This window comes from Miniopterus natalensis, chromosome 7 (assembly GCF_054644295.1).
Source record: "Miniopterus natalensis isolate mMinNat1 chromosome 7, mMinNat1.hap1, whole genome shotgun sequence".
NCBI classification, from domain to species: domain Eukaryota; kingdom Metazoa; phylum Chordata; class Mammalia; order Chiroptera; family Miniopteridae; genus Miniopterus; species Miniopterus natalensis.
This window is the reverse complement of record NC_142087.1, coordinates 13,378,931-13,621,355: the sequence shown is the minus strand read 5'-3', so window position 1 is coordinate 13,621,355 and position 242,425 is coordinate 13,378,931. Positions and strand designations below refer to the sequence as shown.

The 242,425-nt window shown below is 48.1% G+C and overlaps 7 protein-coding genes, 1 non-coding gene and 1 pseudogene across 9 annotated transcripts; 6 read left to right on the top strand and 3 right to left on the bottom strand.

The window, feature by feature from the left end:
* Positions 1 to 16,577: 16,577 nt before the first annotated feature.
* On the bottom strand, positions 16,578 to 187,096 carry CDK5RAP1 (CDK5RAP1 mitochondrial tRNA methylthiotransferase). Of its 2 annotated transcripts, XM_087818794.1 has the most exons (14): positions 187,037 to 187,096; positions 184,041 to 184,371; positions 181,619 to 181,722; positions 180,580 to 180,614; positions 179,225 to 179,325; positions 177,140 to 177,350; positions 175,391 to 175,511; positions 173,605 to 173,835; positions 173,281 to 173,378; positions 172,401 to 172,456; positions 170,965 to 171,095; positions 168,081 to 168,230; positions 166,219 to 166,359; positions 16,578 to 17,302 (listed from the first exon to the last, which is right to left on the bottom strand). In XM_087818794.1, the coding sequence occupies exons 2-14, from the start codon at positions 184,348 to 184,350 to the stop codon at positions 17,282 to 17,284; spliced, it is 1,710 nt and encodes a 569-aa protein (XP_087674920.1). In that variant the 5' UTR covers positions 184,351 to 184,371; positions 187,037 to 187,096; the 3' UTR covers positions 16,578 to 17,281. The 2 variants fall into 2 exon arrangements, with proteins under 2 accessions (XP_087674920.1, XP_016056129.2); XM_016200643.2 differs by lacking the exons at positions 16,578 to 17,302; positions 187,037 to 187,096 and adding an exon at positions 157,738 to 160,342 and having other exon boundaries at positions 184,041 to 184,419.
* On the top strand, positions 33,711 to 40,879 carry BPIFA3 (BPI fold containing family A member 3). The gene is made up of 6 exons (XM_016200648.2): positions 33,711 to 33,834; positions 36,228 to 36,381; positions 38,201 to 38,308; positions 38,893 to 39,045; positions 40,246 to 40,330; positions 40,766 to 40,879. Exons 1-6 carry the CDS (start codon positions 33,711 to 33,713, stop codon positions 40,877 to 40,879), a joined length of 738 nt encoding a protein of 245 aa, XP_016056134.2.
* On the top strand, positions 47,931 to 54,989 carry BPIFA1 (BPI fold containing family A member 1). Its single transcript, XM_016200571.2, has 7 exons — positions 47,931 to 48,090; positions 48,249 to 48,405; positions 49,846 to 49,953; positions 50,226 to 50,378; positions 50,877 to 50,961; positions 51,566 to 51,629; positions 54,907 to 54,989. Exons 1-7 carry the CDS (start codon positions 47,931 to 47,933, stop codon positions 54,987 to 54,989), a joined length of 810 nt encoding a protein of 269 aa, XP_016056057.2.
* BPIFB1 (BPI fold containing family B member 1) lies at positions 65,957 to 85,985 on the top strand. The gene is made up of 15 exons (XM_016200646.2): positions 65,957 to 66,071; positions 68,570 to 68,711; positions 69,385 to 69,492; positions 70,438 to 70,587; positions 71,348 to 71,429; positions 74,767 to 74,830; positions 76,597 to 76,682; positions 77,676 to 77,855; positions 78,780 to 78,833; positions 79,325 to 79,483; positions 80,796 to 80,863; positions 81,700 to 81,745; positions 82,613 to 82,676; positions 83,864 to 83,940; positions 85,926 to 85,985. Exons 1-15 carry the CDS (start codon positions 65,957 to 65,959, stop codon positions 85,983 to 85,985), a joined length of 1,455 nt encoding a protein of 484 aa, XP_016056132.2.
* Positions 121,298 to 133,112, top strand: LOC107527800 (vomeromodulin-like). Its single transcript, XM_087819267.1, has 11 exons — positions 121,298 to 121,544; positions 124,063 to 124,576; positions 124,879 to 124,983; positions 126,430 to 126,585; positions 127,494 to 127,578; positions 127,943 to 128,000; positions 128,746 to 128,819; positions 130,612 to 130,749; positions 131,555 to 131,677; positions 132,877 to 132,937; positions 133,087 to 133,112. Exons 1-11 carry the CDS (start codon positions 121,301 to 121,303, stop codon positions 133,110 to 133,112), a joined length of 1,584 nt encoding a protein of 527 aa, XP_087675393.1. The 5' UTR covers positions 121,298 to 121,300.
* On the top strand, positions 149,234 to 156,443 carry LOC148092694 (vomeromodulin-like). The gene is made up of 6 exons (XM_087819266.1): positions 149,234 to 149,465; positions 152,396 to 152,909; positions 153,212 to 153,316; positions 154,773 to 154,928; positions 155,830 to 155,914; positions 156,279 to 156,443. Exons 1-6 carry the CDS (start codon positions 149,237 to 149,239, stop codon positions 156,441 to 156,443), a joined length of 1,254 nt encoding a protein of 417 aa, XP_087675392.1. The 5' UTR covers positions 149,234 to 149,236.
* A 5,448-nt stretch (positions 187,097 to 192,544) lies between the features above and the next one.
* Positions 192,545 to 216,498, bottom strand: SNTA1 (syntrophin alpha 1). The gene is made up of 8 exons (XM_016200650.2): positions 216,189 to 216,498; positions 212,944 to 213,129; positions 199,268 to 199,472; positions 196,291 to 196,498; positions 196,023 to 196,153; positions 193,859 to 194,055; positions 192,953 to 193,140; positions 192,545 to 192,868 (listed from the first exon to the last, which is right to left on the bottom strand). Exons 1-8 carry the CDS (start codon positions 216,496 to 216,498, stop codon positions 192,776 to 192,778), a joined length of 1,518 nt encoding a protein of 505 aa, XP_016056136.2. The 3' UTR covers positions 192,545 to 192,775.
* Positions 213,553 to 213,679, bottom strand: LOC148092693 (small nucleolar RNA SNORD22). Its single transcript, XR_015714885.1, has one exon. It is a non-coding gene; the product is annotated as a small nucleolar RNA SNORD22 (small nucleolar RNA).
* A 3,715-nt stretch (positions 216,499 to 220,213) lies between the features above and the next one.
* Positions 220,214 to 220,489, top strand: LOC148092692 (small ribosomal subunit protein eS27 pseudogene; annotated as a pseudogene).
* The last annotated feature ends 21,936 nt before the right edge of the window (positions 220,490 to 242,425 follow it).

Below are 242,425 nucleotides of genomic sequence, written 5' to 3'. Positions count from 1 at the left end.
TGTTCCTATGTCCTTTCTCCCAACGACCCTTTCAAAAGTGGCCTCTCCTCTCTCACATTCCCTTCCATAAGCGTGCCTTCTCCCTCTGTATGAAGATGTTTCCCTCTTTGTCCCCACCCCCCACTCAAGTGGCCTGCTCAGAGCATCGCCCCCAGGGCTCTGAACAAAGGGGCTGTGAGTGAGCCTGGAAAGCTCAGGAAGCAAGCCAGGCACTTTTCAATGTGTTTGCAACAAAAGAGGAGTGTTACTGCTGCCACTGGTATTATTCTACTTGGGGTTATTGAGAAACAGTTTTTGATAACCCATCTCTGCATGGTTTGGGGCATATATGTTTGATGCAGTTCACAGAATTGAGCAACACTGTTTTAATAAAACTCTTCCCATTGATATCTCCTTATTTGCTGAACAAATAAGCAGGAATTTTTCATAGCACTTAGGTCTCTAAAAATGAAAACTAGGTCTCTGATGGGTGCTGAACCCGGATTCCTTCTAGCAATGAGTAAATTAATTTTCAGATAAAAGAACTAATGGGGGAAAAAACCCATCCATTTCATTAAAATGTCTACTTCCAAATCAATATTACTTTGTTTTTAATTATCCATTGCAATTTTAATAGACTGTACGTGACTGTTAATTGTAATGATAACAATCTAAAAGATTATTGTTAATACTCAGTGCCTTATTGTCAAAGGAGATTTGAAAAATATTTTAATCAAAAGATGTAGTATTGATGCTTGCTTGGCCAACCTCATCCCTACTCTTTCCGCATTAGCTTTTCAACATCTTTGCTGGCCTTCTAACTATTCCTCTAACACACTGGCACCTCTCACCCCAGGGCCTTTGCACATGCTGTCCCTTCTGCCTGCATTGCTCATCCTTAGATATAATGGTGGCTGCCTCTCTCAGCTCCTACAGTCTTTACTCTAAGTCACCATCTCAGGGAGGCCTTCTCTGACCTCTGCATCAAAAATGTCTCCCCCTTCCTCGAACCCTTCCCTCTCCCTGCCTTTCCTTTCCCTGCTTAGCACCAGTCTTCTCTTCTTACAAGAACACCAGTCATATTGGATTGAGGCTGACCCTCCTGACCTCATTCTGACTCCTTAAAAGGCCCTATCCCAAATACAGTCACATTCCGAGGTACTGGGCTTAGGACCCCAACACATAACTATAGGGGTGGACACAATTCAGCCAGAACACATGGGCAGTTTCACTTTATACAAGTTCCTCCTGCTCTGTGCTTATGACTTGTGCACTTTATGTATCTACCATCTGCTTCAGAGGAAGATGCGAGCGGCACCTGGTTTATAAAAACTCTATCACTCAGTACGGACAAAAAGGTTTGGGGTTCACTCAGGTGGAGATTGTTCTGACCGAAAGTCACAGTGTGTCTTCCAAGGCCGTAGGGCGATGCCCCGTGTAAGTCTCCGAGGCCTTGAACAGTCAGAGAGGGAGGGCCCACCAGGGTCCACGTCCAGACTGTGGGGAAGAGCTGGCTGCACGGGGAGGGGGGCGGGGGGGAGAGTTGCCCAAGTTCCAGCAGATAAACCTCCTGCCAACCCTCCCAGATGATGTCTCTAGCCTGATATACCTGTTTCATAGATGGTACAAACTAAGGCTTCAAGACTAGAAGGGACTTACGCAGGAGCCACCTTGGCTCTTCAGCTCTAAGCACTCTCAGCTCTGACTCAGCCTGGTCACGCTGAGTCCCTGGGCCCTGGCATCAGGCCTGGCATCACCTGTTGGAGCTGTTTGTCTTCCTCCTGCTGAGTGAGGTGTGAAATGGGCAAAGAGCCTGCAGGCAGGTCAGGAGACCAGCCAGCCCTCCCAGCCAGCCCGTCCAGCCCATGCGCCCCTCGGCCCGGCCACCTCATGACTGGCTCCAGGTTCCCATTCCAGTGGACCCTGAGGACACTGGGAACAGCCTGGGTGCCTGGGAGGGATGAGGGGGTGGGATCAGGAGAGGCCCCCAGTGCTCACAGGACCCAGGTCCCTTCTCATTCAGCACTGACTTGCTGTGTGACCTCTCTGAGCCCCTTTGCCTCTCTGGGCCAAGTCCTCCTCTCACTCTGACATTCCTCTACCCCAAGAGGGGCCCCAGGAAACTCATGCTGAGGTCGAGTGAATGGCAATAGAAAGACTGACCAACCCATTGTCATGGCCACAACAGCCTTTCACTGGGCACTACCTTTTACAGTTTGCGAGTTACCCTCCCTGTCCATCAGGTAGCACTGCTAAGGCCAATGCCTGGGAGGAGTCTGAGACCCAGAGATGTGAAGGAACACATTCAACATCCCACAGCTGGCCAGTGGTGGCTGGACCTTCAGCTAAAGCCAGATGCGGACTTCAGGTCCAGCCAGGCTGGAGGCTGCCTTGGGAGAGTTCCAGCACGATTAGTGGCATTTCCAGAGAAATCATGGCACTTGTCTCAGCCAGATCAGAATTCAGGCAGGAATATCGAGATTGCTGAGGAGCGATGACAATTCCCTGGAATTCCCTCAGGATTAGTGCGGCTCCCTCAAAGACCGGTGTTTCTGAGCAAACACTGAGCTGTTGATAGAATTCTTTTGGAAACAAATAAAAGCTTCTCAGAAATAGAGATTTCCTAAGGGAAGGTTAGCATTCCTCAGGAATTGCGAGTCCTCTTGGAGTGTGTGAGTCCCCATAGGGATTCTGAGGCTTCTCTGCTCCTGACTTGCTGAGTTTACACAGGAGGGCCGACAGTCTTCCCTAAGCCAGCGTTTCTCTCCAGGAACCCCCCCCTCCCAGCCACCGGGGGGCTCCCAAGGGAGCTGCCTTAGAATGAATGGGACTTCAGGAGAGAGAGTGCCCCAAGCAAAAGCTGGGGCCTCCTCCCAGGACTTCATGGGTGCACACAGAGAGTGACACGCAAACACACAGAGACCTCCCCGACACACACACATGCCTGCAGACACACGCAGAAACAAACCCACATGCAGTCACACATACAGAGGCAACACACGCACACATGCACAAAGCACACACACAGGCCACAGACACACATTATGGATTTGTGGTGGCTTCGGGAAGTCATGACTCCCTGTCCAAGTTGCTGGCTCAGATGGCCTCTTGGCCTCACCCCCCTCAGGCCTCCAGGCCAGGGCCTTCGCCCTGCCACAGCCCCTCCCCAACTCTGTTCTGGAATCGGCCAGAAGTGGCCAGTCCTCCGAAGACATTGCTCAGGTCCCTCAGGCATCTGCGGTCCACCCCTTGGCCTGGCCCACCTGCTACTTAAGCTCCTCTCTGTTCCTGGCTCTCACTCTCGGGGAGGTGGAGGAGATCAGCAGGTCCTATGTGACAGGAGCCACATGCCAGGTAAGGCCCCGCACTCCCCGCTTTCAGAGGCCAGAGAGCAGCTAGGTGGTGGTGAGAAAGGATTGGAGCCATGGGTTCTAGTCCCACCAGGTGACCCTGGAGCTTCAGTTTCCAGATCTGCAAAAAGGGACCTCAACCTTTGGCATGTTATGTCTGTCAAGCAGCACCATGCCTGAGGGAAGCCCAAAGCTCCCTAGTCCAGGGACCAAAACATTTCAGCTCCTGGACATTTCAGCTTCGTGTTTACTTTTAAGGATATAGAGCGCCCTCACTCTTGGTGCCTACTGCATACAGGTTGGTGCTGTGCTGACCCAGGGACATGGGTCAGGGCCTTCCTTCAAGAGGTGACACCCAAGGTTGCTGTGATGCCTGTGGTAGAGATGCCGTTGGGTTTACCTCTTATTACAATGTCCTCTGCATCTGATTTATTAATAGAGCTGCAGCCTCTATTTTAGAATGTGGCTTCTAAGAAGAAATGCAGTCTATGTGCCTTAAGTCAAATGACAAAGGATATAAAGAATGCCACCTGTTTCTGAGGTGGCAGGTGTCCTGTTGATGATGGGTTGAATGTCCTCTAGCCCGTCTCTTTCTCTCATTCATTGAATCCTCACAGCTGCTTATTTTACATATTACACATGACAGGCACAGAGAGGTTATGTAAATTAGACAAGGTCACCCAGCCAGGGAATAGTGGCACTGGGATTCAAGCAATCTGTATTTTTAACTATTATGATAATTTGAGTCAAAGTATGTCAGGGGCTTAGACTCGTCCCTGGAGCAGAGGAAACATTTTGTAACCATTAGCTATAATTGCTGTTGTTATTTCAAATGTCCCTGTTCTCCTTCCCCAGCCTTCTTTCTTCAGTGACAAAAGTCATGCTGAAGCAGATCCTGCAGATTTCCTTCCCCAACATGGTAAGTTGACAATGTGTGCTGGGTAGACCCTGGAGATCAGCTGGAGAAGGCTTTGCAGCTGGAGGTACAGGAGAGCAGCCACGGTAAGGAGACGCAGCCCAGGCAGGTATTTTATCTTTGGGCTCTTCAGCCTCCCAGAGCTTTGTCCTGGCCTTTGCCCTGATGCTGAAGAACAGGAGAGAAAAGGACATTTACTGAGGGACAAATGTGTGCCAAGCAGTTTACAACTGTGCAAGAGGGGTATTTGTATACTATTTATAACAAACTCTCAGAATCACCCAATTTTACACAGGCAGTCAGAGGCTGGGCTGGGCAGGAAAGGTGGCCCGAGTCTCCAGCCACAGAGGCCTCTGCTCATCTGTATTTCAGCTGTGCCCAGTGACCCGATTCTGGTTCTACATCATCAATCAACACTTGAGCATTCTGGAAATTAAGTTGTGTTATTGGCCTGAGCACTGCTCTTTTTCTAGGACTATTACAGTAGCCACCCCACCCATTCCTGTTTCCTCCCCTTCGTGGCTTCCAGAGAGATTTTTCTGAATCCTACCTCTGACCAGAATCTTCTGTAGCTGTCCATTACCAGGGGGGTCAAGTTCAAACCCCCAAGGCTGGCAGTTGAGGTCTTTCCTACAACTGCTCCAGCCTTATTCTCCTCTGTCCCCCTCCTGCTGCTCTGGACGGTTGATCTCAGCCATCCCACACACTCCAGGCCCTTGTGAGACACCATAGCTTTGCTCCAAATGACTTTCCACCCTCCTTCTGCACTTGGAAAATTGCTGCACCCCTTCAAGGTGTGACTGCAGTGGTTTATCTTCCCCAAAGCCTTCCCAGATCTCTGCGGGTAGAGTGGCTCCCTCCTGGGGGTGTCCACAACACTGTGCTCACCTGTCCATGGCTCTTACCACATTGTGTAGTGATTTTCTGCTTCTTCCACGCCTTCCACTCGAACAGAAGCTCCTTGAGGGCAGGACTCTATTGTGTTCTTTCTTGTGTTTGTCTCAGTCCCTGGCTGGGCAGGAAGCTCCGTGCTTGCTTTGCTGGAGCATGAACTGGAGATGAGGAGGAGCCTGGGTAAGCAGAACGGAGGCCAGAGCCAGGCCGAGAGTGCTCCACCCTCCGTGCTGGGAGACGCTGGGGCTTTGGGGCTACAGTGCGTTTCCCAGCAGCTGGGGAATAACCTCCCTCTTCTGGAAGAGTGTGTATGACAGGGACAAATGAATGAGTTTTGTGGGGCTGATGGAGGCAGAAAAGCCTCTCAGAACCGAATCACAGGCATGCTGTTCTAGTGAGGAGAAGACAGGCAGCGACCATCCCGCCACCTTCAGGCACTGGCCTGCTGCACAGCCCAGGGGTTGAGTGTTCTTGAGAGCCATTGAAGCTGGGGAGCGGGCCCGTCCAACAGGGCGGTGGCATTTCAGTGAGATGCATAAAACCGGCTGCAGGACTGGCTCTCTGCGTTCGGGACTCAGAGGCGATGGGTCCCAACTCCCGCTCCCCTGCACTCTGCTTCCTCTCGTGTAGAAGAAATCTGCCTCAAAGCCACTTTTTCGGTGTGTAAGGTACCCTTCAGGATCTGCCTGGAAAAGGTAGCATTGAGGAGGAAGATAATGCACATTTAGAATTACAGAAGGTCAGAATCCTGGCCTCGGAGGCCCTGGGAAACTCAGGACCTTCCCAGTTGGTAGGAATGAGCAGGAATGCTGGGCTGCTGCTCCCACATAATTGAAGCTCTGAGTTTCTTTACATGAAACGCTCCTGATGCAGTTGTGTGTTTCAGGGAGGGGGTGCCCCCTGTTGCACCTCTTTGGTGTGCCAGCTGTGGACTCAGGGAGGCCTGAGTTCAAATCCTGCCTTTCCACTGACTCTCTGAACCTCAGTTTCCTCTTCTGCAAAATGAATGTGAGAAGAGCACCTTGCTTGTAGGGTAATCCTGAGGGTATGCACGAGGAGAGCCCAATGCAGAGCCTGGACAGTGCAGCAAACTGCCTCCCCAGGTTAACAGTAAAAACTACATGGCGGAGGGAACAACCTGTGCAAAGATGTGGGGAGGAAACGTCAAGGGGCTGTGAGAACCCACAATCAAACACCCAGCTTCACCCCTGCTCCCCGTAGATGAATCCCCACAATGACGGGCTGGAAACTGTGAGCTTCAGCTGCTCCTCCCCCTCTCCTCGCCCCCACCCCCCAAGGAGAAGTGACAGGAATGCAAAGGTTGGGTGATGGAGGCACAGTTCCCAGAATTCACCACAAGGTGGAGCCATGACCCCGCGAATCCGTGTCTTTTACCCAGCCTTTTTTCGGTGGGTCATTGTGCCGGCACGTGGCTTTCAGGATATCATTTAATTTTTCAAGCCATCCTTCATTAGCTTCATTTTAAATATGGGGAAACTGAGCCTCAGGGGAGCGATGTAACTAAATGTGTGCTGGGCAATCAGAACTCTTGGGCTCCAATCCCTGTTCTTCAGGCTACTAGGACACTTACCTCTCTGTCCCTCAGTCTCCCCATGTGAAAAATGGGACTATAATACATGTGGTCGTCACAATCACCCTAGGAGGTGGCTGTTATTATTCCTGTTTTCCAGATGAGGAAACGGAGGCTCAGAGTGGTTAGCTGCCTGGCTCATTTCCACACAGCTAGCAGGAGGCGGTGTGAAATTCAAACCCAGGTCTCTGACTCAGAGCAAGAGGCAGGTGGTGTCCAGGGCCTCAGGGAAGAGAGATGCCTGGGTTCTCGTCCTGCCCTACAGCTGCCCTGCCGTTTCCTTGAGGAATCCCTGCGCTGCTCTGGATTGTTTCCCTGCTGGTACCATAAGGAACTGGGGTGCATGAAGCTGGCCCCTTCACCACCCCTTGGTTCTATGGCTCCACCCTGGGGGAAACTCACAGTGAGACAGACAAGAGACCCCATCCTGGAGGTGCCAGGGCCGGGGCCTGGGGAACCAGCTGTGAGAGGAGGGCCCCAGGCCCACAGAGATCTCCCCACACCCTACACAAAGTGAACCCAGAGCTCAGGCCACTCCAGGCCTCCCTCGTGCTACGTGGGCCCGTGGCCTGAGGACACACTGACTGTGGTGGCTCACGGTGCCATTCTGGCCCATAACACATATGACAGCATTCATTTTCTCAACTTCCTTTTGCCAAAACTGTCTTTGTGAAAAACCTGAGGGTCCCTGTGGGCCTGGAGGGGAGTCACGTGGAGCCAGATGGGGGGACAAACAAGGGAGAGAAGAAGGAATTGGAACAACTGTTGCCATTCTCCCTGAAGCTTCTGCGGGCCCACAGCACCTGGTGTCCTTGGTCCAGCAACAAATGACCCTGGGGATGCCTCCACCAGCCAAAGGCTCCGCAGTGGGAGGCGCTCAGGAAACATCCACCTCAATGCTCAACCTCAATGCTCATTGCTTCAGGCAACAAATACATTCAGGTCACATTTGATGTGAGTCTGGTTTATGCAAATCTGAAATAGTGTCCTGCAAAATAGTTATGAAGTTTCACATTGTGAGCAGAAAGTGATTTTTTTAAATTGCTAAGAACACACAACTAAACATGCTCCAGGCTCTCCCTCCTTAGGAAGGATTAAGGTCCCTTCCTTGATGGAGATCCTGCGCAGTTTCCCACCCTTCATCCTTCCCTTGAATGGCTCTGCTGAGCTAGTTATCTTTACCAAGCACTTACTAGGTGCCAGGCACTGGGCTCACTGCTTTCCAGGCTTAAATCTCACCTAATCCTAACACCAGTTTGAGCAAAGGGACTATCATGATCTCTATTTTGCAAATGAGGGGTAGAAGTTCAGAGAGGTTATGTGACTTGCACAGGTCACACAGCTACAAAGCAACAGGGGTAAGATTCAAGTTGAGGTTTGAAATTATCAAAAGCCCCTGCAAGATAAACACACTCAGAGCTATCCTAAGTTTGGGAATCTTGCCAGCGTTTGTCTTTTGTACTACCTGTCTTCACCTGCACCATTTGCTCTTTCACGTTCCAAAGTGCTCAGTTCAACCCAATTCGGTGTTTATGAAGGGTTTTCAACAGGACTAGGCTCTCAGCCCTGGACAGCAGCTAAAGCAGCAAGAGGTTTCGGAAATTCTGATCATTTGCACAGGATTTTCAACATACAGAACATTTCCAGGAACGCTACCTGCTTTGTGAAAAGTCATTGTCAGTGTGTATGTGGGGGTCGAGGGTGGACACACACATGAGTGCTTTCAGGGGCCCAGAGCCTGGAATGGGCCAGGGCCAGACAGTAGCTCCATAAATAGGAGATGAATGGAGGGATGGAAGGATGAGGGGAGGGAAGGAGAGAGGGGGGGGGAGGGAACTCTGGGTTCTTCTTGCGAGATTTATGGTCTCCCCTATATTCATCTATTCAGCCAGTCAGCCAGCCTGTGAATTAATTTGCTCCTTTCACTTTAACTCAATGTAGTGTATATTGAGACCCACCACAAGCCAGCCCATAGGCTTGCTGCTGGGGTCACAAAGATGGTAGAGCCATGGTCACTAACCTCAAGGAGCCCCAATCTAGCAGAGGAGAAAGGGCCAACCCACATTCCTTTGATCAGCACACTTATGGATGCTTCCTCTGATACAGACCTAGGCTGGGTGATGCTAGGGAAACGCAGACAAATCAGAGTGCTTCCTACCCTTGAAGGACTCACACTGTTTGGGGGTGGGGTGGGGGGAGTGTCAATTATTAGGATATAAGTGACAGTGTAATGTGAGGGGCTCAGAGCATAGACCCTGGGACCGAGCTTCCTAGGCTGAAATTCAAGCTCAGCCACCTATTAGGTGTGTAACCCTAAGTGATTCACTTTACCTCTTTGTGCCTCAGTTTCCTTATCTATAAAATGGGAATAAAATAGTACCCAACAACCTCTGCTTATTTGGAGGAGTAAACAGTGATACCATGCTTTCCTAACAGACATGAGCTGATTACAGTGGCTTACCTACTGCCCTGGAAAGTCTTGTCTGGGACAAGGACTGGGATCCATTTTTCTTTGACTCTAACACAGGGCATGGCAACCAGGAGGTGCCCAATAAATGGTTACCAAATTGACAAGTGATTCCAGCACAAAACAATTTACATTTGTTATATGAATGGATGGGTGGGTGGGTGGGTGGATGGAGGTCTGGATCACTGTAGCAGGAGGGATCTGGAAGATGACACACGGTGAAGACAGACAATAGGTCCAGTTCTGGGAGGTCAGCTAGGCCAGGAGGGGGTCGGAGCTCACTTGAGTCCATGGGCTGCTGACCTTTCTTTTGCCCAGTCAGACAGACAGACGGTCAGCCAACTCCAGGAGCCACTCCGGGGACCGCACTGGGCACTGGGACATGAGATGCGTGGTCCCCGCCCTCAGAGACCTGGTCTGGGGGGCATTGCCGACCCCCCCTCATTCTTTCCTCCTTGCTCCTGTGCTTCTTCCATCTGCTCTCCCCCTGTCTCCCCACAAACATCCTTTGATTCCCACTCTAGGCCAGACCCTGTGCCAGCTCTGGGCAACTCGAGGTGCAAAAAATCAGGTCCCCAGACTTTAGGAGCCTCAGGGAAGGAGCAGAGCCTTCCAACCGTGTGTTGCATTTTCTCTGGGAAACGTGGGCAAAGTGCTCAGAGAACGGTTCCTGGAGCAGAAGGAAGAAGCCCCCAGCCTAGGGGTGGTGGGAGGGCCAAACGCCCTGTCCCTCATCGGCCAGCGGGAAGTAGCGCCCCGTTTTCCAGGGGCCTGGGGGAGCTACTTACCCCCGCAGATGTTCCAGACAGAGCCCAGGGTTTAGGGAAATGTCTGAGAGCTGAAAAAGCAAAATGTGTTACCTCTAAAATCAGTAAAGCAAACGGCAATGTCAAAATTGCTGGAAGCCTGATTAAGTGTCTTCCCATTGTAATGCTATGACAGCTTATTGATTAGTATGTTCACCAGCCACAAAAATGACAGGACATTTGAAACTGTGGTGACTTCCATCTTCCATTTCTGAGAATTCCCAAGCAGGCTGCTCAGTGGTGAGAGCGGGCCTGTTACAGCTGGCTGAATTGTTCCTACTGCCTGGTTTCAAAAACAAAGTGGCAATCCTTCCGGCCTTTTCATAATAAAGAAATGTTATTTGGTGGGTGGGAGGTGGGTGCACACAGAGACGTCTGTCACCGAATGGGGAAGGGGGAGGGGAGGGGAAGGGAGGGGGGGGCTTGCACAGAGCCTCAGCCCAGCCCTGCTTCTACCCTGTGCAAGCTCCACCCCACCTCTCACCTTCTCTGGTCTCAGGAGGGTGAATGACCTTCTAGGACCTTTCTCACCAGGGAGCTGAGCCATGTTTGGGAAAAGTTGCCAGCTCAGAGCTTAAGGGCTGCGCCAGTGGGATCAGGAAGCCTGCAAGGTTGGGGATTAGCAGTCACACTGGGGCGTCACACCGAGATTAGTATGTTCCAGGCCTGCGACAGCTAATCCTTAATGCCTCACTGGAGATTTTCAATGAGAAATTCATCCCAGGACCCTCATGGCTGGGGCCTTTGTCCCTGAAAGGCAAATACCTTCCATTCAGGGAGATTGCCTGTATCCTGGAGAGGGAAGAGGGCTGAAACGGACAGGAGCTGCCCCCACTTCTCCTTCCAGGGGACTCAGATAAGCCCGCCTGGGCATCAAATGGCCTCCAAGAGTACCGACCTCCACCCACCACCAAGGACCCTTCGTGCATGTCCCCACACCCTTGTACTGGAGAGTTTGGGGAATGTTTGGACAGGAGGGGGACCTGACACAGCCCAGCTTTGTGCCAGACCTAGACTGGCATCCTCTAGTCACACCGTCACAGCAAACTGGAGGAACATTGGGCCTGCATTAGTGCCCAGGGCAGAGAGCGACAGGCTCAGCGAGGCCATGGGTACCCAAGGCCACTCAGTGGAAGGGAGAGGCCCTCCTAGCAGCCAAGCCTATGCTCTCAGCCACTACACAGACCTGACATGCTCTCCTTTAGTCCCCAGTGCAGCAATTCTGAGGCAGAAAACATTCTATCCTCATTTTATGGTAAAACAAACAAAAAACATAAAACAAGACAATAACATCAGAGGTTCAGAGAGGTTAGGGCACTTGCCTGCTGTCACATAGCTGACAAAGGGAAAGATTGGGACGCACGCCCAGGGCTGACTCCAAGACCAGCCTTACAAAATGCACGGATTAACAAGTGTGTCCACTTACAACTAATTAGCAATAAGGAAACAATGCTTCTGCAGGCTGTAATAAATATGCCTTGAGTGTGGACTGTGTTCTAGGCCCTGGGACTGATGCCCTGTGGCCTCTGCCCTCATGGTCCCAGAGAGGGGTCATGCCCCAGGAGATGGTGGGATTTCTGCCCAGGCAAGAGCACGGGGTCGCTCAGGCTGGTGGAAGTGTAGCAAGTGGCCCCCCCAACGCTCTTTACTGCCTCTCAGAGTCCCAAGGGGTCAGCTGTCTAGGAGGGAACACAGGGGTGGGGAAAAGTGACCAGAAACCAACAATTATCATCATCATCATCACTGTTGCTGTGTGTCAAGGGTAACATGCTAACCCTGTCGCCCTCATTATCCCACCTCACCCTCACAATACGCCTGGGTGGTAAGTCCTGTTGCTCATCCCATTTCACAGATAAGGAACCTGAGGCTCAGTGCGATGACACCCTTCACAGAGATTATACAGCCAACAACAGACAGAAAGAGAGAGGATCCAAACCCAACTCCAGAGCCAGGCTCTGACCAACACCCGCAGAGCCCCTCCCCTGTTTTGATTTCCATTTTGGCACTGGGATCCAGACACAGAGGTGTTTACCCATTTTACAGATGGAGCAAGTGAGGCCTGGGGCCAACACCAGGTCTAAGGTCACCATATCACACTCTGCTCCCTGGGCTCTGTTCCTGGGGCAGGAAAAGCTCTCTTCATAAGATCTCAGCACAGCCCTGTTCTGTTCCTCACACCTGGAGAAAGAGGGGCCTCAGATGTTTGAGGAACTGGGTGCCAGGCAGCCAGGGAAGGGGGACTGGTGGCTGGTCCAAGGCCGCCCAGAAAGACTTTACTGGCCTGGTTTCTCTAGGTCCCAACCCAGGCTGCCACCTTCTCCCTGCTCTGTGCTCTAATGGTGGAGCCACGGGCAATGTGAGGAAGGCTAGCTCCCGAGCCTGTCCCACCCTTTGCCCTGGCCACAGTCACGTGAAGAACAAGCCCACCTGGTTCTTGCTGAGCTGCAGGTGGGTGAGCAGAAGAGACAGACACAGGATGCCCCTGAGCTTTCTGCCAGTGCATCTGTTGCCAAGTGGGCACCCACTGGAGTTTCCTGTGGCCTGTTCCAGGTTGGCACAGGCCCAATGCACCAGGCATTACAACCAATTCAAACAACAGAGCCTGAAGGATAAACAGGATATTCAAGCCCAAGGACTATTCTTCTCTGACAGCTGGCCTCCATGTGACCTTGGCCAGAGTGGCTTCTCGGGGAATCCAAACACCTGTTTCCTGTCCTTGTGAGGCCTGGGCAAGCCACCTACCCTCTCTGAACCTGTTTCCTCAACTGGAAAATGGGGCTCAACACCTCCTCACAGGGTAGTCATGAGGACTAATGGCAAAAGTGAACCTAAAGCAGTAAGCCCAGGGCCAGGGACACAGCAGCTGCCAGACCCTCCGACTGGGTACCAAGAACAGAAGAATGCGACTCACTGCTTCCCCAGGAGGCCGCGAGCTGGAACAGCCGTTCTCACTCCGAAGAGACAGACTTGGGCTTCCTTCCCAGCTCTGTCCCTTCCTGTCTGTGTGACCTTGGGCAAGCAGTCCTTCTCTCCTAAGCCTTAGGCTCCTCATTCAAAAAACAGGGGCAGTAACATCCCTTGAGAGGTTGTGAGGGGATGAAACTAGATGTAGTAGGAAAAGTACCTGGGTCAGAGCAGGCGCCAAATAAATGGCAGTTATCATTAGTCTGCTCTTCTGGGTCTGAGCTTCTGCAGGACAGTCAGGCTGCACTGTGAAGTGCTGTACATGTGGGTTGCAGGGTTATAAGGGTCATGCCTGGGCTGAATGGGGCTCCGGAGGTTGGCATGAGAGCCACAGCTCAGAGAAATCAGTGTAGAAGGCACTTTTGAGTCATCTAGTCCAGTCACTCCCATTTTTGGTCAGCAATCCCGGGCAGCTGGACATAGGCCGCTCTTGGGCTCCCAGAGCACCTGACCCAAATTATCTAGGGATGGGGCTTGAGCATCTGTATTTTAAACAAGCTTCCTAGGTAATAATGTGTAATTTTTTTATGGGCTATTGCCCAGAGTAGAAAATGCCAACAAAACTAAAAGATATGCAATAAAGAGGAAAATAAGTGGGGTTCAAGGTCAGTGTGTGGCCTTGGATGATTCCTTCGCCTTCTCTGGGCCACAGGCTCCCCAGACCCCACAGCAAGGAGGTTAAATTGATGAGTTCTAAGGGCCCCTCTGGCTTTGGTGCCTGTGATCTTTGAGTGTAGTGTGTGACCCTCCAGCAGCCATCAGAAGGGAGGAGGCCGAGGTGAATGTTTAAATGCATGAGTCAGGACTGCTGTGGGTTTCAGTGGCAGGAATTCCATTCATAAAGGTTTAAGCAAAAATAAAAAAAGAGGGAGGGGGAGAACTGTATTTGAACTAAAAAGTCCAGGGGTATATACAACTTCAGGAAAGGCTAGACCCGTATTTTCCCATTTCCTTAGTATTGGCTTTGTTGTCTAGTGGGCTTTGCCAAGTAGTTGTTTCTAACGTCTTTAAGGGAAGAAAACAAACCCTGGCAACCTGGGGAGACCCAAATCCACCTTTGCAGGGAGTGAGCCCTTTCATCAGAACAGTGGCAACGTGGTCTCCATGACTGTAAAAAGTTCCGTTCATTGCCCTGGGCGGTGTTCTCAGTGGTTAGAGCAGCCGCCTGCCCACAGAAGGATCACAGGTTCTATTTCCCATCAAGGGCACGTACCTGGGTTGCAGGTGTGACCCCCAACCCTGGTCCGGCGCATGTGGGAGGCAATCAATCGATTGTTGATGTTTCTCTCCCCCGGCCCCACCCGCCTCCCTTCCACTCTCTAAAAATCAATGAAAAAAATATCCCCTGGGGAGGATTAGCAACAACAAAGTTCTCCTCATTTAGGCAGCGAGATGTGTCTTCACTGAGTCAGGCTGGCATACGCACGGGTGTGCTCTGTGTGTGTGTGTGCACATGTAATACGTGAGTACAGCGTGCTTGTTCGTGAGCTATACACTCACTATCGGGAGTAGGATCTGGACGACCACAGGAAGGGGGCATGATTTCTCCCCACTTTGGGAGATGTAGGCTAGTGTAGGTGAGACGTGGGAGCCCCCAAATGCTTTAGCAGACAGGAGCCCTTGAGGGTGTGGCCAAGTCCTGTCCTCAAGTGAGCTGGGCCCTGAAGCTGCAGAGGAGTGGGTGACCCTGAGAATACAGCTCCTTAGAAAGCAGGACCTTCGAGCTGCATGTGAGAGGACAGGGTCCTCTGTTTGCCCTACTGCCTTTGTGCCATCCCCCTAGACCCACACCCATAGGCAAGTTAGTGTCACCCCAGAACCTGGCTGTGTGAGGCCGATGCCACGGGGAGAGCTGGCTTCAGCCCTGGTGTGGTTCGCGCTGAGAAGCAGCACCCAGCACGAGTCTCTGTGGTTCCGGGAGGTCACTGCCAGGCGAAGCTGGGGTCTTGGGAGGAGGGGAGGGTGAGAAAAGGAAAGAGACAGGAAGCCTGAGGGAAAGATATCCACGTGGGGCAGCCAGGCTCAGGTAGAAAGAAAACCCAAGGGAAAGAAACATACAAATGTGCAAAAATGGTCTTTGAACAATAGGCCAAGGAAATTTAGAATCACTGCTCACAGTCAGGCCAAGTCCCACAGCATCTAGTCCAATTTCTGAGCATCTCTGGTCATGGGGACCTTGTCACCTTCCCAGGTAGTGCCTATTTTTATAGGACACCCCGGAGAGAGGTTTGGAGCATTCTAGAGACAGGTCAGAGCCTTTGAAACCCACATATGAGGAAAGCCTCAGAGCACAGGGTGGTAATAATTTGCTGATGGCAATGAACAAGCAAAAAAAAATCAAATTGTGGCAATTGGCTGTGAAAGAAGCCATCAGGGAACTGAGACTGGAGAGAATGGTGAGGGGCTGTCTCAGGTGGGCAGTCAGGGAGGTTCTGAAGAGGTGACATCAAGAACTGGAAGCAGCTGGAGAGGAGAGCCCTGGCAGATAGAAGGGCTTATGCAAAGGCCCAAATCAGGAAACAGGTCAGAATCTTCTGGAATAGAAGGAAGACAGGTGAGGGCCAGCAGAGAAGATAGGAGGTGAGTTTGGAGAGACAGTGACCAGATGACTCAGGCTCCCACGGGGCACAGTAGGACTTTGGGTTTAAACTGAGTGACACACCTGGCTGCTGCATTGCGAGCAGGGTGGATGAGGCGGGTATGCCGGGGATGGGGCTGTGGTGTGTGTCTCCTGACGCTGGCTGTGCAAGCCCAGGCAAGGCGCTTAACCTTTCTGGGTTTCACTGTTGCCCACGCATGGGGGTAATGAGGCAGATTTTGTTCGCTCTCAGGAGGAACTCTAACCAGATGGAACAGGCAGTCTTAAAGGGTAGCGAGCTCCCATGGTTGCGAACATTTGAACTGAGGCTGGCTCTACTGTGAGAGCACTGGGACACCAGAGGAGGACTGGGTAGAATGACTTTTCTGGCTGCTGACCCTGACCTTCTGTGGACCACGATTCTGGTCCCTTCTCTGTTCCTGTCTTGCTGGGTGACCTCAGGCTGGTTACTTTCCTTTATGAGCCTCATTTCCAGCTGATGACAGAAATAAGCTGATGATCACTATAGGTTCTCCCACTAGCACATTCTCTAATTTGCCCATCCTTGGCCTTCACCCACGACGCCACTCACGGTGCCCGCCACCTTTGCAGCTGGAGGCACCATGAGAGCTTGGTCTTAGTCTTGGCAGAAAGTCCTCCTCATATTCACCCATTCCAACTCAAGCATCCTGGGTGACCTTTGGGTTAGAAGTCTCTGCTCATCCTGGACAGGGGCTATTTACTTTGGAGTCTCCTCCACCACCTCGGAAACAGGGCTTGCGTCAGTGCCCATCCTCCCATCCTATAGCAGCCAATATAAGGGCCGCCACCACCCAGGAGAATCCCAGGAGACCGAGCAGGAGAGAAGGATTCGTGAGCATCCTCTGAACCTGTGAGTGGTGGCCTTTCCCCCGACGGCACCCCACAAAGTTGGGTTGGCTAATATTTTTAATATAGCAAATTAAGAGACAGATATATATTATATTCAGAGAAGGGTCAAACTGATGAGCGATGCAGGGTCATGACATGATGCCCATTTACTTGCTCATACTTTTATTCAGCAAATAGTTATTTGTTGAACTGTCCTGCCTGCGGGCTTTTTACTGGGGGCTGAGGATTCGACAGTGAAATGTCACAGTTCCTCCTCTAAAGAGTTCACAGCCTGGTGATAGAGGCAGACAGGTCATCAGATAATTGATACCCAAGATTCTGATCAGAGAAAGAAAGGCAGAAAAAGTGGTGAGCCGAAGCCCCTCACCTAGACTCTGGAGAGGAGCCTTGAGCAGACTCTGTGGAGGATATGATGTCTCCTGAAGCCAGAGAGTCTATAGGAAGTGACTCAGGTAAAAAAAAAAATGCAAAGAAGAGGACAGATATTCCAGGAAAAGAAGCCAGCATGTGGGGGGAAATTTTTATAAAGCTCAGGGACTTATAGTCAAGTGTGGCTTTTCAAATCTCAGCTTGTCCACTCGCTGGCTGTGTGTCTCTGGGCAAGTCGCTCTAGCTTTCTGAGCTGGGCTGCCCACCTGTAACACAGGAGCCGACCACATCTCTCTGAAAGGAACGTGCAGCGGAAGGGCGGTAGGTGCTCACTGCAGATCCCTTTCCCTCTGGGTAGTCCTCACTCCTGTTTCTGCTATGAATGTCCAGGTGTCAGGACAAGATGCTTCAGCTTTGGAAACTTGTTCTCTTGTGTGGCCTGCTCACTGGGACCTCCGCGTCTGTTATTAAGTCTGTCAGAGATGGTTTGAGTAATGCTGTAAAGAAGATGGAGCCCGTTTTTGGTGACATCGAAAATAGCATTCAAGGTGAGTCAATAACAGTGACGATAGGTGGCACCCAGGAACTTGCCTCCCAGACAATACGCTGCACTGCCAGGGGCTGCCACCAGGGGCTGCCCTGTAAGGGTGGCTGGCTGGCAAAGGCGGGCAGTCACTGCCCAGCTCCCTCGCTTGCTATTTTCCTATAAACAAGCAACGCTTAAATGAATATCCTTCTCATACATATCAAGGTAAACTTTTCCTAACATATGCATAGGCTAAGTTCCTAAAAGTGAGATTTCAAAAGTTCAAAAGATATGCACGTTGGAAATTCTAGTAAATGTTGACAAATCATCCCCTACGTTCACATTTCCTCCAACGGTGTGCGCGTGCCTTTTGCTCTGCTCCCTTGGCAGCACTGGCGTGGACAACTCAAATGACTTGCCAGTCACCTAGGTGAAAGGCTGTAACTCATTTCACTTTAGAGTTCTCCGGGTGTGAAAGAACCCACTCATTTTTTCCCCTAGTTTTAGCTTTTTACATAGTTTAACTTAAACATTTTGTTCAGCACGTTATTCTCAGCACATTATTCCATGGGGTTGTTTCCTTTTCTTACTAATTTGCGTTCACTCGCCGGAAATGAACACTACCTAGCCTACGTAGCTGTATGCCTGTTTTTATAGTTAATTGAATCTCCCTTTTATTCTGATTTCTTAAAGGAACTTGGCTTTCTTTTCATTTTCTGGAAAATTAACAGCACATTGACCAATATTTTTTATAGGAGTTTGTCACTTCTGTCAATGGCTGCCTTCCAAATATTGTCAGGCAGTCTTCGAAGATAGAGGAGGGACCCAATCTTCAATTTCACTGCTGAGAAAACTAAGCTCAGAAACAGAAGTGTCTGAGTTAAGGTCACCTAGTGAGTTATAAGACCAGACATAGTTTTTTTAAATTTTTCTCCTTTTTATTGAATTTATTGGTGTTAACAAAATTATACAGGTTTCAGGTATACAATCCACAACACACCATCTGTACACTGTATTGTGCGTTCACCACCCCATTAAGTCTCCTTAACACCATAGTTTTATTTAAATTGGCATTCTGTCTGCATCATTATAACTAGGTAGAAACTCCCCATTGCAGAGCCAAGTTGTAGTACTATGATTACATATCTTCTCCAGTACAGTCTTTTGTTTTTCCTTGAGTTAGTAACTGCCTTGTTGGTTTTCACTTGAAATATTGTACGCACATATCCTAACTCTTTTCATATGCACCATTCTAGACCTACCATGTGATAGGTTCTATCTAATCCCTCTTTTTACTGGCGATCTACTAGGACACTCTGCCTTCCCACTCCTGTGTGAGTTATTGCTCTCTGGGCCTACTGCAAAGCTTCCATCTTGGGACTCCAATTTGTCACTTTTATGGCTTGGAGTCATATTTTTTCCTTGATTCTAGGTTTTCCATATTTTAGTTTATTCTCTCATTTTCTTTGACCGAGTTTTTCCAAGTCGTGTGGACATCTCATTTAAAGCAGTAGACACCACCACTCCCAAGTCACTATTAGAAGCTGGTGTATTATCATTATTAATTGCCTGGTCAATTGATTGATTGGTCTGTTGATGAATAATGAGATATATTAGTATGAAGGCAGCTGAAAGAAGAGGGACTCTGTAGCTGTATGTCTTCAGGCGTATTTCGTAAACTTTTTACCCTTACTTCCTCATCTGTAAAGCGCAGTTAATATCAATATCTACCTCACTGAGTTATTATGAAGGTTAAAGGAAATAACATAGGCAAACAGTCTGACCTAGTACCTGGCGCATAGAAGCTGCTTCCTATGTGGTACGGAACACTAAACATTGATAGTTTTTGTCAGGTTTTATTGGGAAATTGAAGGAAGACAAGGATATGTTTCTAAATTCCGATGACTGGAAAGCGACCCAGGAGATGTTCCAGAAAGCTGAAAATTTGGTGACTGATGGCCTTTCTGGTATATTTTCATCTGTAGAACAAGCTTTCCAGTAAGTTGCTGCTTCATGGTGGAGATCTTTGCTCCAAAAGGGGGGTGGGGGAGTGGAATACCTACCTTTGGGGGAGGGGTGTCAGTTTAACATTAAAGACAGAAAGACAATAAAATGCGTTCTTCCCACAGAGCTGAGGGGTCTGGGGCCAGGTCCACCAGAGCTTGAGTAAATTAGAGGCAGGGCCACAGGACCAATCTGGGCATCACATGGGTTTGAGCTTCCACATTCTGTAATTTCAGGGCCAGGATGAAGGTTCTCTTCACTCTCACCCCCACCTGCTTGCTGGTGCCTGGATTCCCTTTTCCAGGGAATTACTTTCCTCTCCAAATATAGCCGAGAATAAAATTTTGAATCCCCTCAGGAGAGAGAGGAAACTGAAATTCACACCCGCTGGCTCCACACATAGAGTTTTAGAGTCAAACAGTTTGGTTTCAGATTCTGGCTCTGGCAATTACTGTTCCTTGGAATGTCGGAGGAAATCACAGCTGTGCTCCTCAGTATGCCATGTCATAAAATGGAGACAATCAAACCTCTGAAGAGGACAGTAAAGACCAAAGTAGGCAAGGTTGACGAGGCCCAAGTGCTCAGCACCATCCTGGCATAGAGAAGTGCTCAGCAAATGGCTGTCGTGAGGAATGACAAGGGTGAATTCTGGTTTGCACAGGTTGAATATCTATAATGTCCACATCCTGAGTATCAAACCCGAACTATCTCCTGATGGCGCAGGTCTTGCTGTGGGGCTCCCCGTCAGCGCTAACGTCGACTTGTCCCTGTGAGTATGCATTAGGGTCTGGGATTGGGGGGAGGCAGCACAGTTTAGCCAATGGATCTCCAAGCTGGAACCAGGCACTTTTCCCCACTGTTGTGTGGCCTTGGGTCTGTCTCCCAATCTATAAATAAGGGGGTCTTTTCCAGCTCTAAAATCCTAACCTTTAAAAAGGTTCTAATAAACTTTGGCCATAACCAAGTCTCTTTCAAAAGAATCTTCCATTAAATATATTTCTGGAATCATAACATTTATCTAATAGTAACATTTGCAAAAATGGAGAGGACAAACATTTATAACTCTTTGGCAAAGTTTCCTCTAGTATTATTTTGTCTCTCAAGATTCTCTTTAAATAGCAGTGACCATTTCAGATGAGTGCATATAGTACTGTATAGTATATAATAAAGGGCATGTGTGAAAAATAGGATTTTATTTATTTTATTTATTTTTTATTAAACTTATGGGGGTTACATTGGTCAATAAAATTACGTAGGTTTCAAGTGTACAGTCCTACAACACATCATCTGCATGTTGTATTGTGTGCTCACCATCCAAAGTCTAGTCTCCTCCTAACACCGTTTGTCCCCCCTTGGCCCTCTTCTACCTCCCCCCACCCCCCTATCCTCTGGTAATCACCATCCTGTTATCTGTGTCCACGAGTTTGGGAGGTTATTTTGCTTAATCTCTTCACCTATCTCACCCAGCCCCCCTCCCCTCTGGCAGCTGCCAGTCTGTTCTCTGTATCTGAGTCTGTTTCTATTTTGTCTCTTTTGTTCATTACAGCCTATATATATGTGAAATCATATGGTAGAAAAATATAATTTTAAAGTATATTAATTACTTTAAAAGAAGTAGGAAAATGAGCACCTGTGGAAAAATCTTCGTAAATTAGGTACACTGTCATTTCATCCTGTCATTCGTTAGCTGTGAGCCCTTGGGGTAGTCCCTTGACCTCCTGTACCAGTGCTCCCTAATTCCAAGAGCACTTTCCCCATGGTACTGCTGTAATGATTAGATGGATCAGCCCAGGCCGAATACCTTCCAAAGGTGCCTAACATAATTTGTGCTCGATAAATGTTAACTATTATTATTATTTTAATTATTAGTGTGATTCTATATAACATTTTCATATCAACCAGACCTATGTAGCCAGGAGAAGAAGCACCTAATGCAAGTGTGTTAATCCCATAAAGAACATGGACAATGTTGACTCCATCCATAGCTATCCTGGGTAATGTCTACACAGGTGGAGGAGCCCACACGGGCAAGGGGGAAGGTCTATCTAGACCTCTCCTCACTGTGGATCTGACTTTCTGCAGGCCTCTCATTGGCAAGACGGTCAACCTGGCGGCTTCCTTGGGCTTCATTGCTGACATCGGACTTGAACCTAATGCCAATACTGGCATCCCCGAAGTGGTCGTGAGAAACTGTTCCAGCAACGAAGACAGCATCTCATTAAACTTGTTGGGCAGGTAAGTCCTGTCTGTCCCAGCAGAGCTGGGCTCTCAGAGGAGTCAAGGGCCCCTGATTTCAGACCTATTCTTATGCCTGAGAGGTGGCACAATGTGGCAAAAGAGGAGCTAAGCTGTGTAGTCAAACAGACCTTGCTTCATATACCAGCTCTGTCACTAACTTGTAACTTTGTCATCAGCTTAACCTCTCTGAGCCTCAGTTTTCACATCTGTAAACGAAGATGACAATACTATCTACTCATAGGCTGCCGAACTGACCAAATGATAAAATACGAGTGTTGAGCACAGAGCCTGGCACATACTAAGATCTCAGTAATGATACCCATGCTGACTGTGTCTCCTTGTTCTATCCATTGTGACTGAGACAGGAGTGATGACCTCTCTAACCGTAATCTTGAATCAGCTTATTTCACCTTTCAGCTCTATCAGAATTTTGCTGCTTGCTTTTTGAAGCTCTGTTGTTAGGGGCATGCATATTTAGGATTGCTCTGTCTTCTTGAAGAATTACCCCTTCATTGTTATGTAACGCTTTCAATCATCACCATCACCATCATCATCATCATTTGTATTTCCCTTCTTGTCTCTGGTTGGGGGGGAGGGGGGAGTAGAGTCCACCGTGGGCTCTAATTTCAGATTGTCCCCAAGTGTCCTGCACCCACTGGAAAATTCCTGAAATGGGATCTTGAAAACTTAATCCTCTCCATTTAAACCATTGATCCCTGTTAATCCACAAAATCTACATCTTAAACTATGTGATCCAAAGAGCAGGTTTGGCTCCGAGAAGAGGGCTGAGGGAGAAAGTGTGACCCTGGCCAAGGACAGATGCTCTGGAAGCTGAGGACTGGGGTGGGTGGGCTTTGGCAGGGAATAAAGCTGAGCCATGAGCAGAGGTCAACCCACCTCACCTCCACCAGGGGGTCTGATCATAGGTTATCTAAAGACCACCCTAAAGCCAAACAAAGGCTCCCAGGCCTGATGTTACTTGGAAAGGCTGGGATGCAAATTCAGAGGCCTGAGCCCTGCCAGACACTGCTTTGCCTGTAGCCCCAGGGAATTTATCCTGCAGCTCTGGGTGTCAGTATCCAGAGGTGTCACATAATGCCCCACTCTGCTGCTGTAAATACTCTCAGGGTTTCTCTTCCACTTTGGATGGAATCCCAAGCCCTCCCTATGGCCATCTAGGCTCTGCATGGTCTGCCCCATCCTCACCTCACTTCACTCTCCCCTTGTTCTCCAGGGCAGACACACTGGCCTTTGCTCTGGGCCTCAGGCTACCTCTCTCCCACCTCCAGACCTGTCCAGGGCTGTCCTAGCTCCCTAGGGCCTTTCCCCTCAATGTACATCTCATCCTTCAGGGTTTAAAACTAGGTTCTTCCGATTCACTCTCACCCTTCAGAGTACTTGTCACAAGTTGTCATCATACATTTAATTGTATGTTTACTCCATGCATTCTTTCAGCTTCAAATGTATTGAGTATCTGCTATGATATTGAGGCAGGCAGTGTTCTGGGCTCCGGAGAATGTATTGGTGAGAACAGACAAGGACCCTATTCTTATGGTGCTTATTGTCGTGAGGGAAAGGCAGACAGGCGAGCATTCAGCCCCTCAATAAAGAGCCCTCAAGGAAGATGCAAGATGGCATGAGCCCTGGGCACAGCAGCACACTTATCAGGGAACTGATACAAAGCCTTTCCTTAGGCAAGCAGTCAGAGAGGGCTGCCCTGAGGAGGTGACAGTTACCCTGAGAGCTGAAGGTGGGAAGGAGCGGGCCTTAGCAAGACTTGTTTAATGTTTAGGTACCAGGTGAGGAGCTGTGTGTCCTCTGCTTATCCCCATGTCCCCAGTCTAGCTTGGTCCCTGGCGCAGAGTTTCTGCTGTATAATATTGGTTAAATGAATGGGGTTGTGATGAGAGATTCTCATGAGGTATTAGGGTGAGCTGCTGGTCAGACATGGGATTACAAGTGTGGATTCCCCTGGATGAAGGGAAAGGCCTCTCAGTGTCCCTGGGGTTTGTTTATCTGCTTTCAAGGTGCTTTGTCATCCCCCCCCCCCCCCCCCCCGCAGCTTGGCAGTTCTGCCCATTGACCATGCTTTATTAGTTCTCTCTATTTTCCAGACACAGTGCAGTGGTCAACTCCCTCACTGACACTCTGACCGGCTTGTTGAGCAAGACAGTGTCCTTGCTGGTGCAGAATCAGGTGAGTCCTCCGCTCCTGGGGGCCCAAAGCCAGGCCTGGGGTGGGGGGGAGCAGTGTGGCACTTACAGGCTTGGCTGTGCTCTCTGGGCCCCTTTCCTTTTGAGGTGCAAACTTCTCTGTGGGCTGTCAGCTGGAACCTGCCCCCCTTTGCTCAGCCTGGGGGGATTGGGGGAAGGGGAAGCAAGGCCTGACATTAGCTGAGATTACTGGGTCCCAAACTTGAGCTATTTGTCATATCCATGTACTACCGATGTATTTTTTAGCTAATGTTTTCCTTTAATCAACACAATTTTACTTACTTAAATTTATTTAAATATTCTTATTTTTAAAAGAAAACTTCATATCCCTGCCATTAATAGAAATTAATATCACTTTAATAGAATTAATTTCAAAAATAAACACAGACCTATAAAAAAAATTTTTTTTATTTCCACATCATCCAAAGCCATATGTACCATGTGTAGGACTCCTATGCATCATACAAAAATGTATGTACTGTGTGCCCAAAGTCCCAGAGACTTTCAATTAGTCATTCTAGAAGGCAGCTAGGAATCTGGGTTCATGAAAGGAAAATCCCAGGACTAGAGCCTCGCTGCTCGATGTGTGGTCACAGCCTCGCCTGGGAGAAGGCTGGAAAGGCAGACCCTCAGGCCCCACCCCAGGCCTGCGGAATTGGAATTTTCATTCTAACCAGATCCCCAGGGAACTGCACACAAAATCATAAGAAACACTGTTGTAGGGTTTCCAGGGCCCCGTTTGACCCTAAAATTCCAGGGTTACAAAGTTGAAGGTTTTGAAGAGTGTAAGGGTCTGGGAGGTTAACACTCTAGATTCTTAAGGCTCTAGGAATTAGCGTTGTAGGTGGGTGTTAGGATGCTAGCATCCTATGGTTCTCAGGCTTTGGACTTCTAGGTTTCCAGTGTTCTAGAATCCTAAGGTTCTAAGGCCCCGTGTGAAAAGCCTCTCCGGGGGTGGCCAGCGGCTTGTCCTTTTCTCTCCTCCCCCACCTCTTCTCCCTCTCTCTTTCCCCCTCAGGTGTGCCCACTGATCCGCCTCACTGCCAGCACCTTGGATGGGAATTTTGTTCAGACTATCATCGGTAAGTCACACCCTGGGGAAGCAGAGGTGTTCCTGTGCAGCCTTCCCAGGGCAGGAGTGCAACTCAGTGCCCACCCCACAGGCAGGTCTGGTCAGGGGACCTTGGAGAAACAGAAGCACCCAACGTCCTGAGCAAGTTGGGAGATTGTGGCTGGAGGGGTCCTTGCAGAATGGAAGGGGTTCTGTGGACTCCTGAGAGCTCTCTGCCACCATCCCTTGGTAAACCCATAGAAGCTGCCTGGCAGAATGATGTGAGAAAGAATGTGGGCCAGATCGAAGTTCAAATCCTGGCTCTGCTACTTAGCAACTGTGGGGCCTTGGTCAAGCGTCTGTGCCTCTCTCAGCTTCCATTTCTTGTGGGAAAAACAAGATTGTAAACAGCATGGGGCTGGCAAGTGGGTTAAAAGGAAAGGCATCAAGAGCCTGAGGTCTAGCAGGCACTGCTAACCAGCTGCCCTTCCCTTTCCCTCCTTACGAGGAGCTGGGGCTTCTCCTCCAGCCACTGGGGGCTTTCTTTAGCCTTTGGGTATCCAGGTATGTCTGGGGGTGCTGGGGATACTGGAGCAATAGAAATGGGTTAAGTGAATGGGCAATCCCTCTGTGCTCTGCATGCACCATCCCATTGAATCTTCACAACCGCCCTGTGGGGTAGGTACTGGCATTGCACCCATTTTACAGATGAACAAACTGAGGCTCATAAAGGTGGAGTGACATGCCTGAGGTACCACGGCTGTCAGGCTGACCCATTGGAGAATGGCAGCCATTGGTGTCTGGTTTCTTTTTCTTTTTTTAAATATATCTTTATTGACTTTCAGAGAGAGGAAGGGAGAGGGAGAGAGAAACATCAATGATGATGAGTCATTGATCGGCTGCGTCCTGCAAACCCCTGACTGGGGATCGAGCCCGCAACCCGGGCATGTGCCCTGACCAGGAATCAAACCGCCATCTCCTGGATGCTCAACCACTGAGCCATGCCAGCCGGGCAGTGTAGGTGTCCCAGACCCCTACACTATTCTAGTTGATGGAGACTGAGACCTATTATTGATTTTGTTCCTCCAGATCAACTGAAGCTGGGAGGCGAAGCGCAAAAAAGTGTCTGAAGAGGACAGATGAGAAGGACTGCTGTGATGCCCCCAACAGGTGCAGGCCCAGGCTCTGTCCCACGCTGTGGCAGGATGAGGCTCCTCCTCAGGGAGTTGTGGGGAAGCCAACGCAAGGCTTGGGTTCTCCCGTCTTTCTTGAAGCAGCCTGAGTCCTGATCTTGCCGATCTTGGTCTTCGGCTGAGCCTTGACCCTAGTCCCAAGCTGAGCCCTGATCCTGGCCACAGTCTAAATCCCAAGCCTTAATCACACACCTAGACTGAGCCTGGATCCTAGTCGCAGACTGAGCTTTGGCCCCAGTTATTGACTGAGCCCTGAAATTAGTGACAGACTGAGCCCTGGCCCTGACCTCGGACTGATCCATGATCCTGATTATATAGAGAGCCCTGACCCCTGACTCCAGTGCTGGACTCTGGTCAGTCTCTTTGCATCTGCCATTGTTCCTAAGGTGAGGGGTGGGAAGAGTGAGGGCATAAGGATGATTCAGTGCCAAGTGCCAGAGAAAGACCCCAAACCACAGGTGCCAGTCCCCTCTCCAAGGCCTTAGGCCCTGCAGGGTATTGTGGGAAAGAGCGTGGGCAGTTGTGCGTGGTGAATAGCAGGTGCCTGTAAGGGTCCTTTTGATGTCAGTGACCTAACTCCCTGTGGTCTCATTCCAGATTAATTCCCAGCTGCTTGCCTGGGTTTCCTTGCAGCATCTCCCCCTAGGAAGGTGCTGCCACCATCCAGCTGGACTGAAGGCCTGGCCCAGCCAGAAGGACCCCTCCCCGCTGCCCCTTGCCTTGACAATTGAGCAGCAGTCCCTGTGCTCATCACCCTCCACCCCAGCAATAAAGGCCACTGCTGTGTGATCCTGTGTGACCTGTTGCATTCCTTCCATTTGGGATTTGGGGGAAGAGGTGCAACTAGGGCAGGAGAGACCTGGGGCAAGAACTGGAAGGAACATCTGTGACTATCCAGCCCAACTTCTTGTTTTACAAATGGGGATCCTGAGGCAGAGAGGGCAAGAAAGTGGCCTAAGGTCACACAGCCAGCCTGTGGCAGTGTAGAACCCTTGATTCATCTATTCACACATTCAGCGGGTATAGAGTGAGCACTCACTCTGGACCAGACAGGCAGTGAGGGTAGGACAGTCACATCCTGGGGATAATCCTGGTGCTTTCCTCCATTCCCTGCCACGGACTCCGAGAGGACTTGTGGGAGATCAGGGGAATACTTGGTCTGATTGGGCTCAGAAGTTCAGGGCAAGGTGACTCAAGCTCAGAGGTCTGGGCAACATCCCAGCCTGCTCCCCCATGCCTTTTGAAGGGCTAGGGTTCCACGGGAGCTGACATCTCTTCAAGCAGTGACTGAGAGCACCCATAGTCTCCAGCCCCCAGGGCTCACCCATCTCTCCCATCACCAACCCTGAAAGCTTTTGCACCCACCTGACAGGCTACACAGAAACCCTACCTGCCTGGTGAGGCCAAGGGCTCCGGTGGTGTTCAACTGTCCAATGGAGACAGGTTCCTCTCTCTGCCCAAAGTCCCTCCATTGATGCCCCAGAACCCAGCTGTCCCCAGGCTGCACCTGGCCGTGGTTGAGACAGTATCAGTTTATGCTAAGACCACCACCATCAGGGAGGGCTGCTTTTGCTGGCACACGAGATCTCGTTAATTCTTCACGACACCCTTATACCAAACACTATTCTTGTCCCCATTTGACAGGTGAGGAAACTGAGGCTCATGGAGGCAAAGAGACTCATCAAGGCCACACAGTGAAGAAGTGGGAGCCAGAATTTGAACCCACACTATGAGATCCTTTGCTTAGAGAGGTGACATTCCAGCTCCAGAGCGCTTTGGCCAGCTCTCCCCAGATCTCAGCAGGCTCTGTTTCCCCAAGATTCCCCCTCCTGTCTCCTTGTCCTGCTTCGTCTACTAAGACCCACCATCCAAGAATCCAGCCCAACCTGGACAGGCCCTGCCCACCTCTCTCACACCCACTCACTCCTCTCCTACCACAGTAGCCTCCTCAACACATTAAGCACACCCCAGAACCATTGCACATACTGTTCCCTCTGCCTAAAACACTCTTCCCCTATCAACAGGGCTCCCTTGCTTTCTTCAGGTCTCTGCTAAGATGTCACATTTGCAAAAGGACATTCTTTGACCTCCCTGCATAAATTAGCACCCTCACCCAGTACTCTCAATTCCTCTCTGCCTTTTGTTTTCCCCTCCTAGACAGAAACAGCGTTCATCAGAAGGTATCAATATGGCTGCAGTGGTCAAAATACTGGCATTTCTTTCAGTGCTCCTTGGAAAATAGCCTCTGCTCAGAGACTGCCCAGGTGGCTCCCCCCACATCACCCCAACCATCCCAGCTTCACCCCCAGAACTCCAACTTCCTCGCCAACCAAAATCTAAAGAGTTAACACCTGGCATAGCCCGGGAGCCCCAGGACTAGGCTGCAGAGCTAAGGCGTGTGTCCTTTTTGGTTGGTGCTCATGCTGAACTGGTTGCTAGAGATTTTGAAATCAGCCCCTTCGCAGCACTTACTTGCACCTGCTCCTGCATCTCCCTTTATTTCCCACCTTATCATCTCTCTTCCCTCAGTCCTACTAGGCCGCCAGTCCACGAGGCAGAGAGCTCTGCCTGTTTTCACCAGTGCAGCCCCATCCCTTGGCGTGGCTCTGGCACATAGTAGGCCCCTATAAATATTTGCTAAATGATTGTGTCTAGAACTTGGCCCAGTGACAAGCAGGCCAGAAAGACTAGATGAATGAAAAGCAAATGCCATACGTGGGACATGCTCAGAGGTCAAGGTTGTGTCTGGGAATTTGGGGCATCTAAATGTCTAATTGGGTTTTGGGGCCTGTGTTTCTCAACTCTGACCAAAGGACTCCCAGGTGCGGACCTTCTTTCCAACCTGGAGATGCCTGACTTACAAGAATCAATAAAGAGCTTCTTCAGCAAAGCAGTAACTCCCTGAAGTCTGATGCCCAGTTCACCAGTGGGGACAGCTAAGTTAAGTGAGTGCCCTCGAATCCCCACACCCCAGGCCCAGCACATCCTGCTGTGTTGGTTTGTAAGAGCTCTCCCCACATTTCCTGACTCTTCAGAGGCCTTTCCCTCAGCCAGCAGTCCTTCCAGCTCTGGTGGCCTGAGATCCACTGGTTGGGGGAAATTCCCATTGGGGTTGGAGGCACTAAAGACAGGGATTCAGACCCTTTGCCTGGGAAGATGGCTGCTCATCAGCTGTGCAACCTCCACCAGTCTCTTCCCCTCTCTGAACCTCAACTTCTGCACTGCTAAGTGGGGAATTATAGCATCTCCCCATAGGATTGTTGTGAATAATAAAGAAAATAATATATGTAAAGTACTTACGCAGCTCCCTGTCCTCAGTATGCCCCCAATCAGCAGTAACAAGAACCACCTCGGTAATAATAATGTGGTAATTCTAATAATCCATGCTAGCTGACCACCAGAATATAGAAAACTCATCCAAAGCTCAATTGCTGATTCCCACCCTCAACCCACCCCCACCCAGTTCATCTTCGCTAATGACAACTGCACCCATCCATTTGTTCTGGCCAACACTCTTGATGTCCTTGGCTCCTCTCTTCCCCTCACACCCACATCCAGCTTTTGGCAAACTCTGTCTGTCTACACCCAGGCATCTGACCATTTTCTCCACTTCCTCTGTCCTGAGCCACCATCATCTCCCCCTTTACTTACTGTCCCAGATCCCCCTGCTTCCACCTAAAACCCACTCCTCCTCCATTCTGTTCCACCAGGATCCAGAAGAATCTTTCTAAGAAGCAGTACAGACTCTAACTCTTTGGCCCAAACCCTGTATTTGCTCTCAGAACCAAACCCCAAGTCCTTACCATTTGCCCACAAGGCTCCCTGTGATCAGGCCTTAACTACCTCTCTTGTCTCTTCTGCTGCTCTCCCTCACCCACTGACCATCAGCCACACCGAGCTTGTTCTGTTCCTCACATGAGCCAGCCTAGCACCAGCCTCAGGGCCTTTGCACTTACTCTGCCTGGCCCTCTCTTCCCCTGGCTAACCGCATGACTCATTCCCTCACTTTATTTGTGACTCTGTCCAAATGTCCTCTCCTATGAGAAGCCTTCCTTGACTACCCTGTCTATAATTCCACTCTTCCCAATGTCACTCTCTGTCACCTGATCTTTCAGGACCTTTTCTTCACAGAACTTATCACCTGACACATTCTATATGTATTAATTTACTGGCTTATCATTTTACACATACACACTCTTCCCAAGCATGTGCTGTCTATGGCTGTAAGTTTTCTGCTTATTTTTTCACTCATTTATTCCAGTGTGCTTGATGCTGGCCAAAGGGCTAGACATGATCATTCTTGATGCACTAAGGCAAGAGCTTCTTTCTGCTCAGAGCTTATTCCCAGCGCCCATCACAAGGCAGTCATGCATAGTTACATGACTAATGAGTGAGTAGCCATCTTTGCATACCCTGGGCTTCTGCCCTGAAGGAAACCCACCTTCGCACAGAGCAGGCGTCCTCTGTAGCTAGGGCCACCACTGTCCCCTATTTGGCTGTCTCTTCACCCAGGACACATGTGAAACACGCTCAAATCTTTAACATCACCCTCGAGAATGTCCCTGATAAAAAAGATGCTGGGTTAGATGTGCCGCTGGAATTTCCCATGTTTGTAAAGTAACAGTGGCAGGTTTCATGCACAGCTCTCTCCACTTCTGCATGGGCCACGGGCGCGGGGGGAAGCAGCCGCAACTTCAAGGCGCCTGCGCAATCCCAGCAACACTCGCTGGGGCCTGGGGCCTGGGGCCCCCCACGTCTGGAACCCAGAACCTACAGAATACTTGAATGCCTCCATTCTGAGGCCCGTCGAGGGAAAGAAGGGGGGGTTCAGCAGGTTATCTTTCCCTGCTTCATCCAGGGCCCCACTTCCATTCTGGGGGGACTTGATGAGTCCACTCAGCTCTGACTGAATGCAGCGTGAGACTAGAGCACAGAATCTGCCCCAGACCCAACGCTCCACAGCACCGCTGCCTGGAGATGCCTGGAGATTGCCCACAGATAGGTCTCGTTTGGGCTGCGCAAGGCATCTTCAGAGAGGACAGGCGTTCTTCAGTTCATCACAGCCTTCCACTCTCCCCATGAAAGTAGCCCCTGGTCTACTCCATTCATTTCCAAACCAAGGCTTCTGGAAACATTTTGCATCCTTGTGTCATGAAGTAAGCCAAAGTAAGAAGGAAGGTCCTTATTAGTTGATGAGAGGGAGGCCAGGGGACAGCTAGAAATTGTCACGCAGGGATAGGCGGGGGCTGGGTGTCCAGGAGGTTCAGCACCATGGATAGCGGACAGCAGCACCAACGAGATGCAGAACCAGGCGAGGAAAGGCGCTGTGCTCTGGCTTACAGCCTCCATGGAAAGGGTGTAATGTTGACTAAGATCTTTATTATTTCATGAAAAATCAGGTCCTGCTTGCTGGTCTCCTCTCTGGAATGTTCTCCACAGTCCAAACCACCACCTATGTAGATGTTCATGTTAAGTGCTGCTGCCTGGAATTTCGTTACCCACCCTGGTCCCAAAGATCCCCTACTTCTCTGGGTATGGAAGCTGTTTTCCTATAAATTACCAGAATCCATGTGCTGGTTCCCCATAATTTTCCTACAATAAATTTTTTGAATCTCTTAACTGTGGACTGTCCTGCTTCCATAGCACCCTGTGGGCAGAGGCAACAATAGCCACAGCTGGTAAGAATGACAAAAGTGGGAGAAGATGCCTGGGTTAATATAGCCTGTATCTCAAAAATACCTGGACACTCTGGCCTAGAGTTTCCCAAAAGCTGAGATGTTTTCTGAAGTGTTTCTGTGACCTTGGGTCGCTCCCCCTTCTTTGCCAAAGTCTCCTCACTGTGAAGTGAGAGTGTTGTTCTCATCATCTAAGTACCTTCAGGCAAGAACAGTCTACAAAGTTATGGTTTATGGGAGAAAACTTATCTTGACTCCCGTAACCCCATTTTTCTTCCCTTTAAGAGCAAACTTCTCAAAAGACATGGTTACTCGCTGCCTCTACTTCACCTTCATCTACTGCTCAGTTTTAGATAATCTGACTTCTTCCACCAACTCCTCAAAATAACTCGTCCTCAGTCATTAATGATCTCCTCACGGCCAACACCAGTGAACCTTTATTCAGTGCTTACATTCCTAACACCTTGGATGACGACTTCAGCTCCACCTGCTCTTCCTACCTTTCTCTTCATCATTACCTTGACCTCTGTATTGCACTTTCTGTGCATTTTCCATACCTATGTCACTTACTCTTTTAAATAAACTATGTTGGTTATTAAGCTTTTGCCTCTTGGTTCCAAGTCTGTCCTTCTGTACTCTGCTTTGTGATGCTGGGTTGTTATGATCTCTTACAAAACCAGAAGCCAAGTGCCCAAGGTGGCTCCCCAGGCAGCTGTGAAATTTTCAAATGACCGCGTACATCTTCTGCAGCCTAGGGAGGTGAAAAGTACCTTTGTCTTAGAGCTCATAGCAGCTGAATTGTGGGGTCAGGACCCCCAGCCCTGTGTGGCTGCAGGGGAGCGGACGAGGGACAGAGTGGTGGCAGGTGAGATCAGAGAGAACAACTTGGGACCCTACAGAGCCCAGAGGCATTGCATGAATTTTGGCTTCTGCTCTATTTGCGAAGAGTCCATGGTCTGACTTATGCCTTTAAATGATTGCTTAGGCTGCTGTGCGGAAGAGATTGTAGGTGGGCGAGGAAAGAAGCTGTGAGACCACATAGGACACCCCTGCAATCGTTCAGCCAAGGTGGTGGCTTAGTTGTTAGATGTGGTCAGATTCTGAAAGTGCTGGAAGGATTTCCTAGCAGATGGGTCATGGGAGATGAGGAAAGAGGAGTCAAGGGGACTCCAAGGATTGGGGCTGGAGCAACTGGATGGATTGTGATGCCATTTCTTGAGATGGCGAGGACAGGGGACTTGAACTAAATTCTTTCTGACTCCCAACCCCAGAGCAATAAGGTAAGCCTAATGCCTTGGCTTCAAGATTTTCTGTCCCCATCCTGTAAATTTTATTTGAAAACCATCAGCCATTCATTCACTCATTCATTCGTTCATTTGTTTCATTTAACGAGATCTCATTTGTAACTACCATGTGGTAATCAAGGGAGGTACTGGACACATGAGGATTAATTAGATTCACACCTGCCCTCAAGAGAACAATAATCTGGTGGGGGATTCAGAGATCAGCCATCCTCACACATTCATGTATTGTCATTTAGTCACTCAACAAACATTTCACTAGCACTCAGTTTCTGGCAAACAAGATTCGTGGTAGGCCTTGAGTATGACCTTGCCCTTAAGAAAGTGCTAGTCCAATTGGAAAGCCTGGGGTTAGCCATCCTCGCCCATTCATTCACTCATTTACTTGTTCACTGAAGAGTCACCAACATCCAGCCTGTGCAGAGTCTGGGAGAAAACTCCTGCTGGATGACCCAACAGAGGGCTCTACTGGGCGTCTCCAAGCAACAGGGCCTCCTGCTAGAGCCCCGGCCTCCCCGCAGGGTTCTACCTGCTGCCCTCACCATGTGAGCAGCTGCCAGAGCTCACCACGACACCTCCCCACAGCATCCTGGGGGCTAACTCTGATGTAACGTCCTTGCAGAAAACCTTGAGTCCATCTATCCCAACGGCCACCCTCGCGGCCATCTGACCCTTCTTGACACCTGCAGGTCCCAGAACCCAAGATGCAACCGCTTTGGAAACTCCTGGTCCTCCTCAGTTTTCTGTCCTTGCCCTCGGCACTGCACAGGCAGCCCTGGCCTGGCCTGGCCAAGGCTCACACAAACTGCAAGTCCACCCTGGTGAGAAGTAAGCTAAGCCTATGCTCTGCCCGCTGTCACGGGGGTGGCGGAGGGGTGGGGGAGGGGGAGCATCACCTGGGTCCCGCCACTGATTGTATGACCTCAAGTCCGACACTTACCCTCTTTTCTTCCTTATTTCTTAGACCTCAAGTACAGACAGATGGGGTGGACTTGCGCATACACCAAGTCATAGCACATTATCATTATCATGAGTCACGGCAAAGCCTCTCTTTTACTTGGCTTTATGTTATTTTCCTTTTTACCTGTAATTCTCACTCCCATTCCCTCTTCCTCGGCAGCCACTGCAGTGTGTGTGTTTAAACATGCCCAGATACTCCGGTTTCTCTTCAGGTCCCATAAATCTTTCACCTTTTTTCATATGCTCAGGTCCTTGGAAAGCACGCAGTGTTTTGATTTACATACTGGTATTGCCACATAGATCTCATTGCTTTTGACTGGTTTCACTGAACACTATTGACATCTGTGGCTTCATACTGGCGCAGAGATCCATCCGCTTCACCACCACTTGGCCATTTCCCTAGGGATGGACACTTAAGTTGTATCTAACTCCCTGCCTTTGTAAACTACTCTGAGATGAACATCCTTGCATGTGTCCCTGTTAGGACCTGTGGGAGAATGTCTCTGGGATATACCCAGAAGACGGATGGCTGGGCTCTAGGACAGATGCAAACTCAATGTAACTAAAGACTGCCAGATTGCATTCTAGAATGTCTGTGCCAGTCTACACTCACTCCAGTAATAAATGAGCATACCTGTCTCTCCATGTTTCCCAGCACTGGAGAGTATCCATCTGTGCCAGTCTATTTGAGCTGCCATAGCAAGATACCACAGGCCAAGTGCTTAAACAACAGACATTTTCTCACAGTTCTGGAGGCTGAAAATCCAAGATCAAGGTGCCCACAGGGTTGGTTTCTGGTGAAACGTCTTCTCCTGGCTTGCAGGTGTCCTCACATGTGCACAGAGAGAGATTGTACTCTGGTGTCTCCTTCTCTTCTTATAAGACACCAGTCCTATTGAATTAGGGCTCCACCCTTATGACCAAATTTAGCCTTAATTGTCTCTTTCAAGGTCTTATCTCCAAATACAATCACATTGGAGGTTAAGGCTTCAATATATTAATTTCAGAGGTAGAGAGGAAAGAGGAGAACATAATTCAGTACATAACACTGTCTTTCTCATATTTTCCAATCTGATATGAGAGAGTCACCATGCAGTGATGGCTCAGATGATCAACATCCTCATTCGGACCAGGAATTATAGATAGTGCCTGAACGAAAACAGAGTTCAGGTGGAAATGATAGGATGGCTGAATGGAAGGGAGGGTGGGAAGATGGGTGAATGGGAGGGTGGATGGGAGGGTGGATGGATGGATGGATGAATGGATGGATACTAGACTGTTGACTAATAGTGTCTACTGCTCACAAATTCCCAAGGGCTACTGCCATCACTAACCAAGAATTACTAAGAGTTTTAGGCACTTACTGTTTCACTCTATCTTTGAAACTATTAGGTTAATGTATATCTCTCCCACTAGACAAAAAACTGGCTTGTGTCTTTAGCACCCAGGACAGGGCCTGACACCCAGCAGATACTCAATAAATAATCTTTGGTTGGATGTTCTCAGTATTTCCTCATCAGAATTCCGAGGTGTGTTATCACTGCCGCTATCGTGCAGATGAGGAAATCTGGAATGAGGGAGCTAATGGAGCTAAGATCTGAACCCAGATCTGTGACTCCAGACCTTTTGTTTATAGGCAGCAGAAACATGGGGTGCTGAGAAGGGGTCTGGGAGCTGGCCCTGCAGGAAGGAGGGTGAGGTATAACTGGTTTCTGCTGCTCTGCAATGACCCATAGTGCGGGTCTTGATCACAGAAAGGGTCAGGTCAGTGAAATAAATGTGCCCTGTGGTGAGCTCTGGGGTTTGTCAGAGCTGGGCCCCCATCCTGGGCAGCGGAGTAGAGCCAAGAGAGGAAGAACTTAAACATGTTCATAGCTTTAAAACTTCCCCTCCCTATTGGAATTCATTCTTTCCTGCTGGGAGCTCTACTCCGTTTATTCCTGGCATGGTGTGAGAGGCTTTACATTCATTCTCTCCTTACCTGCCCACTTACTTTAATCTTCAACATTTGTTGTGATTGTGACCTACATCTATGTTAGGCTCTGCGCTCCAGACCCTCTGCAGAAATGTCATATCACCCTTGCAGAGCATAATCTCCCAGGTGAAGGATGTGGATCTCAGGGCTGGGGGCAGGGTGGTGACAGCACCAAGCCCTCAGCAAGAAGTGAGAGCACCAGCCTGCAGCCCAGGCCTCCAGACTGGGAATCCCCTGCCTTTTCCATGACACCGTGTGATGTCACTGACCCTTTACCCATTTCTAGTTATTACCCAGGGCCTCATGAAGCACAATGCAGAGGGCCGAATTCAGAACATCTGCCTCCTGGACAGTCTGAACGCCTCAGAGCAGGTAGCCTCAGGGATGGTGGGCTGGCTGATCGGTGGTGGCATGAGCCTCCAGCAGCAGCAAGAAGGCAGGTGAGACCTTGAACCCCGTCCATGGCCCTGAGACTCTTCATAGAGCTATGGTCAGAGGGCAGAGCTGGGGAATGAAAGTGCAAGCCCTGGGAAGAAGGGAGGAAGGAAGATTGGACGGAGGAGCTGTAAGGCCCAATACAAGGATGGGTGGGGCGGGGGGGGCAGAGTACAAGGGGTATTTGGGGAGGCAGCTTAGCAGGGTAATTAAAAGTGAAAGCTTGGGAGTAAAAACTTCTGTGTTTAAATCCTGGCTCTGCCACTAACCTTGGGGAAATTGCTGGACCACTCTGGCTTCACCTATAACATGGGTACCCAGAGCACAGCCTGGATAAACATCTGGGGTGCCAAAGGAACCTAGGACTAGAGTCAGACATTTGAACCCACTATGTTGCTTGATAGCTATGTGACTCTGGGCAAGGCGCTTGAGCTCTATAAGCTTTGACCTTGAGACCTCATCCGTGAAATGGGCAGAATAATAGTCCCTACCACTGCGAGTTTTGGGAGTTTTCTCTGCTGCACATGGTAGGTGCGTAGCCATCAGTAACTGCAATCAACCTCGCAGAACTGGGCCTGTCCTGCTCACCTTCATTGTCACTCCTTCCTCTTGACGGATGCAGGCCTCCCAGCTCCCTGATCTCAAAGCTGCTCAAACACACATTACAGCCCGCTGTGCCCTGGAGCTCCCTTCTCTCTGACTTGAACCCCTCATTCTCTCCCTTTAATGAGCACCAATACTCTCCAGCGGCCACAATTGCCTCTTTTCATTCATTCCTTAAACAGTTGTTACAGACATTCATTGAGCACCCACTGTGTACCAGGACCTGGGCTGGGTGCTGAGAATACACCTATAAACCAGACATACGGTCACTGCCTTTTGGGATCTGAATCCTAGTTAGTGAGACAGGCCACAAAAGTAAATGACTAATTTCAGGCGGAAGGAGATGTCATGAAGACAAATTTATCAAGGTGAAGGGTGTGAGTGGGGGGCTGATCAGGAGGACCTGTCTAAGGGGTACTCCTTAGACAGAAACCGGAGTAAAGAAGCAAATGCCCTGAGGGACATAGGGAGCAGGGACTGGGAAGGCCCCGAGGTAGGAAAGACACTGGTGCATTTGAGAAAAAGAAAAAGTCCTGCGTGGCTGGATGAGCAAGACGGCAGGTGAGGCCAGGCCCTGCAGGTCTAAGGGGCTGTGGGGTGAGTTCAGATTTTCTTCCAAGGGCAGTGAGAATCCAGCGGGGAATGTTGAGTGAAAGGGGAGTTAGGCTCCTTTGGCTGCTACATGGAGAACAGCCTATAGAGAAGCCAAGATCACGGCCGGAGCCCAGGGAAACTAGAGCATCTCCAGCCAGGAAGTGATGGTAACCTGGGCCAGGTGAAAGCGACAGAGGTGGTGGGAAGTGGCCAAACTCAGGATATATTTTGCAAGCGGAGACAACGACATGACTTGCTGATGATTTAAATGTGGAAATGAGGCATGGAGAGAACCAAAGACAGATCATGGGGTTTGGGCAACCTGGGTGGGTGGTGGGGACATCTGCTGAGTGGGGAGGTGTGGGTGAAAGCAGGCTTAGGGCCTGGGTCTGCAGTGGACTGTGGGTTACACAAATCATATAACAGTGTGGACCTGTTGGGCACTCTGGGACAGCTTACAGCCCAGGGCTCCTGCAGCTGGCTCTTGCCCTCAGAACATCTATAAAAGGCTGACTCCAAATGACTGCCAGGCTCTTTTTGTAGACAGCCAGCCCTATTTGTCAGTCCGAGGCCTTGATGTCGGAGGTCCCTCAACCCTTGTGGGACCTCTGCTCTTTCCTTGTACAGCGCCAACATCACCAACATTCAGCTGGACTATGGCGGGATCCAGATGTCCGTCCCTAAGGAGTGGTTCTTGGCAAACATCTCACTTGAGTTTGACATTGACTTGAGACTGTAAGTCATACAGAAGCAGGATCCTAAGGGGCAGTCCTCCTCCTCACTGGGAACCTGGGAGCTGGGGGCTTAGGGGCAACCTGTGGAACCCAGACCTTTCTGACCCCAACCTGGTTTCAAATCTTGGTTTCCAAATTCACTCCCTGTGTGATCTTGGGCAAGTCACTCCACGTCTCTGAGCTTTGGTTCCTTCGGCTGAAATGTGGATAGCAACCAATGGTCGGTAGAGGCAGGTCATTTGCTCACTTAAACCTATGTGAGTTCAAACCATCCTTTAATATCCACTGCCCCTGAGGCTGCAGGGAAACAGTAAAAATATTGAAAATAAGATAAACTCTCAACCTTTGAATTTCCAAAGGCCCCTAATCTGGTCTATTGAAAGGATTTTCAGAGGCCACTCTGGCTAACAGCCGTTTTCTCCTTAATCGCTGCCTGCGGGACTTAACGGGCAGGCCCCGCGGAGCCCCACGGGCTGCTCTGTGGAGCAGACTCCGAGCGTGGACGAGGCTAGCCTTCACGCTGGCTGCCTCCGCCTCCTCTTCCTCTGTCTCCTGCCCTCCCCCTCCCACCTCTCTCCTCCCCAGGAAGCCCTTCAATAACAAAACCACAAAGGCACACGAACGCATGACCCTCGCTGTGGAGTTCTGGCTGGAGAAAGACGAGTTTGGCCGGAGGGACCTGGCGATAGGCAATTGCCACGTGGAGCCCAGCAGCGTCCACACAACAGTCCTAACTGAGTAAGGTCCCAGCTGCCCTGCCCCAGGGCTGGGCCCCTTCCTGACTGGCCCTTGCTGTGACCACATGTCTCCACCACCTCCTAAGTGAACCCCAAACGGGTCTCACCCTTTCCCCAAGATCTGTTCCTTCCCAGGGATGGCCCTGCCACCTTCCCAGAAAGAAACCAGACTCTTCCCCCCCCTCACTCCCTTCAGCCCACCTTCACCAGCTCCCATCAGTGACCTCTTGGCAGCCCCCACTTGCCCCTCTCTCAGTTCTCTCTGTCTTCACTGTGCCAGCTCGGGGTCCACCTCCTGGGCCATTGCAGGAGCCTCCTCCGATTGCACCTCACCTCCTTCCCTCCGTTCTCCTCCTGCAGTGGAAGTAACTTTCTAGCACAGGAATCTGGCCATGGCCCCCAGCCCCTGCCCCAAACCTTCCAATGGTTCTCCAATGCCCTCTGTATGAAGAGCAAACTCCTGTATGTCACACAGTCCCTACTTGTCCTCTCCTGCCCCACCCAGCCCCACCCTGCAGCCCTTTGCCCCATAGTCTCTCTGAAGGACCTGCCCCTCCATCAACACCCCATCTATTTTCACAATCTCATGTCCTTGCACACGCAGATACTTTTGCTGGATGCCCTTCCCTTCTTCTCTAAAGCTCCTCATCACTCATTCATTCAACAAATAGTCACTGAGGACCTATTATTCACCAGGCACAGCATGCTTGATGTTAGGGATATAGCAGTGAACGAGACAGAAAAAGCAGGGTTCAATAAAGATCTTTACACTGGCTGAGCAAGTCTGTCAACCTCAACAGACTGTGAGTCCCTCCAAGGCAAGATTTATGTCTGATTTCTCTCTGTGATTCCAGAACGCTGAAAGCAACAAAATTCTCAGTGGCTGTCCATTCATTTATTCATCAGACATTCACTGAGTGCCTAGATCATGCCAGACATTCATGGAGAGGACAGTGCAGGGAAAGACTGTGGACTCTGGAGCTCTACTGACCTGGATCTAATCTAATCGACACTTACTAGCTGTGTGGCCTTGGATAAGTTACATCACCTCTCTGAATTGCCCCTCTGCCTTGCTGGCAATAATGCTGCTTGTATAGGGCTGGCTGCAGATTAAATGACTCTGTAAGGTATACTCGATACATTACACTTAGCATTATTTTGCCTGTATTTACCTGTTCTGTACATCTACCTCTCTTTCTAGAGATACCTCACCAAAGATAAAACATTTTCTTCGCAATTTTAGACAAAACCTGGAAAAAGTTATCCCACGCCTAATAGAAAATCAGGTAAGTTTGAGAAAAATATTTTTGCCTTGAGTATCCTTCAGTCTAAGGGTCCAGGCATATATATTGGCAGTTTATGAAAGAGTTTCAAACCTTGGGCTTTAGAATCTGAAAGAACTCAATTAAAATGTTCAGTTTTGCCATCTACTGACTGTGTGTCCTTGGGCAAGTGACTTAGACTCCCTGAGCCTCAGTTACCCCATCTGTAGCATGGAAACCATCACAGTCCTTATTTCATAAAGATGTCATGAGGATTCAGGGAGATAAAACATGGAAGTGCTGTGCATGGCACCCAGCATGCAGTTGGCTCTCAATACAAGGGAGCTAAGACACTCTTGCCATGATTCCAGGTGGAAATCCAGCGGAATCTAAGCTTCCAAGCACAGGGCCTGTAGTTTTCTTTTCCTGTGGCCTGATCTGACCCTTCTCTCTGTCCAGGTATGTCCTCTGATCAGTGAAATCCTCAGGCAGCTGGATGTGAAACTGTTGAAAAGCCTCATGGGTGACTGTCTGCATCCGTCCAGAGAGGACTCAGGATGGGCAAAAGGCTAGAAGAGGTGGCCCACTGGAGCTCCTAGTGAGGCCTGCTGAGGGAGGAGTGTCTGCACGTGCTCTGAGAACACTTAGAGGTGACCACATTACTGTCCCCAAGAGAGCTGGGACAGCAGAGGGCACTCCTACAAGCAGGCTGGACCCCGCCAAGTCACCTAAGGCTCCAAATTACCAGAGATTGTAGCTCCTCCACTCAATCCTTTAGGGAGCACTGGCCCCACCCCAAACCTGAGACCACACACTCCAGTTGCAGATAGACAGATACAGTTCCCGCCCTCCTGGAGCTCACAGTCTAGTGAATGGAAGACAACAAGCAAATAATTTTATGTCATTTGGAAAGAGTTGCAAGGGGAGTGCTCTGGACATGGCCCTTGGCCGGCATGCGTGGATGAGCGTTTTCTCCCCTGTGGGCCTGGGGGTTGGAAGGGTGGACAAGCTGGTGACTGACACTGACTCTCCTCCTTACAGAACAGCCTGCTGCTCATGAACTCAAAATAGCTGGGAATCTGGCCAACCTCCCCATGCCAGGCTTGAGCATTCAGCTGCCTACTGGTGACCGGAAGGAGATTCCACATCTTGTGACCTTAAGTCTCCCTTAGAGTGGGGCTTCCATTGCCCTGAAAAAAAACCTTACCACAGACCCTGTAGACATCCTGTCCTCCCCCATAATAAACTGTAGGTCTGAAGGGTGCAGAGGTCCCCTGCCTGGGCCCTGAGTTTGGGTTCCAGAAGTAAAGCCCCGATGAAGGCTTGTCCTGAGGCTAAATATACCTGGGTTTGTCATCAGCCCAGAAAGACCAGAGAAAACACTCTTTTCCTGTATTTTGCAGCCAGAAGACCATCCACAGATGTGCTCATCAATGTAGCACATCAATGTAGGGTCCTCCTGAGATGTCCCATTCCCTCATTCATTTAACCCATATTTATTGAGCACCTACTATGTGCCAAGCAGTTTGCTGAGCTCCAAGGGAGTGTAGAGAAAAGGTGACAGCATAAATATTGTCATTGAACAGCTCTGAGTTCAAATTCAATTCAGCCCAACGAGAAGTTCCATGAGGGTATGACCATGCGCATCAGGGTAACCAATGACCCCCCCCCCCCCAGCCCCGAGCAGAGGGCCGGCACAGAGTGCAAGCTGGGGTTAAATGAGTGATCACATCCTGGTTGTAGGACTCACTAGCTGTGTTTGGGACAAGGCACTTTACCTCTTGGTCTTCCTCACCTGCAGAATGGGAATAAAATCTTACAGGGTGTGGAGCAACAGGAGCCTTCACACTGCTGGTGGGAGGGAGATTGTACCACCACTTTCTAAAACTGGGTGGCAGCATCTCCCAAAGTGCAACATATGACGCAGCAATTCCGCTCCTAGGTCTGTGCACAACAGAAACATGTGCACATGCTTCTGTACAGGATTTGCTCATAGCAGCAGTGGTCATGATGGCCGCAAAGTAAAAACTCCCTAAATGCCCCTCAAAAGAATCCATAAACAGAAGATCTTGTGGGGTAGCCTCCCAGCAGGATGCTCTACAGCAATGAAGATGACCCGCAACTGCACACAGCCACAGAGGTGTACCTCACACACCTGAGAGAGCCAGGTACAAAAGAGTTCATGTTGCATCTCTCATATGAAGCTCAAAACAGCAAAACTACTAATCTGTGCTGTTAAAGGTCAAGATACTAGTGACCCCTGGAGAGGGGTTAGCGACTGGGAGGGACTCGAGCAAGGCGACAGTGGGCTTCGGGATCTGGTGCTGATAACGGGGAGGGTGTTCAGTTTGTAACAATTCACTTATGCGCATTTTCCTTATGTAGGTTATAATTTAACAAAACATTGTCAATAAACATATTTACCATGCAGGGCGTTTGTCGGAGTGCCTGAAAAGCCCCTTACGATATGTTTAACACATACTAAGTCCATAGGGCATGCTTATTAATGTCATTGAATTCATTGTTAATTATTTGATTAATGACTATTCATTTCTTAAATATGAATTCCCACCCTCCTCCACCTGAGGGTAGGGAAGACCTACTGAGAAATCAAGGGGAAGTCACACACACGTCTTAATAATAGTCCCACAATCATGTTAAGCCCTGGGCGCCAGAAGCTCACATTAAGCATCTCACCAAATCCTCAAAACAGCCCCATGAAGTACTATCCTATTTTACCCATAAGGACACAAAGGCTCGGAGAGAGAAAGACACTTGCCCAAGGTCACACAGCAATGAAATGACCACGTCGACTGCACTCAGGTAGCCCAGACTCTGGAGCCCACACTCTTGACTGCTGTGAATTCCCCCCTCCAATCTTCCCTCCCAACACCACCACCCCAAACACACACACACACACACACACACACACACACACACACACACACACAGAGGAATGTGATGAAATATGCGTTCAGCTGGATTGAGAAGCTCAAACAAGGAAGTGTCAACATCTCAGAGACCAGAATAGGGCAAGAGAGACTCATGTCCCCAACTTTCAATTCAGACTCCCTAATCCGAAATGCTTCAGCGGGGATTTGCAACCCTAAACGCCCATGTTCCCACGCTGATTCCCCTTGAAGGCCTGGGCCTCGAGGCTGTGGGATTCTTCCTGCTCCTGATTCAAAGAGCAAACATGGGGGGGGGGGGGCTGGGCCCCATCCTCCACCGAGGCTGCCTGGTCCCTTGACGAAGGCGGCTTTTGTCTGCCGCCCTCCTGACCCCTCCAGGGCTGGCTCCAGGACCACCTTCTTCAAGCGGCCTCCATGGGTTTCTTGCGCAGTTTTCATTTTAAGGTTCACGGAGCTGTGGGCACATTGTGTTTTCTTCAGAAGAGCTCGGTGCACAGTGGACCTCTGTTATGAGACTGCGGTCTGGGGTTGGGGTGATTTAAGCAGAAATTCAGCCCAAATGCTGAGGAACTTCCTATGTCCTATGACTTAAGCCCTTGCATTACAGAGTCCGGCTCTGCCAGGCACTGGGCTGTGCGCTATTTGTCTCCCCAGTCAACCCTCTCCGCAGCCCCGGCAGGTAGGTGCCGCCCGCTCCCTGTTGCAGGTGAGGAAACTGAAGCTGGAAGAGAAGAAGCATCTTGCCCAGAGTCGCTGGCTGAGCCGAGTCTGCAACTCAGCCCTGTCTGATTCTCAGCACTTTCTAAACTGAAGACTGTGACACAAACTTGCTCTTAAAGCTCTGAGCGCTAAAGCCAGACAGGCCCGATGACAGTGTGAGTTCACTTCTTTCTAGCGGAGGTGGCCCTGGGCAGTTGACTGTCCTCCCGGAGCCTCAGCATCCCCACAGGGTTGTTAGAAATGGTCTAAAGCTTTAGTGTCCCCTGAAAAGCTTTTATTATTATTAGCTGTAAATGGAGGAAAGATTAATCTCCAAGATAAGTGGAACCTGCCTTAAGCAAAAATGCATTTTCTCATCAAGTTGGGGCGCCTATCTCTCTGTGACCCTTTTGCCCTCTGCCCCTCAACAAAGCCACTGGGGCCTCCAAGGCCATCTGAAGATCTCCCTCAACCTCAGCCCCACCTGACCTTGCTCCAGGAACAGAACCAACGTCCCACTCCCTGGTTCTGGAGAATAGGCCTTGGGTAGGTCAGAGCTCCTTGCAAAGATTAACTCTTCCCTCTAAAAAGGGACCTCTTGGTTCACAAAAACATCACCAATAAAGGCCCCCAACCACAATCACAATCAGATACGTAGGAAGAAAGGGAACCACCTATAGTTTCCGATAAACAGCTTGGGAAGGCATTGACGTCACCAACGTGGAAAATACTCGAAATGTCAGCAGCGTGTCCTTCCACGCTTCCCGCCGCCCCCAACCCTTGCCCTGCTTGGGGCAGTGGAACAGGCAGCACCTGTGGCTTCAAGGGGGAGCAACTCCAGGAGCAGGGAGAAGGCTTCGGTTTCCAGTCCCCGGGTCTTTGACAAAACAGTAGTGACAGAAGACAGATCAGTACTCACCAGAGGGTGGGGATGGGGGTGACTCTAAAAGGGAAGCATGGGGGTGTTTGGGGGGTGATGAACTGTTCTGTTTCCTGGTTATAACTGTAGTGACAAAACTACATGTGCATTAAAGTTGATAGAACTATGCACCAAAGGATAAAAAGGCAATTTTACTGTGGGTTAATTTTTTTCTATTTTCTTAAGCCTGGGTTTTTCTATTTCAAAACTCAGGGCCTAGGAGACTTCAAGAATAGCACATATATAATGAATTAAAGCAAGATTTCCTTCCCTAATACTAGAAGAGTCCCTATGTTGTATTGGTGGACTGTGAGAGCCCAAGAGAAATTGAGGAGAACGTAGTTCTGGTGGGTTCTGGAAAGCGTCTTGTGCCCTTGCTACTCCCCAGGAAAGACTTGTCATAGGCAAGAAATGCCCCAAGTTGATGTGCAGGATTCAAGAACAGAGGACATCTGTGCTCATGACCCTTCCAGAGCCAGGGGAGATGACAAGACCCCAGGGAAAGAAAGGTAAGCAGAGAGTTTAGGTGGGTCCAAGCAGATGGGCCAGGGTAGCCCCCCATGGTCCTGCCTGAGGCCCAAGGAATCAAGAAACAGCAGAACCATTTGGGGTGTCTAACAAGGGAGTCAGAAGTAAATGTTACATCCAAAGGGGCCTCTTGGCCAGGAGGGACACACAGTGTCTCAGCAATCAAGGGGCCAAGATGGCACAAGGATATCTCTGTATTTCCTGTCAAAACAGGGACAGGGTAGCCTCCTCTAGATGCCGAGGCACAAATGAAGACTCTGAAACAGAAATAAAACCCAAGGGAAACAGGGAAGTTTTTGTTACCCAGCAAATGGCTTTTGAAATGGTGACTAAACTACAGATACATTAGAAAGGAAACTACAGACACATGAGCTTGTGAACTAAGGGCCTACCAGCTCTCCAGACATGATCCCCCACAGCCCTGCTATGTAGATATTATGCCCTCATTTTAAAGAGGAGAAAACTGAAGTTCAAGTCACAATCAGCCTCAGTTTCCCCTGTGAAAAATGGGAGTGTTCATTCCCACCTCACACAAGCTGTGAGGACTCATGAGACGCTTCCTCTGAAACACCATGTGGTCCTGGCATCAGCAAGGGCTCCGCAAGTGTTATCTGGTGACACCGTTTTTATTATTTCCAATGAGCCTGTGTCTTTGGGACTTATCCCCAGTGGGCCTCAGTTTCCTCCTCTGCAAAGGAGAAGCAGCAGCCCCTCCCTCCCAGGGTTATGGGGGGAATGGAGAGCCCACAGATTAAAGGAAACCGGAGGCAATTCAGCTGCTCTTAACACTTTGGAGCAAGGGACCCCTAACTGGAGGAGAAGAACTGAACCAGGAATGGAAAGGGGCCGAGATAGGAGCATGAGGCCTCTTCCTGGGCTCCGCGGGCTGCCTTCTCCCTGTGGTCCCAATTTGACCTTCCAGGCCACCTCAGAACATGGGTCCCAGCCTCAGCCCCGCTCATGAAACCATGAAGTCTTGAGTAACAGCCCCATCTCAGGTTTTCCTCTGTTTAACTTGTCGATCAAATGGCTTAACTGTCTCACTTACTAATGTGATTGGCAATTATTTACTTTGGAGAGCCCTGAAAGATACCACCGGATTGCAGAATTTTGAATTCTCTAGAAATTCATCATCCGATTGCACGTTTCCTTATTGCCACGCTATAAAAGAGGCTGCCTCCTGGGCAGAAGCAAGCAGGAGAGAGGCGAGGAGACCAGGACAGTCACCAGAACCTCTGAGAAGCCCAGGTGAGACCTGCCCGTTCTGCTCCAGTTCTACAGCCCTGGGTGGCAGGGGTGCCGGGCTCCTGGCTGTGGGGTGGGCCCTGGCTGACTGCACTTAGGATCACCCACTGGGGGTCTTCTAAAAGAAATAAGGCTGACCATTTTCAGGGGGATGTGGGTGGCCAGTCACTCTGCTTCCCTAGGAAACCAGTAATGTCAATATAGAAAAAATTGGATGTAGAAAGGTAGGAAAGGGAATCCGATGGTGACGGGAGGCATGGGGCTGCAGGTGTACTGCGCTAAAACTCTCTCACACCCTAGGTCAAAATCTTGAGTTTCAACTTGAGGTTGCCATTGTGAATTCAGACCATCATCCACAAACCTCCTAAAATCCACCCAATTTGATGCATTTTTTTTCTGGGAGTAGGGTCCTTGGCTTCCAGTGGATTCATAAAAGATCTGTTTCCCAAAAGAGATTCAGAGGGCCTGGCCTGATCCCCAGTGAGGCCACAACGGGCTCTTTGGACCGAAAAGTTTTTACAATTTCAGTCAGCCACAGCGATGATGGTGCTTTGGCCAAACGGGCCAGTTGATGGAATTTTGCCCCAACTAGCCAAGTGTCTCCAAAGTATCGATACCAGCTCCAGCTTTAGACACCTTTGCCAGCTGTGAAATAAGCCTGTGAGGGTTGGTGATCTCTAGGAGGAGACTGGTGCAAAAGGCAGCCAGATGTCAGGGGTTCCCAAAAGTTTATCCAGGTCAGCTTGAGCGAAAAGAAAAAGGCATAGAAAAGAGTGTGTGTATATTTGCATGGGAGTGTGGGGGCAGGTTCAGAGACCTACTTCCAATTGCAGGCTGAACCCAGACCAAGAGGCTTAATGGGGATGGTGACAAAGCAGTTCGGTTCCTCAGCCACTAGCATGTTTAAGTTTTTCATTTGCTTTGTCTAAAGAGTAGGAACTAGGGGCAATGATTCAAGCCATTGCAAGCAAGCCCAATTATGGAATCAATCTGATGGGCACTTAATTTAAACAGACAGACCTGGCTCCAAATCCTGTCCTCATGTATACTCATGACCTTGGGGGAAGTTACCTAAACTCACCCGGTTTCCTGACCTGGGCCATGCAGATGTTCGTGCCACATCTGAGGATGTGGCTAAGATGAAAACAGAGGCTGAGTGTGGAGAGCTCAGCCTGATGCCTGGCACAGGAAGTTCTGAGTGGTGTTAGCTATTGCTAGTCTCTCCCTGGTGTTCTGAGGGCCGGGGCTGTGGGTAAATTCCTCTCCGGTATATGTGCCAGAGTGGGCCTGTCATTCTGTCCACAGACACCAAGGAGAGAAGATGGTTCCTATTGGGAGCCTCATTGTCTTCTGTGGGTTGCTGGCCCAGGCCACAGCCCTGCTGCAAACCCCACCCCTGACCCTGGACCAGACCCTGCCCTTGGCTCTGACTCCGGACCTGGCCTCAAGTCCCACAGATCTTGCTGGAACATTGATGAGTAGTAAGTGAGAGTCTGTGGCAACCTCGGTCAGGTGGGGAGGGTATGTGTGTTCGCGCAGCTATGGGGGGGGGAGCGAGAGGGCAGGGATGAACGGGAAGAGGGCTGAGGATCTGAAATTGTCAAATCTGACTCCTAAGAACCCTTATGCCCATTTCCAGCTCTCAGCAATGGCCTGCTCTCTGGGAATCTGTTGGGTACTCTCAAAAACCTTCCCCTATCGGACATCCTGAAGACTAAAGGAGGCACTTCTGGTGGCCTGATTGGCGGCCTTCTTGGGAGAGTGACTTCAGGGATTTCTTCCCTGGGCATCATTGAGTGAGTAGCCCTAAAGTAGGGCTTTGGTCCCCACAAGAGAACCCCCATTGGATATCTGTTCACCCCAGGCAGTGGCCCTGAAGGATGGAAGGGGTGGTCTGAACATGAGGCCTGGACTCTGTCTGAGACCCTTCTCACTGTCTGGCAGGGAACATCAGTCCTCTTGAACCAGCAATTGCCCTCAGTCCTGAAGCATATTCTGAGTCCCCAGCATCATCTGTAATCCTCATCACAACGCTCTGAAGTTGATTTAATAATCCCCACTTTGCAGATGGAAAAACTGAAGCACAGAAAGTTGTTTGCTCACATCACTAGAGTGATACACAGGGATGGATCTAAATGTAATTTAGTTCATTCCAAAGTCAAGGTTTTCCGACTGCACAGCAGTAATCTTGGAATCCCTTAGAACACAGGTGGCCTTTTATGTAAGCAAGAAAGTGTAAACAGCTCTCCTCAATTACATCATCAATGTGATGTCCATGGAATGATCTCATATGGTGTTTCCCATGAGACGTCTGAGAGCTCCCTAAACAAGAAGGAATAATGGAAAGTTAATGCAATGAGCTGGCAGAGCCTGGGTTCTTGATAGGGCTGGATTAAAGCCATTTCCAAGATCCCTACCGACTCAGGCTCTGGCCTCTGGCTTAAAGACAGACAGACAGCCTTGAGTTTGATTTCCAAATGCACTGTGTACTTGCTGGGTGACCTGGGACCAGGCACTCAGTCCCTCTAGGTTTCTCAGTCCCTCTCAGTTTCTATCTATAAAATAAGTATTACGGTAACCACAGAGAAAAACTGTTGTGGGGACTGGAAAAGATGCAATCACCTGGCGCAATGGCTGGCTCAGAGAAGAGGCTTCCTTCCATCTTCTCTTCATCCTCCCTGACCTCCTGCGCCTCGGCCTCCATGATAAACACTGTTAATTAACCTGCCACCGAAAGTCATGGCAGGATGAGTGACTCCTACCCATAAATGTTGTTAAAAACTTAGTCTACTTGCCCATCCGCCCACCCATGTGCCCCTCCTTCCTCCCATCAAAGGACTCACTCTTCCACGCGTCCATTCACATGTTCATCTGCTCACCTGCTCAGCAACCCACACAGTCAACCAATATGGAGCAGCCCCTTTCTTTGTAGGGCTCTGGACTGGCTTACAGAACGCAAATACAATCCAACAAAATGCAAATATACCTCAGTCTCTATCCTAGAGTGCCTCACAGACCCCAGGAGAAGGCCATGGGTGAGTCAGGATCTGCCCAGTGCGGCGCCGGAAAGGCTGATGCAACTCGGAACTCGTGGTTTTGCTGCAAGACTCCCCTCGTCTCTCCCCCATCCCACTTCATGGGTAGCTCCACCTCCAAAATAAGAACAATTGAGTGAAAGGTGGTTTCTAGCTTTGGGGCTAGAAGAGCTAATGTTTCTCCCTTAACCTCCTGGGCAGTCTAGCGATCACTAATCCCCAGCTGCTGGAACTTGGCTTTGTGCCGAGCCCTGATGGCCATCGTCTCTACGTCAACATCCCTCTGGCCTTTGACCTCAATGTGAAAACGTGAGTGGGCCTCAAAAGGGGGGGGGTTCACCAAAGGAGACCCTGATGACCACAGGTAGCCAAAAAGGGGGCATTGGAGTCTAACAGACATACGCCTCCAAGTTCAGTTTTTTGCTGCTATGCGCTGTGGCCTGGAGTCACTTGGGAAACTCACTTGACCTCTTTGAGCTTTGGTTGCCCCTACCGGGAAATGAGATGAGCACAGCTATGGGCAAGACGGGGTGAGGTGAGGCTGACATTGGAATGTAGTAGGGCTACTATCTCCTCTGCAGGCTCCTGCTCGGAGGAAGTCTATTAAAGTTGGATTTGCAGCTAAACATCACTGCAGAAATCTTAGCTGTGAGAAATAAACAGGGGGAGATCCACTTGGTTCTTGGCGACTGCACTCACTCCCCTGGCAGCCTGGAAATCTCCCTGCTTAATGGGTAAGACCAGGGGGATGGCTTTACCTGCCCAGAGACAATAGGATGGGGTGATGGATAGATGGTTGGAAAGACAGAACAAGGGGAGAATGGGTGACTGGGAGGATGGAAGGGTGAGAGAATGAAAGGATGAGAAGACTGATAGGGAGGGAAGAGGGAGGGATGGACGGGTGGATGGATAAGTAAATGGATGGGTAAATAGTGATTTATGCCTTCTTAAGCTGGGCTGACCAGTTTTATGCTGGATCAGGCAACAAGAAATCTGAGTTCAAGCCCCCTCTACTAGAGGGCATGGGAAGAGATGGAGGGCTCCCTGGGTGAACTTGGACTGTACTTCCCCTCGAACAGGCCCCTTGGTGTTTGTCTGCATGGGGGTGTAGGTAGACAAGACCCAGTTTCAGTGATGTAATGTTGGGACTGTGCTGGGCCCACTGGCCAGTCTGACAGCTTCTCCATACCAACCCCAGGCCTCTGCACTGCCCCGTGACTTTTCTCTTTCAGAGTCGGCTCCCTCCCCATTCATAACCTTATTGGTAACCTCAGAGGGATCTTGACTAAAGTCCTTCCTATGCTGGTGCAGAAAAATGTAAGTGGGTAAAAGTGCGGGCTCCTGCCCCCTGGGTCTGAGAACTTCTCAAGCTGAAAGAGGCCCCTGCGGTGAGCTATTCTGAGTCCCTCAGTTTGATAAGTAAATTCCATCCATGTCTATTTGTCCATTGCTCCATCTTTCCACATTTCTTCTTTCCATCCTTCAAATGCACTGATTGGTTCTTGCTATGGGCCAGACCCTGGGCATGTCCACACTACAGCTGAAATGGATTGGCCCCACTCAGAGAAGCTCCCACCCCACCCCAGCTACAGCTGCAAACAAGCACTCTTCCAGCCCATGCTTGGGTGCCTCTAACCAGAAATGCAGCCTCTCAGAGCAGTCCACCTTGTTAGAGTGAACACGTCACAGAGTGAACACTGACTCGCTTGTGGTGGGCACTTCACACACAGGCCTTCAGTTTCTCCTTCTGCCCAATGGAAGTGTGAGCATTTGTCTGTGACAATGCTTGGAAGCAAGCACTCTCAGGCACAGAGAAATGATAGAGACTCTCCCCCAGAGAATCCATCCTAAAATGATGCTGTTCCCAGGGTCTCCCTCCAGGTACCACTTTGTCTAACTCCCCTCTCTGCCCCTGGACCAGGTGTGCCCTTTGGTCAATGACATTCTCAAGAACTTGGACATGACTCTGGTGCATGACTTAGTCGGTGAGTACCTGCTTCGAGCCCTCTCTCCCCCTCTGTAGGAGCAGTGCTTGCCCCAAGGAGCTCTGTCCCTGCACACCATGGGACAGATAGATCCCTCCAGCCTCAACTCTCTCCATTTGGCGGGGGGGGGTGCCTTGAATTATCCAGATAATGTTGAGGTATAGACCCTGTCTCCCTGACACAGAGAACAACTGGGCTAGTTGGTGGAAGGAGGCACTGCCCCTGCCAAGTCAGAGAGACCCTCCAGAGTTCCCTTTCCCTGGTCCCAGGCCTTGGGAGGAATGTGGGAAATCCCAGGCTCCTTCACACTGAGACCATCACTCAGGTCTGCAGGGGTTGTTTTTCCATTTTCCAGAAGCACCGATCTATGGGACGGAATTTGTCTTCAAGGTCTAAACCTTCCAGAAAGGAATCCAGCCTCTACTGAGCTGTGAGTGCTGCTCCCAACTTCCCAGGATTGGGGGGCGACTGTTCTTCCCCTGGTAGGGGTAGCATGAGGCTGTGACAGTGACATCCAAAGAGACAAAAGGCCACATTGAGAAGCACAGATGTGCACAGAAAAGTCCACAGAAACGCTGACAGAGGTCGAGAGACACAGGAGGCAGAGCAACACAGTCACAAACCAACACACATGGTCATGACTGCACACACACCCGAACAGACAGACAGACAGAGACATGCACTCTCACACCAGCACACTCACATATGCACACACATATGCAAACTCCCCTCACATAAGTGCTCATGGTACACAGAAACACACTCACGCGAACATGTGCACAAGGAGCCCCCTGGCCATAGGTCTGGGTTCCCCTTGTGGCTGAGACAAGACCCTGAGCCCCAGGGTCTCAGCCTCCTACCCGCTCTCTGGAGGGTTTGATGATGGACCCATACCAACAAGAGTCAGTGACCTCAAGTCCTCATTCTGATTAGGGTCTTCTCCCAACAGAACCATTTCCTGCTGCTCCATCCGCTCCCTGCCCAGCTTCCGAGGACTCACAGAAGGTTCTCTAATATCCTGGACACCGTTTGGGGATCAGAGCAGCCTTCTCTCCAAGGAAGCTGCCCCCCCTCCTTTTCCACTACATTCCATGTTTCTCACCAAATAAAATTACTCTTTGTCTGCACAGGGGGCCTTGTCATTCTTCACCATCACTTGAGGGCTTATAGGTTGGAAAGAGCCCTGGCCTGGGAGGCCGGAGCCATAGAACAGAGTTTGGACCTTACATCAGAGATCTTACTGGTCTTCAGCAGAACCAGGAGATGTTCAGATGAATGTGGGTTTCAGACTGACCACTCTGGGGTTCTTAGAATGGGTGGACGGGATGTTGGGGGTAGACGCAACGCTCCAGGCAGAGGTGATGATGATACACAAAGTTACAAGAAGTAAAAATGGCAGGCTTGAGAGATGTTCAGGAATGGGACCTGGACGGGTATAGATGAGGAAGCAGGTGAGGCTCCCGTCTAAGTCTCAGGTTGGGGAGCCCAAAGGTAACTGGAAATGTGGGAGGATGAGTTGATTCCAGCAAGAAGAGTGTGCCCTTCACTGTGGCACTCGCACAGAAGTGCCTGGGAGATCCCAAGAGAAAGTCCAGGAAGCTGATGGATACACAAGTCAACTACCACTCACTCCTCTTTGCTTATTTGCATCCAGTCATACTGGCCTCTTTTCTGTTCTCACAGCAACAGAAAGAGAAAGATGACAAAAAGGAAGTGTAAGGCCCTGGCCGAGTGGCCTGGTTGATAGGAGCATTGTCCCGCACACCAAAAGGTTATGGGTTCGATACCCAGCCAGGGCACATACATAGATTGCAGGCTGATTCAAAGTGTTCATTGCTGAAAGGCTTGAGAAAGGTAGGACTAGAGAAGGGTCACTGGAGTTGCATATGAAAAGATTGTTGATGCCTTGGGTGAGAGTCATAGTTTTGGAAGAAGAAGACTGGTTTAGAGGCACTAAGAAGAGGAAGGGACTGAGGATGTTGAGATTGTTTACACAGGTAAGATTTATGAAAAACTGAATGCAAGAAGAATCAAGAACAGGATATCCAGGATGGGGAAGGTTGTCCCTTCAAATAAAAAATAAATATGCTATCATTGTTTGAGATCCTTATAGGATTAAACCAACCCTTTCACTCCACACATGAGGGTATTGAGCTTTGGGAGATATGTGAATGACTTGCACAGGGTCACAGAGTGACAAAAAGGCAAATCAAGGGCTGAAACATCCCTGACTTCACAGAAAATCTTGTCCCTTGCTCTTTGGGAGACCCATTGACCTTGTGAAAATGAGCAGATTCAAGTTGGTGTTTCTCAACCCCTGCCAAATATTTGTCATCATGTCCAGATTCACCACTGTCTGCACCTACTATTGCCACCAGCCAACATGACATTGTGGGAGGACAGTCCCAGAGTTCAGAGTTCAGAACTGCAAGAAAGTTAATTGTAAGAAACCAGAGTGTTTCTCCTGTTGAGGACTTAAGGGAGGAAGCATCTTCCACACTCACAGAAATACGAGATCTTTGAGCTCAGGATGGGCAGTTAAATTCCATAAACAGCTGCATGATCATTGTGAATGTCTATCTAGTTGGTGACTTGAAGTACAGATGACCTTTCTGAATGGGAACCAGCCATTAGGACCTGATTGTGCTAGGAGGGAAGCCAGGCATTAGCTTCTTTCATGACCTTTTGGGGGAGGCATTAGGTCAAGCCTGAGAGTCCTCCTTGGCTGAGGCTCCAAAGATCAAGGTGGATAAAGACAGGCACACACATCTGGGACCATCAGAATTGGTCCTGCTGTCCCCTGGCCATGGCACCAAACTGCATTCCTGCCTGGACACAGGTCCACTGCCCATCTGTAAACCACTTTCCCACTGTTCCCTGGCCTTCTTCCTGAAGCTCACAGATGGGCATTTCCCCTACCCTGACAACTTCAATTCCTAACTAGCTTAAGACTCCCTGGATACAAAACAGTCTGACAGGTGGCAGATGATGCAAACACATTTATGACTTTTAAATAGTCACAACATTTTAACATTTTAAAAAACTCTCTAAAAGGATGTCAGTGAAAATGGCAGATTAAAGACCTCTGAAAATTCTCTCCTACATGAAAGCAATGAGAAAAATGGCAACACCAAAAAATTGTCAGAACCAACTTGTCCAGAACTCTTGAAATTAACCAAAGACTTGCAACAATCTGGGGGTTATTAGTCAATAAATACATCATCCCGGACCCTGCGAGCCTGGCTCGTCCAGTAGCATTTCCTCTCGTATTCTACAGAGGCCACTAAGGACTCCAATGAACACTCGGGCCAAATATCAGAAATGTTCAGTGAGCAGGAGCTGATCCACCAGGGGGAGTGAAGACTGCTGTTCTCACTGTAACTATGAACCCTCTGGACCACGAGGGGGCAGGCACTGGCCCCATAAGCCCAGGGTCCTCTGCAGAGGAAGGGAGGAAGGCAGGCGGGTCACCTACAATGACCAGCCATTCAGAGCGCATCTGCCTCATGTGTCAGCCAGGGGGAGGGGGGATCCACTTAAGTTCGGGAAGAAAATGTAAGACGACCCCTCCAAGGAGGGGACATCTGAGCAGACATCTGAACAGTAGGAAGACACTGAGACACATCCCAGCTTTAACAAGTCCTGGCTGTTTCCTGGAACAAGCCGCTTCACCTCTCCAAGCCTCAGTTTCCTCATCTGTCACAAGGATGGCAATAGCTCTGCCTCGTAGGGTTGTGGTGAACACCATTTAGTGAGGGAGTTGCTGTGTTTCGCAAGGGCCCAGCACACATGAGCACATAACAAATTTCAGTGGTCATTCCAGTTGCCACTGCTGCAACTGTTTATTGTTAAATGAAGTCCAAGCTCCTACTATGTACAGACCACATGATAGGTGCTGGGTGAGTAAGATGAGTGTCTTCCCTCACAGAGTTCACAGTCTAGAGGGTGAGACAGCTACACAACAGGGTGATCAGAGCTGCAGGAGAAATAGCTGGAAAGCACCCACATGGCACTAAAGAGGGAATCATTTCCTCTCAGTGAAATGTACAGGAAGGCTTCCTGGAGGAAGTAACATCTTAGATGAGCCTAAAAAAAAATTGAGATCTCGTCAGATAAGTGAGGGCAGGAACACATTCCAGGTTGAAAAGCCGGCCCATGTAAAAGCAGAGAAAAATGAACTGACCTGTTGCATGCAGAGGACAACTTTTTAAAAACTAAGGTCAATAGAGTAGGAAAATTAAATGGGAGATGGAGAAGGCAAGGTTGGACAGAGAAGGGCTGGACCTTGGGGGGCTCAGAGCTAAGGCTGAGAGCTAAACTTCCTCCTGAGCCATCGGGAGCCAGGGACATACCCTACAAAAAGATAGCCTGACACTCCCAGTAGAGGGGCTGAAGTTATTAAGACTGACCACACCACATGTCAGTGCAGCAGTGGAGTAGCCAGAACTCCCCTGCACTGCAGGCAGAAGTGTTAAATGGTACAACCACTTTGGGAAAAGTTCTGGCAGTTTCTTATAAAATAATCATACTCCTCCCCTGTGCTCCAGCAAGTCTATCCAAGAAAAGTGACAATATTTATTCACAAAAAAATTTGTCTTAAAACGTTCAATAGAAACTGGATTCATAATAACCCCAAACTGGAAATAGCTCGGGCGCCCAGCGGCAGGAAGCAGAATGCGAAACACCCCGTAACGTGCTCATACAGCGGGGCGGCTGCGCCTCCGCCGTTCAGCGCCTGCCGACAGCTGCCGCCACGCGGGCGGGTGCGGGAAGCAGCCGGACACGAGAGTCTACGCTGCACCATCCACTTACGTGAAGGCCAAGAACAGACAAAGCTAATGTTTGGGGGGGGGGGATCAGAACCCACTCCCACGGTGGGGGATTGAGAATTGACTGGAAAGGGGCAGGAGGGAACTCCTCTGGGTGATGATGAATCTCTGTTCTTAGTAGGGCTTTGGCTCACACAGAGGTGTGCATTTGTGAGTCCCACGCAATCCCACTGAAGATCTGTGCTTCTCGTTGCATGTGGATCAAAATGTTTCCATTGCAGCCCATAGGCTGGGCAGTCGTCAGGATCCTTTCAATGGTTCCAGAGAGTTCTCTGGCTAAAGATCGATGCAGCATCTGTCAGGCAATGTTGACGGTCTTATCAAAAGTGATATTCCCACTGTGCTCCCTGTTTTTCTGCTTCTTTCTGTCTCTGCTTGGCTCCCTGAGGGCTGTGTTAATCGAGGCAGAGGCAGAAGGTACCCATGAGTCTGGGCCTGTCTGTTCTGAAGGGCCGGTTGCACTGGAATCCCCAGGGCCCTTCAGTTTCCAGTTGCCGCAGCAATGTCACTACCAACTCCTTTTGGAGATAGACCTTCAGGACCACGACAGACATGCACCCACTTCCCCACCGGCACATGACTTTGGTCTCCTTGGGTTATACTTGGACATCACAGAGGAGGAGGCTGGTACAGGATGCCCTCAGATGCTAGGCGACCAGGAAAGGCGCACCTTGGCCTCCTCTGAGTCGAGAGCCTAACTGCAGACAAATGTTGAACTCTAGGTAGTGACACTCGAGCTGAAGTACTTAGGTTGCAACTTGGGTTGAAATGCATCAAACCAGTAAGTTGGGTGGGCAGAATTTATGTGGTGGGTAGACAGTGCGATCTGTAAAACTAACTTTGTTCTGTGTTTGAAAACTGTCATAAGAAAGTGTTACGGGGAGGGAAGTTGGCTCTGGCCGCAGTGTGGACAGGAAATTTGAGGGGCCAGGCCAGACTCAGGGAGGCCAGAGAAGAGGCTGCTGCAACCGCCCTGGTCAGTAACTGGTGAGGTCTGGGGTGAGGCCAGGCCGCGGGGGTGAGATGAGGCAGGCCAGAGACTCCACTGTGGGGACACTGAGGAGGTGAGAGAGGGAGTAGAGGAATGAGTGGAAACAGCCCAGGAGTCAAGCCCTCTGCACAGAGGCCCTAGAATGACCTCCTCTCTCAGGGGTAGCAGACTCTGAGAGTACAGAGAAGCAGAGTGGGATTGGGCGGGGGGTGCAGAGGGCACAGGAGCATCCTGACTGTCCCTATCCAGCATGAAGGAAGACACTGAAGAGTTCCTGCCGTGCTTCCACCTTCAGGTGGGTCTCCTGGTTTGCCCATGAATTACCTTTCTCCCCTTCCAGAGAACTGGGTGACTAAGTGAGTAAATGTTAGCACAGGAACCTAATTCCATGTGGGTGACTTCGAGGGAGGTGCCCGCTGGGTCCCCTGTCCTCCCCTCCTGGCCCTGGGAATGCATATAAGCAAAGAGCAAGACATTTGTAGTCCAGGGAGCTTTCGAGTCCAGAAAAGGTGCAAAGAGGTTCAAGAACACACTTCATCTTGTTTCGGAACCCCCACTGCCAGTGGACACAGCTGCCCACAAGGTAAGAGATGTGTGATCTGGCTCGCACACTCAGAAAGAGCTCCGAAGCATTTCTTGATGCATGACAGGTAAGCTTGGTGCAGAGTTTTCTAGAAGCAGGGATTGGCCTCCTGCTCTTCCTCAGTCCTTCCATATGAAAGGCTCCCCGGGAAGCCAGTGGGTCTTTAGCACCTCTCCAAGCACTGGCTACTGTCCCCAGGCAACCCTAACCCCGGAGTGGGCAGCACGCCAGAGCTCAGCAGCCCCTTGCTGTTTGTTTTCACTGTGACTCTATGTCGTCTCGCTGAAGGGAGCGCGCATTCAAACCTCAACCACAAAATGAGAATAAAACAGTGCCCTCCAGGCATCAATGTGGGTTAGACGGGTTAGTGCAAACAAAGGGCATGGAAATGCTAATTAAGCTGAACCATAGGCATTATTATCGTCGCCAGAAGCATCTTGTCACCTCTTATTTTATGGGAAGCAATGTTCTTTCTCCACTTTGGTAGGGTCATACAATTTTCTGTTAGAAATAGAAAATCAAGTGTGCCCATCAGTAGATGAGTAGGTAAAAAGGCTGTGGGACATTTACACCATAGAGTACTATGCAGCTGAAAGAAAGAAGGCTCTCTTACCCTTTGGCACAGCATGGAGGGACCTGGAGGACCTATACTAAGTGAAATAAGCCAGTCAGACAAAGACAAGTATCACATGATCTCACTCATATGTGGAATCTAATGGACACAATAAACTGATGAACAAAGTAGATCCAGAGACATAGAAGCATGGAACAGACTGAGGGATCTCAGAGGGAAGGTGGGGGCGGGTGGGTGGGGAGAGATTAACCTAAGAACTTCTATGCGTATATGCATAACCCATGGAATAGTGTGAGGAAGGGGGGGGGGCGGCTAGATGGAGGGGGTCATTGGGGGGGAAGGGGACATCTGTAATACTTTCAACAATAAAGATAAATTTTTTAAAAAGAAAAGAAAAAAGAAATAGAAAACCAAGTGTATTTAAGTTTTCAAACATGACCCCGTTCCCCAGAGCGCGCGCTGAATAAGCAGGAACCGAGGGTGGGCAGGTGCCGCAGAGCGTGAGGCAGGTGTGGCTGCCGGGAGGCGGCACGCAGGCGGCAGGTGTTTGGGAGACAGTGGCTGAAACATCAGAACCCACGTTTGGAGTCAGATGGACCAGAGTTCGAATCCTGGCCTCTTGTCCCAGTGGCTGTGCGACCTTAAGCAGATCACCTGGCCTTTCTGCCCCTCCACTGCCCTGCCTGTAGGATGGAGGCAACAGCAGCGACCGGGTGGGCTGGAGGCTGGGCCTGGCAGGCGGCGACCGCTCAGACGGTAGGGCCCCCCCTGTTCCATGCTTTAGGCGCCCCTCCCTTCATACATAAGTAACTCCCCAAATGATTGTGTTCCTAAAGTGAAACATGTGAACTCTGAAAGTCAAACAAGGAGAAATTTGCACAGGGCGTGTGTGTGCGTGCGTGTGTGCGTGTGTGTGTTGGATGCTGGGGGAGGGCATCCTGTTGAAGCTAAAGCGCTTCCGCCCTCGGGATGCTCCGATGGTAGAGCTCCAGCCTTCCCTATGCGTTCTCTACTTTTGTTATCTAGCCCCACACCTGAGACAACTGACCTCTGTGTTTTCCTATTTCTTCGTGGATTTGTGGCTCCCTCTCTGTGTCCCCGGAGAATGTGAGCTCCGGGAGGGCGTGGGGTGGTTCGTGCGCTCACTGCTATGTCCAAGGCATCCAGAGCTGGGTCCACACACTGGGGAATACGATTAGCTGACCGACCAGCTGGCCTGCTGGCCCATGTGTCAGGCTGTCCCCACGGTCCTGAGCTCCTAAGAGGGTGGGGGAGCGGCACCACTCTGTCTGGGTCTCCCTTCGCTGCCACCCCCACCCCGCTCGTCCCCTGCTGCTCCGCTGATGGGAATCATGCCTCTGTGGCTGATCCTGCCCTTGTTGCCCCTGATCATGACCCAGCCTAGAAGCCTGGCTTAGCCAGCGCTTGTTTGCATGAAAGCTTACGTCCTCCCATCCCACAAAAGAGGGATTATGCCCTGTGTTTCCAGTTCTGATTTCTGTCTTTCTTTCCCGGAGGGCGGTTCCGGCACTGGCGTGACTGGGCTTTTGTTGCAGCTGTGAGCCGCGTCATTGCCGTGTTCCCCTGGAATCCTGAGCCTGTGGGTGGGCTCTGGGAAAGGAACCAGGCTCCCTCAGCTCCTTTGTCCTCTGTCCAACGTTTATTTACTCATTTTCAAGTTATTTCAAGGGTTTGTTTGCTGATCAAGAAATGCATTCAGTGTAAAATTCCTTTTACTTTTAATAATACAAAGAAGATGGTAAGAGTCACCTGTGATGACACCACCAAGAAATAAGCATTGTTACATTTTGGTAACAGTACTTCCTTCCTGTCTTTTTTCTAGATTTAAAAAAATTAATAAAAAATAGTAGAAACCATTTATTTTTTTCACTTGCTAAGAGCCTTCAATACTTTTCTCTATATTGTTTTGGGACGGCAGCCTGGTGGCCCACAAATTATTTACCGAGTCCAGTTGCTGGACATTTAAGCTGGTCCCACTTTAGGGAAATTATACATAATGTCGCAATGAACAGCCTAGTTCCCTCGCACAGGACCTACACAGACCCTGGGTCAATGGGCCTGAGCCTTCCTTAGAGCAAATCTGTGCCCAGAAACAGGCTATTCCTCACTGCATGTTTACCAGGCTCCCTCAGCTAACCTGACCCACAGCATCAAGAAGCCAACATCCTTATCTAACATTTGGGGAGACTGAGGCCCAGAGATAAGACTTATCCGAAGGCATTAGCAAACTCCATGGTGTCTAAAGACTTCCTCCCCATTCTGTTTGCTCTTTCATATTTTGCAAGGGAATGCAAAATCTTCAAGAAGGAGGCAGTTGGTTGCAGCAAACATGTAGCATCTACACTGCTCAGCGCACACATTGCTAATCAATCATCACACTCTCCTCCGCTGAGTCCAGACCCTGAAGACTTTTCCAACAGCCAGTAACAGGCAACAAGAGGTGAAGTGTTTCTGCCATTCTGGTGGCATCTTTGGTTCCAACAGAGAGCCTTTTTAAATTGTGGGCTTGAGGCCTCTCAAGTGAGTTCCTCAAGGTGGCTTCCTTCTTGCCTTCCAAGTCAGTGACAGTCCACAAGACCTACTGATTTCCACCTGTCCAACCCACCGTGTCCTTAGAAACAATTTCTGATTTTCTACAGGACTATAGGCTTCCCAAAAGCGGGCGCCTCTTGTACCAGCTGAAGAGGATGGGTGGGCTGGGGCAGAGGGCCAGAGCACAGGCTCTAGAGTTAGCCAGAAATGGGTCTAAATCCTGCTTCCACATTTTATGGCTGTGGAACATTGGGCAGATCATTCCCCTTTTGCACAAACCTTCCTATCTGGAAAATGGGGGTGATAACACCTCTGTTTTCTCTTATCTGGACCTTAGTATGGTGATCTGTAGAATAGAGATGGTCTTTTCCACTCTGCCACTTTGCTGTGTCAGAGTGTCCAGCTTCAGTTGAGCATCAGACTCTCTCCCTCCACCCCTAACTGAGGCTTCTATGGACCAGCTTGGTAGAGAGACAGAAGACACTCTTTCTTTCCCCCTCTCTCTCTTTCTCTCTCTCTTTCTCTCTCTCACACACACACCCCTTTTCCCTCTATCTCTGGCAAGAAGGAGCGGAAAGAGGGCAGGAGAGGTTTCCCCTGACTGATAGATGGCTCCCTACTCTCTGGGGAGCCAAAAAATGTTTCAAGCTGAGTCTCATGGGCACTTTCATTGGGGGTATTTTCAAACCTCCTTACAAAGTCTCTCAGGCCATAACCTCAGATAAGGACAGAGTTTCTCCAACTGATCACCCTGCATGCCACTCCCAGCCCCTTCCCTCACTTGCCCAGGGGCTGATATTGGGAAGGACTTAAACCAGCTCCAGACCAGATCTCTCCTGCAGGGTCCAAACCAGGCCCTGGGTAAAACACACACAAGTTTTGACCCCATCCAGAGGGAGCAAAGACTATAATTTTCCACTCACAGAAGCCACTCTCCCACCATAACTTCAGATCATCAGCCTGTTTGTTTCAGGCAAGAAAGATAATCCATTACATTCCATGTCCCAACTCCAGGGGCCCTCAAGCCCCTAAATGGTCCCTGGAAAGCCCCCTCCCTCTAGGCCTGCATTAGGGGCAAACACCCCTGTTCATCTTCCTGGGAGAGTGGGAAGAGGGACCACAGCTGTCTCCTTTGCCCTCTTGACATTTTTATCACCTTGGTCTGGGAAAGGAGCACCCACATGAGGGACCCAAGCGCTATGCAGTCAGTTCTTGGCCACCTGCTTCCACTGTGGTCGGGCCCCTGTCCTTGGTATATAGCATCGTGGAATTGTGCCTCAGATGACACTTGAGTTTTCAGACTGAGTAAGAGCTACTGAGGACACCCATGAGTGGGCAGTGAGAGAGAAGAGCTCTACTTCAGACAGAGTGGCCAGTAAAGGCCTTCCCAAGGAAGGGACACTGTCAGGAACCAGCCTGAGAAACGAACAAACCTGAGTCCGAGTGGTGGGAATGAAAGAGGCAAAGTTATGGGATCAGGGAGACTGTCCTCTGGAGAGGAGCAGCCCCAAATGGCTTCAATGCCTTTATTATATAGTGACAAACAGTTGGTATTGGGGTGAGTGTGATACAAAGTAGTTCCCTCAAGGCTGCATAAACACTCTTTCAGAGTAAGTACCCTGCCTCCTGTGTGAGCCCAGACCTTGGTATTTCCTTATCTGGGGTAGCAAACCTCCTCAAGGGTAATTGTGGGAAGGGTCAAGTCCTTGATTCCAGACCCTCAGGCGACATGGACCATGTCCAGACACATCACCAGCTCCCAACAGGATAATGAAGCTGAAACTTGGTGAATGAGAGAGAACCAGCCAGGAAAGACTGGGAGAACACTCCTGGGAAAAGGTTCCGCACATGCAAAGACCCTGAGGTAGGAACAAGACGAGGGCTGAGAGGTGCACAGCAGCCAACCATGCGGGGTCTTGCAGATTTTCAGGCAAGAGCTGCAGAGGCCTTTGGAGGTTTTAATAAGCAGGGGAATGACAAGATCTGAATAATATATTTCAAAATTAACTCAGGTTGTTGGGTGGAAATTGGGTTTTGGTGGGAGGGGCAGGGGTGGAAAGAGGGAGACTGGAAAGGAGACTGGGATGAGTAAGTGAATGAAGGATGGATGGATAGGTGGATAGATGGGTGGATGGGTGGATAGATGGATAAAATGGACACCTCTCAAGGCAGAGGGGATCCAAGCCTCAAGAGAGTAAGCAGTTAGTACTTTGGGGGCTCCCAGGAGAGCAAAAGGATTTCAGGTGTAGGTAGAGTGGAGGCCAAGCAGCTTTATGCAGATCCTGCCTTCTGAGTTGGGCTTTGAAGGTCAGTAATATTATTTCAACAGTAACAACAGCATTTACCATTTACTGAGTTCTCTGATGATTCAAGCATTCCACACATCAAAACAGCTCCACTTTCCAACCGAGGAAACATAGGCTCAGAGAGAAGCAGTTTTCCCACATCTGCACAGCTGACCAGCCCAGGAGCAGAAATTGAACCACATCTGTCAGCCACATCTGCTTCCCCCGCTCTGCTGCCCACACGGGGCAAGGTGGGGCTGTCAGGGGCAGGCAGAGTGTCCCAGGAAGGGCACAGCGCAACCAAAGGCCTGGGTGCTGGAAAGGGTGAGGCTGGGACAAAGAGGCCTCGCAGCCTGAGGGGAACTGAGTGCTATCGAGGCTGGGGCCATGGCAACCCCTGGGTTCCAGAGTGTGCCAGGCCTACAGCAGTCATGCTTGCTGCCCCCAGTGAATGTGTGGGGCCGAGAGGCAGGAAGTAGGAGCTGATGTGGGCCGGGGCCCTGGCACTGGGCTCAGGCCAACTACAGAGAGGCATTGTCCATGGGCAGCAGGCATGGCCAGCTGGGAAACCCAGGAGGGGGCATTTGCCTCTCTGGAGATGTGCCCAAGGGACATGCAGGGTCCCTCCCAGGGACCGCACCTTTAGGAGTTCGAGGTCTGCGGTGCATTTACGAACAGCCACAATGTGCCTGGTCCAGGGGCCTGCCACGTGGCCCAGCACCTCACCCACACTTCATGACAGCCCAAGACCTTTCTCCAAACCTCAGGAAGCTGGAGTCCTGGGGCTGCCTCCAGGCAAGGATGTGGTTCAACAGGAGCCACAAATATTTTCCTTGGAGATCTTGGCCTGGCCTGAGGCCTCAGCCCAAATGCAAAGGGTAAACTGCCTAACCCAGGTATGCAGGATATAAGGCTGGGCTTCCAGACCCACGGCCCAGGTGCGGAGGAGGCTGAGGACTCCGGCGTGTCCAGGTAAAAGTGTAGGGAAGGGGCTGAAAGCCTAGGGCACCAGGAAGGTTCAGAGCAGGAAACACCTGTTGGGGTCAGGTCAGAAACAGCAGTGAGACTTGGTTGGACTAGGAAGGACCCTCTGAGGGGGTAAAGAGGTGCCCAGCTCCCTTACCCAGAAGACCAAAGAATGGTGCTGAAGAATAAGAATGGCTGAGTCTTTCCCTGGCTCCATCCCAATGACATAAACCCATTCTGCACACAACAACTACTCTGTGCCCAGCCCTGTGCTGGGGTGATTCTGGGGACAAGAACTATCAGATAGTCCTGGCCCTCAGGAACTCCTAATATGGGCCAGTGTGGTATGTGCTGTACTCAAGGAAAGCCCAGGGGCATGGTGGTGGAGGGCAGTCAGGGAAGGCTTCCTGGAAGAGGTACATGTCAGTTGAGAAGCTGAGTAAAGTTGGTTGGACAAAGGAGGTGAGAAAGGCATCCCATGTGAAGGGAACAGCATAAGCGAAAGCCAGGAGGCGAGATATGATGTGGTGAGTGTGTATGGTGCTGGGATTTGGGGAGGAAATACTTTCCCACAGAAATAGGTGCTATCATCCTTGTGATCCCCTCCAAGCAGGACAGTCCACAGGAGGCAGAAGCTTGGAGGCTGAGCCCGAGTGAAAGCTGGGGAGCTCAAGACCAAGAATCAGGTGCTGGATCCACCCCATGGAGGGGACAGAGCAGCCAAGGAGCCAGAATACCCCCAGCTCTTCTCATGGGAGACACCCACAGGCCTCTCCCTCTCTGCCTTTCTCTCCCTGGCTCCAAGCAGCCACCTATTCCCTCCTCAGGCCCTTTAGAATTGCAGATTAGGCAAACAGCTTTCCTACCACTTTGAGTCCTACCCAAATTCTCTTGTTCCTCTTGCCTCCAAACTTCCTGTCCTGGGCACATACCAGCCCCAAAGCAAGATTTCTCCAAGTGTGGTCCAGGGTCTCTGGCTACAGGAGAGAGAAAGTTTTACAGAGCAAAGGGACATGTAGGCAAAGGTTTAAAGGATGAATCATTCAGGAAGGTAGAGAAGGCAGGGGAAAAGCATCACAAGAAGAGCAAGGGCAACATTTCAAACCCAGAGAGGACAGGCTATATTCTGGGATCTTTAAACACCTTGGAATGACTGGGTCTTTAGAGGTCACGAGGGGAACAAATAGGAGGTGAGGATGGCTGAGTGTGGGCCATAGAGTGTTTTAAGTGCCAAAGGCTATGAAGTCGGGCACGATTTCATTATACCCATTTGCCAGATAAGGAAACTGAGGCACAGAGAGGTTAAATTGATTGTCTAGGCCACACAACGAGCACCTGGCAGCAGAAGCAGGACACAGACCCAAACAGTTGGGCTCCAAAGCCCACGCTCTTAATCACTTCACTAAACAGCCTCTCCTGGATTCCATGCCCTAAGTCGCCAGGCGTGGTGGACCTGCCCTTGGGCTCTCTGCCTGGCTAATAGGGCCCTTTATGTCCATTCCAGGTTCTCACATCTGCCACCTGCTGCTCCTTGACCTCCAGGAATATGGCCTGTTCAAGGACCTTCACCCTCCTCTGTGGTTTGCTGGCAACCACCTTGGTTGGAGCCTTCCTCAGTCCTCCTGTAGCTCTGATCCTCGGCCCAGAAATCACCAGAGAAAGTAAGTCTGGTCTCCCAGGCTTCGGCACCATAAGGCAACGGGGCAGGCGGAGCAGCTCTCCAAAGGAAGGAGGGAGCTCCCCACGACTGGGGTGTGCAAGACAAGGCTGGGACCCCAGGCCTAGGTGAGATTTGAGTGGGCAAATTGTAAAGATTGAGAGTATCTATGATCCCAAGAGTCCATGACTCCAAGAAACCCCTCTTAAACTCCATGATTCCAAAACCCACTACTCTGAGGTTCCACAGCCTGCAGAAGGGGTGTGTGGCCCCGAGTGTGATGACGCATCTGCCTCTCCCACTGCCCTTGCCTGAAACCCCACTGGCAGAGCACCTCCTTCGAGTCTGAGTCAGTGTGCAACCAGTCCCCAGAGCTAAGGCCCTGGGCTGGACATCTGGCGGCTCAGGTCCCAGGCACAGCTTTATCACCCTCCAGCTCTGTGGCCCTGGGAACCTCCCTGAGCTTCGGCCTCCTCCTCTGGAAACAAACAAGGGGACCTTCCTCACCAGGCTGCTGGGACTACCCAATAGGCCAGGCAGTGACAAGGACTTCATGAACTCTACGCTCCAATTTCTTAATTCAGGCACTTCCGACCTTGACTCTTTACTGTTGGAGTCTGTTCTGTGCATTCTAGATGTTTAGCCTCAGCCCAGTTGTAACAACCAAAAATGTCCCTAGACATTCTGTCTCTTAAGGAATAGAATCGCCCTAGTTGAAAACCACCACTCCAAAGTGTTGTCCCCTGAGAAGATGATAACATGAGGCTCTGGAAGTCCATTAAGCACTAGAGGCCAGCCCTCTGCATGCTCTGAACCTGGGCCTGGGCTGGATGGACAGGCGTGGGACCAGGTCCTGCACAGCCACACAGGCGCTGTAGCCAGAGGAGGAATCCCAGAGCAGGGGCAGGGAGCAGAGAGAGTTCTGGGTGCTGTGGGGCAGGCAGAGGTGAGTCACAAGCACATGGAGCGGCAGCCAGGAGGAGCCTGGAGATGAGCAGCCATGGCAACCATGGCATAGGTCCCCCCTACACACACACTGCAGAATCTGAGTTAAGGGGTTGTTTGCAAGTGGTTGGTTTTAGAGGTGATCTCAGAAAACACCAGCAGGAGAGTGGGAAATGAGCCGGGTTAGGGCAGGCCAGGTACCACTGGGAGCTGGAGCTCAGTCCCACGGGGCAACTCTGTTAGCTGGGGCCAGTTAGGAGGCAGAAACCACATGGTAGACCCAACCATGAGTTTGTGTACAGAGTTATGAGCAGGGGATCAGAGTCGTGGGGAATTGGCTAATAAAGAAAATAAAAAGAACTCCAAAGAGGATTGGGTAGGGGAAAGAGGCTAATCCAAGGACAGAATAAACTTGGAGGGGGTGAATCCTCCCAGCTCATGGGAGGAGTGTGGCTGAAGCCCACAGGTTGTGGGGAAATTTGCCCAGTTGTCACGGGTCAGAGCTGGTCCACAGTTGGCAGGCTGAGCCAGCAGGCAGAGACCTGCCGGTGAGGAGCTGGTGGAATTCTCTGGGAGGCTGCCCTCAAGGAAGGGGGTGGTTGTGGACTCACTGGGAAGCCTTCTCCAGGAAACTTCCTGGGCAGGAGCTGGGGTGCCCACAGTACTTGTTGGCTGCCCTGGGGGCTGCTGCTGAACTCGCAGCCTTGGGCAATGACACCGCAGGGGCCTGGCTAGAGGAGCACACTGGGGCCAGGAGGGGAAGCCCCCTCCTCCTCCATGGCCCTTCAGAGCCTCTTCTGACAGAGCTAATGTCACACCAGCCGGCGAAGGAGGAATATTTACAGGGCCCATCTCCATTATCACAGAGCAGGCAAAAAGGGTGGTTTTGTTGCCTAGAGGCAATAACACACAGGTACTCTGGGGCACAGCGGGGCACACATACCTGAGCCCTCCTGCCAGGGGTTGAGGGAGCTGGGGTGTCTCTTCACCAGTTCCCATCAGTCACTGGACGAGGGCTGCTTCCTGAGCACCACCGCTCCAGCACTTCTGACGTGCTCTGCTCGTCAGGGCTCCGGCTGCCAGGGAGAGTACAGCCGGGACTAGAACCCAGGGCTCCTGGCTCCCAGGCCCCTGACCTTGCCTCCTCCTTTCTCTGCTCAGCACTTGAACTCTTTGGACAATAAGCCCATAGGATGTGGATGCCAGAGAATTATTAGCAAGTGCGCTTTTGGCAACAAAACAGCCCCAAACAGAGACTTGAGTTCCCTGCTTCTTGGCTCCAGAAGCGTTAGCCGCTGGCTGGTGGGAGGGCTGCAGAGGCTGTCAGTGCTCAGGGGTGTGAATGGTCCACCCCTGCCCGAGCCTCAGCCTTCATGTGAAGAGGACCTATCTTGGCCACCACCTGCAAGGCACACCTACGGTGGAGATGGTCAGGGGGGAGCCATCATACCCACACCTTGTGTCCAGGTCCGAGAAGCCCTGAGCGATGCCCCCTCCCAGCCTGGAGCCCCTTCTTGCCCCTCCTGCTGGACTCTAATCTCTAGAATCTGTCTCCAGGGCTGGCACAGGAGCTGAAGGACCATAATGCTATCAGCGTCCTCCAGGAGCTGCCTCTGCTCAGCGCCATAGGGGAGGAGCCGGCTGGGGGCATCCCCATACTAGGCAGCCTGGTGAACTCTGTCCTGAACCGCATTATATGGTAAGTGGAGCAGGGCCAACTTGGGAGCTCCCTGTCCACAGTTCTGCCCAGGACACACTTTCCACATTTAATTGATCAGTCAATAAGCTCTGGGTCTGACCACAAGGAATGGAGCAAACAAGGCCCCTTCCTCAGAAGCTCCCAGAGGAGTTAAAAACTGTAAGAGAGTCACACAAGAGCCCTAATAGGGTGACTCCAGAGGAAGGTCACCTGGGGTGAGAAAGTGAAGGGATAAGATAAGATGACACTTCTAAGTCTCAGTGACAGGTGAGCCATTGACTCCACGCTCACCAGGAGACAAGAAGAAAGTGGTATTCCAGGCAGAGGGGCCAGCTTGGGGAGAGGATAGTGGGTGAGAGTCATCAGAATGGCTGTTGCTCAAACCCCAAGGTGAGGACTGGGAGGTCAGTAGGGCCAGGTCACAGAGGGTCTTCCAAGTTGGCCCAAGGAGCTGGGGTTCATCTCCTAACTAACGGGAGAGCCATAGAAGTGTTGTGAGCAGGAGCTGGGTGGGGGGAAGGAGGGGTTGTGGCAAGACTATGCTGGGGAAGAGTCAGAGGACAGGTCTTGGGTCCAACTGCTGGCTGGGTACCAGGGCAGACAGGAAAGACGGAGGGGAACAAGTCTGTGGCCAACGCTCAGATGAATCTCATCTCTCCTGCATCCCATCCAGGCTGAAAGTCACCTCAGCCAACATCCTGCAGCTGCAGGTGGAACCCTCTGCTAAAGACCAGGAGCTGATGGTCAAGATCCCACTGGACATGGTGGCTGGATTCAACACGTGAGTATCCCCTCCGCCAGGCACAGCAGGCCTGACGGGTTCATCCACTCATTCCCTCTTTTCCTCTATGCAGGAATCTGGAAAAGAGTTCTAAGCAGAGGGAAGAGCAAAGGCTCTGAGGCAAGAGTACGCTTGCCTTGTTCGAAGAATGGCAAAGAGAGTGGGGAGAAGGAAGGAGAATTGAGGGAGGTGAGGCCAGCAGGCAGCCAAGGCCAGATCGTACAGGGCCTTGTGGACCAACGTGCAGACTTGGCTTTGAGGGAGTAAGATAGGAGCTGTGGAGGGTTCTGAGCAGAGGAGAAACATGACATATTTAACATTTCTAAAGAATTCCTCTGGTTGCTGTATATGAGGCAAGAGCAGAGGCAGGGAGGCCTTCCAGAAACGACGGAAATAATTCAGAGGGAGACGATGATAGCTTGGACCAGAGTTTGGGAGCAGGAAGGTGGTAAGAAGTGGTCAGATTCTGGATATGTTTTGGAGGTAGGAAGAGACAACACGACTTCCTGATGATTAAATGTAGGAGGAGAGGGAGAGAGAGATGAAGGAGTCAAGACTGAATCCAAGGTTTTTGCCTACGCAACTGGCAGGATGGAGTGGCCAGCAACCAAGACAGGGAAGATCATGAGAGGAGCAGGTTTGGGCAGGATCCACAGTTCAATTTTGTACATGCTAAATTTGAGATCCCTGGAAGACACCTAAGTAAGGAGCTGGGTATAAATTTGGAAGCTGTTTGCATATGCAGAGGATTTAAACCAGGAGAGGAGTAATAAAACAAAGCCTGGGACATGCTGGAGTAAAAAGAAGGGGGGGTGGGGGTGAGGAGAACCCAGCAAAGGAGCCTGAGAAGGGAAGTGAGAGAGCCAGAAGACGGAAAGGGACAGCAGGTTTGTTCCAGCCTGGATCTGGGATGAAGCTCACAGCATTGGTCACCGTCCCTCCCAGGCCCCTATACAAGAGCATTGTGGAGATGCACATGGAAGCAGAGGTTGAAGCCACCATCGAAGTGGAGACCAGCAAGGGAGGCAACTCCCAACTCGCCCTCAGCAGTTGCTCCACCAGCCAGAAGGGCCTGCGCATCAGCCTGCTGAAAAAGTGAGTGTGGCCAGCTCCCGCTGGACTCCCGCCGCGCCTGGGAGGGAAGCAGGTGGTGGTCTTGCCCCATTTTACACAGGGAGAGCACTATGCCCAGAGAAAGAAAGGGACTGTCACTCTTGATCTGGAGCTCCTTTCAGAGAATCTGTGATACCAAAGAAAATTCAAGGCATCAGGGTGGAGTCCATAACAGTGGGATTTCAGGCATCATGCCAGGCAGTGGAGCAAACTTTTAAAGGCAGAGAGGAGCCACCTTCCTAGGGCCCCTTAAACCACCCCAGGCAGTTGAGGATGGAACCAGGGTGAAACATGCTCTGGAGTCAGGCAAATGCATCTCCTTTACTATCTGGATGATGCTGGGCTAGTCCCCTCCCTGAGCCTCGCCTTCCAAGCTGCAGTGAGAGGTCAGCTCAGGCCACAGCTCTAAGTAGTCAGCAGAGCGTGTGGCACACAGCAGGGGCTCATAAATATTGTGCTTCCCTCCACTCCCCTTAGCAGGAGAATGGGGAGAAATGCCTGCCATCGTCCCAGTGTCCAGCACAAATTAATTTCTATGACAATCCCTGCCCCTGCCCCCTGAGAACTCTCTGCTACCGTCTACACCTGGCTCAGGGTCTACTCCCAGCCCTGTCTCTAACAGGCCGTGTAACCTTGGGCAAGTTCCTTTCTCCCCTGGACTCTGTTTCCCCTTCTGTAAAACAAGGGAGGGATATTCATCTCTGACCTTTCCTAATCTCTCTCCCTTTCTCCTCTCTGGAAGACTCTCCTTCATGGTCAACCCCTTGGCCAACAATGTCATGAAACTCCTGGTGCCAGCCCTGCCCAAACTGGTGAAAAAACAGGTGAGTGGAATCAGGACCTCCCTGGCCTGTAAAGATTTCTCCCCCTGTGGGGCTGGGTGGAACTGCTAAGGAGCCTGTGTCTCCTTGAGCTGGAAACTCTGGGTCTGGATCATCCTTTCACTGAGATCAAGGTAATGGAACTGCCAAAAGTCAGCCAGGAGACCTTGAACAGTGATGTGCTGATAAACTGTGAATTATTGACTCTGGGGAGGTTGAGATGTGTAGCATTTGCTGATTTCTCTGGTGTAAACATTCCCTCCAAGGCCAATTTCAAGCTCTAATGTGGTGTCACTGAGCAGAGTTGGGAAGAAGCACACCATGGTATGGTATTTCCACCACTAGGATATAATAGATGTAAATAACCTCAAGAGCAAGAAATAATCATAAGACATAGCAAAATAATTAGGAAGTAATGAGTTTTGAGTTTTCATTAACTTTACTTTTAGTATAATTTATTTACACCAAATAATTATTAATTTGTAATAATGTCTGGGCTTGGCACTCACTGGCTCAGAAATTCCTGAAAATTTAACAATTAGCCCTCACAAACCAGTACAAGCTGACTCTGGTATACTAGTGTCTCAAACCAACCTGTCACCCACCAGGTCCTGTTGGCTTTATTTTTCTGAGTCAGTAAACATGAGTCAGTCTCACTCTATATGTCCCTTATATGCTACGGGTAAATTAAAACTCTATAAGTTTATTCATTCACTTTGACCATTGATTTCCACTATAAATTCTAAGACAGTGTGCACAGCAATGGGCCTCCTGGGGTTCAAACCATCTTGTCAAATAATTAATATGGTTTTTACAATAAAACTTTTTTTAAATGAAAGGATCATGTAATAACTGAACAACTTTAGTGGAAATATATCCATAATCCTTCTACTTTAACTTGGCAGCTTCTTTCTTTTTGTGTATTGCACTCATATGTTTATATGGCTGCACTCTATGTCAGTGCTATTTTAAATTACTTAAGTGATATATATTTTCTACACCATTGTACAAAATTCATAATTATTGTAATAGCTTCATCATACTTAAAACTTTACTAAACAATTCCAGAGAGCCTCCTTAAAGGAATCTGAAAGTGAATAACTTTATAAAATTTGGCTTTTCTTACATGAGATAATTTTCCTTTTAAGAAAGCTGTTGTTTTTTTCTACCTTAAGGTCAGCATTTCTTTCAAAAAAAAAAAAGTGGGAGTTTCTTAAAGTAGGACCCAGCTGGAAATTTCTTCCCAGTCTCCATCAAAATCATACATAAACTGGCATCATACTTGAAACACTTAAGACATATTTTTACACTTACGACATTTCACATTTACTAGAAAAGATGTCAAGAACTTGGAATTACATAATGCTCTGTGCATAACAACTGTCTTTAAGGGCGAAGAGCTACATGTAGTAAACAATATAAGATGCCTGGCTTTCTGTTGTTCACCATGATTCACTGGATTTGATTTGATGGTCATATAAATATTTAACTTGATGTGAAGAGAAAGGCACAGCATATTGAAATCTGGTAGGAGCCCATCTAGAAGATGTAAATATGTGGGTCCCAACCCCAGCTGCACATCAGAACCACCTGGGAAGACTTTTTAAAATACAGTAGTGTCCCCTCATCCACGGTTTTGATTTCTGTAGTTTCAGTTACCCATGGTCGACAGGTCTGAAAATATTAAATGGAAAATTCCAGAAATAATAACTCATAAGTTTTAAATCATGCACTATTCTGGGTATCATGATAGAATCTCAGGCTGCCCTGCTCTGTCTCCCCCTGGATGAGAATCATCCCTTTGTCCCCATCCCCACGCTGCCTACACTCCCCATGGTCAGTCATTCGTCACCCTCTTGCTTATCAGATAGATTGTCATGGCATCATAGTACTCGTGTTCAAATAACCCTTATTTTACTTAATATCGGCCCCAGAGTGCAAGAGTAGTGATGCTGACAATTCAGAAATGCCAAAGAGAAGCTGCAAAGCGCTTCCTTTAAGTGAAAGGTATGTACATATAGGATAAAACATAGTCTATCTAGGGATGGGTACCTTCTTTGGTTTCCGGCATCCACTGGGGGGTTGGAATGTAGCCCCTGAGAATAGGGGGGACTATCATACTGGTAGCTGGGCTCTACCTCAGAGATTCAGATTTCATTGGCCTGGGTGGAGCCCCAGCATCCCAGAGGATTCCGGCTTGGATCCTAGAGTATTCTGATGTGTAGCCAGGGTTGAGACCCACTGGTGAGACTGAAGGAAGAGGAATTCTGGGACAAGATGCGAAGGTTGCCAGGGACACCTTGCCTATGAGGAACAGGCAGTCCCTTGGCAGTGAAGTCGGGGGTCTCTGAGCCCGAGTCCTCCATCCCCCTGGGTTCTGGGTTGGCAAAGCAGCTAGGAGAAAGAAATGGGTTTTTCAAAGAAAAAGAACATTTCTCAAATGCAATGTCCTTTCTTGAGAGGTAGCAATGGGTGGTCGACCAGAAGTTTCTTCCACTGAGGAAATTGTACCTGGCAAAATCCCAGAGCACTGCCCTGGAAAATGGGCTGCCTCAAGCAAAGAGCAGTTGCTCTGGGTCCCACAGGCAAGTAAATGTTCAGCCTCCTCCTTGATGGAGCGGGCAAGGCCAGGGCTAGGTTAGGCCAGGGCTTCCACCCGTGGCACTACTGACATTTGAACCAGATAATTCTTTATTGCGGGGAGCTGTCCTGTGCACTGTGGATGTTAAGCAGCATCCCTGGCCTCTACCCATAGATGCCAATAGCATCACCTCCCAAGTCGTGACAACTAAAAATATCTCCAGAAATTTCCAAATGTCTCCTGGGGGACAAAATTGCTCCCTGATGAGAACTGCTGGCCACCTGGGAGGAGCTAGAAACCCACAAAGGACACAGAGAGATTGCTCCCAAGTCTGGTTCGGTCTGTCTTGCTGGCCTCTGGCCTAGAGTCTGGCGTGCAGAGGGAGCTCCGTAATGATGTGCCGAATAAGTGAATGAAGGAATGGCTCCTCCATCCGCCTCTCACCTCTCGTGGAAAACACGGGCTCTCGGGAACAAGAGGAGGGGTCTGATGGGGAGGGCACCTGGTGGGCCAGGCACACGCTGGGCATAGGACAAGGGACAAAGATCCCATGTTCACTGGGAGCCAGAGGGTGGGGTCGGGGGGTCTCTCTGAGCAGCAGAGTTGGCCGGGGAGTGGATGCACCACTGAGTCCTCAACCCCACGGACAAAAATCTGGCTGGCCATGAGCACAGCAGTGGGGCTCAGGCCACGTGGGCCGGGCATGGGTCACTGTGGGACCCCCTTGCCCATGAAACGCCTGCATCTGTGCTGTTACAGCTGTGTCCCGTGATCGAAGAGGCCTTTGAAGACATGTACAAGGACCTCCTGCACCTGGCGAAGAGTGAGTGCACGGCTCCCTCCTGCCTTTCCCTTTCCTGCCCAGCGGGCCTCCAGGCCTGGCTCTGCCCCCAGGCACCTCCCAAGCAAGGCCTGAGCAGCCGTGGGAAGCGTACCCACTGCCCCCTGCCTGGGATGAGCACACGGGGAGTCCCTTCCCATCGCACCAGTGCCTGCCACGGGCAAGTTTCCACAGGAGCCAGCAGGTGCCCGGACAAACCTGAGTTCAAGTCCCAGCTCTCCCGCTGACTTGTCCCGAGACTGTGGGAAGCCAACTCTGCCTCTTTAGCCTCAGCTTCTTCATCTTTAAAATGGGGCTTATACATCCCTACCTCACAGGCTTGTTAGTGAGGATCGAAGGTTCCAGGAAAGGTCCAGGCACTCTGGCTGCACAGAGAAGTGTTTTCAAACATGTGCTGGCTGGCTGGCTGGCTGGCTGGCTGGCTGGCTGGCTGGCTGGCTGGCTGGCTGGCTGGATGGATGGATGGATGGATGGATGGTACAGCAACCACTCTGGGCTTAGAGAAGAGGGAACAAGGGAAGCGACCAGTTGTGTGCTCAGGAGAGAGGTCACTTCTTGAGAGTAGCAGAAACAGAAGGTCATGGGCTTCTCCCCCACTTCAGATTTCTGCTGTGCTCAGACATCTCTGCCTCCCCGTGGGGGTGGCGGGAGGAAGAAAATTCTCTTGTCTACTGTTTGGGGATCCAAAACGCTCATCTGGAGGGGCCACCAGAGGAGTGAGGGGAGAATGGAGTCGGTAGCACTGGGCACGCAAAGAGCAAATGCTGGGCTGGGCGTTTTATATACACCGTCCGGCTGGAACCTGAAGTAGTGATCATTACCCCACTTCACCGATCAGCAAACTGAGGCTCAGAGAAATTAAATCATTTATCCAAGTTCACAGAGGAAGTTAGTGATCGGGGAAGACTTAAAACCCAATTCTTCAGATTTCAAGTGTGGTGTAATTCAGATTCAAGCCAACTTTACCAGGTACTCGTCCTATGCCTGTGAAGCTGGTCTTACTGTATTACACCCCCATTTTAAAATGAGCAAACTGAGATTGAGGAGGGAAGAGACTACCTAATGCTACTGTGGCTAGAACAGAAGTCTGTCTGGCTCCTCTGCCTCCCAGGGTCAGGGCAGGAATTGGGGTGCGGGGAGGGGAGGGAGTGGAGGAAGTTCAAGGACCTACTCCCCACACACCCCTGCATCCCCTCCTCTGCCCATCCCATTCTCTGCCCCACAGTGAGCGCAGCTGAGACGCCACCACCCCCTCGCGGCCAAGTGGGGAATCCCAAGGCAAATATGTGCCATCCAGTGAACAGATCCAGATCTGCCTGGGTACAGCTCAGTCTGGTGGGGAGGTGGAGAGTTACAAGCAAGGGCAGCTTTGTTCCAAACCAGGACATTGGCATAGGATCACTGGGTTCAAATCTTTTCACAGTATGAGCAAATCGTTTCATTTTTCTGAGCCTCAGTTTTTGCATCTGTAAAATGGAGGTAATAATAGGACCTAGCTCCTAAGGTTATTGTGAGGATTAAATGAGCTAACACATGGAAAGGTTTAGCACAGTTTAGCGCTCAATATATGTTTAATAAATGTCAGCCATTATCATTTTCATCACTGTCATTATCAACATCATCATTACTCCTCTCCTCTCTACTTACCCCACCCCATGCAATAATGCAGCTATAGCCAAAAGCAGCCCCCAGACAAGCCCATCCAATACTGCCCTTCACCCTCACACAACTTTCTTGTCCCTAAGCAGTGCCTGTTTCCATCGGTGATGACCACCTGGAGTTTGACCTTCAGTCTTCTGCCATCAAGGGCGATGCCATCCAGCTCAACCTGGGGGTGAGTGTCATGGGACCTTGAGAGTACATCATTGGGGGTATCATTGCTTTTCTCTGACCACCCAAGGACAGGCACCACGGGTCTATTTCAGGGGAGAAAACCCTGGTCATGGTTAAGACACACAGGCTGATTTTTAAAAATCTCAATAGGCTGAGCATGTCCCATGTAAACCATTCTGATGGAGAAAAAACAGCAGATAGAATCTAAACGGCAAACACAGAACGTCAACCCTGGTGATCTGTCCTCCAACCCTGATTTCCCCAGTCACGAGCCAGAGTGTTTGCACTGGGGCTCAGCCTTTCTCTCAGGCAAACCCCTGCCAACTCCCAAACATCTGGTTTACCTTGCAGCAAGAGCCCAGGATCAAAACACATCATTGAGATCACACAGACCTAAGTTTCTCTCCCAGCTCAACCATTGCCTGGTCCTGTGACTCTGCGCAAGTTTCTTCACCTCCCTTAGCCTCAGTTTTCTCATTTGTAAAATGTAGATAATGGTAGTCACCAAGGAGAAAATGAAATGGGGCTGAAGACTGGCAGGCAGGAGGACCCCAGTCAATGGAGCTGCATACACACTGGGGCTGGACTCCCTAAGGGACCAGGCCAACCTGGGCAGCTTGTATCCCAGACCAGTTTTCATAGATCTTTTGGCAAACTGCAACATCAAACATTTCCATCAACTGTCTTGCATTTTCATTTTCCCTTCATCCAAAGGGTTTGTGAGGTTATCTGAAAAGTTGAAACCTAAATGCCAAATAAGATATTTAAGGCTTAAAAAAATCAGAGATTATCTGAGGGGTGCAGGTGGAGTAGATGTTGCTAGGCACCTGAGATAACTCGTCACCTACAGCAAGGCACTGAATTCCAGGCTAAGCTTCCTGGCAGCAAGTTCAAAAAGAGAAGCAGGCTGAGTAGCACTATTTCCTTTCAGGTTGTTATTGGGAAGCTGTGGAGTTAAAGCTCTGAACCAACTCTCTGCTCTGTGTCTCCTTAGGCCAAGTTGTTGGACTCACAGGGAAATGTGACCAAGAAGTTCAGTGAGTCTGTGCCTTCCCTGACAGTTCCTGACCTGGACAGTGCCCCTTTCAGCCTCACTGTGAGGCAGGATGTGCTGAATGCTGCAATAGCTGCCTTGCTCCCTCCAGAAGAATTCATGGTCATGTTGGACTATGTGGTAAGCCTTGAAATGAGACAGAAGATGAAGCCAACTCTACTGCATCATGGGAATTTTCTGACTCAAAGGGGGTGCAAGGACCCCTAAGCCCCTGGGCCTGAATCCTCTATCAGGCTCAGTTTAAACCCCTCTAGTAATTGAGAGCTCCCCTCCCTCTTCTAACAGCCTCTGCCTCTGCATATAGTCCTAAAGCTGAAACTTTTCCTGTAACATCCAGCCCCTGTCCTACTTCTTCCCTGTGGGATATGACACACCTGCTTCTTCTACCAAATAACAGTCCTGTTGAAACAAAGGGCATCTTAGATACTCTTCCACTGCTGTCCACTATGGGGCCGATAGCACACATTACTGATCAATCAGGGTCCTCCCTGTTGAGCCTAGATGCCCACACAGCCTTGGAATCCTTATCAACACAGCATAGCAGGCAGCCACAACTGGTCAACCAGGGTGTGCCACCTCCTTTAAGGTGGCTGATAGGGAAACTGAGGCCCACAGGGGGAAAGGGTTGGCCCAAAGTTATAGGAGGGTGTCAGAACTTAAAGTAAGCTGACAGACAACAGATAACCAAGCTCTTGAGGACTAGAACTCAGATAAGGGGCTGAAATGGTAAGAAAAGAGGAGTGGTCGCCAGCATCCACGTTCATGGCTATGGTAAGAATTGGATCACTTTTCTGTGCTCTCCACAAGCAGTGAGCTGCCCACAAACCCACCAACAACAACAACCCACAGTACAAGTCCAAGCCAGCAGGGACCCCATGCCTCACAGCAAACATAGAGCTGTTTTCCACCAGTGACAAACATGTAGCCTGTACACCAGGCCCACCCAGCTTTTCCGGGGTTCTGGGGATCCCAGCAGTGAGGCTGCTGTGGGTGTGTCTCCCCCTCCCCTCCAGCTGACCTGCTCTGACTTTCTCTCATCTTCAGCTCCCTGAGCTGGCCCGCCGGCTGAAGTCTAAAGTCAAGGTGATCAGTGAAAAGGTTGGTCCATTGGCTATCTGCAGCTTGATGGGTGTTTGCTGTGGTCTGACCACTGGCCTCTGGGGAATAAAAATGTGTGTGGGACCACTCTCCTTCCTTCTAGCACCGGTGACTTTTACAAACCAGTCCCTGTCCTCACGAAAATTTCAGTCTAACTGGACAAGTTGACCAGAATCAAATAATCACACATAGTATTTCAGTTACAAAGGACAGATTCTAAGGGTCATGAGAGCATTACTGGGGCACCTGATAGAGTCCGGGGAACCAGGGAGGTCTTCCCTGAGGGAAGGGTATTCCAGACAGAGGGAGACGAGAAACCAAAGGCTGTGAGATGGGGAAAGCAACAATCTATTCCAGGGTCTGAGAGGACAGTGGCCAGAGCAGAGAGGAAGCAGGGAGGCCAGGAAGTTGGGCACGGGCCAGGCCACATGGGACCTGTGGGCCATGGTGAGGCACTGGGGAGGCCACATGCAGGTCTGATGTCCTTCCAGGCTGCGGAAGCGCTGGGGCGCACACAGATTGTGAAGATCCTAACCCAGGAGGCCCCAAAGCTCGTTTTGAACAGCGGCGCTGCCCAGGTGGCCCAAATGATCGTGCTGGAAGTATTCTCCAACAATAAAGTCCTCCGCCCCCTCTTCACCCTGGGCATTGTGAGTACAATTGCCTGTGACCTTGGCACCAATCTGGGGGACCTACACTGTTTCTGTTCACCCCTCTTGCTTTCCTAAATGTCTCCATCACTCTTGTCACCCAACAGAATTGGCGTAGGAAGCTCTAAACCCAAGAATAAGGAGCTTTGGGGGCCCAACTCTGACCCTGTAACTTTAGTAGTCAGGCCTTTGTACCCCCTTTTCAGTCAGTTACTGGCCACCAACAGTCCCCAGGGGCAGGAGGGACTTAACTCCCAGCAAGGCAGCTCTGCTCAAGCAAGAGCATTTCTCCAGAGAAGGGGCGACTGTAGACTGTTGGCTGCAGCACTCAGCGGTAGAGGGATGGATGCTCTGCCTTCTAACGGGGATCTGAGTGGGCCACCAACTGCACCCACTACAGAGGCAGAGCGAAGAGAGAGACAACTCAGGATTGATGGTTGGCTGTTAGAACCATGCTTAACCAAGGAGTATGGACAGGGCCTGGTTGTTGTAGGAGGCTAATGTTGGCACCATCCTTACACAGTCACTACGTACAGCCATGTGGGTTGTCCGCACGCAATTTCAGGGGTGCCATTCACAAAGACTACAGGAGGCACAGTGCCCTAGCTTCCCGTATTGAAGGATATTCTGATCCCCTACCAGCAGTGGGACTAGATGCCTGGGTGACCTAGCGCCTCCATGGCCTTTGGCAGGCACTTCTCAAAAGGCCATCAAGCCCAGGCCTGCAGGACAAGATTGTTCTCTGGGTCCAGCTCACCTAGAGCTGGAGCCAGGCACTCTGCCCTCAGGCTCATCCCAGCCCACAGGTCAAGTTGATATATATCTTTGGCTCTGGTATTTGAGACCTGACTTTGCTTCTGACCTTTCTGATTATAGTAACAGTTAACATTACCAGGTTACTGATCTTCTTTGAGCCTCAGTTTCCTCACCTCTACAATGGGGTAAAAATAGGAGTCACTTCATAGGGTTGGGAGGACCAAAAGAGAAAATCATATAAACTTCTTAAAACTGCTGGACACACAGGGAGGGCTCCATGCATATTATACGGCTGCTGACAGCATTGTCAGCATCATCACTCCCCACAGCAATCCTATGTGGTTATCTGTTCAATGCAGAGTGGGTAGAGGCACTATCCCATTTAATAGATGAGAAAACGGAGGCCCAGAGAGGTCAAACCCTTTCCCAAGGTCACAGAGCCAGTAGCTAAGATTCAAGTGTCAGCTTGACCCCAGAGACTCCTTGCAGAACCCCATGCCCCACTCTTGATGCACTCTCTAAAAGAATTGGGGCCTGGGCTTCTCTCTTGTTGCAGGAAGCCAGCTCAGAAGCTCAGTTTGATCCTAAAGGTGACCAACTTAAGCTCCACTTAAATACAATCAGGTAAACATGTAAATCATTGTGAAGAGTCCGGTGATGAAAACAAGTCCCACCTGGTGAGCATCCAGTGACGGCTACTCCAGGACAGGCAGAAAGGCTGCCTTACCTGGACTGTCCTGCTGCCGAGGACTCAGTGTGAGAGACAGAGAAGGAAAGGGAAGTGGTCTTGCAGCAGCCACGAGGTAGGCTGACCTTGGCCACAGGAACAGCCTGCCCAGCATTATCCCTCGGCCTTGGGCGGCCCATTCTGGACACCTCCAACACAGAGGCAGTGACAGTCACAGCCAGATGCTGAGCCCCCATGGAGCCCAGAAGCACAGGGCTCCAGCTGCCTTCTGCGCCCCTGCCTGCTCTCCCCCACCCCGCCACCCTCCTGCTGCCCCAGAGGGAGTTCAGGGGCTACGAACTGGAGCCTGCTAGGACAAATCAAGTCCATGGATGTGTTCTGATCAGCCCACATAGGGTTAGGTTTTTTTAAATATAAATGAGTTGCCAATATATAAAAATCAGAATTTCTGGCTGTCGTGGGCCTGTATTCCTACATGGCAGGAAACAGTTGAGCTTGGAATCGGGTATCCCCTTTAGAAAAAGGCCAAGCTCCCCTGTTCAGCATGGTCCTCACTCCTGAGAACGATTTTTATGTTCTTTGGGCAACTGTTTGTTTTCCGTCTCCCCATCCCACCCCCAATTACAATGTAAGTTCTATGAAGCAAGAATTGGATTTGGTTCACTGCTGTGTCTCCAGAGCCTGCACTGTGACTGGTACATAAATAGTTGAATGAATGCATGAATGGGTGAATGAATGGGACTTGGCCATTCATGGGCATCTTCTGTTGCAGCGCTGATCGGGTCCACGTGATGAACGCAGACATTGCCCTGTTCGACGTAAGTAGTAACAGTTTGTCCCTGGGGACACAGAATAGCCCAGGATGGTCATTTCAAAAGGAGACATTGCACAGAATGTTCTTTCAGTAAGGTCCCCATGGGCAGCCCTAGAGTGGGCTAGCCGGCCTCCACATTATCAGCCACAAAGTCCAACCTCCTGGTTCAGGCGTTTACTACTGTATGCCAAACATAGCTGAGAATACACACATACAGACACACATACACACTCACCTTCCTTCTGTAAAGTTTTGACTCAAAATTAGGAAACAAATCTCTATTCACAATCACATAAACTCATCTCAGCGAACCTGAGCAGCCCTTTCCCGCTGGTCCTCAGTTTCCTCATCTGAGTTGGACTAAATCAGAGACCTGAAATTGGCTGAATCCTGTCTTCTGACACAGTGTGGGTTCTGGGGCTTTGGTGGGTTTGGTTTTTTGTTTGTTTGTTTTCTTTTGGGTTTTCTTTTGGTCCTTATGTTTTCATATTGTTTCTTAATTTTTCTTACTAATATTTTTAAATGGGGAGGTTTCTACCCAAAAATCAGGACTTCTGGCTCCCCTTGAGAAGTCAAAAGCTCAGGAAGCACAGGGTTAAATTTCCTTGGGGCACGTTCTGCTGGAGCCCTTGAGAGTGAGGGGTGAGGGGGTTCACCCTTCTAATGCACCCCAACCCCCTCACCTACTGGACCCCAGGGCGAGCTGGGTTTGTGTCACCCCCAGGAGCCCTTGCAGCTTCAGCAGGGGACTTGGGATTGTGGCATCTCTATCAGCCATCCTCACCATGGGGCTGGGCTATGACCATTCTAGGAATGACTGGGAGGACTTGGGATTCTCAGCCAGGCTAACAATGCCCCTTCTCTCTCACAGCCAGAAATTCTGAAAGACCTCGTCGCCGACATCCTGGCAACCCTCCTGCTGCCAAATGAGAATGGTGCGTCCCGCCCGGCCACTGTGGTTAAGTGGTTAGAGCATCAGCCCGCACACTGAAGGGTTGTGGGTTCAACTCCCAGTCAAGGGCACATACCTGGGTTGCAGGTTCACTCCTTGACCCCGGTCAGGGCCCATGCAGGAGGCAACCAGTCGATGTATCTCTCACATCGATGTTTCTCTCTCTCTCCCTCCTCCCTCCCACTTTCTCTGAAAAGCAATGGAAAAAAATGTCCTCAGGTGAGGGTTAACAAAAAAAAGAGAGAGAGAATGCTGCATCCCTTTGCTATTCATCCCCCCATTTCCCAGGGCTTTTGGGGGTGGGAGTGTTACTTCTCCTGCGCGAGTCTCCATGTGGGGCCCCTCTCATTCATTTCCCAACCTACTTCAAACTCCACCTCTCCAGGAAGCCTTTCCAGTCACCCAGCTGGAAATGAGCTCTCCCATCTCCAACTCCCTTTGCTGGTGCAGAGCGTAGGCATGCAGAGGAAGCCGGCAATGCCTCACAGCGATGACAACAGAAGACAGAGGTGTAAACAGACAACGAGAGCACGCTCGATGTGCCTCAGACAGGGCTGGGTCAAGTCTTGATTCCGCTCTTGCTGGCTGCCTGGCCTTAGATAAGCTGCCTTATTCTGAGCCTCAGTTTCTCCATTTGTAAAATGGGGAAATAAGAGTACTTCCGTAAAGAAGATGATGTTTGTAAGCGGCAGAGGGGGGCTGCCCAGCACAGTTGGGGCTCTGTATTTCTCCGCCATCACTGTTGTTGGCACTGTTATTTGTATTAGCAGTGGAGGAAGCTGAGAGAAAAGGTAGACTTGCTCTAAGCCTCGGGTCATGGGGGTGGGGAAAATTGGTAACCTATGCCAACCTCACCTTTTTCATTTCTTTATTTTATTAGAATGGGAAATCTCAGCTTCCACACTTCTGCTGTAGATGGTGGGAGGCCCTGATGGTTCCTAAGCAGGCGCGTGAGAGGGTATGAGGGTGCCCTTTGGAGCAGCCAGAAGCCAGAGCTGGAGGCAAAGGTTAAGGACATGAGGCTGAGTGGATGCTGGGCAGAACAGATGAGCAGAGGCAAAAGGAACAGTCTGAATTGGGCATGCCAGGTCCCATGTCCCCCTCTGGGAACTGTGAGCTTGCCCACAGCTGCCCAGACCCACCAGTTTCTGACCACATTTGTTATTTCAGGCAAATTAAGACATGGGATCTTACTGCCGATTATAGATGCCTTGGGAATCAGGGAGTCTTCAATATTTATGACCAAGGTGAGTGGTTAAACATCCTGCCCCAGGGAGGGCACAGTCACTGGGGAGCCCTGGGCTGGGAGGTATGGGGTGTGCTCCAATCCTGGCCCTTCTGGTCACCCATGGGGACTTGGGCAAGACCCTTCTTCTCTCAGGGCCTCACTTCCTCGTCTGTAAGTAGAAGAATGCAACCATCCTTGTCTAGGGTCAATACACTTCCAGATTTTCCCACCCTACCTGTCATTCATTTGTTCATTCATTCATTCATTCATTCATTCAGTAAGGCCTAGCACAGTAGATGCTCAATAAATTCTTATTGAGCATATGGCACTCCTTGGCAGCTGCTGGAGATAGGAGCTGTAGCAGCCTCATCCCCAACCCAAAATGTTATCATTAATAATATTTAATAGACCATAATCATTTTGTGCCAGCACTGGGGTATCTTGCTCAGTTTTCACAATCACCCTATGGGGTACATCCTATTGTAATCCCCATTTTACAGATGAGGAAACTAAGACTGAGAGATGGCAAGTCCATTTCCAAGGTCACACACCCAGTAGGTGACAGAGTCAAGATGTGCACTCAGCACTTGCCCTGATAACCCCCTGCTTTGGGCCCCAACCTCCACATGAGGTGGTTCCATCTCAATCAGCTGGCTATCAGGCATTTACTAAGCACCTACTGTGTGCCAGGCACTGATCACAACTGTGAACAAAAGGGACAGAAATCCCTGCCTTCTTGGAGTTTCTAGTCTACCCTAGAGTGGCAGAAGCATTGAAAGCAGAAATATTAACAATTAAGAACATCCACAGGTAACTGTCCACCCTTCCACGGCCAGGGTGCCCAACCAAAGGCCACGAAGGCACTTCGAACCAAACCTATAATTCTTATTAGTCCCTATTTGCCCAAAGTTATGGATTGATACCACTGGATTCCTGGGCTTTTTAGTTCCAGAGCAATCCCCAGAGGAAAGGAAGTCTCAAAAATGCCCCACTTTACTAGAGTTCAATTTGGGGGAAGGGTAGGCGGCTTTGTCAACAAGCATCAAAGCCAAGTTGATGCCTGACTTATTGTCAGCTTCCCACCTGGAAATCCGTGTCCATCCTTCAGCTGGGTTATGTAGACTAATAAGAACAGTGCTGCCGATGGTACCAAGGGAGGCTGGGAGTCTAGACTCAGGGACCAGAGGACTGGTTCAGATCCCAGGGCTGCCTCTCTAGCCATGGAGCCTCAGGCAGGTCCTCTGGCCGCTCTGAGCCCAGCTTCCTCATGCATAAAGCTCAGCAGATGTCTGCATACACAGGTCATGCACTAATGGACTGGATTACAATGATCCGTTTGAAATAGCAGCGGTTTGTTTATCTAAAGCACACACTCGTACTTCATTCATGTTGGATGCACAACTGGCTGGAGCTTGGTTTATTTCACGTATCTCTTATTATGGGGCATTTAGCAACTGTCTTCTTTTTTTTTTTAATCAACTTGCGTCACATAGTTCATCACTTACAGTTTGGGTTGGAAAAGCATCATTTCATTCTTTGGAACTGTTTCCAAATTTCCTGCTTTGTGCTATTCATTTGTTTTGGACTAACAAGCACATTTATTTCCTTTTTATAGCTTTATAATATAATATGTTTTAAAATCTAGTCGGACAAATAAGTGGTTTGATATGAGATAAAGCAAGTCTGGTTTTAGAAAGTTAATAGAATCTAAGGGATGAGTATATAAGTGTTCAGTATAACATTCTTTCAACTTTACTGTATGTTTGAAAATGATCAGGATAAAATGTTGGGGGAAATCTAATAGATTAAGTTCTTCATATCCCAGTTAGTTAAAAAAAAAAAAAAAAAGCCAGAACCTACTCCTTTGACCCTTCCAAGAATTCTGTATGAGTGAGTTCAGGGTCATAACCCCCAATGCCAGTGGTCATTTTGAGGAAGACAAACCAGCATAAATCACATGGCAGGAGGTAAAAAACCCATTTGACTTTTCTCCTCCAATTCCAGGACGCTGTTGTGCTCACCCCGTTCCCTCCTGGCACTGTGGACCCCTCTCCTATCTTCTAGTGAAGATTTGGACAGTGGCACCCAGGGCAGGCTGGCTCCCAGTGGAAACCAGCTCTGTAGGTGTCCCTCTCTGCAGTAAATAAATACTTGTCTGTGTATTCTGCAGTCTGGAGTGTATCTTTGTCCCAACTCAGGAGTTATCGTGCCCCTGGCAGGCTTGGGGGCTGGACATCCAAGCCACATCTGGGTCATGTTCAGGTCCTTCTGAGCCAATCTGGGCCACACCCGAGATATGTTTGGGCCACATCAGACCACATGTGAATAATATCCAGGGTCTTGGCCGCCTTCCTGGGCTTCAGGAATAAGAAAGCTGGTTTTGCCCTCCTGCCTTCTCTGTTGGCCTTAAGACGCCCCTTATAATGGGCCTCTTGGCCAGGGTCACATGCTTTGTTGATCTTGGCAGTGTGGTGGGTCTAGGGCTCTCTGAACAAAGTGACTCTATAGGCAGCTTTGAGTTCTGGCCTGGCCCCCCTCAATAGTTGTTTGACCCTGGGATGTGGCTTCCCCTCAGTGGACCTCAGTTTCCTCCTCTATAAAATGGGGAGAATCATAGTCCCAATATTGGAGTGCTGTAGTGAGGATGAAGTGAGAGAGAATGGTTCCAGACACATGGGTGGGGCTAAAACAATGTCATATGTAAATGATGTCATCATCACTGTTATTACCTGCCCTCCAAGATGTTGGGTCTTATCACTGAAGGCGCTTCCTGCTTGGACAGCAACATGACTACCATTGTCTCCCTGACCTCGCTGATGCCAGCAGGTTCAGGACACACAATATGGGCCCCTGTTCTCAAGACTCAAGGCCCAGCCTAGCACACAGAGCCCTTCAGTTACACGAGGGGCCTTGCAGGAAGGATTGGGTGGGCATTTCAGAAAAAGGCGTTACTCAACTTCAGGGCATACACAGGCGTAAGAACAGCTCACAGTCTGGAAAGGCAGCCCAGATGGAGCTTCTACCTGCAAGACACAGGCCAGGCCATGAGGGACAGGGAGGGGCCAGGATAAGACCCTGCACAAGGCACTTACACCAGGGCCAATGAACACTTACTGGGCAGTTGCTGAGCTCCAGGCCCTATGCTGCAGCTCCCCACGCACCGCAGACTCCCAGTCACTCTTAGTGCTCTGTGTCCCCACACATCACAATCCATTCTTTTTCTAAACCATATTAAATCTGGGTGTGAACCCCCACTCACAGGGTGATGGGAAAGTCCATCTCCATCTGTTCTGGGGTAGGTCTCTGCTGGTTCCCTAGAGTCATACAAGGATCTGTTGGGGGCTTCTGAGGAGCCTGGAAGATGGGGCAGAGCCTATGGCCTCGGGTCCTATCTGGTGCTGATGAAGGGGCCTCTGTCCCAGCCGGTGTGATCCTCTCGGAAGTGAGCGGCTCCCACACCCGGTCAAGCTGGAGCACTTCTCCCAAACAGCCAGGATCGTGGCCCCAGGTTCCAACCACCCACAACCTCCGGGCTTCCTGGAGGTTAGTAGATAAATAACCCCACTTCCTCACCCCGTGGGGAAAGGGAACAACTCCACACTAGCTCCCACAACAGCCCAGTGGGACTGAGCCCCAGGTGCCCCTGGAGTCACCTGCTTGATGACACACCTCTATGGGCTGTCTCCTCTCACTTTCCCCCTCCCCCACCAGTGTCTCCTGGGATCACCTCCCAAATCAGCTACCTGCACTCAAATCCTTCTGGGGAACCCAAACCAAGACAAGGACCTGCTCTGCAGGTACCATGCTAAGGGTCTGAGGGACCTTCACTCGCCCCGCCTTTCCACACAGCCTGTAGCACCCCCACTTGACTAATGAGGAAGCTGAGCCTCTGACTCCACAACTACCAAGCAGCTGCTAACCATCACCCCACAACGCCTCCTCCTACTCTCTGTAAGTGCAGCACTCCCCCTTGGGGCTCCACCTCCCCTAAAGGAGACGGTGTCTTCTGTGCCACCTCCTTCCGTTTGAGCCCCGAAACACAACTGCCACCCATACACCCCTGAGACAGAAGCCCCCAGATCCAGAGCTCCAAGACCCTACCCTTGCTGGGCTGGGGGAGGGAAAAGCCCTCTGCTTCTCTCTGAGTCTCATTAGCCACAGCAAATAAAAACACTAAGTGCTACCTCAGTAGCCTCTCGGCCCAGCAGGAGCGATTGTCTGTCTCACAGATGAGAGATGGAGGAGCTCAGCCAGCGGACCGGGGAGCCCAGCCTCGCCCGCCTGCCCGGGCTCCCCAGCGGACCCCACAGCGGCGCAGTGACCCATTTCTTATTCCTCAGTAGAGCAGGGACGACCCACAGCCTGTTCCCTGAGGGCTACTCGGGTCCCAGCACGGCGTTGTGCACGGCCTGTGGGCTTCACTGTCCCACTTTACAGATCAGTAAACTGAGGCCCAGAGAGAGGCAGTAATGGGCTTTGTACCTCTCTGAGTCCTTCCCAGGGCTTCCCTTTTATGGGGGAGACCCCCAGGAAATCTCCTCTCAGCAGAGATGAGTCAATGAGGTAAAACAGACCAATTCAGTGAGGCTCTGGTCAAATTTTTCTCTCCTGTCCCATTTAGAGAAGCCAGATTTTGAAAGGGAGGCCTCTGAGCTTCCACCAACATCAGACCCCAGTGACTCAGATGAGAAAATTAATGCCAGAGCCTTCCTTTGCCCTAGACACTAATGAGGGGGACTGGCCATCTTTTAAAGCATTTTGCCAATCAAAAATGATGCCGAGATTCTAGAATAAGTACATCCCATCTAAAATATGCTCCTAAATCATACTATCATCAGCCATTTGCTTTTGATATTAGCCAAAGCGAGAATTTCAGAACTAGCTAACATGGACCTAAGCATTTCCTGGGCATCTGCTGCCTTCCAGAACCTGCTCTTCCACCATCAGACCATCTACCTGGTGTGTCCAGCTGAAAAATGGAGCTTAACACCTACACTGACCACATCTCTGAGCTGGGAAAGGGAAAGGAATTAATTACAGGGAGAATCCTGTGGAAAGCCACCTGGAGATGAATACGCCTGCCATCAAAATAACCACATTGAATAGCAGTGTGGGGGAGTCCATGTGACACAGCCATGCACATTTGCAATGGTGGCACCAGGATACTCACATAGGAGGACCTGTGCATAGCAATTTTGTTGGGAGTGAGGACTTGGGGGATCTTGGAGCCACGTTGCATAGCAACACTGAATTTCCCTTTCACTGGGCAGCCAGTCCCTTGTCCGTGCCCTGATTTCAAATCCAGTTTTACCTTGGACATGCTGTGTGACCTTGAGAAAATCACTTAACCTCTCTGAGTCTCAGTTTTTTCATCTATAAAATGGAAGTTAAAATAACTTCTTTTGAACCTTTCCTGTGTGCCAGGCCCTGTGCTGACATCTACATGAGTTACTTCAATGATCTTCACAATATCCAAAAGACATACGTGGATTTATTACTCCCATTTTGCAGACATGAAAAGTGAGGCTCAGAAGGGAAAGTAACTTGCCAGCAGTTATACAGTTACTGAGTGACAGTGGGGATTTGAACCTAGGACTGTCTGGCTACAGAAACATGACAGGGATGACATATATGGAAAAGGGATGGGGAATGGCCATAGGTGGTCACAGGGCTCCCCCCAGCCCTGCCTCTATCCCTCACCTGCCTCTATCCCTCACCTGCTGTCCCCACCACCCAATATATATCCTTACTCCCTTGGGTTCTGTGGCTGGCACAGTCTGTATTAGGAGCCTCCTTGAGCCCCTCTGAAGAGCAGAAGGCCCTGCCTAGGCAGCTCTGATGTTATTCCTAAGAGAAAGGGCCCAACCCCAAAACCAAAGGACCCTCCCACTTCCTCCCTTGAGTATGTTGGCCCTGGCCCAGAGCCTGCCCCTTGAGCCTCAGTGACAGGCCCTATCAGTTTTGGCCAGAAGCTCCTTGCCATCTCTGCCAAGAGGACCCTCCCTCCACTAAAGAGCTCCTCTGAGCACCGGCCCCATTCCTGCCATGTGCCACCCACCCGAGCTTCAGAGCTCAGGTTATAAAAGTCTTTCTTGGAAGCTGGAGACAGAGACCAGGGAAAGATTCCAGACAGCCCTATTCTTGGAAAGGTAAGGACAAAGGCTAACAAGGGCATTTCTCAGATGTTTCTTGAGCACCTACACTAATGTGGTGAAGTGGTGCAGAGATTCTCAGCGCCAGGCCAACTGGGTTCAGATCCAGGCTCTACTACCTGTGTGATTTGGGGCAATGCATTTCTCCTCTCTGAGCTTCAGTTTTGTGATCTGTAAAACGAACCTGCATCAATGATCCCAGACTGCTGTGGTGAAGACTCAATGATGTCGTGAAGCTTGTAAAGTTCCTGGCATGGTGTCTGCCACATAGTAAGAACTCAAGTAGAAGTCGAGGCTGGCAGGGAGAGGGTGGGAAGATGGTGTCAGGTCCTAAGGGCAGGAAGGGCGGAGAGATCTGACTTGGGTGAACTGATTGAGAAAAGTGCCTGCCATAGGGACTGACTAAATCCTGGTTGGGTGAATAGCAGGGGAATTTTAAATCAGCCTAGAAGCAAAATATAAATAGCTAATGCCATGAGTACAAATTTTTCAGTCCAAAATTTGCATATGGAAACAAAAACTTTCTTTTCTATACCTAGTTAAATCACGGTTTTGGTGCCACCAAGTACCAAAATTTTGGATGTTGCCGATTCATGGCAATGCCAGGATTTTCTCAGGCACTCTCTAGCAGGTTTGGCTGCTTTGGGAGTCTCTTGTCCTTGCTCAGGGGAGGCATGTACCCTCTGGGTGGCTTCTTCATGGGCATGGCATGGGGGGGTACAGTGCTGGTCCTCAGTGGGCCCTGCTTACCCTAGCATCTGTGTCTGCATCCCAGATGGTCCCTGCCTCGAACTTTCAGAGGCTGTCTCCTGGTGGCACACTTTTGCCCACTCAGAGAGCCCCACCACCACCACCTGCAGGCTCCAGGGTCCTGACTATGCCCTTTGGCCACCGTGGGCAGGGCTGAAGTTCAGCTGATAGAAACCAGTACAAATGTACTAGTTGAAATATTGAAACATTTCCCTGCTAGTTGGTAAAGAGCCATGTCTTCAAGCCCCCTGAGCCTATCCCAGCCACTATGGCACCTCCCCCAGGACCCCCATCCGGGCCTTCTCAAGATCCAGAAACCTCCATGGTTAAAGGGGAGCACTACATCTTTAAACATCTCACAAAGAAGCCCAGCCACATTAGCAGCTGTTAGGCCCATTGCCTGCTAAATATTTGGTGCACATTGTTGAATGTATTCCTCATGACTTACGTTTAATCCCAATTTTACAGATGAGAAGTCTGAGGTACACAGAGGTCAAGTAACTTGCATAGGGTCACACAGTCAGGAAGTGGCAGAGCCCAGATGAAGCCAGCGCACACAAGGAGGAAGGGCACTCCAGGCGAAGGGAGCCAAAAGCACTATGAGGTGGTGGAAGGCAGGCTGTGTTCAAGGACTAGCAGACCCGGAGCTAGAGGGAGAAGCACTTGAAGGAAAGCTAGGGAGGTGGTTCTAGGAGAGGCAGAGCTGGGAGACGCTAAGCAATGGGCCCCTGATGAGGACATGGAGGTGACACGAAGCTTCCCAGATCTTTGTCCATAGGTCCTGGCCAGGAGAATGCTGCTGTTCTGGGGGTCACTGCTATGCTGGGGACTACTGTCCCAAGCCCAAGGAGAGGCCCAGCACACGCTCTTCCTGAGGATCAGCAAGAACCAGCTGGAAAGAGGTAAAATTTAAGGGGTGGGCCGAGGGAGGCAGGAACTCAGGGAAAGGCAAGGGTGGGAGATGGCACTACCTCCCTATTCAAGGCTTCTCTTCTAGCCTCCCCCTCACAAGCAGCAGAATTTACCTTCCTTCACCAAGAGCTGACCCTATCCTTCCCCTGCTCAAACATTATTGTGGCTCCCCAGTACCTTCAGGAGAACGCCCAAGCTCCTCATACTGGCATTCAAGGCCCTATATCTCCTCTTCCACCACGTGCCCTAACCACCTCGATAGACTCCCCAGCCTCCTTCCTTTGCTGGTGCTGTTCCTTCTACCTATGGTGCTCTTTTCATCCTTCCCAACACAAGGGATTCTGCCTCAGTCATTGCGGCAAAGCTCTAATAGTCCCTGTGACGGGAATCCCTTCTATTTCTGTGGGGAGAATGCATCTCCTTCCTCTGGCTCCCACAACCTTTTGCTGAAGCCTTGTCTATGGCCTTGTCCTGTTTTTTTCTGTGTCTCTCTCCCCAACTTTTGGCCGTGAGTTTCTGGTTGTCCCCCATATACCACACTCCTACCTCACTGATCTGTTTCATAAACTCGCCAGGCTTATTACTGCCTCAGGGCCTTTGCACATGCTGTTTCCTCTGTCCACATTGCTCTCTCTCCCCAGCCCTTGCAGGTCAGCTTCATTCAGTTCTCAGCTCAAATGCCTCCTCTTCAGAGAGGCTCTCCCTGACCACCCTTCTTCCAGTCATGTCCAACTCAACTCCATTTTATTTTCTTTGTAGCACTTACAGCTTTCAAAAATTGCCGTGCTTGCTTACATGAGTGCTCGGTTGTTGTCGTCTGTCTCCCCACCAGAACATACACTCCCTGAGCCCAGAAGAGAGCAAGCACTTAATAACTACTTGTTGCTAAATGGCCAACTCCTTGACTCAGAGCAGGTGCTAGTGGGCATTTGTTGAATGACTGAATGAAGGGTGAGCCCCACACCGAGTAGGGGCTTGTGTCCTGTGTCCTCAGACATTTCGGACTTGTTCTCGGAACACCACATTCTGGACCGCATGGCCCGGATACCTGTGACGGGCACCAGAAGCAAAGGTGTCCCCATCCTGGACCACCTACCCTTCGTAAAGAAAGGCCTCTCCAAAAAGAGCAGTGGGCTTGATCTGTCGCTGGTTGGGGACCTGCTCTCAGGGAAGAGCCTCCCACTGCTAGCACAGCTGCTCCGGGCAGGCGGGTGAGTGGAACAGGGCTACCTCTGGCGGGCAGGCGGGTGAGTGGAACAGGGCTACCTCTGGCCTTTCTTCCCCTCAGGCACAGCGTTCTCACCTGTCAAATGGGGCACCGGGTGCGTGGGTGGGAGGCCTGGGTGTCCATGGTGGTTCTTCACAGCCTGGGAAGCACTTGGCAAGTGCATTTTTATTGCTCTTAAACCTCTCCAAGGCACTCAAAATCTTCCAAAGAATGAAGCAGGGTCTGAACAGTGATCTCAGCCTGGTAGCCCTCCAGCCCTCCACCTTCAGCCTACACCTGGGTGTTGCAAGCTTGTATAGTTTTTAGAAATATTTTAATGAATTGCCAACATTTAAAAGTCAAGAGGGTCTTAATCAAATTCTAGGTTTTCTGATTATATTTGTTTGCTTGGGCTGCTGTAACAAAGTACCACACACTGAGTGGCTTGAACAAAAGAAATGTATTGTGTCACGGTTCTGGAGACTAGAAGTCTGAGGTCAAAGTGCCGGTAGGGTCGCTTCCTTCAGGACATTGAGGAAGAGCCTTGTCTGGGCCTCTCCCCCAGCCTCTGGGACTTGCTGGCAATTTGGGTGTTCCTTGGCTTGAAGGAACATCACCCTGATCGCTGCCTTTATCTTCACGTGGCATCTCCCTGGGTGCCTGAATTTCCCCTTTTAGTGAGGACACTGTTAACACTGAATTAGGGGACACCTAACTCCAGAATGACCTCATCTTAGTGATATCTACAATGACCTTATTTCCAAATAAGGGCACATTCTGAAGTACTGGGGGTTAAGAATCCAACACATAAATTGAGAGAGGGGACCACAATTCAACTCAACAATTCTCTCTAAAACAAAGCTCTGGACATACCTGACCTGACCTCCCACCTAGCAACCTTTGGTGTAAGGTCTATAGTCCTCAAGTCAGTCCCTAGCCACTCCCTCCATTACCTGCTTGGCCCTGAAGGCGAATGATTTGGAGACTCCTGGTAAAATAAGTACCAACATAAATCAATCATATTTATTGATATTGGGGCAGGGGTTCCTATAAAGACAAACCATGTAGCCACAGATATACCTCTGAATCTATCCCCCAATATGAGCAGAGAGAGCCAGACAGGCATCTGAGATGATAGGGGTGAAATGAAATGAAAAGCTAGGGCACTAGGGGGAGCGAGGGGGCACTGCCCAAAGAGGCTGGGGAAGAGGGTGCTGGGTCCACCCCACCAGAGCCCATGCCAAAGCCTAGAACTGGCCACCACTCACCCCTGCCCATGTACTTATATCGCCTCGGCTCACCCGTCCTGGCAGGGGCATCGCTTGGAAGGGCTATAGGAAAACTCCACATGATCCAAGTCATTTTTTTTGTTGTTGTTTTTATTGAATTAAAATTACTGGGTGACACTGGGTAATGCATTTTATGTTTCAAGTGCAGAATTTTATAACACAGCGTCTGCATATTGCATTGTATGCTCACCACCCAAAGTCTCATCTCCTTTTGGTCCCCTTTGCCCGCTTCATCCTTCCCCAACCTGTCCAAGTCATTCTTAAAAACCCCCTGGAAGATCCCACACTGGGGGCAGACATGCAGCCTTTGGGGAGCCTGACGCAGCCAGGTCTTCCTCTAGCATGGAACGTGTTGCTGCCCATTCCAGCGGGCACCAGATGAGTCACCAGATTGCATCTAATGTCCAAAATGCATGTAAAACTTCGGGCTCCTCTTACCAAGGGGAGCAGAAGGCTCATGTCCCCTCCCAGACGTTCAGCAGGGCAGAGGGCTGCTGAGGGGTAGCGGCGGGGACACCAGCACACTTTCTCTGGGTCTTGCCTGCCCATTCTCCTCTGCGGAATGCTTCTGCTGAGTTCAGGCAGGTTAAATGTGCTTAAAGAGCTCCTCCGCTGTGCCCTCCCCACTGATAGGACGTGAGACACTGAGGTCCAGAGAAGAAAAGGGATTTGTCTGCTCTTCAAGGCTTGGCAACTAGAGCCTGGAGGCTAGAACTAGAGCCCAGTGTCCTGCAGCTGGGTTGGGGTCAGGGAGGCAGTTGTCCCAAAGCTGCCCACCCCTCCTATGGCCCACTCCTATTCTAGCCAATACACACTCCACCGAGGCCTTACCAGGCCGTGCCAACACCATCCATGCCTCTCACAGGTTGGTCATAGAAGACGCCAAAGGACCTGAGGTCACCCTGCAAGTCCTGAGCGACAGCCTGCTGCAGGTCACATTGCGGAGCAAACTGTACCTGTCGCTACAGAGGTGAGTGCCCTGGGCGCTTCCCCCACCTCCCTCAGCAGTGCCAGGCGGCTGTGCGCCGCTAGCAGAAGCTGGCTGCCTGTGTTGCCATATGCATCATAGTAATCCCGTCCACTTGAACGTGTTTCAAAGCATGTTTACTGATGGGGAAACTGAGGCACCTAGTGGGAGAGGAGCCTGCCTGGGGTCCCACAGTGAGTCAGCAGCAGAAGCTAAGATAAAACCCTCTGACTTCCATGTTGCAAGACAAGTGCCCCATCGGCCTAAAAGAAAGATGCATTAACAGGATGGTCCGAGGAGGGTCTAATTCAAGCTCACCTTGGAATTCAGCATACCGGGACCCCAGTCCCATTCGCCACCCAGGCGACACAAGCAAGTACGGCTGTTCCCTGGGCCTTAGTTTCCTCATCTATAAAATGGGGATGATCGAGTCCCCTGCTGTGCCCATTGGGAGTTCAGATTGCTCCCTACCTGTGGAGGTGGATGCCCACCTGGGATTGCAGAAACAACAGCCAACAGAGGAAGTGACAGGGGTGGCATTTGCACATGAAACAATAGTCTCAAATGCCCTTTTGGAATGCGTTTTCCTGTAAAATGTGGTTTCTTGGTCTAGCTTCCCTTTTTGATAGAGGAGCACAAAGAAATATTTCTTTTTCTGTTGTTGCTAATTCTCATCTGAGGATATTTTTTCCATTTATGTTTAGAGAGTGGAAAGGAGGGAGGGAGGGTGGGAGAGAGAGAGAGAGAAACATTGATGTGAGAGACACATCAATTGGTTGCCTCCTACAGGTGCCCTGTCCAGGGCCAAGGATCGAACCTACAACCCAAGTACGTGCCCTTGACCAGGAATCGAACCCACAACTCTTTGGTTTGCAGGCCAGTGCTCTAACCACTAGACAACCCCAGCCAGGGCAAGAAATAGCTCTTAGATAGAGATGTGGGCACAGAGAACTATTTCTCTGCTGAACAGTAAACATGTCATCACCCTGGTAGTGCGCAGTAAAATGCAACTGGATCCTTTACCTGGGGTACTGTAGCAAACTGGAGAGCATATGGCCCATCTCAAGGCCACTCTCAGTCCCCCTGGTGATTGCCACCCTATGAGGAAGCTCGCTCGGTGTCGTCAGATCTTTCAGGTTTTCCAAAGTGTCAACTCCATGTCTTAATGAACTCTCCTAGTTTTTCATCTGAGCCCTCCAGGCAATTGCAGGCCACCAGCCTGTGACTTCTAGCCTCAACCTTGGGCTGTGGCTTGGAGCCTGCCTAGACACGCTGCCCCTACAGGATCCTGCGGCTCCAAGTGATCAAGAACATCCGCATCGGGGTACGGCTGGCACAGGCGGGGAACAAGACCAAGCTGGCCTTTGAGGAGTGCCATACTCCACCAGGATTCCTGAGCACCAAGGTTCTGGAACGGTGGGTACCGGCCACTCCTGAGCTTCCGCTGGGCAGGGGCGATGCCAGGCCTTCCCACACTGCTCCTGCTGCTCAGCCCCTCACAGACTCGGGGCTGAGGCTGCCTCTCCCAGTCTAGTTGTCTAGAGTGACCAAGGGCAGCAGGGACAGGGCGATCTCCAAGGCCACAGGCTGCACACACCGCCCATCAGTGTCTCCAGCCTCAACGTTCAATGCCATGGCTAAGCGTGTGCATCACATCTCGGCTTGACTGCTTTCTAACCCTGGGCCCTAGCGGAGCTATCTGGCTTCTGGAGCCTCAGTTTCTCACAAGCAAAACAGGGTTTGTCACAGAACCCCACCAGCACGGGTGGCTGTGGGTAACCAATGAGTTAACACGTGACCCACTTAACATAAAACCTGCCACAAAAAAGCAGCCACTAGCTATGATTCTTATATTACCCAGCACAAAAGCCACTTCCTTCATGAAGCCGGCTGTGACTTCCACGGCCAGCTGCGATCTCTCCCTCTGAGAAATAAAGAGACGGGCAGGGAGGAAGAATCAGGAAAAAATAAAGAGGAGGAGGAAGGGGGGCAGAAAGCAGGAAGGCAGGAAGGAGGAAACCAGAAAAGGAAGGGGAGGAGAGAGGGGCAGAGGGAGGACGGGCAGGGAAAGCGGCAGCTCTGAGCCTCCTCGTTACAGAGGCCCAGGGGGCCTTCCTCACGCTGCCCTGCGCTCCCCGCTATGGCCTCAGTCGCTGTCCCCTGGTGTCTCAAACCGCACCTGCGCTCCCCGCCCCTAGGACGGACCCCCTCCTGGTGAATGAAGCTCTGACGATGGTGACAGGTGTCCTGGACAAGGCATTGCCCTTCCTCCTGCAGAAGATAGTGAGTTGCTCACCTCTCCCTCCCCCTGGAAAAGGGTGCAACCCCAAAGGAGAGCCCTTGGACCTCGCCCAGCCCCGGTGAAGACGCCCTCATGCCTTCCCTCCAGGTGTGCCCCGTGGCCAGGGCCCTGCTCAGCCCACTGCTAGAGGGCCTGCTGCACATCATTCTGCGTACGTTGCTCCAGGACAAGGGACCGGCTTATTTGTTGTCCCCATACTGTGTGCCAGGAACTGTGCTAGGTTCTGGGACCATGACAGGACACAAAACACACAAACCCTGCCCAGAGGGTGTGTACTTTCTAGTGGGGGAGTAAAAGGGCAATATGCCTATGACCTTGGTAAGTCATTTTCCCCCTGAGCCTCAGTTTCCCAGTCTGTACAATGGGATTATCATAGGCCCACAGAGTGGACTACTGTGATAATACATATAATCTGGCACACAGGTGTTGCTCAGTAAGTGTCCGTTATTCTAAGCAGCACAGCCCAGCCCACATATTTCTTTTGCCGCCTGCCCATGCCTTTCCATCCATCTCCCTGGGGAGGCTGAGCCCCAGTTTCGTTTCCTCATTGTAGCCCCGACCATCTCAGGCCCGGGAGACTTCCAATACTATGTCACCACCACGGAGTTCACAGAGGAGGCCATCCTGATGAAAGTCCAGGTGAGCCAGCCCTTCCAGGGACATCCACTGGTCTGGGGGAAGGTGGGCAAAGAGGAGAGTGTGATGGGGCTTCTCCGGCAGGAGGCCCAAAGGGGGGAGGAGGAACAGGAGGGAGAATAAAGGGGAGACCCTGCTCCCCACCCTCGGGAGCTCGTGCTGAGCCCAGGGGGTCCTTCCTCATCTCTGGAGAGCAGGAGAGGCCACAGCACTGCGTGTCCCATGAGCAAGGATCAAGCTCCAACTAAAGGGCAGGACGCACAGTTGGAAGGGTCTCTTCAAATGGGGAAACCAAGGCCCAGAGAAGGGACAGGGCTGGCTGCTCAACTCCAGTCCCCATGGAATGATGGGAGGTGGGTCAGGAGGACAGGAAGGATTTGAATCGGTAGGAAGGAGGCACTGTTAACAAAGGTGCAGAGAAGGGAGTAGGGTCAAATGAGGGAGAAGCAAGGACACAGGGTTCGTGGGTTCAAAACCCAGCCCCACCTCTGAGCTTCAGTGTCTCCATCTGTGAAATGGTAACAACAGTAGTTCTTATCTCATGGTGCTGTTAGGAGGTTCAAATGAGAGCGTGCATGGAAACGTTCAACTCTGTGCCTGGCCCAGACCGAGCCCTCAGTATATGAGCTGTAACCAGTTGTTGGCCAAGGAGGCTGTTCCCACTGAATTTCTCCTTCATTTCCCTAAAGCTTGTGACTCCCTGTGGCCCAGGCCAGAGAGCCCCAAGGTTTGACCTCCTGGCCCCCCAGCGCCTCCCAAACTTAGCCCAAGGCAGCATGGCAGACCTGGCCTTTTGGCTGGAAGCCTACAATGACATCTTGTCCGGCCTCTACACCAGCAAGGACATCTGCGTGGACCCCCAGGACTCCACGGTGAGTGCCTGAGGAAGGGGAGTGAGGGTGAGACATAGCAAATGTTACTGCTCTACTTTTCCCATGAGGAAACCAAGGCATAGCTGGCAGAAATCCTTTTCTGGGTGGCCTAGGAGTCACGTCTCCTCTCTGGACCTCACCTGGATAACTCCTCCAGTGCAGAAGTCCCTTCCTCTCAGAAGACTTCCTTAAACAAGGAAGTTACTCTCTTCACAATACTTACCCATTCACTATGGCACAAATATTTATTAAAGGCCTACTGTGTGCCAGGCCCTGTGCACACCTAGTCCCTGCTCTTGCAGAACTCAGTCAGATTGGGGAGTAGAAACCAAACAAAAAAACAGTCAGATAAATAAAATAATTTAACTTACCTATACTAAGCAGAGCAATGGATCAGAAAGTAACTGGTGGAGAGATGAGAGGGTTTCCCTGGACACTGAAGGCAGTGAAGATATCTCTAAGGAGGTGTCCTGAGTGGTGACAGAGGCACACACAGAGGTCAGCAAGAAGGACAATTTCCCAGGGTCGATGAGGGAACCACATGAGGGAGAAATTCAGATACATCACCGTTCAAAAGCTTCCAGCAGCTCCTCATCACACTCTAAATAAAATCCAGTCTCCTCTGCAGTTCCTGGGGCCCTGCATGATCTGGCCCCTGCCCACCTCTCCAGCCTTATCTCCTCACCTACTACACTCCAGACACAGGCTGAACTGGCTCCCACCTCAGGGCCTTTGCACATGCTGGTCTCTGCCCAGAACTCTCTTCCCTCCACTGTTGGTCTCAGTGCAAATGTCATCTCCTCAGAAAGCCCCTCCTTGATCACTTCATCTAAATATCTAAGGAAGCTTTCTCTCTCTCTCTCTCTCTCTCTGTTCTTTTCCCTTCAAAACACTGATTACTCTGTGTGTATGAATAAAGTTATATATGTAAAGTTTTATATATATATATATATACACACACACACACACACACACACACACACACACGTATATGTGTATGCTTATCTATTTAACTTTGCGTGTTTACTGTCTCCCCCATTTTAAGGACAAGGACTATGGACAGTATACTATTTGAAGGGCACACAGTAAACACTGAAATATAAAATCAATGCAGCATAGGTAAATGGATAGAAATGTGATATACTTGCTTTAAATATAGGGAAATATTAATAGAAGAATCTCTAGGTGATAAGTATACAAATGTTTTCTATAAAGTTCTTTCACCTTTGATGCATGTGTAAAAATTTTCACAATAAAATATGTGTGTGGGGGGATCATTGAAACAATGAAAGGTTACTCTTTCCAGATAAATCATAATGAGGAGCCAGGTGAATGGCTCCTCCCATGCTGAGACTGACCAGTGTGCAGGTGGTACATTCAGTTGGGGGTAATTACATCTCATTGAGCCCCAACTAACATCCCCCCAAACCTGTTCAAAACAGATTTAAGGATTCTAAAGGCTAACACACATTTTGCCCTTTTCCCAGGCTACCGACCTCATTCAGCTGTTGTCACTGAGAGAATTGGAGCCCAGGCCCAAGGTGAGCGGGTTGCCAGCTTCTCCCCCAGCACCCTGGCCAGGATCTCAGGAAAGATTCTGGGGTGGTGAGCAGGAGCAGGCCACATGGACATGTCCCATTTGGTCAGTTTCCTCCTATGGACTCATAAAATCACCTCACCTGCTTTATGGGTGTTGTGAGAATTAGAGATGATTCAAGTAAGGTACTTAGCTCAGTGCTCCACCCAGTGACCATGGCCTCGTGGCTGTCATTATTATCCACACTGACCAAGACACCCACCCTCTAAGGCACACCTACTGAGGCACAGCGAGTAGCTGCTGTGTACCAGGTCTCTCCACCTACGTGGACATAATTCTCAGCAACCCTGCACTCTCACCCCTTTTCATACATCAGCAAACTGAGGTTCAGAATGGTGAACTCACTTGCCTAAGCTCACATTGCTCAGTAAGTGGCAGAATCACGATTTGAACCCAGCCCCAGACTCCAAAACTCATGCTCTATGTCCTCTCTCCAAAGGCTCTTAGAATATGGCACCTGATGGACAAGCAATAACAATAACCACAATAGATAACAATAGTATTACAGGGTGCTGGGTTCTGTTCTAAGCACTATATATAAATTAACTCCTTTTATCCCCACAAAGACGCTATAGGGTAGGCATAAGTATTACCCCCATTTTACAAGTATGAAAATTGAGGCACAGAGAGATTAAGAAACTTGTCTCAGGCCACACAGTTTGCAAGTGGTAGAGCTAGGACCCTAGCTCCAAAATCTATGCTCTTACCTGCCATGCATGCCCAGGAGAAGGAGGGTGTAATCTCACCTCCAAGGAGCTCAGTGAGGGTAAGTAACCTTCCCAAGGTCACACAGCAAGTTGCTGCAGAGCTAGAACAAAAACTCAAGACACCCTGACTCCTAAGATGGTCTTTTCCCCACTCCTCTAAGCTGGGAGCTAAAAAAAGCCATCTTCTATCCCTGCCCACACATTTTATGCTTTAACCTCATTCAGGCTTCGACACAGCCCCGAAGAAGAATGGGACTGACCATCAGCACCCCTGTCCCTCCCACTGTCCGCCTTGACCGTCACACAGCCACAGTCATCCAACCAGGCTCCATAGTGCTGCTGAGGCCCAGTAACACCTCCTCTGTCTCAGTATCCTGGGTGAGTTAAGCTTCAAACTTCTTTGTTCCCCAGAAGCCGTGGGTCCACTTGAGGGCCCCTCATGGGGCCCGCTGCCTGGAGCCGTGTGACAGATGGCAGCAAACCTTCCTGCCACATCGTCTGCTTATATTCAATCAGTGTGCACCCAAATACACCTGCTGTTAAAACATTAAACTACGTTAACCTGCTGCTCCAAGTTCAGCCCCCAGGGCTCCCCAAGGACCACCTCAGCAACTAAAGGGTTTTGCCTCCGAGATCCTTTGCTCAGTGTTCCTGCATTATAGTCTTTTGACTGTCTCCCCTGAACACAGCTGCATCAAAAGTCCTTGCCCACAAAACCAGGAGAAAGACCAGGGAAATGGAGTTTATGGAGGGGTTAAGCATGTCTGGGTTCTCTCCTCCCCAAGAGAGAGGTGGCCTACACTAGGCAGGGCGGGGCCCTGAGAGGAACGCTGGGGAAATACAGCTCCCCCAAGTTGCAACCTCCCTACCCTGAGCCCCCCTGGGATTACTATTTGCCATTCCACAGACCTTGAAATTGGGAAGGTGCCTCAGATAAGGGGCGGGAGAGCCCCCCACCTGGGCAGACCCAGCGGCATTGTTGTATACAACAGGATCCTGGGATCCTAACTGGGATGATTCTGGGGCACAGAAACCAGTCATCTCTGGCTGGTGACGAAATTCCTACTTCTGGTTTATAAGGTGACCAGGTGAACTATGGTCATCCACAGACAACCCCCTCAAAATCAAAGGGTCCTCTGGCCTACAGCAACATCGATCCTACAGCCAGCTGACTCACTGCAAAAGGCACTGGGCTGAGTCCCTCCCCTTGTATCCAGCCCAGGCCTCCCCTGCCCTCAGGGAGCACCCAGCACCCACCCTCTCCAGTGCCCTCTCCTGAGCAATACCAACATAGTCACAGTCTGAACCCATGTGAACCTGCGGTTGGGGTTGGGGGGTAGGACTGGTGAGAGGGGGCCAGCCCTGGACAAGTATTCATGGGGGATGGACGTGAAGGGAATGACCTCTACTCAGAATGTAAATTCTTCTGTTCTGACCTAATTTCACTTCATCATAGAAACTCCTTTCAAAGGCTGTGTTTTCCTCAAGAAATTGGAAATTAAAACTACAGTTCACTCCAAACAGGTAAATTGTTTTGGTTTTGGATGTTGAGGAAAATCTGAGATGGCTCACACAGAGATAGATGGGGTGAAAGTGGGGTTAAGGCCTGCTGTCAGCTGAACAGAGTGGTTCATAGGAGGGAGGGAAGAGAAGGGAGGGAGAGAGGGTAGAGGAGGGTAGAGGGAGGGAGGGAAGGGTTGAGGGAGGGGTGTGTGACTTGAACCTCACTAAGCGCTGTACCCCCCAAGCAGCTGCCCTGACCTAAAAGGCTGATCTCTTTTCTCCACTAGCACCATGGTCACCCTGGGCCCTTACCCCGCTGACCTTGCAAAGCAGGTGAGTCTTTCCTCGGCCTTCCATGGGCCTGAAGGACTGGCCAGCAGACCCCGAGTTGTTGATGACCAGGGAGTCAAAGGCTCACTCACCTGCTGCCACTCAGCTCCTCTTGCCAGGACCCCCCATGCCCATTGCGGTGGGGGAGCACCCAGGACTTAAACAGCTCTATTTCATTCTTTCATACACTTAACATTTGCTGAGTACCTGCTACGTGCCCACCTGTCTTAGGTACTTGGGATGGGTGGGTGAACAAAACAAAGGTCCCTGCCCCCGCAGAACTCACTTTATAGCAGGGTGAGGGCAGGTAATAATCAATGAGCCCAGTAAGTAAATTACATGTTATGTAAGCAGGAAATAATGCTGTGGGAAAGCAGAGGAGGGGACAGGGGTGAGAGTGCAGGGGGGTTAATATTAAAAAGGTCAGGGAAGGCCTCATTGAGAAGGCGAGTGTTTGAGCACAGAGCAGAGGCGGGGAGGGCGGAGCTGTGGGGATATGGTGAAAGAGGAGACCAGAGGCCCAAGCCAGGGGTGTCCTGATGGTTCAGGAAACAGTAGGTGCCAGGGTGGCTGGAGCAGAGAGGGTGACGGGAGGTCAGAGAGTGGGTGAGGCCAGACCCATCAAGGCCTTCCAGTTGGGGGCTGGCTTTTACCAAGTGACATGAAAGCCCTGGAAGAGCAGACTGGAGGGGCCAGAATGGAGGAAGGAAGGCCACCCCACAGGCTTATAGACTGATGCAGAGGGCTGATGAGGCTTGGGCACATGGTGGCAGTGGTGGCAGGTGCCGGATGTTCTGAAAGTAGAGCTGACATCCTAATGGAAAGGATGTGGAAAAGCCCTGCTGGGGTGGCTCAGCGTATGAGCATCGACCTATGATCCAGGAGATCTGGGTTCGATTCCCAGTTAGGGCACATGCCCCAGTTGTGGGCGTGCAGGAGGCAGCCAAACAATTACTCTCTCATCATTGATGTTTCTATCTTCCTCTCTCTGAAATCAGAAAAGAAGGAAGGAAAGAAGGAAGGAAGGAAGGAAGGAAGGAAGGAAGGAAGGAAGGAAGGAAGGAAGGAAGGAAGGAAGGAAGGAAGGAAGGAAGGGGAGGAGGAGGGAGGGAGGGAGGGAGGGAGGGAGGGAGGGAGGGAGGGAGGGAGGGAGGGAGGGAGGGAGGGAGGGAGAGCAAGAGGGGCATCCAGGAAGACACCAGGATTTGGAAGAATACCTCCTTCTCTACAGGTTAAAAACAGCCTCTTTTAGGAGACAATTCCATTTGTGCCCCCAGCAGGGCTGTGGGTCCCCTCTCTGGGTTCCACAGGCACCCACATGCTGCAGTGTGGGGTTTCAGCTCTACTGTGACTGGTCTGGGCCATTCCTGTTAATGAGTCCACAGGGTGGGGCACATGGTCTCTTCCCCCAGGGGCTATTCCTGTGCCTACATTGGAAGGCTTTTCTCTGCCCCCACCTGTCTGAGGGAGACTCAGACCATCCCTTTCCCACCCTGGGGACATCCCATCCCCCTCCACTTTCATAGGACTGCAAGCCTCGTGTTCAAGCCCTACTTGGGGAAAGCTGAAAGATGGAAAAACTACAAAAGGATTGACCAAGAACATGTACAGAAAACACTTCAAAATATCATGCCTGTTATATCAGGTCTTGCTCCAGCCTTACTTGCATAGACCCCCAGGGTTGAAAGGTCTTAAAGATTGCCTTCCCAGGTCAGGAAATCCCTTCCCAGACATCCTCAGTCACCTAGACCAGGGCTGCCATGTTCGGTTGGACAGGATGTGTACCCACTTCACAGACATGAATATGTTTATGACAGTCTCCCAACAGATGGAAAAGTGTGTCTTGAAGAAAGGGAGTCTTAATGAATGTGTGCAACTTAGATCCAGAGGCCAGGCCCTCCAGGTGACAGGAATAGTAAGAGCAAAGCACAGAAGCAGGCATGCGCAGGGTAGACCAGCCTGGCTGCAGGGGAGCAATGGGGATAGAAGTGGAAAGGAGGAGGAAAGAGAGCGGGGCAGGGGGGGGGTGTCTTTTCCCAATCTGTCCAAATGGGTGGGGCAGCCCTGATCAAGACCCCTGGTGACAGGAGGCTTGGTAATGGTCTCAATGAGACCATTACTGCCCCATCATCAGGCAGCTGTCAGAACTGGACCCAAAGCTGGTCCCTGTGAAGCTCTGGCCCTGGGGGTTTCCTCTGGCCCAACCAGTTTCCTTCTCCCTGGGCTTCCCTGCAGATATATGAAGACAGTCATCGAGACACAGGGTGAAGGGACTCCTCTGCTGGCCCCTCAACTTTCCCCGGTCCCTTCACTAATCTGGTCATCTGACCCCAATGGTCTTAAAAAGTGGAGTCCCCAATGCTACTCCTGATCTCCTGTGGGTACCTATACACTGGGGTCCCCTGTCCCTGTGGTCACAATCTGCTGACCCAGCTGAAGTGACCTTCCATCTGTTGCAGGAAGAAGGTCTGAGGGCCCTTGTCTCGGAGCTCCTGAAGAGGGCGTTCTTGCCCCACCACAACAGTAAGCCCCACTGTTTCTCCTCAGGCCCACACACCATACGGCCTGGGCAGCGCCAAGCGTGTCCAAGGCTCTGTACATACAGCTGACTTGCCTTGTTCCCTGGGGTTGGCAAAAAGAGGCAGGGTAGAAACCCTGAAACTGGGGGGGGGTGGTGAGGAGAGTGGGGAAGGGGCCATGTGTGCCTCCCTGTTCTTTGGTCAGGCAGCTACTGGTGACAGGAACTCAGAAGGAGGGCAGGAAGCCAGGAAGGGCTTCCTGGGTGAGGTAAGGGTTAGCATGGAAAGTGACAGGAATGCCAGTCAGAGGGAGTGGAGCCCACAGCTCACAACATCTACTCCTGCAGGGGCCAGGTAGGTAACATACGCAAAGGAAGCAACCCAGGCGGGGCCTGTGGCAAACACGCCCACCGTAAGTGAGGAGCTAACAGGTTTGGAGATATCACCCCTATCTTTAGTTATCAGCAACAAATTCAAACTTTTCAAAACACCACTGTCTTAGTTTGAGCTCCCTCAGAAGCAGACACTGAGATAACCAAGTACAAGTCGTTTTTTGGGATGTGATTCCAGGAAGCCAGAGAGAAGTGAGGAGAAAGTTCTACGGGAGTATAGAGCCTAGTCAAGTGCCTCTTCCTCATAGAACTCATGAGTTTCCTTGCCTCCCCTGACACTGTGTAACCATTGTCCATCAACCCACATGATTATTTGGTTAGTGCCTGTGTCCCCAAACAGACCTTACTCACCTTTGAGAAATCAATCACCTGGTTCAGCCTCCTAGCCTTTTGGATAGGCCCAGAGAAGCTTAATGACTTACCCAAGGTCACACAGCAAGTCTGGCAGAGCTGAGCCTACAGCCTTGGCTTCTTGCTTCCTCTCAGGGGCTTTTCTCTGTGCTCCAACTCAACGACTCATGTTGGGACTGCAGAGTGAGGCTAGAGGAGCAGGCGGAGGCTCAGCTGCTAGCCAGGCTGAAGAATTTGGCATCTGTTCTAAAACCCATGGTAGCCAGGGAAGGTTCTGGGCATGAAGTGAGCAACTTTGTGCTCAACAAGGAGATGGGGAAGGGCAGTGATGAAAGGTCCATCAAGGCAGCCAGAGACAGTGCAGGTAGGCAGGAATGCAACCTAACCTGGGATGAGGCGAAGGAAGAGGCAGAAAGGCTGCCCCCATACACACACTTTGCTAGTACCTGTCACAGGCAGCTCACTCAACAAGTGTATCTTAGATCCCTGACAACAGAGTCACAGTGAGAGTCAACAGTTGACCCAGAGGCTAGGCCTGGCCCAGAAGCCTATATAGTCCCGCAGGATCTGAACACCCAGGCCAGCGGGTTGCACACCAGGAGGTGCTATTCACACTGGAATCCTGTGCAAAGGTCCCCCACAAGGAGCAAAAGAGCAGAGCCAAAGCCACTGAGGAAACCCAGGAGAACAACCTGCAAGAAGCAGACTGAGAGTGAGAATTAGTAGGGAAGAAACTCACGAAGCCTCTGCTGCAGGCACAGTGGTCTGCTCCTGACATAGAGGGAGGATTGAAATGAGGGGGTCCAGAGGCTGATGAGGAGGCCTCTGTAAGATCAGAGGACAGTTCTTCAAAAGATTAAAAACAGAACATTTATACAACCCATGAATCCCACTTCTGGGTAAATACCCAGGAAAAACCAAAACACTAATTTGAAAAGATACATGTACCCCTTTGTTCACTGCAGCATTATTTAAATAGCCAAGATATGGAAGCAGCCTAGGTGCCCATCAATAGACACATGGGTAAAGAAAATGTGATGTGCACATGCGCGCGCACACACACACACACACACTCACACACACACACTAGAATATTACTCAGCCATGAAAAAGAATGAAATCCTGTCACTGTGACAACATGAATGGGACTACAGGGTATTATGCTAAGTGAAATAAGTCAGACAGAAAAAGATAAACACTGAACGTTTTCACTGTTATGTGGAATATTATAAAAAACAAATAAAACAGAAACAGACTCATGGATACAGAGAACAAACTGATGGATTCCAGGTGAAGGGCGGACTGTAATGGGTGAAAAAGGTGAAGGGGTTAATAGGTACAAACTTCTGGTTATAAAATAAATAATTCATGGGATGTAAGGTACAGCAGAGGGAATACAGTCAATAATACTGTAATAACTTTGTATAGTAAGAGATAGTTATTAGACTTATCTTGACCACTTTTTTTTAATATATCTTTATTGATTTCAAAGAGAGGAAGGGGGAGAGAGAGAGAGAGAGAGAGAGAGAGAGAGAGAAACATCAATGATGAGAGAGTAATTGATCGGCTGCCTCCTGCACATCCCTACTGGGGATCGAGCCCGCAACCCAGGCATGTGCTCCCCAACCAGGAACCAAACCTCGATTCCTTGGTGCACAGGCCGATGTTCCAACCACTGAGCCACACCAGCCAGGGCAATACTCACTTTTTTCTGAGCTATTTTCTGTTTCTGCCAAGATTTTAGCATTTTCAGGCCTGTATAGCATTTTCAACCATTTCTCTCAAACAAGAAAAATAAATTTCATTAATATAATCATAAAAAGGCTCCAACATATTGAATATTCCTTAAAATAGTGCTAAGAAGAATATCTTTGTAAGAAGTGTTCATAGTCACTGAATATGTTTGAGAGAAGTTCCTTTAAGATAAGTTTTTAATAACTGGGTGGCATTTAGAGAGGCCTGGCTTTTTGGAGTGGGGCTGTCTGGTGGGGGATGGAGAGGGTGCTCCCTGGGGGAGGGAAGGGGGCACACCCAACCCCTCCCCTGTTCTGTGCAGTGGGGCAGCCAGAGGTCAGGCACCTCTGCCCACCGGGGCACTGAGCTCCCCTGTCCATCCCATTCAGAGAGTTGCTCGGTGAGCAACACCTCCCACTGCCCAGCATCAAGGGCATCTCCTTCAACCAGGCCCGAATGGCACCCTCTGAGGTAAATGCTGGCTGGGTAAAGAAGCTTCCCGAGACATGCATGGTCAGAGCTAGAAGGGCCTTAGCGTCCTAGAGAGGCCTTTGTCCCTGTCCTGCTGAGGGAGGAGCTGAGGCCTGGACAGAGGAGGCACTCCATACGGTGAGCCCTCCACCTCCCTTATCTCACCATCTCCTCGCAGCCATCCTGGGGGTGATGCCCCATTTACAGATGAGAAAACTGAGGCCTCCGGGGCTATGTGAATCCCTCAGGGAGCCAGACCCTCGGCTCACTGAGAGCTTCAATGCCCTATACAGGTGGTCTTCACAATTCGTTCCATTAGGTTGATGCTGTGACTTGTCCCATTTTACACACAAGGGAATTAAGGATCAGAGAGGCAGAGAAACTGGCCCAGGGAAGCAGAGCTGGGATTCCAACCAAAATTCATCTGACTTCAAAATCTCTACCCTTAGCTCAGAGCACCCACCACCCTAGAAGGCGGTGTCCTGGCCCCCAGAACAAAGCTGTTGCCTGGCGCCTGCTATCTGTAGCTGCCAGAGGGTGGGAATCAGGACCAGTCCTAGGCTGGCTGAATGCCAGGGCAGTAAGATGCAACCAGAGACTGGAGGGCAGAGAAAACCTGCAGAGGAACCAGGAAGGTGCTGCCAGGAGAGTTTGCCAGCTCTGAATCTGCCCCTGGAACCACCATGTCTCCTCAGCCCTCTTCCCTTCCCTCTGGGGGTGAACCTGAGAAGAAGCTGAATGGGGGGTCCATAGAAAGGGGCAGAAATTAGAGATTCCCTCATTTCTTTGTTTCCCACCTTAAAAAGATTCCACACTTAAACAGCAGCTCAGGAAGGAACTTCGGGGCACAGCAGAAAGAGAGAATCAGACAGAACCTCCTGGCTGTCTCACCTCAGGCAAGCCACCGCCCCTCTCTTCCCCGTCATCTCTGTCTGTAAAATGGAGATAAAGATAGTTCTCCCAGGAGCGGGAAGGGGGGTTCCCCTCACAAACACGAGAAACTGTCAGGATCACTGATTTCACCCAGCCCTACTCAGCATTTGACAGAATGTGACCCACTAAGCCAAAAATAAAGTTTGAGCTTCAGGACCCTCAGCTTCTGCCCAGTCCTGCAGGACTCCCACTCCCTAGCCCTGACATTCAGGACACACCAGAAATCTGCTTTCAAGAACCAGAAGTTACTGTGCAAAAGGAAACAGCAGTGATTTGTCTCATAAAACCCCAGCTGCCGGCCTGTGCGACTCCCCACCCTCACCCTCAGACCCCTCCCCTACCTCAAATCTGGGCAAGGTGGGCCCAGGGAAGACAGGGGCCCCTCTCTAGCTCTAGATGACAAAAAAGAGCAAAGTCATGGCCCAGCCCAGGCGCTCTCACATCACAATCAGACCTGTAGAGGCAAAGGGACAGAGGGTAGGAGGGCTCATTGGCTCACTCACTGATTCACTTCTAGGTGGCCTCGCATCACTGTGCAGGTTACGCATCTCCAGGGTGTCCCAGCACTCACCCTGCCGTTTACGTGAGGGACACCACCTGGCGGGGACAGTGTGCAATCTCACCTGGCTTCCCCATCCCTCTCTCGCTCATTCACTGCCACTTACCCAGCTAGTCAATATGTCACTAGCTGCTCTGTGCCTGGCCCTGTGCTGGGCAATGCTGGGACAAAGAGATGAGTTAGACCTAGTCCCTGAACCCCCCAAAAGCTCCCATTGTGGGGGGAGGGAAGAGGGTGCAAAAGTACTTGGATTCCAGCAGCATGGGTGGGTCTAGTAGAGGTTTGGGCCTTGTGGGTGGGAGCATGAGGAAGGAAGGCTCTAGCCCAGTGGCAGTTCCACCTCAGGGCAGCCCCAGCACGATGAACCCAATGCACCAGAACCGTTGGAAGCCTTTGATACTTAGGCTTTCAGGGAGAGCCCCTGAGGCTGGTCTGTTCCTTCCCTCACCGCCATTTCCAAGGCCCTCCTTGCGTTCCGCTAACCCCTTGTCCAGTCAGTCCCTGCATCTGTCTTCTTGCCACCAGGGAATGCTGTGTTCTTAGGACACACAGCCTCTCCCGGGAGTGGCAGAGAAGCCTCCCGGAGCGCTGGTTGAGTAGGATGGATGGGGCACGTCACTCTGCTTCTATCCGCAGGATTATTTGCTGCTGACCACTCCAGAGGACGAGGTGCTCGCCGAGGGCCCCCCCTCAGCCACAACTGCCCCAGAACCTTGAGAGTCCAAGAATGGCTACAGTCACCTGGAAAACCTCAACTGTAATAAAGCTGACTTGCTTGGGAAGGAGTCTGGTTCTGAGTTTGCTAAGAGATCCTAGGAGGTAGCAAGGCCATATTGATCTGTCCAAAAAAAGGGTTTTCTCCCAGATAGTTGCTGTTTCCCGGGCCCCTTAGAGAATATTCTGAATTCCGTGTTCAGTGTCACAGAGGAGGGAGGTTACTCAAAAAATGAACGAAGAGCATGAGTTTCACAAGTCCAGGCCCTGACAGCACGGGTGTAGAAAGACACACGGAAAATCTACACACACAGGAAAGGTTCCCTGGACAAGGGAGAAGGAAGAAGGGAAGAGGAGTTTTGGGGTCCCTAAGAAAGGGGGACCACAGAGCCCAGAGATATTTCGGAGACCTTGAGTCCAGAGGAAAGGGGCCAAGGAAAGCAGCCAGAACAACCAAGAGAAAACCTGGGTCCAGGTGGGTGATTGTGAGACAGCCACACCTCACAGCCACACCTCTGAGCTTCTGGGCCCCGAAAGGTGGGGCTGGAAGCAAAGGAATTTTCATGTGCCCAAGACCAGTGCCATCGAGGGAAGGAGCCTGAAGTCGTCCCTCCCACCAATGGCCCAGTCCCATGTAGCCTGGGCAGGCAGGACGGTGAGCAGAAAAAGGCAAGGAACCAGAGGGCTTTACAGTCGGAGGAAAACAGCTCCATGGTCGCCAAGCGTGGAGAGATGGCAAAACACACAAATGACTCTCTACCTCGGGGGCACTGGCCAAAGCCGACAGCAACTTAGGCCTCGACCCAGAAAAAGACCAATAAGGAGAAACTTTGGATTGTGATAAAATCTCCACCACAGGCAGGATCGAGGCTCATGAAGGTCTCTGTCTTGGGTGTCAGCTCCCTCAGTAACCGCAGCTGGCCTCTGGAAACAGAAGGAGTTGTGAGGGAGGCCCTGCTGGAGGCCAGTACTCTACCGTGTATCATAAATCATGGAGGGACGCTCAGGGTCTGTTACAGAGACCCTGTCCTGTAGTAGGAGGTTGAGGCCCACAGTAAACCATGCTGCAGGTTTGCTACTTGACTCTGGACTTTTTTTCAAATATGAACCACAAGCCCAGAATTGAAGGAAAAAAATCCCCAACCGGCAGACCCCAAGAGGTGTCTGGGCTACAGGGCACAACCGCCCTGCACTCTGGCCTTGCAAAGTCTCCCAGCCCTTGGTGAGTATAACACACACCTGAGATAAACTAAAGACTGGGAGGCACTTTCCCAGGGGAGAGCAGAATCCTATCCCACACCCAGAATTTTCCCACCTGCAAGTGAGTACAGTGCCCTGGCACATGGTAGATACTGAGCACAAAATGAGCGAGTGCAGTCTTCCTCAGGACCTTGAGGAAAGCTGGGCAGGTCTCAGCTTACTCCTATCCAGGCAGGAGAGAGCCTCTCCTCCAGCCATGGGAGCCCCTCACTCCCCGCCCATGACTTTAACAGGTACATCTCTCTACAGTCTGCAGGCACTCACATCCGTTATCCCATTAGAGACTCTGGGTAACCTTGGCTGGTACCTTGGGTGGTAACAGGGAGAGCAATGGCCCCATTGCAAGGCTAGGTAGCCCCACCACTTCTGATGCTGAAAGTCAGGACTCTGGTCCCAAACCCACCCACCCCTCGTCTACCCCTTATGGCCTCTCTGGGCCCCACCCCCACCCCCAGGTTTCTAAGCTCAGCCAGGGAGCAAACAGCCCAAAACACCTTTCCCACTCAGCTGCTCTGGTGGCCTAAAGTCTTCCACACTGGCATCATCCTGAAGGTCTTCCTAAGGAAATACACCTTCTGAGAAGGGGTTTTCAAATTTTTCAAACTAATGATCTACTTCTTCAAATGAAAGCTTACAAACCTGATACATGAAACACATGACAAGACAGATGCTCTGGTTAGAAAGAGGGTGGGGACTGCACGTCTCTCCCATCTAGAATCACCTTCTAACCCCTGAAGCGAGCGCCTCTAAGGAACCTCTGTGCTCCGTAGAATTCAGGCACTGAGTTACCAGGAGGGAGGCCCCAGTGTGTGAGCCTCCAGGAACCAGGGGCCAGAGTGCTGAGGGAAGTGAACACAGGACAGGGACCTTTGAGAGCAGCGTTAATAAACCAAAGAATGGAGGAAATTCACTGGAAGAAAGAGAGGGGCCTAGAAGGGAGAGCATGGAAGGCTCTCCCTCTTCCACACCCACAACAAAGTACCAGCATCCCCCAGCTGGTGGGCCAGGCCCAAAACACAGAAAGTCTCTCATTCCTCCACCCCTAGTCCTATGCCGAGACCGATGCTGTTGTCCTACTGGCTAAATCCCTATCAAATCCACCACCAAGACTCTGCTTCCACGCTGTCCCTCCCTATACATTCCACATAGCAGCCAGAATGGGCTTTTCAAAACATCAACCGAATCATCACTTACTGCTTAAAACTCTCCAACAGCTTCCCATCCCACTCAAGAAAATCCACAATCTTCACCTCAGCCCCCAAGGCTCTACCTGAGCTGACCCTGGGACTGGGCCTGGGCCTGCAGTCTCCTCTCCTCCCCTCCCTGCTCAGCCACACGGGCAGGCTGAGCTGCTCAAGCCCCCACACTTCTTGCCTCCCGCAGGCAGTGGGCATGCAGAAGCCCTTCCCTCTCCCTCTCCCCTGGCTCTGCAGGAGTAGCTTCCTCCTATTCTTTAAGTAAACCTTGAAATCACCTCCGCTAAGAAGCCCTCCACTGCTCCCATCCTTGCTCTTCATTTCTTTCAAAACACTTATTTTATTTAAGAGACACTTTACTCATCTGTGTGTCTCTCTCACTATAAATTATAAGAAGAGAAACTGTGGCCACTGACACATTCCTGTACCTGGCATATGGTAGGTGCTTAATAAATATCGGAGGAATATGTGGATGGATGAATGGATAGATGGATGGAAGTCTGGACGGATGGATGCATGGATGGATGGATAGATGGATAAAAGGATAGATGGATAGATGGGTGGGTGGATGAATGGATATTCGATAGATGGATAAAAGGATGGATGGATGTTCAGGTGAATGAGTGATGGATGGATAAACTTATCACAACTAATCCAGGCACCATTCACATCTGAGGACACAACATTGCTGAAAACAACAGTAGAGGCAGGGGCCAGGGACATCAGATTTCCCATTTACATAAAAATATATTGTGCCCTGGACAGGTAGCTGAATTGGTTACAGTGCCGTCCCAACACGCCAAAGTTGCGGGTTCGATCCTTTGTCAGGGCACATACGTGAATCAATCAATGAATGCATGAATAAGTGGGACAACAAATTGATGTTTCTCTCTCTCTCTCCCCCCTCTCCCTCCCTCCCTCCCTCCCTCCCTCCCTCCCTCCCTCCCTCCCTCCCTCCCTTTTCTCTCCCTTTCTGTCTTTCCCTAAAAAAATAAAATTTTCAAAAATTAAATTAAAATAAAGATATATTCCAAAGACAAATAATCCTTCTCTGTTTCTGAGAGCAGAGAACACTTCTAGGTAGTGCCTCAAAACAAACAAAACCTACTTTGAGGTGTTCAATCAGGTCAAACTGCTCTCCTTTCCAGAGTAAATTTATAATTCAGATATTTCACTAATTGACACTCACTTTCCCAAATGATCATTCCAAATGGTTGGCAACACCAAGCCAGATCTCACACAAATCAGGAATCTGGACAATATTCATATTCTTAAAATGTGTATGATAAATTATCACTTCTGGAGAGTTCCTAAAAAATAATCAGAGATGCAGAGACAGATATAAGGACAAAAGTGGTTACCACAACATTGGTTATATGGTGAAAATTTAGGAACCACCAAAATGTCCAACCATGCAGGATTTTTATTTTTTATAATAAACTCTTAGTGAGAAATATCCCACAGCTATTAAAGACATGCTTTCATAGAGTATGTAGTGTTAAAAGCAAATACTAACTAAAAAATCAGAATACAAGATGATTTAAAATATTATGCTAGGCGTGACTACTACATAAAATAAATTAACTCAAAAGGCTGGCTGTGATTGTCGAATTGCAGGTGTAAGATTGCAAATGATTTTTATCCTTAATATCCTTTCCTAACTTTTATGGTGAACATGGCTGACTTTTGCCATCAGGGAGGAACGTTCTCATTTATACAATGAATCTGGCACCTACTCTGTGCCACTTGAGCAAAAACAAGGCAAGAATGCTTCCTGCCCTCATGAAACTTGTGAGGGAGATGACATTAAACAAATCAGCCAGCAAAAGCACACATGACTACAAATTCCAAGAAAGGACAAAAAGGAAAACTGCAGGATGGTGCTGAGGAAAACATTCATGTGGGGGCAGCCTCACTTAGACGAGGTGCCAGGGGAGGCCTCTCGGAGGAGGCGTTTCAGCTGAGAGCTGCAGGATGAGTGACTTAGGCCAAATGGACAGGACAGGGTTCCAAGCAATGAGAACAGAATGTGGGAAGGTCCTAAGGTGGGAACAAGGCAGGTACACCCAAACACTGAAAGAAAGCCCATAGCCAAAGAGACCAGCAAGCAGTGCTGAGGAGTGGGGATGCAGAGGAAGGCGGGAGTCCAACCACACAGAGAGGCCGCAGCCAGAGCAAGAGATAAACGTGTCATTCTGCACGCAGTGGAGGATCATGGGCAAGAGTAAGCAAGGGAAGGATACCATCTGCATTCTGTCATACATTTTAGGAGAGAAGACACTGAGCCAGAGCTACAAAGTGACAGGCCCCTGTAGCTTCTGGGGGTGGAGGATGACAATGTCTGGTTTATTGTGAGATGCCCAGAGATCCATCCCTGAGGCATCTTGAACTGACACCCCACAGGGGTCCATGTCTCTGCCCAATGCCAGTCTGCAAAGGGGTGGAGACAGGAGAAAGGAGGCCTGAAGATGGAGGGAACTCCCTGCCTCTTGTATGACTGTCACTTTGTACACTCAGAGCTGCCATCTTATCTGATTCTCATAAACCTCATGCAGGGGAAGCAGGCAAGTGACACACAGAGAAACGGAGGCTCAGAGAAGTTGGCCCCTACATTAGTTCATCCATTCACTTGTTCAACATCCACTGCACTCTGGGTGGGGACAGGATATACAAGGCCCAGCCCTTGAGAATCTCACACCCAAGTGGAGGAACACAATGGTTGTCTAGGTCAAGATCCTGGTGTCAGGCACATCTGGACTAGAAGCCCAGTTCCGCCACTTTTATAAAGGAGCAACTTAAGGGCTCTTGGCCACAGTTCCTTCCTCACTAAAAGGAACTGTGGGTGATGATGGTGACACTGCTGCTGCTGCTGCTGACCATGATGACGTGGGTTGTAAGACTGAAAAGTATTTTCTGAGGGCTCCTTAGTAGGGGGTTGGTAGTTGTAACCACAGCTTAAGACACAAGTTGCAGTGTGATTTCCATGACATAACCTTGCTCTGCGTCTCAGGCAAAGTGATTTCTCCTCCATGGTGCCACCATGGTGCCACCTGCAGCCACATATGGAGTCAATTTGTTCCTTTTGCAGAAGACGATGTTAAGAGCAATGTGTAGCCAGTGAATGGCAAAGCAGCAGAGGGGCTCTGAGGAAAAGCAGCAAAAACAAAGTGCCCATCCCCACTTCCCCTCTGGGATGGGTGACAAGGTCTCTCGGCACACACGTGCTCCACGTTCACACCAAAGCAGAGGCCACGGGCCTCACCCTGGATGTGGACATTGAGGGGGCATTTGGGTGGGAAAGGAACAGAACCAAAACCCAGACATCCACAAACATGCAAACATGTCTTAAATACATTCCTGGCCTTTTCAAACCTCTAAGCATTTATGGCAAGGAATATTCGCATGCATACTTGTAGTAGAATGTGTCAGGCTCTATCCCCCACTGAAATTATAAACCATGGAGTGACGTTAAAACGTCTCTATACCAGCCTTCATTCTGGTAAAAGCACTGGAAAGGACCCGGTTTGGGGTAAAGAAGCATAACCAAAACATCAGTATTTTCTTCTTGTAAACAAGGTGTAACATTTGCCAAAATCTAGGTTCATAGTATTTATAGGGAAATGGTATAAAACCTGAGAGGAGGGTGAAAACAACTGAAAATACCTGACCCAATAGTAAGTAAGGATAATGATGATGACAGTAAATTATGGAATATTCACCTATGACAAACATATGCTAATGGTTTAACATAGTTTACCTCGTTTAATCTTGATAACAGCTCTGCATATGTGCCATATTCTCCCCACATTATGGAAAAAGAAACTAAGCCAAAGAAAATTAGATAATGTCCCAGGGCCACACCGAACACATCTGCCTGACCCCAAACCCTATGCACACAAACTGCCTTCCCCAAAACACTGACTCATCCCCTTAATAAAACACAAGGCTCGCTGAAAATCTCATGAGAGACATGTACTCTAGGAAACAAAAATTAACCCAAATTTTACACACAAATCCACAGTCTTCAGGGACACAGATCCCCTGCTGGAGGCCCTGTGAACTCCCAAGACCAACAAAGGTCAGAGACTGATTACGCCTGAGATGGAAATTGAGGCACGAGTGCTGGAAAGACCGCTGAGCTCCAGGGGCCTAGAAAGACACACACAAGCATATACATAGATAAACGTACAAATGTGTACACACCGGTGTGCATTTCACTAAAGAAACACCCATGAAGGTCAAAATCCTGATGCCTCTTTCACAAGGACACACCTGGCTCAGCTGCACCTATGGTGACATCTTCACCCAGAGGCCATTAAGAATTGGGATCTGCATTATCACCAGCAACTGTGATCCAGCCAAGCCTTGGCCAGCCCTGAAAGGACCCTCTCTTACAAGAGTCAGAAGGTCAAATCACTTAGGGATTGACAACAAGGGAGCCCTACCGCTAAGCCTGCTAAGCCACCTTCTGAGAAACCACTCATGTGGGTCCTGGATTAGCACAACTCAATGGCTGCCCCACCTCCAAGGATGCAAGGAGAGAGAAAGACAAGGAACCAGGAAGCCCCAAGGGGCCTTCAAAGCCTGCATCCCGGATGTGCCCCTCCCCACTTCTGGAGCAGGATTCATTCCTTGGGTCCAGAGAAACCATTAGCAACACCAGGATCAAGGGCCACACCCACTAACCCATGTCACAAATTTCACCTAAAGGATCACCCAATTTTCCTCAACTGTCCAAGACAGTTGGGTTTTGTCTTCTAACTACCATCACCTATAAAACACTTGCTTTCTGTTAAATGGTCAACTGTCAGTTGTTTTATGCATCTCACATTTCACCAAAACCCTAAATGGGGCCTTTGGCAACCAGATCAATACTTGAGATGCACAGTTTGAGAACCACAGTGGGGCTGGAAAGGGCCAGGCACCAAACATGCTGAGCCTGCTTGAAGGCTGGGACCCAATCCAATCCCCACACTTCAAGTGACCAGAGGAAGATATTAACCATGCCCCTTTGTCCAAATCATCTCCCTCTCCCAGACTATTGCTGGTCAACCTGTGACGACTCCACACAGCAAGATCATGACAGGATGTAGGAAATCACAAAACTCCGAGTATAGGACCTGAACAGATGACTGAGAACAGCCCTCTTAAATAGTAAAAAGCCTGAGGCCCCGAGAACAAACTCCAGAATTTTGGGAGCCATTAAATAAAGAACAGGTGAGAGGAAGCATGGCATAGAGACTGAAATTTTTAAAATAGAAATGAAAAGGACAGCAGACATCTGGAAACATTTCATTCTCATTCCAGGGCACTAAGGGAAAAGGAACGGGGACTGAACAACTGATGTAACAACCATGCCAACAACCCCCCAGACCCGCATCCATGCTCTCGGCACTTCAAACACTGTACTTCCCAATCCTCCTGCATCTGTTGCTCTATTCCCAAATCTTTGCATGTTTGGATACTTCCTATCACACACACCTGCTATAAAATGTCACTACACAAGGAGACACCCCATCCAAAGCAACCCCTTACCCTCTCCCTTGGGTCCCCACCCAGAACTGGTCACTCAATGTTGAGTGCCAGCCTTGGTCAGGGCACAGTGCTGGCACCATCACTAAAGGGCTCTTAATGAGCTGGCCCCTGTAGCCTTACAGGCTCCTCTACCCTGCCTTTCAACCAGCACCTGCAGGACTCAGAGATAAGAGGCCTTTCAAGAATTAAAAAACAGAGGGGACAGGGCTTGGTTGCCCTGATCCCTCTGAATAAGTTCCAGGGACCATGAACATCTCTCAGAAAGACACTGACAAATGTCACAACCATTAGCAGGTGCTGACCTTGGAAATCAGCCTGTATCACGCCTCCCTTATCAGCACCCTTGAATCCAGTCCCTTCATGTCTGATGACTTTCCCAAGAGACATTGGTCTATAAATGTGGGATGCAGCTTTCCCTCTGGCAGTTCCAGGCAATAGCAGGAGGAGAGGCAGCTTCCAAAAACATTAACCCATCAACACCGACCCATCAACACTGGGCAAGGTAAGAACTCACTAAATCCAATTCATGAAGAACAGGCAGAAATCCGCAGGTGGAAAGGAGCTCAGGCCGGCTCCTGACAGGAGGCAACTAGGTTTGCACTTAGAATCTCTTGGGCCAGGCCCCTTCCCCACTGAAGGGCTGAGTGCTCTGCCTTCCACAGCAGGGGTCCCAAGGCCGGTCATGCAGCTGCTTTTAGAAAGGGGATTTGTTACTGGGATTCCTGCAGGGTCCCACAAACGACAATGTCTAACGATATTGCCATCAACTCAGTCACGGGCACGGAATTGTATTACTTTTTCCTCACAGGATACCTACATGTCACCTGAGACAGTAAATGCCAATTCCGCACAGATGAGGGTAAAATTAGAAAAGTAATGAAAATGTGATTTTTTCTCACAAAGCCTAATTTGGTCAATGTGAAGGGTTGTCCCTGGCTTCTGATGATGTCCTGCCCAACATTTCCGCAGAAGCGGTTCTTTGATGATGTTGTAAGTGGCAGGCAGCTTGATCTGGGCAATGCCACCCTACCCACGGCAAGAACAAAGGTCCACCAGCGGATTTTATAAAACTGATCTGGAGGAAAAATCCAAAAAGAGAGGAGATGGAGAGGCTACTGGCTTCACTGAGGGAAAATGCCCTAAGGCACAAGCCTCCATGTTACCCAAAATGTAGAGACAGACAGACTTGGGGAATCATGTAAGGGAGGAATCTGACAGCCAGAACAGGAAGCCATCCCCAGTGAGTGACAGCTGGACCGAGTCAAATGGGGCTTCCCTTCTAGAGTGAACCCAGACTCTGCTCAGCTGGAAAGAGGGGAAATAATACCGCCTCGTGCCTGGACTTGCAGGGAGGGTTCTTTAAGGTGTTGCAGATGCTAGCACAGTAACCAGTGTGAACACTGACCAGTACTCAATAAGTTGTATATATGTATGGACACGTCCCAACCAACAGAGGTAGAGCTCAGACTCAACATTTATACAGTCCCATCAGTTATGGCTGCTCAACCCCAGCCAAGAGAAAGAGGCCACATGGCCAGTGGTCAGTGGGACCACCCATTGTCCTGCACACAGAAGGGACCACAGAAAGCAGAAGGCCTGGTTACCTCCACACAGGGAGACAGACCCCTGTGTTCTGAATACTAATGCAATGGTGGGAACTGGCTAATGCCACCATCGAACCACGCCTGTGCTCTCCCAAAACAGAACAATGGGCCTCAAAAGACAGAGTAGCCCTGAGATGGCCCCACAGGGAGATGGCTCTGGCCTCTGCACACTGAGGTAAAATGCCAGGACACTCAATCTCAGAATGCTGAAGAATGCCAAGGCTGGAACTGACTGACTGGGTGGCTTAGTCCTGACCATGAGAACTACCAGGGGCCGGACAACGGGCACTGCAAGCGCAACTGCCTGCTCTGTAGTGCAGACCTCACCATCTGGGTAACGAGCACACAGGCCTCCCCCTCACGGTTATGCAGACAGTTTTAAGCAGCTGATATCCGCTTATACTCCAAAAAGCAATGGCACTTGCTAAGCTCACACCAACAAAGCCACTGCTATACATTACCTGACTTTGACCACCACTGCAGAGATAACATTTGTAGCCGGAGCATTCAAAACTCTCCAGCTCCTCACATGCTGACTCAGAGCACTCCAAGGATGTTTGAGTCAAGAAGACTGGCAAGAGGATGTGGGACCCTACAGGTAAGGCCTACAGGAAGGGTGAGGCCTGTACTCAAAGGTTGCCACCAGCCCATAGACACCCTGATGCAAAGGTGAAATAGAAGTGAAAAGAGGCCCTTATCGAGATAGTGACTGCCATGTGCTGGAACAGGCCCCTTGAATACACTATTCATGCTAGGATATCTGCAATGTGCATGGCACCCTTCTATAGGTGTTAGGATCTTATATGTGCAAACACACTGGCAGCCCTACTGTCCACTGGGAATGTGGTGTCTAACAAAGTCCTCCTTTGCAGATATCAGCCACCAAGATGCTAACCCTCTGGGCTCTGGCCATCACACTGGCTGTCCAAGTAGAAGCACTTGACCTGCTGACCCCACCTTCACTGCTGGGAACACTACCTGTCAAACGACCCCTTCTACAACCTGTACAGTTCCGCAGATATCCCCCACCTCCACAAGGCTCTGCATCCATAAAAAATCTACCTGGGACTCCAAATCCTAGCTGTTCCCCAGTGGCCAAGTATTTCCTGTCTAGCAGCAAACTCGATGACTGTAAGTAAGAACTATTTCACGTACACACCTTTGACTTTCACTACCTCACGTGCGCTTCTCATTTCCAACACTACTTAAACCTTTTTAACAAGTGGTTCTCAAAGAGGAGGAGGTATCAGAATCACCTCGGAAGCTTATTAGCAAAGCATCTGCCTGAGGCCTGCTCCCAGGCATTCTGCTGTAGCAGAACCACAGTTGTACTGGTTTTCTAATAGGATCAAGATGGTGCTGAGGCTGCTTGTCCACAGTCCCCACATTGGGTAGGACATGGCAAAGCAAGCTTGGAGAAGGGAGCTCTTGGATCCAGCAACCTCTCCATAAAAAAGCCTGCCTTTTATATGTCTCTTAGCACCTGAACACTGCTAGGAAGTCTCACAGCTTCTCAATGCTGGGCGCCAGAGCTCAGCCCAGGCACCTATGGGTGCTTAAAGCATCAATCTGCTTGACCAAGAGCCAGAAAATAAGAAATCTTGGTCCAGCTGCAAACCCCCTGACTGACCAGATTCCTGCTCCCCAAGCTCCTCTATCGCCCACTCCCTGGGCCTCAGCTTCCTGCTCAAGGAGATGTGGACTTTCATCCTCCTGCAGTCCCCCAGGGCCCAAAGGCAGAGGAGTCAGGGATTGCAGGACAGAGAACAGGGTTCAACATCAAACACGGGCCAGCAGGAATGTCCTCATGGAGACATTGGCCATGTCCTATTGGCCCCGCATCATGCCTGGGGCAGCCTCCCAGTGTGACAGGACAGGGGGACAGGGAGAAACTCGGCACCTGCCTACTGATCACAGCTCACCCACCACAGCTTTACCTCTAGGAACATGTGCTCCGCTCTTCTGACCATCCTGCCTTATTACAAAATACTCCAAATATACAGAAAAGGTCAGACAGTGGTACAAAGGACAGCTGTGTACACATCAAGCAGTATTTGGTGGTGCTGGTGGTGGTGGTGGTGGCGAACTTCACTGTCAAACATACAACAACCAAGACATACACAGCAAACACCTTTGTACCCAACATCTACATTAGGAATAAAATCAGTGCTGAAGGCCCAGGACTCCTACTGGGCTGCGCATCCTTCCCTCATCTCTCCCTCCCCTCCAGAAGGGGCCCTGGGCCTGAAAACGTTTCCCACCCCATTCTTTATATTTTACAACACACGCTACTCCTTCTCAAACTGAAAATTTGCACTAAACGTCATCAAGTTTCCCCAAAGGCGGCCTGCTTGCATTGTCTCTCATACTTATGTCTCTGAGGTGATTCATCCATGTTCTGATGAGAAATATTTGCCCATTCAACTTCCCTGACATAGTCTTCCTGATAAATTCTCCACGATTTACACATCAACTGTGTTTTGTCCAACGGTGTGCTGCTCTGAGCAATGCTGGCCAAAACGCTCTTGTGCAGGTCTTGAGGTGCACACGTGCAAGAGGTTCTCTAGGGCATACACCGGATGGAGGTGCATCCACATCACTCCACACAGGCAAAGGCCCTCCAACTGCAGAGCCCTGGGCATGGGAAGAGCAGCAAGGCTCCAAAGCCACGGCCTAGAAGCTTCGCAGGGGCTGGTACTAGCCGGCTTCTTTCTCCTGCTACTCTACTGGGCCAAGAATCTTGTCCCTCAGTCCAATTCACCTGCATGCTAGGCAGCCAAGGTTGACAGTCATCCAGATGTGACAGCCCTTCTGAGTTCCTTCCTCCAGCCATCAAGAGCATCATGATAGGAAAGGCCCTTGTGACGTCACAGCTCTGCTACTTGGTCTTGACCCTCCTTCCCTTCCCACCATCTTCTGAGGTCCCAGTCCTCCTTCACTTGCTTCTCTCCAGTGTGGAGGCAAACCCATGGTTAGCGCCCCCTCCACCCTGATGACAACAGTGCTGCGGGGAGTGAGAGCTGCCGCAGGACGTCTAGTAGAGGCAGCTAGTCAAAGGTGGCAGGACCTCTCATGACCCCCAAGGGAAAGGGAGGCCTACAGAAGGGAAGGGACTTGCACAGGCTCACCCAGATGGAGCACAGAAACTCCAGAGCTCCCAGCTCCACCAGCTCTCCCCTCAGCTGCCTCCTGCCCTCCTCAGCACTTCAAATGGCAATCACTCACTTCCTCCTGCACCCAGTGGCCCACACGGTAGGTTCTCTCAGGCACCCATGGGCAGCTGCAGAGACAGGGGCTCAGGAGAGAGAAGACCCTGCCTCAGGACACTCGGATTTCAAGGGGCAGATCCTAGTTATATTCACTTCCAGGCTACTGGGCTCATTCCCTGTCTAAGTCACTTCGGAGTAACATACTCAAACCAGGCTAGCCTCAGGGAGGTGCTAATGAATATTACCTCTTAGCAAGGCACTAGTTTATTTCTCTGTCTCCAGGCTAGCCTCAGGGTGAGCAGAAGCAGGGATTGATGTGTCTGGAGGCAGGATATACGGTGCCCCACAATTCGTTGGTGCTGGCTCTCCAGCTGGGAAGGTTCCTCTGGCTGAACCAGCTGGGCAGCTGATGGAGGAATGTATCTCTTCACCATTTTCAGATCTGAACGCCACCCTGCCCCCAAAGATTGAGAAGATGCTGATGTGTGAGGAATTGGATCTGGCTGGCGTGCTTGGGACCGTGTTAGAAACAGTGTCCAACTTGGACCTGCTGTCTCTGTTAGACCTCTCTTCCGCCCTCAATATCCTCGGTGACAGTGGCCTTAGTAGTGGCCTTAGTGGTGTCCTGGGCAAGGGGAGCAACAGCAAGTCCTCAAAGCTGCCACTGCCATTGCCATCGCTCTCAAAAGCCACTGGTGCTGTCAGTAGCCTGTTACCCTTGGCCCAAGGGGCCCTGGGCAGCCTACTACCCAACACTCTAGAGACGGATCCTGGGAAAAAAGCTGACTCTGACTTAACCCCTCTCTCAAATCGCCCCCTAAGTGGTGTGCTCAGCACGGTCGGCGAGCTCACAGAGCCGGCCAACAATGTACTGAACAGTGTGGTGCCTGGTGGCCTCAATGATGCACTCTCGGGCCTGCTGGGAAATCTTAACGTGAAAGATCTCTTGATAGGGTAAGTGCTTCCTCGGCCCGAAGGTATGGCACAGAGAAAAGTGGTGTTTCGGGATACTAAAGTTCATGGAAAAGGGACAACCATGTTTTCAAAAGCAATATTCCAGCTCTGTGCTAAAAGTGTGCCCTTTGGGGAAAGAGGAAAGGATTTCCTGAGCTTAGGGAGCTGGGCGGGCACGGCACTGGGGAGTCCGGGGAACAGAAGCTTTGGGAGGTTGTTAACTGGCTGCTTCAACGGCATTTCTCCTGCTGCTCAGGCTGATTAATTGAGCCAGCACTGACCCTGATGCTGTCACTTTGCAGATTAGAGGTTCAAAAAGCAACTGTGGAGGACATGATGTTGACCATGACAGACGATGATGAGATCCTCGCCCAAGCCTCGACTAAGGTCTCCATAGGTGGAAAAGGGTGAGCCTGTCTCCAAATCAGTCAACTAGGTGCCCTAGACCAGCCCCTTCATATCCAGTGTCCAAGGGCCAGGCACGGACAACACAGAGTAAGGCACGATGTCTGAGGATGGGGCAAATTCGGCACCAGGCTCAGGTGCCCCTCTACTCAAGCCCAGAGGACCAAGGCGGGACAATGACCCCATGGAGCCCCATCCTCAAACAGAGTAAACAAAGCCAGAAACCCAGATTCCTTGTCAAATATGCTCATTTATACGGATGGCCAACAGAGAGAAAAGGCAGAGTGTATCTGGTACTGACTGCACTGGTAGTATGGGACATGTACCTTCCAAATAATCTGCACTCTCCAAAGAGAAGCAGCCCACTCTTACAAACACTGTCCATTCCAGGCAGTTCGGGGAGACAGAGATGTTGAATAGCACTCAGGAAGCTACCACTTTAAACATGCACACACAAACACGTTCATCCATCCACCCAACAGGTAGCTAATAAACGCTCCTCTGTACCAGATGCCATGCTGGGCACAGAGGGAAGACTAAAAGTGGTCCCTGTCCTCGCTGACAGTCAACATGTAGGGGAGGAACAGGTTCAGATTATAGGCCCAGGACGCACAGGAAGATGTGAGAGGGGGAGGAACCCACACTGGGGACAGAGGACTTCTTGGACTAACACATACAGCATTGATACCTCTCACTGACTGAGCTCCACCCAGGCACTTAACTGAGGCACACTCACTTCTGGAAGCCTCCTGACAACCTCATCAAGAAAGCAGTCCTGTCTCAAGTTTAGAAAACCAGTTGAGGGACGGGGTGGAACGGGTCATTGGGGAGAAAAAGGGACATCTGTAATATTTTAAACAAACATAAATTTTTAAAAAATAATAATCAAAAAGAAAAAAAAAGAAAAGAAAACCAATTGAGACCAGTAACCTGGTTTATAAACCTGGCTCAAAGTCACACAGCTGAAATATGGCAGTGACAGCATTTGAATCCAGCATCCTGCCTCCAGAGCCCATTAGCACTGGTAGGAAGAGCCATTCATCTTCTCCAGAACATCTGATGTTAGTATGGCCAGGCTCTGGTAAATGGGGGGTTTTCTTATGCTGTCACCCACACAACAGACAGCTGGGGTGCTGGGCACAATAGTGAACCTGTAATGGGTGTCTAGTTACAAGGTAGCCTGGTGCCTCCAGCAAAAAAAAGACTCCCTGAAGTTTGGTCACCACAGGGACTTGACAAGGTCTATGGAATGCCTGCCATGAACCAGCCTCTGAATCCTGTGTACAGGGCATGGTCAACCTTGGGCCATGCTCATTGGAAAGCACCAAACTTTCCCTCTCTCCAATAACCTGGACAAATCATGAGGCTGACTCCAAAACAGCCTATCACCTTGGCTGAGCAACATCTTGCAGCCAGGTCTGGTTTCACCTGTATCTTGCTCTCCACAGCCTAGCAGGACCTGTAATCACCCTACTGGGATTTCAAGTGAGTGCGGATGTGACTCTGAAAATTGATATTTCCACAAACGACACCCAATGCGTCAGCCTCAAAGTCCAGGACAAAGACATCAAGGCCAAGAAAGTGTACCTTCAGTTGGTGAAGACGTACGTGAGACCATTTTTCTCACTTTCTGGGTCAATGGTGTCCCCACTGGTACACGGGGGGGACCCTCACAGATTAGCTCAGCCAACCTAGTGGTTTCAATGATCAATAAACAGAGCCCAGAGAGGGGTCTCTGCTTAAGAACAGCCCATTATGTTTGAGAACAACCTTCCCTCACTTGGCCTGCTTCTACCTACTAAGCACACTTTTTAATTTTGTTCTTGTTTTTGGCATAGCAATGCATTCACCTAGATCAAAATTCAAAAGATACAGAAAGCCATACATTGAAGTCTCCTGCCCACCCATGTACACCAGCTGGCTATATATGCCCTGGAAGTAACCCATGAATCCAGTCCCTTTTGCTGCCTTTCAGAGATATTATTTGCATTGCCAGCAAATATGCATGAACACACACACACTGAAATGGGCATACAGTATAGACGCCTTTTCACTCCAATTGTTTCACGTCAAAAACTGTGTCTGAAATTAGTTGCATCAGAAAATAGCTTCTTCTTATGTTAAATCTACCTAGAACTCCATTATGAACATGCACTATAATTTACTTAACCAGTCCCTTATCAAAGAATAGTGTTTTTTTCCAATTATTAACTTTGTGCCCAACTCCAATTACTAAGGCCCCACACACATCTGCTCACCAAAGTGCACACTGTTTGAAGGATAAACTCCTCCATCTGGGATGCTGGGTCAGATGTCTGGCTTTGATAATTTTCCCAGGTATCCTTGCATCTCCCTTCATGACTCTAACTGAAGATGAAAGGGCTCAGGGGGTTGCAAATTTTAAGCAGCAGGACATCACTGCAGCTGTATCATCAATGGATGGGGTATCTCCAATGTTGGGCAAAATCCAGAAATGCAAAATCACACAGCTCTCCACATGTATCTTTCCCAGGGTCACAGATACTTTGCCTCTCCCTCTCCCTCTGCCCTTGGATGACATCATTCCTCAACTGCTGACAGTTAGCATGAAAGAGGAAGTAAGTCAGAGGAAAGGGGAGGGCACCACCGAAAAAGACTATGTCGCTGGGGGGAAGGCAGGAAGAAGCCCTTTCCTCAGATATGGCCTGATGCTGGGAGACAAGAGGGAAGGACACATTGGCCTTCAGGGGTACAGGGGCTAAGGGATGCAACATGCCCTCTGGCACAAAAGACCTCAGCAGCAGGATAGGACAATGCCCCAGGCTGGGGAGGGACAGGATGAGTTCTGCCAAAAAGAAGCCCAGGAAATAGAAGAGAGAGAAGGGAAGGAGGGCAGGGGAAAAGGGGAAGAGGAAGCAGGGTGAGGAGACAGGCCGGCCTGCTGCATTTCCTCTGCAAAGCTAACTGGTGGTTAATTCACAGATGAAAGAATCCAAATCATGTGACATTGATCTCAGTGATTTCACCGAATGCAAGAACTGTGAGTACAAACACCTCACTTCCCTGGAGCCGCCCAGCTCAATGCAGGGAGATGCCCACACATCCTTAGGAATCCTGTTGGGTGACAGACACAAGAGGAGGGGCTGAGCTGCACCCTGAGTACCTCCAAGCACCCAACCAACTCCTCAGCACATGAAATGTGGCAGCTTACCTGCTTCTCCAAATTACTGAGACTCACTATCCAGGCCATAAACGGGACAAAATGCCCTGTAGGAGTTTCAGTAGGATCTCCCCAGGCCCAAGATGGTCTGCAAAGTACAAATGTGCATGGAGCCTGAGCAAGGAGCAGGCCCAGGCCCTCACCCCAGGGAGGCTGAGAGGCAGAAATTCCCTCCAATGTCTCCATATATATCCAAGGTGTGGGAATGACAGGACTTTGTGAGGTGGCTGCCATCAAGACAGCCTAAGCAGGAAATTGGTGACATCTGTCATGTTGCAAAGTAGACAAAATCTGGGAACTGGGCAGCAAGACTTTCCCTCCCCTGGAGGTTTTGGCACATCGGGGCCGGGCTGCATTCTCACAGCGCCTTCCTCCCTGCAGCTTCCTCCTGGACTCATGTAAAGAAGCCAGTGTGGCACCAGCTTTTTGCCTGGGATCAAGGAAAAGGAAGGTGTCACACTGGGCCCCCCATCTGGAGGGCAGAGCCAGGCAGACAACCCAAGGCACAACACCTGTTGGGGAGCTGCCGGGTCCCTCTATGTTTTCTCTTTCCTCTCTCCTGCAGCTACGTCTGGCTTGTTCAACTACGAAGTTAAAAGCCTCCAGCTGTCTGAAAGAGGTCTTTCCATCTTCTACTGTGTAAGTGCTCTTTCTTACTAGGATAAATTCCGCAGGGAAGTTGGAAACATCTTTGACCTCACAAAATATGCTCCAATGGCATGACAAACCAGCCTTCATCCCCTCTCAGACCTTGACCATGGGGTGAATCTCCTGGGCTTCTCCCACAACCCCAGAGCATCTGCCTTGGGGGTCAGCCATGTTTTCGCTTCCATTGAGGTCCAATGTACAATGCCTGGCAGGCATCCCAACAATGGCAACCATTTTTGACCAGCAGGATGTGGCAAGCACAGGTCTAGACACTCAATGGAAAATACACAAGAAAACAAAAAGGGCCAACTCGCTCCACCCACCATCTCCATCGCCTGGGGATGCGAAATTTAGGCAAGGTGTTTTTGACCCACTTAATTCCACTTCTGGGAATCCATCTGTACAAACATCCTAAGTGCATATATATTTAAGGACAAAGAAATAGAAATATTGACAATGAGGAAAGCAGAAAAACCTAGAAAGGAACAAAAAGGAAATAGTTGGGCCAAATAAGAGATCATTAGAAATTGTTGTTGTTGTTAATCCTCACCTGAGGGTATTTTTTCCATTGATTTTTAGAGAGAGTCGGGGGGTTAGAAACATTGATGTGAGAGATTGCCTCCCACATGCACCCTGACTGGGACTGGGGATCAACCTACAACCCAAATACATGCCCTTGACCGGGAATCAAACCCGTAATCCTTTGGTGAGTGGGCCAATGCTCTAACCACTGAACCACACTGGCCAGGACTGAAATCATTAGAAATTTTTCAAAAATTGTAATGATATACAGAAATGCTTATGAAGGTACTGTTAATTTTTTTAAGTAAAATTAAAATGATACTAGTTATGACCCAAAAAAAAAGGAGAAATACCAGTAATGTCACCCACAATCCTTTTTCCCTTCTTCATACTTCTCTGAACTTTTCAAATTTCCTGCCATGTGGAGTTTGAATTTTATAAGCAGAGGAGAATATGCCTATGAAATGCAATTATTCAATGGAGGCCAGAATATCTATTAAAAGGTTTCATAGACAAGATGGGTCTTGAGCTTGACAAGGAGGTCCTTTCAGGTTGGAAGAATATGTGAAAACAAGTAGGAACTGCCCTGGCTGGTGTTGCTCAGTGGTTAAAGCATTGGCCCACTCACCAAAGGGTCAAAGGTTCAATTCCTGGTCAAAGGGCATATACCTGGGTTGCAGGTTCTATCCCCAGTCCTGGCCGGGGTACATGTGGGAGGCAACCAACAGATGTGTCCCTCTTACATCAATGTTTCTCTCCCCCTCTCTGTTTCTCTCTCCCTCCCTCCCTTCCACTCTCTCTAAAAATCAATGGAAGAAGTATCCTCCAGTGAGGATTAACAAAACAAAAACAAAAAAAGGTAGAAACTATGAGTTATGTATGAAAGCATACATATACACACACACATTACTTGAAGCAACTTAAATGGGGGGATTTACGTGAAAAAATGAGGATGTGTGGCTTCTGTTGGAAAATCAGAGGTCTGGGGCCTGACCCTGTATCAGGGCTAACCAGCTGACAAAAGGCAGTGCTTCCTCCTTTACAGGGACATCCTGCTCTCCAGTCTCCACAAGCCCTACCACTCCCCACAGCCCCTCAACACAGAGGCTGGGAGGTCTGCTGTTCGTCTTCATGCTCATCCACTGCAGTGCTCACCTGGAGCCACCTCAGTCCTCAACCTCTCAGCTGGGCCTCCAGAGGCACTGAAATTCATGTTCGTGTCATATGATGACACGATGATGTTCTGTTTTTCTCTCTCTAGGCCTCCTTTAATGGAAAAGTCCTTCTGCCTAGAAGTCCCCTTCCTCCAGATCCTAACAATGCCAACATCTCCGTAACTATGTCTAGCACAATGCTCAGGGAAATCATCACTCTCAGTGCCAAAGAGAGCTCCATCCAGGTAAGCTTCTTCCACGTGGCCCCTGGGATCACTCTCCTCTTTGCTAGCCTATCAACCTCTAAGTGTGTGAAAGTAAAAATGGGTTCTGGAACATTCTTTGAGAGACAAATATGAGGAAGTGGGTTACATATTTTCCCCTGTGATTGTGTAAGTAAATCCATGTTTACTTCAGGGAAAGCAGAGAGCAAGGGCACTGGACAAATGCTTTCTGACTGCCTTCTGTGTGCCCATTGTCTTTACATAATGGCATTTCGCCCTCACAACAGGTCTGGGAAGTGGGGGTTCTTACTCTCATGTGGCAGATGACCAGCATGAGAGAAGCAACTTACCAACAGTCACAGCCTGAGCAAGGGAGTGGGTTTATCTACACGCAGTCAGTAGTTACGACAACGTAATAATCACCGAGTACTGTCCAGGTGCCAGGCTCTGCTTCAAGCAATGCACAACGTATTCTTAACAAAGTCTCCCAAAACAATCAAGTACAGCACAGTCTGCCACTAGAGCACAGAACAAAACGGGCTTTAAACTGAATGAGAAGTAATAGAAAAGTAACATTTTACGTGTTATATGTATCAGTGTCCTTCCAAGAAAGAAAATGATATAAAAGGCAAGATCTGGAATTAGACTCTGCCTGTGTGGTTACATCCGACAGGTCAACACCCAGCTAGGTGACTAACTCATACTGCAGGATCAACACATATTTGAGTAAGCGAACGGAATGAAGCATGGGTGTTTCACAGTGCAGCATTCTACAGCCCTCCTTCCTCCCCTCTCCACACTCTAAATGACGACTTCCTCGTGACAGATGAATAACCTCAGTGCGTATATCACCAAAGTGCTCTACTCCAGCCTGCCAGACAACAAAGTCCAAGCCACCTACTGGGTCGGCGTGAATAAGTATGATGAAAGCTTCGCCCAAGGGCAAACGGTGAGCGCTGAGTAATAAGAAGTCAGGATTCAGTTGCGAGGAGGAACTAGGAGTAGAGGTTACGGGGGGGGGGGGGGGGGGGGAGTGTTCAGTGGGGGCCAAGTGCCTGGGTAACCCTAAGACAAGGGGGATCAACCAGGCCGCTGGGCTGGGCCGCCAGGGGAGATAAACAGGTTGTCTCCTGAGATCAGGTAGTCTCCACTCTAGTTCTGACCTTGTTGGTCATATCACAATATGACATATTAGCTGAGTAGCCTGGTCAAGGCATTATTTTTAACTTGTTCGTTTTATATTAATGCAGAAGATACTCGTCTCCTATGTATGCAAGATCTTAGAAGACAAATTGGTATCAAACATCAACATTGAAAGGTACTGTCCGTAATGGCAACTCCTCTTGGCATCTGTCAAACAGGAAGCAATACCAAGAACCCTAGTCAAAGCCCATGAGAAGAATCACGGACAAGACCCTTGGGAAATACTTGGATAATTACAGGGAACTCAGAACAAAGTTTTACTTACATGCTGCATTCACCTTGAATTTGCTCTTTCTGTATTTGAAAATTTATAAGAGACTTTAATAAGTAACTGAGCTAATACTTGAACTCTGTTTTAGAATTAGTTAACATTTTTTATTTGAAAATAATTTTTCTTTGTACTTTGTTTCCTGACAGCTTTGAACACAGCATGATACCCCCTAACTCTGTAAGTTGATTAAATTTTCAAAATATTTACCTATGACGTGTGAGAATGTTCAAAGGGTAGGCAGCATGGAATCATAGGCATGAGGAGGAGGGGAGTGCAAAGGAAGGAGGGTACTTAGAGCACCAGCAGGGGGGCCAAATCCGGGAGGAGCTTGGATAGGACACAAAAGAGGAAGCGTTCAGCAACCACCAGTCCTCCCCAGTTCTGAATTCAGTGTTTGTCCTGAGGGCACATAGTTTCACATCTGTGCTTAAAGCAGTGTCTGGAACATAACAAGAACCCAATAAACATTTGTTGGGAGCTGCCTAAAGCATTGAAACCTACAGAAGGGTCTTTGAAAATCCCCAAAGAATTAGAGGTCTGAGAGAGAGTGAAATCCACCTCCCTACATAGCCTCATCCATGTACAGAGGCGCCCAAGACTGCTTCCCCTGAAGTGAGGACTAGCTGGGGGACTAGCAGATTTCCTGATAAAAATGTGCCTCCCGTCTCTTCCAGATGGACGAGCTAAACAATGTGATGTCTGCAGTCATGACGAAATTTATATCTGCCATCATTGGTATGTGGAATTAATAACACGAATATCTAGAGGAGTCAGTGTCACAAGCAGTGTGCAAGGGTGTGAAGCCACACCACAGGATGTGTCATGGCAGTGAGCTCGGTACCATCAGACCGCAGTCTGGAGCAAAAGGGCCTCTTTGTTTTTAGATAGGGGCTTCAGCATCCTGACGTGAAAAAAAAATGAAAACCAATGCAAAAATGCTTCTTCTACGGGCCCAGATGAAATCCAGCCCACAGGCATCTTCATACAACAGCACTGTGCTGCTTAGAGGGAAGACAGATGGACCCGGGTCACAAGTCACACAGATGAAACAAGGGTTTGGGAAATTCAGTCTAAAGTCATAGCCTTTACAACCATGGAGAGATGATGGTGCATAACGCCACCTGTTCATATTTATGATGAACTCCAATGGGGTTTGATGTAGTACAAAGGGAACCAAAACAGCAAGGCCTAATTCTTCTGGTTTCTTAAGATAGTGAGGGCAGACATGCCAACATATCTCTTGGTATCAATTCCTTGTGCGTAGAATATTTACCAGGTTTCCTGTTAGTTCTAGGGTCTCTTCTGATCCCTCTGAAGTCATCACACCCACACAATGTCTTACTCAAATCTCTCTGTTGAATGGGCAGGGAGTGATTTCTCCTAGAGCCATACACTGCCCAGAGATTCCCTCCAGGTGACTGTGGATAAAACAACCCAGCCCTGTCCTTGTTTTTCTCAACTCACATAGAATGCTCCTTCTTTATTCCAGAAATGTCCAGTCTATGGAATACTCCACCAGGAATAACCTCGAATCCTCTAAACAATGCCAAGGCTGAACTACTTAAATCGGTAAGAGAGAAAAAAATACAAATATTTTCCTTTTGCACCAAAGCCCGCTCTGTGTGTCAATCTTCAGAGGGCTGGATGGGGCCAGTGGGTCCTGGCATCGCAGGCAGCTCCAAGCTGCCCCAAGAGCTCCATCCCAACTCCCAACTCTTTCCTAGACAGATTCACTGCCTAATTCCCTTTATTCACCATACGAGTCCTAACACTGAGACGCTCTTGATCTTATTATCAAATAACCTGTCTACTGTCCTCATGTGGGCCCCTACTTAGCTGGATATGCCTCGATCATCTCTTTGGAAACATACCCACTACATATGCCTGACTCGTCTACACTGCCACCATCAGTATGCTGGAGCCTCTCATTCTCTGCTACCCTGACAAAAACATCCCCCTTCTTTCCATCTACCTACCTATGCCCAAAGGAAATTTGAAGAAAAACTTGCTTCCTAAAAATCGGTTAAAAGAATGAGATTTTTATTTAAATTTGACATCAGGAAAATGATGAGGGTGAAACTAGGAAAGATATATGAGACAGTAAACAAGTTTAAAATCTCTATCACCCTTAGATGTGCCATTCTAAATATATATGCTTAATGAGAATGAGACCCGACAAAAAAATACCAACTTTTTCATGTTGGCTCAAGCCTCAGAAGTTGTACATTCCATTTTCACTTAACCCCCAAAGGCCAGTATCTGTGGCCAATCAGTTACTAAAGTGGAACCCTGGCCTGTGTGGCTCAGTTGGCTGAGCACTGTCCCATGCACCAAAAGGTTGCCAGTTCAATTTCCGGTCAGGGTACACACATGTCCAGCTTGCAGACTCCATCCCTGGCAGGTAGGAGGCACGCAGGATGCAGCCGATTCACATTTCCCTCTCTCTCTCTTTCTCTCTCCCTCTCTCCATTCCTCTCTCTCTAAAATAGATAAAAACATATTTTTTTAAAATCACTAGAGTGGAGAGTTGGTGACATCAGTATTTGCCTCAGCATTGGGGTCCTACACTCCAAACCTCTGAGTGGCCTTGGACACATTACTTAGCCTCCCTACGTCAGTCAGCCTTGATTCAAGAGACTAGATCAGATGAACGCCAACTGTATTTCACCTACAAGTGACAGAAAGTGCTACACAAAGTGGTTTAACAACAGCAATAAAATTGCCAGTTCTGAGCATTCAGAGACGGTGTTAGCTTCAGCAGTGGCCCGGTTCCGGCCCAAATGATGACAGCAGGATCCATCTCTTGGCTCTACCACTTCTGGGTAGGCTCTATTTTGGTTCCACGTGGAGTCCCCCACCTACCAGGAGTTTCACCACCCATTTCTTTCTCAAATAGCTCAAATGACAATCACCCAGAAATAACCTCCAGGGCTCCCACTGGCCTGACTTGTCCCGTCCCCACCCTTAGGGCCAGTGCTGTGGTAGGGAGACGGGGTGCACTGGCTGGCACAGCCGGTGCCTGCAGCCAGCTTATAGATTAAGAGTGTAATTAGTTATGTTTTATCTCCCCACAGAGAGACCTTCAGGCAGCAAACTAAATCCAGCACACGTGATGCCAGAGAATTTTCGAGAATGAAAGCACTCTGAAACTTCTCTGAAGAAATATGGAGCCAAGGACATCCTTGTGATTAAGGAGCCAAGTTGAATGGTGTTCTGGACATGTCAACTATTCTTTGGAATTTCACCAATGTTACCTTGAATTAACAAGTGCAAGAAAATCAGGAATGGGGTTTGGGGCATTTTGTAATCATCTCTTTAATAATTATCTTGTTTTCATGCAGAAAATGACTCACTTGTCTTCAGTTTCTACAATATAGGAGTTTCATTGTATGTTTATGATAAGTAAAAGCACTACTTACTAGGGACAAAAAAATTAATAATATGAATGATGAGGCAAAACCCAGGATTAATTTATCTAGGGCACTAGTAGACAATCATGACAACGGTTAAGACTCTGTCCCCATGTCTCTGCCCTCCCCTCTCCAACTCCAAGTGCTTTCTTTTGCCCATTGGCCCAACATGAATATCACACGGGGGCTAGAATCCAACCTCCCATCATCACAGGATACACATCGAGAGGCACATTCCAAAGGCCAAACGCTACATAGAACAGAGCAGGTAACAGCCTGGTGAAGCCATAAAAACTGTGCGCAGGGTCTCAAGATTATACTCAGTGAATGAAGTCATACACAGAAGATAACATATTGTACAATTCAGTTTATATGAAATATTCAGAATAGCTAAATGTGTAAAAACGTAATACGAAGTCATGGATGCCAGGAGGACAAAGAGTAGGTAAGTGGGAATAACTGCTTCCGGGGAAGGGGTTTTATTTTGGAGTAATGGAAATGTTTTGGAACTAGATAGAGAGGGTGGTTGCACAACATTCCAAATGTACTAAATGCCACTAAATTGTTCCCTCAACAATGGTTAATTTTATGCTGTGGGAATTTCACCTCCATTTAAAAAACAAAACACCTTCCAGCCCAAATTAGCAAAAAGTACACCTAGTACCCAGATGTTGGTTTCTGATACCATTCTTCATAAAAGTAATCAGGGCTCCTTGGAAAAATGCTACTTCTAGGACCGGAGAGGAAATACAAAAGATGGCCTTAGAGCATCTTAGAGTTACTGAAAATAACTAGTTCTGAGTTTGCTGAGGAGTTCCTGGAGATGACAAGGTCCGCATGAAATGTTCAAAGGAAGGGTTTTCTCCCTGATAGTTGCTGTTTCCCCGGCCCCTCAGAGAATATTCTGAATTCCGTGTTCAGTGTCACAGAGGAGGGAGGTTACTCAGAAAATGAACGAAGAGCATGAGTTTCACAAGTCCAGGCCCTGACAGCACGGGTGTAGAAAGACACACGGAAAATCTACACACACAGGAAAGGTTCCCTGGACAAGGGAGAAGGAAGAAGGGAAGAGGAGTTTTGGGGTCCCTAAGAAAGGGGGACCACAGAGCCCAGAGATATTTCGGAGACCTTGAGTCCAGAGGAAAGGGGCCAAGGAAAGCAGCCAGAACAACCAAGAGAAAACCTGGGTCCAGGTGGGTGATTGTGAGACAGCCACACCTCACAGCCACACCTCTGAGCTTCTGGGCCCCGAAAGGTGGGGCTGGAAGCAAAGGAATTTTCATGTGCCCAAGACCAGTGCCATCGAGGGAAGGAGCCTGAAGTCGTCCCTCCCACCAATGGCCCAGTCCCATGTAGCCTGGGCAGGCAGGACGGTGAGCAGAAAAAGGCAAGGAACCAGAGGGCTTTACAGTCGGAGGAAAACAGCTCCATGGTCGCCAAGCGTGGAGAGATGGCAAAACACACAAATGACTCTCTACCTCGGGGGCACTGGCCAAAGCCGACAGCAACTTAGGCCTCGACCCAGAAAAAGACCAATAAGGAGAAACTTTGGATTGTGATAAAATCTCCACCACAGGCAGGATCGAGGCTCATGAAGGTCTCTGTCTTGGGTGTCAGCTCCCTCAGTAACCGCAGCTGGCCTCTGGAAACAGAAGGAGTTGTGAGGGAGGCCCTGCTGGAGGCCAGTACTCTACCGTGTATCATAAATCATGGAGGGACGCTCAGGGTCTGTTACAGAGACCCTGTCCTGTAGTAGGAGGTTGAGGCCCACAGTAAACCATGCTGCAGGTTTGCTACTTGACTCTGGACTTTTTTTCAAATATGAACCACAAGCCCAGAATTGAAGGAAAAAAATCCCCAACCGGCAGACCCCAAGAGGTGTCTGGGCTACAGGGCACAACCGCCCTGCACTCTGGCCTTGCAAAGTCTCCCAGCCCTTGGTGAGTATAACACACACCTGAGATAAACTAAAGACTGGGAGGCACTTTCCCAGGGGAGAGCAGAATCCTATCCCACACCCAGAATTTTCCCACCTGCAAGTGAGTACAGTGCCCTGGCACATGGTAGATACTGAGCACAAAATGAGCGAGTGCAGTCTTCCTCAGGACCTTGAGGAAAGCTGGGCAGGTCTCAGCTTACTCCTATCCAGGCAGGAGAGAGCCTCTCCTCCAGCCATGGGAGCCCCTCACTCCCCGCCCATGACTTTAACAGGTACATCTCTCTACAGTCTGCAGGCACTCACATCCGTTATCCCATTAGAGACTCTGGGTAACCTTGGCTGGTACCTTGGGTGGTAACAGGGAGAGCAATGGCCCCATTGCAAGGCTAGGTAGCCCCACCACTTCTGATGCTGAAAGTCAGGACTCTGGTCCCAAACCCACCCACCCCTCGTCTACCCCTTATGGCCTCTCTGGGCCCCACCCCCACCCCCAGGTTTCTAAGCTCAGCCAGGGAGCAAACAGCCCAAAACACCTTTCCCACTCAGCTGCTCTGGTGGCCTAAAGTCTTCCACACTGGCATCATCCTGAAGGTCTTCCTAAGGAAATACACCTTCTGAGAAGGGGTTTTCAAATTTTTCAAACTAATGATCTACTTCTTCAAATGAAAGCTTACAAACCTGATACATGAAACACATGACAAGACAGATGCTCTGGTTAGAAAGAGGGTGGGGACTGCACGTCTCTCCCATCTAGAATCACCTTCTAACCCCTGAAGCGAGCGCCTCTAAGGAACCTCTGTGCTCCGTAGAATTCAGGCACTGAGTTACCAGGAGGGAGGCCCCAGTGTGTGAACCTCCAGGAACCAGGGGCCAGAGTGCTGAGGGAAGTGAACACAGGACAGGGACCTTTGAGAGCAGCGTTAATAAACCAAAGAATGGAGGAAATTCACTGGAAGAAAGAGAGGGGCCTAGAAGGGAGAGCATGGAAGGCTCTCCCTCTTCCACACCCACAACAAAGTACCAGCATCCCCCAGCTGGTGGGCCAGGCCCAAAACACAGAAAGTCTCTCATTCCTCCACCCCTAGTCCTATGCCGAGACCGATGCTGTTGTCCTACTGGCTAAATCCCTATCAAATCCACCACCAAGACTCTGCTTCCACGCTGTCCCTCCCTATACATTCCACATAGCAGCCAGAATGGGCTTTTCAAAACATCAACCGAATCATCACTTACTGCTTAAAACTCTCCAACAGCTTCCCATCCCACTCAAGAAAATCCAGTCTTCACCCCAGCCCCCAAGGCTCTACCTGAGCTGACCCTGGGACTGGGCCTGGGCCTGCAGTCTCCTCTCCTCCCCTCCCTGCTCAGCCACACGGGCAGGCTGAGCTGCTCAAGCCCCCACACTTCTTGCCTCCCGCAGGCAGTGGGCATGCAGAAGCCCTTCCCTCTCCCTCTCCCCTGGCTCTGCAGGAGTAGCTTCCTCCTATTCTTTAAGTAAACCTTGAAATCACCTCCACTAAGAAGCCCTCCACTGCTCCCATCCTTGCTCTTCATTTCTTTCAAAACACTTATTTTATTTAAGAGACACTTTACTCATCTGTGTCTCTCTCTCACTATAAATTATAAGAAGAGAAACTGTGGCCACTGACACATTCCTGTACCTGGCATATGGTAGGTGCTTAATAAATATCGGAGGAATATGTGGATGGATGAATGGATAGATGGATGGAAGTCTGGACGGATGGATGCATGGATGGATGGATAGATGGATAAAAGGATAGATGGATAGATGGGTGGGTGGATGAATGGATATTCGATAGATGGATAAAAGGATGGATGGATGTTCAGGTGAATGAGTGATGGATGGATAAACTTATCACAACTAATCCAGGCACCATTCACATCTGAGGACACAACATTGCTGAAAACAACAGTAGAGGCAGGGGCCAGGGACATCAGATTTCCCATTTACATAAAAATATATTGTGCCCTGGACAGGTAGCTGAATTGGTTACAGTGCCGTCCCAACACGCCAAAGTTGCGGGTTCGATCCTTTGTCAGGGCACATACGTGAATCAATCAATGAATGCATGAATAAGTGGGACAACAAATTGATGTTTCTCTCTCTCTCTCTCTCCCCCCTCTCCCTCCCTCCCTCCCTCCCTCCCTCCCTCCCTTTTCTCTCCCTTTCTGTCTTTCCCTAAAAAAATAAAATTTTCAAAAATTAAATTAAAATAAAGATATATTCCAAAGACAAATAATCCTTCTCTGTTTCTGAGAGCAGAGAACACTTCTAGGTAGTGCCTCAAAACAAACAAAACCTACTTTGAGGTGTTCAATCAGGTCAAACTGCTCTCCTTTCCAGAGTAAATTTATAATTCAGATATTTCACTAATTGACACTCACTTTCCCAAATGATCATTCCAAATGGTTGGCAACACCAAGCCAGATCTCACACAAATCAGGAATCTGGACAATATTCATATTCTTAAAATGTGTATGATAAATTATCACTTCTGGAGAGTTCCTAAAAAATAATCAGAGATGCAGAGACAGATATAAGGACAAAAGTGGTTACCACAACATTGGTTATATGGTGAAAATTTAGGAACCACCAAAATGTCCAACCATGCAGGATTTTTATTTTTTATAATAAACTCTTAGTGAGAAATATCCCACAGCTATTAAAGACATGCTTTCATAGAGTATGTAGTGTTAAAAGCAAATGCTAACTAAAAAATCAGAATACAAGATGATTTAAAATATTATGCTAGGCGTGACTACTACATAAAATAAATTAACTCAAAAGGCTGGCTGTGATTGTCGAATCGCAGGTGTAAGATTGCAAATGATTTTTATCCTTAATATCCTTTCCTAACTTTTATGGTGAACATGGCTGACTTTTGCCATCAGGGAGGAACGTTCTCATTTATACAATGAATCTGGCACCTACTCTGTGCCACCTGAGCAAAAACAAGGCAAGAATGCTTCCTGCCCTCATGAAACTTGTGAGGGAGATGACATTAAACAAATCAGCCAGCAAAAGCACACATGACTACAAATTCCAAGAAAGGACAAAAAGGAAAACTGCAGGATGGTGCTGAGGAAAACATTCATGTGGGGGCAGCCTCACTTAGACGAGGTGCCAGGGGAGGCCTCTCGGAGGAGGCGTTTCAGCTGAGAGCTGCAGAATGACTGACTTAGGCCAAATGGACAGGACAGGGTTCCAAGCAATGAGAACAGAATGTGGGAAGGTCCTAAGGTGGGAACAAGGCAGGTACACCCAAACACTGAAAGCCCATAGCCAAAGAGACCAGCAAGCAGTGCTGAGGAGTGGGGATGCAGAGGAAGGCGGGAGTCCAACCACACAGAGAGGCCGCAGCCAGAGCAAGAGATAAACGTGTCATTCTGCACGCAGTGGAGGATCATGGGCAAGAGTAAGCAAGGGAAGGATACCATCTGCGTTCTGTCATACATTTTAGGAGAGAAGACACTGAGCCAGAGCTACAAAGTGACAGGCCCCTGTAGCTTCTGGGGGTGGAGGATGACAATGTCTGGTTTATTGTGAGATGCCCAGAGATCCATCCCTGAGGCGTCTTCAACTGACACCCCACAGGGGCCCATGTCTCTGCCCAATGCCAGTCTGCAAAGGGGTGGAGACAGGAGAAAGGAGGCCTGAAGATGGAGGGAACTCCCTGCCTCTTGTATGACTGTCACTTTGTACACTCAGAGCTGCCATCTTATCTGATTCTCATAAACCCCATGCAGGGGAAGCAGGCAAGTGACACACAGAGAAACGGAGGCTCAGAGAAGTTGGCCCCTACATTAGTTCATCCATTCACTTGTTCAACATCCACTGCACTCTGGGTGGGGACAGGATATACAAGGCCCAGCCCTTGAGAATCTCACGCCCAAGTGGAGGAACACAATGGTTGTCTAGGTCAAGATCCTGGTGTCAGGCACATCTGGACTAGAAGCCCAGTTCCGCCACTTTTATAAAGGAGCAACTTAAGGGCTCTTGGCCACAGTTCCTTCCTCACTAAAAGGAACTGTGGGTGATGATGGCGACACTGCTGCTGCTGCTGCTGACCATGATGACGTGGGTTGTAAGACTGAAAAGTATTTTCTGAGGGCTCCTTAGTAGGGGGTTGGTAGTTGTAACCACAGCTTAAGACACAAGTTGCAGTGTGATTTCCATGACATAACCTTGCTCTGCGTCTCAGGCAAAGTGATTTCTCCTCCATGGTGCCACCATGGTGCCACCTGCAGCCACATATGGAGTCAATTTGTTCCTTTTGCAGAAGACGATGTTAAGAGCAATGTGTAGCCAGTGAATGGCAAAGCAGCAGAGGGGCTCTGAGGAAAAGCAGCAAAAACAAAGTGCCCATCCCCACTTCCCCTCTGGGATGGGTGACAAGGTCTCTCGGCACACACGTGCTCCACGTTCACACCAAAGCAGAGGCCACGGGCCTCACCCTGGATGTGGACATTGAGGGGGCATTTGGGTGGGAAAGGAACAGAACCAAAACCCAGACATCCACAAACATGCAAACATGTCTTAAATACATTCCTGGCCTTTTCAAACCTCTAAGCATTTATGGCAAGGAATATTCGCATGCATACTTGTAGTAGAATGTGTCAGGCTCTATCCCCCACTGAAATTATAAACCATGGAGTGACGTTAAAACGTCTCTATACCAGCCTTCATTCTGGTAAAAGCACTGGAAAGGACCCGGTTTGGGGTAAAGAAGCATAACCAAAACATCAGTATTTTCTTCTTGTAAACAAGGTGTAACATTTGCCAAAATCTAGGTTCATAGTATTTATAGGGAAATGGTATAAAACCTGAGAGGAGGGTGAAAACAACTGAAAATACCTGACCCAATAGTAAGTAAGGATAATGATGATGACAGTAAATTATGGAATATTCACCTATGACAAACATATGCTAATGGTTTAACATAGTTTACCTCGTTTAATCTTGATAACAGCTCTGCATATGTACCATATTCTCCCCACATTATGGAAAAAGAAACTAAGCCAAAGAAAATTAGATAATGTCCCAGGGCCACACCGAACACATCTGCCTGACCCCAAACCCTATGCACACAAACTGCCTTCCCCAAAACACTGACTCATCCCCTTAATAAAACACAAGGCTCGCTGAAAATCTCATGAGAGACATGTACTCTAGGAAACAAAAATTAACCCAAATTTTACACACAAATCCACAGTCTTCAGGGACACAGATCCCCTGCTGGAGGCCCTGTGAACTCCTAAGACCAACAAAGGTCGGAGACTGATTACGCCTGAGATGGAAATTGAGGCACGAGTGCTGGAAAGACACACACAAGCATATACATAGATAAAAGTACAAATGTGTACACACCGGTGTGCATTTCACTAAAGAAACACCCATGAAGGTCAAAATCCTGATGCCTCTTTCACAAGGACACACCTGGCTCAGCTGCACCTATGGTGACATCTTCACCCAGAGGCCATTAAGAATTGGGATCTGCATTATCACCAGCAACTGTGATCCAGCCAAGCCTTGGCCAGCCCTGAAAGGACCCTCTCTTACAAGAGTCAGAAGGTCAAATCACTTAGGGATTGACAACAAGGGAGCCCTACCGCTAAGCCTGCTAAGCCACCTTCTGAGAAACCACTCATGTGGGTCCTGGATTAGCACAACTCAATGGCTGCCCCACCTCCAAGGATGCAAGGAGAGAGAAAGACAAGGAACCAGGAAGCCCCAAGGGGCCTTCAAAGCCTGCATCCCGGATGTGCCCCTCCCCACTTCTGGAGTAGGATTCATTCCTTGGGTCCAGAGAAACCATTAGCAACACCAGGATCAAGGGCCACACCCACTAACCCATGTCACAAATTTCACCTAAAGGATCACCCAATTTTCCTCAACTGTCCAAGAAAAATAAGACACAGGACAGCTGGGTTTTGTCTTCTAACTACCATCACCTGTAAAACACTTGCTCTCTGTGAAAAGGTCAACTGTCATTTGTTCTATGCATATGACATTTCACCAAAACCCTAAGTGGGGCCTTTGGCAACCAGATCAATACTTGAGATGCACAGTTTGAGAACCACAGTGGGGCTGGAAAGGGCCAGGCACCAAACATGCTGAGCCTGCTTGAAGGCTGGGACCCAATCCAATCCCCACACTTCAAGTGACCAGAGGCAGATATTAACCATGCCCCTTGTCCAAATCATCTCCCTCTCCCAGACTATTGCTGGTCAACCTGTGACGACTCCACACAGCAAGATCATGACAGGATGTAGGAAATCACAAAACTCCGAGTATAGGACCTGAACAGATGACTGAGAACAGCCCTCTTAAATAGTGAAAAGCCTGAGGCCCCAAGAACGCACTCCAGAATTTTGGGAGCCATTAAATAAAGAACAGGTGAGAGGAAGCATGGCATAGAGACTGAAATTTTTAAAATAGAAATGAAAAGGACAGCAGACATCTAGAAACATTTCATTCCCATTCCAGGGCACTAAGGGAAAAGGAACGGGGGCTGAACAACTGATGTAACAACCATGCCAACAACCCCCCAGACCCGCATCCATGCTCTCGGCACTTCAAACACTGTACTTCCCAATCCTCCTGCATCTGTCGCTCTATTCCCAAATCTTTACATGTTTGGATACTTCCTATCACACACACCTGCTATAAAACACACTAAACAGGGAGACACCCCATCCAAAGCAACCCCTTACCCTCTCCCTTGGGTCCCCACCCAGAACTGGTCACTCAATGTTGTGTGCCAGCCTTGGTCAGGGCACAGTGCTGGCACCATCACTAAAGGGCTCTCAATGAGCTGGCCCCTGTAGCCTTACAGGCTCCTCTACCCTGCCATTCAACCAGCACCTGCAGGACTCAGAGATAAGAGGCCTTTCAAGATTTAAAAAACAGAGGGGACAGGACTTGGTCGCCCTGATCCCTCTGAATAAGTTCCAGGAACCATAAACATCTCTCAGAAAGACACTGACAAATGTCACAACCATTAGCGGGTGCTGACCTTGGAAATCAGCCTGTATCACACCTCCCTTATCAGTACCCTTGAATCCAGTCCCTTCATGTCTGATGACTTTCCCAAGAGACATTGGTCTATAAATGTGGGATGCAGCTTTCCCTCTGGCAGTTCCAGGCAATAGCAGGAGGAGAGGCAGCTTCCAAAAACATTAACCCATCAACACCGACCCATCAACACTGGGCAAGGTAAGAGCTCACTAAATCCAATTCATGAAGAACAGGTGGAAATCCACAGGTGGAAAGGAGCTCAGGCCGGCTCCTGACAGGAGGCGACTAGGTTTGCACTTAGAATCTCTTGGGCCAGGCCCCTTCCCCACTGAAGGGCTGAGTGCTCTGCCTTCCACAGCAGGGGTCCCAAGGTCGGTCATGCAGCTAGCTGCTTTTAGAAAGGGGATTTGTAGGGACCTGAAGAAGCACCGAGACCAGTAGGAGGGGCAGAGACGCGGGCGGATCGGGGCTGAATCGGAGCCGTGGCCACGGGCCCACACCCGGTGCCGCAGTTGAAACCAGGGAGGGAATCTCGGTGGTGGGGGTTTCCCGGAGAAGTGAGGAGTCCCAACCCCACAGCAGGCCCCCAGCCCAGGGCTCCATGGCCAGGAAAAGAAGTCCCCACAACTTCGGAGTGTGAAACCAGAAGGGACTGTGGCGGAGGGTAGCAGAGGGTGGGGGAGCCCCAGCAGCTCCTCTTAAAGGGCCTGCGCACAGACTCACTCGGACAAGCTCCCTCTGAGCCCCAGCGCCGGGCAGCAGCTTGAAAGGAACTGGGACACATGGGGAGGAACTAACCTGCCTGAAATTAGGGCGAGAGGTGGGGGACAGCTTCCTCCCAGGCAGAAGAGCTGGCAGAGGCCATTGCTCCTTGGGCAAGTCCTCCCCCATACAGCTGGCAGGCCGGGGCCATATCTGAATCGCCAGCACCTGACTCACGCCTTTGGCTCCGCCCCGTGATACCCGGAGGCCCCACCCCTCCCCACCTGCAGGCTCATCCGGGCCATTTCCAGTGGCTTTTCTATGCAAGTTGCCTCTCCAGCTTCATGCTTAGGACTTTCCTAAATTCTCTCAAACAAGCAGCATCGGGCCCCATACGGCTTGATAAGTGGCCCCAGGCCAGGCACTAGCGGCAGCTGCATTGGCTCATAGCTTGGCCTCTCCTGGACAACGCAAAGCCCAGCACAAGCAGCAGCCAACTAGGGTTTGCTGTGTAGTTCATGCTGCGTGGCTCTGGGCAAGGCACCGGCAGAGGCTGACTTTGCACCTCCCCGGAGGACCCAGAGACAGTGCACCTGGTGGTCAGACTCGACCACACTGGATTACAACCCTACCACATCCACGAGTGACACACTCAAGGGGCGCACTTGGTGAACACCAAAGCTCCACTGAAGTAAATCCTGATCCATAAGGGTGTCTCCAGCACAGCAGCTCTTTGGCTATAGTTGCAGCTGCTCCTCACAGCTGATTGGCCTGGGGGTCAGTTCCTCCCAGGGACACCAACAGCAACCAAGGCTCAACTACAACAGGACAAAACACACAGCCCACACAGGGAAGCACCTAGAAGGCCCAGCTCAGGTGACTGGGGATTCCTACTGGACCCTACAGGACACCTACTATACAAAGCCACTCTACCAATTCCAGAAGACATACAAGCTCTACCTAATACATAGAAACAAATGCCTGGAAGCAGCAAAAATGTGGAGGCAAAGAAATGTCACAAAGGAAAGAACAGAAGAAATCTCTAGAAAAGGAACTAAATGAAATAGATCCAAGCAGCTAACAGATACAGAATTCAGAATTTTGGTTATAAGGATGTTTAAGCAGACTATTAGGGAAATAATTGAGAAAATCGATAATATAATAAAGTACCAATTTGAAATGAAGGCTACAGGAACTGAAATGAAGAATAATTTACATGGAATCAACAGTAGAGTAAAGGACACTGAGAATCAAATCAGCAATTTGGTACATGAGGAAACAAAAAACACCCAACCAGAAGAGCAAAAAGAAAAAAGAATCTAGAAATATGAAAATAGTATAAGGAACCTCCGGGAAAACTTAAAGAGGCCCAACATTCGTATTATTGGGGTGCCAGAAGGGGAAGAAAGAGACAAAAGAGTTGAGAACCTATTTGAAAAAATAATGACAGAAAACTTCCCCTACCTGGGAAAAGAAATGGGCTTACAAGTCCAGGAAGCACAGAGGGTCCCAAACAAGAGGAACCCAAAGAGGCCCACAGCAAGACACATCATAATTAAAATGCCAAAGGTTAAAGACAAAGACAGAATCTTAAAAGCAGCAAGAGAAAAGCAGTTAGTTACCTACAAGGGAGCACCCATACGACTGTCAGCTGATTGTTCAACAGAAACTTTGCAGGCCAGAAGGGAGTGGCAAGAAATATTCAAAGTGATGAAAAACATGGAACTACAACCAAGATTGCTCTACCCAGCAAAGCTATCATTTAGAATTGAAGGTCAAATAAAGAGCTTCACAGATAAGAAAAAGCTAAAGGAGTTCATCACCACCAGACTAGCACTACAGGAAATGTTGAAGGGTCTTCTTTAAGAAGAAGGTAATGAACAAAAGAATCTGACGAACTAAATAGATCCAGAGACACTGACGCATGCAACAGACGATCATATTTCAGAGGAAAGAGGGAAAGGGGGTGGAGGGTGGGAAGAGATTAACCAAAGAAGTTATATGCATAACCCATGGACAGTTAATAACGGGGTGAAGGCATGGGAAGGGGGTGAGAGAGAAGTGGAGAGGATCAATTGGGGGGGAAATGGGATACCTGTAATACCCTCAAAAATAAAAATAAATTTAAAAAAAAAAAAGGAAGAAAAGGGGATTTGTTACTGGGATTCCTGCAGGGTCCCATGAATGACAATGTCTAACGATATTGCCATCAACTCAGTCACAGGCACAGAATTGTATTACTTTTTCCTCACAGCATACCTGCACGTCACCTGAGATAGTAAATGCCAGTTCCTCACAGATGAGGGTAAAATTAGAAAAGTATTGAAAATGTAATTTTTTTCATAAAGCCTAATTTGGTCAATGTGAAGGGCTGTCCCTGGCTTCTGATGATGTCCTGCCCAACATTTCTGCAGTAGCGGTTCTTTGATGATGTTGTAAGTGGCAGGCAGCTTGATCTGGGCAATGCCTCCCTACCCACGGCAAAAACAAAGGTCCACCAGCGGATTTTATAAAACTGGTCTGGAGGAAAAATCCAAAAAGAGAGGAGATGGAGAGGCTACTGGCTTCACTGAGGGAAAATGCCCTAAGGCACAAGCCTCCATGTTACCCAAAATGTAGAGACAGACAGACGGAGAATCATGTAAGGGAGGAATCTGACAGCCAGAACAGGAAGCCATCCCCAGTGAGTGACAGCTGGACCGAGTCAAATGGGGCTTCCCTTCTAGAGTGAACCCAGACTCTGCTCAGCTGGAAAGAGGGGAAATAATACCACCTCGTGCCTGGACTTGCAGGGAGGGTTCTTTAAGGTGTTGCAGATGCTAGCACAGTAACCAGTGTGAACACTGACCAGTACTCAATAAGTTGTACCTATGTATGGACACGTCCCAACCAACAGAGGTAGAGCTCAGACTCAACATTTATACAGTCCCATCAGTTATGGCTGCTCAACCCCAGCCAAGAGAAAGAGGCCACATGGCCAGTGGTCAGTGGGACCACCCATTGTCCTGCACACAGAAGGGACCACAGAAAGCAGAGGGCCTGGTTACCTCCACACAGGGAGACAGACCCCTGTGTTCTGAATACTAATGCAATGGTGAGAACTGGCTAATGCCACCATCAAACCATGCCTGTGCTCTCCCAAAACAGAACAATGGGCCTCAAAAGACAGAGTAGCCCTGAGATGGCCCCACAGGGAGATGGCTCTGGCCTCTGCACACTGAGGTAAAATGCCAGGACACTCAATCCCAGAATGCTGAAGAATGCCAAGGCTGGAACTGACTGACTGGGTGGCTTAGTCCTGACCATGAGAACTACCAGGGGCCGGACAATGGGCACTGCGAGCGCAACTGCCTGCTCTGTAGTGCAGACCTCACCATCTGGGTAACGAGCACACAGGCCTCCCCCTCACGGTTATGCAGACAGTTTTAAGCAGCTGATATCCGCTTATACTCCAAAAAGCAATGGCACTTGCTAAGCTCACACCAACAAAGCCACTGCTATACATTACCTGACCAGAAGCAGGGAGAGACCTTGACCACCACTGCAGAGATAACATTTGTAGCTGGAGCATTCTCCAGCTCCTCACATGCTGACTCAGAGCACTCCAAGGATGTTTGAGTCAAGAAGACTGGCAAGAGGATGTGGGACCCTACAGGTAAGGCCTACAGGAAGGGTGAGGCCTGTACTCAAAGGTTGCCACCAGCCCATAGACACCCTGATGCAAAGGTGAAATAGAAGTGAAAAGAGGCCCTTATCGAGATAGTGACTGCCATGTGCTGGAACAGGCCCCTTGAATACACTATTCATGCTAGGATATCTGCAATGTGCATGGCACCCTTCTATAGGTGTTAGGATCTTATATGTGCAAACACACTGGCAGCCCTACTGTCCACTGGGAATGTGGTGTCTAACAAAGTCCTCCTTTGCAGATATCAGCCACCAAGATGCTAACCCTCTGGGCTCTGGCCATCACACTGGCTGTCCAAGTAGAAGCACTTGACCTGCTGACCCCACCTTCACTGCTGGGAAAACTACCTGTCAAACGACCCCTTCTACAACCTGTACAGTTCCGAAGATATCCCCCACCTCCACAAGGCTCTGCCCCTAGAAAACGTATAGCTGAGACTACTCCTGTGGCCAAGCACTTCCTGTCTAACAGCAAAGTCAATGACTGTAAGTAAGAACTGTTTCACCTGTACACCTTTGACTGTCCCCCCCATACGTGGTTCTCATTTCCAAGCCCAAAGGCTATTTATTTCTTCTGAACAAGTGATTCTTAAAGAGGAGACGGTGTCGGAATCAACTCAGGAGCTTGTTAACAAAACAGCTGGCCCAGGCCAGGACCTCAGGAGGTTGCAATTTCAATTCCCAGTCAGGGCACATACCTACATTGTGGGTTCGATCCCCAGGCGGGCATGTATGGGAGGCAACCAATCGATGTTTCTCTCTCACTTTGATGTTTCTCTCTCCTCTCTCTAAAAATCAATCAAAAAAAAAAAAATCTCTTTGGATACAGATAAAAACAAAACAAGAAAAAAAAAACAAGCTGGCTGGGCCCCACTCCAGACATCTGCTGTAGCAGTACCACAGCAGTACTTTTATTTATTGATTTGAGAGAGAAAGAGGAAGGGAGAGAGTGAAAGAGGGAGACAAACATTGATTTGTTGCTTCACACATTCATGCACTCATTGACTGATTCTTGTATGTGCCCTGACCCTGGATCGAACCTGCAACCTTGCTGTATCAGGACGAAGCTCTAACCAACTGAGCTACCCCACCAGGGCAGTATGAATGTCTAATAAGACCAAGATGATGCTGAGGCTGCTTGTTCACAGTCCCCACATTGGGTAGGACATGGCAAAGCAAGCTTGGAGAAGGGAGCTCTTGGATCCAGCAACCTCTCCATATAAAAGCCTGCCTTTTATATGTCTCTTAGCACCTGAACACTGCTAGGAAGTCTCACAGCTTCTCAATGCTGGGCGCCAGAGCTCAGCCCAGGCACCTATGGGTGCTTAAAGCATCAATCTGCTTGACCAAGAGCCAGAAAATAAGAAATCTTGGTCCAGCTGCAAACCCCGACTGACCAGATTCCTGCTCCCCAAGCTCCTCTATCGCCCACTCCCTGGACCTCAGCTTCCTGCTCAAGGAGATGTGGACTTTCATCCTCCTGCAGTCCCCCAGGGCCCAAAGGCAGAGGAGTCAGGGATTGCAGGACAGAGAACAGGGTTCATCATTAAACACGGGCCAGCAGGAATGTCCTCATGGAGACATTGGCCATGTCCTATCAGCCCCGCATCATGCCTGGGGCAGCCTCCCAGTGTGACAGGACAGGGGGACAGGGAGAAACTCAGCACCTGCCTACTGATCACAGCTCACCCACCACAGCTTTACCTCTAGGAACATGTGCTCCGCTCTTCTGTCCATCCTGCCTTATTACAAAATACTCCAAATATACAGAAAAGGTCAGACAGTGATACAAAGGACAGCTGTGTACACATCAAGCAGTATTTGGTGGTGCTGGTGGTGGTGGTGGTGGCGAACTTCACTGTCAAACATACAACAACCAAGACATACACAGCAAACACCTTTGTACCCAACATCTACATTAGGAATAAAATCAGTGCTGAAGGCCCAGGACTCCTACTGGGCTGCACATCCTTCCCTCATCTCTCCCTCCCCTCCAGAAGGGGCCCTGGGCCTGAAAACGTTTCCCACCCCATTCTTTATATTTTACAACACACGCTACTGCTTCTCAATCTAAAAATTTGCACTAAACGTCATCAAGTTTCCCCAAAGGCGGCCTGCTTGCATTGTCTCTCGTACTTACGTCTCTGAGGTGATTCATCCATGTTCTGATGAGAAATATTTGCCCATTCAACTTCCCTGACATAGTCTTCCTGATAAATTCTCCACGATTTACACATCAACTGTGTTTTGTCCAACGGTGTGCTGCTCTGAGCAATGCTGGCCAAAACGCTCTTGTGCAGGTCTTGAGGTGCACACGTGCAAGAGGTTCTCTAGGGCATACACCGGATGGAGGTGCATCCACATCACTCCACACAGGCAAAGGCCCTCCAACTGCAGAGCCCTGGGCATGGGAAGAGCAGCAAGGCTCCAAAGCCACGGCCTAGAAGCTTCGCAGGGGCTGGTACTAGCCGGCTTCTTTCTCCTGCTACTCTACTGGGCCAAGAATCTTGTCCCTCAGTCCAATTCACCTGCATGCTAGGCAGCCAAGGTTGACAGTCATCCAGATGTGACAGCCCTTCTGAGTTCCTTCCTCCAGCCATCAAGAGCATCATGATAGGAAAGGCCCTTGTGACGTCACAGCTCTGCTACTTGGTCTTGACCCTCCTTCCCTTCCCACCATCTTCTGAGGTCCCAGTCCTCCTTCACTTGCTTCTCTCCAGTGTGGAGGCAAACCCATGGTTAGCGCCCCCTCCACCCTGATGACAACAGTGCTGCGGGGAGTGAGAGCTGCCGCAGGACGTCTAGTAGAGGCAGCTAGTCAAAGGTGGCAGGACCTCTCATGACCCCCAAGGGAAAGGGAGGCCTACAGAAGGGAAGGGACTTGCACAGGCTCACCCAGATGGAGCACAGAAACTCCAGAGCTCCCAGCTCCACCAGCTCTCCCCTCAGCTGCCTCCTGCCCTCCTCAGCACTTCAAATGGCAATCACTCACTTCCTCCTGCACCCAGTGGCCCACACGGTAGGTTCTCTCAGGCACCCATGGGCAGCTGCAGAGACAGGGGCTCAGGAGAGAGAAGACCCTGCCTCAGGACACTCGGATTTCAAGGGGCAGATCCTAGTTATATTCACTTCCAGGCTACTGGGCTCATTCCCTGTCTAAGTCACTTCGGAGTAACATACTCAAACCAGGCTAGCCTCAGGGAGGTGCTAATGAATATTACCTCTTAGCAAGGCACTAGTTTATTTCTCTGTCTCCAGGCTAGCCTCAGGGTGAGCAGAAGCAGGGATTGATGTGTCTGGAGGCAGGATATACGGTGCCCCACAATTCGTTGGTGCTGGCTCTCCAGCTGGGAAGGTTCCTCTGGCTGAACCAGCTGGGCAGCTGATGGAGGAATGTATCTCTTCACCATTTTCAGATCTGAACGCCACCCTGCCCCCAAAGATTGAGAAGATGCTGATGTGTGAGGAATTGGATCTGGCTGGCGTGCTTGGGACCGTGTTAGAAACAGTGTCCAACTTGGACCTGCTGTCTCTGTTAGACCTCTCTTCCGCCCTCAATATCCTCGGTGACAGTGGCCTTAGTAGTGGCCTTAGTGGTGTCCTGGGCAAGGGGAGCAACAGCAAGTCCTCAAAGCTGCCACTGCCATTGCCATCGCTCTCAAAAGCCACTGGTGCTGTCAGTAGCCTGTTACCCTTGGCCCAAGGGGCCCTGGGCAGCCTACTACCCAACACTCTAGAGACGGATCCTGGGAAAAAAGCTGACTCTGACTTAACCCCTCTCTCAAATCGCCCCCTAAGTGGTGTGCTCAGCACGGTCGGCGAGCTCACAGAACCGGCCAACAATGTACTGAACAGTGTGGTGCCTGGTGGCCTCAATGATGCACTCTCGGGCCTGCTGGGAAATCTTAACGTGAAAGATCTCTTGATAGGGTAAGTGCTTCCTCGGCCCGAAGGTATGGCACAGAGAAAAGTGGTGTTTCGGGATACTAAAGTTCATGGAAAAGGGACAACCATGTTTTCAAAAGCAATATTCCAGCTCTGTGCTAAAAGTGTGCCCTTTGGGGAAAGAGGAAAGGATTTCCTGAGCTTAGGGAGCTGGGCGGGCACGGCACTGGGGAGTCCGGGGAACAGAAGCTTTGGGAGGTTGTTAACTGGCTGCTTCAACGGCATTTCTCCTGCTGCTCAGGCTGATTAATTGAGCCAGCACTGACCCTGATGCTGTCACTTTGCAGATTAGAGGTTCAAAAAGCAACTGTGGAGGACATGATGTTGACCATGACAGACGATGATGAGATCCTCGCCCAAGCCTCGACTAAGGTCTCCATAGGTGGAAAAGGGTGAGCCTGTCTCCAAATCAGTCAACTAGGTGCCCTAGACCAGCCCCTTCATATCCAGTGTCCAAGGGCCAGGCACGGACAACACAGAGTAAGGCACGATGTCTGAGGATGGGGCAAATTCGGCACCAGGCTCAGATGCCCCTCTACTCAAGCCCAGAGGACCAAGGCGGGACAATGACCCCATGGAGCCCCATCCTCAAACAGAGTAAACAAAGCCAGAAACCCAGATTCCTTGTCAAATATGCTCATTTATACGGATGGCCAACAGAGAGAAAAGGCAGAGTGTATCTGGTACTGACTGCACTGGTAGTATGGGACATGTACCTTCCAAATAATCTGCACTCTCCAAAGAGAAGCAGCCCACTCTTACAAACACTGTCCATTCCAGGCAGTTCGGGGAGACAGAGATGTTGAATAGCACTCAGGAAGCTACCACTTTAAACATGCACACACAAACACGTTCATCCATCCACCCAACAGGTAGCTAATAAACGCTCCTCTGTACCAGATGCCATGCTGGGCACAGAGGGAAGACTAAAAGTGGTCCCTGTCCTCGCTGACAGTCAACATGTAGGGGAGGAACAGGTTCAGATTATAGGCCCAGGACGCACAGGAAGATGTGAGAGGGGGAGGAACCCACACTGGGGACAGAGGACTTCTTGGACTAACACATACAGCATTGATACCTCTCACTGACTGAGCTCCACCCAGGCACTTAACTGAGGCACACTCACTTCTGGAAGCCTCCTGACAACCTCATCAAGAAAGCAGTCCTGTCTCAAGTTTAGAAAACCAGTTGAGGGACGGGGTGGAACGGGTCATTGGGGAGAAAAAGGGACATCTGTAATATTTTAAACAAACATAAAATTTTTTAAAATAATAAAAAAGAAAAAAAAAAGAAAACCAATTGAGACCAGTAACCTGGTTATAAACCTGGCTCAAAGTCACACAGCTGAAATATGGCAGTGACAGCATTTGAATCCAGCATCCTGCCTCCAGAGCCCATGTGTGTGACCAATACAATTAGCACTGGTAGGAAGAGCCATTCATCTTCTCCAGAACATCTGATGTTAGTATGGCCAGGCTCTGGTAAATGGGGGGTTTTCTTATGCTGTCACCCACACAACAGACAGCTGGGGTGCTGGGCACAAAAGTGAACCTGTAATGGGTGACTAGTTACAAGGTAGCCTGGTGCCTCCAGCAAAAAAAAGACTCCCTGAAGTTTGGTCACCACAGGGACTTGACAAGGTCTATGGAATGCCTGCCATGAACCAGCCTCTGAATCCTGTGTACAGGGCATGGTCAACCTTGGGCCATGCTCATTGGAAAGCACCAAACTTTCCCTCTCTCCAATAACCTGGACAAATCATGAGGCTGACTCCAAAACAGCCTATCACCTTGGCTGAGCAACATCTTGCAGCCAGGTCTGGTTTCACCTGTATCTTGCTCTCCACAGCCTAGCAGGACCTGTAATCACCCTACTGGGATTTCAAGTGAGTGCGGATGTGACTCTGAAAATTGATATTTCCACAAACGACACCCAATGTGTCAGCCTCAAAGTCCAGGACAAAGACATCAAGGCCAAGAAAGTGTACCTTCAGTTGGTGAAGACGTACGTGAGACCATTTTTCTCACTTTCTGGGTCAATGGTGTCCCCACTGGTACATGGGGGGGACCCTCACAGATTAGCTCAGCCAACCTAGTGGTTTCAATGATCAATAAACAGAGCCCAGAGAGGGGTCTCTGCTTAAGAACAGCCCATTATGTTTTAGAACAACCTTCCCTCACTTGGCCTGCTTCTACCTACTAAGCACACTTTTTAATTTTGTTCTTATTTTTGGCATAGCAATGCATTCACCTAGATCAAAATTCAAAAGATACAGAAAGCCATACATTGAAGTCTCCTGCCCACCCATGTACACCAGCTGGCTATATATGCCCTGGAAGTAACCCATGAATCCAGTCCCTTTTGCTGCCTTTCAGAGATATTATTTGCATTGCCAGCAAATATGCATGAACACACACACACTGAAATGGGCATACAGTATAGACGCCTTTTCACTCCAATTGTTTCACGTCAAAAACTGTGTCTGAAATTAGTTGCATCAGAAAATAGCTTCTTCTTATGTTAAATCTACCTAGAACTCCATTATGAACATGCACTATAATTTACTTAACCAGTCCCTTATCAAAGAATAGTGTTTTTTTTCAATTATTAACTTTGTGCCCAACTCCAATTACTAAGGCCCCACACACGTCTGCTCACCAAAGTGCACACTGTCTGAACTCTTCCATGTGGGATGCTGTGTCAGATGTCTGGCTTTGGTAATTTTCCCAGGTATCCTTGTATCTCCCTTCATGACTCTAGCTGAAGATGAAAGGGCTCAGGGGGTTGCAAATTTTAAGCAGCAGGACATCACTGCAGCTGTATCATCAATGGATGGGGTATCTCCAATGTTGGGCAAAATCCAGAAATGCAAAATCACACAGCTCTCCACATGTATCTTTCCCAGGGTCACAGATACTTTGCCTCTCCCTCTCCCTCTGCCCTTGGATGACATCATTCCTCAACTGCTGACAGTTAGCATGAAAGAGGAAGTAAGTCAGAGGAAAGGGGTGGGCACCACCGAAAAAGACTATGTCGCTGGGGAGAAGGCAGGAAGAAGCCCTTTCCTCAGATATGGCCTGATGCTGGGAGACAAGAGGGAAGGACACATTGGCCTTCAGGGGTACAGGGGCTAAGGGATGCAACATGCCCTCTGGCACAAAAGACCTCAGCAGCAGGATAGGACAATGCCCCAGGCTGGGGAGGGACAGGATGAGTTCTGCCAAAAAGAAGCCCAGGAAATAGAAGAGAGAGAAGGGAAGGAGGGCAGGGGAAAAGGGGAAGAGGAAGCAGGGTGAGGAGACAGGCCGGCCTGCTGCATTTCCTCTGCAAAGCTAACTGGTGGTTAATTCACAGATGAAAGAATCCAAATCATGTGACATTGATCTCAGTGATTTCACCGAATGCAAGAACTGTGAGTACAAACACCTCACTTCCCTGGAGCCGCCCAGCTCAATGCAGGGAGATGCCCACACATCCTTAGGAATCCTGTTGGGTGACAGACACAAGAGGAGGGGCTGAGCTGCACCCTGAGTACCTCCAAGCACCCAACCAACTCCTCAGCACATGAAATGTGGCAGCTTACCTGCTTCTCCAAATTACTGAGACTCACTATCCAGGCCATAAACAGGACAAAAGCCTTGTAGGAGTTTCAGTGGGAGCTGCCCAGGCCCAAGATGGTCTGCAAAGTGCAAATGTGCATGGAGCCTGAGCAAGGAGCAGGCCCAGGCCCTCACCCCAGAGAGAATGAGAGGCAGAAATTCCCTCCAGTGTCCCAACCATACCCAGGAGACAGGGATAATTGGAAATGGTGGGACAGCAGCCACCATGACAGCCAAATCAGGAAACTGGTGACATTTCATCATCCCCAGAGCAGAAATAGCACGGAGTCTGGGCAAGAAGCCTTTTCCTCCTTATGCAGGTTTTCGGTTATTAAAAACCGTTAAAAGAATGACATGTTTATTTAAATTTGTCACCAGGAAAACAGTAAATGACGACATTGGAACTAGGAAAGGTGTATGAGTGTGTAAAAATGTTAAATCTCTATCACGCTTACATATTCCATCCTTAATACGCACACCTAATGAGTATGGTATCTAACAAAACAAAACAAAAAGCCAACTTCTTTCATATTGGCTCAGACCTCAGAAATTGTACATTCTCATTGTCATTTAACCCCCAAAGTCCCGTATCTGTGGCCAAATCAATTACTAGAGTGAGAGTGGTAATATCAGTATTGCCTCAGCATTGGGGTCCTACACTCCATACCTCTGAGTGGCCTTGGACACATTACTTAGCCTCCCTATGTCAGTCAGCCTTGATTCAAGGGACTGGATCAGATGAATGCCAACTGTATTTCACCTACAAGTGACAGAAAGTGCTACACAAACTGGTTTAATAACAGCAATATATCGCCAGTTCTGAGCACTCAGAGATGGTGTTAGCTTCAGCATTCTCGCCCAAACAATGACAGCAGGATCCATCTCTTGGCTCTACCACTTCTGGGTAGGCTCTATTTTGGTTCCACGTGGAGTCCCCCACCTACCAGGAGTTTCACCACCCATTTCTTTCTCAAATAGCTCAAATGACAATCACCCAGAAATAACCTCCAGGGCTCCCACTGGCCTGACTTGTCCCGTCCCCACCCTTAGGGCCAGTGCTGTGGTAGGGAGACGGGGTGCACTGGCTGGCACAGCCGGTGCCTGCAGCCAGCTTATAGATTAAGAGTGTAATTAGTTATGTTTTATCTCCCCACAGAGAGACCTTCAGGCAGCAAACTAAATCCAGCACACGTGATGCCAGAGAATTTTCGAGAATGAAAGCACTCTGAAACTTCTCTGAAGAAATATGGAGCCAAGGACATCCTTGTGATTAAGGAGCCAAGTTGAATGGTGTTCTGGACATGTCAACTATTCTTTGGAATTTCACCAATGTTACCTTGAATTAACAAGTGCAAGAAAATCAGGAATGGGGTTTGGGGCACTTTGTAATCATCTCTTTAAAAATTATCTTGTTTTCATGCAGAAAATGACTCACTTGTCTTCAATTTCTACAATATAGGAGTTTCACTGTATGTTTATGATAAGTAAAAGCACTACTTAAGAGTCCCAGGTTCGATTCCGGCCAAAGGTACCTACTTCGGTTGCAGGCTCGAGATGTCTCTCTCTCTCTCCCCCTACCCCTTCCACTGTCTCTGAAAAGCAGCGGAAAAAATATCCTAGGGTGAGGATTTAAAAAAAAGATTTTTCTTTCCATACTTCTGCCTTCCCCTCTCCAACTTCAAGTGCTTTCTTTTGCCCATTGGCCCAACATGAAAATCACACAGGGACTAGGATCCAGTGTCCCCATCATCACGTTACACAGCGAAAGTCACAGACCAAATGCTAAAAGATATATGGAATAGAGCAGGTAAGAAGAGCCTGGTGATACCATGAACAGGGAAATAAAGAATCTAGGTCCCAGCTTAGTGACCATAGGCCATGCCAAGTAGCTGTTAGAGGGAAGCAAGCTAAGCAGGAAACCTGTAAATAAAGAGAACCCCAGAAAAGTTTACAAGAAGAGTACTGAGAAACACAACTGTGACCTCTATACCAGGCAGAGACCCTCTGTCCTGGAAACAAAAGAGCTCAGACTGTGGACACCAAGACTAGATAGGCTAAGCAGGGCCAAAGACTGGGCTTTCCTCACAGTAAGGGGCAGCACCCCCCAAAATAAAGGCCAAATCACACTTTTAGTTTCAGCCCTCTGTCCAAACCTTAGGACTTGATTTCTCCCCAGGCTAGTACCTCACAGTCAATCCTTTCTTGGTAAATGGCAATACAATCCACTCAGCTTTCCTATCCAGACCCTTGGGAATTGTTCTTCATTCTTGCCTCTCATGAACAGATCCTGTTGATTCTGTTCCAGAAGCACCTTTCCCCATCTGTCTGTTTCTCTCTATCACCATCCTAGTCCAAGTCACCAATAACATTTACCAGGGCTACTGGTCTCCCTGTCCTTGCCAGCTATGATCCATCCTATACCTGGCAGCCAGAGTACTCTTTATAAAAATATATACTCCCTACTTAAAAACCTTCCAACCAGTGGTGAGTATATGAAAAAATCAAAACCCTTGTGCACTGCTGGTGGGAATGTAAAAAGTGATTGAATCTCTGTGGAAAATAGGTTGGCTATTCTTGGAAAAATAAACGTAAGATTTACATATGACCCACTAATTCCACTATTAGGTATATGCCGAAAACAACTGAAAACAGATATTCAAACAAACTCTGTATATTAGTGTTCATAGCAACACTGTTCACAATAACCAAAAGGTATAAGCAGCCATAGAAAGGAATGAAGTACTCATACATGTCACAATGTGGCTCATCCTTGAATTACGTTCAGTGAGCAAAGCCAAACACAAAATATCACATATTATACAAACAATTCAGTTCATATGACATATTCAGAATAGCTATATGCAGAGAAACAGAATACAAAGAAAAAGAGAGAGAAGACTCAAGTTACTCAATCAGAAATAAAAGAGGGGAAAATTTAAAAAAGAAATGAAAGAGGGAATATTACTATCAATCTTAAGAGAAATAAAAGGATTACGAAAGAATACTATGCCCCCAGCCGGGCACTGGCTCAGCAGCTGAGCACTGACCTAGGATCCAGGAGATTGTGGTTTGATTCCCAGTCACGGCACATGCCCAGGTTGCAGGCTCAATCCCCAGCAGGGGGTGTGCAGGAGGCAACCGACCAATGACAATTCTCTCATCATTGATGTTTCTCTCTCTCCCCCTCTCCCTTCCTCTCTCTGAAATCAATAAAAGATGTATTTTAAACAGGGTGGGGGGAAAAGAGGTCCAGAGGGAAATCCTCAGGTAAAATATGAGAATAAAGTGAGATCAGCAGGTGAAACAATGTCATCAAACTATAACGTCAGAAAGATCTAGAGCAGTTTTTCCCAAGCGAATGGTTCTATCTTCCCCGCCCCTTCAGTCTAATTCCCAGGGTTTGGAGGGGAAAACCAGAGAAGTTAGCAGTATCCACAGCAGAAACTGGGTTGGGCAACACTTAACACAGATACTTTAGAGAAAATCCCTTGAAACACTAACCAAGAAAGGAATGATATAAATGTAGAGACTGATGGACCACTTTAGTTTAGGTAAATTTAATTATTCTAAAGGCTATTCATGTGGCAGAAGAGAGATGTGTTTTCCGTTTGACATCCAGTTGCTTCACCATTTGCAGCTTGTCTTCAAAGCTTCATGGCCTCTTTCATCAGTGACCAGTCATAACTCACTTCCTGTTGGGAAGGACTGCTCACATCAACTCTGATGTCATTGCTCAAGTGAGCAATCTGCTGAGGAGCCCTTCAGAGTGGTCCTGCAGATAGCATGTCCTCTAAGTGTCTGAGAGCTGGCGGAGGTAATCTGAAAGAAAACCAGTCGGGGGAAGGCAAGGTAACCAAGACTGTACCACAGGGATATAACGTGGAGCCTCCAGAAGAGAGGCCACCACAAGGGACCTGATGGAGGTGACAGGCCAGCAGAGACTGCATGGTTCCTGTATGCCCCCAATCCTGGGAGGAAGAGACGTCTGATGCAATGGTAATGCATATAATTTTAAAAGTCCAAAATAAGTTAGTCTCAAACAGCCACTTCTTCTCTCTTGGGAGATGGCTCCACCCCAGCTCCAACCATGATGAGTTCAGGTATGAGCTGCCCATCACAGACCCTGCCATTCTACCTCCAGGGGTAAGCTGTAATCCAGGCTGGACCAATCAAATCCTTCCGTATGGCCAAAATTTGGTGAGAAAGGCTCTCTTTCATCTCTAATTAAGAGCTAAAAGCATGTGACCCCAAAGGTACCAGTGGCCTCATTTCTTACCATGAGAACAAGTCAGTCCATTAGTAAATATTTACTGAGTGCCTATTATGTTCTAGGAATAGTCCTAGGTGCTGGAGATACTAAGATGAGCAAAAAAGACATTTTCCCTGACCTCAAAGGAGCTTTCAGGAAAAAACAGACAATAATATGTAAAGAAACAGACAATAATGATTTCAGACACTGAAAAGTGCTATGAAGATAAAATGCGCTAATGTGGTCAACACTGACAGGAGCAAGGCACAGGGAAGATGCTCTAGTACTACAGTGGCCAGAGAAGGCCTCTCAAAGCAGTGACATTTGAGAGAGAACCTGAAGGTTTTTGTTTTTGTTTTTTATTTTATTTTATTGTTTCCATCACCAGTTATCCCCTCTATGCCCTCTTCCACCTCCACCCACACTCCACCCTCCGCAATCACCACACTGCTGTCAGAACCTGAAGGTTTCAAAGAATGCAGCCAGGCAAAGATCAAGAGCCTCCCAAGCAACACAGCATGTACAAAGTCCTTGACACTAAACTAGGTGTGAGGGACAAAAAGGAGGCTACCAAGGCTGGAAGAGGGGGAATAAGAAGAGTGGAGGGAACGAGAGGTCGCAAAGGTAGCTGGGACAGATCATATAAGGCCTTGCATTTCATGCTGGCTCCAAGGGGAAGCCACTGGAGGGCTTAAGCAGAGGAGTAAGTAATCTGATCTAGAAAGATCACACTGCCTACTGTGGGACAGACAGGCTAGCGGAGAACAAGAATGGAAGCCTCTGGAATTCTCATGCACGGCTGGTGGGAGTGTAAAATGGTACCATCACTTCGGCTATTTCTTTTTTAATCCTCACCCAAAGATATGCTTAGAGGAAGGGGGAGAGAGAGGGAGAGAGAAACTGATATGAGAGAGAAACATCAATCAGTTGCCTTCATTATGCACCCCAACCAAAGATCGAACCCACAACCTTTCGGGGCACAGGAAGACACTCAACCAACTGAGCCACTCTGGCCAGGCTCCAATATTTCTGTTATACAAACCATATGGCCCAGCAACTCCAAGCCATATACCCAACAGAAATGAGTATGTATATGCACTAAAACACAGTATAGGCCCAACCAGGCGTGGCTCAGCGGTTGAGCATCGACCTAGGATCCAGGAGATTGCAGTTCGATTCCCCATCAGGGCACATGCCTGGGTTGTGGGCTTGATCCCCAGTTGGGGGCATGCAGTAGGCAGCCAATCAATGATTCTCTCATCATTGATGCTTCTATCTCTCCCTCTCCCTTCCTCTCTCTGAAATCAGTAAAGATATATATTTAAAAAAAAAAAAAAATTCAGTACAGAAACATTCATAGCAATTCTATTCATAATAGCTCCAAACTGGAACCAAAATGGCCAACCAACGTACAATGCACAAATAAATTGTGGTATATTCAGACAATATGGAGTAAATACAAGGGTGGGCAAAAAAGTAGGCTTACAGTTGTGGATATGCAAAACACAGAGTTAATAATCATAACCTGCAGGTCTTTTTCCATACGAACAACTGTAAACCTACTTTTGCCCACCCCTGTACAATCATGGATAAACTGCACAACCTAAGCTTGAGGGAAAGAAGACAGGCACCAAAAATATATACTGTATGATTCAATTGTATAACAATAAAAAACAGGCAAAACTAAACTATGGTACTAGAAATCAGGATTCAAGGAAACTGGTAGGGACATAGGGGGCTATCTAGGGTTCTGAAAATATTGTTTCTTGATCTAGGTGTTAGTTACATGGGTAGGTTCACATTATAATTCATCAAGTAGTACGCTTATAGTGTGGCAATTTTCTACATTTATGATATACTTCAATAAAATAATTCTATTTTAAAATATAGACGCAGAAGACCAGTGAAGAGGATACTGCAGTCTCCCAGCCAAGAAATTATGGTGGATTGAAGACGAAAAGAAATGGTCAGGTTCAACATATACTCCATAAGAAAAGCTGAAACAGACTGTGGGTAGGAGTACAAGAAAGCAAGTATCTAGGATGATTCCTAGATTTCTGGCTTAAGCAACTCGGTGGTGACATTTACTGACATGGAGAAATCTTGATAAGATAAAAATTGCAGGAAAGCAGGAAGAATTCATTCCATTTTGGCTGCATTAAGTTTAAGGTGCAAGAAAAAAAGGAGATAAGTACAAATCTCTTGAGAAGATGGGAAGGGATGGAAGAGAAGGCACAAGAAGCAGCACTGACAGAAGATGCAGAAGCTTCCTACAGCGTGCCAGGCAAGCAGGCTGGTGTGGCTCAGTGGTTGAGTGTCGCTCCATGAACCAGGAGGTCACAGGTTCAATTTCCAGTCAGGGCACAATCCCAGGTTGTGGGCTCGATCCCCAGTAGGGGGTGTGCGGGAGGCAGCCAATCAACGTTTCTCATCAGTGTTTCTATCTCTCTATCACTCTCCCTTCCCCTCTCTCTAAAAAAAAAAAATCAGTAAGAAAAAACAAAAAACAGAGTGCCAGGCGAGCGGACAGCATGATGGGTAGAGATGGGAATGAGCTGGTGGACATAATGACGACACAATGAGGTTTCATCTGACTGTATCTATCTTCTTTATGAAATATAAGGCAGACATCAGCTGAGATTAGGGATAGGCAGATGAAGATTTAAGAAGAGAGTGGGAAAGTCAATTTACTAGGGAAATATGGGGTCAGGATTTCAGGGCCATGCTCAGTGCTCATTTTTTTGTGGTCATGAATTTCAACTGCGTGCAGTCAATTTATGTGGAAGAGGCTATTCCTTACCCCCCAACATTTCTCCTCTTCTCCCTCAGGAACAAAACTCCCAATTTTTAACTGGACACGCGGTCATTCAGAATGAAGAGGACACTCCGCAGACTCTGAAGCTTGGTGTGCTGTTACTGTGGTAGAGAGCATGCGGAGCAGCTGCGCTCCTGAGATGAAGAGGGCATGCCCTTCCCCTTTCTTCTTTGTCCTTCCGCTCCCTGGGTATGGAGGCGGCCAGAGCAGCCTCTTGGATCATGGAGGTGACCTTAAAAGCCGAGGCCACACATGGAAAAACAGAAGGACCCATGAAGACAGCACAACCACCAGTCCTGGGCCTTCCTTACCTAGACTTTTATGAGAAAGAGAACGCTTAGCTCATTTAAGCCACTATATTTTGAGTTTTCAATCACCATCATCTGACCTAATCTCTATAATCTACAGAGATTAACTTTGTGCCTTTCCCCAGCAATGTTCAGCTGACAGGGTGCAGATGCAGAGGAGAGAGAGATAAGACAGTGAAATTCATGAGGGAGTGGCTCCAGCATAGCCCGGAGTCTCTAAGTGAAGACAAATGAGAACAGCAGAGATGAGCAACAGAGAAAGAGCAGCAGGACCCTGGCTCCACGGCTCCTGCTTCAGTTTAACCCTCCCACTAAATCTCTCTTGTGGGGCTTATGTCACTTGGGAATAAAAGAGAGTACCAAGTAATACAGCATAACTGTCTACCTTCTTAACAAATGGAATTTTTCCATTTTACAAAAGAGTATCACCTAATACTACAACCGAACCCACCAACCTCATTCCTTTTATTGTTTAATATGTTTGTATTGATTTCAAGGCCATGCTCAGTGCTCATTTGAGTTTTGTGGTCATGAATTTCTTCTGTAATAAGAAGAAGGGAGAGGGTAGGGAGAGGGATAGAGAGACAGAAACATCGATGAAAGAGAAACATCAACTGGCTGCCTCCTGCACGCCCCCTACTGGGGATCGAGCCCACAACCCAAGCATGTGCCCTGACCAGGAACCAAAATGGTGACCTCCTGGTTCCTGGGTCGACGTTCAACCACTGAGCCACACTACCGGGCTCTCATTCTTTTTTTCAAGTACCCCTTAGCTACAGTGTAAAGAAAGGAGGAGGAGGTATGGGGGAGCAACTAAAAATTAAAGAAATGAACATTCAGAAGAGAGAGAAATAAAAAATAAGACAGTGTCCAGGCCTGGCCGGGCGTGGCTCAGTGGTTAAAGCGTCGACCTAGGATCCAGGCGATCAGGGTTCGATTCCCGGTCAGGGCACATGCCCAGGTTGCGGGCTGCAGCCGATCAATGACTCTCTCATCACTGATGTTTCTAACTCTCTCTCTCCCTCTCCTTTCCTCTCTCTGAAATCAATAAAGATATATTAAAAAAAAAAAAAAAAAAAAGTGTCCAAAACAAAAATAACAAGTGGAGAAGCCTATGAGAGACTGTTTCTAGATCAATCACATTGCTGCCTAGTAGGAATTAGTCCACTTAGAAAATTCCTAGGTAATATTTAAGTAAGACAATCCCCAGTCAGGACAAGGACAGAAGGGAGTGGGATCATAAACTCATCAACCAACTAACTGATTGTGTTGTAAGTTTTTGTCAAATGGACAGAACAGAAAAAGTTGTGTTGGTAAAAAACTTCCAGGCCAATCCAAAAAAGTTATGTGCCGGGGGGCCCCCCGAAGCTGCAAGCCATGGACCATGGCTCCCATGAATTAAGACAGAGGTGACAGTAAAAGCAAGTACAGAAAGCAGAGTAAAGAGTAAGGCACTAAAATAGTAAGAAAACAAAACACTGATCAACACAAGCAGAAAAAGAAATACCTCTCTCCACCCCTCTCTTTTGCAGATGTTCCAGAGCTCAGTGTTGGAGAAGCAGCCTTGCTCCTGCCTACCTCACCAGTGTGCATCCTGCCAGCCTCTGGTTCTAGGGCAAAGTAGACAGAAGGACCAGAAGGAAAGGAAAATGGCAATGGGGATATTCCTCCTTTCTTCTCTCCTTCCTTTACTTTCTTCTTTCTTCCTTTTCTTTGTAAAGTAAAGGAAGGAGAGAAGAAAGGAGGACTGTCCCCAGTGAAAGGGGGAAAAAGAAGAAAGGGGAAATCCCAGTCATTCAGCTAGATCTGCTAGGCCAGGGAAGGGACCCAGGAAACTGGAGCACATTTAAGTTAGGGATGCCTGGAGCATCAGAGACCTCGAAAGGCATTCTGACTCTGACAGAACTATCAGAAAGACTAAATAGTACAATGGTTAAAAATGTGGACTCAGAATCTGGGCTGCCTCAGTTCAAATCCCTATGTTACCACTTGCTGGGTGTGTGACCCACTTAAATTCCTGGTGCTTCAGAGAACTATCAAACTCACTAAAAGTCACTTATACTTCCTGGCCTCTCTACAGCAAGAAACTATATGCTACCATGTACTCCAACCTCACCAAATTCCCCAAAAGAGAAGAAAAACAAGAAGGTATTAGTTAGAAACAGTCTAAGATTTAATTCAAAGTGCCCTTCCATTGTTTAGACTGAGAAGAGATTTTTATTTTACTAAAGAATTTCTCCAGGAAAAAATGTCATGCCCCCAAATTATCCAATCCAACACCCCAGTTAGTAATGCAAACCAAAAGCCCCAAAGGACACCTTACCTTCACCAGCACATAATCCCCAGGATGAGCTCTGACCCTGAGCCCAGAGTTAGTGACATCCTCCATCTCTACATCAGGGAATATCACCTTAAGGTTTCCATCATTCCGGCCACACAGGTCAGTGGGAGAGCGTTTACTGAGCTGCAGAAAGAACAAAGGAGACTGTATAAACCTGTCACAGTCATGAGTTCTCGGAAGGCAGAAATTATGACTTCTCTGTCTCAGACCCCCAAGGATCTTACTCACAGAGCTTTCCTTAACCAAGGAATCTCTGGAGAAGACTACATGTTTACCACTGCTCCACCCAAGGGCAACACATGTCACACAACAGAAATTCAATGAAGTTTTGCTGACTCTACGATAGTGAATGACTCAGTCAATGAGTCTTTGATTACAGAATTCCCTTCAACAGGAAGATGCCTCAAACAGGACTGAAACCAAGGACATATGGGTGATGCACTTCACAAACCAACTTTCACTTTATCCAGTTTCATAGTAATCACTCAGGGATGTTCCAGGGTTGTCTACCTGGGTTACCTGCCCCTAAAGAATAGGTAGACTTGAAGCCACAGTCTCCATCACAGATGCAGAAGGCAACAGAATAATACAACCAGAATGATGGAATTCATTTCTAGGATATACACAAGTCTTTTTCTTACAGCTATGATGAAGTGACAAGAACCAAATTTATCCTCAAGCCTTAAGTAACCAGGAAACTGGACAAAAGGTATAAAATAACTATTTTCAGCCTGGCCGGGTGTGGCTCAGCAGTTGAGCATCGGCGTAGGATCCAGGCGATCAGGGTTCGATTCCCGGTCAGGGCACATGCCCGAGTTGCGGGCTTGATCCCCAGTTGGGGGCATGCAGGAGGCAGCAATGACTCTCTCATCATTAATGTTTCTATCTCTCTCTCTTTCCTTTCCTCTCTCTGAAATCAATAAAGATATATTTTAAAAAATAAAAATAAATAAATAAAATATTTTTGGATTTTGGACAACAGAAATCATGTAAGACTATAATTCCCAAAAGAAGGAAAACAATGAGATGAGCCTTCCAGCCACTGCTGCATTTTGCCAGAAGGCACACTCCAGACAGAGTATACAAAGCAAGGAGGGAGATTTCAAGGCAGAGACCCAGAAACAAACACCTTGTGGCTGGCTTCAGACCACACCAGAGCACCACCCAATTAGCTCCACAAATAACACATGCAAAGGGTAAACTGAGGCACCAGAGCCCTGCTACAACGAATTCTACTCTGTGGGGTCAGCCCCCTCACTACAGCTCACCTGCTATAGTCACAGCCAGTTCTCACAGTCAGGCTGAAGGTCAATCCCACCCACTGATGTGCCAACAGCAATCAAGGCTCAACTACAACCGGAGGGCACACACAACCCACACAATAGACACCTCTGGGGCACCTGGCCTCCCAGCCAAGGGAATCTGCACCACTGAGCCCCACAGGACACCTACTACATAAGGCCACCGTGACAAGATGGAGAGATGCAGTTGATCTAGAAAAACACACAGGGAGGCAGCCAAACACACAGGGAGGACACAAACAAACGTATCCCAAATGAAGGAGCAGGACAAAACTCCAGAAAAAGAACGAAATGAAATGGAAGCAGGCGATCTACCAGATGATGGCAGTGAACGCACGGACACCCGAAATCAAAAGCAACAACTACAACAGCTAAAAATAAAAAAACACAGGAAATACTTCGGTGTAATCTAACAAAACATGTACAGGACTGTACGTTGACAACTATAAAAACTGAAAAAGGAATGAAAGAAAATCTAAATAAAGGGAGACACACTGCGTTACAAAAAACAAACAGAATATATGTAGATACACATGGTCTCACCCCCTCCACCAGCACCAGCTGGGAACAGCCCACGAACATCTGGTTGGCTTTTGTTGCTTCTTCTCGGAAGACAGTGATAAGTTCCTCCAAACGCCTTAATTTCACCTCTTCCAGGACATCATCCTTCAGCCTGTGATATGCCCGTGTCTTCTATAAAGAAGAAGAAATGGAGGTCACCAAGGACCTACAGAAGCCATCTTGAGGCACAGCAGGGGACCATGTCCATTCCACCTGTAAGGTACAGACATACGTACAGGAAACCCGAGCCACACCGTGGGGATTCTCTAGTTCTGCGAGCCTTCCAAGAGAAAAAGGTAGCTATGCAGTGAAGTCACCATTTTTGCAAGGGCTAAATTTTAAATTTAGCACATGAAAATCATAGACTCAAAATTGTTCTTGACGTTTTTACAGAATGTCCTAACAATAAAGGTTACATTTGTACATATACTAACTCATGTGCCAGGTTACTAAGCCACATGGTTTTTATAAAGTCACAAGATGCAAAGCAGCTTAAATGTTTATCAATAGGTAACTAGTAAAACAAATTATTGTTTATTCACACAACAGAATATTACACAGCTGTTTAAAAGAATGAGATAGCTTTATATATACTGATATAACTGCTCTCCAAAGTATACTTTAATTTTTAAAGATTTTTTTTTAATTGATTTTTAGAGAGAGGAAGGGAGAGGGGGAGAGAGAGACATCGATGTGAGAGAGAAACATCGATCCATTGCCTCCTATATGCACCCTGACTGAGGATCAAGCCTGTAACCCGGCATGTGCCCTGACCAGGAATCAAACTGGCAACTTTGTGGTGCACAGGGCCACACCCAACTGAGCCACACCAGCCAGGGCTCCAAAATATACTCTTAACAGAAATAAGCAAGGTACAAATGAACCTGTATAATAACTTTGGGGTAGAAAGAATACATCTAAATATGTTTTAAACACATGAAATATCTCTGGAAGGTTGCAGAAGAAACTGCTAAGAGCAGCTGCCTTCAATGAAGGAACTGAAAAGCTAGGCAACCTGGGAAGAAGTAAGAACTACTCACTGCATATGATTTTGATCTTTTGAATTTTATACCATGAGCATATATTACCTAGTCCAAAAAAAAAAAGAAAAGAAAAGTTATCCTTGGCCAGCAAGTGTGGCTCAGTTGGTTGGGCAGCATCCCGGGCACTGAAGGTTGCCAGTTCAATTCCCAGTCAGGGTACATGCCTGGGTTGTGGACTTGATCGCTTGTAGGGGGTGTGCAGGAGGCAGCTGATGGATGTTTCTCGTTCTCCCTCTCCCTTCCTCTCTCTCTAAAAATCAATAAACTATTCTTTCAAAAAAAGAAAATTTATCCTTGTAAAGCCTTTACATTATCCAATACCACGGTATGCACACATTTATACGCACATGCACACACACGATCATAACACAGTGGGAGAACCACTGAGCCAGACAAAAGTATAGAGTAAGAGAAAAATCAACACCCCAAAGTCTGAGCATTCAAATCAATCTCCCTTTGACAGAACTACAAAATCCAGAGAGACACATGGAGGATAGGTAGGGATCCTAAAGTAGAATTCTCCCACAGGGTTTACTCTATTCTGTTCTGTCTTACTAACAACAGCTTACCTCCATGGTACACCTACCATTCCAAAGCACTGTTCTAAGTGCTTTATACATATTATCATACTAACCCTCAAAACAACCTGAGGTTGATGCTAATGTTATCCCCATGTCACAAATGAAGAAACAAAGAACCTTTCCCAAGGTCACACAGTTATTAAATGGGAGAAGAGCAATTTAAGTGCTTGCTTTCATCTACTAGGCTACTTGATTAAGTCTCTATAACCTTAGCCCCAACACAGGAATTCGATCCCAAAGTGAATACTCACTTTGCCCAGTGCCCACAGAACATGCTTCCACACACACTGAAAACCCAAATCTAGCATTACAAAGAGTTCCTACGGCATGTTTGTGATGTTTGTGGAAAATAAGCAAAATGGAACCCAACGGCTCCTCCAAAGCTTCATCCCTAAAATAATTCGGTAAGAGACATGAATATACACACTGGCCCACTTACACTGCCTGCAGAACACTAAGCAGTGGGCTTTAAAAGACATGAATAAGCTCGATTGATGGCAGCTGAGCTGACAGTGACTAAGGTCACACGTTCATTCATTCATCGCTCAGCTTTCCTGAGCCCATGGCCACAGAGGCTCCTTAGCCTCCAGCCCAAACACAAGGCAAGTTACTCCCAAGGTGACTATGGGGGTAAAAAATGACCTAGACAATTCATTCCTACCATCAAGAAAAAGGCAGCAGAGCAGGACTATGCCCTCTCCAGGACATACATTGTTCTCCATTTCCTTCCTTAACTCCTTCTGCATTGTTTACCTGAGAGTCTGTATTATAGGAGAAACTCCAAAGTGGGTATCAGTGGGTTCACTTGCCCTATAAAAATGGAAACTCAAAATCACTGAGGATGGCCTGGGTGGGTGACAAGGAGCCTCTGTAAACAAATTGCATCTGCAGGCCAAAAAAGAAGTTCTGCATGTTGAGAAATGATTTCAGATTTCTTGTGAAGCGAACAATGTTTCTCCCTCCACATTCAAATTCTAAACAACCTAAATGTAATATAACATATTCTAATAAAGAGAAACCTTGGCACAGGTCATTATTTTTCATCTCCAATTGCTGAATTACGTAAAATAGCAGACAGGTGGATTAGAAAAAAAGAAATGAATGGTAAGATCCTTGTGGTTTCTCAAGGACTGCCTTGCTCCAACTTCCTTTTCTTCCTAGTTATCTACAACGAACCCCAGACTGGTCAGAAATGATGCCAGTCTCAGCAGAGAAGTAGTCCCTCCCTCTCCCAGAGCTCACCTGTCTCATACTGTAGGCAAAGAGGAAGCCCGTGTTGTACTGAACTTCCTGAAGCAAAGTCATTGTCTGGAGGTGATCTTCCTCTGTCTCACCACAAAAGCCAGCAATGAAATCACTGCTGAGACTCACACCTGCGACACACAACAAATGACAAAGGACAGCATATGCTCACTGCTTACTTTCAAGAGAGGCCTTATGCACTTGTAGGACACAGAGCAAGGGATAGCAACTGTAAGGCCTTTCTTAGAGCTATTCAGCCCATGCACTAGTGTAACAGAACAGTCACTGTAGAGCAAGGGGGGATAGGCCTGCTTATCTACAATGTTCCCATGCCAGAGCCCGGCTTCTCAGTCTACATTTCCCTCAGTACTAGAAAAGGTATTTTCACTTCAAATGTGGGATTTAGGAGCACAGTAGGAGCCCACATTTTCAAACTGGTCCTACTTTTACTGGAAAAAACCTTGCAGTGCCCCATACAAATATACTTTTGAAGTTAGTTTAACACAATGTTCATTTAAAATAGTAACAATAACTACTATTTACTGAATACTTACGAAGTCCTATACTTTACTATTTAATTTAACCTATTTAATTATCCCAAAAATCCAATGAGGTGAGGACTATTAACTGCAATTATAGATGAGGAAACTGCAGCACAGAGAACCTCCATACTATCCTGTCCCATCAAAATGAAAGGATTTATGCATAATACAAATTACAATCATTAGAAATGTGGACAAAATGTAGACACTGCCAACCAAATCTAAACTAAAAGACTACAGAGTAACTGTATTAGGAGGAAAGAAAAAGGGTTAAGATAAATAGGAAAGGAACTACCTCTAGGGTTAAGATAAATAGGAAAGGAACTACCTCTAAGTACATATTTTTAAAGATATCAATTGTCCCCAAATCAGAACTAATTTAGACCTAATGTAACTTTGCCAACTAACAAGAAAAAACAAGGTCTCTCCCATATGTGCAGAAACACAAAAACTGTAGAAAATGTATCTCTTTAGCCTTGAGGCCAGAAGCTGATCTACATTTCTGAATATTTCTAGCAAGACCAGAACATTAAAATATCAGAAAGAAGTAAAAAGAAAGAAAGAGCCCTGGCTGGTGTGGCTCAGTTGGTTGGAGCGTCGTCCCATACACCGAAAGGTCATGTGGTCGATTTCCGGTCAGGGCACATACCTGGGTTACGAGTTCAGTCCCAAGTTGGGGCACATATGAGAGGCAGCTGACTGATGTTTCTCTCTCACATCAATGTTTCTCTTTCTCTCTCTCTCCCCCCTTCCTCTCAAAAAAGAGAGACACAAATGAAGAGAAGCAAAAGAAGTGTAAAAGGTGTCGCAAGGTACTGCCACAGGTGTTGCCTATATCTGACCAAGACTGTGGTCACTGTAAGGTGGTCAGCAGAATACATTTCTTAACTGTACCTGGAATAGACTCTCTGATATGATGAATTAACTCCACATAAGCTTCTCTTGAATAGCTGCAATATAGACCAAAAAGAAAAGACTTAGATGAACCAATCTTCTTTAAATGATCTAAAAGGATAACACTGTGAACTACCACATGTAATCCCTTCTCACTCACACAGTACAACAGGTTAAAGTATCCAAAAGATCTCTTATGATCCAAATCCTATACTATAACCTAACTTAGGGCCTATGAACTTTTAGTTCAAGAACATAAATTATTTTAAATAGCCTTCTGCATTTAGCTAATAATGAAGATAGATTAAACATTCAAAAGGATCTAGGTGACTTTTTATATGCCCTTCTGGTCCCAAGATTATGGCCAGAGGAATATCAAGGTTACCAAGAATAATTTGGAGGTTGCCAAGAATTTGTTTTGAAGTGTTTTCAAGTCTGACTGAGAACTCTGAAATTTGAGGGGGGTGGGGAGGAAAAAAATAAAAATAAAAATAAAAGGATTTCTAAAACTCTTTGTCAATGTCAAAAACAGTAGTTCCATATGGCTTGCCATCTGTCACATTCTCCTTTCAATCTTATCTCTGAAACATTTATTATTCCCAAAGTAGGTGAACACATAGAGCTACACTTAAATTCCAAGACCTAAAAAACTTTAATGTTAAAATCTCAGTGTTCCACATAGTAGGTACATAATAAAAAAAACATGCTAAACAAATGAAATGAGTGACTCAGTCCTTAGTCTATACTTAGTGAACAAAAGCAAATTACAGTGTCCATAGGTTTATTATGTGCGACACACTAAGCTAGGATTTTAGACACTGTTTGCTCCTAAAGGAGACATTGAAAAGTGTGGGATACTCCCTGCCCAAGCAAGTCTGACCCTCTCCTCATGGCTTCCAATACACGGCTACTTCCACTCTGGGCTGGTAGGTGGATCTGTTTACAGATGTTGTCTCTCTCATGAATCAGCTGCAGAACCTGATAAAATAGAACACATTAAAGACCATCGGAGTCTCACCAAAGCATTCTGCAGAAAGGAATGCCACCCCCACTGTTCTCTGCCAAAGTTAATTTTCAAGTAATTAATTAAGAGGTTGATTAAACCAAACACATGAATTACCTAAATGCTTTACTTTTGCTCAAATCATGTTCTGTCTGTCCCAGAAAGAAATGCTTAAGGATACTAATTGTTTGGCACCTTTACCTCATCAGGAAAATCCTTGGGGTGGGGAGAGGTAAAACGAATCCTCATTTCAGGATCTATTCTGGAGACCTGATCCAGAAGGTAAGCAAAACGAAGGCCCCCTTGCTTGGTTTTATAGTTGGTGGAGAAGCCACGGCTGAGGTTGGTGGGCACTGCACTGTTGAACTGGACTTCTGAATTGTCCCGATAACTATTAACATTCTGGCCAAGCAGTGTCACTTCTTTCAGCCCCTGAAAAGGCGGAAATAAATATTTTGAAAGCAATTTAAAAACTAGTTTGGTAGCTTCATGCCAAATCACTAATTAGCTGAACCTACCAAGAGCCATTCATAAACGTGTTCTGTCTATAACCCAATAATTTCACGCTTGGGCATCTTGTGTGAAGACTTAACTTCAGAATAAAACCTTATGTAAACATTAATCTACAAAGCACTTTTTAGAGTAGCAAAAAACTGGATGCAAACTCAATGTTCAGTAATGGTAAATTCATAACACCATAAATCAAATTAGGACACCATTCTGTCAGATGAATGTTATATAAACATTGCCTATGAAGTATTCCTGCCAAATATATTAAGCCTAAATTGAATCAAGCTTTACACCTAACTTCCAGTTTACCAGAATTCAGGGGAATAGTTTAATTGAGGAAGCAATGAAACAAATCCAGATGTGCCTGAGCTCTTCAAAAAATAATGCATCATTTAAAGCAATTTTTCCAAGTCAGTGGGCTTTTGAATTCACTAAGATTCACTTTAATGTTAAGTTCCTTTTGTTATATACAAATACCTTAGAAAGGTTAGGGAGTTAAATCACCTCAGTCTATTTAAACAGACTATCTCTATCCTGAGAGTTTTGGTACTGTGAGGGAGCTGGAAGGGGAGAGGAAGGAGACAACTTTAGACCAGGAAGCACTTGGCTAGGGTATAGGAATACCTCACAGCACCTGTGTGAGCAGCCAGGGGCCAAACTAGGAAGACTGAGAATCTGTGATAGGGTGAAAAGAGAGTAGCCAAGAAAGTAAGGAAACAGGGAGAGTCTAGCAGAAGAAAAGTCCCACATTCCCACCTACTGTCCTATTCTGCACAGCTGGAAGATTTGAGCCTAGGATTAAGGAGAGACCTCCCCAAGGGCTGAGGGGTCAGCTCCCATAAGGAGGAAGGCAGCAGGTATCTCCCGTCTAGCCTCAGATCTGATTCACTAGCCTCATCTAGTCTCTGCAAGCTGGCCCAGAGAAAACATTTGAACTACCATATCCTTCCAAAAGCAATCCTTCCAATCACCTGACAAGAAAGGCATTATTTTATTCTTTTTCATAGATGGGGAAACTGTGTTTCAAAGAAGGCAGTTAAATGAATAGTGCCAGGGCACCAAGCCAGAGACAGTGGAGCCAGAATACACACTCACTCATCTGATTCTAAATTCATGCTCTCGTGTTATTTTCCCCTTTCACAGACCAGGCAGCTGTGTTTCAAAGAAGGTAGTTAAGTGACCAGTGCCAGGAAACCAAGCCAGAGATGGTGGAGCCAGAATTCGCACTCTGTCCCCTGACTCTAAACCCATGCTCTCATGCTCTCTCCATTCTACTGTGTTGCCTCCTAAGCAAACTTCAAAGCAGAGCTGCTGTAATTTGTGGGCAGCAAACCAAAAATGTACACCTAGGTATTTCTTTCTGGCAGGTGTGGTTCTAAACCTGTGCGGCTTAGAGATGGCACAGGCTGCAAAACTAGAAAGCTGTTCTCATCCTCCCACAAACACACTCAGTAAGAAAACCTGGAGAACTTTTCACCTGCTCAGAAAGCTTTCTCACTTCCTCCAGAATGGAGGCAACAGGCCGACTCCTCTCTCGGCCACGCGTAAAAGGAACAATGCAGTAGCTGCACATGTTGTCACAGCCTCTCATGATAGACCTGGGGGGAAAGCAACAAAACTTAGTAACAGCAGCAGGATGTCTTAGCCTAACCCAAGGAGCAGGTCACAGCACTCTTGGCATTATCCTTCGGCTCTAAATTCTCTTGGCAATGTGCTCACACCAGATCAATCTGAAATCTAAGAAGAACTAAAGCATGAAATTTTTTTCCCTTTATAAACTAGTCTTTAGCCCCAGGACATGACCCAGCCATAACTGGTGGATCGGGTGGTTACGGAAGGGCCAGCGGTAAAGGAAAGGGGCGCGGGCATTCCAGGCCTGGGCTTCCACTGTTCATGTTTGCACACTGTGTGAACTTTTCACATCCACCCAGGGAGATAAACAAATATCATGAAGTGTGCTCAAGGAGCAGAGACAATGGACTTAAAATACAAGGATCTGCAGCCCTGGCCAAGGAGCTCAGTTGCATGGAGCGCCATCTCATACACCAAAAGGCTGTGGGTTTGAGCTCCAATCAAGGCGTGTGCAAGAGGCAAATGATCGATGTTTCTCTCTCTCCCTCTCTAAAAAAATCAATAAAAACATATCTTCGGGTGAGAATTAAAAATAAAATAAAATGCAGGGGTCTGCATTTCTCACATTCCTGCTCCAAATACGAGGTATCTCATTTAAGTCACTTTCTTTCATTTGCATCCTATATACAAAAGCCTCAATTTGTTATAAGGAACTAATTATGGATAGATATGTAGTAAAGACGTTCACTGAGAATTGCTAAATAAATGTTAACTATTATTTTTATTAAGCATTCTAACAACAGAGTATTGACTAGCCATTAAAATGATAAAGGTTGGCAAATTTTTTCTGTAAAAAATGAAACAGTAAATATTTTAGGCTTTGCAGACCATACAATCTGTCACAACTACTCAATTCTGCTATTGAGTGGTGAAAGCAGCCACAGACATTTGTAAACAAATGGGCACAGTTGTATTTCAATAAAACTTTATTTACTAGAACAGGCTGTAAGCCAATTTGCCAATCTATTATAGAAAATTTAATGACATAAAATGTTCACCATTTTAAATAAGAAAAGGTTATAAAACCAAGTACACCAAGAGCTTTTTTTATATATATAAATAAACACATACATAAAGCATATACACATAAGCACAAAGGAAAGGACAGCAATGATATCCAAAATGATAATAGTGTTTATCATTAGGTGGTAGAGTAACAGGTAATTCTTACTCTCCTCTTTATGTTTTTCTACCTTTTCTACATATTCTCCAACAAATATAAACTATTTTGTCAACTACTTTTTTTTAACTTAAAAGATTGGGGGAGAGAAAAAAAGAATCAGGAAAGCCTAAGATATTTTCTTAAGGGAAAAAATAAAACTATAGAGGCAGGGTAAGAAAGACCTCATTTTATGTATATGAATGCATATGCAAAAAACACTTCTCATAGGATTATACAAGAAACAATTAACACACCACATCTGAGAGGTGGCCTAGGAGACTGGGAATGATAGGTGTGAGGGAGTCTTATATACCATTTTTTGTCTTTTGTACTGTGTGCATGTATTAACTTTTTAATGTAATAACATTAACATGTTATTTTAAAAATGACAAAGAAGTTTACTCCCTGTGTCTTGGTCAGTGACTCACTCACACAAAGGCAGAAGTAGCACTGGGGCTCGTCTGGACTGGCAAGACATCAGCATAGGTCTCATCCAGAGACAGCAGCACGTTGGCAGCTTGCTGGCCTGACTCAGCAACAGCCAGCAGCCGAGGAAGGTCCCGATACGCATCTGGTCCAGCCAAAATATCCACCATTTTTTCCCTATTGAGGATCTCCTCCTTCAGTCTCTCAGCCATGCAACCTGGGAGGGAAAAGTAATAAGCACCTGTTCCCAAATTCATCAGGTCTCAGGGCTTTTCAGTACACATTATCTCCAGCTTGATCGGAGACCAGAGCACAGAAACTTCTCTCAAGACTTTTGCATCATCCCTCAAATTTCCCCAAACTCTTCCACAGCACTGGAACTTGCACCTTCCTACACATACAAGAAAACCACAGGGGAAGGGCTCAAGAGCAATTCAATTAAATGCCCAGAAAAAATTAAACCATCATCCAAATAACCTTTCTAGACACGAACTACTTTTTTCCCATTGAAAATTACTTGTTGCTACAAATAAAAATTTTTTGCATCACAAATTTATTTTTAAAAAGAAAACTTAATAGCCCGGCCAGCATGGCTCAGTGGTTGAGCACCGACCTATGAGCCAAGTCATGGTTCAATTCTTGGTCAGGGCACATGCCCAGGTCTCAAGCTTGATCCCCAGCTGGGGGTGTGTAGGGAGGCAACCAATCAATGACTTCCTCTCATCATTAATGTTTCTATCTCTCTCTCCCCATCTCCCTTCCTCTGTCTGAAATCAATAAAAACGTATTTTTTAAAAATAAAACTTAATATACACTTATATCCCTTTTATTCCTCTTCTTGCACATAATACTTGCTAAAACCTGTAAGAAATGAGCCCGGCCGGGCGTGGCTCAGTGGATGAGTGTCGACATGGGATCCAGGCGATCGGGGTTCAATTCCCGGTTAGGGCACATGCCCAGGTTGTGGTCTAAGCAGCCCCATCAATGACTCCCTCATCATTGATGTTTCTCTCTCTCTCTCTCTCCCTCTCCCTTCCTCTCTCTGAAATCAGTAGACATATTAAAAAAAAAAAAAATTTTTCAGCGAATCCTTCCATCTTCCTGTATCATTTACTACATTAATCTGTGTAACAAGGTATGTTCTGTGTTTTGAACCATCATCAAGAGGAATTAATTTATTCTACAAGGGACAGTCTGTTATAAGGTTAAATATATTAACTAAATTCTAGAAACAAGAGGGTACAGGATATTTATTTTTGAAATATGCTTCCCAGCTATCTAGATCAGAGCTGTCCAACAGAACTTCTAGGATGATAGAAATGTTCTTTATCTGTGCTGTTCAAACCAGTAGCCACTAGTCAAGGGTTGCTACTGAGCAGTCACTATGTGGCTAGTGAGACTAAAGAAAAAGAAGTAAATTGTTAGTATTATTTGTTTAATTAAATTTAAATGACTACATGTGTCTACTGAACATATTGGTCAGTACAGATCTAGATCTTCACTAGGGCACACTTCAGGAGTCAAGATGAAACACCCCTATACTATAAATTTATGCTTGCTGCCCCCTTAGACTCCAAACGCTCTCCTATCCATAACTCTGCCACCATGAGCCACATTAGACTCCAGGAAGGATAAACGACTTTCTGGGTACCTATTACTTCAAGGTACTAAAAAAGCCCTTTTATGAGCTTTATCTCATTTAATCCTACAGCCTCTGACATTAAGTACAAGATTTGCACGGGGTACATAAGATTTCTTCACACACTGGGAATCTGGCCTCTAGGGGAAACCCTAGCACATAAAGCTCCATGGAGCCCTGGCTGATGTGGCTCAGTTGGCTGAGCGTCATCCCATATACCAAAAGGTTGCCGGTTCAATTCCATCAAGGCACATACCCAGGTTGTGGGTTTGATCCCCAGTCGGGGTGCATACAGGACACAACTAATTGATGTTTCTTTCTCACATCAATTTTTCTCTCTCTTTCTCTCCCTTTCCCTCTCTAAAAAAAAAAAAAATCAATAAAAACATATTTTTAAAAACTCTGCATGGAGCCAGTCTCAAAACCCACAAAATCTGCAAGTTACCAAATACCTAGAATCCCAATCTTCAGAGGTACTCGGGAACGAAGCCGTTTTGTCTTCAGGGCTTTAAGCTGATGTAAACGATTCCAGATGGTCTGTTCAGCCTTCTCCCTACAGAGATCAAGAGGTAGACCTGAACCTGCAAATAAACTACAAAGCAATCTAAAAGAGTAGGACAATGGGAATAAAATAAAAACCTTCAACACTAAATGAATACCTAGCCCTAAGGCTCAGAGAAGGTAGGCAGGGAGCCCACTGAAGAAGCACCACTTGCTATAACATTCCTAGAATGATGCCCTTCCTGCCCATCTCCAAATCTTGACAAGCCTTTAAGTCAAACTCAAAAACAATCTACTTCACAAAGCCTTCCCCAACTCTACTGTTAGAGAGTTATTCTCCTTCCTCTTAACTACATAGCATTTTAACTCTGCTTCCTCTGTACTTAGCACTTATCCTTTTCATTGTTTGATTTTTTTACCTAGTGCTTTCACCAGGTCTTAGAGCTATCTGTGTATCTGTCTTAGTTCCTATATCAGGCTAAGCTCCTTAAACCAGGCTCCATGAAAAAAGGGTTCATTTTTGAATCTCCCAAAGCACCTAGTTCTGTGTCTTGCAGCAGAGACCCTCGGAACAAAAATGTTGAATTAATTACTTGATAGTACAGCCAACTGAGGAAACATTAACATGCCTTGTACATAGAAACAAAGTATGAAAGAGGTTATGTTCACCTCTGATAGATGCCACTCATCTCTGTTCAGAAGAACTCTGTCCCCCAGCCACTGACTGCATCCTAGCCCTTAGGATATGAACATCATCATAAACATGTGCCATTCGCTATAAGAAAAACCTTAGGAAAAGTTGGGTGACTCAGCACACTCTCAGTTTCCTCATCTATACAATGGGTTTGATGACATCACCTACCCCATAGAGTTGATGTGAGAATTAAATTACCTAGTGCATATAGAGTGTTCAGCACAGGACGTGACAAACAGCACATGCTCAGCAAATGTCAACCAGTTCTATCATTACTGTCTCCATTGCATAAAACCGCAAATCCAGCCCAGCCAGAGTTGCTCAGTGGGTTGAGCATTGTCCCATGAACCAAAAGGTCACAGGTTCGATTCCTGGTCAGGGCACGTGCCCGGGTTTTGGACTCAATCCCCAGTAGGGAGTGTGCAGGAGGCAGCCAATCGATGTTTCTCTTTCTCTGTCCCCCTCCCTTCCTCTCTATCTAAAATCAATAAAAACTTTTTTTTTAATTACAAATCCATTGGCTTATCTCCATAGGTCAGCCAGCCTGGCACTATTAGCTCTAGCGTTTTATATAAGATACATTCACTCTCTAGATAAAGAACAAATTCCCACCTGATAGAGCATGTGACAAGGAGGATCACATCAGCCTGAGTGGAGAGCAAGAAATAAAAAGAAAATTATGAAATTAGCCTTGTACAATCACTGCCCATGGCCCTTTATTCTTTTTTATTGTGGAAAGACATACATAACATTTACCATTTTAACCAATTTTAAGTATACAATTCCTTAGCATTAAATACATTCACATTGTTGTGCAACCATCACCACCATCAACCTTCCAGAACTATTTCATCTTCTCCAACTAAAACTCTGTACCCATTAAACACTAATTCCCATCCCATCCCTGTCCTTGCAGTCCATTTTTAACTTAGTTCCTCGCCTGGAAGTAACCACAACCATAAAAATTTCAAAACTAATGAAACAGCCCTGGCTGGCATGGCTCAGTGGTTAGAGTGTCAGCCTGGGCACCAGAGGATTTTGGGTTCAATTCCCAATCAAGGGCACCTACCTGGGTTGCAGGATCAATCCCTGCCCCCAAGTAGGGGTCTGTGGGGGAGGCAACCAATCAATGTGTCTCTCTCACATCGATGTTTCTCTCTTCTCTCTCTATCTCTCCCGCACCCCTCCCTTCCCCTCTCTCTAAAAATCAATGGGAGCCCGGCCGGGTGTGGCTCAGCAGTTGAGCGTCGACCTAGGATCCAGGTGATGAGGGTTCGATTCTTGGTCAGGGTACATGCCCAGGTTGCGGCCTCGGGATTTCGGGCTCGATCCCCAGTCGGGGGCATGCAGGAGGCAGCCAATCAATGACTCTCTCATCATTGATGTTTCTCTCTCTCTCCCTCTCCTTTCCTCTCTCTGAAATCAATAAAGATATATTTTTTTAAAAAATAAAAATAAATAAATAAAAATCAACGGGGAAAAAATAATAATGATGAAACAAATGTACGCCTTGGTCCCATGCTACACACTTTACTCAAAGGAACTCACTCTTGCCAGACTAGACCCTGTTGCTGAAACTGCATCTAAGAACTGGCACAAAAGCAGTCTCACCCAGGCCCAGGAAACACAGGGAAACAGGAAATTTGTGTACCTCTTGAAGATTATTGGTCCGCAGGTAGCCACTCTTCTGTAAGATAGACCAGGCTATCTCTGTGTCATTCACATTCATCTGGCAGCCATAGGTCTCAAGGTAGACTGGAAGGAGAGGGAGATTCCATGGTAGGCAGACAAAAAGGGATCACATGTCTCAAAGGTCTCCTTGCCAAATGCCCCAGAAATACTTGATGAAACTGGTTATCCACTAAGTTCTCTGTTGCCTCAATTCTCAGAAACCATTAATTGCTAGATGTACCACCAAATTAATGACAGCCTTTCAGAACAAAAGAAATACTACATTATATACACACACCCATTATAAGCCGTATCTCTTAAAATATGGGGAAAACATGCACCTAAAAATCAAGGAAATATGGTTATAAAAACAATTAGAAAAGGAAGACTAGCTGACAGCACTGATTATCAACCCAGAGAAAAAATAAATTTAAATCCACATGTAGCCCTGGCCAGGTAGCTCAGTTGGTTAGAGTATCATCCAGATACTACAAGGTTGTGAGTTTGATCCCTGGTCATGGCACATACAAGAATCAACCAATGAGCCCAGCAGGGCGTGGCTCAGTGGTTGAGCTTCAACCTAGGATCCAAGAGATCTCGGTTCGATTCCCAGTCAGGGCACATGCCCGTGTTGCGGGCTCGATCCCCAGTCAGGGGTGTGCAGGAGGCAGCCGATCAATGACGACTCTCTCATCATTGATGTTTCTATCTCTTCCTCTCCCTCTCCCTTCCTCTCTCTGAAATCAATAAGGATATATTTTTTTAAAAATTTTAATTAAAAAAAAAAAGAATCAACCAATGAGTGCATAACTAAGTGGAACAACAAATCGATGTCTTTCTCTCTCTCTCTCTCTCAAAAATCAATAAATAATTAAATTAAACAAATAATGAGGTTCTCTAACCTCTGGAGGTAGTCTCAGTGGTGAGAGAGTACATAAAGCCACAAAATAAAGATGAGGCAACTTCCTACAGTAACTTCAAACATCTTAAATAAAAGCAAGCATGGTTTTAATGACATAAAACACATTTGCACAAAGTTTTAAGAATATCAACTTCACACTCAGGCAAGCCCCTTCAAATTAAATTCCTATATCAACCCCTGCCCCCACTGGCAGACCCAAATAAATTCCAAATAAAGTTAAAAGTTGAATGACAGGATTATATGAAAATCAACAGAAAATAGCAGTAATTTTTTAAAGGAGGAAGGGAGGGAGGGAGGAAGGGAGGGAGGGAGGGAGGGAGGGGGGGAGGGAGATCAGGATTTTTTAAAAATTTTCCTTGGCTTACTTTCCTTGTCTAAAAAAAGAACACACCAATATTTATGTCAGAGAGGGACTGAAAGAAACAACAAATTACAAAAAACTGCAAAATAACTAACAGGGGTCACAAGGTGTACATACTCCATGATTTACTAAATCAATTCCTAAAGATTCATTCTGCAAAAAAAAATTTAACAGAATCAGTATCTATCTATCTCCATCTCTATCAGAGATAGAAATAGAAAGACATAGATATAGGTGTAGATGATGAGACACTTAAAGTATTATTTAAAATATAAAAATTTTTTAAACAACCTAATGTCCAACTATAGGGGAAAGGTTGAAAAACATCACAGTAAGCACAATGTGATATTTTGTACCAATTTTTTTTAATATGTTTTTATTGATTTTAGAGAGAGAATAAGAGGGAGATAGAAGCATGAATAAGCTGCCTCCTGCACACCCCCTACTGGGGACTGAGCCCACAACTGGGGCTTGTGCCCTGACCAGGAATCGAATGGGTGACCTCTTGGTGCATGTACTACGTTCAACCACCAAGCCACACCAGTCACGCTGTACCAATTTTAAAAATTTTAATTATAAATAATGTAGTATTTAGGAAAATGTTAAATAAAAACAAGTTACAAATAATTTTCACCTTATCATTGCAACCAAATCTTTAACAATTATAAACGGAAATAGTTTTTTTAAACAGGGCAAAGGGGGAAAGGTCTGATTGTCCCTTAATTTCTCTTCAAACTTTTCTTAAGGCATTTAACTGATTGCATAATGTTTCTAAGAAAACCTCTGCCTAAACATAAAGAGTGAATTTCTACAGCACCAATTGTGAAAGCTGTCTTATAACTTAAGACAATCTAAAAATCAGAACAGAAATTACAGGGTTTCCAAAGGTAACCAAGGAGAGGACTACCCAGGACTCTACCCCCCAGATGCATGTACCAACACTGTAAGTTCCTTATTTTAATGTTACTTGGTGGAGTTTGATGAGTCCATAACTTAGCAAGCCTTCCCACACTGTTAACCCTCCAAAGCCAGGTCTGTAATAAAATAAAGATTAAGAATCAGGCCATGGATGCTGGGAAACACAAAGCAGAAAGCCCAAAGACGAAAAGTAAAACCAACCTTTTCTCTGCCTTCCTAAAAGTTCATCTACTGTGATATATGGAGGTGGGTCCACCACATCTGAAGAAGACAGTTTCTCTTGAGGAACTGAAGCACTTCTTAAAAAATGCTGAAAAGTCGGTCCAGTGGCCAGCCTGGAGCTGAAATCCTTCCGAACTCCATCTTCCTGCTGCCCCTCTGGACTGGGACATGTGGTGCTAGAGAAACTGCTGTGTGCCCTGCAGGTCCCAAGCAGCAGCCAGGACACAGAGGCCAAGGACCCCCACCCCAGACACCTCTGTGTTTGGAGGATACACTGTAAATGATGCATGGCACCAAAACAGCCCAAAATCTGCAAAAAAAAATAACAGACATCATCAACATTTCTTGAACACTATGTACAGGGTACCACTCTAAGTACTTCAAGTGTATTAATACATTTAATCCTCACAAAAACTCAAGAAGATGATACTTTTAACAATAGTACCCCTATTTTTACAGGTAAAAAAACTGAGGCAACTTGCCCAAGATCACACAAAGGAGTGCCAGAGATGAGATGCAAATCCAGACAGTGTGTTATCAAAACAAAGGGGTGGTAGAGAAGAGATGAGAAGCCCTGACAAAATAAAGTAGCACCCTGTACAGGAACAATTCCAAAGGCTTTAAGAGTATTAACTCATCAAATTTTCACAGCAATCCTAAGCAACATAGGCAGCAGACACTATTATTATGTCATGGAGAGATGAGGAAAGAAACAAGAAAGGCTCAGGAACTTATCTAAGCTCCCCCAGCCAGTAAGCAGCAGAGCTGGCCACTTGATAACTGCCTCCCAATACTGTGAAAACCACTTACTCACTGAGGGCATCTTCCTTTGAGTTCCTTCAAAAGGAATATATCTAACATGGGGCACCATATGCCTGATCAGTGACTCCTTCTACCCTCCATGAGTCTCAAATTACTGCCTTCAAACTTCCCACCCATGGCTGGAGGGATGGAAAATGGCACAACCTTTACAGGGGGCAATGTGCCACTTTCCATCAAAATTACACACACACACAAACTCTTTGACCAAGTAGTTCTATTCCTAAATATTTATCCTACAGATACACTCTTACATGTACAAAATGACCTACATATAAGGATATTTGTTGCAGTAGCGTTTCTAACAGCAAAAGAATTGAAGAGATCTAAATATCATCAATAGGGGACTAGTTAAGTAAATCATGGTACATCCATACAGTGGAATAAGATATGACTGTTAGAAAGTGAGCTAAATCTATACATGACAAAAGCAAGAAAGCAGCCCTGGCCTGTGTAACTCAGCTGTTGGGAGCGTTGTCCTGTATACCAAAAGGTTGTGGGTTCAATTCCTGGTCAGGGCACATACCTAAGTTGTGAGTTTGGTCCCCAGTCACGGTGCATACAAGAGACAATCGATGTTTCACTCTCACATCTATGTCTCTCTCTCTCTCTCTCTTCCTCTCCCTCTAAAAAAATCAATTTGAAAAAAACAAGGAAGCAAAGTGCTAGAAACTACCTACAGTAGGCTACACTTGAATCTGTGGGGGAAGGCAGAAACATTAAGGAACATATTTGTAAGTGCACACAGAATCTAGAATGCAAAAGAAACGATGACTGCCTCCCAAGAATAAACCCAGGTGGCTCAAAGTACAAGATTTGGAGACATACTTTACACCATATATTCTTAATGGACTGCCTCACTCCAGCCATATCAGGCATCTTTATACTGATCTTCACTAGTTCTCTAGGCTTTTACACATGCTCTTCTCTCTGGCTGATATATCTTCTCTCTACTGACTTGGCCAACTCCTATGCCACTTTTTAGGTCTCTGCTTCCTCCTGGAAGCCTGTCCTGGCAACCACCCCCAAAGTCTAGGTTGGGGGTCCTCCTCTAGGTCCCCAAAGCCTCCTTATAACACTCTATCACAAGAGTCATCACATTTTGCTATTACTTACTACTTATGCTTTGCCATCTCTTATAAGCTGGGAGGTATCTGAAAGCAGAAAACCAATGTTATTCATATCTACAGCAGGTGCTGCACATGCAAAATGAGCAGATGTGGCCTGTTACCTCTCCAAGCTGATCTGCTGTATATGCTACCAGTACTTTGGGCAGGAGCAGTGCTAACCTACTTTCAAGTGTCAGAGAACAGCAGATGTTTACTGTGAACTTTAAACTCACCAATATCTGCCCTTACTAGTTGTGTGACCTTGGGCAAGTCAAATTCCTGCCTCTGAGCTGTAAAATAAGGATAAAAGTAGTACCTACCTCCCAGAGATGTTGTGAGAACTAAAGATTTTAAAAACCCAACTTAGCATAGTCAGTTTTCAGTAACTTCACATCTGCAGCCCACATCTCCTCTCATGGTGGGTATAGAGCATTGTGGTTAAGATTCTATAGTTAAGGTCTGACCCAACTGCTCCCTGGCCAGGTAACTTTGGGCACCTGGGAGCTTCCACTTCTTCATGTGTTAAATAAGGATAACAGTACCTACCTCTATGTCTGCTGTGAGGATCAAATACGATAATACAAATAAAATGCTTGCATAGCACAATGTGAGGGCCTCTGTGGGGGCTGAGAAATTAATTGGTAGTGGGCAAAAAACATGAGACAACAGCCTCATCTCGGTATAAACATGAACAATAAAGCATCCCAAACACCTTATTGGGTGGTTACAATGTGGTGCTAAACGTGTCCCGTTGATCGGCGTATTTCATCTTCACAGCAACTCTGTGAGGAAGGCTCTAATATCACCCCCACTTCACAGACGACAAAGCTAAGGCTCGGGGTGAAGACGGGTGACCTGCTTGACGTCACAAGCGAGTCGGCAGCTGGACTTGGGCGCGAACCCCGACAGTCTGACACCAGGGTCTGCGCCGTGACCACCAAGCCATCCTCCCCTGGACCACCGCGCACGTCCGGGCCTCCACCGCCCCTCCGGCCCGGGCGCGGACCCTGGGCGACGCGCAGGCCCCTCCCGCGACACGCCGCTCACCTCCCGCAGCTCGGGCACCTGGCGTCACGCAGCGAAAGCTCCTCCCAGCCTCACCGGCTGCCCTCCCAGCTGTCCGCAGCTGCGCCGGCGCACGCTGTGCGACTTCCGTTCCTCTGCGACTTCCGTCCGGGTGGATCCAACGGAAGTGCCTTCTCCGTAGGGTCCGGGTGGATCCAGGCTCCAGGCTTTGAAAAACTTCCACTGCTCGGTAAACCGTACGGTACCCCGTAGCCCGCGTGTGACAACGGAGCAATTGAAGTGTGGTGAGTGTGAGTTAAACGCGCTCTAAATGTGAAATGCACACTGGATGTCGAAGAAAGAATGCAGCAAGTCTCATCAATAATTTTTTTATTGATTACTTGTTAAAGTAATATTAGAGATATATTGGATTAAATATATTATTTAAATTAATTTCACCTGTTTCTCTTTCCCTTTTAAGGTGGCTACTGGGAAATTTTAAATTACATACGTGGCTCGCTTTCTGTTTCCATTGGACAGCGCTGCGCCGTAGGTTAAAGACTTCCCGATTCAGGTCTCCAGCCTGCACCCCAATGGAGTACAGATCCATACACAGTTCAGGACCTAAGTGGCACCGGTCTAATGACCATCTCTCACTTTATACAGAACCCTTCATTTCCACACACATCCTCACCCAAAACCTGCTCCTGCCCAATCTGACCGGTCTCAATCTTGTTCACTGCAATATCCTCATGCTCCAGCCCAGAGTCTGGTTCATAGAAGGGCTTGCAAAATATTTTTTGAATGAGTAAGTGATTGTTTCATGTTTTCACTTGGGTTCCCCAGAAGCAGACCCTGAGACACAGATTTGAGTGCATATAGGTGATCTGAGGAAACACTGATGGAGTAGTCAGGGAATGAGACAGGAAAGGGAAGATGGCCAATAAAGAGTATGTTATCAAGCCAGTTACCATAATGGGCACCTGGGTCTTACTTCTGTTGGGGAGCTCTGGGAAACACTGTAAAACAGACACTTCATGATTATTTCACCCAAGGAGAGAGGAAGCTGGAGTAGTCATGTACTAGCAGTCATGGAAAGATGCTCCTACATGTGTTAATTCCTCAGTGCTTCTGCCCTGCCTGTGCAGGGAGGTTGTGGTTGGGAGAAAGCCCTCTGTCAATAAGATGCGGACACTGGCCCCAGCACTCTGAATTAGTAAGGCTCTGGGGCCCTGACAGCCTCTGCTGCAACTGACCTCTCTGGCTCCTCATTAGAACTTTGAGGTTATTATTTAGGCAAAAAAACTGAAAATAACAAAAGGTAGTCATGTCCTGAAACTCACACAACTAGTGCATGGCAAAACAGGGATCCACCCACAAGCCAATCTGCTCCCGAAGCACTATTCTTACTGACTAATTCAAAGTCAGACTGGTTGGGTTCCCATTGAGGCTGTGATGCTTACTTTTATAGCCATGGTCGTTAGTTAGCCCTGCTGACTCCCAGTTTCATTGCTTATAAAGTTGACTACTGTGTGGCGGATACCCTGCATGGGGAGCAGAAGGATGTCAGGAGAGCATTTAGGGAGCTGTGGCAGTTGTCTAGAGTGTGGAGTCCTGGACCAGTATGGTGCAGTGAGGATGATGGAAACAAATCTGTATTTCAGGAGTTTGAGCATACTGCAAAAGTTTAATGGGGTGCGGTGGGGGTTGGGTGGAGGGGGGCAAAAAGGGAGAAAATTGGAGACATTTGTAAGACTGTCAACAATAAAATAAAATAAAATTTTTTAAGTTTATACTGTGTCCTTAGATGATGGCTAGGTGCCAATTCAGTCGAATATACAAAGGCAAACACAGGCCAAGAACTGTATTATGGTTCTTGTTTTCTACTGTGGTTCTCCAGATAATTTAGGATGTGATCTGATCATTTGGGGGAATTATCAGCACCATCAAAGTACAAAATTTCAGAATTCCTCCCGGAAAACTCTTAAACTCTAGAGACAAGTTCCTGGATACTCTGGGACCTAAGTATTCAAGTTTACTGTCAAATTTTTTACTGCACAGGGAAGATTTGGCCATGGGGAAGCCCCATCATGGTGGCAGCACCTACACCCCAACAGAAGTTATGTTGAGGGGGTTAGCCTCCCACTCACCACCGTGAGGGAAGAAGACATTTCTTTTCCTTCCGTGGTGGCCCCCAAGCACAGACCCCGTCCTTCCAGGCACAGCAATTCCCTGTTTCAGCTCCTACTTATTATTTTATCGTGGCCCTTCCCTCTTTATTCTCAGTCTTGTCTTCTTAGAATCACAGAAAGGAATTCTAGAGCTGGAAGGAAGCCACTTTTAGGGCTTCCAGTGTGGACGTCAGGGAAGAGTTAGGATTTGAACCCAGGTGTCCTGACCTCTTAGAACTGTGCTCTTTTGAATCTGGACCTTCCCCTAGCAGCCCCATTGGAAGGTGTCACCTTCTCCCTTTATGGTCAGAGCGGGAGGCCACTGATCAGAGGATGTTAGAGCTACACTTTACCAGTTCTTTTTTTTTTTTTTTAATATATATCTTCATTGCTTTTCAGAGAGAGGAAGGGAGAGGTAGAGAGAGATAGAAACATCCATGATGGGAGAGAATCATTGATCGGCTACCTCCTGCATGCCCCTGACCGGGAATCAAGCCTGCAACCTGAGCATGTGCCCCGACCCGGAATCGAGCCCACAACCCGGGCATGTGCCCTGACTGGGAATCAAACCGCGATCTCCTGGATCCTAGGTTGATGCTCTGCCGCTGAGCCACGCCCTGCCGGGCTACCAGTTCTAATTACCCATGGGGCAAAGCTGGCAGCATGAGGGATGTTCTCTGGTGCCTGTTACGCTGCCCCCACCTACACACACGCACTCAACAGTCATTCCCAACATTCCTACTATCCAGCCCACATGGGGGCCAGGGACCACTTTCCACACATACACACACCCCATTACCCACCCCATTCCAACCACAAGGGTCCACTTCCAGTTGCCATGTTGTGGAGTCTTGTACAGTGTTGTGCTTAAGCAACGAAGGTGATGAAAACAAACCCTTCACCAGGTGTTTGGGAGCGCCATGTTCCATCCCACCTTGGGATCTGTCACCTGGGATACTTTTACCCCTTCCACCTGACTAACTCCTACTGGTCAGTGATCGTTCTAATTGCTACTGGGCAATTACTACTCCCCTCCTCCTTCCCCACTGATGTCAGGCTCAGCCACATGACTTGTTTTGGCTTCAGTTTCCTCATGTGGAGGTTTGATTAGGACTGCTTAGCCTACTACAATAGTGTCTAGCCATATGTGGCTATTGAGCACTTGAGATGCAGCTAGTGTGAATGAGGAACTGAATTTAATTTAAATTAATGTTAATATGAAAACTGATACTCGGTTTAGTTATTGGATAACTTTGAAACTAGTTAGATATGTGAATCTACATTTTTAAACTGTAAATTTTATGAAATCTAAATACAAATAAAGTATTTGTTATGAAAATTTGGCATCTAGAGATGTGTAGGTGTAAAATATACACCAGATTCCAAAGACTTAACATGAGAAAAAGAATGTAAAACACTTCATTAATAAATTTTTATATTATGTGTTGAAGTGATAATACTTTGGATCTATTGGGTTAAATTAAATATATTATTAAACATTTTTTCATCTTTTTTTTACTTTTTTTAGCACTAGAAAACTTGCAATTACATATATGGCTCACATTGTATTTAAATGGATAGGTTAGAGCCAGAAAGTGTCTAAGATGAATAAGGGCTTGAAGTCAGAAAGAACTACTTTGAAAGTTCAAGCTCAGACATTTCACAGGTATGTGATTTTGGACAAGTCACTCTCCCCATCTGAGTCCCCGTTTCCTTACATGGGCAATAGAGATCATTGTGCCTGCCACAAAGATGTGTGGTGAGGATCCAAGAAGGAAACATGTACAGTGTCTGGCAGACAGCAACCACTCTTTAAATGTATGCTATTGTTACTGTTGTCACTGTGATTTTTGGACAATGCAAGCAAGTAGGTTGTTCTAAACATGGCAACTCATATCCAGCCAACATGGTACAGCTTCCAAAGAATATTCCGATAAGCAGCTCCAAGTGTCCTCCCTGCTGCAGGAAAGGGGTTGAGACTTTCTATGATGGTTTTAAAATAGGTCCACTAAGTCACTGACGTTCTTTTATTCAACAGGTGGAAACTGCACTGGCCAGGTAGCTCAGCTGGTTAGAGCATCGTCCCAGTACACCAAGGTTTCAGGTTCAATCCCAGGTCAGGGCACATAAAGAATCAACCAATGAATGCATGGATGAGTGGAACAGCAAAATCAATGTCTCTCTTTCACTCACTCTCTCTCTCTGCCTCCCTCCCTCCCTTCCTCTCTCTTACTAAAAATCAATCAATCGCCCAGCTGGGCGTGGCTCAGCGGTTGAGGGTCAACCTGGGATCCAGGCGACCGGGGTTCGGTTCCCAGTCAGGGCACATGCCCGGGTTGCGGGCTCGATCAATGACTCTCTCATCATTGATTCTTCTATCTCTCTCTCTCCCTCTCCTTTCCTCTCTCTGAAATCAATAAAGATATATTTTTTAAAAAATTAAAAATCAATCAATAAAAAGGTGAAAACTAATTCCCCTCCCCTTGAGTGTGTGTTGGGCTTACTGCCTCACTTCTAATGAACAGAATAAAGCACAAGTGACAGTATGTGACATCCAAGACTGGGTCATAAGAGACACTGTGGGTTCCTCTTGACTCTCTCTTCTGTGTCACTCACTCTAGTGGAAGCCAACTGCCTTGTCATAAGCATATTCAAGCAGTCCTATGGTTAGGTCCATGTGGTGAGGAACTGAGGCATCCTGCCAATAGCAGTGAGTGAGCAATATTGGAAACAGATCCTCTAGCCTCAGTCAAGCCTTCAGATGAGTGCAGCCCCAGCCAACATATTGACTACAACCTCATGATAGAGCCTGAGATAAGAACAACCCAGCTTAGCCTCTCTCAAATTCCTAACCCAAAGATCTTGAAAGAGAATAAATGTTTGTTGCTTTAAGCTGCTAAATTAGGGGGTAATTTGTTATGCAACAATAGAAAGCCGGTACACTCTCTTTGGCCCTGGGGTTACAGGACTGCTTTTCTCCCAGGGAAGGGGCTCCAGTCTTGGGTCTTGTCCATCTTGGAACTTTGGGGACCACCACAGGACTCAAAGGTCAAGGCACAAACCACAGACACTAGGCCAGGCTGCCTATGGCTCACAGGCTGTTTATTTATCCAAGACTAAGGAGGAAAGAGAGGATGAGGGGAAACCACATGCCCCAAGGTGGTGGAGCTGAGGACAGAAATGAATAGAAAGGCTCCTCTTTCTCTTGCCTCAGACCCCAGGGAACTCCAGCTTCAGATGGGGCCTCTGGGGGTGACTTTGGGGCCTCTCGGAGACGTGGCAGTTGTTGGCTGGGGTCAGGATCCCCACAGGGGCAGGTCCCAGGCTTGGAATGGCTTCTGTGTACACAAAATATCTCTCTGCAAAAGGCACTGGTGGGGAGGTGGGGGCGGGGCAACGGAGACTACCCCATCACAGCAGGATCCACTGTCCTGAATCTGGGTCCCAATCCCCAAGACTATCCCAGCCTCCTCAGGGGCTGGATCTCTCTGCACCCTTGTTTCTTTCCTCTCCTGTCCCTCAGCCCAGTGGTGAGCAGGCAGTCAGTGGTGGGCCTGGTCAGGCCATGGGGTGGACACCCCCTCCTTGGGGCTAGTGCATCTGGCGAATTCTAGGCCAAAAGTCCAAGGCGGGTGACTTTGGCTGAGAGGAAGGAGTGGATGATGAAGACCATGGTTTTGGGGCACGAATGCAGGTCCAGCTGCTGCAGGGTAAATAGAGAAAAGGGTCAGGAACTCCATCTAGCCTGGCCTCCAGGAGACCATAGCCCTCCTCCCCCACCACTTACAATCTCTCCTTCAGTGCCCCCGAAGTCCAGGAATAGGAGACTGGCACCATCGTCCGAGGACATCTGCAACTTCTCAAAGGGCTGTCGGAGAAGCACATCTTGGGCCGCACCTGGCTCAGCTGCCCACAGTGTGAAGCCCTTGTCAATGTGCACGGAGAGGCTGCAGGGACGGCCGTTCCACGTGCAGGCTGCAGGGAGAGCATATGGGCATGGGGAGGGCACGTGGAATGGGCACGGCTGGCCCTCAGAGACCATAAGCCCAACCACTAACCCCGACTGGCAACTCCAAAAAATGGGGCTTGAATACTACCACAGATGGGAAACTCACTTCGTGCCATCTATACATACACCCTGCAGAGAGTCACCCCCACCCTAAAATAAGGAAGGTTAGCCCAGAGAAAAATCATACCCCACTTCTAGTGCACCAAAAGTGGAAAGGGGGAGTTTAAACTCTGCATGGACAGGAGGCCCACTCCCTATAAAGGCATCAGAAGACCCACCAACATGGTCCTTGGAGACCTTAGGAACCTGCAGAATTGCCCAGTTAAATGTGAATTTCAGGTAAACAATGGATAATTTCAACAGTCTTATATTAAAGAAATATTTGTTGTTTATCTGAAATTCAAATTTAAGTGGACATCCTGTATTTTATTCTGGTAATCCTACTCCAAATGCCATCTCTCAAATTCTCATCAGCAGAACCACAAAGCCAGGGCAAGAAAAACCCCAGGGAAAAGAGTCTTACTACCTACCAAGGGCACCTGCACACCTAAAACAGAGGGCCCTCGGAGACCCCAAACCCTACATTCTACCACCCTCCTGAAGCACCCTAAAGAAGGAAGCTTGAGTATCTCTAAGGATAAGCGACTCACTATCAAAGAGGCACTCCCAGACCAACCAACCCACCTGTAGACACCTCCTGAACACCCTCAGCAGCCCGGTGACAGCCATCCACCAGCTGGCGGGTCCAGGCAGCCAGCTCCTGTGGTGACTCCACGCTGAACAGGTGAGTGTCCACACCATGGCGTGTGCCCGTGCGCAGGGCAAAGGAGAGCTCTGCATCGTAGGGCACAGAGCCCTTGGAAGGGCCTGAGTGCACCAGCCTGAGGCACAGGATAGCGAGGGCAGAGAGCTAAGCATGAGGCCTCAGGCAGCAGGGAAATAGTTCTTGGCCAAGGGGAAAGTCCTGGGAAGGGACCGCGTGACTCCTTCAGCACCTAATGCAGGGACAGGACTTCTAGACCAGCACTGATTGGCATAGATCATCTCCTGCCACCCTCCCCCTCGCTCCCTCAGCTCCAGCTGCACCAGTGTCTTCAAATACACCTAACACACTCCTGCCTCGGCACCTTTACACGTGCTGTTCCTTCTGCCAAGTGCACTCTTCCCTGATTATCTACATTGCTCATCCCTCACTTCCTTCAGACCTTTGCTCAAACGTCATCTCCTCTGAGAAGCCCTCCCTGACCTCCCTGTATAACACGGTACCCCTGCCACTGACTAGCCTTACATTTCATCATAGTACCAAAAATTATGCTTATTTCTTATTTGTTTCATTTAGGGTTTGACCGTCTTTTTCACTAGAATATCATCTAGGGTACAAATTTTAATCTAATTTGTTCACCACTATATTCTTAGCAACTAAAACAATGCCCATCATATAGTAGGTGTTCAATAGACATTTGTGGCCTGAATTAATGAGTCACGGATTAGGTCAGCAATCCATGACCTGCTTGACCCTAGTATAGCAGCAGGCTTCTGACACATGGGCCACAGCCTAGCTCAGGGTGAGGAGATATGGGTGACAAGGGCCCAGGCCCTGATTGATTCCCACTTTCTGTGTGACCTTGGACAGCTCACTGCCCCTCTCTGGGCAACAGACTTCAGAGTTCTGAACCATAGCCCTCTTTGCTCTTCACTCTATACCCTCTCTCTCGTAGCTTGTTTCCCTTTGGAGCTGCTGGTGATGCCTAGTCCCCCACTTTCCAGCCCTGAGCTATAGGCCCACAAGTCCCCAAGCTTCCTATCCAAGCTCCCTACCCATCCCCCATACACTCTGAACTCAACTAAGCGTTTTGCTCCAACCCCCTCCCTTTGTACTCCCACCCCTAGTCCCACTGCCTGCCCAGGCATAAGCTCCAAGCCTCCGTTCATCTGAACACCTCCCTCACCCTCCCCATCTGGCAAACACTAAGCGGGTTAATTTTACCACCCATGTGTTTTTCAATGCAAATGCGGCCTTTCTTCTCCATCTGCCTCTGCCCACCTCCACCATCTCTCCTGCATGACTGCAGCAGCCTCCCAGCTTCCATCCTGCCCCTCAGGTGCATTTTCCACCTGGCAGCCACAGGGATTCTTTTCAAACACAACCCGAGTCACCTTACTCCCAGGCTAAAACTTTTCAACTCTGCCACAACTTCTAAGATAAAGCTAACATTTCTTAACCAGGCAACAGAGGCTCTGAAAAATCAGGCCCTGCCAACTCTCTGTCTCATCTCTCTCCATTTCCTGCACAGATTCTACACGCTGGTTATATATAGTACACACATAACTCCATGAACACACTGGCCCTAATGCTTCTGTACCTTTGACTATGTTGTTCTCTCTCTATGAGACTCTTCCACCCCTTTCTTCAATAGCAAACTCCTACCCATCTGTCAAAGTCCAGCTCAAGTCACCTCCTGCCTGAAGCCTTCCCTCACCAGGCCAGGTAGAGTTAAGAGGTTCCTGCAACTCTGCATTGTAAAGGCTGTTCCTAGGTCAGTCTCGCCCACTAGACCTCGTGCTCCCTGACGGCAGAGACTATTGGGGTCAGCTCCCTGGCCCCCAAATCGTGCAGCACAAGGTTGGGCAGAGTAGGTGTCAATGAATGAGTGATTGGTGGGATTTCACATCCTGCTTCAAGCCCCCATTTTACAGATGAGGAAACTGAGACCCAGACAGGGTAGAGACTAGCTTCAGACCACCGGAGGAATAACTCAGGGACTGAAGTTCTCAGCTTCTGGGGCCCATCTAAAGCATCATCCCCTCAAGCTCTGGGTGAAACACACGCCTGCCTTACTGTGGGTACCTGGTGGTGATGAGTGGGGCAGTCCGGGCTGGCCGGCTCAGGGCCTCACGGGTCTGGGGGAGACAGCTGTAGAGAAGCAGCTCCTTTTCAGTCAGCAGGGCCAAGGTGGGTGCTGTGCCCCCACTGGGCAGCTGCAGGGGACAAGGCAGAAGTGGAGAGGGGCAGGGAGGGGAGAGGTCAGAGGGCCAGGATGGGGAGACAATGGGAATGGGGTCAACTCCAGGGGAAGGGAAGAGAGGGAAGAATAGGTCCCCAGCCCAGCAGGCACCTGCTCAGTCAGCCAGCCGATCTGCTTGATATCCTGGCTCCCAGCTGTGCTGGAAGCTGCCAGCAGTGCCTGCAGCTCGTCCTTGACCCAGGGTATTAGAGCATTGATCTGGGCTTGGATGGCAGCTGCCCACGACCTTGCAGTAGCCTCATCCATGGCCCTCAGGAAGAGGCTGCCTTGACCATCTGCCGAACAGATCTCCAGATACCTGCAGGCACAAGTGAAATGGAGGAGAGAGTCTGTCCACTGCTTCAGCTGATAAACCCTGAGATCTGGCCCAAGAAACCCCATCTACCACAAAACCAGAAGAAACCACAAGGGTGTCCATGAGAGAATTAGAGCAATACTCGCTGCTGGGGATCCAGCCACAGTTGTTGAGGCTTCATGGGGTCTAGGGACAAGAGACCATGAGATACACACACATAGGCATACACACACAAATACACATAACCAAACACGTGTGATAGGAGCCAAAATTATCACTGTGTGAGGATTCATTATTTTGCCCTTTTTTTCCTAGTTTCTAAAGAGGAGGCCTGTCTAGCTGAGCCAGCTCTCAGGTTCTCCTTTGAGGTACAGAACCAAAGTGATGCACTAATTAGGCCAACTTGGTCTACATAAAAAGAGTTAGTGGAGTAGGGAAAGGGGAAAGAGATGAAAAGCCATGCAGGCAAGTGTTGAGAAAGGTTTTCAGGGAGGTCCCAGAGGAACAGTGACAGGGAGAGGATTTTAAAATGTTCTGTGGGACATGAAAGATTCACTCCCCTTTGGCCTTTCTGTAACAGATGGGATGGGGCAGAAGCAGGATGATGGCTCACACAACACCCACTCTGACCCCCCTCACCTTTGCCTTTCTCTACTGAAGAGCTAGAAAGCAAAATACTTTAATTCCCAGACTCCCTTGCAGCTAGGGTTGGCCATGTGACCCAGTTCTAAACAATAAGATAGAAGTCCCTTCTAAATGAAAGGTAACACTTTCCTGGATGTGGCAGTTAGTCTCCAAAGATGGCCTCCAACTAATCCGTCCCCCCTGTACACACGGTCCGCTTCTCTCATCAAGGGGTGAAGTTTACTTCTCCTCTCCTTGACCTTATAACTTGGTTTGACAAATAAAATGTGGCAAAAGTGACATTTTGGGATATCCCCAGGTCACCATGAAATCCAACTACCCTGAGAGGGAGAACAAGCTGTCCACCTGGACAGGCCGTACAGAAGGAGAAATGCTCAGCCCGCCCCTGGCTGCTCCAACCATCCCAGCGAAGGCAGCAGACATGTGGGTACAGCAGCCACCTTAGACTTCCAGCCCCAGCTGGTACTACACAGAGCAGAAGAACTGGCAAGCTGCGCCAGCCACAGTTGAGAGAAATGATAAACCGTTATCTTCTAAGACACTAAAATTTAAGATGCTCTGTTATGCAGCAATAGAACAAAATACCAGGAGAAAAATTCCTTTCCCTTTTGCCTTCATCCTGTCAGGAATATAGACACATGCTTGGAGGTGCAGCCACATCCTGCCTCGAAGAAGAAAATCCACAATAAAGACGGCAGGGAAAGAGCTGGGAGCCTGACTCCTGAGGGCATTCTTGGGCAGTGACAGCAGCCTAAATAAACAGCTGACCCATGGACATTTTAAACATGTGGAAAAGTAAGCCTCTCATTTACTTAAGCCATTGCTTCTCGGGGTTTCTTACACTTGTAGCCCAATGTAACCCTAAGTAAAAGCAAAGTGTTATTCATTCTATTTTAGTTACCAGATTGTGTTCTTTTGACTGGGATATTGTGCTGATATGGAACCCCAGTTATATTCAAGTCAGACATCCAATTACAGATGTATGCACATGGTCAAGCACATGTACATATATGCTTGTACACATATGAATATTAACATAAACACACACAAACACATGCACAAATCTACACCAATACCCTTGCAAAAGCTCACATATACACAAAAACACTTGTATTTACATGCCATCTACACATGCACATACATAGAAATACATGTACACACATGTTTCAGGCGATGTCTGAGATTGGGCTGGAAACCACAATTAACCTAAGGTTCTGAGTCTCAGGAAGGACTAATAGCACGTCACCTTCACTCAACACAAAAGGCTCCTTGGTGGGACACCTGTAAGTGCCCGTGAATTACCACTTCTTGCCTCGTGGGGGCAGGGTAGGGCTGGGTCATCAAGTAGGGCCAGGAGACTTGTATGCCAATGCTGGGCATTTAACTGACATTGAGCCGTGGCTGTAACTAGGACCCACAGCACAGCCTTTTATGCCACCCCCAATATACACACCACCCCCAATACTGCACACCCCGCTTGACCAATATACACTCCATTCAACCACCACCATCACTCAGGCACCTATAGCTTCTAAAGCAGAGAGCTACTGGAAAGAGGCAAGTTCCAACCCTTCTTAGTCGTGATCAACCTTGGGCAAGTTACTTCTGCTCTCTGTCCTCATATAGAAAATGGGCTGAAATAGGACTTTGCTCACGGGAGCACTGTGTGTGGTAAACAGAGTAATGTTGGCCGGTATCAATCTTATCATCCATGAACTGTTAAGGGCTGCTCAGATGTGAAGGATAATAACCTTCCATGGCCCTGACACAAATATTACCAGACATCTCAGAACCTCAACAGGGTGGGAAGAGACTTGATGGGATCCTTGAGTCTGATCACCTTATTTCACAATGGGGAATCTAAAGGTCAATAGGAAAAGACACTAGCTCGAGGAGAACCAGGATTGGAAACCAGGGCTCTCCGCAAAGTTCCTCCTCAGATGTGAGCTGCCCAGAGGAAGAAGAGAAAAGCAAAGCACACCCTCATCCCCACAACTTCACTCTTGCATCCATTCAATACCCATTTCTTATGCGCCTACCATGTTCAGGCATTGTACCTTTCCTTTGGCCCCACTACCGAACACCACCAAGGCATGCCTGTCTGAAGTGCCCCCACCCCAGGCTTACCTGGGCTCTGGGTCACTGGGGGTACACCTTCTCGAGACATATGCCATCTTCAAGGAAATGTGTTTGGCACCGTTGAGGTCTCGGGGTGGGGGGCCAGGGGAGGAAGGCTGCCGCTGAAGGGGTGAGGCAGGAGGCGAGTCCCAGCCAACCGAGGTCCCGCTGGCAGAGTTCTTGAAATATGGTGAGACCTCCTTCATGTACTTGACTGGTCAAGGGACAGGTCAGCAGTTACCACTGTGACACGGGCTCCCGTGCAGCACACATCACAATTTTCACTAATTCATTAAGAATTTAAGAATTTAATTTATGTCTAATATCACTATTCTTCTCTAGGCTAAAGTCTCTGACTTTATGGTAGAAAATACCAATATCCATGCTCTCATTTTTCCCTTGGTTTATAAAAGACACATGGCCACCTGGAAGAAAGGCTACATTTCCCAGCCTCCTTTGCAGATAGGTGTGACCACTGGACTAAGTTCTAACCAAGTAAGTAGAAGTGTCTGGACCTTTGGGACCCACTTCTCTGCCCAACTGCTTAAAGGGAACAGACAACCGCTGTAGCAAGGCAGTAAAAGAGCACCAAGAGGGAGGTCAGGAGATGTGACTGCTCTGCCACTGTCATTGTCTGCCTAAATCTCTTCATTCTTTTCATCTGCGGAAAAGAGGGGTTGGATGAGATAGTACTGTGGTAGAGGCTGCTAACTGTCCTCCAACCTAGTGACAGCCTCTCAGCTTAAGACTTCATTTTCCAGTCTCCCTTGCAGCTATATAAGTGCTCATGGGATCAAGTCTGGCCGATAGGGTGAGAGCAGATGGGTTATATGCAACAATCAAGTTTTGTCTATTAAAGAAAGGGGCAGACCCTTTCTTTCCCCCTTTTCTTCCCCCAAACAGGGTTGAGCTGGCTGGAACAAAGGCTGGTGGAGCACCATCTTGACTATGAGGACATGAGCCACACTCTAAGGAAGGTTGACCAGCAAAACAGAAGTAAATGGATACTGACACTTTGGAGATGTCAGGTTAGACTTGGACTGTTGCCTAAGAAAGCAAGGAGCTTCTATTATATTTAAGCCATAGTATGTTATGAGTCTCTTATTGTAGCAGAATAGTTCGAACCCCAACCAATATAGGTGCCTAGGGACCTTCTTAGCTCTGACCAATCATCACTGAGTATAGTGGACACCTTAGAGAATAGCATTGTCCAACAGAGCTTTCTGTGATTATATAAATGGTCTATATGTACACTGTCCAATACAGTATCAACTAGCCACATGTGGCTGTTGAACACGTGTAATGTGGCTAGTACAAATGAGGAACTGCATTTTTTATTTTATGTGTCAGACAAGGTCTCCACCTTCACAGTGCTCTGAGCCTAGTGGGAGCTCCGCACAGACACAGGAGAGTGGGCTTTTTATTTAATGTTAATTAACTTAAAATTAAATTCAAAAAGTCACATGCAGTTAATGGTGACCATATTAGACAGTACATCCTCCTATTGCTAGAATAGCAGCCCAGACCTACTTCTCTGCCCAATTCACCAATGAGGTCATGTTCTGATACATGATCCCGCTTTCCTGGCTATGCTAGCTGGACCGGGAATGAACACCTGACCCACACTAGGCTACCCAAATTGAGAATGGAGACATCCTAGACTAGTGTCTTGAACAAATTTACTATGGGGATCAACCACCTTCTGCTGTAGGCACAAAGAAAAGGGGAAAGCTGGTTTGTAGAGAAATAAAATTAGCGGAGATGCGCGTCAAGAAACAGAGGGAAAGCCTTGCCAGGTACCTGCTAATGTTCCAGTTTCTATACTCATCCTTTAGAAAGTCAGGCTGCCATGTCCACAGAAGTTATGACATTTACCACCAAAAGAGTCTTGATCGGGGCCTGGATCTCATGCATTTCTAAGAAAAGATCTCATTAACACTGGCAGCTAAAAGTGAAAGGCAACATGATGACATGGTTAATGTGAGAAAAGCTTGATGGGAGTAGAGATTCAGGGACAAGTCAGTTTTCTTGAGCACCTGCTGTGTGCCAGGTATCGGACTGACCTTAGGTAGGACAGGGATGATAAACATATGCCACTTGCTCTACCACTTCTTTATCCCTTGCTCGTGAAATATATCATGAATCAATTATAGTGTTCTATGGCAATCATTAATTAAGGCTGACCGGTATTAAAACATTTTGGTCATTCTTGCTATATCAATTATTGAAGTCTAGCTGCAAATAATAGAACATATGATAACAGTGCCTTAAGCAATAAAGATATTTATGATTTCACATAACAAGAAATCTAGAGGAAGGCAATTTCAGGATTGGTTCAGTGGCTCAATGACACCGGATTCGGGGTAAGCCTCTCTGCCATTCTCTTGGGCCTCCCCACATGACCACAAAATGGCTGCCACAGCTCAAGCCAGTCAACAAAACCCAAAGCAGGAAATGAGACGGGCAGAAAAGAGGCTGTCTCCTAACACTTTCCTCTTATCAGAGAGGTAAATATTTCCATGAAGCCAACAGGGCTGCAGGCCCACTTCTAGCACAATCATTACCAAGGGAGAATAGTCATGACTTAGACCAATTACAATTCAGCCTCTGGGACTGAGCATATTCTCACCCAATAAAATCAAGCTTCTGATAGCAAGGAAGAAGGGGAAATGATGGGTAGGCAGGCAATCAACAGTGTCTGCCACATGTGCCCTCTCATCTGGCCTATTCCCAATTCTCATGAGCAGCAGTCTCCTCACCTCTAAAATGAGGTCCTAGGAAGACAGTCAGTATATTAAGGTGGTTAAAAGACTTACCCACGCACTAATCTCTCTTCCCCTAGCCAGGTTGCCCCCTCTACTGCCCTACTGAAGGGTACCTATCCCTGCTACTCCTTGGGCAGCCTTCCTTCCTCTCCCCTCAGCCATCTGGTTTGCTAGTCATCTGATGTCTGTAGTCAAGGCTCAACCAGTATGTTCTTCCTGTGAACAGACAGGCGAGATGGGGTGAGGAAGCAGTTCTTGGCCCAGCTCCCTGGAAGAACCAGATAAGAAGCTATTTCTGTCACAGGAGATTGCCCTTGGAGGCTCAGATAGGATCCAAGGCAAACAGGAGTGAGAGTGAGAGAGAGTTAGAAACCCTATTGGGGTTGGAGGAGAAATTTTGTTGAAAATAAGAGGGTTTTATGAGAGAACTAAGCCTAGGCCCAAAGTTTTAGGGACTAGGCCTAAAAATGACTCAGCCTCATCATTACAGCAATGACTTACCCCAGGACTAAATGTTGGATTATGTCTCAACGGACCATGGGAGTGGGACACATCACAGCCTATATGACATTCAAACCATCCTTTTCTCCTTGCTAACAGAACCCTGAGCCCCATAGGCTGGGCTTCTCTCAAACCCAAGGGAAGAATCTTGATTGGCCGAAACTAATCATGATCATTCCTCCCTCTTGATTGTGATTGGTTTAGAAAGAGGCAGGTAATACAATTCTAGCCAATGAGATGCGAAGCAAAGTACACTCCCTTCCTTTCTCTTCTCTAGCCCTTAGAAGTTGCCGGAAGAGAAACTGGTCCTAGAGCAATAATAGTCACTTTTTGACTACAAGGGTTGGGGGTCACACACTGAGAATGGGGAGGCCTTCAATTAATCACCCTGAAACCAGGCTGCCTGTAGGTATTCTGGAAGAAAATACATTTTATTCAATGTTTAAACCCTTTAGATTGGGTTCTTATGACTTGCAAACAAAAGCATCCTGACTAATCCCCACCCCCACCTAAGGGTGCAACTGATCTCCCTGCTATAACTAGTCATACCTCTACTCTGCTCAAAGCCCTGCTCTGGCTCCCCTGTATCCTTCATCCAGCTCCAGGGCTTTCCAGGATCTGGGCCCTGCCTACCTTCCTGGCTTTACCTCCTGCCACGTCCCTAATCTCACTCTCTAGTCCAATCATACTGACCTCCTTGGAATTCACAGAAGCTGTATGAGCTCCCAAACTTCCGTACCTTTGAAAATGCAGTTACCTCTGCACAGAATGCTCTTAAACCATTGTTAGGACATAAGACACTCTTGGATTTGAATTCCACCTCCAGCACTGTCTAACTGTGTGTGTGACCATGGACAAGATAATTCACCTCCCTGGGCCTCATTCTGCTAGTCAATAAAAAATGAATGAGCCCTTGCCAGTGTGGCTTAGTTGGTTGGAGCATCGTCCCACACACCAAAGGTGGTGGGTTTGATTCCCAGTCAGAGCACAAACCCAGGTTGTGGGTTTGATCCCCAGTTGGGCACATATGGGAGGCAACTAATTGATGTTTCTCTCTCACATCGATGTTTCTCTCTCTCTCCCCGCTCCCTTCATCTCTAAAAATTAATTTTTAAAAGTCCTTAGGTAAGGATTAAAAATAATAATAATAATAATATGAAAGAGGAATGACAGTGTCTACCTAGGAGAGATGTTAAGAATTAAATGAGATGATGTAAAACATGTGGCAAGAAATATGAGTTTCTTACCTATCAGCCACTGCTGCCCACACTTCTCAGAACTCTGTTGTTATTTTGTGTATTGGGGTTGTCTCTCCCACCAAAATGGGAGGTCCCAGAGGACAGAAACTGGGCTTGATTCAAACCCAGAGTCAGCTTCTATGAATGAAGAAATGAATGCCACAGCAGGACAGGTTCATTCAGCAGGAGGAAGAAGGTGCCACAGCCCAGGAGGTCCCAGCTCAGTTCAAACACCACAGCTCTAGGAACCCTTCCCAGATGCCCACACTGGATCCACCGCAGCCATCACTTCTGCAGTCCTCTAGAGCCTACTCCCCTGTGTCTATGTGGAGATCTGTCCCCCACCAGGTTGGGAGCACTGGGAGGGTAGGAACCTCATCTGACTCATCTCTGCGTCCTCAGAACGCAGTAGGGATCTCCTATCCTATGTGCTCCACAAATGAACATTTGTCAACTTTGAGGCCTGAAAAACTGCTAGAGCCCCTGCTCACCCAGGCTGCCCCAGAACTGGGTCCTCCTTCTCCTTTCCCACAAGAGCATGCTATAAATGGACAGCACACCAGCTGGTGCTCAATACAGGGCTTGGATTTCACAAACCAATTGGCCTGTCCCAGCATGGGGGTGGGGTCTTGGGGCCCCAGAGTGTGACCATAAATAGCCCAGCTCTGAGTCCTCCTCTCTGCTCTGATTTCTACCTGAGTCACCCTACTAACCAGGGCCAGGTTGCCCAAAGGCGGCGGCCTGGAAAGCTGAAGGCACAACCATGGTACTGTGGCCAGCATTCTTGAGACTCCAAGGATAGACACAGTTGGTATCCACACCCTCCCCAGCCAAGATCCTGGCCCAGGAGTCTGATAAAGCAGTGACACGTGGGCCTTTCCTCCTCAGGGAAGCTGGGACAGACACACACGCTGCCCATTTCCAGAGGCCCCAATCCCCAGCTCTGCCAAGGAGAAGCTGGGACCTAGCCCTGACCCCAGGAATAGGTTCCACTAAAAACACAAGGAACAGACAAGGTAGGACCTTTGCCTGGCCCAGGGAGGGAACATATGTGTTGCAGAGAAAAGGGGATACATCTGCACTTGATCTTAGCCAAAAGGCCAAGAAGTAATAGGGGATACATCTGCTTTGGTTCAATACAGTATCCCCAGTACTTATCCCAGTGCTCAATAAATGTTTGTGACTGAATATCTTGGCTTTGAGTCTTGGCTGAAGCCTGTCCTCTAAGCTCAAGCTGTTCCTTGTCTGTTCAGTTGGTGATCACTTACTAGGCCCCACCTGAAATTACATGATCTTTTCATTTGCTTACTAATTAATAAATGGCCTTTCTCCTCCAACCAAAATGTCAGCCCCATGAGGACAGAGACCTGTTTTCTTGTTCACTAGGGTATCCCCAGCATCTAGAATAGTGCCTGACATATACCAGATAATCCATAAATAAGAAATTTGTGAAATGAATTATTATTGACAGGCCTGGGGCTTCTCAGCCTGAAGAGACATCAAATTGGGCTCTGGAATGAGGCAGGCTTGGGTTTTACTTCCTTGCTCTATGACCTTGGACAAGTGACTTGACTTTTGTAAGCCTCTATTTCCTCATCTTTATAATGGGATCAAAATATATCTACCTCCCAGTATATTGAGATTCAACACCTGAAAAGCACTTTGCCCCACGTGGCACAGAACAGGTCTTCAATAAACAGTAGTATGGTTAGTATTTCTGCTGCTGTTCTTAGTGTAATAGTATAAGGGGTTGAGCACACGATGTAGTGACGGGCAGACAAATATTTCAATCCAGGCCGTCACTTGCTATCTGGTCTTAGCAAGTTCCAAGGTCTCTCTGAGCCTCAATTTTGCTTAAATAATAAGTACTAATACACCAGCCCTCTGAGTAAGGTACTATAAAGATTCAAGTCCAGGCTGCCCACCCTCCCACCCAAGATACTGTGGAGTGGATGTGGGATCCCAGCAGGCTCTGGGAGAGATGACCTTTAAAGTCCTGCTGGTCTAGCAAGGCTGGACTATAAATAGTCCCCAGCCCCTGGCAGGCCCTGAAGCAGGGTTGACCAATAGAGCCTAGGTTGCCACACCCTGGGCAAAAAAATCTCACCTCACCACACTCTTGTACAGCAATAGGGGCACCATCTGTCAAGATCCTTAAGGCACATACCTGAACCCTCTGACTTAACAGTACCCTTTGCAGGGGCTCCACTTCAGATAAATGCTCATAGGCACACAGAGGGGTCACAGCACCACTGTCTTTGGTTCAAGGGGCTAAGGATAACCTAAATGTCATGGGTAAGGGCTGCTAAATACAAGGTACAAGCTTCCTGATCCAGCCTTGTTTGTGACTATATCACCAGTACCTACATTGAGTTCTGGCACAGAGGAGGACTCAGTAAATATTATTGGTTAAATGAATGTAGGAATCTCAATAATGTGATATTATGCAATCATTAAAAAGAATGAGACAGAGCTACACATACTGAGTTGGAAATACGTCCTCAACTTGTTAAATGATAAAAGTAAATGTGGAAACTTTCTGGAAGAATGTGAAAATATCAACAGTGGTTATCTCTATGAAGAGGTAATTGTTTTACACTCTCTTGGGTTTTTTTTTAAATAGGTATATATTACTTTCTGTATTTTTTTTTAATCTACTTTTTTAAATATATGTATACACCACCACATTCAAAATCATCTGAGCCAGGATTCAAGAATGAGACCCTCATCACCCCTTCCAGAAGCAAAGAGTTCTAGGATCTTGGAAAAAAGTTACTTATTGAGCACCTACTATCTGCCAAGCACCATCTCAACTCTCACAAACACATCTTTATCTAACCAGATCATATCAATGAAATGGATCTATGTCCTTATTTAATAGTTGAATAAATTGAGTCTCACAGGGGTTAAATGACTTGTAGTACAATATAAATATTTAAGAACATGGGTTTTTGCATCTGACAGATCTGAGCTCAAATTCTATCTCTGCTACTGTGTGACCTTGAGCAAGTAGCTCCACCTCTCTGAGTTTCATTGTTCTCATCTGCACAATGAGATAAATAATGTACCTAATTCATAGGGGTGGTTTTGAGGAATCGATGAGACAAACATAGCACTGTGCCCAGCACATGAACAGCAGACACTACCATTACTATTATTATCATCATTACCATTATTATTTCCTCTCTTACCATCAGCAGCCAGGCTCACGCAGCTAATCAAGGCCAGAACCCCACTCCAGAGCCCCACAGGAATTTTAATCAAGATCCAGGGAACAGGCCAGGGCTGCATTAAGCCAAATTTTGGCTTTGGAGAGTCACATGGCCCAAAGCCCTTTGTGTGTGGTGTGTGTTCCAAATAATGTTCCCTTGAAAACAATTAGAACAACAGGTTGCTGCAGCCACGGTAGGACTGATCAGGAGCTACATTCATGACTCTGTCCAAGGACAGGAACCCCACAGGCACCTCAGGAGCATGGCATCATTTGACTAAGCCAACTAGGGTGCTCCCCTCAAATTAGCTGCAACCATTAATAACATCCCACTTTTGATGGCGGTGATGCACTAGGCCAAATTCGGGCAGGACACCTGGCAGCGTCCATCTCCCAGGGGAGAAGTCGGCAGGGGCCTGGACTTGGAGTTACAAGAACTCATAATAGAAATTTTCAATTAACCAGTGCACCCCAATAAATTCAATAAAAAGAGGAAAAAAGAAAAGAAATTCTCAGGTGTCAGTCAATCCCAGCTTGAGCCTTGAGCCCCACCTTAAACATTTAGGAAAGTAAACTGCAATTGACAAGGTTAAACATTAAGTAGAAAGGGCCAGAGATGTACCCTAGTGATCATTCCCCACCCACTCACCAACATCTAATGTGTACTGGGCTCAGTGCCAGGCCTGGGGCTCTGAGACAAACTACACATGATTCCTGCCCTCAAAGGCCTCAAATTTACTGGAGAAAATAATAATGCTGCTGATACTGATGTGATGATAATAAAGGCTGACTTTCATTGAATGCTTACCATGTGGAAGACATTGTGCTATGCATTTCAAACACATTGTCTCATCAATGTGTTTATTTACAAACAGCAAATAAAATAACTAAGTATCTACTGTGGGCACTGGCCTCAGCACATTACACACACCTTACATGTATTACCTTTTAATCTTGCAAATAACCATACAAGGTAGGTGTTATTCAAGGCTGAGGCAATAGCGGCCTTTGCAACCAGACAGACCTTGTTTTGGATTCTGAGTCTGGCACTTTATTGGTTGGATAACTTGAAGAAAGTTATTTATTCTCAACAAACCTTGGTGACTTTGTAACACAGGGATTACAGCAATTCCTATCACTGTATGTGTCTTTTATGTACATATTACTCTATTCCTGTATCTTTTAAAAGCCTGATCTTTATGTGGGATGTACTTTCCCTTTGTACAAAGTACTGAAATTGACTTTATTAATTTGTACTGTCCTTTAGTATTATATTTTAATGCATCACATTAAAATTGCCTCTGTCTTGTCAGCTGCACTGGGGGTGAAGGGAGGGGAGGCATTTGGCTGTCCCCCCTTTTCCCACAGGCCTGGTCTCCAAGGACCCAGGCTGGCCCGGGCTCCAGGTCTGTGAACACAATGGGCCTCTCTAAGCAGCAGACAGAGGTGCGTTGGCTGCCAGCGTGGGCCCAGGATGGTCACAAGCACATCCCTGTGACTGAGAGCAGGCTCAAGACATTTGTGCAAACCCCTGACCTCACAGAGGAAAAAGTCCAGAAGGCAGATTGGGTTTGCTGATGCCCAGCTGAGCCCCTGATTTAGGCCAAAGAAGTAGGGATCTGGCTGGCACCCAGAGTTTGCCAGTGACATCTGTCCTAGGACATTCTCAGGGAGCTCCGTACCTACCAAGACCCAGGCCTCAGGAAAGATGCCCAGCCGCCCTGCCAAGTTCTCATCCAAAGGACAGTCCACCCTTCCATCGCCTCTTGGGGGTAGCCTTATGAGTGGGATAGGGGCAGGGAAGTTCTGAACAGTGTGGCCAGTGACTGGGTCCTAGCAGAGAAACTAGGCCCAGAGAGGCTCCCAAGAGCACTGGCTCCAGACTCAGGTGCTGCCCAGTCCTTACCTTCTCCATAGACTCCTCCAAATATCAAGGACAAGCCACAACCCAGCATCTTAGCTCCCTCATGTTCTCCAGGCTTCTCAGATCACCCATGCAATTCAAAGAGTCTTGACCCCAGTGCTCATCCCCACCCCTTTGCTGCCTTGGGTCAAATTACCTCCTTCAATAAGCCTGCTGGGCAGGAAAGCAGCTCAAAAAAGCCTCACACCTTAGGTTCAGATAAAGCTGAATAACTTCCCAGGCAACTCCCCAGGTGAGTCAAGTCACTTTCCCCCTCTGGGGTTTTGCTCACACAGTTCCCCTCCCTGGAATGCCCTTCCTCCACCCTGTACTCACCTCTGCTTATTGTTCATAAAGTGCCACATCCCCTCCTCCTGGAAGCCTTTCCTGACAACCCAGAGAGAAGTGACCACTTCCTCCTGTAACACCTGGGCAGACCCTGTCTCAGCACCTATGACATGCTGCTGATCTCATAGGTTTGCTCAGCTGTCTCCCCCTTAAGACCGAGAGTGGCCTCAAAACCACTTAGTAGAGCCCTACCCAGTTTTGCTCAGTGGTTAGAGCATCAACCCTCAGACTGAAGGGTCCCAGGTTCGATTCCGGCCAAGGGCACATACCTCAGTTGCAGGCTCGATCCCCTGCCCTGGTCTGGGCCCGTGCGGGAGGCAACCAATCGATGTGTCTCTCTCACATCAATGTCTCTCTCTCTCTCTCTCTCTCTCTCCTCCCTTCCCCCTTCCACTCTCTCTGAAAAGCAATGGAAAAAATGTCCTCAGGTGAGGATACTAACTAACTAAATAACTAAATTAATTAATTAATTAATTAAATAAAATAAACCACTGAATAGAGCAGTGTAAAGGGAGGGGAAAGAGAAAGCAGAAGAGGGCTCTGGTCCAAAAAGGAGAGTTAATAAGTTATGTTATGTCGATATATCTGACACCTTGGATTAAAAAAAGACAAATTCTTTGAAAGAAAAACTACCAAAGCTCTTTCAAGAAAAAAATAGATCCTCTAAATCATCCTATTAAAGGCATTAAAATCAGAGTTAAAATCCTTTCTATAATGGTGGCTTCCCTGGAGAATGCTATCAAACATTTAAGGAGGAAATAATATCAATTCTATACAAATGAGATAAAACAGGAGGGGAGTTACTAACATTTATAGAGTGCCTATTATGTGCCAAATCCTATCCTGGGCAAGAGAGAGGCCAAGCTCCACCGGAGTCCTAAGGCAGGGTTTGCCAAGGAAAGATCTTGCCCTATGAAAAGTCTTAAGAGAACATAAGCACTAGGGACCCTCAGTACATGGGATGGTACACATGTTATTTCTCTTCCTTGCCATATCCATGGTACACTTTGCTAATCAATTCCAGCTCCTTTCTGCTGAGTCCAGATAAGACCTCCCAAGCCTTCTAAATATGGAACTCCCAGTGACCACCAGCAAAAGTGACACTCAGAATGAAAGCTATTGGTCATCTCTGATCTAGTCTAACCTCAGTCGATATGGAAACTGAGGCCCAAAGAAGGCAAGGATCTTACCCGAGGCCAGACATTCACCACAGAACAGACAGGATTTTAGAAACTGATTTTTAAATAGTTTGTGTGGAGGAGACAGTGCTTATGTTTTATCTCTCCCACCAAATGGTGAGCTCCTTCAGGAGACGGCCTGGGTCTGGTTTAGCTTCTGACTCAATGCTCTGCACACCAGGTACACAGTAGGTGTCTACAAATGTGTCTTGATTTAGTGAGGAAGGAATGGAGTGAATGAGTTAGATGGAAGGTTTGGGTATTAGCTCCTAAACCAGGAGATGCTTCAAGCATTCAGAGATGCTACCTTCTCAGAATGATCCACACTGAGAACCCAGAGAGCGACATTCTCAACCTAAGGATGAGGGGCTGAGGGGAACTTTAGTGTGGATTAGAAATGTGTCTACAGTAGAAATTTTGCCATCTACAGGTTAATTTTCAAACAGCAAAAACTAAGAGCTTTTCAAGTAAACCAAAATACGACATTTTGATAGATTTCAACTGTTTAAAATTGCATTCCTGGCTATAAATATCAAAATAATGAGGCATCTGGGAAGAAAAGTCTCTTATATCCATATCATTTATGTAACTTTGCTGTTAAAATATGATTGATGTACTTAAGCTTTTAGGGACCAACACTGAAGAGTCAGTTTTTTAAAAATATGCACTGTCACAGGGTGAAGGCCTGGGGAGAGGGTGGGAGCAAGATGGAGGGGGTCAATTGGGGGGGGGAAAAATGGGACACCTGTAATACTTTCAACAATAAAGATAATTAATTAATTAATTAATTAATTAAAAATAAATAAATAAACATATGCACCATAGGCGCACTCTCCCTCCCAGGAGCACGCCCGCACCTTCCCCCCTCCTCTTCTCCCCCCATAGGCATGCATCTTCTAAACTCTAAGGGTCCCCACAGACTTGCAACCAGGGGAGCAATGGGCTAACCCCTGGAACCTGTCCCCAAGGCTCCCTTTTCTCTGACTCTCCAGTGAGCTGATAGCAGCCCTGTCTTGGCTCACTTCTTCCCCATAACATTTCTAGAGGACCAAAGCAGCCCCGCCTAGTCTCTCTCCAGTTGTTTTCTCTGTCCTAAGACCTTCCTTGTTTCACTGTCCCCAGCTTTAATAAACGTACCCTCAAAAATCAAAGATAGATATAGATAGATATATATAGATATAGATATAGATATAGATATAGATATAGATATAGATATAGATATAGATATAGATATAGATATATAGATATAGATATAGATATAGATATAGATATAGATATAGATATAGATATAGATATAGATATAGATATATAAAATGTAAAAGTAAAACAAAACTGAGAGCACCCTGGCCAGTGTGACTTGGTTGGTTGTAGGGTCGTCCCATGCACCAAAAGGTAGCAGGTTCAATTCCCAGTCAGGGCACATACCCAGGTTGTGGGTCAATCCCCGGTCAGGCAAGTGCACTCATGCAGGAGGCAGCAAGTTGATGTTTCTCTCTCACATCGATGTTTTTCTCTCGCTCCCTCTCCTCTCTCTTTTCCTCTCCCTCCCTCTCTCTAAAAAAAATCAATAAAAAATATTTTAAAAAAACACACACATACACACAAAAACTGAAAAAGAATTCAGGTCAGGGACACAAGAATGCCAAAGATCACCCAGAGACCCAGAACCTGTTTACTTCTGTGGCCTCTTAGAGACCCCTTTGGGGAAACAAAGGCAACCTGTCAGGATCTGGGCCTGGGGCTCAGCTCAGCATGGCATTCTCCATCAGCCCCCGCCACCTCCCTGTGCCTGTTCTGGGCCATGAGCCAGACACATTCCTCAGGCCCCCACAACTTCTGGAACTGGCAGACTGGAGTTTGAGGAAAGGGCTGAGCAAAGCAGAAATCTCCTAAGAGATGGCAAAAGGCAGATATGCCACAACCACAGCAAGAGGCCTATAACAACCAATGGGAAAACTGAGGCCCAGAGAAGGCAAAGGTCTCATGCAAGACCACACAGTGAGGGGACAGTGGAGGGAAACCACCAAGGTTCCCCCACCAAAAAAACGGACACCTCCTCTCTGATTCTTGCTGGATTTGCTATTCTGCTACATAAAGGCCACGTCTTCTCCTAAAGGAAGGTGGGTCTCATGGTTTGAGGGCCCCTGAGTGCTGAAGAACCTCAGGAAAGAATCTTAGCAGTCCCATCTCCAGTCCCTTCCTCTCTCTCTCTTCCCGAGTCACTCATTGGGCATATCCTGCCATGAACCTTTTGTCCCATTCACACAGCCCAGCAAGGCAAAAAGTTACATCCCTGACTTAAAGATGAGGAAACTACAGCGCAGGGACTTGTCCGAGGCCGCAGAGGTAGGGAGCAGGACAGAGGAAATGAAAACCTTGTCTGTCTGGCTCTGTGCTGGCTCTCCCACCACCCCATGCTGTCTCAAAACAGGTCCCCAAGTTCTTTTCCTGTTTTCAGTCCTGCCCACCTCCCAGTCCCCACTGCTTGAGGCGTGGAGAAGGTAGCGAAGATCTAAACACCCTGGGTTCCCCAGTGCTTACCCTCCAGTACCACCTCTTTGCCTGTCTTCTTCAGAACCTGCACTGCCTCATCATGGGTGGCAGAGGAAAGGTCTTCCCCATTCACGGACAGGATGGCATCCCCAACAAAGAGGGCCTCCGTCTGGTCAGCTGCCAGGCCCTTGAAGATCTTGGAAATGAGAATAGGCATCTTGTTCTCCCGGCCCCCTGCACAGGCACAGAAAGAAGATGAAACTGAGGCAGACACACCAATGCCTGGGAGTCACATCGAGGCAAAATCATTTGTGAAGTTCTCCCGCAGTGTCCAGCCCAGTGCTGGGAAAGGGGAGGTGGGAGGGTAAAGAGAATTTCAGCAAAGAATTTTAGAAGTTTGGGACATTAACAATACTAGGAAGTTCTTTTCTTTTTTTTGAAGATTAAAAAACCTTTTGTTTATAAAGACTGAAATGATTATATGCAAATTTGAACAGGTAGATTGTATAAGAAATTGCTTGAAAATTCCTTTTTTGATGTCTTCCAAGAGTTGGATTCCATTATACATGCCTTGTTCTTTCTTTAGACCTGAAAAAAATATACGTTCTTTCAACAAGTGATTTATTCTTCCCTTTTCCATGTTTAGAAATCCTTGTGATCCCTTAGACAGTTCCTTTTGGAACAAACTTTCCTCTTTTCCCCCAGCCAGCCCCAGTGGGTTCACCTTTACAGGCTCTCGGGACTAGGACAGGAGTTAAAACATGTGAATGTTTCCTCACTGGAAAAAGTAATTTTCTAAATTCATAATGTTAGTTTGGTCACTGGATCTTTTGGGCCAATGCTTTGGGTGTTGACCAGTGTTTGTGTAGTTTACAAGGGGCTTCAGTAACTTTTTCTTAAATAGTTGGGATTTTAAGCAATTTTCCCTCAGTGAGGGAAACTCATTGATACCCCCTAATCTGACATTATGATGGAATTAGCTATTGCTATGGCTCCAAATTTTACAATCCAGGATCCAGACCAAGGCCTTAAAGTCTAGAGATTTCAAAAACCTAGATTAAAAAAAACCAATACATTTTACTGAATTGCTTTATTGCTAAACTCTTGAATATCCTTTTAAAATAAGAAATAGTAATAACAGTTACTACTAGTTCCATGTACCAAGTGCCAAATACTGTGCCAAGTGTTGTCAGTGGTGTTTCACTGAATCTTCACAACACCCCAATCACACAGACATGCTCAGTTTCCTATGAGGAAAATTGAAGTGTAGGGAGAAGCCCCTTGCCCAAGGTCGTCCAACTGCTAAGTGGCAAAGCCAGTATGTATTTGAACTTAGGTCTCCGGGCTTCAGAACCAATCCTGTTAAACCTATGGCAGACTGCAAGTAGGACCCTCAGATATCACACCACCGGTCCATCCCTGAAATATTGAAGATGAAGTAGTGGCCCACAGAGGGGTGGTCATTATTCTAAGGTCACAAAACAAATTTGTGGCAGATGTAGGAGTGGAAGTCTCCTGACCCCATGTAGGCCCAACAGTTTCTTTATTGTTCTGCACAGAGCTGGAGGCCTAAGGAAAGGAAGGGGTTTCTATTTATATCTGTCCTGCTCTGCTTGAAACTGGGGACTTAGTTTAATGTGAAACTAGGATCATTCCTGGCTGCCTGGGCTGGACTGGACACTAGAGGGGAGGTCATCATGGCAATGGAGCTGGCACTTCCCTGATGCCTCCTAAAAGTAACTTCACCACCACCTGGAAATATAGTGCTAGAGTGTAACTTTATGTGACCTTGGAAAGTCCCTGCTCCTCTCTAAGTCTACCTACAAAGAGGAACTGCTTTGACACAGTAAGTGTACAACTTCTGGACTGATCTGTTGCCCTACCCCATGCTGGAATTTGGGGCTAAGACTGGTGCCCACTCTCTAGATTCCCATTTTCCACTTTTAGACCCCTTTAGTTGGCTACATAGGGATTTGCCCTTCTATGGGAAAGAACCAACTCCCCCGGGCACTATCTAGTGGCCTGATAATTAAGGTTCAAATCCCAGTTCTGCCACTCATTGACTGTAATCCTGGGGAAATTGTTTCTTTTCTGAGCCTCAGTTTCTTTACCTGCAAAGTAATGATTATGCTCCCTACTTTTACCATTCATTAGTTGCCAGGATGAAGTGGATCGTGAGCCTAGAGTACTGAGCACAGCACTTAGCACACAGTGATAACTGAGCCACCACCATCCCCACCCTCACACCCTGGCCAAAAGGTCTGGAAGCACAGGAACAGAGCCAGCACCAGGAAGAGGGAACAGTGTACATCCAGGATGACACCAGGGCTGGCATCCTTTCCCCAGGTAGATAGCACACTGCTGGCAGCTGAGACCCTGAGAAGTAATTGTGGTAGGAATTGTAAATCCAACAGCTGGGGGTATGCAGGGATTTTAAGCACTGTGTTTGATTGCTCTGGGAATCTCTCCTGGCCTTCATTTTTCCCTCTCATCTCACAACAATGATTAACCAGGCACCTACTATGTGCTGGCAGGGTGACTGCTTTGGACTCCTGTTCTCATAGAAACATCACACCTCTATTACTAGCCTCACTATACAATTGAGGAAACTGAGGCCCAGAGATGGGAAATGACTTGAGTTCACACAGTTGATCCTGGACTCAAACACAGTCTGGTTGCACCCTTAAAAAAAACTGTCAGTATTAGGAGCTGAGAGCTCTCAAGAGGAGTAACAACTCTACATCGGCCCCACTCAGTCCTGTGCAAGGAGGAAACTCCGAACCAGCTCTCTGCCAAGGTACACAGCCTTCCTGGGCGCTCAGATTTGTCTTTTCTGGCCCCGTCGGTGAGTCCAGCAGGTGCCTCATCTCCAATCGCCCGCTGTGCTTTGAACTCCAGGCTTTACCCCTAGCCCCCACCTTGTTTGTGTCTCCCTGCCCTGGTGACCTCCCAGTCCCAGGCCCCAATCCCTTTCCTCCATCCTTTGCTTTCCTGGGGCCCATCTTGTCCTTGATGTCCACGCAGCCCCTGAGAGGTAACCGCGCTCAGCTCTCCCCGCCTCCGCACAGCTCCCCACCCACGTGTCCTTGGTGCGTCCCCAACCCCCTCCACACCTGTGCCTTTCGACTGAGACATCGGACTCTCGAAACCCTCTCCGACCTTGGTGCCCCGATGCTTCGGTTCCCTCCGTCCCCTCAAACCCCCTAACCCCCGGGCAGAAGTCCTCCAACTCCATGTCCTCGGCACGCTGCCGGCCCCCAAGACCCCTGCGCCCTCGGTGCCCCCTCGCCCACCTTTGATGCTGATGCCCAGCCCGCCGGCATCGGCCTTGCGCACAGTCACACGGCGCCGCTGAAGCAGCAGCGCCTCGGGCAGCTGCGGGGGCGCCGCGCCCGGCTCCGCGGCGCCGTTGAGCTGCGCGGGCTCCGGCTCTCGCGGGGCCCCGGGCTCCGGGCCGGGCTCGCCGTCGGCGGGGCTCACGGTCAGCGCGTCCTCCGCCAGACTAAGCAGCACCCTCTGCCACCGCTCGCCGCCGGCCCCCGAGCCCGCCCCGGTGCGCAGCTCCAGCAGCCCGGTGCGCGGGGCGCGCCTGCCGGACGCCATCTTCCACTGAGCCCCCGGCCGCCGCGCCCGCCCTGCCCGCAGCGCCCGGCGCGCTCCGACCCAGCGCCCAGGGCAGAGGGCGGCGGGGCCCGGCGGGGCCGGCCGCCACCCTACCCCCGGCCGCTGGGGGTGGAGCCTCCAGGGGCGGGGGCCAGCGGGGCGTGGCTAGCGGCGAGGGGCGCGGCCGTGGGCGAGGGGGCCCAGTCTCCGGAGACGCTCAGGTGTGCGGTTTTGGGGCGTGGGGCCACAGGGCGTCGGGGCGAGGGGCCGGTGCGGTGCGGGAGCGTGGCGGGGCCACGAAGAGGGTGAGCCTTCTGCGGGGACCGGAGCCCTAGGGTCCTGTGGAGCAGACGCCGTGCTGGGCACGGCCGTGGGCTCCGGGACCGCAGCTCGGCACCTAGGGACGCGGGAAGGGACGTGAATCCTGGGCGAGGCTCTGCGCTTTGGGGAGGGCTGCCCACGGTAGAGCGCTGGCCTCGGGGACAGGGCTGGAGGGTAAGAGGTCGGTACCGAGCCGCGAGCTTGGTTGCTAGTGCAGGAGATTTGGAGGGAGCTGGTTCCCCTCTCTGGGCCCGAGCTTGGGTTTTTGGGTCTGTGGGCGTGGCTTTGGTGGGCGTGGCTCCTGGCTTACAGGCCACGCCTACTAGGGTGAGAGCGCCGCGGCTCTGCTTCGCGTTCAGCGAGGAGGTGGACCCAGTCCCCCACTTCCAAGGGCGTTTAGAAGATCAACTCCCTGTTCTGTTCCCGGGCGAATGCGGAAAAGCCTGAAGTCCCACACTGAGAGACCTGTCTGGATAGAACCCAGAACTACTCCCGGTGTGAGGGAAGAGGGCTGGACGTCTGGAGACCTGGTTTGGGATCCCTGCTCAGCGCTGTTAGCTCCATGTCATCACTTCACTCCTCTAAGCCTCAATTTCCTCATCTGTGAAATGGGAGTCACAATAATGTCCATCTCACACGGCTTGTGTCAGGATTAAATCTATGTGGAGACATGTTGAAAACTGTAAATCCCTATGGAATCAATATCATCATTTTTCATTTATTGAATATTTACTACTGGCCAGGCCTAAATCAATATTTTTCATGTGTTATCTCATCTTTACAGTAACCTCACAGAGCAACTATGAAAATCTGTATTGAGAAGTTCTAATTGGCCCAGGTCACACATTTGTGAGTGGAACAAAGCTGAGATTCAAACCCAGGCCTATTTTACACCAGTGCCTGGAGACTGACCCACTCTGCTTGACAGCTACCAAATATAGATGTGAGACATAGCGGTTATCAGAAAAATCCCACCACATCTGCACACATAAACCAACCCTCATATCTCCTGTCTCTGTATTCCACTCCTAGCTGGAATGTGTTGGGCAATAAACAGTGAGGGCCACATCAGCATGCAAACTCCCTGCAACTTCAGGTAGCATCATCCATAAAAGATACTATCAAGAAAGAAAAACTCACAAGAAAACAGATATATATACAAATTATTTGCAGCAAACTTATGTTTGCAAATAACCAGAGATGAACCCAAGTATGCAACAATAGAGGAATGGTTCTATACCACTAAAAACCTCCCAAAGCCACCTATATAATACATATATGTGTTATATGCACATGCACATGTAATACATAGATGCCATTTATTCAGTTTGTTATATGTTGCCACATGAGCTGGCTGATTTATATACATCGTCATTTAAACCTCACATAAATCCTGGGCAGCCTGTATAGTATTCCCATTTTATAGACAAAGAAATTGAGGCACACCACTAGTAAGAAAAGATCCTATCCTAACCTGGATTTATCTGGCTCCCAAACCTATATCCCTCTGGCTCATCTTTTCTGCAGGCCACATAGCAGCAAGGACTGAGTTTATAATCCATTCATTCATTCAACAATATTTATTGAATATCCACTATGTGCCAGACACAGTGCTAGATGTAGAAATTCAGTTATAAACAAGATAGACAGGATCTTGCCTTACATAACATACAGTCCACTGGGAGGCAGAATTTCATGGTAGTTAAGAGTACGGGTTTTGCCTGGCCGGGCATGTTCAGCTTCGACCTAGGATCCAGGAGATCGTGGTTCGCTTCCCAGTCAGGGCACATGCCCAGGTTGCAGGTTCCCTCCCCAGTCAGGGACATGCAGGAGGCAGCTGTTTCTATCTCTCTCTCTCTCTCCCTCTCTCTGAAATCAATAAAGGTATATTTAAAAAAAAAAAAAAAGAGTATGGGTTTTGGCCCTGGCTGGGTGAGTCAGTTGGTTGGAGTATCCTCCAGTACACCAAAAAGCAACCCATCAATATTTCCCTCTCTCTCTCTCTCTCACTTCCTCTCTGAAAATCAATCAAAACATATCCTCTGGTAAGGATTTTTAAAAACAAAAGAGCATGGGTTTTGGTTTTTTATTTTCTGTGTTCAAATCTCACTGTGCCACTTTCTTTTTAGTTAGTTTGCTTTTTGTTGTTCTGTTAATCCTCACCTGAGGATTATTTTTTCCATTGCTATTTAGACAGAGTAGAAGGGAGGGAGGGGGGAGGAAGAGAGAGAAAGAGAAAGAGAAACATTGATATAAGAGAGACGTATTGATTGGCTGCCTCCCGCACGTGTCGGTGATTAGGCCTGCAACCCAGGTACATGCCCTTGACCCAGAACTGAACCAGCAACCCTTCAGTGTGAGGGCTGATGCTCTAACTACTTGGCCACACCAGCTAGGACTCACTGTGCCGCTTTCTCTCCGTGTGGCCCTGGGTGACTTATTTAACCCCTAAGCTTCCATTTCATAATCTATAAAGTGGAAATACTATATTAAAATTACTATCCCAGAGATTATTATGAGGAATAAATAAAATAATACTGGCTAACTGTTTAGCATAATTCCTAAACATAGGAAGCATTCAAAAAATATGAGTTGGGCCTGGCTGCTGTGGCTCAGTGGTTGAGCGTCAACCCATGAACCTGGAGGTCACAGTTCCACTCCCAGTCTGGGCACATTCAGGCTCAGTCTCCAGTATGAGGTGTCAAGGAGGCAGCCAACTAATGATTCTCTCATCACTGATGTTCCTCTCTCTCTCCCTCTCCTTCCTCTCTCTGAAATCAATAAAGAAGTAGTTGAAAAATACATATGAGCCCGGCCGGGCGTGGCTCAGTGGTAGAGGGTCGACCTAGGATCCAGGTGATCGGGGTTCGATTCCCGGTCAGGGCACATGCCCGGGTTGTGGGCTGCAGCCAATCAATGACTCTCAAATCATTGATGTTTCTATCTCCCTCTCTCCCTCTCCTTTCCTCTCTCTGAAATCAATAAAGATATATTTTAAAATATATATATATGTGTGTATATATATATATATATATACACATATATGTGTATATATATACACATATATATATGTGTGTATATATACACATATATATGTGTATATATACAAATATATATATATGTGTATATATATACACATATGAGCCCTAGCTGGTTTTGCTCAGTGGTTAGAGCATCGGCCCACAGACTGAAGGGTCCCGGGTATGATTCCGACCAAGGGCACATACCTCCCTCGCAGGCCTCATCCCAGCCCTGGTCAAGGTGCGTGCAGGAGGCAACCAGTCGATGTGTCTCTCACATCAATGTTTCTCTCCCTTCCACTGTCTCTCTTAAAAGCAATTGAAAAAATATCCTCAGGTGAGAATTTTAAAAATACAATATTTTTCCGGCAGTGATGACTTCCCCACAACAACATGCCTCTCCTCCCACTAAGGATCTCCTTCACCCCTCTCCAGAAGAGGAGAAGAGGAAACACAAGAAGAAGCACCCGGTGCAGAGCCCCAATTCCTACTTCATGGATGTGAAATCCCCAGGACGCCATAAAGTCACCCCGTCTTTAGCCATGCACAAAGGGTAGTTTTGTGTGTTGGTTGCTCTGCTGTTCTGTCAGCCAACAGGAGGAAAAGCAAGGCTTACAGAGGGATGCTCCTTCAGAAGGAAGCAGGACTAAAAGCACCTCCAATTAAGACGAGTGGGGAACCATCCCAATAAACACATTTTGGATACAAAAATAAAATAATAAAATAAAAAATACATATGAGTTGTAATTATCTTGGAACACAGGCATCAATCAAATAGCTTTAGAGTTATAAGTGTCAAAATAGGGGAGACACAAGTAAAAAATAAAATGAACCAAGGGTCTGACATACACATGATACTCAGTAAGTATATGGAAGAGAGACAGAAGGACGGAAGAAAGTGGGAAGGAAATAGAGCATTATAGACGCATTGGTATTTTTAAAGTATAGCTGCTCAAGGATTGCAGAGCAACCTGAGAAATATGGGGGTGAGCACTTGAGATAAATGAGAACTACAATCTACTTGGCTTTTGGAACTTCTCTCTATGGTAAGAAAGGAAGGGGGAGGGATCAGGCAGGAGACTAGGGACCAGGGGAGGGTGAGCCTCCTTTCCCAGGACCAGAGCCTGAAGCCAGATCTTTAAAAGTCCCCCCACGTACTGCCCTGCTTAAAAAAGACTTAATGAGCCCCAGACAAACTTGATGAGAAAGAGCCCTGATACAGAGTTCCTCCCCTGGGGACTATTTTCTGTGGTTATAATGAGAAGGGAAGAGGAGAGGGGTGATGTGTACAGAATAAGAGGGGGCTAGCAGAGAAGTAAGAAGGATATAGAGCCAAAGAAAACAGCGGGGGGGGGGTTCACACGCTGTGGGCAGTGCCAATCAGCTGTGTCCCTGTCAGCACACCCACAGGAACCCTGTAGCTGGAAGAATGCTCTTCTCCCTCCACTCTGGTCAGCTGATGCCTCGCCTCTGTGGCTCAGGAATTGTCCTCCCAGACACACACACAAGCCTGGCTCCCCACCAACCTCAGGGCAGAGCTTCCAGAGGAAAACAGTTGACTCTCAAGGGACAATAGAGGGGGAAGGGAAAAGGAAGGAGGGAGGGGAACTGCCCAGCTCACCAGTCTCGAATTCCCCACTGAAGGCCCTGAAGGCTCAAGTCTTTGACGCTAAGAGTCCAGGACCCTGGTCAGGCAGACACGCCTTTTATGGTCAAGCTCCAAGGCAGGGAGCAGAGATTCTTTACACTGCTGACCTCCTAGTTCCTATGATGGCAGCAATAATGAAAGTTAACAGAACTAACTGCTTGGATCATCTCAATTAACCCTCAAGACAGTCCTAGGAAGTAGGTCCTGTTATTATCTCCACTAAGCAGATGAGGAAACTGGGGCTCAGATACATGATGTAATAAGCCCAAAAAGTCTGGCACCAGAGCTCACACCATACAGCACCCCAGGAGAGGTTTGGATCTCAGTGGTGGGTGGGAGGCTTCCAAAGTCTAAGACTCCCTGGTGCCCTGTGGGATGGAAACTAAACCAACTGCTTCCCTAATACACTGCTTTTTAATCTTCATTGCAGCCTTGTAAGACAGGCACTATAATCTCCATTTTGCAGATGAGAAAACCAAGGCTCAGAGAGGGAAAGTGACTTGTCCAAGGTCATACAGCCAGCCAATAAATGACAGAGCCCGAATATGAAACAAGTTATTTCTGATTTCTTAGCTTTAGCCCTTTCTACTGGGCTACTCAGGATCCTAGTTAAAATTAGACTCTCAGAATGTTAGAGAATTCAAGTCATAGGCTTATGAAATTTAGAGTAAAGCAATGTTAGTATTTTTTCCATTGCTTTTCAGAAAAAGTGGAAAGGAGAGAAAGATCCATATGAGAGAGACAGAGACATGTCAATTGGTTTCCTTCCGCACTTGTCCCGACCAAGGCAGGGGGATCAAGCCTGCAACCAGGGTACTATGCGCCCTTGGCCGGAATCAAACCCAGGACCCTTCAGTCCGTGGGCCAATGCTCTAGCCACTGAGCCAAATAGGCTAGGGCAAGAGAAATTTTAATAATTCTCTCACAACCACCCTATTCATTTCCTTCACAGGACTCATCACAATTTGTACTTCATGCTTCATATGTTTTTTTACTTATCACCTGTCTCCCCACTATATCTCAATACAACTGTATATATAGTTCTGTTATCAGGGAGATAATGAGACCTCAGTTCTTGTCTTGAGGGAAAGATTTCAATCAAGAGACAAAGTGTAGAAAAGAAAGCAAGAATTTATTGACTGCAGCAAAAATATACTTATGACAGTGAAACAAGGATGGGAATAGAAGAAATAACAAGAGAGCCTAGGCTGGGCTGCTTTGGCTCCCTGGGAAGTTAGAGAAAAGGAGGGGCTTGGAGACAGGTTCAGGGGGTAAGCCCAGGACGAGATACAGCTGCCCATTTCCCCCCTGGTTGCAAGTCTTATGGGGTCCCTTTGGAGGGGAGAAGGAAATGGCACTAGCATGCTCCCCTGGCCAGGGAGGAGTGCGTGCTGGGTTTTCTGTCCTGAGCATATTTATCCCTCTCTTGCAGGTGAAAATCTGAGAGAAGGTGTCAGGGGAGTGTCTCAATAAAATATTTATCAGCTTTCCAGGTGTGCTTTTTCAAGGTCCTGGTCTCCAGTGATTGGTCGGTGACAAGGCAGGAAGTCATTAGTCAATGTATCTAGTCCTGAGTCAGCAATAGTACCACTTGTCTGGTTTCCCTGCTTATCTAGACCTGGAGCTGAAATACAACTGAGGCCTAGATGTTATCTTTAAGGAGGAACGCTCAGGGGGTCTAAACTGCATGACCATCAATATGCTAGATGAGGATAGATTACCCTGTGTGACAAAGTCCTTGTTTTCCCAGTTTCACCCCTTGCTAGGCATCTGGGGCTTCCTGGCTTGGCGAGTTTCTGTACCCTAGTTTCGTACTGGTCCATCTAACACCATTTACTCTCAAGCATCTTTGGTTTAGGGAAAATAGAATAAAGTAGGTGACTGCAAACTGCTGTTTAACAGTATATCTCAGTTTCCCTATTCCACTTGTCCTGGAATTTTCCTAGCTTTTACTATGCTATAATAGTTCTAGTTTATTACAATTAAAGAAAGGGTTAACATTTTCAGAACCAAAGATTCCATTGTCATACTTGACTCGTGTCCCCAAACATAACAGAGAATATCTAGAATGGATGATACAATTACTCTTGCCCAGTCATATTTGAGATTTAACAAATTGATAATCTCTTTTATTTACATATTATAAGTTGTATGACTTAGATGTTGCAGAAATACTTGTGTATCAAAATAGACTTTTTGCTTTGACCAGGTGACTCAGTAGGTTGGAGTGTTGTCCCTGTACCAAAAGGTTGCAAGTTCGATTCCCTGTCAGGGCACATATCTAGGTTGTAAATTCAATCCTTGGTCAGGATGTCTGGGGGGGTGGGGGAGGGCAAGAGATGTTGATCACTCTCTGTTGACCATGATTGTGAAAGGGGGCACCTAATAAGAATAGGACCATAGTTATTTAATGATTATTCACCTTACTAACTATAGATAAGATGTTTTCCTACAGACCCTGGGAAACTGGGGGATGTGCTGCAAGAAGAAAATCAGAGCTATAAAAAGATAAGGGACTCCTTGGGGCTTGGATGGGTTCATTGCTCAGAAAAGAAAATGCAGTTTGAGAACAGACAAAGGACAGGATGTGCTTTGATTTGGCTGCTGTGTCTGGAGCCTGACACCCCTCCAGGAGTTTGCCTCAGGAATGCCGACCATTCTCAGGTCCCAGGAATTGGCCTGGGTTGCAACACCATTGAAAATTAACTACCTTGTTATCAGACTTCAAGATCCTGGAAGGAGAGACTTGGATCCTGCAGCCATCTGCCACACCAGTCCCCCTAGCATGCAGCCTTTCTTCCTTACCCCTATATAATCAATCAGCTAGTAGGAGGGGAGAGCAGGTTTTATATGGACAAATCCTATTACTCTCCCCATACTGCAGGCATTATTGGAATAAACACTCATATATGATTCAAACCTGCCTCTGCTTAATTGGCTCAAGTAGTGACAGGCAACCCGGACCCATTGTGTCCAGTTTCAGGGACACATACAGGAGGAAACTGGTCGATGTTTCTCTCTCACATTGATGTTTCTCTCTCTCCCTCTTTCTCCCTTCCTCTCTCTAAAACATATCCTTGGGTGAGGGTAAAATAAATATATTTTGCCATATCCCTTCCATGATTAGCAGCTCAGCAATGTATTTTTAGATCTTACCCAGCACTTTGTTTTTTGGGTTTTTTTTTAGCAAGAGAGTTGTTCAAAATAGCTAATCCTCTAAACTGTTAGCTGCTTACGCACCCCAACCTGAAATGTGGGCATTTGTCCCAACCAGGAATCAAATTGGTGACACCTTGGACACTCAACCAACTGAGCTACACTGACCAGGGCTGATTTATATTTTTAAAAGGCCCCTCTGGCGACTAAACAGAATGTGGACAAGGTGAGGGAGAATGGATTGATTGGAAGGGAGGAGATCATTTAGCTTAGTATTCAGGTTATCTATTACTGTGTAAAATACAACTCCACTTAGAGGCTTAAAACCATGATAGTCAATTATATTTCTCACTATTTGCCTTGGGGCAGGGCTCAGAGGGGACAGATCATCTCTGTCCTACATAATGTCAGATGGAGTGGCTTGACTAGAGGATGGGAAACCCACTTTCAAGTTGGCTCACTCACATAGCTAACATGTTGGTATAGACTCTTGGCTGGGAGCTCAGGCGGGGCTGGGGACCAGGAGCTTCTATTCCTTTCCATGAGCTGCTGGGTAGTTGGGCTGCACGTTCAAGTGTCCCAAGAAAGCAAGGCGAAAGGACAATGCTTTTATGATCTAGGCTGAGAAGTCATATTAACGTCATTTCTATTGTACTCTATTGGTCAAGATAGTCACAAAGGTCTTCCCAGATTCAAAAGGAGGGGAATCTGACTCCACCTCTTGACGGAAGAATGACAAGATTCCAGAAGAGCATTTGGGATGGGAGCTACAGTTGCAGCCTTCTTTGGAAAGGCCAATCTGCACAGAGACTGTTGACGATGTTAGTGTGGCAGAGGGCGGGGACCTGGACCAGGGAGGTGGCTGTAGAGGATGGAGAGGAGTAAATATAATCAAGGAGTACTGAGGAGGTTAAGATGTGCTGATGGCTTGTGCGACAGAGATTAGGGAGAGTCAACAATGGAAGACTTTAAAGTGTGTGACGGTCTAAGATAACTTAGGAAGAGAATGTAGAAAAAGAAAATAAATAAACCAAGGGCTAAGTCCTGGGGTAGAAATCAAGAAGAAGAGGAGAGAGTAAGAGTAGGTGACCATCTCAGGAAGCAGGACATTTGCTGCTGGATGTGTGTTTTGTTGTTGGGGGAGGGTTAATTAAGAGAGGGCTTTTCTCTTAAACCAGACAACAATCCTAGGCCTCTAATTCTGGACCCAGGACAAGAAAATAAACCTCGTGGGGTAATGGTGACAGTTTGAGCTGGGCTCTGAGGATGCTCATGTGACGAGCAAGAGGCTTTCAGAGAATGGAAGTACAGGGAACAGGAGCCAGGGCACTGTGTTTGGGGTTTTTCCTACAGATAATGAGGAGCCAGGAAGGGATTAATAGTCATGGTCTAAGAGTTTTTAGTCCCAATCCAGCATTTGACAAGGGAGCAATGAGAGGCCCTAGAGAGCCTCACCAGCCCTGTCCCCCCTAGCCCACGATTAGTCACTTAAAAAAGGCATTTGTCAATGAGCTTGGAGACGGGCTGATGTAGGGGCCATACAGATTCAGCATCCTAGCACCACATCTGATAGATGACAGCAGAGGGCAGCAGAGAGTCAGGGCTGCAGGGTCCTAGCAGGCTGGCCTTGCAGCCTGGGCAGAAGAAAGATGGGAGTTTAGAGTGGTGTGGGAAGTGGGGATCCTTAAGATTGCCACTGCTGAAGCACTTTCTTCCCTTCCATTATTATACCAGCCACCATTTACTGAGCTCGTCCCATCTCAGCACCCCCAACCCCCAGTCACAAACCCAGCCAATGGAAAGAGGACCAGTTTTGGGGTCAGACAGACTTGGCCTCAAACCCTGACTCTTCTATTGACTTACTGTGTGACCTCAAGTAGGTCACTTCCCCTCTGAGTCTCACTTTCCACATCTGTGAAACTGATAGTGGAGAAGGGCACATAAGAAGAATAGAGCCACCGTTGTTTAATAATTATTCACCTTACTAACTAAAGGTAAGAGGTTTTCTTACCCGGGGAAACTGGAGGATGTGTTGCAAGAAGAAAAACGGGCTGTAAAAAGAAATACATTTTGAGAACAGACCAAAGACAGGACACGCTTTGATTTGGTTGCTGTGCCCAGACCCTGACCCCCTCTGGGAGTCAGCCTCAGGAACACTGACCATTGTTCGGTCCCAAGAACGGGCTGAGCTGTTTGTAACATCAGAGAAGATTAACCACCTCGTTATCAGACTTTGAGCTCCTGAAGGCCGGACTGCAGACCCTCTCCTCCTTTTTCTCTTTTACACTGTGGCTCACAGCTGCCTGTAGTTATCTTCTCCCTCACTGGTATATAATCAACCAGCTGGCACGGGGAATCGGAGCAGAATTTCCAGGGTAACCGACTGCTCTCCCCATACTGCCAGCATTATTGGAATAAATGCTCATATATGATTCAACACTTTCTTTGCTTAATTTGGCTCAAGTAGTGACAGGTGACCTCGGACCTACTGTGTCCTGTTTCAAAATGGGAATAATAAAACAAAAAGGCTGAAGGACTCTGAAAGAATTTTTAAATTAAAATTATTGGGGTAACACTGGTTAATAACATTATATAAATTTCAGGTGTATAACTTTATACTACAATCTGAGAGAATTAAAGGGCCCTGTATAAGGTATCTCAGACATGAGATACCATAAATTTAAATCCCTCCTCTGGCTTCTGTAGACTGTTTTATTTAGACAAATGTTATTAATGTCACTTAACAAACATTCACCATGGGCATACTATGGACCTATCTGGTGTTTGGGACACAGGGTGGGCATCCCAGATTGGCAGGAACAAGAGGACCTGTGTGAGGGTGGGTCCCTGGCAAGTTTAGGGTCTGCCTCTGTCAGTTAAAGTCAGGATTCCAAATTCCTGCTGCCTTGCTTTATTTATTTATTTACAATGTTTATTTTATTTATTTATTTTAGAGGGAGAAGAAGGGGGAGAGAGAGAGAGAAATACTGATTTGTTCCACTTATTGATGCATTTGTTGGTTGATCCTTGTATGTTCCCTGACCAGGGATCAAACCCACAACCTTAGTATATCAGGACAACGCTCTAACCAACTGAGCTACCCAGCCAGGGCCCTGCTGTCTTGCTTTAAATTTTTGTTGTGCCACTCACTATATGGCCTTGGGCAGGTGACACTATCTCTCTGAGCCTCAGTTGCATCATCTGTAAAATGGGGGTCACTGCAGTACCTAGAAAATCAGAGTGACTTTAAACGTGACAATGCACAGCAAATGCACATAGAAAGTGCCCTGGGCATTCAGTCTCTTTGTTCTTCAGTTTCCTATCTGAAAAATTAGGATCATAATAGTACCTACCTCTTAAGGTTGTTGTGAGGATTAAATGAGATAATACCTAGAGAGTGCTTAGCACAATCACTAAAGAGAAAGTGCACAATACATGTTTGGTAATTATTATTATTATTATTACTACTGCAACTACTACCATGTGACCTTCCACACCCACCCTAGCATCAATTTCTGTGGATTCAACCTCCTAATCTCTGTGTTGTTCCAAATTTAGTACATGTGCTATCAAATCGAGCACTGGATTCAATCTCCTAAAAGCAATCTCCATATCCACTTCCTAGGCCTGTCCCTGCCTATCATTTCACACCTCTATTAGGAACTTGTTAAAACAGATCACTGGGTCCTATCCCAGAATTTCTGATTCAGAATTTGCATTTTTTAGCAAGTTCCCAGGTGATGATGCTGTGGTCCAAAAGAATACCTTTTGACAACCTCTGCTTCTTATCTCTTTCCAGCATCACTGATTCAGGGGTCTTCCATCTAAATTTTCTCCACGCTTGTGGCTTCAGAAATAGTGTGGCTCTAGGGGTGAAGAGGTTGCAAGCTGGGGTATAAAAAGGGGATTGGCCTCTGGTTTTAGGGTTTGTCCTTCACCCTGGAATCTGCTAGAGTAATCCTAGGACCTGAAAGTACCACTCCCGGGTTCCTCTCCCAACCCCCAACATATACGTACACAGACCCAGAGCTGGGAGTTCCACGCGCCTTCCCTGCTCCCAACCTTAACTCATTCCAGGAGGAGTCCCAAGCTGTAGAGGGAGCACCCCTGGGCCCAGAGTTCACCCACCCTCACATTGCATCCAGAACAATCTTTCATCCGTTTCATCACAGATGTTTCATGCACACTCCTCTCTGCTCTGAAATTCCCTCAAAAGTATTCACTAGTAATTTTTCCAAATCACAGTAATTACCTCATTACTTTTATATTATTAGACTTCACTTGGCATCAAGGAGCCAACTGAAAAGTTCCCAGGCCCTATGTGTGGGGAGGGACTCCTGGAGTCAGCCCCGCCTCCCCTCACTCATGCTCTTGCCCATTGCCCATGTCAGAGAGAAGCCTGACTCCTGAGAAATGGTAGAAACCAAATTGGCCACTCTCCAGAGGCCTAGAGTCACACACAAAAATAGAGGCATCATTTAGAACGGGATCCAGGGTTGCTGGTCACCCAGGAAAGCCCTTCCCCTTTCCTCCCTTCAGCTACACCTCAAGACAGATCTGACTTGGAGACACTCCAAAGCTTAGCCTAGAGGAAGAAAGTCTCAGACGATAGGTGTTAGGGGCATCCACAGCCCAACCCCAAGAACTCCTTGGCAGGAACCTTTCCCAAGCTCCTCCCCTTACCTCCCAATAATAACTAATATTTATTGAGTATGGTTCATAAGTTTTTGGGGAGGATAACTTATTTAATCCTCACAGCATTCTCATTATTGAACCCATTTTACAGATAATTTTTTTAAATTCATTGATTAGTTTTAGAGAAAGAAAAATAAGAGATTTGTTGTTCCACTTATTTATGCTTTCATTGGTTGCTTCTTGTATGTTCCCTGACTGGGGATTGAACGCTCAACCTTGGCGTATTGGTATGATGCTCTAACCAACTGAACTACCTGGCCAGGGCAGGACTCTTGTCTATGATAAAGATTTAGTTAGCCCCACATCAGATGAGGAATGAGAGCTTAGGTAATCTGCCCAAGGGCTTACTCTCTCAGTAGCAGATCTGGAATTAAAAACATGTGGACACGACTCCCAAGCCTATTCTCCTGATCATGAGACTCTTCTGTAAGCACCCTCCTCTCTGGGCCTCAGTTTCCCCATCTGTAATAATCACAGGGACCATTCATTGATTTGCCAGACACTAGTTTGCACAATCCCCCCCTGACCCATTGCACTTGATCTTACTAATGTATTTGAATCTGTGACCCATTATAACAACGGAGTGACACTGCCTTAGTCATACCTGCCCACTCTCAAATGGATAAGTGGGTTTCCAAGTCCAAGGCTCTCCAGGAACATTGTCTAGGATGGGGGAAGGGACAGTCTCAGCAGAAAGGCTGCCCAGGGCAAGGCAGGCCAAGGCTGAGTGATTGGGCAGTCAGAGACTAGACTAGCCAAGCTGGTCAGGGTGGGGATGCAGTATAGAGGATCCTTTGTCAGGCCAGAAACTGCAAGGCTGCTCCATCCCCACCATCTGGCTCCAGCTACAGCCCAGTGATGCATGATGGGGAAATGGGGGGGGGGGGTTGCTGGAGGCTGCCCACCTGCTCTGCCTCCTGGGATAAGCCAGCCCAAGACCTCCCAGGCCCATCTGGCCAACACATCCCGGAGCCCTGACCACCCCTGGGGACTCCTTTCGACAGGCTGAAATTGGCCGGGAGTGTGGCCAGCCTGTCAGGGTCACAGGTCACTGTTAATCTGCCAGAACGAGGGAGGGCAGGCGGGTGGGCAGGCAGCCGGTGTGGGCAAAGCCCTGGCAGTTCCTGCTGTCTGGTCTGGTGGCCCTGGAGGGAAATTTTCCTCTTCTGGAGTCAGGGAGGTGGGCTAGAAAGAATACAGGACTCTAGGAAAATTGCGGATGCTCACATCTTGCTACCTAGCAATTCCACTTCTAGGTGGAGTCTCAAGAGAAACACTCAGGCACACGCTCAAGGTGTCATTGCAGCTCTGTGTGTGATAGTGGAGCATTGGCAATAACCTAAATGTCCATCAGTAGGGGACTGAATGAACACAAGAACCTAGACTATCTTTCTTTTTTTAAAATATATCTTTACTGATTTCAGAGAGAAGAAGGGAGATGGAAAGAGTGATAGAAACGGCAATGATGAGAGAGTCCTCATTGATTGGCTGCCTCCTGCAGGCCCCCACTTGGGATCCAGCCTGCAACCTGGGCATGTGCCTTGACCAGGAATCAAACTTCGATCTCCTGGATCCCAGGTGGACACTCAACCGCTGAGCCACACCCGGCTGGGCGACCATCTTTCTTAATGACACTCAACTATTGGATCTGAGAACTGAGCCCCCCACCCCCCATGTCAACACGACTTGATTGTTCCAGGAAATTCTTACCCTAGAAGATAAGACTGTAAACCAATAAATAACTTCTCTATTTCCCTCAGGAAATTCTTGCAAACCAGTTTGTTTAGGCAAACACTTTGCTCACCTTGGCAAATACCTCTCTTGTGGTCATTGCTATTATTAATAATAGTATTGGAAAGAGCAATGAATAATAAATGTGGGGTGGGGAGAAGAAAGAGTCTAGGACAATATCATTTTATAGCTAAGACTCAGAGGGGAAGAGGTAGAACCGAGGCCCAGACACAGTCACTCCAGAGTCCTCTGATTCCATGCAGCAGGGAGAACACTAACTATGTCCCAGGCCTGATTGGAGGGAGACCTGGAAATGCGACCTGGCTCAGCCCACGTGTGCCTCTGAGCATTATTATATTTTCACCAGCCTGTTTGCTGTTGAAACTCTGGTGTTATCGCTCAAAGGTAGAGAAATGGATCCTTTTGCAATAGGTTGTCTTACCAATTGAATGGCTGGGTGAAGGACAGGTTCCAGCTCTCAACCTCTCCACCCTCCTTCAACGGGATCCTTGTACAAGCTATCTGTCCCCTCATCCTGGGCATTCTTCCTCTCTTACCTGGTTAACTCCCACTGAACACTGAGAATTTTGCTCCTCAGATGCTTTCACGGGGAAGGTTCCTAATTAGGATTTCATGGCTTCAGAGTTCTATTAGTTAGAATTCACAACCAGAGAATTCTATCGATTAGAATTTTATGGCACCAGGGAAGTATTGATTAACATTACATGGCCCCAGAATTCTATTACTTAGGATTTTATGACTTGAGAATGCTATTGATTCGAATTTCATGGCACCTTAGTGTTCCAGCCATGCATGTCTCCCCCAGATAGCCACACAGGATGCTCAGCTCTCTGCTCAAACTGTCACCTCCTCACCCTCACCTCCCTATTTCAAATTGTCTGTCTGCCACCTGCTCCTGCTTTATTTTTCTCCATGGTGGTTGCTGCCACTTCATATCAAATACATTACTTACTGCATTCTGCACTAGAATGTAAGAAGCTCCACTAGGGCAGGGATTTTTATTGGCCTTGTTCACTGCTGTATCCCCAGGACTGGAACACTGCTTGTCACACAGCAGATGCTCAATAAATGTTTGTTGAATATTTATAAACTGCAGAATAAACTGTTGCAATTATTACATAAAAGTACCATATAATCACTTTTATCTTTTCTTCTAATAATTATTTGTTTAGAATATATTTTCCTGATGCTTTAATTTAATTTAATTTTAAAAATTGATTTGAGAGAGAGAGGAAGGGAGAGGGAAATAGAGAAAAATATTGATGTGAGAGAGAAACATCAATTGGTTGCCTCTCACACGCACCCCAACAGGGGATCAAACCCAAAACCTGGGTATGTGCCCTGACCTGGAATCAAAATCATTTTTAAAATATTGACTGTCATCCCAGCTGGATGGCTAGGTTGGCTGGAGCATTGTCCTGTACACCACAAATGTTTCGGGTTCGATTCCGGGTCAGGGCAGTACCTAGATTGTGGGTTTGGTCCCCAGTCTGGGCACATACAGGAGGCAACCAATCGATGTCTCTTTCCCTCCCTTCCTCTCTCTCTCTCAACTCAATAAACATATCCTCAGGTGAGGATTTAAAAAATTAAAAAATAAAATAGTGACTGCCAACTTACCCATCTACCTTCTTTAGCAAACTGAGGGGAAGAAGGGAAGTTTGCTCTCTAGCCTGTGGTGTGGGACAAGCCGCTGGGCCGCTCTGAGGCTGCGGCTCCTGCGGGGGAAACGGGCGACAATAAACCCTTAGTCCCCAAGGCAGTCTAGGGCCCGACGCGTCAGCTCCAGCCCCGCAGCTCGGGGGGAGCCCCTCGATCACTACGGTTCCTAAAGATCATCATCCTCGTTACCAGGGGGGCTTTGGGGGGAGCAGAGGGGAGTAAGGACGCGTGCAGATTCCCCAGCTCCGAGGGCCACGGAGCTGACCTCCAGAAAAGCTCCGACCTTCCCCGCCCCCCGCCCCAGGTCACCCCAGATGGACCCCTCCCGCATCCTCCGCCAGCCCCACGGGCTCTTCTGCTCCTCGGCCCCGGCGGAGACCGGAGAGGCTGCGCGGGCAGCGGGCCAGGGAGCGAGCTGGGGCCGGGCGCGGAGGAGCCAGGCTTCTGGCCTCGCCCCCGCTCGCCCTCTGAGCCCGCCCGCCAGCTGACGTCCCAGGTCGCCGCCGCCAGCTGGCCGGCCCCACCCCCACCCCCACCGCACCCCCACCCCACTCGACACCCTTTCCTCCCAGGCCCCGTCTTGTCACTCAGCCTCCGCCCTCACCCACCGCAGCCTAGCAAGGCTCGGGGTTGACTAGACGGTCGGAGCTTTTGCCCCCCACAGGCTGATTTGCATTCCTTTAGCAATTCGCAGACCTCATGCATTTGTAGAGAGCTAGATGCTGCAAAGCCAGCAGGGATCTTTGGGTTTATTTTATTTGAGTGGGGTTTTGAAATGTGATTTTAGGTGTTCCCTTTCAGCCTTCAGCACTTCCTTATTCTGGGACTTTGGCCAAGTGCCTTTGACACTCCAATCCTCAGTTTCCTCATCTGTACATGGAGGCAATAACACCTTTCCTCTAGAGTGGCTGTGAGGAGTAAATAAGAGAACTCAATGCAATGTACCTGGCACAAACTATGTGCTCGACAGATGATAGCGGCTATTAAACATATTATCAGCACCCTACGGTCCTCCAGAGCCAACTGTTAAAACCTATGCTGCCCAACAAGGTAGCCACTAGGTGCATGTGGCCACTAAAATTAAAATTAAATTAAATTAGAACTTTAGTGCTTCAGTAGCACCAGCAACAGTTTAAGTGCTCAATAGCCACATGTTCTGGTGGCTGTCCTATTGAGCAGGACAGGCATAGAATAACCGCTTTATTCAAGAAGGTTGTCTCAGACTGTGCTGATTCAAACCCTGTATTCCCTAGAGCTTTTTTCCTTTCCCTCCCTTCTGCAGTCTTTCTCCCCACCCCCATCAAGGTAATGACCTTGGTGAGAGGGTGTTCTTTTGTTCTCTGCACCTGGGCAGGAGGGTGGAGAACAGGTGTGGAGCTGTGCCCTGGAGCACCAAGGGGGTGGGCGCAATTGTCCGTGTTGTAAAGCAAACAGCTGCACCAGCAGGAGCCTCCTTGGGCCCGGATATGGACGAGGGCCCTGTCCCCACCACCTCCCAGAGGCGGTTTAAGGTCACACAACTTGTCTGGGCCTGGGATGAGCAGTTTCCAGCACAGCTGACACCTGGGGAAGGTGCACCAGATGGGAGGCCCAGCATGGAGGGGAGGGGAGGATTAGCAACCTCTCAGTGCCAAGGCTTAGCTGCACCAGAGGCTGAAAGGAGTAAATGGGTCACATTCAGACTGTTTCAAACTATATGCACCAACCTTACCTCTGGAGCTTTAACCACCACAGCAAGAATTGTAAAACATCCCCATGAGATGGTCTATTACAGCAACATCCAACCGCTGTGCCCAAGAATTTTTAAGATATGCAATACCTGGCTATTTAGTCAGAGGCACTGACCTCTTTTCCCTTAGGTTGTCAAATTAAAAAAATGACAACAGCCAGCACAACAATAGCCGTCTGGTGTGAATGAATCAAAATTATACCAATTTTTCAGTCGGATCAGCAAAAAATATATTTTTTGGTGTGCTGCAGAATTTTACTAATTAGTTTATGTGCCATGAGATGAAAAAGGTTGAAAATCACTGGTCTATTGGTATCTTTAAACTCAAACTCTAGTTGACCCCAGGATGTACCTATTCATCCCACAGTTGCTCCCTTTTAAGGAGATGACTGCCCCATCCTTCCAGCTGTCCCGCCCCAAACCTTAGAAGCATCCTTCACCCTTCTCTTTCCCATACTCTATAAACAAGCCATCAGCAAATCCTATTCAAAATACATCTCCAATTCAACCCCTTCCATCATCTCCAGTGCCTGCTACCACCCTGGTCTGGGCCACCATTGACTCCCTTCAGGATTATGGCAGCTTCCCACCTTTGCCTCCTCCAATATACTCTTTTTATTTTTTTAATTGATTTTAAAGAGAGAGGAAGAGGGGAAGAGAGAGAGAGGGAGAGAAATATTGATTTGTTGTTCCACTTATTGATTATTGTATGTGCCCCGACTGGGGATCAAACCCTCAACCATGGCATATTGGGACAATGGTCAAACCAACTGAGCCACCAGGCCAGGGCCTTCCTCCAGTCTACTGTCAATCCTAGAGGCATGATGATCACTGCACTCCTTTCCTCAAACTGCCCAGTGGCTCTGAAACTCACTCCTAACAAAGTCAGATTCCTTATTGTGCCTTACGGAGACCCGTTTATCTGGCCCTGGTTTCCTTACTCAGCCACATACCAATGTCCTTTCTGTACCATGCCCGCTCCTGCCTCTGGGCCTTTGCTCCTGCTTCCTCTGCCAGGAGTCACTCCTCCCTCACACAACTCTGGCAGCTCTCTTACTGTCCTCAGGTCTCAGGAATGTAAATGCCCTCTTTAAAGACTTTCTTTGCCACCTTATATAAAATAGGACCTGCACTGTCCTGCTGCCTTTGTCTTGTTTTTTCCCTCAGAGCACCTGTCATAGTATATATTTACTTGCCCACAGTCAGTCCATTGTCTTCCTCACGAGATAGGTGACTCCATGGGGCAGGGATTTTGTCTCTCCAGTTCTCTGCTTTAATCCCCAGTGCTTAGGACATGCCTGGCACATAGTAAATGCTCAGTGAAGGAAAGAAGGAAGCAAGAGCTCCATGCCAGGAACCATGAAAAGCACCTAACATAGTTATCTCATCTAATACGCACAGCTCCTAAGGCAGGTACTAGTTTTCTTTTCTTTTCTTTTCTTTTCTTTTCTTTTCTTTTCTTTTCTTTTCTTTTCTTTTCTTTTCTTTTCTTTTCCTTTCTTTTCCTTTCCTTTCCTTTATTTTTTCTCTTCTCTTCTTTTCTTCTCTCTCCCCTCCCCTCCCCTGCCTCCCCTCTCCCTCCCTCCCTCTCTTTCTTTCTTTCTTTCTGCAGGTACTGTTCTTATCTGATTTTGCTGATATGGGGGGGAATGAGGCTCAGAGACAATGATTTGCCCCAAATTAGGAACAGACTTATTCAGGTGTCCCCTTTTACCACTCCACCACAGATTATCGGAATTGGCAGTCTGAAAGCTGTAGGAGACCAAATTCTGAGTGCCTCAGGGGATTCAGTTGCAGAGGAATGATGTCTGAGACCCTCTGTTCTCAACAGATGAGTTTTCTATACATTCTCTCTCTTTTTAAAATATTGATTTGAGAGAGAGAAGGGGGACGGGAGAGAGAGATTGACTTGTTCCACCCATTTATGCATTCATTGGTTGAATCTTGTATGTGCCCTGCTGGGTATCGAACTCACAACATTAGCAACCTTGGCATATCAGGACAATACGGCAACCAACTGAGCTATCTGGCCAGAACAGTCTCCTACACATTCTCAGAGGAGGCTCTAAACCTGGATTTCTGCCCAGCCAGCGTGGCTCAGCGGCTGAGCATCGGCCTAGGATCCAGGAGATCATGGTTCGATTCCCGGTCAGGGCACATGCCCGGCTTGCGGGCTCAATCCCCAGTGTGAGGCATGCAGGAGGCAGCCGATCAATGACTCTGTCATCACTGATGCTTCTCTCTCTCTCCCTCTCCCTTCCTCTCTCTGAAATCAATAAAGATACATTTAAAAAAATAAAAAATAAAATAAATAAAAAGATAAACCTGGATTTCTCTTTTTTAGTATGGTTTGTGGCCAATTGTGGGTCTTGTTTATTTTTAGTGTTGTTTTTTTCTTTTTTTTTAGCTTTGTTTTTTCTTAATCGATTGATTTTTTAGAGAGAGAGAGAGAGAGGAAAGGAGAGAGAGAAACATCAATTTGTTGTTACACTTATTTATGCATTCATTGGTTACTTCTCGTATGTGCCCTGAGTAGAGATCAAACCTGAAATCTTGGAATCTTGGGATGACTCTAACCAACTGAGTTACCTGGCCAGGGCTGTGGCAAATTGTTTAAAGGGGGGAAGGGGGAACAAATCAGAGCCCTCTAGGGCACACTTAAAACCTTTTGCATCATGCATTCCCTTGCCTCTGGATCTCCAACCAGCAGCCTGGAGCCTAGCTGTCCCACCCAAGTCACTTTCTTTCCCTGTAGCTGAACTTGCTGAAAAGGGTGTGGTTGAGAGGCTAAAAAGCTCTGAGGGTGGGGCAGGTAAAGAAGAGTTAAAAGGCCCTGTCCAGGTTGCTCAGTTGGTTAGAGCATCATCCTGATACGCCAAGGTCATGGGTTCGATCTCCAGGCAGGGCACATACAAGAAGCAACCAATAAATGCATAAATAAGTGGAACAACAAATCAGTGTTTCTCCTCCTTCCTTTCTCCAAAATCAATAAATAAAATTTAAAAAAAAAAAAGAGGTAAGAGGGAGGAGGAAGTCTGAAAGATAGGCAGGGACCATGTAATTAATATAGGACTTTATAGGTCCTTGTTGGCAATTTGGACCTTATTTTTATTTTTTATTGATATTAGAGGAAGAGAGAGAGAGAGAAACATTAATCAATTTGTTGTTCTTTATTGTATGTGCCTTGACTGGGGACCCGTCACCTTTTGGTGTATGGGAGAATGCTCCAATCAACTGAGCCAGACCAGCCAGGGCAATTTAGATCTTATTTTAAGTTCACTGAGGAGTCTTGGAGGTGTTTGTTATTTTTGTTTATTTTATAACTTTTTATTGAGGAAAAACATAGAGCACAAATGCTAAGTGTGAATTTTCCCAAGCTCAGCACATCCCCATGATGGCCCAGCACCCAGGTCAAGAATCAGAACTTCCCTCTTGGATTGCCAACCTATTCAATAGCCTTCCCCCAACCCATGATAGGTCACCACTATAATGACTTCCAACTGCAAATTAGTTTTACTTATTCTTAGGACTTTACATAGAAATGGAGTTTGTATATACTCTTTTGTGCCCACATCTTTCACTCAATATGTGAGATTCATCTCTATGGTCTCTACAGTTTATTCATTTTCATTGCTATGTAGTACTCCATTGTGTGAATACATCACAATTTACCCTTCTCCTGTTGATAGACACTTGGAAACTTTCTGGTTTGGGCTTTTGTAAATAATGCTATGTGGAATGAACTCAAAAAGAGTCTGGAAGCTGTGGCTAGAAATAAGTGATAAAGATTTATTCAAGGGTCTTAGAATTTACAAACTGGGAAAACAGGCAAAACCCCAGAAGTGTACCAAAGAAGAAAGAAAAATTAAAAGTTCTTTTAGTAAAAAGGACGTTCTAAAGAAATATCAGTATTGCAGTCTTAGCCCTAGGGTTTGTCCAGGATGGTTATCAGTCAGATGTCAGGCAGTCTGGAAGATGGACTCCAGGTGGTCTGGTCACGTCCAGTGGTCTGGATAATAGATGTCAGGTGGGTGTCTGTTGGCCTGGATACCTGAGTCCTTCAGTGGGTAATCAGAGGGCTATCTGGAGGTCTGGTTTATGTCCAAATGCATATCCAGGCATTGAAGCAGGACTGGAAAGTTCAAAAGTTTAAGTTCCCAGGCTAGTTAGAACAAGAATAGTCTTTCCTCCCGCCTCAACCTTTGGATGTTAATAATTTTAGCAGCTTGGTTAAAATGACTCCATTTTATACACCCTCTGTCTTCCTTAGCTCCTATAAGCAATTGTATACCTGTGTTTTCATCACACATGGTAGCATTTCTCTTCACTATCTACCTAGGAGTGAAAATAGAACAGGCATGTGTCAGCTTTACTAGATACTGTTTTCCTAAGTGGTTGTACCATTTGTACCTCCACCATCAGAGTATGAGAGTTCATGAGGATTTTAGGCCAAAAGTGATACAATCTGAGTCCTAGTCCACCATCAGTGCTATCAAAATGTTTCTTGAGTGACTGAGTGAATACATAAGCACAAACTGAAAAGGGAGACAGTTCTGACTATGGCTGGCTGAATTTTCCTGAGTGGCACCTTTTCATCAGCCACCATCCTGGGCCCAAAGACCAGACATAAACAAGAAAAGGTTCCTGATGCTAAGAAACACACAGCTATATGGAAAGTTTAAAACTGTGCTCCAATGGGGTTTCTGTGTTCAGTACAGGGAACTTGTATTGTCTGGAAGGACCAGGGTACCTGGTGAAAGAGAGGTGGAAAACATAATAGCAGGTGGGTAAGACTTTAAGACCCATCTCTAGGCCTAAAGAAGGCCCAGAGACCAATTTGGGCAAAGGCCTAGAAGACAATGTTGTCCGGAGAAGACACAAGTATGGTGACCTAGGGTTAAGAACATGGGTTCTAGAATCAGTCACTTATTAGCTGTGTACAATGGGAAAAATCACTCAACTTTTGTGAGCCTCAGTCTTCTCATCTGTTAAAAGGGAAAATATGATAGAACTCAACATGGCAGAACTGTTAGCTATGCTTTGAGCTTCAGTACCTGGCATATAGAAAACATTCAATCAATGTGGCTCTTGTGAAGTACTTCTGTGTAACTGGAGAGGAAGGCAGGGCAGGCAGAAGGTAAGCAAGGTTAGAGAGAGTACATCCTTGAATACCATGATGAGTTTAAATTGTTTCTGTCAAGGAATAGGAGCTAGTTAGGATTTTTAAAGGAGCCTGGAGAGTTGACAGGGAAACAAATCAGAGGTGAGTTGTAGTTACATCCTCTGATGGCAGAGGATAGTGAAGTGAGAACCTTAGAGGCAGGGAAGCCAATTAAGAGACTTACAATAGTATACTGTACATTTCTGCAGTATGACAGATTTCATAACAAAATGTCTAAAGGGAGACTACAAAAATAAATAAAGAGGTGCCCTGTAGAGAGGAAGTCAATGTGAGGAAGATGTGGATTCTAGTGGCATTTATCAATGAAGTCACTGAGATGATGATTGGGAGTGGAGGTTGAAAGAAGCAAGCCTCTGTACTATTGTCTGCAGGGCAAGAGTTCCCCTGCTTTGAGGTGGCATCCCCTTCTCCTCTTGGGCACTTCTTTTTTATTTTTAAATATATCTTTATTGATTTCAGAGAGAGGAAGGGAGAGGGAGAGAGAGAGAAACATCAATGATGAGAGAGTCGTCATTGATCGGCTGCCTCCTGCATGTCCCAGACTGGGGATGGAGCCCATAACCAGGCCATGTGCCCTGACCGGAAATCAAACCATGATCTCCTGGATCCTACGTTGATGCTCAACTGCTGAGCCATGCCAGACAGGGCAATAAGGCATAATTTTTTAAAAAGTATGTTCCTTTTTAGAGAGAGGAAAGAAGAGGGAATAGAGAGATAGAAACATTGATAAAAAACATCATCCATTGACTACCTCCTGCATGACCCTTACTGGGGATCAAGCCCACAACCTTGGCATGTGTCCTGACAGTAAACTGAACAGGCGACCCCCCCAGGTGCACAGGATGATGCCCAACCAATTGAGCCACACTGGCCAGGTCAGCAATTTATTTTTCAGTGTCAAGAATTAAGAGTGGTTTTCATTTTCTTCCTAATCGTGTGTAGTACACAAATTCCTCACCATTAGTATGCTCACATTCCTGTCATAATCATAAACAATAATGAATTGTAATAATACAACCTGAGGTCAAGAAACTCAGCTCACTTCTCTCTCCCTCTAAGCTCTTGGGCTTTTCAGCCTCCTATAGAGAAAAAGCCTTGCTTATTAGAAAAGTCCCACCCATGTCAAACACGTCTCTGGTGCACAGACAGGCTTTCTAAAGTACCATAGGCATTACAGGTTCCTATTTACTCAACAAGGACCATACACCTTTAAATTAGCTTTCCCTCACTGACTATCATCTGGCCAGGCCTTGTGTTTATCGTTCATTAGCGGAAGGGGCATGGCCAGGGCAGATGGCAGGCAGCATGCCCTTCTCCCTGCCACCCATCTTTATCCTCTTTGTCAGTGAAGAAAAACAATTACGTGGTTTGGACAAGAAACAGCTAGGGCCCTGAGCAATTTCCTTAGACCTATGGAGACTATAATTCCTTTACAAGGTTGTGAAAAGAATGTCAGAATTCAATTCTGTCACCTGGGACTAAGCTTCTGACTCAGGCAAACTTTATGCTAAGTCTCTGAGTCTCAGTTTCTTTGTATGGAAAATGGAACAGTTGCAACACTGAAGTCAAATCGAGTTTGCAAGGCACCTAGCCCTGTCTCTGACACCTTTTTTTTTAAATCCTCGCCTGAGGATATTTTTTCCATTGATTTTTAGAGAGAGTGGAGGGGAGGGAGAAGGGGGAGGGAGAGAGGCATCTTGCACATAGGGGCTGGGAATCTAACCTGCAAGCAAGGTATGAGCACTTGATTGGGAAATGAACCCACAACCCTTCAGTCCACAGGCCAATGCTCTAGCCACTGAACCAAACAGGCCAAGGCCTGTCTCTAACTCTTTTTAAAAAATATATATATCTTTATTGATTTCAGAGAGAAGAGAGAGAGAGAGAGAGAGAGAGAGAGAATCATCACTGATGAGAGTCATTGATTAGCTGCCTCCTACATGCCCTCTACTGGGGATTGAGCCTGAAACCTGGGCATGTGCCCTGACTGGGAATTGAACCTCCATCTCTTGGATCATAGGCCGATGCTCAACCACTGACCACTGAGCCACTCTGGCCAGGCGAGCATCTTTTTTTTTTTTTTTTTTTAAACTTTATTTTTGTTTAAAATATTACATATGTCCCTTTTTCTCCCCAATGACCCGTTCCACCCCATCCCTTCCCCCTCCCTAGTCCCTCTCCCCACCCTTGTCCGTGTCCTTGGGTCGTGCATATATCGAGCATCTCTTTTAAAATGTTTATTAGACATTCAGATTTTTCTTTTCTGTTTATTGTCTATTCACTTTCTTTGTCCATTTTTTATTAAATTACCTTTTTTAAGGTTTATGAGTTCTTTATTCTGAATATTCTTTGTTGGCTATGTTGCAAATATTTTATCCCAGTTTTTTGCTTGTAAAAGAGGAGTTTGGCGCTTTTAACCTCTTGTTTTAACCTCTTGTTTTAAAGAGGTTAAAACATGTTTTTAACCCTTAGGAGGGTTAAAACCCATGTTTTTGAGCCCTTAGGAGGCAGAATAGTTCAGAGTAGCTCACAGTACAGGGTCTGAAGTCAGGAGCTTCTGGGTTCCAATCTCACCTCTGCTTTTGGCTATCAGTAGCCAGTGGGCAAGCTGGCTGATGGGAAAGCCCTTCCCGTTTGTGCCGAAAAGGAAAAAGAACACCTCTCTCCTTTATTGTGAGGATTAACCCGCTGGAATGCATAAAAATAGGACCTGAACATGATAAAGGGCCGATGATAATAATGATAGCTAGCCGTCATTAATA

Coding starts and splice junctions, on each gene's coding strand:
- BPIFA3 (XM_016200648.2), top strand. CDS start 33,711: ATGCAACCGCTTTGGAAACTCCTGGTCCTCCTCAGTTTTCTGTCCTTG. Junction 33,835..36,227: donor CAAGTCCACCCTGGTGAGAA/GTAAGCTAAGCC, acceptor ACCCATTTCTAG/TTATTACCCAGGGCCTCATG. Junction 39,046..40,245: donor CACACAACAGTCCTAACTGA/GTAAGGTCCCAG, acceptor CTCTCTTTCTAG/AGATACCTCACCAAAGATAA.
- BPIFA1 (XM_016200571.2), top strand. CDS start 47,931: ATGGTTCCTATTGGGAGCCTCATTGTCTTCTGTGGGTTGCTGGCCCAG. Junction 49,954..50,225: donor TTTGACCTCAATGTGAAAAC/GTGAGTGGGCCT, acceptor TCTCCTCTGCAG/GCTCCTGCTCGGAGGAAGTC. Junction 50,962..51,565: donor CTATGCTGGTGCAGAAAAAT/GTAAGTGGGTAA, acceptor CCCCTGGACCAG/GTGTGCCCTTTGGTCAATGA.
- BPIFB1 (XM_016200646.2), top strand. CDS start 65,957: ATGGCCTGTTCAAGGACCTTCACCCTCCTCTGTGGTTTGCTGGCAACC. Junction 69,493..70,437: donor ATGGTGGCTGGATTCAACAC/GTGAGTATCCCC, acceptor CGTCCCTCCCAG/GCCCCTATACAAGAGCATTG. Junction 83,941..85,925: donor CTTCAATATTTATGACCAAG/GTGAGTGGTTAA, acceptor CTCCAATTCCAG/GACGCTGTTGTGCTCACCCC.
- LOC107527800 (XM_087819267.1), top strand. CDS start 121,301: ATGCTAACCCTCTGGGCTCTGGCCATCACACTGGCTGTCCAAGTAGAA. Junction 121,545..124,062: donor TAGCAGCAAACTCGATGACT/GTAAGTAAGAAC, acceptor CACCATTTTCAG/ATCTGAACGCCACCCTGCCC. Junction 130,750..131,554: donor CCAAAGAGAGCTCCATCCAG/GTAAGCTTCTTC, acceptor TCCTCGTGACAG/ATGAATAACCTCAGTGCGTA.
- LOC148092694 (XM_087819266.1), top strand. CDS start 149,237: ATGCTAACCCTCTGGGCTCTGGCCATCACACTGGCTGTCCAAGTAGAA. Junction 154,929..155,829: donor TACCTTCAGTTGGTGAAGAC/GTACGTGAGACC, acceptor TATCTTTCCCAG/GGTCACAGATACTTTGCCTC. Junction 155,915..156,278: donor CAGTTAGCATGAAAGAGGAA/GTAAGTCAGAGG, acceptor GTTAATTCACAG/ATGAAAGAATCCAAATCATG.
- CDK5RAP1 (XM_016200643.2), bottom strand. CDS start 184,350: ATGCATCATTTACAGTGTATCCTCCAAACACAGAGGTGTCTGGGGTGG. Junction 180,615..181,618: donor GGACCAATAATCTTCAAGAG/GTACACAAATTT, acceptor CTCTCCACTCAG/GCTGATGTGATCCTCCTTGT. Junction 160,343..166,218: donor GGGATTATGTGCTGGTGAAG/GTAAGGTGTCCT, acceptor GTTTTCTTTCAG/ATTACCTCCGCCAGCTCTCA.
- SNTA1 (XM_016200650.2), bottom strand. CDS start 216,498: ATGGCGTCCGGCAGGCGCGCCCCGCGCACCGGGCTGCTGGAGCTGCGC. Junction 196,154..196,290: donor TCGGCTGGCTGACTGAGCAG/GTGCCTGCTGGG, acceptor TGTCCCCTGCAG/CTGCCCAGTGGGGGCACAGC. Junction 193,141..193,858: donor TGTTCAGGAGGTGTCTACAG/GTGGGTTGGTTG, acceptor CTCTCCCTGCAG/CCTGCACGTGGAACGGCCGT.